The sequence below is a fragment of the Mauremys mutica genome, chromosome 6, assembly GCF_020497125.1.
Source record: "Mauremys mutica isolate MM-2020 ecotype Southern chromosome 6, ASM2049712v1, whole genome shotgun sequence".
Lineage (NCBI taxonomy): Eukaryota > Metazoa > Chordata > Testudines > Geoemydidae > Mauremys > Mauremys mutica.
Window position 1 is genome coordinate 9238461 of NC_059077.1, and position 288358 is coordinate 9526818.

At 41.8% G+C, this 288358-nt stretch overlaps 1 protein-coding gene and 1 long non-coding RNA gene across 2 annotated transcripts; both read left to right on the top strand.

Annotated features, from left to right (window-relative positions):
* The first annotated feature begins 62070 nt into the window (after window positions 1-62070).
* PIK3C3 (phosphatidylinositol 3-kinase catalytic subunit type 3) lies at window positions 62071-197061 on the top strand. The gene is made up of 25 exons (XM_045021739.1): window positions 62071-62278; window positions 64470-64658; window positions 65850-65993; window positions 68093-68222; window positions 88113-88199; window positions 89762-89857; window positions 96518-96589; window positions 100883-100987; window positions 103524-103616; window positions 107398-107583; window positions 109020-109174; window positions 111043-111133; window positions 113788-113855; window positions 118387-118492; window positions 119395-119511; window positions 122454-122585; window positions 128560-128688; window positions 129062-129131; window positions 133450-133514; window positions 136165-136249; window positions 142552-142626; window positions 162683-162851; window positions 168804-168894; window positions 190475-190600; window positions 195989-197061. The coding sequence occupies exons 1-25, from the start codon at window positions 62211-62213 to the stop codon at window positions 196001-196003; spliced, it is 2664 nt and encodes an 887-aa protein (XP_044877674.1). The 5' UTR covers window positions 62071-62210; the 3' UTR covers window positions 196004-197061.
* Window positions 197062-261441: 64380 nt separating this feature from the next.
* Window positions 261442-267541, top strand: LOC123372606. The gene is made up of 3 exons (XR_006580368.1): window positions 261442-261540; window positions 267162-267287; window positions 267369-267541. It is a non-coding gene; the product is annotated as an uncharacterized LOC123372606 (long non-coding RNA).
* The last annotated feature ends 20817 nt before the right edge of the window (window positions 267542-288358 follow it).

Genomic DNA, 288358 nt, shown 5'->3' on the forward strand with positions numbered 1-288358 from the left:
GTAGGTCCTGGCTGCATTAATGAATCATACCTGCACCACAGTCTCAGCCTCCCTCAGTCTGCTTAAGGCCTCGTCCACACCTAAAACTTAGGTCGACCTGGCTACGTCACTGACAGGTGTGAAAAATTCACAACCCTGAGAGACGTAGTTAAGCAAGCCTAAGCCCCGGTGTAGACACTACTGGATGAATGGAACAATTTTTCCATCGACCTAGCGACTGCCTCTTGACATTAATGGAAAAAACCCTTCCGTTGTTGTAGCAAACGTCTACATGACAGCACATAGCTACAGCTGCGCTGCGGTAGAGCTTGTAACGTAGACATACCTGAAGATTCATTGAAAGGCAATGGGACTTCGTTTCCTAAGGGCTAGATCAGTAAAGGGATTTAGGCATCTCACAACCTCTTTAGATGCCTAAATCCAAAATTTACATTCTCAAAACCCCAACTCAGCTGCCACCCAACCCTGAAGGTGCCTAAGTTGCTGCTGGTGGGCATGTGCAAAACTGATTCAGTTCTGCTACCTAGCCTACACCTAACCCCCAGTGGGATCCTCAGACTAGTAGTCCCACCATCCACCACCACCTATTAATAGGCAGAGGTGGTTCCCCCACCCCTTTAACCAATCACCGAGTGGGTAGAGCACTCACCCAGGATAAAGGAGCTCTGGTTCAAATCCTTATTCTGCTTGGTGGGGAGCAGGGGCCTCCACTAAACTCTCTCACCGGCCAGGTGAGCACCCTAGCCACTGGGCTATATTCTGACGGGGCGGGGAGAGGCTTTCTCAGTCTCTCCTGTTGAAACTCTTCCACTTTGTATAAAATTCTTCATAGTCATTGGAGACAGGATGTGAACGTGACTGTCTCACATCCCAGGAAAGCGCCTCAACCACTGGGCTGCAAAGCGATTCTCACATGCTTGCTGGCTCCATAGCTACCATCCACTGGCTTCTCTGACTGCTGTTACAGGCAACATCGTACAAGTTTAAAGTTTTATTGCTTATTAATTTTAAATGATGTGACATCTCGGACTGGAAATGTCAAAATATAGGACTTGATCCTGCAAAAAACCCTATGCACGTGGACTAACATCTCCCATGTGAGAAACCCCTTTGGATCTCAATAGGAGAACTCAGACGTATCTGCGACTGCAGGATCAAGGCTACGGATTGGGCCATTCTGAATCAAGGACACTGTGAGCTCAGCAGGATGCCTCCGGTTTGAACTAGCCTCTGTAGAAACAGTTTAATTTTTTTTGCTTCACTTTGTGGGTTAGAGAGATAAAATTTTGACATGTATAAAAAAGAAAAAGAAGGTAATTTGTGGCAAGCATATCTTAATGTCCCCAGTTATTGCAAAGGAAACACAAAGCTCAGAGAATTAAATAAAAACTTTTGACAGATGATTTTATAAAATGAGGTGCTGATATTGCAATTTCCGCCCATCATAAAACTGCAAATAATATTAGGTGATGAAAAGTGCTTAGTTTCCAATTTTGACAATACAAAAACTTTCCTGACACTTAACTCGTGTTTCAGATCAACTGACTGCTTTTGCCAACAGTTTTGGGACTGATTCTCCCTTGTGGTGCATCTTGTATTGTCATTTACACCCGTGCAAAGAAGGTAGCATTTACACCTAGTTTACAATGATTTGGTAGCATCCTACTTACACCGTGGCATTCCCCTGGCAAAGGTGCAATTGACAAAGCTATGGAGAATCAGGCCCTTTGAGCTGAGGAAGGACTCTTCTCTTCTCAAGTGTTAGCTGGCTGATTGTACTTTCTTTTATCATTTAGTTAAAGGATCATTGAGATAAAGATAACTGTGTTTTGCTTTCTTTCCCTCATCTTTCTTTTATGTAATGTTCCTGTTACTAATGTCTTGTGGCCTTGTAGCTGTGGGTTGAAATCTTGGGATGGTTCCTTTGCACCCTTCTTGTTCTGATTCAATATTATGAATGAGCCTAATCGTGTAACACTATTGTGTTACGTCCTGATCCTATCTGGGTATCTGCTAGCATGGACACTACATGGATGCAGGGTTTCACAGCAGCAAGATCTCAGGGCCTTAGCATCAGAACCTAATACAATACAAGAGGCAAGATTGGGGCTGATCACAATTGTTTGGGTGCTTTGTTTTTGTCCTCCTGCCTCCCCAGTACATAAATCAAATGGAAGGAAAAATAGTTTAACAAGCTCTTCCCAGTTATGTGAGAAACTCATAGGGGATCAGAATACAAATCTATTTACCTTTATAACAACTTGCAATGAGTCATGAATACAAAGGTGTCACCAATTTGCATAGAACACACACAGCTCATTCTTATTTAATCCCTTCGCTTGAGGTTGGGTTTTTATTATTATTATAATAAATTCAAGTGCAGAAGGTGACCCCAGTGCCTGAAATATTTAAAGAGCAAGGTCTGATTATGTTATTGTGGGGAAGACTCTTTTGTTCTGTTTTTTTTTAATCAGTTGAGTTACCCAATTCAAGCTAAAACACTTTCCAGTGCCACCATCTCCCATCTGGATTACTGCAACCCCCTGCTCTCTTGTTTCCTGTGACTACTAACGTTATTCATGCCCATTCAGAAGACAGCCACTGAAATCATCTTCCTGTCAATCTATCCGTGGTACCGATGTGACGATTGGGGCAATCTGTCCATACAATTTCTGAATTCTTTGTCACATTATGAACTCTCTGTATGTATCTTTATCAACTTGCAAACTCCATTTTGAATGCACAAGCATCTGATGTCTCGCTTATTCGTTTTACTTCCCTCTTGGTCTGGAATTCCAAGGGATAGTGGAACAAGGCTAATAATAGAGGGTTGTTTAAATCTGAATGGTCCTCTATTCAAAGACAAGCATCCTAGACAAGAGGCTGGCTTCTACCCAGGAAAACTGGTTTGTCAGAGGAGAGGTTGCCTGGCAATGAAGTCACCTGGTAGGGTGATCATCTTAGGAGGCTGCTCATGGCCTCACCTGACAGAGGAGGTTGGAAGGTTATAAAGGGCAGGAGCTGCTCCGCTCTGGGGCTTTAGCCATTTTCACAGCTCAAGCTGAGGAGAACTGCTGCCAGAGCCTGATTCATGGTGTCTAATGTCAGAAGGGACCATTGTGATCATTTAGTCTTACCTCCTGCATAACACAGGCCATAGCACTTCCCCAAAATAATTCCTAGAGCAGATCTTTTATAAAAACACCCAATCTTAATTTTAAAATGTTCAGTGCTAGAGAATCTACCATGACTCTTGGTAGATTGTTCCAATGGTCAATTACTCTCCTTAAAAATATACACTTTTTTCCGGTCTGAATTTGTCTAGCTTCAACTTCCAGCCATTGGATCTTGTTAGATCTATGTCTGCTACAAAGAAGACCCCCATTATTAAATATTTGTTCCTCATGTAGATATTTATAGGCTGTGATCAGGTCACCCCTTACGATAAATAGGCTGAGCTCTTTGAGTCTATTGCTATGAGGCAGGGGCCTACCTGAGCACAGACAGTCCCCCAAGAACTTCCTAGGGAAGGATCAGCTAGAGTGAAGGGCCTTGTGTTCAGGGTATGTGTTGTTTTCTAAGCGATCTGTGCGCTCTTATGCTTTATCGCTTAAGTAAGGAACAATGGTAGTTTAGACTCCTGTGCAGTATCTGTGTGCCCAGGAGCGGTGCCAGGGTTTTTGGTGCCCTAGGCGGGGGTCCTTCCGTGCTCCAGGTTGTTGGCAGCAATTCTGCAGCGGGGGGGTCCTTCCGCGCTCCCGGTCTTCGGGGCACTTAGGCGGCGGGTCCCTGAGCGAGTGAAGGACCCGCCGCAGAATTGCTGCCGAAGACCCGGAGCGCGGAAGGACCCCCCGCCGCCGAATTGCCGCCGAGGGCGGCAAAATGCCACCCCCCCAAATCCTGGTGCCCTAGGCGACCACCTAGGTCGCCTAAATGGAAGCACCGGCCCTGTGTGTGCCCGTTTCCTTTCCCTGCTGTGTGCTCCTGAAGATTGAAACTGTAACCCATAATGTGTTTGATGGGACTCTGGGGAAAGTGGAAGAGCTGCTGGGAAAGCTTGGGGGAGATGGCACTAGTTTCAGGGGCTAGGCAATTGGATTGGCCGAGATGGGTGTCAGATACGAGGTCTGTATCTGGAGCACATGCCTAAAGGCTCAAAGCCAGAGACGAGTGTCTGAACTCTGCTGAGCCCCAGCAAGCAAAATACAGACGGTATTCAACATTTGGACCCCCTCACAAGAGTCTCTTGAGTGCCCAACATGAGGAGGTTGGACTAGATCTGTGACAACCTCTATCTTTGGATCCCTCCATGTTTTCCCCTTGTTCACCACATCAGGTCGAAAGATTTGGCTTTCACCTACACCAGGGGAAACCGTCTTAGCAGGGGGGATATGAGGACTGTTGGGTTTGGAGGGGGAAAAAGAGGAAGGAGTAACACGATTTAGTGTAAAATGAAATGAGCGGAGAAGGCAAGCAAATAGTGAAGAATGACCTTAAGCTGGCACACCTGGAAAACCGGAAGTGTAGCAGAGTTGTCAATGCAGACAAAGGAGGAGGACTGGGGAGAGACAAGAAATTCAGTTAGTGAGAAACTGAGTTTGAGATGGTGGCAGGAAAGTTGCGGGGGGAAGCTGGAGATGCCAAAGAGGACACGTCTAAGGGTAAGAGGTTCTGTAGCTTTGGGAAGAGATTGGAGGTAGAAAGGTAAATATGGGAGTCATTGCATAGATGAAACTAAGAGAAAGGATGAGATTCCCAAGAGCCAGTATACAGAGAGTAGATGAGAGGACCTGGAACAGAATTCTGAGGGATGCCAACAAATAGGGCACAGGGGGTGGGGATGAGGAGACATTTAAAACGGGGGCAGGAGTTTGCAATGAGAATCCAAAGTGCACAAAGCCCTGGGAGCAAAGAGTGCAGAAGAAGCAGAGGAGGAGAGTGCATCTGAAAGTTCCAAAGGTAACAAGACAGATCAAGGCAATTAAGGATACAAAAATTCAACTGTAGTTTAGCTAAGGGGAAGTGGTTGCTAATGGCCTCAGACAGACAGCTTCCAGTGGAGGAGGAGGGTTGGAAGCCAAATTAGAAAGGATCAAAGGGAAGAGATGGAAAAGCAGACATCAAGGCAAGCTCCAGCATTTTGGTGGCAGAGGAGAGAAGGGAGATAGGATAGGAGTTTTAGAGGCAAGTTGAATTAAGAGAATCTGTAGGGCCAGATTCTCGGTTGTCATGCTATCTTTGTGCAGCCATCTCCACCGGCGCAAAGCAGGTGTGAAGCACTGCCAGATCAGAAGAAGAGTGTTTTCCACCCACAGAGGTAAGTGGGACAGAATCACAATGGTCTAGCAGGCAAATGGTTAAAGTAATGAAGCAAAGGAAAGCTACTGTGACAGCCCAGAGCTTCAGTCCTTAATAAGCATGTGGCCTGCATGTCAAAAAGGTTAAGGCACCCTTGTCTATCAGGATCAGCTCCCCAGGGCAAAAAGCCTTTTGTCCTCCTTGGTAGTAGGGCAGGCAGTGGCAGGAGAGGATAATTGAACAGTAAACTGATTTACATTTAAATGCCATGTTTTTATTACATTTTTTTTATTCAACATGAAATTTCATCTTTTAAACTAGACAAAGCAAGGTAAACTATTTTTTTATATTACAAAAAAAAAGAAGATTGACACCCCAAAGTAATACTTTTAAAATTCCTCCAATTAAACAAAGTGAATTTAATTTTGAGTTTAATTAAAAGGAAAATTAATTAGAAAGAAGATTAAATTTTAATTAAATTTCTCTAAAATCCTTATCCCTGCCTTTGCTGCTAATATTTCTCTCTGAACCAAATCCCTTCTTAATATTCTTAAATTCTACTCTAGTAAACTTCCCCTTTATATTAAAATTATATCTGCCTGCAAGTACTTGCTACCAGGGAAAAAAAATCATTACCTCTCTTAAAATACTTGCTGAGTGCACCTGAGACGCAAAGCAGCTCAGGAGCGACCAGTGGAACACTTGGATACGCTCTGAGTGAGACACTGCTAAATTAACCCACATGCTGCTCAATGTTCCAGGTACAGCCAGCTCAAACAGAATCTTTGGGTTGCCAAATGTGCCTAGTATGCAGCTGATTTGCCATTAAGTGCGTCCGATGTGTCTATGTGTGGTTTACTGCTCAGCATTTCCTAAGTTTCTGCTGATTTTAATGTACCTTTTTTTCCATTTTATCTTCAAGCTAACTTCAACTTGTGACATGCATGAGGCTAGACAGCTGGGTTCAGCCTAGCTCTGCTCAGCACAGTACCTGAGATGAGGTGGGGAAACATGGCTGTAGGCTAACTTTATTCTCCCTAGATACTGCAACCAGCACCCATAGCAAATTAGAGCAGTCTTATGGCTGCTCTAATTCATGCCTGGCCAGAGCAACCCCCAAGGACTTGTTTCAGCAGGAGGGCACTGATCACTGGAGCACAGTGGCACTCCAGCCATTTCCTTTTCCCACAGCCACACCTCTGAGTCTCCTACATCCTTTAACCATGAGGCCATCCTTCCTTTCAGCATATTAAATTTAAACTTGTTGTTTCTGACTCAGAAATGTTCACGTTTGTTTTAAAAGTTTGTCATGGTGATCAAAAGTCCTGACATTGGGTACTGCATAATAATAAATGTAAGCATAAAAATATTTATATACGTATACAATTCAGTCTGTTGAACACTGAGTTTGCCACACCAGATCAGAACCATGATCCATCTAGTCCAACATCCCTTCGCTGACAGTGGCCAGTACCAAATGCTTCAGAGGATCCTTCAAGAAACCCCACAGTGGTCAATTATCACTCAAGGGAATGTATCATCCCAATCCCTGCCAGCTAGAAAAGAGTCACATGTGCAGCTTTAATACTGGATTGCTGCAAATGTTCGTGCCCGCAAAACTGATCATTCACATTTTTGCAAACAACATTTTTGCAAAGGGGCCACAGTAAATTCAGTAATCATTCAAATCTCATCACTGAAGTCAATGGCAAACTTCCTATTGGCTTCAATAGATGCAGGATCAGTCCCAACATTCATACCACCAAAATCGCCTACCAACTCTTTCACAAACCTAGCTCTGTGTATTGGAAAATTCTCCAGGAACCAGCTGCCAGTCTTGGCCGCTACTTTTCCACTTGCTGACACTTCTGGGGTCACTCAGGTTGTTCCTGGAGAATAGTCTCTTTTTGAAGTTGCTTTTCTTCCCATTATCTGACCTGGACATCATCTACTCCACCCCGCTGGGCACCCCATTCACCTTCTGATCTTCACACACTCCTTACCTCCCTCCCACCCACTCCAACTAGTCAACAACAACTGACCTTTCTCCTCACCAGCTGTCAGCTTGTTCCCTGGGAGATATTAACACTTCTCTTGAGTTTGACCTGGTTGGGTTTCTTAACAATGGAATTATTGCCTTATGTTTGTTTCTTATTCTCTCTCTTAAAGACCAACACAAGTTGAGTGACAAAAATTCATACGTATTGATTATCTGTTGCCGGTGGTGGCTGCAAAGTGTATATAGCAAGGATTGATGGATAGCATAGATCAAATGTATTTATCTTTCTTACTCTTTCTCAGAAAGGGACTGATCATCTTCTGTCCATGAAACAAATACTAAAACAAACCAGAACTGCTTACATAATGCAGACTTTTAAACATAGTTGAATACTGCTATTACCAATTATTATTTGATTCTAAAACAATTAGTGTTTTATTGTTATTATCGTGTTAAGTGTGGTACAACTACATTGTAACAATAAGCCACTGCCCTAAAGAACTTGCAGTCTAAAGAGATGAGAGAGAGGAAATATGGTTAGCTCCATTTTACATAGGGGAAACTGAGGCATGTAATTCAATAGTGGGAATTGAGCACTTAAAAATGTGTTTTTAAACTCTTTTGAAGTATCTGGCTGCATGTGACTTGCCCAAGGTCACGCAGGGAGTCTGTTGCAAAGCAGAGTTTATCCCAAATTTCCTGAGTCCCAGTCCTTATCTAAATGACAGAACAACCATGCTTCTTCATAAGGAAAAGCAGAAGCTGGAAAGAATAAATAACAAGTTGGAATGTTTGGGAAAATACAGTACTAATCCAGATATTGCTTGTGTATCAGTTAATTATATATATATATATATATGTATTCATGTTCTCAGATAATTTTGGTTCATTGTTGTGCCATGATCTAACCCTTGGACCTCATTCACATCAGTGAATGCCCGCATGACTCAGACTGGCAAAGACATTTCGCTCTTTCATTCAAGTTCCTCCTTAACACAAATCATGGTCAAAAGATTTAAACTGAAAGATTTTCTTGTGGGGAAAATGGTGTTTTGTCAAATGTAAAAAAAATTCATGGTGAAAAGAGAATGATTTCTGTAGAATTTTCCATCAGGAAAATCTAAACACAGTATATCAGATTGTGTCATCGTTAATCTCTGTGTCTGTCTAAACCACTGTGTGCCTCAGGGGAGTTGTAATTTCAAGTCCCTTACACCCCCAGTCTCCTCTACGGGTGCTGCTTCCCTGTTGGACTACATCTCCCATGATTCATCAAGACTGTTTAGGCAGACAGAAAATTGTGGCCTGAATATAGATTTAGGAGTCTAACATTAGACACATGGATTTAAAAATTTTGGCCTGTATAAATATTGGCATATTAATTATAATTTCAGCATTACTAACCCAAGCATTCAAAAATTGTCATGACTAATAAATCGAAAAACAATTGAAATTATTTTTTAAATTTCATAATTTTTAAGACAATGAATTATGTGTACTTTATTTGCCTTCTGGCTTTTGAGCCTTTAAAGTTCACACTTTCCAGCTTTTCTGCACAAACACAAGGGCTAGAAACTCACTTTTCTGTTTTAATGAAAGCTGTGATTCTCACATAATCCATACCATTGCATTCATGCTGAGGCTTTAATAAAAAAGCAAATATCATATGACTCACAATAAAACCACAAAAGTGGGTAGTACTGTATACACAACGCACAGTCAACCTGTGGAACTCTTTGCCAGAGGATGTTGTGAAGGCCAAGACTATAACAGGGTTCAAAAAAGAACTAGATAAGTTCATGGAAGATAGGTCCATCAATGGCTATTAGCCAGGATGGGCAGGGATGGTGTCCCTAGTCTCTGTTTCCCAGAAGCTGGGAATGCGCGACAGGGGATGGATCACTTGATGATTATTTGTTCTGTTCATGCCCTCTGGGGCACCCGGCATTGACCACTGTCAGAAGACAGAATGCTGGGCTGGATGGACCTTTGGTCTGACCCAGTATGGTTCTGATACATTTTCAAACTTTGTTTGGATCCTTCCGGATGAAAGGCACTATCTATGTAAAAGTGTTGTAAATTATTAGAAACGGGAATTGCATACTGGGTCAGACCAGTGGTCCATCTAAATCCAGTATCCTGAGATCAGCAGTGGCCAGTAGAGCTTGTCCAGCTATTCTTCAGTGAATTGTCATAAAAAAAAATTCCAATTTATCAAAACTGAAACTGTTCAGGAAACAAGGATGAGTTTGACACATTTCCCAACTCAAAACACTTTATAAGAAAAAAAAATTGGTTCATTGTCACATTTTTTAAAACTAAAAATTCTGGTTTTCAAACAACTTTTTGTTCTGAGGTGTAAGTTAATTAGACTGAGAAAGAGGGTTAGAAAAGAGAAAAAGGTCAAACTTGAAACAAAATGTTTCAAAATGATCAAAACAAAATGTTTGAGTTGATACATAATGAAGCGGGGAGGTTTTTCAGTTTGCAAATATTTTCAATTTCCACTTTTTCATCCTAATTTGAGATGGGAAAAATTGGAATTCTTGAAAACATCCATGGGATGGGAAAACTATTTCCCACTCAGCTCTAGTGGCCAGTCCCAGATGCTTCAAATGAAGGTGCAAGAATCCCTGCAGTAGGCAATTAAGAAAAAACCTCCCCACAATGAAAATTTCCTCCTAATCTCCTTGTATGATGCTGTGAAGCATATGGGATTATTTCCTTCCCCTTGTTAATGACAAAACAACTTTTTACTTCGAAAGTTCCTCTTCAAATTATCTGAAAAGTTGAGAGCTGTTTTCACCTAGGATCAAAAATAAAGAGTTTTATGGGGTGTGTTTCATTCCATTCTGGTACCACTACTCATGACTACTGTGCTTTGGGTCACACAATCAACCTCCTCACTCATGAAGATAAATGTTGTATCCAGCCTGCAGTAAGCCATCATCTGTTCTTGAGAGAGAACGAGAGTATATAGCATGACCTTCTTTGAAATATTGGATCTATTTACACAGGTTTGCGTGGACCACATTACTTATGAGTCACCAAGGGGAAACTGAGCTACTGGTAGATAAAGCGATCAGTGCAAACCACTGTAAATAAATCTGAAATTTCTATGAAGGTCGCACTATGTCTGATTTATACCTCGGCACCCGGTGAAATAATGGTGACCAGGTAAGTGGTTTTCAATTTTTTTTTTAATTCACATGCCTTCTTTGTTGCTCACGGGGCTACTGTATTTTAAAGTGCATCTGGTTAGAGGAATGACACATCCTCAGAGAATAGTAAGTTATTATGGTGTGGCATAAGGCTAAATCATAAAGGGCTTGATTCTGCCACCTTTACTCAGAGTGCGACTGCTTGACGTGAGTAAGAGTGGCAGAATCAGATACAACAGTAGTGATCAGTGGAGCTCAGAAAGCTTGAGGCTAGATTCGGGCTGATCAGTATCTCAGCTCCCATGAGGAGTCCCACTGAAATCCATGCACGAATGAAGACTTGCATGAGTGAAACAGTATTCATCAAGAGCATGAGCGTTCGATCTTGGAGGGGCAGCTTGATCTACTGGACAGACTATGGGATTGGGAGGCAGGAAACCAGATTCTGGCACTGGCATGCTTTGTGATCTTGGGCAGGTCACTTCAGTTTTGCTTACCTTCCCGCCTTTTGCCTGTTTAGACCGTAAGCTGTGTGCAATGGAGAGGCTCAGACATGATGGTGATGAGCACAGGACAAGAACCTGAACAAAATAGAACAGAACAGGTACTTTCTGTTACTCGGTGTTCCTGCACAATGAGTCCTCGGGACCTCTGAGTACTATTGTAATACTACTAAAACAACAGTAGAGTTTGTATTAGTTTCAGAGAAGCACCCATTGAAACTGAATAATTATCTAGGCAGCTGGACTGACTCTCACATGAACAGGCTCACTAGGAAGATTTACAGGAGTGATGTGTAGACTCCCAAGAAATCACTGGACCTTAAAAGATGGGGTTCTGAAACACTCTGAACATTAACCCTTTAAACTAATCACTAGAGGTAGACAAATTTCTAGAGGCAGGCTAAATACAAGCAAGATCCCTGCTCTGAAAGGCTTATAAGTCAAAGGCCAAATCCTGCAATCCTTACTCACACAGGCAGGCCTTGCTCTTTTGAGCTGAGTAGCCAAGACTGAAGAAGACTGCAAGGGATTTCAGAAGGACTAAACAAATCTAGGTGAGAGATGGCAGTGTTGACAAATTCAAGGTAATGCACATTGGAAGGAAGAATTATTCCTATGCAGTGTGAGGTTTTCAAATTAACTGTAACTACTCAGAAAAAAGACCACGGCATCGCTGTGGGCAACTCAATGTATGACATGTAAGTATGTCTAAAGAATGGTATAGTACTGACAGTGTTGTTATATTTAAATCAATGGTGCCCCCTCACCCAGATTACTATGTTTAGTTCTGGGCACCCTGTCTTTAAAAAGATATAGAAGAAGTGTCTGAATTTCACCTGGATTGGGGTATCTTTATGAACTGGTTGCAGAGCTTCACCTATCTTCTGCAATTCTGGCCTGCATCGGAACCTGTTACCAAATTTATGCTTCATAAAATTAAAGCCCTAATATAACTATAGCTAATATAATTTAGTATACCCACAGTTAATTATATTCTGGTTATTTATATTCTATTCATCACCGTTGTATTTAAGCACTTTACAAATTCTAAACTACATCCCGAAAGGTCTCCATTTCTTTGTCTAATTAGTGCTAAGCAGGTGGGTTTTTTTGCTGTTTTTTAAAATTATTTTTACATTTGATTTTAACTTGTTAGTGTGCGAAGGCTGTGTCAGAGCTGCAGGTTTTCATTTCAATCTAAATTCTATTATTCTGATCCATAGAGGTTCTATCTCTCACCATTGTAGCAGAGCACCTTCAATTTGTGCATTAAGCAATGCAGCAGAATCATAAAAATGTAGGGCTGGAAGCTACCTCAAGAGCTCATTTAATCCATTTCCCTGCCCTGAGGCAGGACCAAATATACCTAGACCATCCCATACAGGTGTTTGTCTAACCTCTTCTTAAAAACCTCCAATGACTGAGATTCCACAACTTCCATTGGAAGCCTGTTCCACTACCCAACTATCCTTATGTTTAGGAAGTTTTTTCCAAATAGCTAACCTAAATTTCCCTTGCTGCAGATTAACCCCATTACTTCTTGTCCTATCTTCAGTAGACACAGAGAACAATTGATCCCCATCCTCTTTATAACAGTTGTTTACTTATTTGAAGATTGTCATCAGGTCTCTTCTCCATCATCTTTTCTCAAGACAAAACATGCCCATTTTTTGTAACCTTTCCTCATAAGTCAGGTTTTCTAAACATCTGCCAAGTGTGGTTTGTTCTCTCTCTCATTCAACCCCAGGGTGAGAATTATGTGTGCACTAGAGAGTTTTGCTCTGGGAGGTTTTGAGTTGCGGGGGGGAGGGAGTTATCTGTGTGTGATGGAGAAGGCAGGTCGAAGAAGTGTGCCTTGCACTTGGAGTGGAAGGTGTTGAGGTCTGAAGGAGGTGAGATGCACGGTGAAACCACAAGAGAATTCTGCTTCCTTTTAAAAGCTAGACCTAGCAATTCTACAGAAAAGGGCATGCTTTGGGGGAGGAGGGTCTTTTATGTTGTGACACTTGCATGCGGTCTCCAAAATAGTGAGTCACTGTAAAAGCAGCAAAGAATCCTGTGGCACCTTAGAGACTAACAGACGTTTTGCAGCATGAGCTTTCGTGGGTGAATACCCACTTCTTCAGATGCAAGACATCACTGTGTTACCCACCTGGCTCAGTGAGAGGGAGTCTTTCTTGTGGTAGCTGAGTGTCAGTTTCCTGACACTGCCAGCTCTTCAGCCACTCATGCACCCTCCTCTGGACTCTGCCAGCCCCTATTTTGCCTTGCAGGTAAACACCTGGTGTACCCTGGTCCCCAGAGCCGTGAGAAGCATCCCACTATAGTGTGCAGTCCCTGTCACTGTCCACTCGCGGTAATTAGCAGGTTCTCTACTCCAAGGGGAAAACGCAGACACACCAGCTTGTTTGAGTCAACTGAGTATCAGCTCCAACATAATACCACAGAGCTGTCTTCTATTTCTACTAGACTCAGACTTAACTTTAACAACCTCACCTTGTCTAAAGCAATTTCCCACCAAAGCCTTTTCTTGTAGTGTTTCAGACAAGATTGGTTGAGATCCCGTTTTTATAGAGAGAAACACACTGCCCAGTTTCCCCTCATGTGCAGAATAAAAGAGGGGTCCTCGTGCCTTCTTCTATATGCTAAAGTCCATTGTAGTTCTCCAGAGTCAGGATGACTTCCCGTGCTTTCTTCCTGCCATGCTGGCTCCAAGGTGTCTTCCATGCTCCTGTTTGTTGCATGTCCCCTCGTGTTGACCTGTTTTTCCTGTTGATTTTCACATATAAATTTTCACATAGAAACAAAACTCCTTTGTGTGGGCTTTACAATGCTTAATTTACACATGAACCGAGGCACATCCCCTTCTCTGGCAAAACAGGCTTGTCACCCTGCCGGGTCACAGATTCTAAACCATATTTTCAATATACATGGAACTTCTTAAATATCACGCAATGACTAGGAAGATCAGTATGACATAAGCTTCCGTTAGACACCTCACACAACCCTTTTTAGGTAAAGACAGTGAAAGCAGCGTGCAAGGTGTAGTGAGTTTCTCAGGCCTGATAGGAGTTGCAGTTATACAACAGTGAACCCTTTGAGGGATTTTTAGGGTCACATATGCATCAGTAGACATAGGAGCATGTGCAGGAATACAAATTTGACCACTTCTGGAGGGCCATGTTCTGTGCCCCCTCCTGAGCCCTGGGGGCCAAAGGAACTGCCCATTCCTGCTGCAGCCCTGGAGCCAGAGAAGTTCTGTGTCCTGGCCGATTACGGGGAGGAGGGGGCGTGTCCCTCCTTCCCCATCCCACCCCTTTTGTACATGCCCCTGAGTAGACACAATCTTCTCCTACCTATCTCATAGGCTTGCTGTATCCTGGTGCTTGGAAATGTGGGGGGGATGGTTGAGTTCCTTCTCTTTTGTGTTGTGTAAGCCACAAGTATGGACCATATTCTCTTCTTCTAGCCTTCATATTTGTAATGAAGATCCTGATCCTGTGCTCAGATCCATCAGGGCAGACCCTTGCCCTCATGCCGACCCCCAGTGATGTCAGCAGAGTTCCCCAGGAACACAAGGGTCTTCCTGCATGGATCTAGTTACAGAACTGGGGTCTAAATGTACATCATCACATTAAATAAATTATTATCTATTTATTTGTATTGAAGTAGCACCTAGGAGTCCCAGACATGGACCAGGATCCCATTGTGTTAGGTGCTCTACAAACGCAAAGGATGGTTCCTGCCCTCAAGAACTTACAACTGAAATACATTTGCAATCTAAGTAGGAGATCAAACAGCCACAATGTATTGTTCTAGTTTTGTTTTGTTTGTTTTTAATATGGATAAAATACTTTTACAGTAATTTCACTGGAAAACCATTAAGATTTTTTAAAATTTCATTTGACTCCCTTCCCTCCATCACCTTTTTTATGAGAACTCTGATGACCCTTGCAGATTGCTAGTGAAATGACCCAGTTTTGGCAGGGCTAAAACTGCAGCTGAAGAGTTTCTGAAACTCACTGTAAATCTGTCTGTTCTATTGTTCTACAGACCCAGCATCGCCATCTGCCTTGTAAATTGCATTTTTGTTGCAGTATTTCACAAGTTTTAAAATATGGTTATTACAATCCATAAACCAGCTTTCACTCAGATTATTAATTAAGTCCAAAATATTGCACTGATGTGCTTTCTGAAATATAGTGCAAACGTCATTGCACTGCTGCCATTATAACCCATCTGCATAACATTACAGTCGATCTCTTAGAAACTCAATTTTTTTCCTTGTAGCAGTCCAAGAAGTGAAACCTGAAGTCTTAAAGTCAGGTGGATGAGATAAATTGAAACGGATCTTATTGCTCCCAAACACTCTCCTGGAAATAATGGCATCTTGACATTTTATCAGTCACTCATGCGGTCATTCTCAGCGGTATCAGCCAGAGCTTGAAGGATAGAGCCGTAAAGAAAGGATTGTCAGCCATAAACATTCCTCAAAACCATGAAAGCCACAAATGAAAGCTTAAGTAATGGAGGACGCAATACCCTTGATATTTCAACAATTACCTGCAACAACAGGCTTTGTTCAGAGCCCTGGCCATTTTTTCAAATGCCTCTAGTTGTCATGGCCAGGATGGGATAAAAAAAAAGAGAGAGAGAGAATGCAAGGAGGATCAAATGCCCGGAGGTGAAAAGATAAACCTCAGTGGCTGCATATTTAAGGAAGTTTTGGAAATTTATCATTATTTTTAAACCCAGGATTTATAGCAAGCTATTAGAATTATTAAGCTGTAGTGAGGTGGTTTGTTTGTTTGTTTGTTTTATTCCAAGAGATCATCACAGAGACATTCATGCTGCTCAGCTGTTTCCTTTGTGGCCATTTCTGGTGTCAAATTATGGAGGAGAAAAATGACACTTGCGAGCTGTTGAAGGAGCTTCAGTAATGGATAAAAGTGGGGAAAGTAAAAGTGAATTCAACTTCATTCCACTTTGGGAAAGTACAGTAGTTTGGCTGAGGACAAAAAGAGGGAAAAAAGCTAATTTTAAATAGTCTTTGGGCTATTATCTTAGCAATTTTGAACTCATGGAAACTAAGTAGAATAAAGTGTCTGCTATCCAAGTCAACCCAAACTCAGGAGGCAGCAAACATGAAAGGTTAAATGCTCTAGAAATTGCATTTGTAGAGTTTCTCAACTTAGGAGATTAATAGTTACTCAAAGCAATGGATAAATATTAGCAGAAGACCATTAGCAGAGAAAAACACATCAGTGAATCAGAGTTCCCTAGCTTATCAGATCAATTTTAAATAGGTTTATCTTGGACTTTTCTAACATCTAATGAGGAACAAATTGGTTTTTTTTTTCTTTTTGTTTCCTCTGCCCTTGTTGACTTTTTGATATTACCTGCGTATAACAATTAAAATAAATGAGCTGGTGGCACAAAAGTGTTAATTCCATCATCCCTGCAAGATCAGGGATATGGTCATTTGATAACAGTTCCCTTTTATTACTCTCCTTACGGTGATTCTAAAGTTCAGCAACAAATGAGCTAGTCTTCTTTACGGGGGCTGAGGAACCATAAGTGGACATGACAGCTGAAACGCTAGGCCTGATTTTCTTTTCACTTACACCAGTGGAGATTAGGAGCAACTCCGCTGAAGTCAATGGCATTCGACCGGTGTGAAACTGGAGTCCATGAAATGTTAACTCTCATACCAAATTCAGAGTAAGGCATGAACACTCTAGCAACAAAAAAAATACTGACGTGTTTAAGCAATGAGAGAGCCCAAAGTAAATATTTATTAACGAGCCAGCATGGTCTAAACAATAGGGCCAGTGCTTAATTTGTGCCAGGGCTTGCCAGGGCTGAGCTCCGGCACCTCTGGGCTGGCCGCATCAGTTATGAAAGTAAAAAAAAATAGTTGAGTTACAGCACCTAAAATTGTTTGAGTCCTGCAACCTCTTTCATTACAAATTAAGCACGGGATAGGGCCCTGGTCCGGGAGTTGGGAAACTGTGGTTGTACTCCTGTCTCACTTCCTGACCATCTCTGTGATACTGGGTGAGTAAGCCACTTCCCCTCTTGGTGCCTCTTTTTCCCCTTCTACCTTTAGTGTGTCTTGTCTATCTAAATTGTGAAGGCTTCAAGGCAGTTTCAAACAATACTATATTAATGAGCAGTAGGGAACTTGTAATACACGCCAGCAGGGTCCACACGGGCCAGTTAGTGCACGGCACACTAGTGAGCATTAGAATATACTCACCTTTGGTTCGGACTAATGAACTGTGTAGACAACTCCTAACACTGTATTTCTACCTCACCTAACACTATGGACCCCAGGCTTGCTTGGGGCCACTAGGTGCTAATGAAATAAAAACAATGAACAACAGTAAGTAGATTAGAACTAACTGCAAGTGAGTGGAAGGAAGGAAGGAGTCAGATACTTACTCATATATATTGTGAAGTGGTGTAAATTATCTAGATCTGAAGACCCTTGCTTTACTCTCCAGTCAGTTGCACACCCTTTCTTACACTCCAGACACAAAGAGTTTTAAAATAGTTGGCTGGGGAGCTTGCTGCAACATTGATGTTGATTTTCAATATGTCTTGGAGCACTGGGGAAGTTCCAGAAGACTGGATTTTTAAAAAGGGTAAATGGAATGACCCAGGTAATTATAGGTCAGCCAGCATGACATCAATACCAGAAAAGATAATGCAGTAGCTGATATGGGACTTAATTAGTAAAGAATTAAAGGAGGGTAATTTAATTAATGCAAATCAACGTGTGTTGGAAAAGACATCCTGTCAAACTAACATATCTTTTTTTGTGATGTTGTAAGTTTGGTTAATAAAGGTAATAGTATTGACATAATAGACTTCTGTAAGGCATTTGACTTGGTTCTGCACAACGTTTTGATTAAAAAACTAGAAAGATCTAAAATGAACAGGGCACACTGAATGGAATAAAAACTGACTAACTGATAGGTCTCAAAATGTAAATATAAACAAGGAATCATCATCAAGCAGGTGCATTTCCACTGGGATCCCACAGAGATTTGTTCTTGGCCCTATACTATTTAACATTTTTATCAATGACCTGGAAGAAAACATAAAATCATAACTGATAAAGTTTGCAAATGGCATAAAAATTGAGGGAGTGGTAAATAATGAAGGGAACAGGTCACTGTTTCAGAGAGATCTGAATTGCTTGGTAAACAGGGTGCAAGCAAATAATATGCATTTTAATATGGCTAACTTTAAATGTATACATGTAGGAAAAAAATATATAAGAAAGCCATACTTACGGAATGGGAGACTCTATCCTAGGAAGCAGCGACTTAAAAAAATATTTGGCTGTGCAGGATAACCAGCTGCACATGAGCTCCCAATGTAATGCTGTGGCCTAAAAAGCTAATGCAATCCTGGGAAAAATAAACAGGGGAATCTCAAGTAGGAGTAAAGAAGTTTTTTACCTCTGTATTTGGCACTGGTGAAGCTGATGCTGGAATACTGTGTTCAGTTCTGGTGCCCACAATTTAAGAAGGATGTTGATAAATTGTAGAGGGTCCAGAGAAGAGCTATGAAAATGATTAAAGGATTAGAAAACATGCTTTTTAGTGATGGACCCAAGGAGCTCGACCTAATTACCTTGAGAAAGAGAAGGTTAAGGGTGACTTGCTTACAGTCTGTAAGTATCTATATGAGGAACAAATATTGAATAATTGTCTTTTCAATCTAGCAGAGAAAGATATACCATGACCTAATGGTTGGAAGTTAAGCTAGAAAAATTCAGACTGCAAATAAGTCAATTTTTTTGACAGTGAAGGTAGTTAATTATTGGAAAAATGTACCAAGTGTTGTGGTGGATTCTTTACCGCAGACAATTTTTAAATCAAGATTAGATATTTTTTCTAAAAGATCTACTCTAGGAATTATTTTGTGGAAGTTTTATGGCCTATGCCATTCAGGAATTCAGACTAGATGATCACAATGATCCCTTCTGGCCTTGGAATCTATGAATATCCTTTTGAAGTCTTCATTACTCTCCTGGGAGGTATTGCCTCTCATAGCCTCCTTTTCTACAAGTATTTGAAGGAGAGAGGAGAACTGTTTAGGATGAAGCAAGGAGAGGTAAAACTGGGTTTGATGAGACGAAGGAAAATGTAGGTTCAGTATCAAGGAAAAAACACCCTGGCATGAAGATTTATTAGACTGCAAAATAGTTTTCTGTGGGTAGTTCATCTCATAAAAATACACTGGAGAATGTATCATAGTGAACAACCCTGCACTGGCACGAGATGAACCAGATGGCCTGATGCTGTAGGTCTTTTTCATTTCTAACTTCTCTGATAGTAGGAGTCTTCCACTGATGGAGCTGTAGCCTACGTACCCATGTTGGGTTTGTATGGGAAATTGTTGACTAAATATTAAGGTATTGAATTGTCAAATAAATTTGCCAATAATTTTTTCAACCAGTACTAGTTTATTAAATACAAAACAAAGTATATAGCTTATTAAGCAGGAACACAGAAATGGCCATGCCATATCAGACCATTGGGCCATTAAGTCAAGGATCCTGCCTCCAATGCAGGAGTATAATTTTTATTATTGTCGGGAGATCACACCAGACATCCCACTTAATGTTCTGCTGCTCTATTATCTTTGGGTCTGAACCGGCTAGGCACTATGAACTTTCTGTAAGGATCTGAGCATCTTTAGTTCCCATTAACTACAATTGACCTGAACAACCGCTGCCAGTGTCGACATACTTTTGATGCTGTCTAAATTAAACTTCCTAAATGTAAGTAGCTATGTTCCCTACAGCAGTAGCTATGAACCAGTTAAAGAATAGTTCCCAGGAAGTTATGGTCTATTTCCCAAACAAATTCACTTTCTTCACAAAACTTTTATGACTTCAACACACAAATCACTCCTGTTTCTCAGGGCTATATCTCATTTTTATTGGTTATAAATTATATACACCAAGCACCAATTTTATACACCAACAACCATAACAGTGCCACTGCAAAACAGAACACTCCGAAGGGTATACTCCTCTTTCAAAAGGGAAAGGAAAAAATAATAAATACAGTGCTTTGCACTGCTGTAGCATCTTCCATCCAAGGACCTCAAAATAGTTTATAAATGTTAATGAACTAAATCTCTCAAACCTCTTTTGAGGTAGTTATGTATTAGTTTTATGGATGGGAAAAGAGAAGCATATAAAGCTTGCTTATACTAAGAAGATTTTTTAAAGATTTCCCACTGGTTCAGCTCCATCAGTATTAGCAAGTTTGGGAGCACTGTATTGACTAGATCTGTTCTGAGCTGGATTAGCTCATGGTGTGCAATGTATATTGGCAACTTATCTGGACTAGGGCTCTCGACATTCCTAACACCCGTGGAATTGAATTGAATTGAATTGAATCAGTCTAGTTGTGCCATTGGTAAATTCATAGGGTGAAATCCTGCCCCCTCTGAAGTCAATGGGAGTTTTGCCATTGATGTCAACGGAGCTAAGATTTCACTCATAGAGTTCTTGGTTCTCTGGTTCCTAGAGAGGACCAGCATGTGTTGGGTGAGGGAGTTCATAAAGTGAGAGATTTCTGGGTGGGAGGCCATTCTCAGCTCCCTGCTGCAGGGAGCGCATGCAGGACCATGTGCTTACATGTTCTGCGTGGCTGTCCTTGCTCTGCCCCCACATTATCAACAGTGGCATTTTGCAAAATCCCCCTTGTTAGTACCTGTTAGTAAATATTAACGCTTTTAGTTCTTTCTTTCTATATATTTGATTCATTCCTTTTTATATTAACTATTCTTTAGAATCCTTATCTGTCTGAATTCTAAAGCCCAGAACACTGGTACTTGACTGATAAGTAACTCTATTTAAGAATGTATGCTTTATGCTCTATTTTAACAGTCTTGGGTGCCTTTGTGTGTATACAACTCCAGACGTTCATGGAAACCATCCCCCATACATGGTCAGCTGTGACTTGCTCTGGATCAGTGGGGTCATGACACACTGTGAAATACATATCTTTAAACTTTCCTAGTTTCTTTCTTTATAGCACCACATATAGATGGACACAAAGCCATTGGAGGCTATAGCCATACTAAGTACACCTAAGGAATATGGGAACTAATAGTAAGTTTCCTGAATAGCTGCATGGATCCTGACAGCATTCAAGAGGTAATTTCCAATTTATTTCTTTTCCTCCAAGGTTACGGTGACTGTAGAAGTCAAACTTTGCTCCCACAGTTTAGAATGGGAATTTCTTGATAAAGTTACAATCCGCAAAAAAATCATCCCCCCCCCCCCCATAGCTCTGAAAATACTTATCATGTAAAAATAGTGTGACAAAAGTCTGAGTATTCTCCAAGGATGTATCATGTGCCAGTGTCTAGAGGCTCTACCTGAGATTAGGCCTGTTGTACTAAGCACTGTACATAGAGTCCTTGTGCTGAAGAGCTTACACTCTATTTAAACAACACAAAGGATAAGAAAGGAAATAGAGGAACAGAGAGGCAAAGTGACTTGGCCAAAGTCGTACAACAAGTCAGTAGGAAGAAGAAGTTGTAGCCCAATCAATTAGGTTCTGTACTCGGATGACTACTTAGGGCTAGTCTACACTAGAAGCACTACAGCTGTGCCGCTGTAGCGCATCTGGTGAAGACACTCTATGCCGATGGGAAAGCGCTCTCCCATGAGAGGTGGAAGCTATGTTGATGGGAGAGCATCTCTTGCTGACATAGCGCTGGTGTGGACAGCGCTTAGGTTGCTGTAACTTGCGTTGCTCAGGAGGGTGTCTGGGTAATGCAGATTACATCGACATAAGAGGTAGTGTAGACTTACCCTTAGAGTTAGTTAGGAAGATAAGATTGGTGGAAGACACATAGAAACTTTATAAGCCTCTTGTAATACAGACAAGTATAATTGAAATAATAAGAAAATCAATATATGTGAGTATAAGAATAAGATAAGTACAGTAAAGTGATTTCCTGTATTGTTCATGCTTACAGTCTTGCACTGTGCATACTTACAACCTTATGGAGAACCACTGGAAACACAGATTGAAGGAACAGGCAGTGGAGCACATCAGAGAGTTGGTCCTGATTCAGTTTATACCGGCTTGGGGATTCAATGAACTCAAAGTTTAGAAAACCAAACCAAATCTTTTATACCCATCTTTTATGTAAGTTTGTGGCTACGTGGCCATATTTGATTGTTTTCTGTGAGCATAATAAGCCTTTATTCCTGCCCTTTATCCATATGTGATATTTCGGGTGACCATAATTACTATTGCCAATCACTGACTTAAGCATTTGTGTCAAGCAATTTCTTAATACATCATACGTGTCAATGCAAGTTAACTGCCTAGCAACTGTATTGCAAAATATTGCAAAAGCCCCCAAGAGCCCGCCATCACAAGATTATTTATGCAAGTTGTGGTTCAGAATGAGAAGGAACAATTTATAACCTAGGGTTACAGCCTCAGGCTTGCTTTAGCTAACTCAGAATCATGTGTTAACACAAGCCTTGTCACAACAGGGCTACCACAACTAAACTAGGCCTAACACCCGTTTTTTTGTTCTACATGCCCTTAAACTTCAGTAACTTCTAGTATTATTTCTGTGAACATGCTTAGCAGATACAGTATATTTCACCCAAACTAGAGGTTTTTTCAAGATCAGGTCAGAGCCCAACAATCAACAAAATTGTATCCATCTGTTATTTAGACTTTCTTTTTTCTATGACTTTCTATAGTTTGACTTAATTTAAGGCACCTGACCAGACACAGTCTATAAAGTGGCCCTTGTGTTTTATTGGGTTTCCTGTTATGTGTTCAAGGACAAAAAAAAATCTGCAATTTCTTAGGAAGAGATACTTTTGGATAGATTTTCAAAATGACTCAGTCCCCATAGGGCTGGAAATCTGGCCTCTTCATTAACAGATGACAGCATGGTCTGGTGGGTCAAGCATTGGACTGGTCCTCAGAAATCCTGAGGACCTGAGAAAGGGTCTGAGTTCTTTTGAAAGTCTGGACCTTTGACTATATTGACTACCAGAATGCAGACACCCTGAGTCTTCTTTCACTTAACTCAGAATAAATCAGAGTAAATTACACTAATGTGAAATGGTATAAGGGAAATTAGCATCAGACTAGGGCCTCTGTTGTCTACAAGCATGACTGGGAAACCCTGGATGTACTATAATCTCAATATTAAGACATATTTTTCCTGCTATTTCATTCAAAGGTATTTAGTGCCTATCATTGCAGTATCTAAATGCAAATATTCAGCATAAATTTTCCATAGCTGAATTTCACTCTATTATTTTTACTTATGCAAACAACTTCTCTCTCCTAGTTGCCTACACCCTTCTTATAGGCAACTATGGTTGTAACCTTATTGAGTTTCGCAGGTGGACAAACTTCCTTGTCCCAAGCCCATGATGTTGCATTGATACGTCAAAGTGCACCATCAGCTCATTGTGTCACTACAAAAGCATATCATGGTGCAACATTTCAATGTGTTGATTTTTGGTTGGCCCCGCTAAAAGCAATTGTTGGGATCCATTAACATCCTGCAAGCACTAATATAGAAGTGCCAAGATCAAGCCAGAAGTTGCAGGGAGATCAGTGTATAGCTAGAGGTGGACTTGGAGGAAGAAAGTATTGATGTAAAAATAGTCCTTCTTGTTCATCAGGACTGATCCCTGTGTATATTCAATGGCACTTCCAACATATATAAGGGTCCACTTTTAAAAACAAGAAGTAGTAGAGTCCTTTAAGCACCTTGAAAAGGAAAGGGTTTTCAGGTGGCAGCCCCTTCTGTTTTCATGTGGCTCATGCTTATTGTACTTTGATCCTATTGATGCTGCATGCTCTCTTGCTATACCTTAGTGTGATATAATGGAAGGAACTCTATGTGGCATTCTGTAGAAAAGTCGATTAAAATAGCAGACATAAAACTGCAAACAGCTTTTACGCCTCACTAATGGACTGGACTGCTTGGCTTTTATGTCTGCTCAGAAAACCTTAAACACCTGATGTGTTGTAAAAATGAGTAACAGTTAAAAGAAGAAACACATGTAAGGGTTGGGGAAGTAATTCACCAATGCCAAGCCATGCTGGCATATAGGTCACAAGTGAGATGAGTTTAGTGGCCTCATTCACAGAGGAGATTTGCCTGCATCACAAAAACACTTTGATTATCTGAAATTCAAAATTCCTGTTACCAAAATGCATCTCCCCTTCCACCTGTTAATTACATTTAAGGCCTTTCAATTTTTTGTTTTTGCCAAAAAAAAAAAGTCCCATGTTTTACTCAATTTTTACCAATTTTTGCCTGAATTTTGGACTATTCAAGTACATGAAAATACTGATTATGTCAAGAAAATCCAATCTATTACATTAGATAGATGTGTTTATGTTAATAATAAATTAATCTAAATGTAAATGTGAGGTTGTCTGTTAAAATATGGCAATATAGTGGAAGATACACACACACACACACACACTCATGTGCGTGCATAGGTGTACGTATTATTAATTTATAGTTTGTGAAATAAACCACAACATCAAACTGCTTTTACTTTCAACACTCTTTATTTATCTCTATTTATTGTTTTTTTCTTGTCCTCCCATCCCCCGATATTAACCCTGATATTTATCCAAAAAATTGTGAAGTTAATATTTTGCACTGATCTTCACTCATTCTTTTTGTTAAAAAAAATTGTAATAAACACTGATAGACTCCTGGGAAACTTAAAAAAAAAAACCCTGAAAATGAAGGTTACACTGGATAGATTTGATGAATCGAGGGAATTTTCAGTGGAATTCTTATGTTTGGATCGTTAAGGAGCCAATTTGGCACCAGTCCACCTGAGTTATATCCTCTGCTCAGAGGAAATACCGGGCAAAAAGAACAGGGTAGTTGCAGGCCACCAGCAAAATGTAACCAATGGCAGACCTTGGGGAGGAAATACAGACACTACTTTCATGCATTCTGCCTAGCTTTGGCCAATGCTATCTGGCTCTTACTTTCTTACTGTTAGGGGTAATTTCATCATCACTACTTAGCCCTTCTTTTAGGTTTTACTGAGTGCTATTTTGCTCCATAACCAGCCTTGAAATGAAGAGTGGAAAGATGGCATGAAGTCACCTTCTCCCATCCTCAGCTGACTCAGCTGAGGAACGAGCCCTGTGCTGACTTTACAGGCAGTCCTTTAGAGGCAGTGGATATCACAATGGACTGGGATTTAGAAGACCTGGAGTGTATTGCTGGCTTTGCTACTGGTCTGCGGGATGACCTTGGGCACCTCTCTCTCTCAACTTCCCCATTTGTAAAATGGAGATAATGATTCTGATCTTCGTTGTAAAGTGCTTTAAGATCAGTTAATAAAAAGCACTACATGAGAGCAAGGTGGTGTCATTGTTTACATAGTAACACTGGAGAAGTGACAATGTTCAATGGAATAATACAATAAATTATACCCCAACGATCACCTGATTGTACCAAAAAAAAGAAATATGCTTGCAATAAACAATCCATGAAAAGAAAAAAGCAATCCTGAAATGTAACTTTCACTTGTTCCATGCAATTTAGTCTGATACTGGCCATATGCACAGATAACGTGCATCACACTGGCATCTTTGAAAGATCCTGCCTCCATAACAGATCTGAAATAAAGCTCAACACATCTCATGCATAGAGGAAAATAGGAAGGAGAGAAAAATCTCTAACACTGGTTAAACTAGGCAGTAGACAGCAGAGTTCTTTATGGTGAAATCTTTTGGCCATCATAAATTTTCATGCTACGTACCTCGGTACCACGGTGAACGGTGATAGATTAGATCCATTTGTCATTCCTCTCTGACTCATTGAATTAAGGGCATGTGGCACTTAGCAATTTAGTTATGAAAAGTTAGAGCATTGTGATGTCTTCTTAGTGTTCTTGTGCACAATTGCAGGAAAAGTTAACATTCAGGTTATATTATTCAGTTAAGAAGAAGATACTTAGTTCCAAAGAAAACTTGACCCTGACTGCATAGGTTTGATCTTAAGTGGAAGGACACACAAACAAAAAAACCAAAAACCCTCACACTGTTTTGTTTATTAATCTGGCTGTGGTAATTAAAGGAAGAAATGTCACATGGCAGGTTTGCTTTGCCTGTAGTGTCCTCAAATTAAAGGCAACTGGAAATAGCATCTCTGTCAGAATGGTTGTGCTCTATTCTCATCCCCTGAAGGAAACCCAGGCTGTGCTGACTAAGAAGATTTCAGCTTTTGATCATGAGTTATTGGATATCGACCCGTCACTCAGTCGGGGTTATGGACTGACTGTCCTGCACTGAAAGGGCTGGAATCAGTGCACGTCCAAGGGGAACAGCTCACCCAGCAAAAACTTTCCTCCTGTCTAAATCAAGACTAAGAATGGCAATTCGCGTTTGTCAGGCATTCATCAAATGTGACTTGCTTCATGGAGCTAGGCCAGAAAAACACAGGAACCTGTCATAATAACCTCATGCAAGGCAGTGGACAATCCTGATGCTGTATGACATGCTGTATAGCAGATATCATGCTTCCTCAACGGGTGAATATAAAACTTAGTCTGGTAGAAAAGGAAATTGTCACTCACAAATTAAAAAAAAAAGGATAACTGATCCAATTAAAATATACATTGATGACTGTCAGATCACTGATGTACTGAAACAGAGGGATTGGTCCTGCTGAGAGATACTGACCCAAAGTGGCACCTACTGATTTTTTATAAACCCACAGAGTTTGACTAAGGAGTGGCTGAACACCTGAAATCTCACTTGCTTATCCAAAATGCTCCAAAATCAAACATCTCAATCCATCAGTGAAGTATAAGCAACTCTGGATTAGAGCAATGGCCATCATACTAATTATTAGTTCACAGTAGCACCCTCTCTGATCTAGGCATGTAATAAAGGCAGTCTTTCTTCTGAGACGCTCCTCATGACCCCAATCATGCAAATGCTTATGCACATGCATATCTTTACTACTATGAGTAGTCCCATGAGTAGCAGTAGAAAGATATTGAAGGATGAGGAGCAGTAATAGTCAATTTATATACGTCAACTTGATTAGCTGAAAGCAGTTTGGCAGAAGTAGGTCTTCAGAAAAGACAGGTGAGAGAAGCTTTTGAAAAATGGGTACAGATAACACTTGAGGAATCATGAAACCCAAATGAAAACAATAGCTGAGTGAAATTTTTCAAGCAAAAATATCCTCCAACCCCACCCCCTGCAAAGGCCTAATTTTCCCCTAAAATGAAAATTTTCACGCAAAATCACATTTTTTTCCAAAATGTTCTGGGTTTGTTTTTTTCAGTGATTTTTGTTTGTTTGTTTGTTTTTCAGTGGAAAAAAAGTTTAGAGAGGTGAAGTGAAAACTGAAAAAAAATCAGTATTTTTTTAATGAAAAATATACCGGTAAAGTAAACAAAAGTGTCTCTTTTTGACCCCAGAAGCAAGAAACATTATTTTTTGACCAGCTCTGCGGAGAACAACCTGGTATCATTCACCTATCCAGTGGCAGGAAAAACAAACTCCTCTGCTGATCATGTATTACCTTGTAGCTAGCCAGAACACACATAGTCAACCTCCATCTAACAAAGATACGTTTCTTTTTAAAGATGCTTCCTTTAAGTGCCCAGTTGCAATTATGTTTCAAGAGGAAAAGACAAACAGTATAGAAGAATCAGTGCAATTATAAATTAGTGAGAGAGACAGAAGTTGGTTCTATAAAAGATAGTACCTCACCCACTTTGTTTCTCTAATATCCTGGGGCTAATATGGCTACAATGCTGCAAACTGCAATTATAAATGACAGGCAACATGTTTAGTGGTTAAAGTAGAAGTCTTGTGTGTTGGGACTCCTGGATTCTATTGTTGACTCTGCAAATAACTTACTATATGATGTTGGGCAACTTACATAAACTCTCTTTCTATCAGTTTATCCACATGGGAATAATAATAACTAATAAATAATAAAAATGGGGATAATAATATTTGTTGTACAACACTTGCATTGTGTGTGCTGTAACCAATTAATATTCATAAAGTGCTTTGAGATCATTAGAATGGGTGGTATGTACACTGGTGTAGTAGTAAAAGATGTGGGTAAACTAACTCCATCTCCCACAAGAGAGAAATGGGTAAACTCCATCTTCCTCAAATCAGAAGTGTGTAAACTCTGTTCACTTGCATTTACCCTAGACTACACACCTGACTATATACAAGCAATATATTGTAATTGATTGATAGTATGAATGTGTTCCATTGCTTTCTACTGGATGGAATCAGAACTGCTCAAATATGTGTCATATGTCCTCTACTGCTGATAGCTACTGGGGAGTCTCCTTTAGCCAAAATGTTTCAGGACTGTGTTTTTGGAACAGAAAGATTTGAGTTCTAGTCCTCCCAACTGTGAAGTTCTGTATTACCAGGGAGGGAAGCATATAGAGAACCATAAAGTCCTATGTGGCTATGGATTGTTACAGTGTTATTATTTTACAAGGACTATGGCTTACAAACTTCTGTGAATGGGTAAGTCACCTTGAAATAAATTGCACACAGAACTAGAGGTGACCCCACAAAAGCTATCTCCATCTTCTTCCCGAAGAAATGGCAGAACCTCTACATTATTTGGAACTTAAAGACATGAATAAAAGGAGCCCTTGGTTATTGTCAATTTGCAGCCAGGCTGAGGTGCCTTAAGATTAATGCCCTGTGAGGAGGATTCTGTAAACAAAACACCATTTTGTATTGCAAATAAATGGGTTTGCTAAATACCGTGTAAATCCCCTTGGTGCCAATGGTCCATAGCGCTGGCAAAAATGCATTTGCAGAGCACTTAGTGTCAAGAAATCGCATCACTTGGTGCCAAGGGGTTAAGAGCTTCTCCCAAACCAGAGGATAAACTCATTAAAATTGTCCATTATTAGAGGAGGAAGAAGAAGCCCGAAGACTCCTTCCCTGTATTTTGTAGTGTTAGAAGGCACCAAATACAGCTTTGTAAACCCAGAAAATAATAGCAAGCTTTGTATGGAGTAAAGATTCCAAAGTAAATAGAATAGGAAAAGTCGTCAGAGGCAAAAGTTAACTTAATATAAAATACTTGACCCTCAGGTAAAGCATTAAAATGCTGTTTTGGCAGCCAGAACTGATAGCGGACTTGCTGAAAGGGTAGCTGCTTCAAAAAGAGGACAAATACAATCCTAATCCCTTTTTCCTGCCACATACTGCAGATGAGTGAAACCCAAGGGGGAAATTCTGACTGCGGCAAATAGGTGCGAGTCCCGAGGAAAAATTAAGTCAACTTGACAATTTATAAATTTCCTTTCAAGCATGAAAGGTGGATGAAAACAGAGGGTTATTTTTAAATCCAAGCCATGACATTTTGTATCTGTTAATATCGCTGCCAAAGAATAAGGGACACGGGGAAAGGGCTCATAATCAACCTAAGCTTCATCTCACTGGAACGAAGCCAGGATGAAATAACTTTTGTCAGACAAGCAATATTAGAAAATCTAATGCTGGGAAGAGACATTTTTCCTGCCTCCAGGCAGGTATTGTAGAACCTAGCAGTTTAAGCCCAGCCATGGTGTTGCTGATGCAAACCAATGGAAAAACCAATTCATCTGTGAATCTGTTAGCAGTATGGACTATATATAATAATGTTCTGGGGGGAAGGGAGTCCTTTGGCATCCTCCCTTCATTCACCCTGTCTTTATTCCCCCATTGTACAGGCATTGCATGAGGCTGACCCATGCACCCAGAAGAAGGTTAGGTATGACCAAAGCCAGTCACCAAAACAGCTGGAGGAGAAGGTAGGTTCAGAAATGAGGAAATCAAAATTACATGAGAACTTCTGCACAACAGCATGACTTACTGCCACTGCTAGGTGAGCCTCTGATTCATTCTTAGCTGTCTTAGCATGAGCCTTGAAATACCCAGACTCCCTAGAACCATCAGTTCAAATCCCAGCAGTGGATCTTTCAGAGTTAGATAAATTGCAATCCATGTTGTTTACAGTGCAGGGATTTTTCAGGTCAAGTCATCCTATCTCCCACACACCGAATACAAGAATGTCTGTTTCCCCCTCACAGCTCTGTTGTGCAGTAGGATGTGAGTGCCAGTGTGCTGCTGTCTTTCACTTCATGGGTGGAAATCCCGCATCCACCAAACTCAAAGTGATTTGGGGTTATATTCACAGAAGCACTCTATCATGGAGCAAGGAGGTTATAGTTAGGTATGGGTGAAAATGTTGGGGGTGGAATTAGATCCAGGTCAAATCCAACCCATTCTTCAGGTTCAAAAAAGTTTGCTTGACTTTTACATTCCATTGCCAGGCATGCCTTTCTGTGTGGTGGTGAGATCAATGTGTGCCCCTCGACATTCAAGGAACTGCAAGGGCTCTGGTCACACACAGCTCCCATTTCAAGCCCTGGTGAAATTCTCTATGCACCCTTAGGGCCAGATTCTCAGCTGGTATAAATTGGTATAGCTCTATTAACTTCACACCAGCTGAGGATCTGGCGTATAAGGCTTAAGTGAAACTGAATTGTTATATAGCCCTTGAACACAGGGGTAAATTGCACCTCTCTGAGGGTATGTCTACACTACAAAATTAGGCTGAATTTATAGAAGTCGTTTTTTTAGAAACCATTTTTATACAGTCGATTGTGTGTGTCCCCGCACAAAATACTCTAAGTTCATTAAGTCGGCAGACTGCATCCACGGTACCGAGGCTAGCATCAACTTCCGGAGCGTTGCACTGTGGGTAGCTGTGGGTAGCTATCCCACAGTTCCCGCAGTCTCCAATGCTCATTGGAATTCTGGATTGAGATCTCAATGCCTAATGAGGCAAAAACAGTGTTGCGGGTGGTTCTGGGTCCATGTCATCAGGCCCCCCTCTCCCTCCTTCCCTCCTTCCATGAAAGCAAAGGCAGACAATCATTTCATGCCTTTTTTCCTGGGTTTCCTGAACAGATGCCATACCATGGCAAGCATGGAGCCAGCTCAGCTCACCGTCACCGTAAGTCTCCTGGGTGCTGGCAGACGTGGGACTGCATTGCTACACAGCAGCAGCTCATTGCCTTTTGGCAGCAGATGGTGCATTATGATTGGTAGCCATCGTCATCATACTCCTGGGTGCTCTTTTAGCCGACTTCAGTGAGGTCGGTCAGGGGCACCTGGGCAGACATGAGAGTGACTCAGCCAGGTCATTCCCATCTTCTGCCTAACACCCAGGATATGACGATGGCTAGCGGTCATATCGCACTGTCTTCTGACGAGCAGCCAGGAGATTATGAGGGCTAGCAATCATAATGCAGCATCTTCTGCCAAGCACCCAGGAGATGATGATGGCTAGCAGTCGTACTGCACCATCTGCTGCCAGCCCAAGATGTAAAAGTTAGATGGATCAAAACAAGAAATTGACCCAATTTGTTTTGTGAAAGCAATGGCCTGCTAAACCCAGGGTTTTGAGTTCAATCCTTGAGGGGGCCATTCTGTGTGACAGTTGTTTGTGTTTCTCCTCGATGCAAAGCCACCCCTTTTGTTGATTTTAATTCCCTGTAAGCCATGTCGTCAGTCGCTCCTCCCTCCGTCAGAGCAATGGCAGACAATTGTTTCGCGTAAAACTAGGCGAGGAGGCGACGGCAGCGCGGTGACAAGAGGGACATGGTCATAGACTTCTCACAAAGTATGGGCCGGGCAATGTGCCCCAGCAATGTGCACATCATGCTGATGAGCTCTGCAAACACACTGGCCAAACAGGAAATGGAATTCAAAGGTTTGCGGGCCTTTTCCTGTCTACCTGACCAGTGCATCTGAGTTGAGAGTGCTGTCAAGAGCAGTCACAATGGAGCACTCTGGGATAGCTCCCAGAGGCCAATACCATCGAATTGCATCCACACTACCCCAAATTCGACCTGGCAAGGCCGATTTCAGTGCTAATCCCCTCGTCAGAGGTCGAGTAAATAAATCGATTTAAAGAGCCCTTTAAGTCACAAAAAAGGGCTTCGTTGTGTGGACGGGTCCAGGGTTAAATCGAGGTAACGCTGCTATATTTGACCTAAAGTCGTAGTGTAGACCAGGCCTGAGTTTCGCTTTGAGCTTTAGATTCACATAGACCCCTCCCCCTAAAATGAAACCATTCATGTTGAAGATATATGAAATCACTAAATGATCACTCCGTAGGCTCCAGCCCATACCAGAAAGTGCAGGATCCCTTGAAAGTTATCCCAGGCCTTGCTTAAAACTCAGCCCAAAACTGACTCCACACTGAACCTTGTGAACTTAGCCCAAGTTTAGGGTTTGTCAAGCGCTGGTCTACACATGTTGAAAATGCTTTTTATTAAGGAGCCCAGCTATTGCTGAGAGCCTCGGGAAAGTTTTCCCTGCACAGGAAAAAAAGCGAATGCATCAAGTTGTGGTTTCTTAATGGCCTTCAATTAACGTGTCACCATTGTTAGTTGATGAAAAATTAATGGGGAATACACATTTAACATTTTATGCTTACAAATGGTCCTTGATTTATTAAAATTGTGAGGAGTTAAGTCATCTTGAGATAAGTGAGGGATATTTTCTTTGCCTATTTTGGTAAATCTGTAATGAAGCAAGCAGATTTTTACCAGAGAATTCAGGCTTGTTTGAAACTTTCATTATTCACATATTAACCACTCACATTGCTCAATGTATGTTGATTAGCAAGGCCTGGTCCTACACCCAACAGTAGCACACATGGAATTAATTTTGGGGGGCAAAGGCAGGTGTGTGTTTACACTCATGTCTGTCTCCTACTGAAATAACCCTCCGTTTATTTGGAATAGTTGTTCCTTTTTTCGGAATGGCTCAACCCCTGCCAGCAGAGTTGTATTGGCACAGCGATGTGTCCACATCTTCAAAGTGCTGCATGACCTGGGCCCAGGGTATCTAAAAGTTCACCTAAAGCTCTGGGATGGAGCCTGTGGTGGATAATTACGCTTCTTTGGCACAATAGAACTCTCTACCATTAGAGGTAAGGGTCATCTGTGCAGGAGACAGAACTTTCACAGGGACTAGTTTGACACTGTGGGATGAACTAAAGACCATCACAAACCTCGCCAACTTCTACTCCAATTCAGGGCACATTTCTTTGACCTGCCTTCTTGACCGTAAATATATAGCAACATATATACTTAGAATAAAATTACTTAAAACCTTTCCAAAACAAGACACTCCTCTGCACATGCTTTTCCTCTTGGGGAGAGGATGAGAGAACAAACAACAGGTGATGGACATACCTAATGTGCGATCAGAGGGTGCTTATATACAACAGTGATGAGCACAATATGAGAACCTATATATGCTAGAATAATAAATAAAAGTTTGGCAGCTTAAAAACAGAAATAGATTTTTGGTTGTCTACACTGATACATCCTGCCCCAGTGAAAGTTGTAAGTGTAGACAAGCCTAAAGTCAGGCCCTGATCCTGAAGCTGATAGCATGTAGGCAGACAGCTGTGCTTGAACAGAGTAATATTATTCCCATTTTACAGATGGGGAACTGAGGTGCAGAGAGTTTAATACCTTGATCCGTAACCCATTGAATTCAATGAGAAGATACCCATTGATTTCCATGGGCTTTGGAGCAGGCTTTAAGAGACTTGCCCAAGTCACTCAGGAAGTATGCAGAGGAACTAGGAATTTAAGCCAGTTCTCCTGTGTTACTGACCAGAGCCTTCACCACAACACCATCCATTCTCAGAGAACTGATCTCCAATGCAGATGAAATGGCTGGCAGAACAGATCCAAGGACAGAATTTAGCCTTAGGTTTGGCCTCCTGACTCTCTTTCCAAGCAATCTTCCCTCTCCTAGATCATTCTTGACACTGGAACGGGGCTGTACCTTTCCTCTTTTCTTTCCAAACTTGACAATAGCCACGAACAATGCAGAATCCTTTTTGCCACTAACACCTATTCACTTTGAGCAGTAAAAGGTCCTCCAAGCAGTTTACATGTATTCCAAGAGCCATTTGGAGTATTCTCAGCTTTCACCAGGTTTAAGAACCTGTTCAATGATAACTGTTTCAGTCTGAATTGTTCTAGTGTTAGTGTGATCATGAATTAAGCGAAATGATTCTATCTCATGCTACTGTTCCCCAATGCACTGGTAACTTTTTTGGGCCATCCCAGGTACTGTGGGACAAATACCCAGAAGGCATTGCAATTGAAATGCTTAGAATTGCACTATTGTGAATCTGAGGCAAAAGTATTCTTAAATTGAATCAGCACGGCCAGCATGAATGCACTGAACTATTTGTGCTTAAATCAGTTCATCTACAAACTTTTCAGTTCTCCAACATGGACTCATCTTAAATTACCTTATCTCTTCCTGCAATTAATTGTGGGTGCCTAAATGCAGACTTAAGTAAGCACTTAAGTGATCTAGAAGCTGAAATCCCATTTTCCAAAGTGACCTAGGGCCAGATTTTCAAAGGGATTAGGCCCTAAAGATAGGCGCCTGTTGGGATAATCAGAATTGCCTCAGGCACTTAGGTCCAGATTTTTAAAGATATTTAAGTGTTGCTCCACTCCACATTGTGAAGCCTAAGTGATTTAGGTGGCTAAGTCACATTTTCCAAAGTGACGTAGGCTTTCAATGAGATTTAAGCTTCTGAGCACCTAAGTCACTTTGGAAAATGGGACTTAACTATCTAAGTCACTTAGGGCTATATTTTAAAGGTATTTAGGAACCTAAGGATGCAGTTAGGTGCCTAGGAGATTTCTACAAGTACCCAGGTACCTACCTACCATTAAAATCTATAGAAGTTAGGCGGTTAGGTGCTTTTGAAAATTCACTAGGTACCTATCTGCATCTTTAGACACCTAAATACCTTTAAAAATCTAGCCCTTAGGTGCTTTAAAAATATTTACCTCAAATACTAACAATACCTTTCATCCAAGGCTGTCAAAGTGCTTTTCAAACATTACCTACTTATTTAAGCCTCAACAGCTGGGTTAGATTGTTATCATCTCTATTTTACAGATAGGAAATTTGAGGTTCAGAGAGTGTAAGATCAAACAGTGAGTTGGTGACAGCGTGGTATAGAACCATGAATCCTCTCTCTTAGTCCCTTGCACTAACCATTAGACCATGCAGCTTCCCAGTCACCAGCCTTCAACAGGAGCCATTTCTCCCTTTCATCACCAATATTGTCTACTTCAGTGCTAGCTGACATTACTGAAGAAAACTGAGGGGAAGAGCCGACTGACCCTAACACTCTTTTCACTTAATGACTATGACAGATCTTATTTGTCTGGAGTCCAGGAGAACAGAGGCAGACTGAGCATTGGTATTTACTGAGGGAATATAAACTCTCATGGAAGACAGAGTTACTCGGGCCACTGCAAAAACACCAGAGTGATATGCTGACCTGCCACTAATTTGTAATGATCATGATGCCTCGGGATCAGACATCGGGGATTTTGACAGACTGCCGTGTTGTAACATTCTGTTTGATGAGCTTTGCCAGCCAGATCCAGTGAAGCTAAGACATGAGGTCTCTTCGCACAAGTCTCTGTGGGAAGCTAGAAAAACAGGGGAGCATCTCTCTTTAACTGAACTATTCCAACAAGACTTGAATCAAGCAGCTCCATCTAGGGTCTAAGAGGAAAGAGAACCAGAATCAAATGGAGGAGGGAATTTTCAGATAACAACAGTCTTCCATCTGCAGGATGATATTTTTGGGGTGCTTTTATTGTGTAATACTCATGTCCCTTCTGACTGTGATTTTTCTAAATCAAGGCACTGAGACTCAATAGTCAGCAACAAAATTACGAGCTTTGCTGGTTGCATCTGTGCTCAATATGTATCCACGCAGCACCCAATAAACCTCCAAATTCCTGCCCAAGCATTCATTGATAAAGTCTTTGTGAGCAGACTGCTTGTTTCAAAGTATTAGTGTGGGATCAGATATCTCCCTCAGGACAATATACTGTATGTTATTTGTGTTCACATTTTATAAAACAATGCCAAATTCTGACACCTTGCTCACAATGAGTGTCTTACAACACAAATGGTCTACTGGAGTAAACAGGACCACTTGTACAGTAAAGTTTTACTCAATGTCAGTGTATCAGAATCTGACCCCAGATATTTTTACTGGGGGACTGATCTAGCCAGTAGATCGAGGGACGTGATCATTCCCCTCTATTCGACATTGGTGAGGCCTCATCTGGAGGACTGTGTCCAGTTTTGGGCCGCACACTACAAGAAGGATGTGGATAAATTGGAGAGAGTCCAGTGGAGGGCAACAAAAATGATTAGGGGGCTGGAGCACATGACTTATGAGGAGAGGCTGAGGGAACTGGGATTGTTTAGTCTGCAGAAGAGAAGAATGAGGGGGGATTTGATAGCTGCTTTCAACTACCTGAAAGGGGGTTCCAAAGAGGATGTATCTAGACTGTACTCAGGGTAGGTCTATACTCACCGTCTGGGTCGACGCGGTGAGTTCGACTTCTCGGAGTTCGAACTATTGCGTCTAATCAAGACGCGATAGTTCAAACTCCCCGCGCGCTCCGGTCGACTCCGGAACTCCACCACCGCGAACGGCGGTGGCGGAGTCGACCTTGAAGCCGCGGAGTTTGACCCCGCCGCGTCTGGACGGGTAAGTCAGTCGAACTAGGGTACTTCAAGTTCAGCTATGCTATTCGCGTAGCTGAACTTGCGTACCCTAATTCGACCCCCCACCTTAGTGTAGACCAGGCCTCAGTGGTACCTGATGACAGAACAAGGAGTAATGGTCTCAAGTTGCAGTGGGGGAGGTTTAGGTTGGATATTAGGAAAAACTTTTTCACTCAGAGAGTGGTGAAGCACGGGAATGGGTTACCTAGGGAGGTGGTGGAATCTCTTTCCTTAGAGGTTTTTAAGGTCAGGCTTAACAAAGCCCTGGCTGGGATGATTTAGTTGGGAATTGGTCCTGCTTTGAGCAGGGGGCTGGACTAGATGACCTCCTGAGGTCCCTTCCAACCCTTATATTCTATGATTCTATGATTCTGTGTAGAAAAAGCTGAAGTACTTAATGCTTTTTTTTTGCCTTGGTCTTCACAGGTCAGCTCCCAGACTGCTGCACTGGGCAGCACAGTATGGGGAGGAGGTGAGCAGCCCTCAGTGGTGAAAGAACAGGTTAAAGACTGTTTAAAAAAGTTGGACATGCACAAGTCCATGGGGCCAGATCTAATGCATCCGAGGGTGCTGAGGGAGTTGGCTGATGCGACTGTAGAGCCAGTGGCCATTATCTTTGAAAATTCGTGGTGATAGGGGAGGTCCTGGACAATTGGAAAAAGGCAAATATAGTACCCATCTTTCAAAAAGGGAAGGAGAAGCCGGGTCAGTCAGCCTCACCTCAGTCAGCCTCACCTCAGTCCCTGGAAAAATCATGGAGCAGGTCCTCAAAGAATCCATTTTGAAGCACTTGGAGAAGAGGAAGGTGATCAGGAACAGTCAACATGGATTCACCAAGGGCAATTCATGCCTGACCAACCTGATTGCCTTCTATGATGAGATAACTGGCTCTGTGGATGTGGGAAAAGCAGTGGACATGAAATATCTTGACTTTAGCAAAGCTTTTGATACAGTCTACCCCAGTATACTTGCCAGCAAATTAAAGTATGTATTGGATGAATGGACTATAAGGTGGACTGAAAGTTGGCTAGATCGTCAGGCTCAACAGGTAGTGATCAACAGCTTGATGTCTAGTTGGCAGCCGGTCTCAAGCAGAGTGCCCCAGGAGTCTGTCCTGGGGCCGGTTTTGTTCAACATCTTCATTAATGATCTGTATGATGGTATGTATTGCACCCTCAGCAAGTTCGCAGATGACACTAAGCCGAGGGGAGAGAGAGATATGCTGGAGGGTAGGGATAGGGTCCAGAGTCACCTAGACAAATTGGAGGATTGAACTAAAAGAAATCTGATGAGCTTCAACAAGGACAAGTGCAGAGTCCTGCACTTAGGATGGGGACTGACCGGCTAAGTGGCAGTTCTGCAGAAATGGACCTGGGGATTACAGTGGACGAGAAGCTGGATATGAGTCAACACTGTGCCCTTGTTGCCAAGAAGTCTAATGGCATATTGGACTGCATTAGTAGGAGCATTGCCAGCAGATTGAGGGAAGTGATTATTCCCATCTATTCAGCACTAATGAGGCCACATCTGGAGTACTGCATATAGTTTTGGGCCACCCACTACAGAAAGGATGTGGACAAATTGGAGAGAGTCCAGTGGAGGGCAATAAAAATGATTAGGGGGCTGATGCACATGACATATGAGGAGAGGCTGAGAGAACTGGGCTTATTTAGTCTGCACAAAAGAAGAGCGAGGGGGGATTTGATAACAGCCTTCAACTACCAGGGCCGGCTCTAGATTTTTTGTCGCCCCAAGCGGCGAAGAAGAAAAACAAAAAAAAAAGCCGTGATCGGCAGCACTTTGGCGGCACTTCAGCAGCAAGAGGGATTGAGGGAACCTGCCACCAAAGACCCGGATGTGCCGCCCCCTTCCGTGGGCCGCCCAAGCACCAGCTTGCTGCGCTTGTGCCTGGAGCCAGCCTTGTCAACTACCTGAAAGGAGGTTCCAAAGAGGATGGAGCTCAGCTGTTCTCAGTGGTGGCAGATGACTGAACAAGGAACAATGGTCTCAAGTTGCAGTGGGGGACGTCTAGATTGGATATTAGGAAAATCTATTTCACTAGGAGGGTGGTGAAGCACTGGAATGGGTTACCTAGGGAGGTGGTGGGATCTCCCATTCTTGTAGGTTTTTAAGGCCTGGCTTGACAAAGCCCTGGCTGGGATTATTTAATTGGGGTTGGTCCTGCTTTGATCAGGAGGTTGGACTAGATGACCTCCTGAGGTCTCTTCCAATGCTAATCTTCTATGATTCTATGACAGCAGTTCAGAGACTATCTAATGAGGGGTCACATAACTACTAGTGGACATCACAAGAAAAAGCATCAGTACAATTTGGCTTCCATTTTGACAGTTTCAGGAAAGCAGCTGAGGACTGAATGGAAATGGTCCCTGCAGGTCAGGGTTGGGGCACATGGGTGGGGTACTGTGGGGAAGTCGGCACTTCTGCCACTCATCCAGCACCTCTACATGGATAAACAGTTCTGCATTCTCCTTGGCTGTAAATACAGCCCTTTTTCCAAGGACTGAACTTGCCATCAGGATGTATGACAAAAATCCTCCACAGTGTTGACTCACTGATTAAGCCTAAATCATTTATTCTTTGGGGAACACAGCAAACCCCAAGACCATAATTAAAATATGTTAATCTACACTGGGCATTTACCCATGGATAAATACTTCCATTTGGCACAAGCTTCCCCCAATCTTCTTCTGAGATTTGAAGCTGATCTCAGAACCCCACTCCTTTTCCGTTTGACATTTTAGATCTTCCTTTCACGCCAACCTCCCCCGCCCTCCGGTAATTTGGACACTTGTTTTCGTTATAAGCTTTGTGAATCCAGTTTACAGTTAGTTTTACTGGGAGTGAGGTGAAGGGGGTGGGGTGCAAAATGTTGTAGCCAAGTTATGTGTTCATTAGAGCTAGAGGGAGGAAAATGAAGTTGGCTCCTAGTTTTGCTTATGTTGTTAAAAGAGACTCTGAAGCCGCAGTTCTGGAACAGGTCTCTTATTTCTTTGAAAGCATGCTGTTTGATAGACTGTCATTTGTCCCCTCCTTTCAGAAGAGCCAGCTGGCAGCTAAGTGCTAAAGCCAGTGACTTGCATGTGTTTTTCTGACATTTAACAAATGGGAACAGCTTGCAAATCTGCATTAACTCACCCTGTCTCACAAATAATCATCGGCTATGCGGTGTAGACATTCAGAACATTAGCGCAAACACAAAAGGGAGCGAGAGTCTGTGGGAAAAACAAGTTGGCAAATAAATGATGTTTTACTACGGGACGGATAGAGCATTTCTGTTCAGATGGAAGGTTCTGATGTAGATCCTGAAGGGGAAAATAGATTAAGAGAGCTAAATCTTCCCTTTACAACCACAGGGGAGTCTACCAGAGCTGCTTCTGAAATGAAAGGTTCTCTCAGCTGCAACTCAAAAATGTTGATGGGTTGAACATTTTTATATTGCAAACAGCACCCCAGATACTCTGGGCACCAGGGAGAAACCTAAGAGAGACATAGCAAATAGATCCTGGACTTTTTCCTCATCATCCCTTCTGTGTGAGAGTAAATCCATCTCCCCAAATTTCTGTCTCTCTTTTGGAATTTACTGAGAACCTGTTAGTGTAATACCTAAGCACTGTGGTGTGGTTAAGCCAAAAACGGAGTGTGTTTCTCACAACACACCACCAGTCTGGATGCATTTCAGGCAAAATAGTTATTCTATTGATTTAAACTGGAGGTTGGGATTTCCCATTGGGAGTTAGGTGCCTAATTCCCTTAGGTGCCTCTGAAAATCCCGACCAGAGTCCTTAGACAGATGGATGAGGATCCAAAAGACATTTCACTGTAAGATATGTCTTTTTTGCTCACCATCAGGGATTGAGACCAAGTCCTTCAGAGCTGAGACCATTTGTGACACCTTGAGCTAAAGAACTGAGTCCGCTAGCAGACCGTTGCGGATTGTCTGGATCAGGTACAGACGAGAACAGGCAACACACATTGAAGTGAGTGACAGACTTACCCTGGATGGAGGAGTGTGATGTTAAATACCTGCAGCCCACAGTAGGTCTGGATGAGCCCTTGCATTGTAACAGCTGTCATCATGGTTACCATGAGAAATTCAACCTGAAACCGCCAGAGCTAAGAGGTAGGATGAGCCTCTCTAGTAGGGATGGACAGGAAATAGTTTTCCCATCACGTGAGAATTTGTAAGATTTCTAAAAAATATTCCCCATCCTGACTCAAGGCATAAACTCAAAATCTCAAAAAATTGTGTAAACTGACAAACCAAAATGAATAAATAAATAAATACATTTCAGTGTGGATGAATCAAAACATTCACTTTCAATATTTCTAAATGTTTGGTTTCCATTTCAACCTTTCCCTCTTCTTTTAAACCTTTTTCTATATAACTTGTTACATTTCTAAGCAAAATGGCATTTCAAAACAAAAAAAAGTTTCCATTTTTTTTATTTGAAAATGTCATTTCAGTAATTTCAGGACTTTGCTTTTCAACATTTTTTCCAAGTGCAGATATTCATCAAAACCAAACCTTTCCCAGAAACAGTTTGGGGGCTAGACAAACTCATTTTTCAGCCAAAAAATGTCAAAAAGTTCCCAACTAGCTCATCACTAGCTCCATAGCAGAGTCATCTATTCAGTCTCACAGAGTGATGTGTAACACACACTGAACAATGGGTTATTAGCATAGCTGATTCTCAGTTCTGTAATACCAGCATTAAATCAAGATAAAGCTGGCATAGGTATGTGGGGAATGATGCTCATTATATGGTTTTGGGACAATCCTTGATAGATTTTATTTTCATTAAAATTTGTTTAGCACTGTGAACAGATATAATCTTGCCATGTACCTTTGGTAATATAAAAGGAAACTATACCTATGTTGCTCCAGCCAGCATGCTGAAATTTCATAAGATAATAAGCATCTTTCAGTGTGAATACATTCAGAAATACATAATGTATATTTCTGAGTTTATTTAACCAAGAGATGAATGGCTCTATATTGCATTACCTGAATTATCCTGTCCCCCCATTAATCATATATTTAAAAAAAAAATATTGTCTAAATACGTATTTTAAAATAATATCAGTCAAGAAACACAGAATCTATTTTGTCCCTAGTCTTCCATTACACACCAAAGTAAGGATACAACAAGCTCAGACTAACATCATGATGAGTAAGCAGCACTCATCTAAATAGCCTCATTGACTTCACGGAGACTTCCTGTTTGAGTAAACACTGCTCATGGGTTTTGCAGGACTGGCTCCACGCTTTGGCTAAGCCTCTTACTTTTGGAGGCTTATTAAGATCAGAGCTAATCTCTCAACACGTTGAGGTTAGCCCAATGCCAGTTAATAGGAGATGTCCCAGAATTTACCTGAGTCTGTCTAGTAGATGAGGCTAGGAAAGTCACTCCCCATCTGTGGGTGACACTTTGTAGTCAATCCCTCACCTTTAATGCTAAGATCTTACCTAAGTGCTCAAAAGAAAAATAAAAGTTGTCAAAGGCAAGGATTGTGTGCTCAGGGCAAAACCAAATTAGCCATGTGTTTCACATCAATGGGGGGGTCAGACCGAGGTCCCATTTTATGTTAACACTGCAAGTGGAGAGATGTTTCAGATAGATGGTTTTAATTTTGGCCTATCTCTATGTATAACCTACTTCCTCTATGAACGAGATGAACCAATCAGCACCTGAAATGGGAAGACAGAGAAGGGAGTGTCTAAAATATGTGGGTTCCTGCTAAGATGTATCTACGGTTAAATAAAGTACTTTACAATACTGTACAATTAAGGTACCTCCCTTGACTCAGTTAAATAGAAATCCAGCTCAAAGGGATTGCTCCTAACTTCCCCTGCTCACCAGAAAACGCAAGTCACCTTTTCCAGCACTGAAATGTCATACTGGAAACAGCTCCTTCTGGACAGACCATACTCAAAAGAGGGTCAGATTCTGCTTGTCTTATTAATGCTCACTATAGCATGTACTCACCCAAGTAGTCCCATGGCCTTCATGAGTCGCCTCGAGTGTGTAAGTACTGCTTCAAATTGCAAAACTGGGCTCAGAGAGAGCAGCAAAGTTTATCCCTAATCTAGCTGCTGATCAATTCTCACAGCTGTATTTAGCATCACTCAAATATTTGCAAATGTGCCTCTGGCTGCTCTGGGATAAAGACTCAACATTTGTGTCAAATGACAGTTATTTTATATACCCAGCTCCGTTCTTTCAGAATCTTTAGTCTACTGGTTAAAATTATCTGGTCATTTCAATCTGCTATCGGAAGTTCAAGATCATGGATGATAAATTACATGCACATCTCTAATTACTCTGTCATCTGTTTTCCCCTACGTACTGGGCAATTTCAGCAGAGCCTTAAAGTAGGGAACTAGAATCACTGTGCTTCTATCTCTGAAATGAAAGATCTGCCATTCTCTCTGTAACCTGCACAGTTCAGTACCCTACCTATTCTCCACCTCTCCGACTGTCTGTCTGTCTCTCTCTATATATATATTTGACACTTGTGCAAGCCAGATTTCACCCTGAAATTCATGCCCACTCATAATAAATAAATGTAACAATAACACGTTATGGGGATGATGCAAGATTTTTCTTGTTTTTTATTTTAATTAAATACAATTCTGACATTTTAAGAATATTCTTTAAAAATTTAACTGCTGAAGTGGGCAAAATTGCATGTTCCTTCATTTTTCTTGCTCTCCTTTAGTGTATTCTGTGCAGTATAGCAATGAGCACATGATTTACTATTGTCCTGGAACAATATCTTCAAAGTCTTGTCTGTGATTCTCCTCCCACCCCCATCCCCATTCTTCACATACATAGACTTTTCTTGTCCAGAATGGTATATAGGGAAGATCATGGATCAAATTACTCCCTGGTGTAACTCCACTGAAATCAGGAGTTTTGCCACCATGGATGAAATTGGCCCCCTGCAAAATTAGGTTCATAGTAGTGATAAGTAGTTATTAAAGCTAAATCCAACCCCTCTGGAAGGCCAAAATAAAGTCCCCAACAGGCAGAGATGTTTCAGATAAAAAAGATATTACATTTAATCCGAGAAGCAGAAGAAAAGAATTGTTTCAGGTTTGGGTCAGGAATGGATCAAGCCATCCAATTCAGGAAGAGGCCAGAAAAATCCCTGAAGAGATTGCAGTGGAATTGAGAAGAGGGTTTAATTAAGGAAGCACTGCTTACAGTGTGGGTGTGAGAGTAAGGAATTCTGTTGGGTTGCCACTCTTTCTGTGCCACTGATGCTTTGGGTATGCACATTAACCTCTTTGTGCCTCAGACTGCACATCTATGTAATGGGTATAATTGCTCTATCTCTTTAAAATGTGCCTGTCAGAGTCTGGGCTCATCATGTGTAGTCAATATAAAATACTTATTAGCAAAACTGGCCAGAAATGAACTCCAGACCTCTCTCTTGCCAGAAAAATGTCTATCCTCTCCAGCTGCCAGCTACACACAAAAGCCAGATGGCAAAATTCATTTATGTGCAGAAGGTTTGCACAAGGGCCCATGCAACATTCAAATCCAAAGTTAGAGGCCAGGGGCATATGTGTTGTGCAGAGGGTCTGCAGGGTGTGACTTTCACCCTGAGTAGATGAGCCCTGAAAGTTAATAAATGTGGGCTTTGCCTGTCCTACTGACACAGACAGTCCCACAGTGGGGAAACTGTGAGCTTTCGGCAGAATATTTCAGCCCGAATTGAAAGACTTTGGCCAACAACCAAAATATTTTGATTTTGAAATACCACCATGAAGCCTCATGGGAGTTGTAGCCAGGGCCGGCTCTGGCTTTTTTGCCTCCCCAAGCAAAAAAAAAAAAGGGGGGGGGGGGCGGAGCGGCAAAGCAGGAGGGGAAAAAAACAAAACAAAACCAAAAAACCTGTGGCATGGCCTGAGCAGCAAAGTCGGGGGGGGGGGACACCTGCAGCGCGGCCGGAGCGGCAAAGAAAACAAAACAAAAAAACTTGTGGCATGGCCGGAGCAGCAAAGCAGGAGGGGAAAAAAACAACCAAACAAAAAAACCTGCGGCGCAGCCGGAGCAGCAGGGGGGAGGGACCTGCAGCGCGGACGGAGCGCCAAAGCAGGGAAAGAAAACAAAACAAAACAAAACAAAACAAAAAAACCTGGGGCATGGCCAAAGCGGCAAAGCAGGAAGGGGAAAAAAGCAAAACAAAAGAAAAACCTGTGGCGAGGCCACAGCAGCAAAGCGGGGGTAGGGGGGAACCTGCAGCACAGCCGGAGTGGCAAAGCAGGGAAAGAAAACAAAACAAAAAACCTGGGGCATAGCCGGAGCGGCAAAGCAGGGGGAAAAAAACAACAAAAAAACCTCTGCCAGGCAGCCGGAGCCAGGGTGCAGGGGGACTCCCTGTGCTGCAGACGTGCAGCAGAATGTGCACCCAGTCTAGCGGGGAGGAAGGGGAGGGAGCGGGGGAGAGAGAGAGCAGGGGGGCGGCCAGGGCTTCAGCGGGGTGCTTGTCTCGCGGTCCTGACCACTGTGCCGCCTGCCGGGAGGGCTCCACTCTGCTCCAGTCGGCGGAGAGGGAAGAACAGGGGCTGCCCTGCCCAGTTTGCTGCAGGGCGCTCCCCTCCTTCACATTGCAAACCCCTACAGGGCGGCCGGAGCGGCAACCCCCCCCCAAAAAAACCCGGCCGTGCTGCCCTAGGTTTGGGCGGCATGACGCCCCATAGAACATGCCGCCCCAAGCACCAGCTTGCTCAGCTGGTGCCTGGACCCGGCCCTGGTTGTAGCTGAGGTGCCTTGTTCTCTCATTCTCCTCTACAGACCAGGCTCCCTGGTCAGACTATATTTCCCATGATGCACTGTGGTCCCCCATTTTGATGATGGGAGGTAGTGCATCAAGGCAGTCACATAGTGGTGGTACATTATGGGAGATTAAGTCTGAATGGAGAGCCCAGTTCAGAGAGGAGAATGGGAGCACCTCGGCGGCAACTCCCACGAGGCACCATAGCAGCATTTCAGAGTCAAAATCTTTCTGTTTTCAGATGTTCCTTGAGTTGTTTTTTTTTTACCAAAAAAAATAAATATTCCATGGGAAGCAGACTCTTTTTGCGAAAAAATTGGTTTAGTCAAAAATCCAATTTTCCACTGAAAAAAAATTTGATGGAAAATTTCTCAACGGGATGGTTATTTTAGACTGTTACCTACCTACATGGCTGTCATAAGGCTAAATAAATTAATGTGCACAAAGGGAAAGATTTCTACTGAGTTCAAAGAGCTTTGGATCAGGATGACCCTTGCACTGAGATCCTTGGATAAGGTTTGTCATAGAAAAGCAGATAGTTATTAATGAGGAAATAGAGGTAAATCTCTACTTTGCTAAACAAAATCCATGTACTAGTAACAGAGCAAATCCTACCAACTAACATTTCTAGGGACTCCTTCTCAACCTTAGATTTAATTCATGGCTAAAAATATTTCTTCATGTTTCTAATTAAAAAAAATGTTTCTTTTTTGTTTTCAATATATCATACTTTTTTTTAGTTCTGGATAATTGAAGGTAAACAGCTAATATTTGGAGTGTATGGAACTCAGTGTCACAAGATTTTACTGAGGCAAATAGCTTGAGAAGCTTCAAAGGAGTGGGCATTTGTATGAAGAAGAATAACATCTGCTTACATTACACAGGCCTAACATTTTGTAACAGTTTGTATCAGAAATGATCCCAAACCAAATACTCAAAAAAGTGTCGAGTGGGCGTGAGAGGGTCAGAATGCAAACGTGGATCAGATCAAAATTTTATCCTCTGGATTGAAACACTCTTAAACTTAGGGCTGCATCCAAAATCCAAATGTTGCAGCTAGAGCACATATTCTAATTCCAAAGTAACTGAATGCTAAATGCAATATCTTTCTTGTATTTGGAAGTTTTATCCTCCTATTTGGAAATGAGCATCTTGTCTAAAATTAAAGCTGTAAGTGCAAGTAAGCACTGTATTCCCCCCAAAAAGGCATGGAAAATTATATTATAGGAGTGAGTAGTAATGTGTGTTTATGAGAAAGAGATGAGAAGGGGCTTGCTGTCCCAGAAATGTGATTCAACCCCAAAAGAGCTGATAAAAGATCAACTCTGGTAAGATATATTAAAAAAGAGAGTTATAGTATTTTCTGAAATCATCAAAGTGATAAAGTAACTGATCACACAGAAGAACTGCTAGAACTGCACCCAATTCTACTGTATGAGTAAACAGAGTCCTGTAGCTCATACAAGGGGCTATAAATTTAAGCTTAGTATTTCAGGTCTATATCTAAAGAGTGACAGAGCCTCATATCTCCTGATTCATCCAGAAAGAATGCATCATCTTTTTGTACCAATCTAATCAGGAACACTTTTGCCATATCCATTTTTCTTTTAAAGTCAAAAAAGACACAGAAGAGATTAAGTCATTCCCCCACTCCCGCAATTTGGGGAGCGAGGGAGGTGGAGGGAAGAAACAACCCAGACTTGACTCTACACTAAGCCATAGTCATCCTGTCTCAATATACTTCACAAGGGTTCATTCCAACTCTGTGCTTTAACTACCATCTAGTGGCTAGATATATATTTGCATTTCTGGGCTGGATGTTTAGATTCAGACTTTTTATGCCTTTTGAGCAATGAAGAAATCTGTTCACTTTTTAAAAAGGTAAAAATAATAAAAAGCAACCTTTTGTTTCCCTGTTTATTTTTCTGGATTCAATTACTTTTCCCCATTTGTTCTGTGCAGGCAAACAAAAAAAAATTAAAAATGCACAGCTCTTAGAGGTCCGGCTGCTGCTGTCTTGCAACAGTTCTACATGTTTTCAGTATTACAAAGTAGTGAGAAGCTGATTTGTGAAAACTGAAGATTCATCACTTATTCTTTTCACAGGGCAGTGCAGGATCTTTCCCTGCCTTATATTCTCTAATCTAGTCTGCACATACTCCATTTCTCTCAATGAAACTGACTCTATTACCTCGCTGATATGCACGTGAGGACAAGTATTGAGATTTTTCCCATTCATTTGCAAAGCTATCATAGCGTTTGTCAATTTGTCTATCTAGTATGCCCATCACTATAGTATCTGAGCACGATTATATGATGATTGGGTGATAATTGTATAACTTTCTGTTTCAATGGACACTGGGTCAAATTCAGGGGTGGCTCCAGACCCCAGCACGCCAAGCGCGTGCTTGAGGCGGCATGCCGTGGGGGGCGCTCTGCCGGTCGCCGGGAGGGCGGCAGGCAGCTCCGGTGGACTTTCCGCAGGCATCCCTGCGGAGGTTCCGCTGGTCCCGCGCGGCTTCGGTGGAGCGACCGGCAGAGCGCCTCCCGCGGCATGCCGCCCTGCTTGGGGCGGCGAAATGTCTAGAGCTGGTGCTGGTCAAATTCCTCCAGGGTGTAGCTCTATTGAAGTCAGTGGAGTTACACCAGGGATGACTGGGACCCACTCTTTTCCACGCTGGATCTCCACTATTCCTTTCAATATTAGCAAGACTGTTTCCTCCTGCATATACAGTTCCATAAATTGGTGCGTGACACTGATGCATGGAAAGTTTCACCTGGGACATTTTGTGGAGCACATCCTGTCATAGTCATATCTCAGCCCAAACATTGCATCACTGCTGGATTTGAAGTCGCTAATGGTAAGGGATTGCTTTTTAAAAATTACTGTAATGCCAGTGAAAGAAACAGGACTGAGATCCTGATGCCAGAGGTCATTATTTATCTATTTTGCAGCAGAGGTACTGGCAGCATATGTCCATCTCACTATTACGCTACCAGTGTATCTCAGTCATGACCTAAAGGGACCACCTCTAGGAGTGACAAGGAAGTCCAGTCATCATGGTCCATTTAAGTCTTTCCCCTGAAAGGGTGCCAGCTGGGATGGCATTGTTTGGACTTGGACTATCAAACAGCGGCCTGGTGGTGATGATTTTCACTTGGGGTTGCTACTCCTGGGATATTCAGCCTAATCCTGAATGTCAGGTTTTCTCCCACTCCTTCGAGACCCTCATTGGACCCCACTTCTTCCCCCAAACTCTCCAGCAATTACCATCAGTCTCAAGCTGTACCTAATTAAATATAATTAAAATGAGATAAACGAGCCAGGACAAGTAATCCTATATAATACAATCAATCTTGTTAGCTTATCTTGTGCCTTTTTCTAACACTGCTTCTTGTCCCATGTGTGGTGGGTCCCTCCCCAGGGTGCCACCTGGAACTGGGGTCCAGCTGAACCCTCTGTCTCACTAATCTGGATTCCCTCTTGCACTGTGACATTGTGACAAGTTGTAAAGCCCTCCAAGCTTGCACTCACTCCAATATCCACAGGCAGGGACCACACCCAGCTGTGTTCATGAATGCTCTGGCCAGACACTCAGGAACCCACAATAAAGAGGCTACAGCTAAAATAACCACCAGCTCACCAGCCTAAGTCCCCAGGGCTATACGGTCCTGCCCTGGTCAAAACCCGACCAGTATGAATTCATTACCCAGTCTGCCACTTCTACAAAGGAAAGCGGACGTACACCAACTCTTGTTCATGACCTGAGATTTATCCCTTTTGCACTTCAAACAACACAGTGTTTTGGGTAAAATATGAAATGGATTTATTAACTACAGAAAGATAGCTTTTAAGTGATGATAAGTGATAACAAATAGATCAAAGTAGATTACCATAAGAAATAAAATAAAACAAAACGCAAACTGAGACTACAATATTAGCTAAAATCTGAATCAGGAATCTCTCACCCTGACTGATGATACAAGCAGTCCACCAAGTTTCCATACACAGGATAGAAATCCCTTTACCCTGGGACCAGCACTCTTCCACCCAACCCCCTTACCCCTGGCCCTGCCCAGTTCAGTCCTTTTCCTCCGGTACTTTCAGGTGTGTTGTTGTAGGGAGAGTGAGGTACCATCATGATGTCATTTCCCCCTTTTATATCTTCCTCCCACTTGCTGGAAAGCTCTTTTACTGTGACTTGGGTCAACCAGTTCCCATTGTGTAGTGCTCTCTCTGAAAGGTTTCTATTGTACACAGTTCCTGGGGTAATCCTTGTGCTTGTGTATATTTCCTCAATAAGCCATTAATATTGTTTGGCCTTTCTATTGTTGTACCTGAAAGGCGGCTTGTGGGTATTCTCAACCTCACAACATGTTTCAGTGGCACAAATATAGCCAAACTTCATAACTTCACATACAATGATAGCACATACAATCCAATGAGATATTAATGTCTAGCAGATCAAGACTTTTAGAATGACACCTCACAAGGCATACTTTGTACAAAACATCCTAATTATATGATGGTGGTGCAAAAGGGGGTGCCAGGGTGTCACATCATCTCCTTTATCTTTTAAGATATTTGGGGTAGGGACCTTAGGCCTGACTCTGTCATGTTGCACCTTCTGGTCAATTACACAAAAAGCAGAGTAGAAAATACCAATAAATCAGCATAGTGGCATTTAACAGCTACTCTGTGCTGGTGTATGTGATTAACCAGGGCGTGAGGACACAGAAAATCAGGCCCATTGCCTTTAATGTCTCTGTACAGTAACATGCCAGTGATGCCAAATACAAATGTACAAAAATAATATATTTTAATAAGTAGCAGTTCTTGACCCTGGATCTGGGATCTAAAGGGTATTCATCCCTGTGTAGAAGCCAGCACTAAGATCTATGCCATACTTACATCTCCCTTGGGGCTTACATGGAGCTTAAAAAGTGCATAGGCCTTGAATTGAACTTCAGAACGAGTGTGATTTTCACTCTACAGCGAGCAGATGCAACAATGTATTTTAAAAGTGTGACTTTTTGATAACATCTGAAAATTTTATTTAATGTTGTTAGTAATTTCACATTTCAAGAGCAGAAATCAACCAGCTATAAACAGCTGGATTGACTGCGATCTCAGAATTGCGTAGAATTGTTCTAACAAACAGTTAGGCTATTAAATTGCAAAGCCTTCCTGGGTTTGTCCAGATAAATAAGGACACTTCCAAATTGATTATCCATTGTTTGGAGGTAATGATACGAAATAAACTATCCACTCTGGGTAGCTTTAGTGCACTGATGTGCAATACCTTTTGGAATAAGCACAGGATCTTCTTACTAGTGCAGTTTTAGACTAGAATCCAGCTTCATCACACACAAGAAGGTGCCTCTTCTTTCCTCTGTGCTCCACACACCCCAGTGTTCATGGGCCCATGTCTGGTGCCACAATTTCCAGCTGGGTGGGGTTGGAGTGAAGAATTGTATTGAAGTGGTACCTTTCCCTAGTTAAGTTGCATGATACTGATAACATTTAAATAAGCGTTGGAGAAGGTATGAACAGAGATGGCACCCTGAGACATTATTTGTGGCCTTGCTCAAATTTAAGGAGCTCCATTTAGCTCCACTAAAGTCAGTTGGAGTTTTGCCACTGACTTCACAGGGGCCAGGATTTCACTCCAGGGGTTTATGGATAATATCAAGAAGATGTTTAGATATAATAATATAATAATAGCAGCAAAGAATCCTGTGGCACCTTATAGACTAACAGACGTTTTGCAGCATGAGCTTTCGTGGGTGAATACCCACTTCTTCGGATGCAAGCGAAGAAGTGGGTATTCACCCACGAAAGCTCATGCTGCAAAACGTCTGTTAGTCTATAAGGTGCCACAGGATTCTTTGCTGCTTCTACAGAACCAGACTAACACGGCTACCCCTCTGATACTAGATATAATAATGAGGATGGCAGTGCAAAGTGAAGAACATGTCAGGAAGCCTGGAGTAGGGCTCTGTTTCAGGCATGATATCCTGGTGAAAAGTTCATTTCGCATTTGAGTCTGCTAACCCTGCTCAGGTTGAATAGGTCCTTATTCAGCAAATAATCCCATTTAAATCACAGAGACTGAATAAAAATACTTGCTGAGTAAGGTGCGACTCAAAGGGTAAAATGTACCAACGGACAGAGAGCCTAATACTATTTAAGTGCTTCTGAAGCTATTGAGGCTTAAATGAGTCATAAATCCTTATTCAGGCTCTCTGTGCGGGTACAATTTTTACCCTATGAGTGAAGAAGAATGATCCAGTGGCTAGGGCACCAGCCTAGAATATAGGAGATCCAGGTTCAAGTCCCTGTTCTGTCACAGCCTTGTTACCTTGGGGAAATTACTTAGGCCAGGTCTACACTATAAACTTAAATAGGTATAACTATGTCACTCAGGATGTGAAAACTCCACATCCCTGAGTGACACAGTTACACCAACCCGACAGCACTATGGCAACAGGAGGGCTCCCCCCATCGGCATAGCTACCACCTCTCATGAAGGTCGATTAACTATGCTGATGGTAGAAGCTCTTCTGTCAGTGTACTAGCATCTTCACTGATGCCCTACAGCATTATAACTGTAGACCTGTCTTTAACCTTGAGGTGCCTCTGTTTCCCATCTGTAAAATGGGGATGATGGTACCCCACAGTGGTGTTGAGAAGCAAAGTCCATCCAAAATTGTGAGATGTTCAGCTACTACAATAATGGGAGCCAGGGACATACTTAAACTAGATCGTCAATAAGGAGAGTGGAATTGGTCCTATGATTGCAAAACTCAGATCCAGGTCTACAATAAGTCCTGGGTCTCTCTCTGCTGAGACAACCTACAACTGGTGCTAGTGAGTGCCACTTGTAACGGGGATTTTTCCAGGGCATCCTGAACAAGCTCACAGCAACATTTTTGGTACAAGACATGACTGGGGATTTATTCTTTTGCCAGAAATTCATCTTTTAAATGAACTGTATTTCAATATTCCTAAAACTTTTTTCTCCATTAGTGACATAGTTTAATTGCTGTATAATCAAAAAAGAAGAAGAGTAGCAACTACCTGCCTGACTTAACCACATTAACAGCATGGTGCACAATATAACTTAACAGTCCAGTGAACTGTCAGTGGCAGAAGTAATTGGAAATTGGTGGGATAGTTCTTCATGTGATGGGGTGGGAGTTTTTCATGCCCAATTTTAATAGGCAAATAGCTCTCGGGGCAGCTTCATATTCTGGTCGTTAGTTTGTAAAGATCCTTCAGAATGTAGAAAAGTTAAGATAGCAAAAAAAAAATCCAATTACATGTGTAATGACTTGGCATTTGTAGTAAAGCTATATAGCACTAATTCACCTGTTAGAGAACAGACTATCTTTTAGCCCCTGGGGTTAATAGAGAGCAAAAGCTATTCTTATCGGAGAGTGGGAGAAAAGTGATTAATTTTTCCAAGAAAGAAAGAAAGAGAATTTATTGTGAGTTTTTGACTTGTTCTCTCAGACTAGCAGTCTATTTATTAAATATATTTTGCTAGAAAAAGTCTTATAGTGACACTAACAAACTTCTATCATGGACTAGATGTTTGCTTGGCATTCAGATACAAGAGGATGGTCCCCAATATAAGACTCTGGATGGATGAGCTAAATTCTGCCCCCAGATGCAGGACCGGCTCTAGGCACCAGCATACCAAGCACGTGCTTCGGGCAGCACAATTCCTGGGGCGGCATTCCAGCCACCTGTTTTTTGTTGTTGTTTTTTCTTTGCTTGGGGCGGCAAAAAACCTAGAGCCGGCTCTGATCAGATGCATGCTCATAATTTCCAGTGAAATCAGTGAAAGATGCCCATGTATTTGCCCCACAGTAGCATGAAAATATAACATGTGCAAATACCCACACTCACCTACATGCTTTTCTATATCAGTCTTTATTGTACTTGAGACTTACTCCTGTGCAGAAGGCCAACATAGGCATATGAATCACATAAGCCCTATTTTAAAGACTTAAGTGGTACTTGAGTGGTACTGAATCATAGAAATTTAGGACTGGAAGGGACCTCGATAGGTCATCTAGACTAGTCCCCTGCACTGAGGCAGGACAAAGTATTGAACAGTGCCTGACATTTTGACCCTGATAAACTTGGGTTAGACCAGGGATCTCAAACTCAAATCACCACGAGGGTCACATGAGGACTAGTACATTGGCCCGAGGGCCGCATCACTGACACTTTTTTATACAAAGATACAAAAGCCCCCGCTCTGCCCCCAGTCCTGACCCGACTCCACCCCTTCAATGAGGCCCCGCCCCTGCCCTGCCTCTTTCCACCCCTTCCCCGCTCCCATTCCAACCCCTTCTCCAAAGTCCCCGCCCCAACTCTGCCTCCTTCCTGCCCCTGTTCTAACCCCTTCCCCAAATCCCCATCCTGGCCCCACCTATTCTTTACCTCCCCCCCCAAATGCTCCACATCGCTGCTCCTCCCCCCTCCCTTGTGGAAAGTCCTAAGTGCTGCCAAACAGCTGTTTGGCGGCGGGCAGTACTGGGAGGTAGGTGGAGGAGCAGGGATGGGGCATGCTTGGAGGGGCAGAGCCGGGGCGGGGGGTGGAATCAGGGGGCAGGGGGTGAGGAAAGCTATGGTGGGCTGCAGGAAATAACTCCGGGGGCCGCATGGCCTGTGGGCAGCGTGTTTGAGACCCCTGGGTTAGACTAAACCATTTCAGTCCTCAAGAGATTAAACTGTTGTGTGCCACAGGCAGAGAAAAGGAGAGACCAAGGTGCCGTCTAAGGCCCCGTGATGGCAGGGAACTGATTAGGTGAGACAAGCCCAGTACAAGACAAGAGGATACAGACAGACAGATGTGGGGAGTGCAGTGAGACAACATCACTGTCAGCATGATAGGCAGTGGTATCAATGCACCAGCAGCCTAACCTCTGTAGCTCAATTTCTCCCATCTGTGAAATGGAAACAATAAAACTTTATAGTACCTGCCCCCCGGGCAATTTTGAGGCTTAATGAATCAGTGTTTTTAAAGTGCTTTGTGGTAATCCCATGACAAGCGTAATATACATGCAAAATATTATTTACATTACAGATCAGCCCAAACTACTGACCCTTTGGATGCTCACCTGTCACAGTCTTTGGTTTTGGAGGGAAAGGGGGAGCAGGTAACAGTTTGAATCTATTCCTATAAACTGCCACTGTAATTTCTGTAATTTAGCTGAAGGCGACATGCCCTTATTCCTGCTGCATGGAGCATTTCCTATCGCGCATCTGACGAGTTTTCAAGGTGCTTCAATATATCCTGTAGGGAAAGCAAATTGTCATGAAAATTGAAAATTCTGAATCTGTTTTCTTTTCCCCCTCAAGGTCCTTGGGGCTCTTGAAATGCTAAGTAGGAAGCCAAGCTCAACACATGCATAAGAGATTTTCATATTTTAAAAGACAGACAGAACAGCAGCCAGCAGCAGCAACGACTCCAAGAAGCACGTCTTCAAAAAGGCAGCAGCAGGAAAGCTTACTGCTTGTTCGGCTGACATGTTATTTCAGCCAGTGCTCTGTTGGCTGAGAGGCAGATTGCCTGGGGTTAGAGAATGACCCTGCCCTGTGGCATTGTTATTAGTATTATTTTTAAAAGTGCAGAATTACATTTGGATGCAAGCCGTCTCCTTAATGATGGCTCAGCCTTTTGTGCAGCTATAAAGTCTGATTGATGGGACATGGGGATAGGAAAGGAGAATGGAGAAAGCAAGTTTATGAATTTGACATAAGATTCGAATCGTAGCAGGATCTCCGCCAGTCTCCTAGGCATAAAATTGGACTGGAGGGAGAGATGTGCTGTATGTGTTGATGTTTCAGCACTACTGTTTTCATTATATCTCCACTGATTCTGTAAACAGCCTACTGAACTTGCAAAATCTGGCAGGCACTGCTTTTTTTTTTTTTTTTTTGACAAATTCTGTGGCATAGGGAAATACTGAAACCTGACAATTCTAGGCCAGATCCTCAGTTGAGTAAATTGACATTGTTCCATTAACTTCAGTGGAGTTATGCCAGCTGAGGATCTGGCCCTGTGTTCTTGCTTTGCTGCAACTTTTTTTTTTCAGCTAGGCCCAATGTTGACATTTCATGTTTCCTATTATTTTTTTTCACCCTCTTTGTTTTGGGAATAGTAGAGCTTATCAAGTAAACAGCACTAGAACATTAATGTTAATGGGCCAAATTCATCCTCAGTATAACTCCATTGCATTCAAGTTACGCAGGAATGTTCAGGGAGCAAACTACTCCAAGGATGATTGTTACAGAAAGCTGATTCTATACGCCCAGAGCCTTGTTGTCATTCCAATGAAACTTAAATAATGCTGAATCCTGCAAGATGCTGAGAACCCAACTCCCAGTGATGTCAATGGGAACTGAGGGTGCACAGTACTTGGTAGGATCAGTCCTCACTACACAGGTTTAGAAAACCACATAGTATTATCAAGAAGTTATTTGATTAGACTCCCATACTTGGCTGTCAACTCCTCTGACCACCAGTAGAAACTCCGGCCTTTTTGAAAAGGCTGGTCCCTAGAGGAGATGCTGGTGTGCTGCACCAGTCAGAATCTGATCAAATGAAAAGAGGATTTTTTTTTTATTGGTTTTAAACATTTCCTTGGAATGTGAGCACAAAGGGCAGCAACACTGTGTGAGGGCTCAAGAGCGAGGAATTGAAACTTCCTAGAATCAAAAGCTGATTACAGAGGTGGCCTTGCTGTACTTAAAGAACCATTGACACCTTGTGGACACCTTTCAGAATGATTGTTTGTTATACTTACTACAGCAGTGCCTCGGTACCAAACAGGAACAGGGTTGTGCTAGACACTACACAAATACATAGCAAACAGTCCCTGGCTCAAGGACCTGCACTGTACGTTTAAAAGCTCTTTTAGGAGAAATGTAAATCTATCTGGGAATCTGAAGCTGGTGCAGAATGCAGTGGCTTGCTTGTTAAACAGAGTATCCCACCATACACACATAATATTCTTACTCTGTGGTTTGAACTGTCTGTCTGAGGGGTTTCAGATCGACCGTAACATGTTGTTTTGACCTATAAAGCCCCAAATGGCCTTACTTCCCTGAGACATCTGGTCATTGGTAGCATTCAAGCTGGAGCCCCAGGGGTATAAATGAGAAGGGACAGCTGGCTGAGTGTTCTCTGTGGGACAGGGCAACACAGAGGTTTTCGGAGGCTTGAGGCAAAATCTGAAACTGTGGTGCTCCCCACCAACTCTTCCCCCTCACCCCAAAAAATTACCACTGAGGGAGGCCCTGGGGAGAGACGGAGGAGAGGTTGTAGAATGAGCAAGTCCTGTCCTCACCCCTCCACCCCAATAGTGTTCCTGTTCCATGGGCCTGGGCCTGGGCCGGCTTCCCACTCCAGGCATTGTGACCTGGCACACAGAGTTTCAGCACCATTCAGGTTTGGCCTGGCTGCCCCTCCATCATGAGGGCCTAAGGGCCAAATCTGAGTGGCATTGTGATCCCATGCTCCAGGTCGCAGTGCCACTCACTAACACTTAATCCAGCCACCACTCTGTCATGAGAGCATTGCATGGCACTGTGACTCCATGCACCAGGTCACAACGCCATTTGATTTGGGGGGTCCCCTCAAATGGAGGGCCCAGGGCAAACTGATTTTTTGTCCCCCTCCCAACCGCCAGCTTCTACATGGCGCTGCTGTGGGGGACCTGTGACTTTTACATTGACTTCCTGCTCCTGGTTTGAATGAGGCCAAATCTCGTGACCTTCAGAGCATGCTGCACAGCTCATCTTTTTTTCCTCCAGGCATCTGAAACCAGGGGAGAATTGGTAGGGTAGTGAATTTTAGGAGTGGGAGGATAGTTACTCTTTAGTTTCTTTTGTCTGGGTTCTATGCACTTGAGTTATACTGAAGTGTTGTTTGATGTGGGCACTTTATTGTTAAGCCTGGACTAAGCAGAGCATATGGATAGTTGCCCTTTTTACCGTATGTGTAATTTCTAATAAATAAATGTGGGGGGGGAGGGGCATGTATATGTGTGACTTCTCTTGGTTTGTATCCTAAAACTATTTTTCAATGGAGTAGAATGTTCACGGTGCAGGATTTCTATTCTATTGTATTCTATTCTTATACCATGCCCACCACGGTGGTATCTGAATGCCATTAACTATTCCTGCTGCCTATTCATCACTTTAAACCTTTTTTAGGATGTTATTAGTGGGTTAAAGACTGTTGCCAATTCAGATTTGTTCCAGTTCATTAGTGACTGAAAGTCATTACCATCTGACGAATGTTCCATGGGCCATGTGACATGTTGGTAGTCTCGGTCCAGTTCCTAGTGGACAGATGTCCACATCTCTCTCTCTCTCTCTCTCTCTCTTTCTCTCACACACACACAAACACACACCACCACCACCAACAAATACATCACTATCTTTGGCAACTTTGCTGAAAATCTCAGCAAAGTGTACGAGGACTGACTAAACATGTGACATGCACAACACTCTTGTTCCTAGTGGGAGTCCCTATAGAACAGAAGAATGGGTGATGTACATTCCCAGGGATGTGCAAGGAAGCATGATCTGCTTCGTCCTATAATTTACTGTATGTACGTTATCTGGACTGAGAGTGCCTTCATTCTCCAAAGCCATCAATATGACACTTATCACAAGCAACGCGTTCATTTAAAAAAATAAATAAGAACATACTGTCCTGTGCTGACAGTATTAGTCCTTGCCCAGTCCCTTCCCCAAGAAGTTGACAAACTCAGAGATAAACAGATGGACAAAATGACCGGGGAGGTATACAACATGTGAACAAGGTAGTCCAGATGGAATTGTCCATGGCCATACATTAATTGAATAAACATTTTAGAGTTTTCAATGGTAAGAATTATAGAATATCCCAGAGTATCAACAGTCTAGGCATAATCAGCCAGTTTTTTTATAGGCATCATGCAAGAAGTAATCCTTTGGCAGGGATTTTTTTGTGTGCTTCATTAATTAATATTTGTAAAATACTTTAATATCTTTTCATGGGAGGAGAGAAAAAGGGGTGACAGGGAGGAGCACTAGAAAATTATTTTAGAGAACAATTCCTAGTAGCATGGTACATTTTGAGGTATCTCTGAGCTTCTGAGTGCACTGAGGACCCATTTACGTGACAGCAGCAAGATTGAAAGAGAATTTCCTGGGGTAGGAATGATGGATTCTGGACTGGGCAGATGTCCTTTCTTTGGACTCGTGCGCTGTGAAGAATTTCACATTCAGGTCAAAACCAAAGGCTTTTCATCTGTTTATGAGGCATAGTCATGAAAGTTTTTACACAGCTCTCGATCAGATCACTTTTGCTCATTGAAGATCACCTGTTTGTTTTGCAAATAAGGGATGTTGCCCTGGTGAAGGTCCAGTTTGTGTAATTTTGCTTATCTGCAGCATCAACCAGATCAACTAATCTGAGCTCTATTACCTTGATTGTGCTGTATTGTTCAGGGACCTTCTACACTGTTAGACAGCTGTCACCCCAGGATGGCTGCATTTCAGCAATATTTGAAATGAATCATGCATATAATTTGTACATTCGTTCACGGTATTTTTAAAGTACTTTAGGAGCCTTCAGGGTGAAAAATTATGTACTTCTGTCTGTCTGATATAGTCCCTGTCACTGCAGTATTTCGGAGGCTAAAAATGTAACATTTTTTATTTTAGAATGTAGCATACAATAACAGTTTTATTGAAATTGCATATTCCATAATTTTATTTTCAAAAATAACTTTCCTAAACATTTCTTCTCCTCTTTTGCTTCCCACATCCCTCACTTTATTTATTTATTTATTTGTACACTTCAAAATCTATGAAAAAGTTGGTAAATACAATACTTTGAAAACTTATAAAAACAAAAGCCAAGTCTGGATTCGGAGGTCCTTTGTCAGCACTATCCCCCTCAGTTTTTCCTGAGAACTGATTAAAATTTGACTAACAGCCTTAGATTTTGTACCTAGATCAGTGAAATGTGATGGTATGAGACTGTAGCTAGTATAACCAACTCAAAGTACTGAAAATTATGAGTTAGGCTGCCCAAAAAGCATGATTGGCTTCAAAATCATGAGATTTTTTTTTAAAGTATGAAGTTTTGGGTGCTTTTTAGTTGCCATCTAGTCTCTCAGACTTTAAGGTTCATTCCTAGAGTTGAGCAAATAATTGAGATTTTGGCCAAACCAAAAAATCCCTTCCAAAATGGGAATTTTTTCATGTTTTCTCAACAAAATGAGAAAACAAACAAACAAACAAACAAAAAGGTCAGATCAAATGAAACGTTTCAAACATTATTCTGAAACATTTCAAAACGCAACAGTTTGTTTCAAAACAAAATGTTGAAGCCATTAATTAGAAAATGACAAAACGGGCCATTTTGACTATTAAAAAAAGTCTTCGTTTGGATGAAACTATTTTTTTAAATAATTTTGGTCTGGTGAATTTATTAATCAACTGAAAAAGTTTGCCTAGCTCTAGTTTACTTTCTTCATATTTTCAAGCTTTGTTCTGCAACCATGGGGTCTAGAAACTTACTTTTTATTTAAATGCAGCATCTTGATTCCAGCAGCTGGGGCTGTAGAGAAAACATCAAATATGATGAGATTCATCATTAAATCACAAGAGTTGGTAACACATCAATACAGGCATACAGCAACAAAACTTAGTGTCTTCATTTTCAGCATGCTGCACTTGACCATTTCTGACTGCTGTGTACATGCAGAGACAGTAGCCATTTTTACTCTTTCTGATTTTATTGTTGTCCTCAACGTAAAATGAAAGTAAACCGGACTGAAATTAGATGGTGGCTCTCTGCATTTGGAAAACCACTCCACTAACAGATAGAGTAAGAATGTCAGCTCACTGCGCCTCACATCCATCTAGTGGTAAGAATGTTCATTATTAACTATTGATCATTGTTGACCTGTTTTGGATTTGATTAATGAATTAAGCTTCACAACATGCTCTAAAATAGCAGATGCTATTATCCCTGTTTACAGATTTAAAAATAAGACACAAAGAGAGAGTTATTAGCTCAAGGGAACAGGAAGTCAATGGCAGAGCTTGGGATAAATATAGAGGTGAGTAAATATTGTAAAAAAGTATTTGCAGAATCATTTGTTTGAATAAAAAAGCACACATCTGCTATGCTGGCATTCACAAGCATCTTTTTTATTTATACTTAGACTGTAAACTCTCTGGACCGGGGCTATTTTTTTGTTCTGTGTTGCAGCACCTAGGACAACTGGGCCCCAGTCTTTGACTGGGGTCTGTAATCACTACTGCAATACAAATAATAAATGTTCATAATCATTATGAGCAGGTGGAGGGAGCGAACTGCTTATACGACCCAGAGAGGAGAGACATCAGTGTTTGCCACCTATTAATTCTGGAGGGAGAGCTGCGATGGGGAACAATCTCCCATCAGTGGAGTTCAGGCTGGGGTGTGAGTAGCAGTGCCACTTCTGAGGGATAAAAAAGGACATCAGGGATGATCCTGGGCCCATAAAACCAGAGAGCTAGTTGTGTGTTCTGAGCTCCCTGATAGTTTTCCCAGGACAGCAACCTCAAAAAAGGGACAATCCTGGGAAAACACTTACCGTGAGCCGATGGCAACTCTAGGTGTGAGACAAGGGCAGAAGCCCGTTTGGGTACGTCTTCACTACCTGCCGTATCGGCGGGTAGCAATCGATTTCTCGGGGGTCGATATAACGTGTCTCATCTAGACGCGATATATCGATCCCCGAACGCGCTCATGTCGACTCCACCAACTCGAACGGCGGTAGCGGAGTCGACATGGGGAGCCGCGGACGTCGATCCCGCGCCGTGAGGACAGTAAGTAATTCGATATCAGATACTTCGACTTCAGCTACGTTATTCACATAGCTGAAGTTGCGTATCTTATATCGATTTTCCCCCATAGTGTAGACCTGCCCTTTGATTTTAAATGGGGGCAAAGGTCATAGCCAGGAATCCTTTCCAAGGGCACATGGCAGGCTAGAGAGGAAGGGAGAACCAGAGCCTGGGAACCCCTGTGGGGAGGAAGGAGGTGGAGAAACCGAGGGTGCTTGGGACGGCTCTCTCCCCCACAAGTCGGGCAGGGTGACCTGGCATAACCCAGAGGGCCGTCACAACTAGGGTTGCCACCGCTGGGGCACCCAGGGCACTCGGGACAGTCGTGAACCCATCAAAGCAGACAGTGGCGTGTGCACTGAGCCCAGGCAGATCTCCCAGGACAGCTCTCTCAATGGAGGAGCAACCCTGGGAAAACCTGGACAGGTGGCACCCCTAGTCACAACAGGGAGCAGCCATCTTGGCAGCTATGCCACAGGAAGCGGCCATCTTGGTTGTCATACTATGGGGACAGCTATCTAGGCTGGGCTGGCGCAAGGAGGCGGCCATCTTGGCGTCCGTAGCATGGGGGGAGCCATCTTGCTTTCCAATACCATAGGGGCAGCCATCTTAGTGAGGACATTGGAGGGCGCGGCCATCTTGGTTATCGCACTCACCCGGGGCGGCCATCTTGGTAAAGAACTGCTGCTGGGGCGGCGGCAGCTCTTCCGGCCTGCGGCACCGGCGTCCCCCTAAGCAAGATGGCGGCGGAGCGTGCTGGGATTGGCGGAGCCGCCGGGGTCAGGGCCACTGGCTGAGGGCTCGGGCCGCTGCAGCGGGGTCCCCGGAGCAGCCATGGGGGAGGCCGAGAAGTTCTATTACGTGTATAGCTGCGACCTGGACATCAACGTGCAGCTGAAGATGTGAGTGAGGAGAGGGGCGGCGGGACTGGGGGGGGGCAGGGCTCGCCCCCTCCCCCCGCTGGCGGTGGAGGACGGTGGGCTGCCCTCCACCCCCTAGCTGGGAGTGGGGGGAGGGGACTCGGGGCTGTCCCCCCTCCCCGCTGGGGGGCGGTGGAGGACTCGGGGCTGCCCTCCACCCCCAACTGGGGGCGGGGACTCGGGGCTATTCCCCCCCTCGGCTGAGGGGGGAGGTAGAATCTTTCCTTTCGGGGGTGGTAGGTGAGGGGGACGCAGCCCATCATAGAGACAGTGGGGGCTGTGGGGGAAGGGCTGGGTTAGGGCTCCCTTCTGGGGGGGCTGGGCCCGGGGTTTGCCCTGTCCCATACGGGGTCGGGACGGGGCGGTGGAAGGAGCCGGGGGGGCCGTGGCCTTGCATCTGCACCTGCACTTGCAAAGGGGGCTCTGTTCATTCACAGGGGGCCTGGCACTGGCCTTGGGTCCGATTGCAGTGTTCCCTGCAATGAAGCAGGGGACCCCAGGGACTTGCCCCGCTCTTGTCCTGCGGGTCTCTTAGCTGGGGAAGTCATGCTCAGCCCAGTCAGTTTCACCTTCAGGGTCTCAGTGCTGCAGCAGGGTTGGGTGTCAGGCGCTGCTGGGTAATAGCCGCTGGCTCAAAACTGTCTGGTTTCCTTCAGAAAACCGTAGAATCGTTTCTTTGGGGTTAGGTCTTAACCTGGTAAAAGCGCTGTCTGAACAGGTCAGCTAATAAAGGTGCATTATTAGCTTAATGGTACTGTGCCTGATAACCTACTTGTGTCACCATTAACAGTTAATATTAGAAGGGGGACAAAATCTTCCCCCCCCCCCTCAAAAAAAAATCTTGTTCACCTTGTTTGTTTGATAACACTTTGCACATTCTGTATAGACAGGCCTGGATGCTGTAAACCAGTGGGTCTCAAACTTTTTGTACTGGTGACCCCTTTCACAAAGCAAGCCTCTGAGTGCGGACCCCCCCAATAAATTAAACCCGCTTTTTATATATTTAACACAATTATAAATGCTAGAGGCAAAGCAGGGTTTGGGGTGGAGGTTGACAGCAACCCCTCCATGTAATAACATCGTGAACCCCCGAGGGGTCCCGACCCCCAGTTTGAGAACCCCTGCTGTAAACACTTAAGTATGTTCATAACTTAGGCTTGGTCTGCACTGCAGAGTTAGGTCGCGGTAAGGCACCTTACTTCAACCTAGTTCTGTCTGTGTCCACACTAAAATGCTGCTTCCACTGAAGTCAGTGGTCTGCTACACCAACATAATAACTCCACCTCCATGAGAGGCATAGCGCTTATGTCAGTGTAGTTAGGGCAATGCAGTATCCATGTAGACACTGCCTTACTCACCTTGGTTGTCATTTTTGTCAGTTTCATGGCTGCCTTTGGCTCAGAGCTGCAGTGTGGGACTCACAGTTCCAGCTAAAAGAAGAATGTCAGTTTCACAGCTAGTAGGCTCCCTTCTTTGAAAATGAGCAGACACTGGGCTCACAGCTGTCCCTCCTTCCCCAGCTGTTAGCCTGGTGCAGGGCTCACAGCTGGGGACCCCAGCCTGGGGTGACAGCCCCAGTTTTAAGCCTAGGGGCTGAATTTCATAGCAGGGAGCATACCATCAAGGAAATTGACATTCTTGTCTGTTTCACAGCTCCAGCTGTGAGTCCCATGCTGCCACTAGTGAAACTAACAAGAATGTGAAGTGCATTGTTGGTAGGCTCCCTGTTGTAAAATTGAGCCCACATGGGGTTCACAGCTCTGGCTGTCCCACTGGGGCAGGTTGGGGGCTCCAGCAGGGAGCCCCACAATGCCCCACTTCAGTCAGTGGAAGAAACTTCACTGATTTCTCTAACATACATCATACATTACATTAAATAATAATTTAAAAAAAAATAGGCTAAATTCATTGATCACTTCACTGAATTTCTGAATGCTTCTCACATAGTTAGATGACATTTCTCTCTGAAAAATAGTAATCCAGTACAATTAATGACTGCAAGACAAAGATAGCCAGCCTCTGTGCTTAATAATTTCAATAAAAATCCCATTCCACTCCCCAGTACTGTGTGTATTTAAAATGAAGTTGGCATTTACTGTTAATACATATGAACTAGGCAGAACTGGGTTACTTAAAATTCTGGTTTAATGACACTTTTTTTTTTTTAATTTAGAGGAAGTCTGGAAGGGAAAAGAGAACAGAAGAGTTACAAAGCTGTTTTGGAAGACCCTATGCTGAAGTTCTCAGGATTATACCAGGAGACCTGTTCTGACTTGTATGTAACTTGCCAAGTGTTTGCAGAAGGGAAACCTCTTGCTCTTCCAGTTAGGACTTCCTACAAAGCTTTTAGCACTAGATGGAAGTAAGTGACTACATTGTATTTCATATACATCTTAGGTACTTGGACATTGAAATACATTAATATATGTTGTGACTTTTCCAAAATTTACAAATTATAAGAGAGAAACTATTAATCAATGGTCTGGGGATGTTTTCTTCACATTCTTGATTCTTAATACGGTTAATATTATTTGTACTGTGATAGTGCCTAGGAATTCTGTCAGAGCTCCATTGTGCTGAGTACAGTACACACACATAATCAAAAGATACTTGTTACCTGAAAGAGCTTACAATCCTGACATATGGCTAGAGAACAAGTGGAGAAAAACAAATGAAGTGTGAAGAGATGAGGGATCAGGCAAAGGAACAGCATATACAGGAAGTTAGGCTAGATTATCATAATGGGTCCTTTTGGCCGTAAAATCTCTGCAAAGGCAAGGTGAACAGTGATTTGATTGATTGGTATAACAAGTAGCATACATGTTTTATTTGCTAGGAAATCCAAGCATTATATCCCGTTGTGGTACAAAGGAAATGTCCAAATGTATCTCATTTTCAAATCATAACTACATAGTGGAAACTATATCAAGCCAAGCAATTTCCATTTGCTTATGGGGAAAAGGGCAGAAATCCTCATTTGTGTTCTGCTTGAAATATCTCCTTCAGTAAAACAGTTTAGAGAAGCCAAAAATTCTTTATTTCAGATAGCTTTATTTTACACATCCTAATATATCTTTGTAATTATCAGTTATAAAGGAAATTTTAAGAGTGACAACTGGTGTTTTTTAATTTGATTTTTCAGAGTAGCATCCCTGGTGTTTAATAATTATTATTGTTAGTGAAGTAACTTTAGTTAGCTATTTTTGAGGCATGACTAAAATGTGTGTATTTGTGCCTTTTTTCTATTCAGTTGGTTAAGGATGGCTGAGTTGCATTTTATTTTTATTTTATTTTTATTTTTTGGTCTGGGCCTGTAAATGTTCATGACAATTCCCATCAACAGAGTTCAGTTATGAATTTTGAATATTTTCTCTTTGGCTCTGATCCTGCAAACACTTCCATGTGTGTAAGTGTGTACAGGGCCAGAGCCCAAGTGAACATATTCAGCCATTCCTTCAAAGTTTAAATATTAGGGAAAAATACCTGTATGGAGTATAAAATAGAACAATTTGAAATATGAAGCTCATAACTAACAGTGAGTTTCTCTCCTCAGTTGGAATGAATGGCTAAAATTGCCTGTGAAGTATCCTGACTTGCCCCGCAATGCACAAGTGGCTCTGACAATTTGGGATGTGTATGGGCCAGGTAAAGCAGTTCCAGTAGGGGGAACAACAGTCTCGCTGTTTGGAAAATATGGGTATGTTTCTTTTCTTTGCATGGTATCATAAAATAATAGTTTGAAATGCATTTGTGCACAGTAATAAGACTCCGTGGTCGTATTAGGGAGTGATGCATTGATGTAGCTACATTGCTGCAATGGTATAAAGCAGAGCTTGTACCAAGGCCGCCCAGAGCATTCAGGAGACCTGGGGCAAAGCAGGGGAGCTGCGGCGCTTGTACTCACCTGGTGGTGGTCCAGGTCTTCAGCGGCATTTCGGCGGCGGGGGGCCCTTCACTTGCTCCACATCTTTGGCAGCCCTGAAGGGCCCCCCACTACTGAAATGCCGCCGAAGACTCGGAACGACTGAAGGGCCCCCTGCTGCCAAAATGCCGCTGAAGACCTGGACCGGCGCCAGGCCAGGGCTTGAGGGACCCCTGCGGGGCCTGGGGCAAATTGGCCCACTCCCCACACACCCCCGGGCGGCCCTGGTTTGTACAGGTGTGACTTGCCCTGCTTTGCACTCATGCAACTGATCTGTCCTGGGGTGTTGCAAAGATGTAGCTATTTTGGTTCAAAAGTCCCTAAAGGAGACAAGCCTTTAGGGTGAAAGTTCTGAAAGCTCTTAAGTTTTAAAATTGCAAGTCCTGAGACCACTTCAAATCATGTACTCCAGTAGGTTCATATATTAGCAACTATTTGCACTGCATGTTTATATAGGTATGGAAATATGTGCTTAGTTTGAAGTGTGAACAGATCATCAACATTTGACTGGCATGTGCTCTTTAAGTGTTGTAATGACATTGATAAGCACCAGTACACTTGTCTCAACCAGAGTTTATCATAAAATAAGGACTAGTCTTTTTTTGTTTTTGTTTAAAAGGATAAGAAATGCAAAATACCTGTCTATGCAGTATTAGTATAAGGCAGGGGTCGGCAACCTTTTAGAAGTGCTGTGCTGAATCTTCATTTATTCACTCTAATTTAAGGTTTCGTGTGCCAGTAATACATTTTAACCTTTTTAGAAAGTCTCTTTCTATAAGTCTATAATATATAACTAAACTATTGTTGTATGTAAAGTAAATAAGGTTTTTAAAAGGTTTAAGAAGCTTCAGTTAAAATTAAATTAAAAGGCAGAGTTCCCCGGACTGGTGGCCAGGACCCAGGCAGTGTGAGTGCAACTGAAAATCAGCTCACGTGCTGCCTTCGGCACCTGTGCCATAGGTTGCCTACCCCTGGTATAAGGTAAAGGTAATTCAGGAAGAGTGGGATCATCAAAGGAGCCTAAGGGGACTAGACAACCAACTGTGACTGACAATCAGTGGGAGTTCTGTACCTAATTCTCTTAGGAGTCGGTTAAAAATCCCAGCTGAAAAGCAGAGAGTCAACCCATATATGCCAGGAGTCCGGGTTTTGGGTGTGCATTGGTAGGTGGTTCTGGCCTAGCTAGCTTTGTTGTGCTCATCATCGTGGAACCTTAATTAGAGCAGCTCTTAAGGTCTGGGAAACATGAAGAAGATCTCTGCGTAAGATCCAAATTTGTGTGTCTCACCAACAGAAGTTGATCCAATAAGATATTACTTCACTCGCCTTGTCTCTCTAATATCCTGGGACTGACATGGTTACAACAACATTACATACAACATTTTGTGCAAATGGCATTGGGGGGTTCCATATTTGTCTTTACGGACTTTCAGAGCAAATTTACTCAGTTTACAAGTAAAAAAAAAAAAGATATTTATTCCTAAGTGCTTGCTCTTTAAAGTCAGCCACATAATCTGTAAACCAGGTGGGCATTCTTACTGCCTCGTGCATCGTCACTGGTAATAAAAACTGAAGGCCAAGTCCTGCCTTCAGTTTACACCTGTGCCACCCCATTGACTTTGGGAATTGACAATATTTTTTCACTTACAATGACTATAATCTTCTTCATTTATTTTTAAACTGTACGGGTCACTGAAAATGAAGGCCACCTAAGATGTGCGTTACCATGCACTTTGCAGTTCAGTTAAATAATGCATGGCAGTGTGATTGTGAAAGTTTGGCAAAAGGAATGTGGGGGTACTATCATTGTATTTTGGATGCTGATGGCTGTGGTATTTGCAACTTACTAAAGTGGTGCTGCATCTTTCCTTTAGTATGTTTCGTCAAGGAATGCATGATTTGAAAGTCTGGCCCAATGTAGAAGCTGATGGCTCAGAGCCCACCAAAACTCCTGGGAGGACCAGCAGCACTCTCTCAGAAGATCAGATGAGCCGATTGGCTAAGGTAACGTAACAGTTCTTCAGTTAGGTCTTTAAGGTTGCTTGCATCTATAATATAGAAGCCCGGTATGGAAGACCTGCTTTGCGTGCCATTTTCTGACATTAGTTATCATGCTTCTCATTTAACTATAAAGGATTATTGGTGCACTGTAGCATTTCTCTATATAAACTGTAGATCAAAGTATAAAAGTTAATATCTGGCCACATCATGCTAAAACCCCAGTCTTCTGTAAGGAATTTATGAGCATGCCTTGAAAGTGCTCAGGGGAGATCAAATGCTGAACTCTTCAGTTTTAATAAGAATTATTTTAATGAGCTTGTATTTTAAGAGATTTCAATGTAGCTTCTGTAGCCATTCTTCAGTAGTGGTCTTCTAAATATGAAAACCTTAAGCCACGTCTACACTACAAACTTTGTTTGATGCAAGTTACTTCGGCAGAAAGATGCCCCAGTTTATATATTGCTTGTGCATGTTTGTGTCCTTGCATCAGCGCTGTGCTTGCTCACCCAGAGCGTTTGTGTTGATGCATAGTGCAGTGCAGTTTGGGTAGGTATCCCAGTGTGCAACAGGCCACTGTCTTTTGGGAAGTTTTGTCAAAGCATGGCAAGGCTAAAACAAGTTGCATAGCGGTTACTGGGAGCAAGGGGTTAACTTCCCAGGGTGCAACTGTCTTAATCCAGGTCATCTATATCCCATAATTTTGGCATCTTTTTTCAAAATCCAATGAACTCTCATGGTTCTCCTCATTATCTGTCATGTCTGACAGAGGCATGGAGCCTGCACAGCTCTACACTATTGTCCTAAGCGTTGCAAGCAAGGACACATGATTCTCTGGTATTTGCAGAGCCACAAGAATAATGCAATCATGAAGATTTTTCGGAGGACTGTCATGGGATCTCACCCCCACTTTGAGCTTGTGGGTTCAAAGATGGGGACCCGCATGTATTCTGCCACCACCCTAACCCTTAGGGTGGGGTTCCTTCTCGCTGCCACCACTCAATCAAGAAATGTGGATTGAGACACAGTCCTTCCCCAAAATCCTAGGGGATTCCAAGAGCCCCAAATCCATGGAGTTCTTACACCCAGGAGAAACAAACCATTCCCCCTGCTTCCTCCCTCCTCCCTTTTCCTAGGAGAGATACCGGGATCCAACTACAGAGGGATACCTCCCCCTCCCCTTTCCCTGAGAATCCACCCAAGGAAAGACCAACAAGTCCTTAATAGAAAAGAATTTATTAAGAGAACAAAAAGAAAGTACAGAATCTCTATGAGCCCAAGCTGGACACTCATAGGGTATAACCTTATCAATCTCTGGAGAGAATCCCCTCTCCCCCTTTTCTCAGTAAAAGCAATATCAGCAAACAGGAATAAAGCATTTCCTTTAGCAAACACACAATTGCAAATATAGAAATCAAATCATAAGACTAATTCGCCTTTCTAATTAATACTCACTATTAATTAGTAGAAACTACTCCAGGAGAACTTGGAGACATGACTGTCCTCTGTTAGATCCAAAAACAGTTCTCCCACAGAACACAGACAAAAGCTTCCCTCCACAGAGATTTGAAATTATCTCATCTCTGATTGGTCCTCTGGTCAGGTGGTCACCAGGTTACTGAGCTTGTTAACCCTTTCCAGGGAAAAGAGACCTTAACCCTGATCTGTTTATTTATGACAAGGACAGATTGCTGTGCAACGTAGCGAGAACCAATTCAAGGTTGTTGTTGATGGTCATGGAGCAGGTGGTAAAATGCTGTTTCTGGGCCCGAGAAACAAGCACTGACTGGTGGGACTGCATTGTAATGCAGGCTTGAGATGACGAGCAGTGGCTGCAAAACTTTGCAAGGCCACGTTCTTGGATCTGTGCGCCTAGCTTGTCCCAGACCTCCGGCCTAGGGACACCAGAACGAGAGCTTCACTGACAGTGGAGAAGCGAGTGGCGATTGCACTGTAGAAACTCGCAATGCCAGATTGCTACCAAATCATTTTGGAGTTGGAAAAGCCGCTGTGGGGGCCGTTGTCATGAAAGTGTGCAGGGCCATTAATTGCTTCTGCTACACAGGACTGTGACTCTTGGCAATGTGCAGGACATAGTAGGTGGATTTGCAGTAGTGGGTCCCTGAACTGCAGTGGAGTGGTAGACGGGGCACACATCCCTGTTTTGGCACCAGACCCCCTTGCCAGAGAGTACATCAATAGCGCTATTTTTCTATGGCTTTGCAAGCTTTGGTGGATCACCAGGGATGCTTCACTGAGATCAATATGATCTGGTCAGGGAAGTCACATGATGCTTGCCTCTTTGAGAACACAGGACTGTTCAGAAAGCTACAAACAAGGGCTTACTTTCTCAACCGCTGGATTACCATTGGGGGTGTTGAAATGTCAATAGTGATACTGGGGGACCCAGCTTACCTCTTGCTTCCCTGGCTTATGAAGCTGTACACGGCCACCTCGACAACATCAAGGAAAAGCTCACCAGGTGCAGAATGACAGTTGAATATGCTTTTGGTAGATTTAAGGAATGCTGGCATTGTTTGTTCAAGAGATTGAATCTCAGTGAGAAAAATAGCTTGATGGTTATAGGTGCCTGCTGTGTCTTGTGCAATATCTATGAAGCGAAGGGGAAAAAGTTGACATTTCTGTGGCTGGTCCATAGCTGTGCTTGCACAGCCTCTTCTCACCTGTCGGAGAAAAACTCAGTTCTCGCTTTTAGTTTGGGTGCAGCAAAATCAAATACTTTATTATTTCTCCAGTAATTACAATGGAGGGAGAGAGTGCCATAGGACACAGGGTCTCCCCAGTCCCGGACAGGTCTCTCAACTGGTAAACAATTACAGCAAGCTTTATACCTTTGTTACAGACAATTTCTAGCAATAATACAGACGGTAAAAAGCAACAAATACATTTTGTTTATACATAAGCCTTTCTGCTATCTTATTTGTCTCACTCCTAAGAAAAGTAAGCCTGCATATTTGTTTAGACTGTTGCAAGGTCGTAATAACTATGTACACAGTTCACTCTGTCTCACATTATCTTGCTTCTACAAATCTCACGTCATTAGGGTCACAGCTAGCCTAACTCATGCTAAGTAACTGACATTCATTAAGATCCCTTCAAATCCTTGTTAATTATTTCCTGGCTTCCACACACCATTGGCCCAGGAGAGCCAATACTTCCTGCTACTCCAATCTGCAGTGTATCTGGAGCATGTAGCCGCATGGTCAGCTAGGCAGTTGTGCACAACAGTGGTGAGCTGCTACGTGTGCCTGCAAAACTGGACGAGTAGGAAAGGGCATTTCAAAAATTTGCGGGATTTTCAAGGGGTGGGATACCTTTGAATTAATATGCAAATTAGACACAATTAACTCAGGCCTAAACAGAGACTGGGAATTGTTGGGTCATTACACTAATTGAATCTATTTCCCTATGTTAAGTTCTCCTCACACCTTCTATGGGTCATCTTAATTATCACTTCAAAACTCTTCCTGTTGGTATGCATACTTCCACCTTTTCATGTTCTCTGTATGTATAAATATCTCCTGTCTGTGTGTTCCATTCTATGCATCCGAAGAAGTGAGCTGTAGCTCACGAAAGCTCATGCTGAAATAAATTTGTTAGTCTCTAAGGTGCCACAAGTACTCCAGTTCTTTTTGCGGATACAGACTAACACGGCTGCTACTCTGAAACTTCTGAATGATGTGACGCCTGGGCAGTGGAGCTCACAACTGAGGCCAGAGTGGTCAGTGTCGGGCATCGTGGGATAGCTGCTAGAGAACTGTTAAGGTTGACAAAGATAACACAGTGTCTATGCTTGTGCTGCGTCAACCTCAGTATATTGACCATGGCTCCACACCACTTGGAGAGGTGCTATTACTATGTCTGTTTAATATGCTGCTTACATCAGTGGGAGACAAAATTAGGTGCAGACACATGCACAACTACGTTGATTCAAGGTGGCTTACAGTGTCCTAACTTTGTAGCATAGATCAGGCTTTACTCTTCAGATCAGTAATTATTAGTTCTAGCATAACATTAAGACCATTTTAGGTGGAAATTGCAAGAAGAGATATTAGATGTTAGCACTTCTTTGGTGACTCAGTGGTATTAATATCAATTTTATGAGATTAGATGTTAACACTTCTTTGGTGACTCAGTGATATTAATGTCAATTTTGTGCAGAAACAAAGTTTCACTGCCAGAAGATAATGGAATATACTTTTCTGTTGCCTCAAAGCTTGTCTTGAAGAAGCGATGACCATAAAGGATGATTTCTATAATTGGTCAGTCTGTGTTCAATCATGAACCATTTTGTTGATTAGCCTATCACTCCACCTTCTTGTAGCAAACATAGGCCATGCTCACTTAATAGTTCAACTATTTTAATTAATAGACTTAGGTCAGATTTAAAAACTTGGTGATTGTCTCCTAGCTTTTCAAGGCAGCCAGACGCCTTTATAATTGTGCAAGGAAAGTTTGTGATAGGGAAGTTCCAGTGCTATAAATCTTTCCTCTTCTAGAGATTTATGATGGCGATAAAATAACTTTCATTTATACTCTGTGTACCTTGAGTTTCTAATAGAAAACTCATTATAATCTGCTCATTTATAGCCAACAGGTCACTATAACATGAGCAAGGTTGAATTTCAAGAGCCGTAAGAGGGTACTCTGATCCACAGAAAGCTTGAGATGCTGCTTTTTGTTTTTTTTGTTGTAATGGTTTTCTTTTTGGAATGGGAACAAAAGCAATATAATTACTGTCTGACAACCTTAATACTAATTATGTTTAGAATCAACACTAGATAGCCTTCTATTGAACATATTCCTCACTGGATTCTAGGAAAATTGACTGAGCATGGAATATTTCATCAAGTCTTGAGTTTTTTTGTATTGCATTGAGGAAGACATTCCATTGTGTTTAGATTTAGCGTAGGAAGAAACTAAGTGCATATAATCTTAATTTTCTGTTTTAGTATGGTGAATTGTTTTAATGTAGTGAAATGTTGTCCTCCTTTATTCCTGCATTTATATCTACACGGTTTTGTTTTTCACAACACTTAGGACTAGTTTAGTTTGGCATTTTTCTTTTTATGTTGGCATAGCTACTTCTGTACTCCGCTGACATGCTTTGTGCCAACCGCTTTGTCCCCCTCCTGCTCACACGAGGAGAAGTCCCACATACATAAGGAAGCCAAAACATTGGCAGTACACAGCTCTGCACCCTCCAGGATGTGCTGAAGAGCACTGACCCTGAAGATTTACAGATGTTTGCAGGAGTTTTTTGTTATCAAATGATCTTAGAAAGTCTACAGTGAATGAGGTCAGCAAGAGATTTTGTGGCTAGCAGACTAGGCGGCATTTTTTCCACCTGACTGTCTCTAAGGTGTATTGGGTTATGCCTATTTTCTTATGGACTTCCGAGAACTTGGAGAAAAACAGCAGTCCTCTCTGGCAGTTTTTGACAATTAAAAAACCCACCAAAACAAACAAAACACTTAAAGAATATCCCACCCAACAGAAAAAAAAAATAAGGTTGAAGACTAATATGGGCATTGTGAGTACACATTACTTTTCAAGAATGTTAGACATAAGTGTTATAAATCCAAGAAACACAGGAGACAAGGCTGCACTTTTCAAACAAGGCACCCAAGCTACCTGAACTCTACCTTCTTAACAATGTCCTGGCAAAACAAACCCGTGCTACTTCCATGTTCCATAATAAACAATGTTAGTACTTGTGACCAAAAACTACAACGTTGTGTACTTAATTGCTCAGTGGTTATGCTGCTTTATGGCTAACTTTGAAACCATACGGAGAGCACTCAGAATAACTTTTACCAAGTCCTGATTTATGAATAGCACACGGAAGGCAATCATTCCCCATGTTCTAGCAAAGGCCCAATCTGCTCAGGTGCTGAGGGCAATCAACCTCTCATAGTCGGTGTTAAACAGTTCAGATACCAACCCTATATTTTTCCCCTTTGGCAGTCATTTATCCTGTTGTCACACAGTTCATGTGCCTCAATATACAAAATTCATATTTCCCCCCATCTGTGGTGTAGCATTGTAACTCCAGTCGGCTACCAAGAGGGCAATTTTTTCCACCAAATGAAGCTGCTATTTATCTTTTTTATTTTTGCTATAACAGGTTGCCTTTTCTTCCTGTGTCTTTCTCCCCCTCCTGTTCAATTGTGCTTAGATTCAGCCTCACAGTGGCAGAGGTAGATTGGTGCTGTGCTCCTGTAACTTTACCTATCGTACCTGCTGTGAATTCAATTGACTAGGGTTTCTGGCTGGTGGAAAAGAGTTCGCACTCACTCAGGTGTGCCCTAGGCAAATGGATTAATTTGTGCTATGGCGTTCTTAAATTCAAGCATCTGCTTGAGTAAAACAGACTTTCAGTAGTTCTTATAACCTATTTAGCAGTTAATGAGCAATTAGTGATCTAGTATTGCTGTATGTAAAAGAGAATTTGAATATTTGTTAAAATGAGCAATTAATAGTGTTGGTTAAATGTAGGCATAGTATCTGTTTACGCTGTGTTCCAAAGTCATCCTCATTGACTTCTATAATATGTTTGCAGTTAAAGTACTGGACTGATTTATGATCATCTATGATGGTCTTATGATGATGATGGATTGTCTGACACTAGAGACCAGGCTGAAATCCTCCAAATGAATTATTACTTTAAAAAAAATACAGCTGAAGGAGCTGCTTTCCATTTGAAGGAAAATCCTTTTTATTTCTTGACACTTTTTTGACCAGCACTTCGTTGATCCACATGAAGAATTCAGTCACGCTCGTATAGGTTTTGGACATTGTTGAAACTCCCATTCTTCTGTGGAAAGAAAATGTTTCATACATAACCTTCTCAGGTTGCTGAAACCATGGCAAGCATTCAGTTTAGTAATGGAGTGCCATATCATCACACTAACGTGAAATGTTTGAAAGTTGCTTCAGAAACTGTCAACGTGGCTGAAAGCTGTGAAGTTACCCTCCGGGGATTGTTGGCAAAGTAAGCTCCATTCCCTACCCTTAGTAATCTGTATGCAGAGAGTGGAACATTTTAGTGCTCTGTTTCCTAGTAATGACATTAGGACATTACAATTAAATAATTCTACCTTAGGAGTGATAGGTTAGTTTATTGCTTTAAAATGAAAACTTTGCTGCTAAATTATCACTTCTTCCACTTTCCCTCCTTCTACTCACATCGCTGCTCCTATCAACTGAATGAAATTGCCTGATCATACCACCACCTTGTCCTTAATAACATCAGTAAAAGCGTAGAGTTCTTCAGGGTAAGCTAAAATTCATCTTCCATTTTCATCTAAAGAGAACATATTTCTTATTTCACAACAATTGGTGGCCTTTCTAATTGTCTATTTTAATCCGTTTGTGTATTCCCAGAGACCAACATTGTTTCTGACAGGGTAAATGTGTGTGGACATCCTGTATTGTGTTTTATATTGATAATCAGTGATATATTGTGGGGAAGGAAAGTGGAGAACCAAATTGGATCATTGGGATTACATTTAACCTGCTATAATGATTGATCTCTTACCTTATACAACATTGATGTATGCCTTTTACTTCACCTTTTGGCCCAAAGGAAAATTAGATCTGTAGAGTAGCCACACTAGATACTCTACTTTCAGGTAGAATAGGCACAAGACAGTAGGAAGCAGTTTTGCATGGGTTGAAGTGATTGACTAGATCAGTGATGCTCAGACTGCAGTGGTTTAGGAGACAAATTAGCAATCAAGATTACCCAAAAGAGCCACAGTAGTGTGAATTCATTGTTTCATTTATTATATATTCATATTTAAACAGTATGACATGGGAAATACTTAGTTTATATATAAATTATATATTATTTTCACAGCACAGTGACTGAGCAAGTATTATTATTTTATCAACTACAATTGATTAATAACAGTAAAAGCATCCTGATTGGTTAATCACTTAAGTTAATCATTAAAACACTGATTTAATTATCATGCGTCTCCTGTGGCTCTTTGCAGCACGTTAAAGAGCCACTTGTAGCTCCTGAGTCTCAGTATCACTGGACTAGATGCTTTTGTGCTGAAGGGTGGGGTACAGATCATTTGGTGCTCGGTGGGTGTAGCCATGACACACACTGCCCTAGTAGTGCCCCTAGGAGATGACCTACTGAGCTACATCTGTTTGGAAATCCCAGCAGTGGTTTATTGTCAGCCCAGGGAGGCTTTCACCACTGGGGAAATAATCAAATACAAATGAACTTGATTAGAATCTTAAGAGAAGGTTTGTCGATATTTGGAGAGAAAGGGGTTTTGCTCTAAAATCCGGGACAGGAGGATCCAAAGACAGAAAGGCATCTCTCTAGTTTAGGGCCCTACTGAATTCACGGTCCATTTTGGTCAATTTCACAGTCATAGAATTTTAATAATTGTAATGTCATGATTTCAGCTATTTAAATCTGAAATTTCACGGTGGTGTAATTGTAGGGTTTCTGACCCAAAAAGGACTTTTAGGGAGGTTGCAAGGTTATTGTAGGGGGAGTTGCAGTACTGCTACCCTTACTTCTGTGCTGTTGTTGTCGGTGGAGCTGCCTTCAGAGCTGGGCAGCTGGAGAGCAGCAGCTGTTGGCTGAGAGCCCAGCTCTGAAGGCTGAGCCTCTGACAGCAGCAGCACAGAAGTAAAGATGGCATGGTATGGTATTGCCACCCTTACTTCTGTGTTGCTGCCTTCAGAGCTGGGCCCTCAGTCAGCAGCAGCCGCTTTCTGGCCGCCCAGCTCTGAAGGCAGCACGAAGTAAGGGTGGCAATACTGTGCCCCCCAAAATAGCCTTGTGACCCCTCCAGCCCCCAGAAGTCCCTTTTGGGTCAGGACCACCAATTTGAGAAACACTAGTCTCTCCTGTGAAATCTGTATAGGATAGGGTAAAAGCACACACAAGACCAGATTTCATGGTCTGTGACGTGTTTTTCATGGCCGTAAATTTGGGAGGGCCCTATCTGTAATGCTTGTCTTCACAGACTTGTTTGGAGGAGGGGACACATGAAGGGAAACTTACAAGAGAATATTGGTTTTGATCATAGTGATTTGGTTGTACAAAATTAAACTTGAAACCTCAGAGCTGGCTATGTTTTTTTTTCCCCCTTAATCTGTGTCTTCTCTAAACTTTCTTTTTAGCTGCTCAGGCGGTGGCTGCGCAACATAGGATTTTCCCTTCCCCAGTTCCTTTTCTGTGATTCTAGATGGTCAGCAGGTGAATTCTATAAAAGAAAATTTAGCCTGAGATTTACCAGGAAAAAATTAGTAACTGCAGTTTCCTGACCTAGGTGGTGACATTTCAACTTCTGAAAATTAAATTTAAAAAGTTGCTGTCTGTGACTTATCAAATGCTTGTAACTTAGGTTAGGTTATATTGGAGTCCAAAGCCTCAAAATAATGTCAAGTAAATCAGCTGCCTTAAGCACATGAACTTGTACCAATGTGTGTCAGGTTATGTTTCTAATATTCCCAGGGAAAAGGTTTCAGAACAGAGGGTGTCAGAAGCCTGAGGCCAGTCTTCAATTTGACTGGTTTAAAATGGCTGATTGCTTAGAGGTCAAGCTGTAAACAATGAAGATAAATTTAATAGCTGTTTTTTCCTTACTATTGGATAGCTGTATGATAGGATTTTCAGTGTTCAGTTTGAATACTAACTGCTGACTAGAATCACTGACTGTGGACAGGTATGATTCAAACTTTCCTACAGACATTCTATTGAACCTTAATTCTAGACTGCAGTATCCCTACCTTTCCATTCTTAGGTTCCTTCTAACCACTTCAGCATATCATGCTGATTTTATGTACAGAATTTGTGAAATGGACAAATATCAAAGAAGTGAATGTTGTACTCACTTTCATGAGGATCCTGGCCTAGATTTGGATCCGGATCTGTTGCGATGAAAGGCTAGTACGAAAAGTAACTTCAGTACCAACTCATTCAAATGTATATAGCAGCATTGCTTAGTGTATTTGGCATATGCATCAGCCTTGGTATCGGTTTCTGACATCAGGCCAAAAGTTTAATAGGTGTTTGATCTGATGTGAAATGAGCTAGTGAGTCATTTTGTTGAGTACCTAGAGATCAGACATCTGTCACAAACAATGATTGACAGACCATAGCATAGAAACCAAAGTTTGGATTTATCATCATGTAGATCAGTGCCATTCATCCACCCCTTATGTATTCTACAGCAGTGGTCCTCAACCAGGGGACTGGGGAGCCGTGAGCAGATTTCAGGGGGTCTGTAAAGCAGGGCTGGTGTTAGACTTGCTAGGGCCCAGGGCAGAAAGCCAAAGCCCCGCTGGGCAGGACTGCAGCCTGAGACCCAAGCCCTAAAATCTGTGGCTAAAGCCGAAGACTGAGTAACTTAGCTTTGTGATGCTCCCTGTGGCATGGGGCCCTGGGCAGTTGCCCTACTTGCTACCCTCTAACACCGGTTCTGGCTTTTATATGCAGAAAAACAGTTGTTGTGGCACAGGTGGGCCATGGAGTTTCTGTAGCATGTTGGGGAAGGGGGGTTAGAAAGAAAAAGGCTGAGAACCCCTGTTCTGGGGAAGGTGCAGAGATGCTTGTGGGAGAAGAGAGCTGTCAAAGCTGGCATTTCTGGTGGAGTGATGGGGACAGTTGACACAATATTAGAGTGGCTGGATAGGGAGAGGTTAAAATGCTTGGCCTTAAGGGAAGGACAAACAGCTTGTACTTGTTGCAATGAAGGCTGATATTGGGCTACTGAGCCAGCCTTCGTACCATGGGGAATAGGATGATTTTTTCCCCAGTGGTTATCAAATGTACGTTTCTGTATAGACCTGCAGGATCATTGCTTCATAATGAAGAAGAAAGACCAGTGTAGTGTCCTCGAGACCTACATAGTATCATGGTAGAAATGCTGAGACCTCCTTCCTGCAGTGGCTAGAGCAGTGGTCCCCAACGCAGTGCCTGCAGGTGCAGTGGTACCCACCAGGCCATCTGTGTGTGCCCATGTACTGGCCAGCAGACAAGCATCCACCGAAATGCCGCCGAAAAATGGCGTCATCAAGAGGTGCCGCTGCTGAAATGCTGCTGATTTTCGGCGGCATTTTGGCGGCGACGCCTCTTGATGACGCTACTTCGGCATTTCAGCGGTGATGTCTCTTGACGTTGCCGCTTCTCGGCGGCGTTTTGGCGGATGCTAGTCTGCCAGCCACGGTCCTCGGTGGCTTGTCTTCCGGCACCTGCCACCTGGAAAAGGTTGGGGACCACTGGGCTAGAGTGAGCACTTCCAGCTGCTGTTCAAAGCATTTTAGAGACTTAGTAAATTCTAATGTTTTGTCCATCCCAGGATTTTTTTTAGTATCTCCAGAAAATTCAGCCTTTATGAAGACTTTTGCTAGATAATTGATTCTGCCGTGTAAAGAGTAAAAGAGTTTGAGATGCAGAATCATGATCAAAGCTACTTGTACAAAACAAAACCCACAAGTTGTTTGATGCAAATGTATTTCTTCTGCAGTATTGCGATGTACTTTCATGGTGCAGTGGAACGCAATTTCTTCCTCAGATTCCTCAGTAAAATCCTGGTTATCATTTAATATTAGATTGCTTACCAGTGTCTGAGGCTGTCAAAAACGTTTAGCTTTGTCCAGAGATCTATGATAGCAAGTGTACTGAATTAAGTTTTTAGATGCAGTGATGTTGTTGCTGTGTTGGTCTCAGGATATTACAGAGACCAGGTGGGTGAAAAGTAATATCTTTTATTGGACCAACAGAACTTGGTTCAATAAAACCGTACCCACCTTGTCTATCTAAATGAGTTTTTGCCAAGCTAACATTGAACCCTAAAAAGCTACTAATTAATGTTTTGGAAGGTGTAATTTCCTTGCTGAAGCAATGGCTTAAAAAAAAAGAAAAGGAAGAAAAAAAAGTGAGGAATAGTCTTCAAGAATCTACTAATCTTTTCAGAAGCTTAACTAAAACAGTTGTAAGGCAAACATCTCTTGACTAAATTATATTAGATCCTCATGTAAAATGTGAAATTAATTTAGAAGTACTATGCTCAAGGGCTCGTTATGCACTCTCCTGCATATTTTATTCGATGCCTCTAAAAAACCAACAAAAACCAACCCACCTCTAAAGTTATTTTTATCTTATAGGATTACATCATTTGGCAAATCTAAAAAAATATTTAGTTTCAGTAAAAGAAACTTGGCCTTTTGATAGCCAAGTGTATTTTGTCTTTAAGGGCAATGTATTGTGAAGGAGAAGCATGTGCTTTTTTTTTTTTTCCTTTTGTGTATTGATTTAAAAGGAAAATAGTAGCAATATCTTGGGTGGATTTGGTTTAGGTATGAATTTAAAATACACCTCTACCTCGATATAACGCGACCTGATATAACACAAATTCGGATATAATGCGGTAAAGCAGTGCTCTGGGGGGTAGGGGGGGGCAGGGCTGCACACTCTGGTGGATCAAATCAAGTTCAATATAATGCAGTAAGATTTTTTTGGCTCCCGAGGACAGTGTTATATCGAGGTAGAGGTGTATAGCTGTGTGGTATGATGCAGAAGTTTCAAAAGACACAATAAGGTTTATTTTGGTCTGTTTCTTTTGATGCATTTAAATTTTCTTTTCCTGGCACTTACATTGAGCTGAGGTGAGCTCTTCTCACCTATTTGTTTGTGGGCATAACCAAGCATTCATGATACAGAAGCAAGCAAGGGGATTGTAGGGAGATTGTATTCATTGTCAACCTGATCCTGTGACGCAATAAGCTTCTCTTGAGAGATAGTGAGTGCCCTCAACTTCCCATGTGGTAAAATTCTGATTAAAATACGGTATTAAATTCCAATTAAATATTTGGAAATTACAATCCTTTAACATGTTGGTTAATTAACAAGTTTCTTTAATATAGGAGCCTGACAAGGAACATATGGAGGAAGTAAGTAGCAAGAGGGCAAAGCTTGTCAGCACCTGGTTTTGGGAGTGCATGCTTCTGACACTAAACTGTCTAACCTTTATTAATAAGAAACCTTCCCACTTTGCTATGAATTGTGATTTTTTTGAAGTGAAAGTACCTTTAATCAAGGGCAGAGTGGTTTTTTTTATGGTTGCTTTCTTGGTTAAAGCTTTTGATAGTCAAATTTTCCATTTCTAATATTAACCAACACCATTTTCGAGATGTGTATGAAAGCATGCTCGTGCGGTGTGGGCATATACATCTGTACACGCTCTCATCCTTTCCAGTTAGAATTTTCGCAAAAGTTGGCTAAAAGTATTTTTTAGGGATAGCTTAGTGGTTTGAGCATTGGCCTGCTAATCCCAGGGTTATGAGCTCAGTCCCTGAGGGGGCCATTTAGGGATGGGGGCAAAAATCTGGCAAGGATAGTACTTGATCCTGCTATGAAGGCAGGGGGCTGGACTCAATGAACTTTCAAGGTCCCTTCCAGTTCTACACTTCTATTATTCTATAAATAAACATACATTTCTTTCTATTGCAAGGGGGCTTCCAGAAATATTCCATATGTTCATTGGGTTTTCACCAGATTGGCACCCCTGCTCAGTAGAGCCTGTTCTTGCTTTATCTCTGTGACCTTACATAGAAATGTAGAAATAAGTTAGAGGTGCTTCAACATTCCTTCTCTATAAGTGTATCCTTACAAACTGGGTGCAGGCCTGAGCAGAAGCAAAATGCTGCCACAAGCAGTAAAACCCGTTCAACAATAGAGAACCTTGATAAGCTAATATAAGCAAAAAGAGTTAAACTTTTACAGGCTGAGAGTAAACCCAGCCCTCAAATAGTAGGGAACCATACCTTCCCCCAGGCATCTCTTCCTTTTGGGTCTCCAACCCTTTATTATGCAGAGATGTTTGAGGGGAGGAGAAGATGAGATTGAGTCCCCCACTCCCACCCCGCCATCTGTGCTAGGGACTAAGTAGTGCCTGTACAAGTTGATACTATCCTATCTTTTTAAATGGAGTTGTGTTGATTGATTGCATAACACCAGCTAGGGCACTGTTGTTACTCTCACTCCTTCAGAAATAAAAGGAATTTTCCTCTAAAATGAAAACATACCCAAGCAGCAGCGATTTCTTGTAAGATGAGAAAAAAAACCTGTAAAGGATCTGGGACCCTTATTTGGCAAACATATTTCTTTAATCGTCTCGAAAAGGCTCAGTGCCGTATATGCAGACAAATGGAAAACATTGCAAGTTTGAATCCAGTGAATGGTGGTCATGCATATAACATTTAGCCATGATGGAGTGTCTCCTAGATCTCTTCCATTTTGTGATTCATACCAGAGTACGTAGCATTTGATTTCAGCAACACCATTTCAGCCTTCCACGCAAATATCCAGAGCAGTAATCAAATAACTAATCTCAAGGAAACCATTAATAAACTCCTTCCGTTGAACAAACTTGTCTTTCTACCCGTCTACCATCCTCTATTCCAGTAATGCTATATAGAGAGAGCAAAATTCAACTTTGGGTTGTGCTGGCTTTTGGATGTCATAACCCTGCAGAGGGTTTCTTCAGGTTTTCCTCCAGCTTTTGGTGAAGCTTGCTGGAGTGGAGAGACTGGTCCTGGCAAAAGAATACTTCAGGATTTCTAATATGAGGCACTCTGCATTGTTGGGATGAGAGGGATGGAAAATATAGCTGTAATTTTAAAAAGCTGTGTCCGAAGACTACCATACTGTCCAATATACTCAGAGTATAGCTGTACTCTACCTCCCTGCTGTACAGTTTAATTTGTAGATTACATTTGAGCAGGTGCAAATGTTGGGGGATTTACTGGAAGGATCCACAGATCACACACCCAGTTGAAGATTAACCAATCCTACGTAATCATAATCTCTTAGCTGTTACCCTGGGAACCTACAGTTCCTCATTTAGGTAATTTTTGGCTCCTTCCTGGGAGATGCTGGCTAACTTCAACTCTCCTCTTGTTGTCACTTAAAGGACTCTCTTTTGTGGGTGACAAGAATGCCTTAGTACCTCATAGGATCAGGTTCTTAGTGTTTGTGCTCATTTCACTGCCACTTCCTCATCATCACTCCCATTTTCATTTGTTTTCTTTACCTGTCACATCTTTTCATTAACCTAGTTAGTAAGATCACTAGGAATATATGGTCTTTGCAGCTCTCAGGATTTTTTCACAAAATTGCAGTTTTGAGGGATTTTTTTTAAAGGATTCTTGTCATTCTAATTCCTGCTTTCAGTCTTGTGAAGTTGTATCCTTACCAAATTGGCTGTCTTCAATTAATTTCAGTGTACTGAAGCCACAGACTGCCCGCAGCAAGATGGCCTCCAGGTTCCTTTAACTGAAAGTGTTGCTACCAGCCCTCATTGCTTCCAATGGCTGAAGGTAGCCTGCTCAGGGAACATGGTGGCCATCTTAGTTGCCATCTGAGGGATAAGCTGGGGAATGTGGGAGGTGTTGAGAATGGGATGCTGGGAGCAACGGAGAGAGAATGTCAGGAATCAAAGGAATGTGAGTGGCAGATACAGGGAAATGTAGTGTGACGGAGAAGGAGAAAAATATGTATTAGAATAAGCGTGAAATATGGGGAGGGAAATGGATGCAGGTGGTAAGGACAGAAGACTTGAGAGAGATCACGGAGAGAGAAGAGACAGTGACCCTAATCCAGTCCTGTCCAGGTAGGGAGAGGTGTACAATGGCAGCTCCCCACATCTAAGGTGATAGGAGAGGGTAAGCAGAATCCCTTCCAAGTAGGGAACAGTTAGATCTACACTGTGCGTATCTAAGGTTGAATTATAGCTCTGTGATGATTGCATGGAAATGGGGGCATGCTGCTTCTCTCTACAAAGGGGGGGGGGGGGAAACCAACACCCCCCCCATGACATTTAAAAAAAAATACTCTGACTTAAAAATAAATAAGGTGTAAAAAAAAAAAATCTTGTTTTTCTTTTGAGGGGGGGACTTTCTGACTCATGACTTTTGAAATTATTGCCAATTCCATGCAATCTATTAATTACGTGTTTGTACAATACCATCACAGTGGGCCCTGATTTGGGCCTCAAGGTGCTACTGTAAATATAGAAAGGAAGAGAAACTCCCAGCCGGACTGGGCTTTTTCCCTCCTGTCTCCTGCACCCCCTCCCCCCCCCGGTCAAAAGAAAGCGTCTCGTGAAAAGAGTAAATTAAATTTAAATGTTTGTCTACTTTCCTTTACCCAATGGGGGTGTAAATATACAATATGCATATTTATATATAAAATCATTTTATATAGTACAGACATCAGTTATGTTATCTTTATAGACAGGCTCACTGCGTATTGACACACATTGGCAAAAGCAGTACTTCACTTTTCAGCCCTTACATTTTAGGCTTGCAGAATGGTGCTAGGACAGCCACATAGCAGCAGCATATTGTGCATGTATTTTGATAGCATACTATGCCTGTGTAGTTCCAATTAATAGATTTTTATAAGGCATCTGAGCTGTCTTATGCTTTGCACTCAATGCATTTGTTGTGGTGGCTGTCCATATTTGAATTGCTAGTATCCTGGCTATGAACAATTGCTGAGCCATAATAATTTGCTTAACAGAAGTCCTAACATAACTTTTCATAGATTCTGAGGCTAGAAAGGACTACTGTGATCGTCTAGTCTGACCTGCATAATACAGACCATTTTACTTTCCTGAATTAATTTCTTCTTTGAACTAGTGCATATCTTTTAGAAAAAAATCCAAACTTGATTTTAAAAATTGCCAATGATGGAGAATAAATCATTGTCCTTGTAAGTTGTTCAGTGATTGTTTATCCTCACTGTTAAAAATGTACACTTTATTTCCGGTCTGAATTTGTCTAGCTTCAATTGCCAACCATTGGATCAGGTTATATCTTTTGTGTGCTAGATTGAAAAGCCCATTATCAAATATTTGTTCCCTGTGTAGATACTTAGGGGTGACTTAAATCAGAGTCTAACCTTCAGTTTAAGCTAAATAGATTGAGCTCCTTGAGTCTGTCACAATAAGATATGTTTTCCAACTGTTTAATCATTCTTGTGGCTCTTCTCTGAACCCTGTCCAATTTATCATCATCCATCTTGAATGGTGGACTCCAAAACTGCACACACTATTCTAGTAGCAGTTGCATCAGTGCCAAATACAGAGGTAATATAAACCCTCTACTTCTGCTTGAGATTCCGCTGTTTATATATCCAAGGATCACATTAGTCCTTTGGTAACAGCATCTCATTGGAGCTAATTTGCTGCTGATTATTCACAATGACCCCCAGGTATTTTTCAGTCACACTGCTTCCCAGGATAGAATCTACATTAATATATGTCCTATGTTCTTTTTTCCCTAGGGTATAGCTTCATATTTGGCAACATTGAAATGCATATTGTTTGCTTGCGCCCAGTTTACCAAGCCATCCAGATTACTCTGAGTGACCTGTCATAGCCTTTTTTTTTTTTTTTTACCAGTACACAATCTTTGTCATCTCAGACTTTCAGTGTTGAGTTTGTGTTTTGTCAAGTGTTAGGGTTGCCAACCCTCCAGGATTGTCCTGGGGTCTGCAGGAATAAAAGACCAATCTTCAATTAAAGATTATATCATGTGAGCAAATCTCCAGGAAATCGTCCAACCAAAGTTGGCAACCCTACAAGTCATTGATAAAAATGTTAAATAGCATAGGGCCAAGAATAAATCTTTACAGGACTCCACTAGAAAATGCTTCATGATTATCTGTTTACAGCTACATTTTGATCCCTGTCAGTTACCTAGCTTTAGATCCATTTAATGTGAGCCATGGTACATTTTGATTTTTAAACAAACAAATAAAAAAAACCCTAGAAAAATACAAAATTAACAAGTCAGTTGCCATACAGGAGTCTTTAATTTGCTTTAATTTACAAGTCTTCAAGCCTTATAGTGTAATATAATACATTATCTTATTTCTGCTATAAAGACCGGGGACTTTTGCTGGATATGAAAGGTAAAAAAATCAAAACTATGTATGTCTAATTTTCAGAAATAACTTGTGTTTGAAATTTTATCTTAAGTTCTACGTAATATAATTTCTGTTCTTCTGGCAAAAAGATGGTCACTTTACCGTATTTCAAGGCTTTCCTAAGTTCTTAGTATTAGGAAGGCCCAGTGCTCCTCCTTGTGTGTGCCTGTGCCTCTTGCTGTTTCTTGTAAGCTTTTATTATACCCCCAAGTGGTTGACAAACTACTTTCTTCTGTTTCTTCTTGAACTGTGCAGTGTGAGCCACAGTTAATAGATTGTCTCATAGACTGCGTTGGAAGGGGAGATAGTCACATGACATCTCTGTAGGAACTATGGCAATTGCTTAGGCAGAATAGTAGCATTAGCAATATATTTTTAATGTACACCTCTACCCTGGTAGAACGCGACCCAATATAACACGAATTTGGAGAGAACGCGGTAAAGCAACGGGGAGCCCTGGGCCCTTTAAAGCGCCACCTGAGCCCCGCCACTTTACTGCGTTATATCCGAATTTGTGTGGAGCCCCAGGCCCTTTAAATCCCCACCCGAGTCCTGCTGCCAGAGCTTTGGTGGTGATTTAAAGGGCCCGGGTCTCCCCACAGTGGCTGGAGCATCGGGCCCTTTAAATCCCCGCCAGGGCTCTGGCAGCCGGGCTCGGGTGGGGATTTAAAGGGCCTGGGGCTCTGGCTGCTGTGGGGAGCCCTGGGCCCTTTAAATTCCTGCCCAAGCCCCGCTGCCAGAGCTCTGGTTGGGATTTAAAGGGACCAGGGCTCCCCACAGCAGCTGGAGCACCGGGCCCTTTAAATCACCACCCGGGAAGCCAATCCAGTCCGGCACGCCGTACCGGACCAAACCCAATATAACGCGGTCTTACCTATAAGGCGGTGAGATTTTTTGGCTCCCAAGGACCGTGTTATATCGGGGTACAGGTGTATTTTAATGCAGGGATTTGGAGCTGTGCTCTTGCTCTGCTCCAGCTCCAGGCAAAAACCTGCAGCTCAACTGCTCTGGAGCTGCTCCGCGCTCCAGCTCCGGGCTCCGCTCCAAAGCCCTGTTTTAATGAGATACAGCATTATCATCATTACCTTTCAGAAGTGGCGTGCCGAGTCTTCATTTATTTACTCTAATTTAAGGTTTCGTGTGCCAGTAATACATTTTAACATTTTTAGAAGGTCTCTTTCCATAAGTCTATAATATATAACTAAACTATTGATATATGTAAAGTAAATAAGGTTTTTAAAATGTTTAAGAAGCTTCATTTAAAATTAAATTAAAATGCAGAGTCCCCCAGACCGGTGGCCAGGACCCAGGCAGGGTGAGTGCCACTGAAAATCAGCTCCTGTGCTGTCTTTGGCACGCGTGCCATAGGTTCCTAAGCTTGCAGTAACATATCATTCAGCTCTCCATAGACCACCAGCAGATGCAAGACCACAGTTTTGGAATCCCTGCTGTATGCAGTATCACTGGCGAAGACAGACTTACTGAAATCATCTTTAAATTATTTTTAAGAACAAGAAGTATTGTTTATAAAGTTAAATGAAGTACCAAACTTTTGCATTCACTGATTTTGGAGATTCGGAAATCTTTCACATGGGACGAACCATGAAGTCATTAATTTTGTCATGCTAGAGCTCTGCTTTACACATAGGACCCTTTTAATATGTCATATTATTATGAATTCAAGACTAAGGTTAATGATGTGTATATTTTGTCCTTTCTTTTGTGATCAATATGTTTTGGATCCTGGGAATATTTTTATAATGCAGATTGTTTATAGGGCACACTTTATTTGTAACGTAGAAACTTTTGAACTCCCTCTCATATGTGATTGTCTTTGAAATTATGGCTTGGCTATTCTTTTTCAGTCACAGCAATTTAAATAGTATCACTATATATTTCTATGGCAGCTCACCAAGTCTCATCGACAAGGTCACATGGTGAAAGTAGACTGGCTGGACAGACTGACCTTTAGAGAAATAGAAATGATCAATGAGGTAGGTCATCATATATCAGCTTTATAATGGGTTTTGGGTCTTGTTGATATGGAAGCCTTGGCTTGCTTGTAAGACTGTAATTCAAATGACTTGCCCTATTTTTCTTCTCTCTTGTGCACATTAAAGGAAGAAATCAATCTAAAAAGAATGACTTTCTCTGGCATTAGTGATACAGAGGTAGCTGAAAATAGATCTAGATATCAGTTAACTTGGCTATAGGTGCTTAAGACTGTTAGAGCATCATGGGGTGGGGCGGAATTGAAGTTGTCAGAGCAACTTCCTTCAGTAAACTTCAACCCATATAAACTCTGCATTAAACTTGTAATCAGTTTCTAATCAACTCACAACCTTTTGTTTAAATTGATGTTGGTTTGGGAGGGAAAATATTGCATCTGGAAACTTTTTTGCTTAAATCAGTTGCTTAATTGTTTTTAATCTACGAATTGAACTCCTGCCCCCAATTCAGGAGGGAAGTGTTAACCCATGAAGCCAAAAATGATCTCCTTAAATGGCCTATTCTCTGAAAGGTGCATAGACTGACCACCTTACTCAACACATCTGCTCCCTGTGTTGACAGCTGCTTGCTTGTGTAAGGCTATGCAGCTTTTAGTGACATGGTTGTGATAAAAGGAGTGTAGCTCTCCTGCTGACAAAAAACTTCCTCCCACAACGAGCGAGTGGTGTTAGTGTTGTCCACAGGAGAGCGCATCTGCTGAGAAAGTGCTGTTCACACCTGGGCTTGTCATGGACAAAACTTGCCTTTTTTGGACAAAAAGTTTTGTCTTTTTCTTGCAGACAAAGCCTAAGATTTTTTTTTTTAGCTACTTGGCATTTCAGTGAGACCTGCAGAGATAATGAATTGCACTTCTATAGCACCTTCCACTGGGGACTCTAAAGTGCTGTGCAAATTCTAACCTTCAATGAAACATACCTGTTTTTAGAGAAGGGAGAACTAACACAGAAGAGGTGATTTGACTCTCGGTCAAGCAGGCAGTCTGTAGCAGAACCCTGTCTTCTGATTCTCATGACTGTGCTTTAATTACAAGACCAGCCTCCCTTTCCTGGAGAGTCCATACCTCCCTGGGTGGGCAGACTAATTCTCTTGTGAGTTGTGCAGAGCTGTTTACTAAGGTTCAGTAGCAGAATTTGATATGCAAACCAGAAACACACCCCAAAACTCCAAGATCCCAAGTTTTATTTGCAGTGTTAGCAGTTAGAAAACTTGTAAACTGAGCAGGCTGTATCTTGAAGCCATTGGTGTGCCAACATAGCACCATTTAGTGCAACTTTAATCTGTTATTCCACTGGATCACTTAAACCGTTTCCTCTTCTTGAATGCAAATTTGTTGTAGAGTGTGAATGACAATATATAATGCCAGAGGAAGCTTGTATCCTAGAGTAAGTAGTTATGTGAAATTATAAACTGAGTAATTGCCACATCTGATAATTTGATCCATCAGTTACAGCACAAAGGAAATATGGTTATTACTGTTAAGAAAATGCTGAAGATTGATGTTCTTCTTTAATATACAATCCACATCTTTAGTCTGTTTTCTTTTTAGAGTGAAAAACGAAGTTCTAATTTTATGTACTTGATGATTGAGTTTCGGTGTGTCAAGTGTGATGATAAAGAATATGGAATAGTTTACTATGAAAAGGTATGTGCCTTGCAGGTTTTATGATCTCTTTTAGGAATAAAAAAGCAAACTTGCAGCAAAAAATATTACAGGTTTTCCTGCTGAGATGAAATATTTTGTTGCAAGATAGGAGTAGACAGCTGTCAGTGGCAGCTGTTTATGTACATACAAATCAAATAGTATAGCTACAACAAGATTACAGAAGTCAATCATTCATGTAATGCAGTTCAAGATTACAGAATTTAATACGTGCAAGTGATTAAAAACTTTTTCATTTATTGTTCCCCAAATCAAGTAGTACTTTCAGAGTAGCTTTATGTAAAATTGGTTCTTGGATTGGGATAAAGAGATCTAGATGTCTTCATTGGTAGACTTAATACAGGCTTGGCTTATCAAAACTTTGCACAAGAGCTGTGCCAATAGGCAGTCTCATTTATCTGAGCAAATAATGGAAATTTATTTCCCCAATATTCTTTATGTTCTAAAAACACATTTTGATACTTTTTTAATAGGTTTTCATGACAATAACAAATAAATGAAATCTCTGCTTTCCTCAGTATTATATAATATTTTGCGTTTATGTAGCATCTTGCTTCTAAGGATCTCAGGCCACTTTACAAACATTAACAAACTCCCCCAAATAACTTGCAAGGTAAATAAGTATTCTTATCCCTATTTTACAAATGGGAAGATGAAGGTAAGAGGTTAAGTGAATTTTCCAAGACTACATTGCGGTTTGAAAAGCTGGGATGAGAATCTGGATCTTCAGATTTTCATATGCTTTAGCCACAAAACCATCCAACTCTCCTACCTTGATGTAATTTTTTCTCAGGTAAGTGTTTTTGTTGGAGACTGTCTGATTGCAGTATATTTGTGTTCGCTTATCTAATATAGTCACATCACTTTTAATATCTTGTTCCCCGTGGTCTGTAGAAAAGATATGATCGGAAGGTTCATAACAAACATTTGCTCATATAGGCTGGATATTACAATTATAAAGTGTTGTGTTATACAGATGTTGTATCATAATGTCCACTTTTCTGGTGCTCCCTTTGTCTACGATTTTTGAAGTGCTGCTGTTGCATTTGAATGATGCACTTTCAGAGTGGAAGGATGGTTATGGAACATGCCTGTGTTTTGCCCCCTACATGCACGTTTGATTGTAGTGGGAACTGAATTTGTGCTGTCTTAACGTGTTGCATATATTTTATTTGCTCTTGGGAGAGAGAACGCTTGGTTTTGAACCAAACAAGTAAAAGTAGTCAGAAAAATTCCAGTGACACATTTTTTCATTGAAATTTGCCAGTTTGAAATAAAAATGGCTCCTGGAAACAATTTGATTTCAATGAAGTTCTTTGCATTTTCATTCTGAATTGGACCGAAACCAAATTTTGAAACTGAAATCCTCTACGAAACGGAATTACTTTTCTCTGCATAGCTCTTCAAACAAGCCGGAAGTATTCTTAGAAGCATGAAGAAGGAATATAATCAAGGTATAAAGCTGGCTTACTAAGCATCATAAGATAATTAGGTGGGTAACTGCAGAGCTTAAAAGTAGAAAAAGCCACAATTTGAAGGACTTGTTAAAAAAGCTACTTCATACAAATTCAGGACCACTTTTCTGGAAACAGCAGAAAACAATCCATAAATTAATTGCCTGTCTTCTCAAGTTTGTTATGCTTCCACTTAAAATATAAAGATCACCTATCCAGCATATAGAATGTAATGGAACTAGGGTAGGTTGTCACCTGTCTCTGAGTGATAGTCTAAGTGAAAATTACTTGTCACAGTTGTGTTGATAGATTTGTTTTTTGGTGTTGTGACAGAGAACCAGCCTGTTAAACAGCTGCTGATAGAATCTGAGATTCTGTGACTCAACACTCAATTACTATACATAAAATGAAGTGACAGTGGCCCCTTCTGTATTCTCTATCAACTTAATTGTAATGCAGTATTTAAAATGTGAGGAATGTCAGTCTGCAGGTAGCAAGAACACAACTTCCGATTTCCCTTTTAGGCAAACATCACTCATTCTGGAAATATCACTGTGTGAATTCCAAAATGCAAATATCTCATCTCATCTCATCTCTATGGGTAAATGAACTCCAGCATTTTTCATGAACATGTATTTTCGTATGGGGTTTAAGTGAAACCAGCCTTGTATTGGGTAAATAGGGCAGTTGCAGAGCCAGATCCATTTAAAGGATATTCTCATTAGAATATCTTTCCCAGTGTTAAAAAAAAATAAGGTTTTATCAGTCTCTGAAGCCTTGCCTGTGTGTCTATCTAGGTTCTGGATACAGATAGTTGTATCCTGCTGGTACAGCTTGGAACCCTGGTTTAACTAATCCCATAGTGTGAGATCAATAGAACCTCCTATTTGTTAGTGTTTTAGAAACGGATAAATACTGTAATTTCAAAGAGGTACAGCAGAACCTTGTTTGAGCAACACTTCACTTTACCGTAACACACTATAATCTGCAAAACTGGCAGTCTCTCTCCACCTTTCATCAAAGAATAAATAGCAGAGAGTGGTAGTGAGGTCTTACATTTGTAAAAATGTCATTTTTGGAATATAGTGGAGTATCTTTAATAGTATGCTATAAAATATTTAATTAAACCAAACTCAAAACTAACTCTGTATTCTTATGAGGTTTGGCCAGTGGCGGATTAATGATTTTGCCGCCCCCAACCCCATATGAACTTGGTTTAGTTTTTTTTACAAATTTGTTTGAACTAAAATGAATCTAAATATCATTACAATAATTGAACACTTATAAGTTTTATTATAAATAAAATTACAAGTACAGTGGACCCTCGCTTGAACGTGTATCTGTATAGCACGATTTCACTTATAGCGCGGGAACGTGCATGGATCCAAAACTGAGAACTGCTTAATTTCTTCCTTCCGGTCATATTATTAACGTTTAGGATTCTCGCGAGTATGTTTACTAAATGGTGTCGCGCTGTGGTTTCAATACTGCATTGGCCTGCTAAACCCAAGGTTGTCAGCTCAATCCTGGGGATTGGTCCTGCTTTGAGCAGGGGGTTGGACTAGATGACCTCCTGAGGTCCCTTCCAACCCTGACATTCTATGATTCTATAATACGCGCTATGATTGGTAGAATCGCGGCGTAACTGATGCCGCAATTACAAAAATGCTGCTATTGTAAATTTGCCGTCCCTGCAAATTTGTCAGCCTAGGCGACAATACACTGCTGGGTTTGGCCTCACATTTGTTTGAGACCTCCATGGCAAATTAGCAGGTAAACAATTGTTGGCGTGAATTATTGAGGTTACACAGTCAGGGACACTCTAATAGATATTGATGTTCTTTGAGTGAAATAGAGGGGTCAGAGTTGCACATTCCCTGTCCATTTGAAAGGTGGGTAAAACTGCCAACATGCTTATTCTGTTGACTGATGTCATTGTCTGTCTGTCTCCAGGGTATTTCGTAGCCTATTCTGAAATACGGCTATTCTGTCTTTAATGAGAGAATTTGGCCCACGAGAGCAATGATAGAATTCAACCAACTTGCAAATTCTTGTTACAGTTTAAGGGTTTTTTGTGCTAAAACATAATGAAATTGTAAAGACAGTTTCCTTCATTTGAGCTGAATAACTAAAGTAAGCAAAAATAGGTCATTCTGGTTTCACGTTCAACTTTTTATGTGCAATCTAGAAAAATCGGTGGGCTGACCTGTTAAGTAAAGTTTTTGCTTTTTTTTTAAAATTTGATTTTTTCACTGTAACAGAACAGCATGGTGACAGAAACACTTCACTTTTTTGTTTTTAACTAAAATATTCAAAGCTGAAAAAATACAGATGAAATCTTAAAAAAAAGTGAATTCTTGGCTTTCAAATCACTAGTTGAGCACTAGACCTTGGAACAGTTGACTGCTATATCAAAGTCAATTCTTAGTATTTTAGGTTTTTATAAGCTTGCCGCTGTTATAAAGCTTTAAGAAGTTCATTGTTTCTTTTTTCTATTGGTATAAGATTTTTCTTTTTTAGCCTTGGGATGCAAGGGAAGTCAGACCTTAATGATTGTATTGCCTTTTTCTCACCTAAATTTATGATTTGTGGTTGTAGATGAAGGGGGAGATTTTTCAAAAGTACAAATGGGCGTTAGGCTCGCAACTTCCACTTGATCAGTGGTGTTGGGGTACCTCTCTCCCCTTGGGGCCTTTGAAAATCTCCCATTAATGTTTTCTACTATCTAAAAGATATGAAATATTGATTTCTAGTTCTGGCATTCTCCAGAATAAGGCTGATTAAAGTCACAATTTAATTAGTGGATAAAAAGCAAGACAGCAGCCAGAATATTTTTTTGTTGTTAAGAACCAATACCTTGTGACCTGGCAGGTGTACAAAAGAATGGTTTACACCACTGGAGAAAATGATGCCCAATTAACCAGTAAAAAAAATTATCCATTTCTAAATTAGCTCGGCGAAGTACTAGCTCACTGGTCCCTAACAGGTACTTCTAAATAGTCCAGGGCTGAATTTAGCAACTACTACGCTAATCTGAGGTCCAGAAAATTTCAGTTTCTTATTTTAATGTGATACATGTTCTCCTCAGACCACCACAAAATGTTCACATTTAAAAAATACTATCTTAAGTCAGAAGACGATGACAGTGGGTAGGATTTTCTAGAGCTCTCAGCATTGGTCTAACTCTGTTCTCATGGAAGCAAATGGCTCAGTAAGTGTGGTGTATGTGTGTGCTTGCTTTTTAAATTAATTATTTTTTAAAAATATTCTGGAACTCTTGAGTCTTTATCCTAACTGTTACTAATTCTTTGTGTGGTCTCGGTCAAGTCACTGAGGGTACACCTACATTTGAGCTGAGAGGTGTGATTCCTAACTTTCATACTAGGCTTCAGCTAGTGCCTGAAAATAGCAGGGTGTCCACAGTGACATGAGTAGCAGCTCTGAGTATAATCCCGCCTGACCCCCTGAGGTACTTCCGTGCAAGCTAGGAATCATATCTCCTAGATCAAATATAGATGTACCCTGAACCTCACATTACCCATCAATAAAATGAGGATACCTACCTATCTTGTGGGGTATTGTTAAGATTAACGAACTAATGTTTGTACAGCAATTTGGAGATATACTAAGTACTAAATATTTATTATTAAATGCATTATGATAAACTGAACAAATAGAAAATGCTAAAGGGAAAAACGTCATAACGCACAATCCCCAGATGAGTTTATTGTATGTTTTTAGATGTTTTTGGGGGAAAACTCGTAACATAGGATTAGCCATGGTTAAAGTGGGCATGGGGGGATGGAAGGGTGGCGGTAGTGGTTAGATAAGTGGTTCTGCTTTTATACTAAACCTCTCCCCCACTACTCATTTTTCCGCATCTGCCTGCTGCTGCCTGTCTAACACCTAGATGGTAAGCTCTCACATACAGGGACAGATCATCTTTGCTCCTTGTCTGTATAGTGCCCGGCACAGTGGGGCCATTGATCCTTGGTTGTCACTCCCAAGCAGGTGCTCCTGTAATAGAAATAATAAATATATACTGTAGCACCATACATCTTAATTAACACTAAAGTCACCATTTATGTAATTTATTATTTAATTTTGTAATTGAATTGAGCAGAACTGAAGAGGATTGTCCTTTTTCTTTTACTTGAATTTTTAAAAATTCAAAATCTTAAATTACCTAATATGAAAAATAGTCATGCATTTATTCACAGGCTGAGCTTAACACCATCCACATATTATATGCATCTTACTTAGTTTAAAAAGTATTGTTTACTTTTGTGTGTGTGATCAGAATTGTCTGTAAAAACATTACCGTATTATTGCATTTATTAGCTTCGTCTGCCTAAAAATTTCCTCCAATGTATACTTAATTTACTGGAACAAAACCAAGCTTTTGCTATAGTCAGCACTGTAGAATCAATATATGCACAGAAAAGTGAGCTATATATTAGTCTGCCTCATGTATCATCCACAAAACTGCTAGCTATAGTGTAAAAAAAATAATAATAATAAAAAAAAAATGCTCGGACTGGTAAGGAGGGGAAGCAGATTCCTTATAATTCCCAGTTCAAACTAGAAGCAGATAACTTTGTGCCATTCTGCAATTTCTAAAAAGATGCTTCCCAAAATGGTGGTCTGTGTTGCACTCTATACTGAACCCTCAGTATAGGTTGTGTCTCTGTGTGTTCATTTTCCCTCAACTCCAGCAAATACTCCAAATCAGTAAACCCATATTTTCATGATGGGACATTTAAATTTTGTCCATAAGTGTTTTGGCTACAGCTTTTGAAAATTGTTTGTCCACACAATGGGGCCCTCTAAGCACCTCCATAACAGATACATCATAGCAGTGAAAATTTCCATCCATTTTTTTCTTCACTAAAATGCTAATGCTGATGAAGTTTTAAAAATTATACTGATCTCTAAATTTGTCACATAAATAGATGGAGTTTATCCTTCGGTCTCCTATTTCCTTCTATCTTCTCAACTTTGTCAAAAATTAACTAGAAAAATTCCTTTCTATATTTTCTTATCCTTTATGCTTTTTGTTGGTTATGCATTGAAAATTTAATTGCTTTATTTTCTCTTGAATATGGAAAATAGTAAATTATGACAAGACACATTGTTCATTATAACTTGTGAGACATTTATTGTGCCTTTCAATTATGTTGCTATCCAGGATGGTGATGAGTCATCTCCAATTTTAACAAGCTCTGAGATTGTTAAGGTTCCAGATCCCCAGCTGTCTATGGTGAGTAATTTTCTGTGCAGTACAATCCAGATCATAACAAAACTTCATTGTGGGGTGCTGTGAAGTTCTTACAAGTGGTGGAGAAAAACTCTTGACAATTGTATCTGCTATGGTCTTAAGTAAGTTTAATTGCAGCACAAAGTTGTGGCTACTGCCAGTGTAAGTATTGAGTAAATCTAGTTGAGAAATAATAGTGAGATTTTTAATTTATCAGTTTGTTATTAGGCTTGGTGGGATGGTCAAATATTTTTAGTTCATCAAGTGTCCTCTGCATATTCCCATTCATGAGACTTGTGCTGACCGGTTCAGCAGGACCTTAGAATCTCCTGATAGCAGTGCCCGTTAGGATGCCCCTGCAGCTTCACCCCCACCCTAGCACTTGAGCATACTCTGAGGGTGTGGGTATAAAAGGGGCATGGCTCTCATTGCTGCCTCAGTTCCTTCCACCCACAGCAGTGATGTGAACCTGTCTCTGTTAGGTCCGTACTTTCATATTTCACTAAGACTTCTGCATCACATGTACCTATGTTTTTCTATTGGTTCACCATTTCTAGTACAGTGTCTTACCCTTTGGCCTTTCCACTGGACCCAGAATTTTTACAAAATGCCTGGCTCCAATAACAGTGTATTTGAGAAGGCAAGGAGTTTTCATCTTCCCTTACTTAGATGATTGGTTCCTGAAGGCTCCCTCCGAAGATTTAAGGAAGGCCATTCAGATTATTCATTCTGTGTTCGGAACCCTAGGTCTTCTCATAAATGGAAAGTATCGAAGGAGTAGCCATGTTAGTCTGTGTCCACAAAAACAACGAGGAGTCCAGTGGCACCTTAAGGACTAACGGATTTATTTGGGCATAAGCTTTTGTGGGTAAAAAAACCCACTTCTTTAGATGCAACTGAAGAAGTGGGTTTTTTTTTACCCACGAAACCTTATGCCCAAATAAATCTGTTAGTCTTTTAGGTGCTACCGGACTCCTGGTTGTTCCTAAATGGAAAAAGTCTCTTTTCCCCCATCACAAAAGATTCCATTCAATGGTGCAATTCTTGACTCTATAAAAGGAAGAGCTTTCCTTCCAGAAGAGAGGTTTTTAATCATAAATGGCACAGACTCCTTCAACATCCCTCTCAGAATGTAGGTTTTTGGTTCACTGTGTCAAGACTGATGTTATCCACAACATATGTGACTCTGTATGCCAGGCTCAGAATGAGGCATCTTCAGCACTGGATCCTAAAGAACTTCAATCCCGTTATGGACTGTATGCCAAAAATACTCACTGTTCCGAGGAAAGTGTATCTTCCCTTAATGTGGTGGTTGAAACCACAGAATGTCCTCAAGGGAATTTTGTTCAACCCAGCTCCTTCTTTGTTGTTAATAATTACAGATTCCACAAAGATAGTGTAGGGAGGGAGGGGTACAACTTTGCAACATGTTTATTTGAGGTCTTTGGACCTACAGAGAATTCCAATTACATATAAATGTACTGGCACTGAGGTCAATCCACCTGGGTCTCAAAGTGTTTCTTTCACAGGTCTGGAATGAGGTAATTCAAGTGGCCATGGGCAATGTTTTGGCAGTGTAGTATTTGAACAAACAAGGAGGCGCTCGATTTTCTCAACTATGCAAAAAGGCAATAAAACTTTTAGACTGGTATATCCAGTAAAATATATACCCAATTGCCCCACACATAGTGGGGCAACACAGTGTGATTGCTGATCAACTGGGCAAAGATTTGTTGCAGATGCACAAATGGTCTCTAAAGAATTCTGTTACTCAGGATGTTTTCAGCCTTTGGGGATTTCTGGTCATAGGTCTCTTTGCGACAAGATTCAATTCAAAATGTCCCCGTTTTTTTGCTCAAGAGCTGGCTCAGGCAGTCTGTCATTGAGGGATGCGTTTAATATATGCATTGCTCCCATTTTCACTTATCACCAGAGCCTGAAAAAAGATAAGGCAGGATTGAGCCAGGGTAATTCTCATTGCTCCAGCAGGGCCAAGGCAGGAGTGGTACACCGAGTTATTCCATTCATCCAACAGCAACTACAAGATGCTTCTGTTATCAACAGACCTGCTGTCCCAGGTCTTCCATCCAGATCTCTGATTGTTACATCCGGCAGCATGGGTAATATGCCTTGGATAGAGTCAGAAAGATCGTGTTCGGTTGAGGTGCAACAAGATATAATTAATTCCCGAAAGCTGTCAAATTGAAAAGTTACAAGTCCAAGTGTAAAAGATTTGTTTTATGGGCAACTGAAAGAAGTGTTGACCAATTTCAGCTCCCATACAACTTATTTTCGAATATTTGTTACACTTAAAAGTAATAGGATTGTCTTTGCCCTCCAGTAAGGCCCATGTAGCAGCAATAACTGTGCATCATACTCATGTTAATGGAAAATCTATTTTTTCATGTACATTGGTAAAAAGCTTTTTAAGAGGCCAATTCAACCTGGATCCCCTCAGCATGGAACCTGGTCCCACCATGGAATCTGAATTTAGTTTTAACTCAACTTGTGGCTCAACCATTTGAACCTCTAGTGAGCTGCTCTTTGTCTCTCAGTGAGGACAGCTTTTATAATAGCTGTTACTTTCTCATAGAAGACTAAAAAGTGAACTTCATGCATTGATGGCAGTCCCCTTATACCAGTTTTTATAAAGACAAAGTGGTTCTTAGACCGGCTCCTAAATTCCTAAATTCTAAGGTGATTTTGGAGTTTTGTGTAAATCAAACTATCAGTCTACCAATATTCTTTCCAAAGCCTCATTCAGGTAAAGGGAAGACCAGATTACATTCGTTAGCTGCTAAGAGAGCACTAGCATATTACCTGGATAGAATATTTTTCCCCTTTTTGATACATGCAAAGCTGCTGCTTGAAGGTGGGTTCATGCTTTTGCAAAACATTATGCATTGGATCTGGCATCCAGGGCTGATACTCTGTTTGGTAGAGCGGTACTCCAGTCTTTAACTACAACTTTGAACCCCTATAGCCAATTTACTGTACTGCTTGCTAAACTATCCCATGAGTGGAAATATGCAGAGGACATGCGAAGAAGTGAAGTTGGGTTACTTGTAACTGAAGTTCTTCGAGATAAACTCTGCATGTTCGTGCTCCCTGCGTATCTTCCCCACTCCTGCAGAGTCCAAATTTCAATATCTTGATGTTCTGCTTTATCAATGGGAGGGACCGAGGTGGCAACTGCTGCCACAACCCTTTTATACCCACAACCTCAGAACACGATAGAGCGATGGGGAGTGGCACATGGGCACTCTGATAGGCACGACTCCCAGAAGATTCTATCATCCTGCTGTGCAGGTTGGCATAAGTCCTGGGAGTATCAATATGCAGAATCCAACTTGACAAACTCCAGTTACAAGTAACCAACCTTCATTTATGGCAGGGGTGGTGGGGGAAGTTACACTGTTAACACTTCTGTTGTAAGGGAAGAGGAGGCAATTTGGAGACAGATGAGAAAGGAGGGTGATTATTACCTTAGTAAAGGAGATGGGAGATATAAGGCAAGAGGGAGCAGAGGAAGGGAAAAATATTGAAACTGAGGAGAGGCAAGTTAAATATTGCCCCAGGTACTTTGCTTATGTGAATCCCTTTCTTGCTCCACTTCCTTCTGTTGTCCTCGTTGTATTTATTGCCTAAATGCAGTTCTAGAAAACAATTCCATTATTGTGAATGCCAGTTCAGCTGGGTGGGTATTAGCAACTTCAGGAGCCCTTGTGTCAGCACCATGCCATCTAACACTGCTGTCAGGTAGTCCAATTGACACAGTGCTGAAAATGATGTTGGCAGCTGAAATCTTGTTCACACTGTTGCTTCTACTGTTTCTATTATGGCTTCAGCTGAACCAGTATTAACAATAAACTCTGGGGTTAAAAACATGTAATGTATGCAGAGCCTTTAGACTGTAAGCTCTTTGGAATGGTGCTTGGCCATAAAATGTCTAGCATCTTTAGTGCCTTAGCATGTTTAGGTGCTGTGTAAATAACTTTCATTTTGAACAAATGCCTTGATGACAACCGTTCACCCAAAGGTGAGAAATGGTTATAAAATTGCATTTTAAGTCTAAAATGATGGTATTGTCTTATTCCACAAACTGCTCACTGTGGAAAGTACATGCACTTTAAGCAGTGAATCCAGAAGACAGAGTAGTTTTTAGATATGAATACTTAAGCATGTAATACATTATTCAGGATGTTGGTGAGTCTCTGCTAGACAGTTGCGTTTCAAGACTCTTTTCAGTGGAGTTAAATATTTATAACCGCTGACTTTTATTTTGTGTATTTTTAGGAGAATTTAGTAGAGAGCAAACATCACAAACTTGCTCGAAGTTTAAGAAGTGGGCCCTCTGATCATGATCTCAAGCCTAATGCAGCTACTCGAGATCAGCTTAATGTAAGTTTATAACTTTCATTTGAGTCTTTGGTGTCTGTAAGTATACAGATTCACTTTTGCTAAATGACTTTATTCAATGTCTGACGCCAAGTTTGAAAGGAATACAATAGATATGTGATTTCTCGTTAATGTGAAATTATGTGTTGTCAATAAGAGAACTCACTTGGAGGTGAGTAGTTGTCTGGCCCAGCTCATGAACAGCCAAAGTCATTCCCATCTGGTTACTTTGAGATGAGTTAGGGTATGTCTGCACTATGGGATTATTCTGATTTTACAGAAACCAGTATTTGGAAACAGATTGTATAAAGTCGAGTGCACGCCGCCACACTAAGCACATTAATTCGGCGGTGTGCGTCCATGTACCGAGGCTAGTGTCGATTTCCAGAGCATTGCACTGTGGATAGCTATCCCATAGTTCCTGCAGTCTCCCCCACCCATTGGAATTCTGGGTTGAGATCACAATGTATGATGGGGCAAAAACAGTGTCGCGGGTGATTCTGGGTAAATGTCGTCAGTCAATCCCTCCTCCGTGAAAGCAACGGCAGATAATCATTTTGCGCCCTTTTCTCTGGATTGCCCTGGCAGACGCCATAGCACGGCAACCATGGAGCCCGTTTAGCCTTTTTTCACTGTCACCGTATGTCTACTGGATGCTGCTGACAGACACGGTACTGCAGTGCTACACAGCAGCATCCCCTTGCCTTTGCAAGTTAGCAGAGACGGTTACCAGTCATATTGTACCGTCTGCTGCTGTCATGGGTGCTCCTGGCTGGCCTCGGTGAGGTTGGCCGGGGGCGCATGGACAAAAATGAGAGTGACTCCCCAGGTCATTCCCTTCTTTAAGTTTTGTCTAAAGGGAGAGTAAGTCCTGCCTAGAATATCAGGCAAGTCTACTAAAGAACCAGAGAGGCAAACAGCCGTTCCGGGTCAGAGCCCCAGCCATCCCGCAGAAATGATGAGCTGCATGCCATTCTAGGGGGTGCCCCTGCAACAACCCCACCCGTTGCTTCCCTCCTCCCCCACCCCTCCTGGGCTACTGTGGCAGTTATCCCCCGATTTGTGTGATGAAGTAATAAAGAATGCATGAAGAAACAACACTGACTTTATTGCCTCTGCAAGCAGAGATAAACGGGGGGTGGGGGAGCGCAGCTTCCAGCTGCTATGATATTTCAGGCAGGACAGAATCTCCAGGAGACAAAGCTTAAAGAAGGGAATGACCGGGAGTCATTCCCATTTTTGCCCAGGCGCTCCCGGCCGACCTCACTGAGGCCAGCCAGGAGCACTCACGGGATGATGATGACGGATACCAGTCATATTGTACCGTCTGCCATCAGAAAGGGAAGGGAATGCTGCTGTGTAGTGCTGCAGCACCGCGTCTGCGAGCAGCATCCAATAGACATATGGTGACATTGGAAAAAAAGGCTAGAAACGATTTTTTTCCCTTTTCTTTCACGGCGGGGCTGACGACATATACCCTGAACCACCTGCGATAATGTTTTTGACCCTTCAGGCATTGGGAGCTCAGCTAAGAATGCAAATAGTTTTCGGAGAGTGCGGGAACTGTGGGATAGCTAGTGTCCTCAGTCCCCCCTCCCTCCCTCCGTGAGGGTCCATTTGATTCTTTGGCTTTCTGTTACACTTGTCTCAGTTCCTTAAGTTTCACGGAGCACTGTGTTGAGTCCCTGTTGTGGCCTCAACACATAGCCTTGGAGATTTTTTCAAATGCTTTGGCATTTCGTCTTTTGGAACGGAATTCTGATAGAACAGATTCATCTCCCTATACAGAGATCAGTTTCAGTATCTCCCGTACGGTCCATGCTGGAGCTCTTTTTTTGATTCTGGGACTGCTTGGTCATCTGTGCTGATTGGCGCTCCACGCTGGGCAAATAGGAAATGAAATTCAAAAGTTTGTGGGGCTTTTCCTGTCTACCTGGCCAGTGCATCCGAGTTCAGATTGCTGTCCAGAGCGGTCACAATGGTGCAATGTAGGATAGCTCCCGGAGGCCAATACTGTGGAATTGTGGCCACACTAACCCTAATCCGAAATGGCAATACCGATTTCAGCGCTACTCCCCTCGTCGGGGAGGAGTACAGATATCGGTATTAAGAGCCCTTTATATCAATATAAAGGGCTTTGTTGTGTGGACGGGTGCAGGGTTAATGCGATTTAACGCTGCTAAATTCAATATAAACTCGCAGTGTAGACCAGGCCAAAGACTTACTACACTCCTGAGTGCAAAGGAATCCATATCACATACTAATTGGCATTTTTGGCAGTCTCAGCAGCAGGGCCAAGGAGTGATAGGTCTATGGATACCCTGATCTCTACGGGTGGTTCATCTAAGATCAGGGTTGAAGAGCATCACTTGTATAGTATGGGGAAATTGTCCATTCTGTTCTGCTTATGGATAGACAAAGGCCTTCATTCTACTATGTGGTCAGTATGGTGTATGACACACTAAATTCTCTCAACTTCTTTACAAGATCAATATGTATAATTTGTATTACAAACTATTATCTGGAAATTTTTTAATAGATCATAGTGAGTTATCCACCAACAAAGCAACTGACATATGAGGAACAGGATCTAGTTTGGAAGTTCAGATACTATCTTACTAATCAAGAAAAGGTAAGGTTAAATGGATTAAATATATACTGGTCACTGTACATTGTTGCTGAGTAATGTATCTTCATGTTTCATTAGTGCAACTGCCTTTTTAAGTGTCTGCCTCTTCAGAGTTGTGAATCTCTGAGCCGACAAAGTATATTTAGTCGAGATATTTTACATTAATGGAACAGCTATGCTGGTAAAGACTAGTGACCATATTTTTTAAATCCTATTGGCCAATACTTTTAAAACTTGTAGCTCAAAATCTCTAGTGAGTTCCTTTAAAATGCTCTTCTGCCAAGCCTGCCAGGATTAATCCACCAAAGAAAATTGTTTAACTTCTGCAAACATAGCACAAATCACAAGCTGCATGCCTTCTAGATAATAGGCTAGGTTACTGGAAAGTGAATTAGAGCTAGATGGTCAAATGATGTCTCCCCCCCACACACACACACAAAAGTGTATTGTTCAGTGATTATTTAATGAATAGTATTGCATTAGCTCTAACTGATATCTTTCTGTTTTGCCTTACATCAGGTCCCAGAAAATTGTAGCTGGACTATGTTAAAATAAGTAACAGTTTAAAATGACCAGTTATTTTAGTGGTAGGTATTCAGCTATAAACCAGGCTGAGGCCGTAGTCTTAACTTGTTTATATTTTTGGGTGACCTCTAGCAAAGGATCTAAATTCCTGATTCAGCAAAGCATTTAAGTATGTGCTTTGCTGAGCTCTCTTCTCCCCATTCAGCTCCATACATTGAGTAATTCTTAACAGCTTGTTGCCGGTACTTTGAGTCTGGCCAGTATTCTGTTAATGACTCTTGACATGAAAAGACTGTTTCAAAAGTAAAAAAAAAGATAGCAGTGTTGTCCTTGGTTTGCCAAATCTCTATAGCTGCCTTGCTGGTTGCTGCCACCCGACACCATCATTTCTCCTTGGGAACAGGCATTTTGTATAATGGAAGAGACAGGTGATTGAGTCAACATTGTCTCATTGAAGTATTTCCCACAGGCCTTTGGGGAAAAGGTGTCCCAGAGATCATGGGATTACTTTTGGAGAAGCTTGCTTGTGGTGGCTTGGGGGGAAACTGATACCTCGGAGGTGACACTGCATACTGCTTGTGTACTGTTATCAAGAACTACCAGAACTAAGTTCCTTCTTTGTGCCTTAAGCAAAGGGTACAATCTAGCACTCAATGTGATCTGGAACATAGGGATATTAAGTAACTGAAAAAGAACATTCTTAGTAGGGCTGTCAAGCAATTAAAAAATGTATCATGATTAATTGTGCAATTAAAAAAATTAATTGCATGATTAATTGTGCTGTTAAACAATAGAATACCAATTTAAAGATTTTGGGATGTTTTCTACATTTTCAAATATATTCATTTCAATTACAATGCAGAATACGAAGTGTGCAGTGCTCACTTTATATTTTTGATTACAAATATTAGCACTGTAAAAAACAAAATAAATAGTATTTTTCAATTCACCTAATACAAGTGCTGTAGTGCGATCTCTTTATCATGAAAGTTGAACTTAGAAATGCAGAATTATGTACAAAAAACCCTGCATTCAAAAATAAAGCAATGTAAAACTTTAGAGCCTAGAGGTACTTCTTGTTCAGCCAGTCGCTCAGACAAACAAGTTTGTTTACATTTGCAGGCAATAATGCTGCCTACAACTTCTTTACAATGTCACCTGAAAGCGAGAACAGGCATTTACATGGCATTGTTGCAGCTGAGTTTGTTTTTTTTAATAAGTAAAAAGTGATTTTATTAAATACAGAAAGTAGGATTTAAGTGGTTCCAAGTAGTAAAAGCCAGAACAAAGTAAGTCACCAAGCAAAATAAAATAAAATGCCCAAATCCATGTCTTGCAAGATATTTTCATGCCAGATGTGCTAAAGATTCATATATCCCTTCATGCTTCAACTACCATTCCAGAGGACATGCATCCATGCTGATGATGGATTCTGCTCGATAATGATCCAAAGCAGTGTGGACCAATGCATGTTCATATTCATCATCTGAGTCAGATGCCACCAACAGAATGGTTGATTTTCTTTTTTGGTGATTCGGGTTGTGTAGTTTCTGCATCAGAGTGTTGCTCTTTTAAGACTTCTGAAAGCATGCCCCGCATCTCGTCCCTCTCAGACTTTGGAAGGCAGTTCAGATTCTTAAACCTTGGGTTTAGTGATGTAGCTGTCTTTAGAAATTGGATATTGGAATCTTCTTTGTGTTTTGTCAAATCTGCAGTGAAAGTGTTTTGTCAAATCTGCAGTGAAAGTGTTTTGTCAAATCTGCAGTGAAAGTGTTTTTAAATGAAACAACATATTCTGGGTTGTCATCCGAGACTACCATAACACAAAATATATGGCAGAATGCGGGTAAAACCAAGGAGCCAGGAGACATACAATTCTTCTCCTCAGAGTTCAGTCACAAATTTAATTAACACATTTTTTTTAAACAAGCATCACTAACATGGAAGTATGTCCTCTGGAATGGTGTTTGACGCATGAAGAGGCATATGAATGTTTAGCATATCTGGCATGTAATTACCTTGCAATGCTGGCTACAAAAGTTCCACGTGAACGCCTGTTCTCACTTTCAGGTGAAATTGTAAATAAGAAGTGGGCAGCATTATTACCCATAAATGTAAAGAAACTTGTTTTGTCTGAGTGATTGGCTGAACAAGAAGTAGGGCTGAGTGGACTTATAGGCTCTGCAGTTTTACATTCTTTTGTTATGGATTGCAGTTATATAACAAAAATATATATACATTTGTAAGTTGCACTTTCACAATAGAGATTGCACTACAGTACTTGTATGATGTGAACTGAAAAATACTATTTCTTTTGTCATTTTTACAATGCAGATATTTGTAATCAAAAGTAATATAGAGTGAGCAGTGTACACTTTGTATTCTGTGTTGCAATTGAAATCAATTTATTTGAAAATGTAGAAAAACATCCAAAAATATTTAATAAATTTCAATTGGTATTCTATTGTTTAACTGCGATTAATCATGATTAATTTTTTTCAGTTAATCACATGAGTTAGCTGCGATTAATCAACAGCCCTAATTATTAGTATTCTAGATAACAGTAAGGCTGATATATTAAAAAAGCAAACAATTGTTTTTTCATTCAAGTTGCAGTATCAAGCAGAAAGAGAGGTCTATTTAACATAACAACAAGACCTGTAAAACCTTGCAAAGGTTTTCCCCTGACAAACTCCCCCATGATTGATGCAGATTTTAAGGGTTTATTTTCCCCTTTGGTGTGCTTGTAAACCCCATAGTCTCTAGTGATAACTGAGTGCATTAATTGGGAGGAGAATAAATTGTGAATTTGAGATTGCTGCTACAGAAGATGTAATTCTCTTGCACTGTAGCACTTTAATCTAACTTCAGAGGACCTTACAAAAAATGAAGAATTAATCCTCACAACACCCCCACAAAGTAGGCGAGAATTATCACCCCATTTTATAGATTTGGGGGCAATAATGCATAGTCAGATTAAGTTCTTTGGTCAATATCATACAGCAAGTCAGTAGCATAACTGGGAATAGAACACAGATCTGATTCACACTGGTGTGTGGTCACTCAAGTTTAGTTGTCCAGAATATTGCCATTCACTTCAATTGTGTTCCCCCAGTTTATGCTATTATAATTGCAGTAAGAATCCGGCCGTATGTCTTGTCTTGACTTACACTAAAATATCTAACTCTTTAAATATTCCAGTTCATTGATTTCTGTAATTGCTTAGGAATCGTCAGTTTTTCTCATCTTCTTTGTTTAGGCTTTGACAAAGTTCTTGAAATGTGTCAACTGGGACCTACCCCAGGAGGCAAAGCAGGCACTGGAGTTACTGGGGAAATGGAAGCCAATGGATGTAGAAGATTCTCTGGAACTGTTGTCATCTCATTTCACCAATCCAACAGTACGGCGGTATGCTGTTGCCAGGTTGCAGCAGGCAGATGATGAGGTATTAAAGGACTCTATTGTTCCGTGTGTGTACTTTACTTTCACCTATGAGAAAATCAAAGGACCTAAAGTAGTACACGGAGAAATGTACAGTTTCCATAATGTTTGCTACTACCTGAATATTTATTACCTTTTATAGAAAGGTAATTATGAAAGATAATAAAAGGTTGACTGTGAAGCTGTTCAATGTATGTTTCCATTTTTAGAGAGAATAAAACTTCTAGCTTTATTAAGCAAAACTCACAAAGCAAATCAATACTCTGTATTAGATGTCTTCAGCCATGCAGACTGAAACAATCATATTTTCTCCCCACAACCCAAGAGATCAGTTTTGATGCTAACCTGTTCACTTCAAAATTAACTGCTCCATTGTTGAATAGTAAACCAGATACTTTTAGCAATCTGTTTTGTAAATAGCAGGTATGTCCTGACATTGCATTCCTTTGAGGAAGAAGGCACAGAAAGATATTCTGTTAGCTAGAAATGAGATAAAACATTTGAGATAGAGGGGGATTTCTTTTTGAAAACCCATGTAAAAACACTCATTAAGTGGTGGAAACTTAATGGAATCTAATCTTTTATCTAGGTTTTAATATTCATATTACATCTGCCTCCTGTTTTTATAATAGGGAATTTTATGCACTCATGATAGTGCCTTCTGGATGCATAACACATTTTCTTAAAAGCAGCCCATAAAACTGACCAGCTCACAATAGGGAACACTAATTGCCCCCTAGTTAGCACCCCACCCACAGTAAGACTGACTGCCTCAGTCATACCCCCCATAATATTCTTGACCAAAAAGACATTCCTTGCACCATGCACTGAAGATCATGAAACAGGTTCTGGTAGACCATCAGAGGGGGGAAATTCCTTAGGTGGTAATTAATTAAAAACCCTGTCTTAAGAATTCAAATCTAGGGACTGTTATTGCTTTGTTGGTTTTAGCTTTTATGATGGTGCATAAGGGAAGAGGCAGCATTAGATAGCCACGTCCCAGGCTCTGTCCAACTTTTACAGATGGAAGTCAAACACATTAAAGTGAATAGTTTAACCAATTTTCATTAAATAAGACCAATATGGCTACATTAAATGGATAGTGGAAGTTGATTACAATAAGGTATGAGGAAGACTAACACTAGCCACTCTAAAACAGAAATATACACCCTGAGATGTGTATTTAAATTGCTAATATGGCTTTTTAATAATGAAAACAGTGCAAGAAATAGAAACTTCCTGTGTGCCAAGTTATATTCACGGCCACTCTTTCTACCCTCCACTAGCCATTACTCAGTTCCTGCTTCCATTTCTTTACTGATCACTAAACCCTGATTTAGGTTTGTGAATAAATGATGTAATTCTCAAAAGTGCTGAGCATCCAACAGCTCATTTCTCAATGTATCTTTTTTTTCTCCCTCTGTATTACCTCCTTCCAAGGATTTGTTGATGTACCTGTTGCAGTTGGTCCAGGCCTTGAAATATGAAAATTTTGATGACATAAAGAATGGATTAGAGCCAAATAAGAGGGACAGTCAGGGTTCAATGTCCGAGAGTATGGCATCATCAGGAACGAATGCTGCAGAAATAGACAGGTAAGGTGCTTTTGCTTCGAGAAGGAAAGAAACAAGGAATATTGGCATCAGCAGTAAAATACTGATTCTCTCTTGCAGGCATGCTGCAGTTTTGTCACTGGCATATACTAAGTTTATATTGCAAGGTTGCTACTCTTGCTTTATTTATGAGACCTTCATGATGCTTCCAGTCACTACCATGTTGAAGACTTAAAGCTCTGAGGCTGCTATGCGGTCATTTTGGTTGAAAGTCTCATATTGCCATTCCTGAGACATTAAAGTAATTGTTTGGTTCTTTGACTTTAAATCTAGCTTGTAATTGAACTGGGCAATTTTTGGTAGAAAAAGTTTCTTTTGGAAATAGGTTGGGTTTGCTTAAAATATGTATGTGGCTGGCTAGCAAGAACCCAGTCATCTGAGGGTATCTAGCACAAAATTTTGTGTTGTGATGATACTTGGTCTAAAAATTTAAGTTTGCAAAGGTCCTGGATACCCATTTGTTATGAAAACAGAAATAGAAGGCAAGGAAGTACTGAGGCCTGTGAATGCCTGTTCCCTGCAATACAGGAAAATTACTGTGAGATTATTCATCACATATGATATTTTCTTAGTCCTTCACAGAAGGACAGCCTCTGTTGCCCAAGATCCCTACCTAGTTGCCCTAGAGAAAAAGCCTTTCTTTAAATATATCATCCACCAAGATTTTTCACTCCTGCATTTCAACTCCTTAGACACACAGAACTCCCTAAGCTCCTGAAATACTTTAGTCCTTAGAGCAGTAGTATTGGGTGGAGCATGAGGTAGTCCCATTGCCAGCAGTCATGCACAAGCCTCTAAGTTTAAATCATGCACATTAAATCTTCCAATTGGTTCCATCTTGACTGTAGTTGCCAAAGCAGGTCCTCACAGGTGTGCTTGTCCAGTTGCTGCTCCAATCCTTATATCTCAACTGATATAAAGCATTGTCAGGTATCCCTCACAGCGTTCCTGCCCTTCCAGCCAGATTCAAGTTGTTAAATGCTTAAGCCCAATTCTCTTGGAGTTATATTTTCAAAAGCACCAAAGGAACTTAAGTGCCCAAGTCACTTTTGAAAATGGGACTGAAGCTTCTAAGTGTTAGATGACTTAGATGTTTTTGAAAACTTTATCTATGGCACTTAGTGCCTGTGCTTAAGGTACCTTGTAGTCATTTCAGTACTAACGTAAGCATTTAAATTCAGTGATTCTTTTTGATATCCTACTCTTGAGAGGGTGTTTTCAGAGCCCCAAAGGAGGAAGGAAGGCAGACCACTTCCCTGGCTTCAAATAATCTGTGTGGCAGAGCAGTGTCACTGAAAGGCTAAAATCTACTGCCTCAGACTAAAACCAGGTGCAGACTAAAATCAGATTTGCTTGCAAATATCTCACAATGCACTGGGAACATGAAGAATGCATCTCACCTCTTCCGGTGAGATTGACATGAATTTGATTTGAGGCCAGCCCTGTAATGCTTTGAAAGGAAGTCCCTCAAAGCAAAAACCTGAGCTGATCAAGACTCCATGTTGATGATGTGGCCTGCTCCTAATAGGCATAGTGAGAGAGATTTACCACTGAAGCACCTTACACCATCTTCCTTGAAACAGGCTCTGATCATTCACATGCTTGAAGTTTTCATGCTTAATTCTTTTTACAACCACATTATAACTAAGCTTAGATTTTCTGGAGGAATTAACGTTGCCACTATTGTTAGCTGTCGAGCCTATTTGGCTAATTGGGAAACCTACAACAATGGAGTACCATCTAGTTAATATCCATTGCAAATGGAATGTACACAATTGTATTTTTTTTACTGTTAATGTGATCCCAAATCCTAACTGTAAAACACGTGGTTTTATTTCTTTACTTTACAGTTCCCAGATCATAGCGAGTCCCCTTCCTCCTGTATCCTCCCCACCTCCTACTTCTAAAACAAAGGAGTCTGCAGAGAGTGAAAACCTTGAAGTAAGTAAAACATGTTAGAGTTATTAACTAAGAAGTATCCAACATGATAACTGAATGGGTATTTGTTTTATAGTGGTCTTTATCCCATAGAATTTGACTAATAAGCTAAATATAAGAAGTTCACTAAACTTGTTATGATGTTTAACTCTTCCTGAAAGTACATTGTTGCATAGTCCAAAAGGCAAGAATTTAGTTTTTACTCTTGCCCTGGGAACATAAATATGTTAAGAAGAAATGTTCAAGTGAACTAAATATAAAGATTACTTTATTAAGAAAATACTGATGTTTTTTCTTAATGTTTATATCTAAGTTGTTTATGAATGCAGTCACACTAATAGTAATAGGTTAATGTTGCATTATGTATATTTCTGTTAAGCACAAAGATCAGTATCTTTTGGTAAAGATAAAAATGAATGTAGAAAAACATAGTGAGCATATAATATTACATTCAAGGTAACTTGAATGTGCCTACATATATTCTAATTAGTGTGTATATATTCATTTTATACATATCTTTTATCTATATAGCACACACATCAAAAACTGTGCACTCCTGGACCAGATCCTCAACTGGTATGAATGGCCTAACTCCATTGATGTCAGCATTACTATCCTAATTTACACCAGTAGAAGATTTGGCCCTTCTCTTTGTAGTAGATGTTGGATAAAGATGGGGAGATGAACTGATGACTGAACTGAAGCCAGTATAACTGTCTGGTGTATTATTAGTCTGAGAGCATTCACCTTGCTACACTCAAAGACCGTGCAGTTTACTTCCTGGGGTTTAGTTTTAGTCACAAAATAAATCCCAAATGAAGCAAGACAAAATTCAGCCCAAGCCTTTTCTTGGGGTTGGCTGCTGCCATAGTTCATCAGAGGGCTGCTCAGCCCTGACTTTTGGTCCTCTCTAGCGAGCTGCTCTGACCTTTTGCATCCAGGTGGGTAATCAGCTACCTTCCAACAGCGAGTCACCAGACACCACTTAGGTAGTGATCATGCTAGAAAATGTGAACAAGATACGATAGTTAGATACATATTACCCGATTCTTGCATTTCCCGGTCTAAGGCTGGAGATGTGCAAAATTTCACATGTAAAATGTATAATTAAAGAACATTATTTGCTTTTGTCTTTTGATGTATTGGTAGACTTAATGAATGTTAGTGGACATTTAATTTCTGTATAACATAACTTAATGTGATTTAAAAAAAAAAGTTAATTTCCTATTTAATTTTTAATTTGGGGTAGATCACACTTAGTTTTTTGACCAAACAAACAAATAGGCTTCACCAAAGGCTACTTTCGGTGACTCTTGAGGAACAGTTTTCTCTGTAGCTTCATGTCTGTCTACAGTCCTCATGCTTCTGTAGTTTCTGTATAGTAGAATGGTATGTTACCAGTTACAGTAGAACCTCACAGTTATGGGCACCTTGGGAATGGAGGTTGTTCGTAACTCTGAAATGTCCATAACTATGAACAAAGCACAGTTCAGGCTCCTGCTCCAGCAGGCTAGGCTGTAGCACAGGGGTGAGCAAACTACAGCCCGGGGGCCACATCTGGCCCTTCAGACATTGTAATCCGGCCCTCGAGCTCCTGCCGGGGAGTGGGGTCCGGGGTTTGTCCCACTCCACATGTGCCATGGTTCCGCGTGGCTCCCAGAAGCAGCAGCATATCCGCCCCCCCCGCCCCTCCAGTTCCTAGGCATAGGGGCATATGGGACTCCGCACACTGCCCCCGTCCCAAGCACTGCCCCCTCAACTCCCATTGGCCAGCAACCACGGCCAATGGGAGTTGCAGGGGCGGCGCCTGAGGACAGGGCTGCGCGCAGAGCCACCTGTCCGTGCCTCTGCATAGGAGCCGGAGGAGGGACATGCTGCTGTTTCCGGGAGCTGCTTGAGGTAAGCGCTGCCTGGAACCTGCCTAGACCCCTCCAGCGCCCCAATCCCCTGCCCCAGCCCTGATCCCACTCCACCCTCCGAACCCCTTGGTCCCACCCTCCTGCACCCCAGAACCCTCACCCCCTCCCGTACCATAACAGCCAATTTCGTGAGCATTAATGGGCCACCATACAATTTCCATACCCAGATGTGGCCCTCGGCCAAAAGTTTGCCCACCCCTGCTCTAGCAGAAGCTCCCTCCTCAGCCCTGGCAGCTTCCTTGCAGGCAGCTTCTTTCCCTGGGTTGGACTGAGTTTTTAATTCCCTCCCCCTCCCAGTTGGGGGAAAGAGGGTGAAAACATCTCGTTCCGCTCCTGGATGGGGCAGGAGGGGTGAAAACAGCCCCTCCCCGTCCTGGCCGGGGGAGGGGGAGCGGTGAAAGTGGCACCGAACCCAGTGCTGCTCCTGCTCTGCTGGTTCCATCTGCCTGGGCTGGCAGCGCCAACGTCTTCACCTCCTAGCTGTAAGTGGCTGCCCCATGGCTGGGATGGGGACAGGCAGCCCGGATGTGCCTACCTTTAAGATACAATACAGACACAGAGTACTTGGGGTTTTTGTTTTGTTTTTGGGGGTGGGGGGGGGGGAGGTCTCTGCTGCTGCCTGATTGGTTATTTCTGGTTTCACTTGGTGTCCAGTTGACTGGTCAGTCTGTAACTCTGGTGTTCGTAGCTTTTGAGGTTGTATTGTATAACTTCTTTACTCTTTTTAATCTATTCCAGCAAGACCTTTGCACTTTCTTGATATCCCGAGCCTGCAAGAATTCCACACTGGCTAACTACTTATACTGGTATGTCAAAACTTACTTTGTATTATTTGTATTAGGGTCCCCACATTTGACATCAGGGTCCAGCTGTGCAAGGAGCTATAGAGACATAGAATAAAAGATAGTCCTTGCCCTGTGGAACTTAATATCTAAATTTGAGATGCAATAATGTGTTAAAATAAACAAAAGAAGGGATGAGGATTACACAGTGTGCAGTTGCATAGGGTAACTAGTTTAAGGATGGCAGTCACTAGCTTTATACAATAACGTGTAAGCATACGTCTCTAGATAAAGTGAGTGCATTATATTTGCATTAATGCAGTGATCAAAAAATAAAATTTTAAATTCTAACTTTATGGTCTACAAGTGTCATTCAATTGGAAGAAAAAAATGTAATTCAGTTTTGGATTGTTATGATTTTTTGTCTCTTTCCCCCTTATGAATGACCTAGAGTTGTGACACCTTGTCCAGATGATTGTTTTGCACTTAAATCACTGCACTAAGAATGTACCCCTTGTAAACGTCCGCTGTTGGGGTTCGCCCCTCTCTAGGGCGGCTGGGAGCCAGGCCGCCTCCCTACATGAGTCCAGTGCACCGGTGTATTAGCCTGGTGGGGCAGCGAACAGCCAGGAGCTCAGGCCCTCAGGCAGGGGCTGAGCAAACAGTTCAGTAAGTTAAGCCCAGGCTCCTGGGCCTGAGCGTCGGGGTGAGGGGGAGACTGCCACCCGTGAGTGGGGTGGCAGGGGGGACGCAGGCCCGCCCACTCCTCTGCCTCCCAGCCCGGGGCCCTAACAGCGGCAGGCAGCCTGCTGCTGTGTCGGTGGGGATCCTGGCCGCAACACACTGACATTGGCTCTGGGTGTGCTGCAGCCAGACTAGGGTCGGCTGCCCCCGGGCTACTTCCGACCTCCTCCTCTACCGGTACCTCTGTCTCAGCGACGTCTTCCACAGCGTCCCACACCATGGGCTCCTCGGGATACTGAGCGAGGGGTAAACTGGGCAGCTCCTCGGGGTCCCTTTGTACCGGTCGGCTTAGGGGCTCTTCCAGCGTCTGGTCGGCGTCCAGTCCCCGCGGGTATGGCCAGTCCTCGGGTCGGTCGCAGGCGGCAGGAGTCTCTCCAGCGGGAGCTAGGGCATCAGCATCTGGCCTTTCCGGGGGCCAGGCCGCTTCCGAGCCCTGGGGCCGGGCTTTTATACTTCCTGCCCTGCGCCTTGACCTCTGAGGGCCAGGCGCAGGCTCCAGTGACTCCGTCCACTTTGGCGTCTGTAAGGGCTCGTCTCTCTCTGGGGCAGCTGGGAGCCAGGTCGCCTCACTACACCATGTTTTATAATTCTGTATGTCATTGATTGAAAATGGTTATAAGAAGTTTGCTGTAACTAATACTAATATGCTGTGAATAGAACATAATAGTTGGAAATGAAAGGGGTGAATTAAAATACACTGTCCAAAATGATGTGCCAAAATTTTGACTTATTCTGACAGTGCTACCAGTTGTAAGTCCATCCTAGCTAAATATATCCTTGTCTTCCCTCTCGCATACAATATTTACATTTAAAAATATAAATCAAACAGAAGCATGATTTACTACAACACATGGTGAGCATGACAGCATACACTCTTTTTCTTTGTCATAGCCTAGATTGTTTGTTTAAACTAAAAATATAATGGACTCCTTTTCTGAAGGTAAGGAACTACAAGTGTTATTACTGGGAATAGACATTAAATATTTGGTCTGGTCAAACATTCTTACTTATTTAAGTCGAAATAACTTAGTCTAGCTTCACTCGCTTAAATGTGTGGTTCATTTCACAGTCATTACTGAAGCTTTTGCGTTTTGCCAATTACATAAAACCCCAAATCTTTTCATACATACAAGATTGTATGCAGTTTGTATCACTAGAGAATACAAGTACATTGCATTCTGAAACTTGGAACAAACTTTCTTCTTCCTAACTCATTCAGTCAACAGGCTGTCAAGCTCTCTCAAAACACTCTTGCTTTCTGACCGCAAAATCAGCTAATTTATTCTTTCTTTTCCTTTCAGACATCTCAATTTCTCAGTGACAAAATCAAAATGTCACAGCTACAGTTTGATCTGGCATAGCCATAAATCCTTTTGGCTGCTGATCAGTTACATTTTTCAGCTAACCAGACGCAGCATGAGCTTAAAACAATCAATAGAAAAATTCAGTAATCCTTGAAACTCAGGCATCACAGTCCTATTACTGTGATGCTAGAATCATTCCTGTACTTTTTCACTTTTGTGCATAGATGACTAAAACTGTTTCTTGTGCATGCATCATCTACTGATCTACTGAGGCATATATCATCAGGCCTTTGGGCCTGCCTCTCAAGAAGTTAGAGATACCATGTAGTACTTTCCTTTGCAAAGAAAGATGAGATAAAGGCACATTTTAATGAATTTCTTTGCATTTTTCCTTTTCCCCTTTGCTTGTTGAGTACATAATCTTTGAAAATACACACGAGAAGCTGTCAGACTTCATTTCCTCTGTAGTAAGATCTAAATTTGTAGCCTTAAAAAAGGCTATCCCACTAGCAATCACTGCTGCAAGAGTAAGAGAGCTTTGGAAATGGCTTCTGGTTAGCTGTAGGATTTATTAAGATTATAGCCCTTTTGAAACCCAGGAATTTATCTGGATACTGAATGTATTTCAAATTTTGTTATGAATTTGTAAATTAGTTTAGCACACAAGCTTGATGGAAAATTCGCTTGATGTAGCGAGCTCTTGAATCAATTTGAAGAGACAGCCCACGACAGCAGATTATCTAATGGATTGTGCAGTTTCCTGTAGTTAATTTTCTACATCGAGAAGAGACCGTTTTGATTAGTTCTTCTATGGCTACCAAATTTCGATATCCCTATCTACTCAAAACATGCTCTTTGATCTAGAAATGTAGCTAGGTCATACAATCCTCTGCACATTGTCCTTCATATCCATGTGCACCTTTGTCAACTTTCACATAGTTTTGTCTTGGGAATGGAATTGTAGCTCCATTTTTGAATCGGCTCGTTGTCACCTCCTTTCATCTCCCATGCTGTTAAATTAATTTATTTCTCTTTGGGGTGCCTGACACATTGCTTAATTTGTGCCAGGGCTTGCTGGGGTTGAGCCCTGACGCCGCTAGGCTTGGTAGTTCATAGCCCCGGCACCTCTGGGCTTGCTGTATCAGTTCTGAATGTAAAAAAATTGCTTGAACCCTGGCACCTCTTTCATTACAAACTAAGCAATGACTTGACAGTAGTTGTCCCAGCATATAACCAGTTTCAGTGATCTAAAATAGAAACAAAGTATATGTTGCATAAGGCAGGTAGAAACATAATTGTTAAGCAGAGCGTAAAATCAGCTAGACTTAATATTAGGACAAGTGTAGTTAGCTCGGCTCTCAGATTTATTCATTTGGTTTAATTTGTAATCAACATTCTTATCAGCACTCATCAAACTTGCTATGGGCTCTCACAGTATTTAAAAACCCAGTTATCCAATTGGTGGTAAAAATATTCTGCTCATGGACCTCAAAACACTTAATGGTGTCAGAGGAGGTATTCCATTGAGCCTGTATAGTGCCTAACATGTTGGAGCTCCAGTCCTGGGGCACCACCATAAAGTAAACAGAAAGGTAACTGTCACAGCGTGGGTGGAATTAGTCCATAACGTCTGTGAAGACTGATTAGGTTCACTACGTTTGTACAGTCACTTGACTTAATCCAAACCAAGCATTAGAAATTGTTATTTATTCATTTGGATATTAAATAGCCCTGCCTAGAATACGCACAGTTGTATGTATTGTGCTATACTGTGTCTCGGAGGATAGAAGGGGGATAATTGACAAACTGCCTGTTTTGGTTGGCATTACTTTATCGTGTATAAGTGAAATTACATTTCTATGCTGCATATGAAATAAGGGCAATTAGAGTAAGAACCACACATAATTTACCAAAATAAGGCATCAGATCAAAAATGATTGTAAAATATTGTTCTCTTCTTTGGCTGAGGCCTCTAGTCTGGTAGGTCCTTTTAAAAATGAACAGTAACTTTTTTGCAAAGCCATGCTCTGTGATCCTCCCCAATTACAGATGGAACATGCAGTGACAATGCATTGGGCGGGGGAGGCAGGAATGGGGGTTCAGGAGGGTGTTTGAATTGCCATTTTGTAGCCCTCAGATTAGGAATGGGTAATAGAGCAGTGAGAATGGTAGAACACTCCTGTCAATGAGTGGTAGGACAAATTATTAGTGTAGATGGATATGCAGTGGGGCAGAGGTGTGCGTCTGGGATACCCGTCCGTACCTGCTCTGGTTGAGTGCTATCACTCATGTCTTAAGTGAAAGTAAATCTCAAGTGTTTCAAGTAGTCCGTATATCAGTGGAAAGACCCAGGGTGGACTTTCCTGAAGGTTGAGGTTTTGCCCTGAATCAAGTACAAATTAGTTTTGCTGTAATTGCAGATCTTTATTACACGGCTGTAGTATTGCACAGGTAAGTGATTTGTATCGCAGAAGGACAACCTAACCGAGATTGTTTTTGTGTTAAAGGTATGTAATAGTGGAATGTGAAGACCAAGACACTCAGCAGAGGGATCCAAAGACTCATGAAATGTACCTAAATGTGATGAGACGGTTTAGTCAAGCTCTATTAAAGGTAACCCATCCCTTAGGTAATGAAAGATTAAGCAGTTTGCAGGTGTTTGCTTTCTTTAAAAAGACACTAGTTTCCTACGATCCCATGCCATAAGCATTACAGTCTGCCAAGCCCCTACTTCTCCCTGGAATTAATTTGATCTGCTGTAAATGATGTAATTTTAGTTCAAAATAAATGAATGCAACTATTAAGGAAAGTGTTTGTTTCCCTTTCTCTTTTTGTTGCTTTTCCGATAAACTGTAAACTGACTTTTCGTATCATGTTTGCCTCTAGACCCCCTTGCATCTGGCAGTGAACGTCTGATATTTGGGGGGGATATTTGGCCCTGCTTGACAAACTTGAGGTTGGATCACTAGCCTTTGCTGACTCAAGAAGCAGTGCCAATTTGTCTGTCAGCAGTAGAGGGTGCTGATGTAGTGAAAAAAGGTCCTTCTCCTGAGCTATAGTTCATAACTTCTGGCATATATGTACAGAGTTGGCTGGCTGTAAGTCTAACAGTCAGGTATCTTTCATTGCATTTTACTTCACATCTCATTAATGCTTCTTCAAGGTTTTTATGTGACTCATGTAGTACAAAGGCGTATTTCACATGTGAGAATCTTCATGAAACTTACTTTTTTCCCCCTGTGAATTAGTTTGTCATGCATGAATGTTCACCACTCAAATTATTATTGTTGATGTAAATTGAAGTGCACTGAAAGGTCAGATAACTGATTGCCAGCTACAGAAATTTTGATTACATTTTACAGAAAATACTGTGCTTTGAATGAACTCTGAAATGAAAGATAATTGATCTTTTTTATTAACTTGGGAAATCTAGCTAGACTAAGAATAAATGTACAAATTTCAGATGCAATTATGGAACAAAGACCTAATTTTCTGTTTCTTTTTCATTCACATAGGGTGATAAGTCTGTCAGGGTTATGCGTTCTTTGCTGGCAGCGCAGCAGACATTTGTAGATCGACTGGTTCATCTAATGAAGGCAGTGCAGCGTGAAAGTGGGAATCGTAAAAAAAAGGTAAATGCAGGAATAAAAACTTTGTGTTTAAAATTTCAGAGTAGGAGTGTTAGTTTTTACTGGAAACTTTTGATGTTAAGTTGTGCAGGAAGATGCATTGAATTTTTCTAACGTCTTATTTAAGTAAGCATGTATGTTAATATGCAGTGTATGTTTTGTTCAGCGTGAAGTATTTCAGCTCTTTTGGTGTTTTTTACCCTGAGCTATTCTACTTCCGTTTGTTTTGGTTTCTTTGGTCACCTTTTTGGACACACATATGGAAGACTAACATTTCTGGGAAATCTTTTCTCAAAGATGCTTTTTGATCAATTTATTTTTTTTCTTTAATTTATACAAATATAACTGTCTTAAGAACATAAGAACATAACATCTTATGTTCTTATGTCTTGTACCCTCTGGAAGGTATATCCAGAATAGTGCTTTGGCTCTATGGGTACATTGATTTAGTTGGGGATTGGTAGATGTACACGCACTAGCTTCTGCTTGAACTAGTGCCTAAAACCAGCGAGGTCACGGCAGCTGCCCCTGTCTCTGGGTGTGTACTTGTGTAGCTTATGTTTTGAGTTTTTTAGACAGGATTTTTTACGACTTTCTCAGCTATGAATTGTTGTATATTTACTATGTCAGTAGTTTATCTATTTTTCCCCTTTCACCCTTTGGTGAGGGGAGTTAGAAACCAATGGTGGTTTTCTGTATTATACTTATGATTCTTGATTTTATTAGTCTTTTTGTTCCTGTGTTTTTGAGATATTTGACTGTATGCCATGTTCATTCTGTTCATTTTATCTTTGTTACTGCTTGTGTCCTTCAATCGCATTAATACCAGTTTCGCCGCCACCTCCTTTCTCCTCCACAATGTTGTGCTCAACATTTCATTTCCTTAGTGTATGACCCATTTTCCATAGCATGTACTAAATTACTTTTTAATACTGATTCGTTTCTGAGATTTTCATATACATTTACATGGAAAAGTATAGCAGCAGCAAGACACTGGACACCACTATAATCCTAAATACTAATATAGATTGAGACATATAGACTTCATAATCTGATTTTAGATTTATTGTTAGATCTTGTGCTATCATCTCCTTTTTAATCCACCTGAGAATCTGGATAAAAAACAGAATCTTGCTTAGAAAAAAAACAAACTTTGCATCGTAGCTGAGCTTTCAGAGATTGTGGATACACATTGAAAATGTCTGAACTTTATTACAAATATTAGCTGAAGAGCTTGATACTATAAGTTCCAATCTCTGTAATTTTTTTTAAGTTCTAAGTGTTTATGGTGTGTGAGTTAAAATGACCAAAAACAAAACAAAAACTCCTTTTGAATATGTTCATTGGTTCTTTATACCAATATTCAACAAGGAACTTTAGTCTTCTTTGAGGTCAGTGGCTCCTTTCTAGATTCATTAGCTTATCCATTTTCTTTCTATCTCTCTACCTATCTCTCTATCTATCCGCAATGTTTATCCAGAAAATGGAATATATTTAGTTATGCTTTGTGTGATTGTATCTATAATACATGAAGGGGAAAATACATTATGAAAATTGGGTAATATGCATATGTTCTTGAAACTATATCTGTTCTGCATTTAAAACAAAACAAAAAAAAAACCTCTGTGCTTCTGGCCCCTAATCTATCCTACACATAAACCAGAGACAAACACTTGTAAGATGCATCGTATGTAGTAATTGCCGATATATTTCTGTATAACTCAAACTGGCCTCTGCAAATATGCCCAGGGGTGTTTGAGCTAATATAGTGGCCCTAGGCCCTTCTTTGCCTCTGACTGGCATTAAAATCAGTGGAATCTGCTGCATCTGTCTTCACTTCATGTCTATTCTGTGCATGGTTGGCAGGAGGAAATAGGGCAGCTGTTGAGCATTTGGTGCATAAGTTATTTATTATATAGGATATTAGGTACATAGTTCTGACTGAATTGCAGTTTTAAAAATGTGTGCAGTATTGGCTATTTTAAAATATAGTAGATTCAATATTATAAATGTAGGGCCAGTTCCCACAGTGAGATTGTCGCAGGCTGTTACCAGCATGAGTGAACCCATTGAAATCAGCAGGGCTCCATACAGGTGCAGGGCCCCATCTGTAAAATTGCAAGTGCAGGATCATATCCGACAGCAGTGAGACTCAGATTGCGGCTCGCTAATGCGTTTTCTGTGGCTCTTTGAAGCACATGATATAAAACACTGTGTGATTTAATTATTAACTAATCTATGTTATTTATCAGGATGCTTTTATTATGTTGTTAATCAATTAGGTTATCAACTTGCACTAACCTATTAACTTGTTTGCTGTGAGAATGATATATATATGTGTGTGTGTGTGTGTGTGTATATATGTATATTTAATATAAATTAAATATTTCCCCCGTCATACGGTTTTAAATATGAATAGTTCTATAGTAACTGAAACAAAGTAGTGTGAATTCTATGGCTCTTTTGGGTAATGTTGATCGCTAATTTTCTCTTGAACCACTGAGATCTGAGTATCACTGTCCTAGAGCATGAGCAGACCTTGCACAGGAGAACTAAAGACCTCTATTAATGTGGAAAACTAACACCCTTTCATAGGGGCATGTAGCCAATTTACAAAAATATAAAGAAATTAGAAGGTTAATATCATTGACACATCTAAACCTGCATGTATTTATATAACTGGGTATAGAATATCTGATTACTTCGACTGTTCTGCAATTTCACATTTGTACTAAAGATAGCTGTTACGTTACTTTGAAGGCATAAAGTGTTTTATATATGCTATATTATATGGATATACATCTACTCTTTTGTTACTGCACATTTTTATACCCAACTATATAAATATTTCTGTAAAGGTTGTTCTCATGCTTTTCCATCTATGTTTCTTTTAAACTCGATTTACATTTTCATCTAATTGAACTTTTGGGTTTTTGCTCTTTTAGAATGAGAGGCTACAGGCATTACTTGCAGACAATGAGAAGATGAATTTATCAGATGTGGAACTTATTCCACTTCCTTTAGAGCCTCAGGTGAAAATCAGAGGAATAATCCCAGAGACAGCTACACTGTTTAAGGTAAATGGGAGAGATCTTCCATTGAATAAGTGAGTTATAATAAAACCTTAATTTTTGAAATATTAACAAACGTTACCTTGAAAAACTACTTGTTGTTAAATTTGTCAAATAAACTTTGTGCTCTTTAAATTGAGAGGCTAATATCACTGAATTTAGTGGGACAAGTGCATGATCAAAATATTTGTACCTGAGTGCAGCCAATGTTTAAATGGCATTTTGGTCTAAAAGACTGTATCCTCTACTCTTTCCTTATGAAATGCTGAGTGTGCGCGCATACTAATTGGCCACAATACTGTACGCACTGGAGTTGATGTAGAGAGATGGTCTTTACATTTTGTTCGGAGCAAGGTGAGATCCATGAACATTTTGATATCCAGACAGGACTTCTCAATCTGAGGGCTAGCTACTAAGAGATCAGAGCCAGCACAGCAATAGTCCACCATCCATTCTATATGATTCATTAAAAATCCATGATCAGCAGAGTCAAACCTTGCAGACAGAATGTCTGTTTGTTATGAACTGGGTGCATGTGGTAGTAATAGTGGTGATGCACAAATGGGTGCATAACTTGTATCTGCCAAAATGCTGCCCAAATCACAAAGATGTTCATCATTCTACAATCTTCCAGCACCTCCCCACCTCTGTCCACACTGTAGACTTGTTTCTCCATGTGTGCATTTGTGCTTTCTTCGGAATAGAGTGTTACTCCACTTTCTTTCTTCCTTCTTCATTGCCTTTGCCTTGTCTGATCATTTGGGCTTGGTGGTTCTTGTTCTTCATTTTCAAGCGTTCTGGTCAAGTGTATCCTCCAAGCTGACAACAGCCTTCTCTGACTATTTGCTTTTGTACTCTGGCCAACATATCCCACATCACATCATCTCACGTGACTAGCCATCTCAGTTTATGCTCCCTCTGTTTTTCCACAACAGAGCAACCTGCATTGTGGTTTGTACCATTTCATTGTGTAGCCTATCAGCACTACCGTCCTCCTGAGCGCACTCATTTCAGGAGTGTAAAGCAGTTGTTCTTTCTTCCTCGTTGGCCAGCATTCTGACCCATACATCATGGCTGACCTAATCATGAACTGATATGCTTTGTTCTTTAGTTTACTTGGCATATTCTTATTGCAGAGATTTCCCTTCAACTTTATTCTTCATTTGCAGACCCCTAACTTTTTTTTTTTTAAATGGAGGTGTGAACCCCTTTGAAAATCTTGGACATAGTCTGTGGACCTCCAGGGGTCCACAGACCACAGGTTGAAAACCACTGGTTTACAGCAAGTACTCTTCATGTGACTCCTAACGTCTGCATTTACATTCCCAGCATGCCTCAACACTGAGCCAAGATATTTAAATTGCTGCACAGACTTTAACTCTATGCCATCTAATTTTACTGGGTTCTCATTATCTCTGAACAAAGCATCATATGTATTCCAACTTTTGTTGGCTGATTCATAAGCCATTTTCTTCTAATGCAGCCCTCCATGGTTGTAGCTCCCTTTCCAGTGCATAGTATCTTTTCGGCACAACATATTGTCATTGTCACAAACCATGCTCCAAGGAGCTTTTCTCCTGATGTCCTGTGTCAAGGTGTCCATTACAATCACAAATGTGAATGGACTTAAGGCTGATCCTTGATGTTTATCTACCCTCATGGTGAATGACTCACTCTAGTCTCAGCTGCTTCTCACTAGTACTGTCCTACTCTCATACATGTCTATGATAGTCTGAATGTATGTCTCTGTCAGATTGTGCCACTGCAGGTGCCATCATAATAATTCTCTAGGAACTTCGTAATAAGACATCTCTTATTCTAAACGCAATTCCTTGTTTCTCCCTGTGCTGCTTTTGCAATATTCAGGCTGCAAACGCTGCATCCATTGTTGATCTTCCTGGCATATACCTGAATTGGTGGTTGTTTATTTGGTGTTCCAGCTCCTCCTACACTCTTTTTATATTTCTTGCAGGCATTTCATTGTGTGAATCATTAACTTGATGGGATGGTAATTACTACATTCCTGCACATCTCCTTTATGCTTAAAAATAGGGACCAATTTGCAATTTTCCAGTATAGTGAATTAAGGTGAAAAGTTTATCATAACCATGGTCTGTTGCTTTAAATGCTTCAATTGGCATTTTATTCGGTCCCACTGCCTTGCCATGTTTCATCATCTTGAGCGATGTCTGAGTCTCCACCAGGATGATAAGCCTTGTAAGGTTGTTGCTTGTGCATAGTTTCCTTATTGGTTTCTTTACATTCTCCTAATTGAGCAGTTTCTCACAAAACTGCTGCCATCTCCTAATGACTTCACGCTCTTCCACCAGTGCTCTTCTGTTTTCTTCTTTAATCCACTTCACAGTTCCCAAATCCTCTGTGCTGCTTTGCCTAATCTTGTCTAATCTGTATATTCCTTCCTTACTTCCGTAGTAGTAGTAGTAGTAGTAGTTCTGTGTAAAAGGCTTTAAATGACAGATCCTTAGCTTCCATAACTGCTCATGCTGAAATAAATTTGTTAGTCTCTAAGGTGCCACAAGTACTTCTGTTCTTTTTGCGGATACAGACTAACACGGCTGCTACTCTGAAACGTGCTTTTTTTTTTGTTGCTGTTTTCTTTACCAGTTTGTATTCCTCATAATTTTCTGCCAATCTCCTCCTTTACAACTTCTTGCACATTGTTTTGATCATCACCATGTCCCCTTGGAATGAAATTTCCCTCCTCTTGTTTGACCACATGCAGCTAGTGAACGTTCTGAAATGTTTGGCTATTTTCCCCCAAACCACTTTGCTATCACTGTGGTCAGTTTGATTGTTGCCCAAACTCAGTAGAATCTTTGTCCTTGTACCTCAGACTAACTTCCCTTTCCACAAGGCTCCACTTCTTTGTTCCACAACTTATCTTTTGTTCCCCACTAGCTTTTTCACCTAGAAGTCCATTGCACAGCAATATAGATTGCTTATGATTTGCTCTCCTGGCATCAGTTTAGTGTCTCTCACATTTTTAGATTATTTCCTTACAAGAGGAAGAGTGTGAGAGAGACTAAACTGAAGCTAGGAGAACAATTTACAAACAATTGACCTCGGACCTGTTGGCACCACACTTTTGTGCAATTAAGTGCTCTTCCCTCTTTACAAAGTATGTACTGGTAACAATCAGGCCATGGGCTCTGGCTAACTCTAAGATAGCCCCACCATTTTCATTTCTGGTTCCAAAGTCTCATTCTCCATGAAGGTCATTGTAGCCCTCACTGTGTTCTTCTACATGTCTGTGGAGATCTGCTCCAATAATCAAGCACTCTGCTTGTGGTACTTCACGTGTCACTGGGTTCAGCACTATCTGGAATTCTGCCTTCTCCTCAGTCATACAACCAACCTGCGATGCATATCCGGATTAAAAAAAACATAAATATTTGTTCTCTCAGTATTATTCTAACCTTCATTGAGCAGTTGCTCTTCTTTAGGGTGACCACTAGCTTATCCTGTAATACTTCTGCTACGATTATTCCTACTCTGTTCCTCCTTGCTACTGAGCCACAATACATTATCTTGTAACCCTCTTTGGTGTTCGTGGATTTTGACCCCTTCCATTTTGTTTCTTGTATAGAGGCAATGTGCACTCTTCTTCTTTTCAGTATCTTAGCTACTTCTCTTGATTGCCTAGTAATTGTTTCCACATAATTCTTGGGCTTGCTTCTTCGGCTGCATGTGGCCTTAATGAGATGGCCTTTTCCTATTTTCCACAGCTGTCAGGTGAAGCGGTTGCACGTTTGCTTCCAGCGGATGGCATAGCATTCTAGTGATATGCTCCCTAAAGACAAAGACCCATAAAGCATGTGTGTTTGGCACACTTTTACAACCTGGCTGGCCAGGCCTGATGTTCTTGGGTTGAAATCAGAGTCCGTTATCCTAGGTGGACTGCCTGCCATGGCAAATGAGCCCCACCTGCCCAGATACTTGCCATTCACAATCCCATTTTCAACTAAGAACAGCTCTGCCATGAGAAGGCAAGTGGTAGTTTAGCTATCAGAGGCTATACATTATGCTAATCACAAGAGGCATTTTCTTGGCAGTGAGAGCTCATCCCCAAAGCCATCTTAACTATGACAGCTCTTTAGGAGGCAGTCTTTCTACAGCTGCACATGAAATTAGAGGTAGGGTCGGGGAGATCTTTAGAAGTCAAAATAGCAAGCTCTTTAGCCAGGATAAGATGTGCCCACTGTTTAGGAGAGGACAAGGATCTGTCCTCTATGGTTCACACTACCTCTGTAGTTGTTAGTTGGTCCGTAGGGCAGTCACCTTCCGCTCTGAGACAGCTCCAAAACACTGCAGGACCCTTAGTTGATCCTGGCAAACTAACCACTTATTGTTTAGAGAGCAATTTGTCTTGCAACAAGAGCTTTGACAGATGGTTGCTGTTCACCCATAGCATGCTGAATCTTTGTGGGAATGTAATGCTTAATTGTCTAGACTGATTCTGGATCAGTATTTTGTATGTAGCAGAGCAGCTACTTCAGCAATGTATTAGAAGTCAGCCTTTGACATGAGGTGGTTTTTTTTTTTTTCAATTAAAAACAAAACAACAGAATTGGGATGTCCAGCATGGTCCTATTTAATACAAGCAAGATATAATTCATGATCTGCCCAAAAGAAAGCCAGAATTTAGATCCAGTCTTTCAGAAGGTGCCATTGGTGTCCAAGTGCACTTAGAATTGTGTGGCCACCATCTTCTCAATTTCCTCCCCCAAGAAAGAGGTTGGAGACTAGTCAGTAACTAGCAAGCTCTGCAGAACTAGAAAAAATGTCTTGAGGAAGGATGGGGCCTCTGTGCTTTTGAGTCTAAGTAGCATCTTTTGGCCTCAGTCATAGCTTTTTTTTTTCTACAACCTCATTAAGTCCTTGCATAGAAGAATGAGGAACTATATTTTTAAGAGAAAAAGTAAGGTAGCAGTAGATGATGTGAAAAGCACAGCCTCAGAGCACTTACTGCAAACAGCTCTAGTGAAATTGATCAATTAAAAATCTCCATTGTGTACCTGATTTTTATTTCATTTTTATTTGAGAGGCGTCACTTGATGAATTACAGTAGATAAATTTATTCATGTAGATAATTGATCTTCAGCTCGTTTTATGAGGGGTGAAACTGCAAACAGAATTAAATTAGTTCTTTTAAAAGACCATTTAAAATTGTTACTTTTGCTAAATTAATTGAGAAAGCAATTAATTGGTTTGAAAATGGCCTATCCCTAGCATTTCTTTTACATTTATAATGTAGTTATTGAGTCTTCCTGTTTTTCCTCCCCGCCCCCTTCTGGTCAGTTTAAAATGTTTTTTGCTCCTTTTGTATGGTGCTTCGAAGTTTAGATCAGATGTGAACAAACTTAATTTCTGCATTTACCCCGAATTAGAGGATAGAATGATTTAAAAAAAAAAATCTACCAGGGTCTGTTCGATTTATCTTACTACTTCTCTCAGATTTCCCACGGAGTGCTATATCCTCTGTGGATGAATGGAATCTAGAAATTACATTAAAAACTGGAAGTCCTATGGTCAAACTTCTGGTAAGTAGGGGCAGTACGTTCTTGATGCAGAGTCAAAAACTATGGAACATAATATTTGAGTTCCAAATGATCCCTATTGTGAAATACCGGTAGCAGTCTTCAGAGCCTATTGCAAAACCCACCATTTTGCAAATATCTACCTGCATTCAAACAGTTGGGCGAGGAAGTGGCAAGTCCGCTAGAAACTAAACCATAAACTAATAAGATACTCTTTTGATTTTTATTGAAAATTTAATTTAGTACCTAGATTTAGATACTTGGGGTTTGTTAGGCTAGAAGGCAAAAAAGCAAACGAGAGAAACTATTACAAATGAATTTACTCACATGTAGAGAAGGATTCCCAACTTAGATTTGTTTCAGCGAAGTTGAGTATTCGATTTGTTCTAGTGTACTGGTTCATGGCAAATTTCCTTTTCCAGAGTGCCCTAATGCCTGCCCAGTTATTCTTCAAGACAGAAGATGGAGGCAAATATCCTGTAATATTTAAACATGGTGATGATTTACGTCAAGATCAACTTATTCTTCAAATTATTTCACTCATGGACAAGGTGATGAGCATTAATCAAGTGTTTCTTAATCTCACTATTAAACATTTTTTTATTGTTTATACAGGCTGAGGAAATTGCTCTTAGTTAAAATCCAGAAAACACAAGATATTAATGCAGCTTAATTCAGTACTCTTTTTTATTGTAGCTGTTACATTCCAAAAAATTCCCATTCTTACAAATATTGTTTTAATGTCCTCTATGGACTAAGAAGATATGAGCCAAAAGACTTTCACTTATGCCTTATGACAGGTCTGAACTAAATTTCCTCAAAAACGAATAAGTGAATGTATTAAACCACTTCAAAACCTAGCCTCTTTTTAAAAATGTTTGATTATTTTTAACTGTTCCACTCATGTTTGTGTTTTCCTTCCAGCTGTTACGTAAGGAGAATCTGGATTTGAAGCTGACACCATATAAGGTGCTGGCTACTAGTACAAAGCATGGTAAGCATTTCTTTTTTAAAAAAACACTGAAAATCAAGTATTTGTCTTCCTCAGTTTCACTTACCTAGATGCAGATATTATCCAACCCAGGTTTCTTGTTAGTGTCGCAGGAGGGTACAGCTGACTTCAGGTTGCAAGATTTCTTAATAACACACTTGGGCAACTTGCTTAAAAGCAGATTAGTGTTTACTCTCTACCTTCTATTTCCCTTTTCCAGCTTTATTGTCAAGTGCTTGTTTCGTCTCACCTAGTGCAATGAAAACCTAGGAAAAATTGTGAAATACCGGTTGTCATTGTTTCAGAGCTAGCTGCTCCTCTGTTCCCTCTCTGATCTTTGAGGTTACTTCTACACAGCTGACTTCTGACCTTAAGTCTATGAGTCTGAGTCAATTTAAAAAAAAATATGATGGTATGGCTGAAGCTGGCCCAGATCAGCTCACTTGGGCTCATGGGGCTCAGACTGCGGGGCTAAAAACTGCAGTGTAGTTTTCGGGCTTGGGCTGGGACCAACAAAAAGTAAAGATGCTACATTATGAAATGTATTCCAATAACTTATTTTGACAAGTATTGAGATTTCATTGAGTAATAGTAAATATACTGTTATGCTTAGTAGAACTAGTTCAATCTCCATAATAGGAGACCTTACAACTAAATTTAGGATGAAAACTAGTAAGTTCTTCGAGTGATGGTCCCCATATGGATTCCAGACATGGGTGTACATGCGCGCCATGTGCAAGAGCTATAAGTGGACATCCGTGTCGATGCCATTCCAATTCCTTCTTAGCACCGCACAGCCAGAGTCGGAACCCTTGTTCCTCACTGCTCTTAGCTCTGCTAAGAGAACTCTCATCTGTTAATTCTCACCTGTATATAATTGTTAGCATGTTTTCATTGTATATAGTAGTTCTTGTACATTTTTAGTTAGTTTTAGTTTAGTTAGGCTCCCCTATCGGACTTCTTCTCCTGGAGGGGAGACAGTCCCTTCTCTACCCACACCCTTGGTATTATGGCCCGACAAGTCGGCTTGAAGAACCTTGCTTCATGCCTGCACTCCTTCTCCATGGGCATCGAGCACCAGCAGTGTCTACTGTCTCGGCGAAGTCCACATCATCATCTGCTGTTCCATCTGACTCTCGTCCCAGCTCAGACTCGGTAAGGTAGGGAACTTCGCCTCTGCACATTTCTCATGGAGGAAGCTATGTGCCCAGGTGTGCAGTTGGATCTTGGACTGATGGATCCACCGGAATGGTACCCATCACTACTGGTGAGTGACCCTCTGGCGTCGTCCTGCGTATTGGAACCCTCAGTACTGCTGCATCCGCTGAAGCCCCACTGTGAGCATTAGAAACCCAGACATGGACATAAGGGTGCCTCCCCAATGGGGACTGCTTCTAAGCACAGCGTTGCCTCCCTCTGAGCTGTGCCCAGTCGGGTGAGAAGTAGCAGGCTGAGCCAGCGGCTGCCGCGGCTCCCAAGAATCCCTGGACAGAGCATAAAATGAAACACCTATGCAAGCCGTAGGTGCTGCTTCCCACCCTGCCTCCATCTTCACCGCCGGTACCATCTATGCCGCTGGACCCTTTCAGACTGGCATGCCTGGCTCCCACACTCCAGGCCGCCTAGAACTGCTGATGCCCACTGCCAAGTTCATTCTCTCCTATGCCAGTTCTTTATCCGTGGAAACCTCACTGCTTACCTCTCCGGCGGATGAACCTCTCCTCCTCCTTCCGGGGTGGCACTCCTCTTCCACACATGCACCAACAGCTCCACCTCTACCAGATCCATCCTCTGAGTCTGAATGGTTTTCCATGCCAGACCCTTTCTCTCCTGCGCGTTCTCACAGCCCGGATGGCAGGCATTACCCACCCTAGCCATACGCCTATGACCCTTGCACTGAGCCGTGGTTCCGTTGCCCCAGGGCCCGCCAATGCGTGGTAAACCCTATGCTTGGCCCTACTGGTTTTGGTCCGCATCCCGTTTGCTCCTCCCATTCCCCACACTATTCTCACCACAGATGCCTCCCTCACAGGGTGGGGCACCCATCTGGATAGTCACGCTGCCCAGAGAGGTGAGGATGCACGTCAGCATTTTGGAACTCTGCACCGCCCACCTGGCCTGTCAGGCGTTCCTCCCTGTCATATGGTCCCAGCACCTTCAGCTGCTCTCTGACTACATGATGGCAGTTGTGTGTATCAACAAACAAGGCGGTGCCAGGTCGCCCTCTCTCTTTGCCGAACCATCCACCTCTGGAACTGATGCATCAAGTGTGGGATCACACTGCACAGCGTGCACCTTTCACACTTCAGCAGGTCCTTTTACACGAATCACAAGTGAGAGATCCATGATCCCATGTTTCACTCTATCTTACGCCGGTGGGGCACCCCACATTGGGACCTCGGAGACCTTCAAATTCCCCCTTTTCTGCTCCAGAGGGACCCTTGGAATTGGCTTGTGGGGCAACGCCCTCCTCCTCCCTTGGACCTCCGAAGTCCGCATGCCTTTCCACCCTTCCCTCTGCTCCCACAAGTCCTGTGCAAGGTATGACGGGATCGAACGATGGTCATCCTGGTCGCCCCCTTTTGGCCTCACCAATACTGGTTCACCGACCACCTCCACCTCTCCGCTTGTCCTCCAGTCCACTTTCCACCAACCCCCCATGGACTGTTCCTCCATCTTCACTCACCTGACCGTTGTTTGCTTCCTTAAAGGCTTGCTCAATGCCTTCCCGCTGGAAACCCCTCTTGGAACATGTACATCATCTTCTCTACCCTCACTAAACAGCCCTTTGAGCCCCTCCTGATCTGCTCCCTTGCCCACCTCTCCATGAAGATGATCCTCTTTTGGCCATCACCTCGATGAGGCACACTAGCACCTTCACGACTTGCTATGCCATCGCCTTGGCAATGGTGATGGATGCGGCTGTCGGCCGAGCCGTGCTCCAGACTGAATTCACGTGACTCCACACACCCACCTTCACGCTGAGCACTGCTCGCCGCTCTCTCATGTCTGGAATCCATATAGGGACCATCACTTGAAGAAGAGGAGGATGAGGGGGAGGAGGTTACTTACTGTAACTGGAGGTTCTTTGAGATGTGAGGTCCCTATATGGATTCCAATACTGCCCTCCATGCCCTCTTCTGCAGACTCCATTGCTTTCAGATAAGAGGGGTACTGAAGCGGCGTTGACCCACACAGCCTCATGTAGCAGACATGCAGATGACGCAAGTGCGGGTCAACGAACACTACAGAACAATTTTGGCTCTGGTGCATGTGCACCCATGTCTGGATTCCAGACAGGCACCACGCAGCTTGAAGAACCTCCAGTTAAAGTCAGTAATCTCCTCTTTGTCCTATATTTGTACCATTGAAATCTTTAAAATGTCTCATGATCCAGTTGTATTGAAATCCACTAGAATCTACTGTTTTCATACAATTTTGTTCAATCATTATGATTCTTAAAACAGATTGAGTAAAGTAAAGATGATGACTATTTGTACAGTCTTCTATAGTAGGGTCTATTTTTATTCATAATGAGAAGCAAGGTCTGGGAATCAAGAGACTCAAGTTATAGCTCCAACTTTATTGCTAGCTTGCTGCCTAGCCTTGGGCAAGTCATGTAAAATTTCGATATGCTTCTCCATGCATAAAATGGGTATAATGGCTACCTTCTTAACAGGGTGTGACAGTTTGCCCCCCTCTGAATGCCACCAGATGTCCTTGGATGCCACTGAGTCAGCCTGTTCTGCCACCTGGTCTTGCTGGGTTAGGCTCACAAGCCTCTTCCAGCCAAGCACACAGGCAGGACCACACCCAGCTGCACAGAGAGACAGAGACCTGCTCTGGAAAGATTCAGCCTTACGGGCTTGCCCCAGCACTCTGGGTTTGTCCCTCTTAAAGGGAGTGGGCACAACCTCTTGCCCCCCAGTTATAAATTACATAAACTGAGTTTTATAATATAAAAAAGAAATAAGTTTAACTATGAAAGGTGAATTTTAAGTAGTAAAGAGGTAACAAACAAAACAAAGCAGATTCCCAAGCAAATTAAATTGCAAAGAAATTGGTTACAAATAGTAATTCCTCACCCTAGATATTGTCTTAGGTCGATTCCTTCACAAGCCAGATATCTTTCCAGCCCGGGTCAAGCAGTTGTGTTCTTGTGACAAGTATATTTAAAATTTACTGCAGGCTATGTTTACTGGCAAAACCTTGCTTGCTGAGTGCAGTGGAGTAAAAGGTGCATAGCTTTATTTCTTCACCAAAGTTGTTCTCTCCTTATTTTACACCTTCAAGTACTGAAGTTACTGCTTTCTTTTCACAGGTTTCATGCAGTTTATTCAGTCAGTCCCTGTTGCTGAAGTTCTTGCTACTGAAGAAAGTATACAGGTATATGATCTGGTGTCTCTTCTTTTTTCATTCATTTGGGAACAGTGTCTTCATATTGCAGATCTTTTGCATGAGTATGCAGCATGGACATTTAATGTGTGTAAAATTAATGTTGTTGAAGAATTCAGGGCAAGACTCAACTAGTTATGACACTGAAATTCTGATTGTGCTTTACAGATGAATGAAAACTGATAGGTATATCTCCATATATTACCTAAAACTAGAAAATGGAACAAGACCAATAACTATCTCATAGAACTGGAAGTGACCTTGAAAGGTCATTGAGTCCAGTCCCCTGCCTTCACTAGCAGGACCAAGTACTGATTTTGCCCCAGATTCCTAAAAGGCCCCCTCAAGGATTGAACTCTCAACCCTGGGTTTAGCAGGCCAATGCTCAAACCATTGAGCTATCCCTCCCCCCTGTTACAGGAGTTCTAGGAGTTCATAGTAGCAAAAACTTTAGAACTGTCAGTTGAGATACATACCAGTGTTTTTTGTTACTGAGAACTCCCACGCTAGCATCAACTTCTTGGACACCACAATCAGTTTCAACAATGGAACCCTACGGACAACCATATACAAGAAACCAACTCATCAGCACACCTTCATAGATCCAGTATCTACCCCAAACACACTAAGAAATCTGTTGTCTACAGACACTCAGATATTACAGAATATGCTCCAAGGAAAAAGTCCAGGATATACACCTTAACATGCTTAAAACCACCAACCAAACATACTTCACCAGAGAAGTAGATTGCATCATGGAACGTACCACCTAAATACTCTGAGAACCTGCTTCAATACAGAAATAATACCCCCTCCAACTGTACACCCTTAGTTGTCACCTGCTACCTCACACTGGAATCCATACATGGTATCCTCAAACAACTGTAACCTATACTCGAGAGGGACCCCATCCCGAAATAAATCTTTCATGCTCCCTCACTTCTGGCCTTCAGATAACCTTCTTCCCCCACACTCTCCAAGCTCATCATCATAAGCAAGCTCCCCACAGACCAGGACATGCCAACTCAAAGTGGCACCAGACCTTACCAGAAGAACAGATGCAAAACCTGCAGACATATTGCCACTGCTAGAATGATCAACATCCCCCACAACACACCTTTCAAGATCCGTGGATCCTACACGTCTATCACGACACGTGGCGTACCTCAGCAAGTGCACTAAATGCCCCAATAACAACTATGTGGGTGAAACCAGACAATGACTACATTCCCGAATGAACTCACAGGAAAATGATAAAAGACAGAAACACCATATGACCTGTGGGTGAGCACTCTTCATAAAACAATTACTTTGTCTGACCCATCTGTCCTTGTCCTCAAAGGAAACCCGTACAATGCTTTCAAAAGATGAGCCTGGGAGCTTAAATTCATAACTCTGCTAAACATTAACAATACTAGACTGAACACAGACATGGGATTTATGGCTTTATTACAACAATCTATAACCTACTAACCCCCTCTTTTTGTCCTGTGACTGTAGAGGTCACAGACCACTCTATCTTGAATGGTACCTTAGATTAGAATATGTGCTAACTATTTATACTGAACAATCTATTCCACCTTGCATTTTAGATGTGACACTGAGTACCTGTACCTGAAGAAGAGCTCTGTGTGGCTCAAAAGCTTTTCTCGCCACCAGAAGTTGGTCCAATAAAATATATCACCTCACCCACCTTCCCTCTCTAATATCCTGGAATTCTACACTACATACTAAATTCCCAAGGCATCCCAGAGCAGGACTTTTTCCTGTACAGCACTTCAAAAGCCTGCACTTTTATACCTTACAATATTGCAAGGTCCCTTCATTTCTGTATCCTGGCCATTTTCAGCAAGATAAGGTACTAGCCAGTTAACTGATAACTTTGCTGCACATCCTTGAATGGCTTTTCTTTAGGTGATTACTTCATGAAAAAACTCCACTGCTCAAGCTCAGTACATGATTTTCAAATGTTCCTAACTTAGCAAAATCAAAACCAGTTTCCTCTAGAACGCAGTTATAGACTGTCTCGATAAAGGCTTAATTCCATTCCAAACTTTAAACCTTGTGACTATTTCTATAAAATTACTAGACTTGTTTATTTTGAGTGGAAGTAAGGGACATAAAGTATTAGTGCATAGTTTGTCTAATGTTCATCACATCATTCTAAGATGTTACTCAACTTTTAGATTAATTTGAATTGCTAGTGCTGTTTAGCTTTTTCTAGTTTAGCAGAAAAATATATTTACTATGGAAGCATTTTTGATGCTCATGGTAATTATGCAATAACTCAGCAATACAAATTTAATTTTATGGGTTATTTTAAAGGAAGAGCACTTCAATTTGTGACAGTGATTTTAAATCTGCTTTGGTGAATAAGAAAATGCGAACAAAGATCTAAACCGTAGCATGAAAACATAACTTGCTACATTTTTTTTGTTTAACGTTATCTGAAAACTTTGAACATAACACATTCTTGAATTCAACCTTGACATTCTTATAAGTCGCAAGATTGATACCAGAAGTGTGTCTTCACAGAGTATGGTAATAGATTTACCAAGGTCATAAACTGCTAACTTTTCTATCTGCCCTGAAGTTAGTTCAAAGCTTTATGGGGTAAGAAAGTGTTTTGATGTCCTTGCAGAACTTCTTCAGAAAACATGCACCAAGTGAGACTGGTCCTAATGGGATAAGTGCAGAGGTGATGGACACTTATGTTAAAAGCTGTGGTAAGTTATTACAAATGTTTACTTGCTGATTAGATGTGCCACTGTTGGCACAAAGGAAAGTAGTGTGCCACTATTGGACCTGTATACTTAGTAATGTTCAAATGAATTGTATGTAGAATTTATTTTAAAACAGTGATTGATATTTTTAACTTTTCACTTTTAAGTACCTGAAATGAGAGGAATTCATCATTTAAGTAATATAGTAGCACAGTGATACTGATAAATATTGGATAACCAATGAACACTTACATGATTGCAAGATGTGTTTGGGAAATTTATTGCCCTGCCTAACAACATGAGGCCGGTGTGACAGGTTATGCCCCTTAGGAAGCCAACTGATGTTCTGAGATATCAGAGTCTACGTGTTCTGCCAGCATGGGCCCCCTTTAACCTGTCTTGCTGAGCCAGGCTATTAAAGCCTCCTTTAACACACACACAGGCAGGGCCACACCCAGCTGCAGATCAGCTCTGGGAAGACTCAGTTTAAGGGACTTGCTTCAGCACCCAGGTGTCCACCTCCTTTGGAATGTAGACCCAAAGGTATATTATGAAATCTGCCTCCTCCCTCAATGTGGAAGAAGGTATGCACAACTTCTAGCCCTCCCTCCCCCCAGTTAGAAATTACAGAAACTGGGTTATATAATAAACAAAACAAATTTTATTAACTACAAAAGGCAGATTTTAAGTGGTAAAAGGGGTAGCAAACAGAACAAAACAGATTACTAAGCAAATGAAACCAAACGTGCAACCTAAGCTAGTTTCACTAAAGAAATTGGTTACAAATAGTATTTCTCACCCTAGATATTGTTGCAGGCAGATTACAGAAAGTTTTGAAAGACTGCTGCACTGGTCTCTTTCTTGAGACCTCAGGTATTACTCACAAGCTAGATGCTCTTCCAACTTGGTTTTTTTGGTCAGAAAAATTATTCCAGTGATTTCTCCCCCCCCCCCCCATTTCTAAGGTTAATATTGTGAGCATTGTTGGCATTAGGGACTCATTGATGACTTAGTTGTAACTTCACTGTCACCATTAGATTACAGGAGCCAAGTGTGAAAGCAGTATAATGCTGGCAAATAGAATTGTGTAAACGATTCTATATGCAGGACTTTAAAATATTTGTTTTAGTTTCACTTTCATGGTGTATTAAATCATCCCATGCTGATCTAAGGCCTTGTCTACACTACAAGACTATTTCGAATCAACTTAGTTCGAATTTGTGGATTCGACCTTATGAAGTCGAATTTGTGTATCCATACTAAATACACTAATTCAAATTTCTGAGTCCACATTCACGGGGCCAGCGTCGACTTTGGAAGCGGTGCACTGTGGGAAGCTATCCCACAGTTCCCGCAGTCCCCGCTGCCCATTGGAATGCTGGGTAGAGCTCGCAATGCCTGCTGGGGGAAAAATGTGTCGAGGGTGGTTTTGGGTAACTGTCATCATTCAACCGTCACTCACAAACGCCCTCCCTCCCTGAAAGCGCCGGCGGGAAATCTGTTCGCGCACTTTTCTGGTCGGTTACAGCGCGGACGCCACAGCACTGCGAGCATGGAGCCCGCTGCGATCATCGCTGCACTTATGGCCGTTGTCAACTCCTCGCACCTTATCGTCCACCTCTGCAACAGTCAGCTGCTGAGAAATCGGGCGAGGAGGCTCCGGCAGCGCGGTGAGGAGAGTGGCGCAGACCTCTCAGAAAGCAGGGTACGCCGGGCAGTGGAGATCATGGTGGCAATGGGTCAAGTTCATGCTGTGGAACGGAGATTCTGGGCCCGGGAAACAAGCACGGACTGGTGGGACCGCATAGTGCTGCAGGTCTGGGATGACACAGAGTGGCTGCGAAACTTCAGGATGCGTAAGGGCACTTTCCTTGAACTGTGTGACTTGCTGTCCCCTGCCCTGAAGCGCCAGGACACCCGGATGCGAGCAGCCCTGAGTGTGCAGAAGCGAGTGGCCATAGCCCTCTGGAAACTTGCCACGCCAGACAGCTACCGGTCAGTAGCGAACCACTTTGGCGAGGGCAAATCTACCGTGGGGGTTGCTGTGATGCAAGTAGCCCATGCAATCGTTGAGCAACTGCTCTCAAAGGTGGTGACCCTGGGAAACATCCAGGTTGTCATAGACGGCTTCGCCGCGATGGGATTCCCAAACTGCGGTGGGGCTATAGATGGGACTCACATCCCTATCCTGGCACCGGCCCACCAGGCCAGCGATTACATTAACCGAAAGGGCTACTTTTCCATGGTGCTGCAAGGACTGGTGGACCATAGGGGACGTTTTACCAACATCAACGTCGGGTGGGCGGGCAAGGTTCATGATGCGCGTGTGTTCAGGAGCTCTGGTCTCTTTAAACTCCTCCAGGCAGGTACTTTCTTCCCGGACCACAAAATAACGGTTGGGGATGTGCAGATGCCTACAGTGATCCTCGGGGACCCAGCCTACCCGCTAATGCCCTGGCTCATGAAGCCCTATACAGGCGCCCTGGACAGAGAGAAGGAACTCTTCAACTACCGGCTGAGCAAGTGCAGAATGGTGGTGGAGTGTGCTTTCGGACGTCTCAAGGGGAGATGGCGGAGCTTACTCACTCGCTCGGACATCAGCGAAAAGAATATCCCCGTAGTTATTGCTGCATGCTGTGTGCTGCACAATCTGTGTGAGAGCAAGGGCGAGGCCTTTTTGTCCGGATGGGAGGTTGAGGCAAATCGCCTGGCTGCAGTTTACGCTCAGCCAGACACCCGTGCCGAGAGAATATCCCAGCGGGAAGCGCTCTGTATCCGGGAGGCTTTGAAAGCAAGTTTCCTCGGAGATCAGGGTAACCTATGACTCTCCACTTGCTTTCAAGAGAAACTGACCCTGGGCCTGTGTCAGTTTGTGTCGATTTGGATCTGCGGCTACATGCCGCGTTCTCCAAGTTTCCCCCACTTCCAAAGCACGTTTTTAAGCAAATTAATTGTTACACTCATTATTAATAAATCTTTCTTTTACTTTGCATTTCTGTTCTGGTGTTGAGACATGGACGCATACTGTGCTGGGCACGGTGTGCACTGACGTACAGACCGCTTCCTCCATAGAGGACTGACATCCTCCTGCTCCTACATAGGTCTCTGGGGTGGGGACGGATGACAGTGGTTCTGCATGAAGGGGAGGGTTTGCAGGAAGGGGCGAGTGGTGCCTTCTTTGCATAGGGGTTTGGATGACGGCAGTGGGCTGCGGGTTTCTGTGTGGGAAGGGGTGATGGGTGTGGGAGAAGGGTGACTATCTGTCCGTGGATGAGGGCTCTTGTTGGGGCTCAGGGCAGCGGATAGGCTCGTGGATCCGTTGCAAGTGCATCGTAAGGGCAGCCTGCCTTCACAGTAATGGCGTGGCAGGCGCTAGGACCCTGGACAAGCATACACATTACGAAATGATCAGGGGCAGCATACACAACACAGAATGACCCTGGTGCCTACTGACTGCAGTGTGTGTGTGCCCCGCAGTTGATCCTTTCCCCAAGTCTTTACCCTGGTACTGTAGGCTATACCGTGCAAGTATGAAACCCCTGTCCACCCCATACACCGAAAAATCCTCTGACAGGAAAGACATGACGGAAACAGTGATTAACAGCAAACATCTTTTATTAATCTAATAAACAGTGGGGGATGAACCTTGGATTTGGGACTGGCTGAGCCTATAAGGGAAGCACTTCTACAAATTTCTAACGTGAGAAGTGCGGGGTACACGGCCGCTCTGCTCTGGTTCAGTGACAGTTCTCACGGCCTCTACCACCCCTCCGTCTTGTACTTTTGGGTGAGGGGGGGCCAGGACTTCTTGGCTGGGAGGGCGATTGCAGAGACACTGCAGGGGGGCCCTGTCCTCCAGCCTGCGGTCCTGCAGGACATCAACAAGGCGACGAAGCGTGTCCGTTTGTTCCTTCATGAGACCAAGCAGCGTTTGGGTGGTCTGCTGGTCTTCCTGCCGCCACCTATCCTCGCGTTCCATGAGTGTGCGATGCTGCTCACATAGGGTCTCCCTCCAGTGTTTCTGCTCTGCAGCCTCTGCTCGGGAGCAGGCCATCAGTTCAGTGAACATGTCGTCCCTAGTCTTCTTCTTTTGCCGTCTAATCATTGCCAGTCTCTGCGAGGGGGATGCCGGGGCAGTCCGGGAAGGAGCCGAAGCTGTGTGATGGGGAAAGTTAGTGATTTCCTTGTACAGATACATTTTGGCGAACAGTGAACACCGTCTAGTCAATTTCTATGAAGAAGACCGTACCGGACAACAAGTGTCACGTGGTCTCCAGAGAAGCACAACATTTTGGCCTACGCTCTGATTGGCTGCGCCATTGCACAGGAGAGTGGAGAAGTCGGGAGAGATAGCAGAATCCCTCTAGCAGAGAGTCCTGGTAAGCCTTACAGTACATTATGCTTATCAGTTAACGGATAGCTGTGCCGTCGTGCTAAAGGCAATCTGGAAATCAGATACTATGACCCTTTTGCAGCCACTCCCGACACTGCAGGGGAAAGATCAATGTATGCTTTTCCTGTGTGGGCCTACAGCACGTGGCTGCTAAGCGCGGGGCTTTGTTATGCAAAGTATAAGTAAACCATTAAGAACAGTAACTATTTGCTAATTGCCCTAATTAGATGCAGCACTTCAGTAACGAGATTACCCTGAGGCGTGTCTCTCGAGTGCAGAAAGAAAGTATGTTAAGGGAAGCACTTCACCGACTGGGACCCTACGCGGCCATGCTGGTAGAGGCGATGGTTCCCCTGTATCTGAGGATGTCGTGGCGTGGAAGAGTGAGCTTCACCGGAGGACCAAATAAGGCACCTCTTCCTCGAAACCTCCTGCGGAGGGTATTTGAGGAACTGTTTGAAGCATTTGTGGAATTGTCCATGGAGGACTATTGTTCCATCCCAATCTGTGTAGACCTACTGTTCATTTAGTTTCCCTTTAAAAACTTTTAGATATAGTATTTATAGATAGAATTTATATTTTTGGTATACATGTTTTCGAGCAAATAAATATTTTCTTGTTTATACGACTTACCGCCTGATCCTTCCCCTGACTCTGAGTCCGGGTTCACGGCCGGTGAGGGTTGGTAGGGGATCTCTGTGAGGGTGAGGAAGAGATCCTGGCTGTCAGGGAAAGCGGCATTGTGTTCGCTGTCGCCTGCGCCTTCCTCCACGGACCCTTCGTCGTCTTGCCCATCGGTGAACATCGAGTAGGAACTGTCCTGGCTCACTATGCCATCCACTGAGTCCACGGTCACTGGTGGGACAGTGGTGGCAGACCCACCGAGAATGGCATGCAGTGCCTCGTAGAAGCGGCATGTCTGGGGCTGTGCTCCAGAGCGTCCGTTTGCCGCTCTGACTTTTTGATAGCCTTGCCTCAGGTCCTTGACTTTCACGCGGCACTGCATCGCATCCCGGCTGTATCCTTTCTGTGTCATGGCTTGGGAGACCTTCTCGAAGGTCTTTGCATTACACTTGTTGGAGCGCAGCTCCGACAGCACAGACTCCTCGCCCCACACAGCGATCAGATCCTGGACTTCCCGGTCTGTCCATGCTGGGGATCTCTTTCTATTCTTGCATTGGCCTGACTCCTCTGCTGGAGAGCTCTGCATCGTTGCAGGTGCCGCGGAGCTCGCCCCGATGTCAAAGCAAGAAATGAGATTCTAACTGTCCAGACAGGAAAAGGATTTCAAATTTTCCCGGGTCATTTCCTGTGTGGCTGCTCAGAACATCCAAGCTCGGACTGCTGTCCAGAGCGTCAACAGAGTGGTGCACTGTGGGATAGCTCCCGGAGCTACTAAGTTCGATTTGCATCCACACGTAGCCTAATTCGAGCTAGCAAGTGCGAATTTAGCGTTACTCCACCTGTCGGGGTGGAGTACCAAATTCGAACTAAGGAGCCCCCTAGTTCGAATTAAATGGCTTCCTGGTGTGGACGGTTGAGCGATTAGTTCGAATTAACGCTGCTAAATTCGATTTAAGATCCTAGTGTAGACCAGGCCTAATGTTGGAAGAAATAAGGTGACTTTCAGATTTTAAGCATATGTAGTCTTGTAAATGTACATACAACTGTACAGTATTAGATTTTAGGATTTCATTAATACATAAGAAGATACCTACTACATTTCTCTATGCATTTCATTTTATTTCAAAAGTTGTTCTTTATACCTCACTGTGTTCTTGATTCCCCAGTTTATCCATTTTTCATGAATTAAGCTAATGGCAAACCTACTACTATGAACAGAATGGAACACATAGTATCCAGGATATGGAATAGTCCTGATTGTTTGTTTATAATTTACTTGTCATTGCAGCTGGTTATTGTGTTATTACCTATATCCTTGGAGTTGGAGACCGGCATCTGGATAATCTCTTGCTAACAAAAACAGGTATTTTTTTTTAAATCATCAAATACTGCTATACTATTACTTTGCAAATATATCTTGGCATAATGTTTTGTTGAATTTTACTTTATGGACACTGTAACATCCAACAAGTGATAGTTGTGGATTAGACTGCTTTTTAAAAAAATCTTAAGGCTACATCAGATGATCTAAAGTTGACTTGTTAATAATTTATAGCTCGAGATTGTACGTATTAGGGAAGTAGCAAGTAGGGAGCAGAGTGCATCATGCACAAAATTAAATACTTATTTCACAATGTGAAATGAGTGCATGTTGGGTACTGATATCGGTGGAGGGGACCTTTTAAGAGATGTATATAGTGGGAGTCTATTAATTGCAGTTAAATACCAATATTCTTTTACACAATACATTTCCTTTCACCTTCTCACTTAGTTTATACTGTTGTGCCTGTTCTGAATACAGTCTTGTGTGTTTCATTGTAACAGAATTGTTTCTGAGTTCTGAAGGAAAAGCTACAATTCATAAATAAAAGTGGAATGGAAATGAATTATTTTTTCTTTACAGGCTAATGTACAAACAATGCAATAATATTGAAATTCCTGTTCTGTGCAAATTAAGGACTGCTAAAAGCTTTGTTAGTCACAAAATTGGTTGACTAAAATGTGCATTGCTGGAAAGCAACACTCAGCAGATTAAAATGAAATTGAGTTGCTTATTGTAACTGCTTCTCTAATTAATTTTGTCCTCAGATCAGGAAATCTGACACTGACAACTTTCAAGTTTTAGCTGAGATGTTAGGAAAAACAAAGATGAAATTAATGGGTAATCACTAATTAGAAAGTAATGCTGGCTCCAAAAATCCTAATTGTTCTTTATAAAATTGTGCGAACGAGCCTATGAAAAATTAAACAATCTCAAAGCAATTTCAGGATCTATTAATTGTGTGCCTGTTTAAAAAAAAAAAAAGACTTTTTGCAGACAGATTTGGCAGCTATACACTCAACTGCATTCCAAATACAGTACAAATTTAAACATTTTTTTAGTACTAGTTATATTGATATTCGACCATCTTGATTATTACACCAAGGTATCCCTCCTCATTCCTGTGGTTCTAATACTGTTTTTAACCTAAAAGTGGTTCCATGTGTCATCCTGTCAATTCCTAGAATCTTAAATACATGTCTAGAATCCTTAATATTTTTTCTCAATGTTTCTAATTCATGTTGTAATAATTATCAATGCAAAGGTATAAAAATGATCTGAAATACATGGTTAAAAAAACCTGTACATTGTAATTGAGAGAGAGAGATTCTGGAAACTTGTATAAGCAAAACTTTTTTTAAAAAGGAAATAGGCAATGGCAGAAGTTTTAAAGAAAAGGAAATAGGCAAATGTTTTAAAAACAATAGGTTCATGTGTATTTGAAAATATTTACAATTGAATTGGACTCACCAAATGGTGCACTACAAGCCTTTGTAAATATGGAGCTATCCTTTTTAAATGCATTCTTCCTACCTACCCTTCTGTACCCTATTGTTTGTTAAACTGGTTGCATCCTGTCTTAATTACTGTAGCTTGTAAGGTCTTAGGCTATGGCTACACTTGCACTTCAAAGCGCGGCCGCGGCAGCGCTTTGAAGCGCTAAGTGTAGTCAAAGTGCCAGCGCTGGGAGAGAGCTGTCCGTACTCCACCTCCCTGTGGGGAATAACGTACAGCGCTGGGTCTTTGACCACACTGGCGTTTTGCAGCGCCGGAGAGGGTGTGTTTTCACACCCTGCTGCAGCGCTGCAAATTTGCAAGTGTAGCCATGGCCTTAGAGGCAGTGACATAGTTGTAGTGGTTTATCGCTCTGTAGTTAAGCATGGTCGTTGTCTCAATTACACTCTTCTTGGTAGGGTAGTTTAGCCCTCTGGCAAAACCTTACCTCTTCCCTTTCTGAGGTAAACAAGAGTCCAACAGAACTGAAGTCCACAAACCTTCACCCTTTGCTGCATTGCTAAACTTTCATGGTGCAAGGGTTCACAGGTAATTCTTTACTAAATACACACATCCCTTCCCAGAGTTCTTATCCTCCTGTCTGCTTCTTGGCCCTTGTCTCAGGCTATTCCACCAGCTTTTTTTCCTATAAGCTTCCTGCATGGTTTTCTCTCAGCTGGAGTCACTTCATTTCATGTTCTCTCCCTATTCTGAGAAGGTTACTTATGGTCCTAACCCAGAGGTGGGCAAACTACGACCCGCAGGCCACATCCTGCCCGCAGGGCCATCCTGCCTGGCCCCTGAGCTCCTGGCCAGCCCTGGCCCCTCCCCTGCTGTCCCCCCTTCCCTGCAGCCTCAGCTTGCCATGCCAGCAGTGTGGCTGGCTCTGGCTGGGCGGCGCGGCTCAGGGGCAGATTTACCAGTGAACACAGGGTGCCCTGGCACAGGGCCCCCAACAACAGAGGGCCCCAGGGTCGGGCACTCGGGCAGCTCAGCACCGGCGCACCCCCTGCATGGGGGGGGGGCTGCACTGTGGGAGCAGGCGGGTGGCGGGAGCGTGGGGAACATGGCCGGAGGACTCAGGAGGAGCACTGAGCGGCCATGCAGCCGGCCGGAGAGAAGCGGGGGTTCTGAGCGGGGGGGGCAGGCAGGGGACAGGCAGTGGGAGGGGGTGCATAGGGGGCGGGGGGCAGGCTGTTTGGGGAGGCACAGCCTTCCCTACTCGGCCCTCCATACCTTTTCGCAACTCTGATGTGGCCCTCGGGCCAAAAACTTTGCCCATCCCTGTCCCAACCCCTTTCCCAGAAGCTTTTGCTCTCAGCCTAAGCACCCTAGATCTTGCAAGTCCCAGAATGCATTTGATGTGGGCTTCAACAGTAGCAGGTGTGTACTGGGCCTTGATTTGGGCAGTCTTTAAGAGCCAGTACACCCTTAGACATGTTCTTTGTATCACATTTAACAAAAAGGCTCCCTATTCCTGATTGCAGCCTCTTTGCCTTGTTAATTATATCACAGTTGAAGTCAATCTGAGATCCAAAAACTCAGCATCTCTGAATATCTAGGTACTTAGTCTAACATTGGGGACCCAAAATAAAGAGGCAGTTTCTGAAAACATTAGCTTCACTTCAGCTATTCTCGGTAAAAGGTGGATAGTATGTTTTACTTTCCAAAGTGTATGAGGCTTCAATAAATAAGGGCAGAGAATTAAAGCCAATCAGCTGGGGACTTTAGACCACTAGACTCCCAAACCTGTGCACACTTCCTTGGAGAGGGTATTTTTATAGGGACAGGAGTGGAACATGCAGCTGTAACTTAGTTTTCCAGCTAACAGAGCATGACCTTTCTTAGCTGCCGCCTTTATGAGCTTAGCAGTTACCCATGCAAAATGTTCTGCATATTCACAGAATGATTTTCAAAGGCTCATAACTCCAAAGAAGCAAAGCTAATTTTCTGAGAGGCTTAAAGGGATTCACTTCAGTTAGGACTATCTCCATGCCAAATATCAGCTTTCTACCTTCAATTGTTACTTCTGTAAAGTTGATCTATTATGAGGAAAGTGTATTTTTCTTCATACATTCAAACAGAGGAACATTTTCTTATTCTCTCCCTATCTTCCCCCTCCCCTGCAAAAAATGTTCCTTGGACATAAGCCTAGCATTGAGCTTTTGAGCCTGAAAGGTGATCATTTCCTAAGCTGCAAACTGTTGGAAGTGACATTACTATGGGAAGTGTCATGCAACCTTAACCATAGCAGGTCACCATTAGCACCCCATTTTCATAGCTGTCAAGGTTTTGTGAAGGTGGAACATGTGTGATATGAATAAATGTATTGTTTTATTTCTTAGTTGTCCCCCTGAATCTGGTCTTGAATTGCAGAGATTAGCTAGAGTTCCAGTATGTCAGATTTGTTTACTGAAGAATGCGAGGCTTCCAGCATTTAATTTATAATTTCCCTAATTACATAACATTTTTCCAGCCTGACTCTCCAAGTCCACCTGATAACATTTTATTATGAGTATAAAAAACATAATTAGCATAGTATGTGTTTCTGCTGTTTTATTAGACCTCAAACAGGCGGGTGTAGTAAAAGGATTTGGGGACCAAACCAGTTACGATGGCTGTATACGTTTCAGTTTATGGCAAATAAAATGTAGGTCCATGGTCTTGACTGAACTTTAGGTAACTTGAGTTAGTCACACACCATTTATGATGATCTGGTATCTACATTAAGTTTAACAAGTCTGAAGAGTTTCCAAATTACTTGTGTCTGGAAGAGTGTTGAAGGACAATGGTTTTCAACCTTTTTTTTTCATTTGCAGACCCCTTAAAAAACTTTGAATGGAGGCATGGACCCTTTTGGAAACCTTAGACATAGTCTGCAGATTCCCAGGGGTCCACCGACCACAGGTTGAAAATCACTGTTGAAAGATACTGGTTTAGCTTCCTTACATTCCATAAATACCCACCATCTGGAATTTGACATTTACCCAAAGCCCCTCTCTCATAATTACATTATCATTTTTTTGTTAATTTTAAAGGTGAACCTGGTATCACTGTCATTAAATTAAAACCTTTGTTAAATTAAAACACAGCAATCAACAGAAAACAACATTAAATGGCTGGAGAGAAAACTGAGCCAATGTATAAACACTGATTTTGTTAAATGATGCACTTAAGCATTAATGCAGAGTATGAATTTTGATATAGAATGAATCTCTGACCTAATGCTCTTTAGTAAAGGTTTTACTTATTTCCTGGATGGGCCCCAGTTTGCATTCATTTCATTTTTATCAGATTGAAATTAAGGTTTGAAAGCTAGCATGAAGCTTTAACAAAATATCTTTGTCCCACAACATTTATTCTCCTTTATATTTGCTTCTTGTTTTGTGTCCATTTGCTGTTTGTATTGTGAACCTGTAAAACATTTTCGGATACAGTATACATGAAGGGCTACAGAAAACAAAGGCCCTGTCCTGCAACTCAGATTCACATGAAAATCCTTACACTGGGGACTTAATTTAGTTTTTCCACTGGAAAATCCTAAGCAGTGCAGCAGAGGGCAGTACTTAACCATGATAAATTCTGGCTGAAATTCCTCTTATCTCTGTGTTGTAATACAGTATATACTCCATACGATAGTAAAACAGTGCGGGTTTGAATGTACATTCTTCTTGGCCCTGTCAGCACTGGTTCTCCACTTGTAGGGTAACTCCTTTCTCTTCATGTGTCAGTATATTGATGCCTGCATCTGTAATTTTCACTCCATGCATCTGAAGAAGTGGGTTTTTTACCCACAAAAGCTTATGCCCAAATAAATCTGTTAGTCTTTAAGGTGCCACAGGACTACTTGTTGTTTTTGTGGATACAGACTAACACAGCTACCCCTCTGATTCTTCCTTAATAGTTTCCTTTGTAATTGATAAGAGGACTTCTCAAAAATCTTATTCTGCATCGGTTTGGGGTCGGGGGGGAGAGAAATATATAAATTGATATTTGTGGTGGTGGTGGTGGGTTTTTTTTGTTTGTTTGTTTTTTTAAGTGTGGAACCTTTTTATTAAAGGTACCTGTATGGAACCAATCCTACAAACACTTGGTATCAGGCCTTATACTTACCATTGACTTTAGTGCAAAAAGACTAGTTCTAGTCTGCTCTTGTGGTTGAGAAGCTAAACACAAACTTTTCCCAGGCAATATAGTTTGTATAACCACAAAGTTTTCCCTTCTTAGCAGAATTCCCTTCTTAAACAGTGCAAGCCCTCCTGGGCAATGGGGGCCATAAATAGGACACTGCTGGACCCAGTTGTGGGTTTCAGTACTCGATCCTATGTTCCATGTGGGAGGAAATTCAATGGATCCCAGGAGCCTTTTATGGCTCTCTCTTAATAGGCCACAGCTGTCAGCTCCTTCAGGTTTTGCATGTCAAGTCCATTCCATGGGGCTTGTCTTTCCTCTCAACACATGGGAAGAGGTGTAATTCCTTTGTGAGATAGTGTGGGTGTGAGCACCATCACAGCTCTTTCTGTAGAGGGCATTTTGTGCTTATGACAAAACTATAAAGTAAAATAAGTCCTTTAATGCTGCATTCTGCCTAATAAACGTGAACACCGATACATGAAAACAACTCTTCCCTACTCTACATCAGAAACATGTCGTCAGTGCACTGTAGAACCGAGATAACAATACATGTAGTAGTTCATGGGCTCTAATCATAGAATATCAGGGTTGGAAGGGACCTCAGGAGGTCATCTAGTCCAACCCCCTGCTCAAAGCAGGACCAATCCCCAACTAAATCATCCCAGCCGTGGCTTTGTCAAACCTGACCTTGAAAACCTCTAAGGAAGATTCCACCACCGCCCTAGGTAACCCATTCCAGTGTTTTACCACCCTCCTAGTGAAAATGTTTTTCCTAATATCCAACCTAAACTGCCCCCACTGCAACTTGAGATCATTACTCCTCGTTCTGTCATCTGGTACCACTGAGAACAGTCTAGATCCATCCTCTTTGGAACCCTCTTTCAGGTAGTTGAAAGAAGCTATCTTCTCTTCTACAGACTAAATAATCCCAGTTCCCTCAGCCTTTCCTCATAAGTCATGTGCTCCAGCCCCCTAATCATTTTTGTTGCCCTTCGCTGGACTCTTTCCAATTTTTCCACATCTTTCTTGTAGTGTGGGGCCCAAAACTGGACACAGCACTCCAGATGAGGCCTCACCAATGCCGAATAGAGGGGAATGATCACTTCCCTCGATCTGCTGGCAATTTTCCTACTTATACAGCCCAAAATGCCTTTAGCCTCCTTGGCAACAAGGGCACACTGTTGACTCCTATCCAGCTTCTCATCCACTAACCCCTAGGTCCTTTTCTGCAGAACTGCTGCCTAGCCACTCGGTCGGTAGTCTGTAGCAGTGCATGGGATTCTTCCATCCTAAATGCAGGACTCTGCACTTGTCCTTGTTGAACCTCATCAGATTTCTTTTGGCCTAGTCCTCTAATTTGTCTAGGTCCTCTGTATCCTATCCCTACCTTCCAGCATATCTACCACTCCTCCCAGTTTATTGTCATCTGCAAACTTGCTGAGGGTGCAGTCCACGCCATCCTCTAGATCAATAATGAAGATATTGAACAAAACCGGCCCCAGCACCGACCCTTGGGGGCACTCTGCTTGATACCAGCTGCCAACTAGACATGGAGCCATTGATCACTACCAGCTGAGCCCGATATCTAGCCAGTTTTCTATCCATCTTATAGTCCATTCATCCAGCCCATACTTCTTTAAGTTGCTGGCAAGAATACTGTGGGAGACCCGTATCAAAACCTTTGCTAAAGAAAGGAATAACACGTCACTGCTTTCCCCTCAGCCACAGAGCCAGTTATCTCCTCATAGAAGGCAATTAGGTTAGTCAGGCATGACTTGCCCTTGATGAATCCATGCTGACTGTTCCTGATCACTTTCCTCTCCTCCAGGTGCTTCAAAATGGATTCCTTAAAGACCTGCTCCATGCTTTTTCTGGACACTGAGGTGAGGCTGACTTGTCTGTAGTTCCTCAGGTTCTCTTTCTTCCCTTTTTTAAAGGTGGGCACTACATTATCCTTTTTCCAGTTATCCAGGACCTCCCCTGATCGCAGTGAATTTTCAAAGATAATGGCCAATGGCTCTGCAATCACATTAGCCAACTCTTTTAGCACCCTCGGATGCAGTGCATCCGCCCCCTTGGACTTATGCTCGTCCAGCTTTTCTAAATAGTCCTGAACCACTTCTTTCTCCACAGAGGGCTGGTCACCTCCTCCCCATACTGTGCTGCCCAGTGCAGTAGTCCGGGAGCTGACTTTGTTCATGAAGACAGAGGCCAAAAAAAGCATTGAGTACATTAGCTTTTTCCACATCCTCTGTCAGTAGATTACCTCCCTCATTCAGTAAGGGGCCCACACTTTCCTTGACCACCTTCTTGTTGCTAACATATCTGAAGAAACCCTTCTTATTACTCTTAACATCCCTTGCTAGCTGCAACTCCAAGTGTGATTTGGCCTTCCTGATTGCGTTCCTGCATGCCTGAGCACTGTTTTTATACTCCTCCTGGTCATTTGTCCAATCTTCCATTTCTTGTAAGCTTCTTTTTTGTGTTTTAAGATCAGCAAGGATTTCACCGTTAAGCCAAGCTGGCCGCGTGCCATATTTACAGTTCTTTCTACACATTGGGATGGTTTGTTCCTGCAACCTCAATAAGGATTCTTTAAAATACAGCCAGCTCTCCTGGATTTCTTTCCCCTTCATGTTATTTTCCCAGGGGATCCTGCCCAACAGCTCCCTGAGGGAGTCAAAGTCTGCTTTTCTGAAGTCCAGGGTCTGTATTCTGCTGCTCTCCTTTCTTCTTTTTGTCAGGATCCTGAACTCAACCATCTCATGGTCACTGCCTCCCAGATTCCCATCCACTTTTGCTTCCCCTACTAATTCTTCCCTGTTTGTGAGCAGCAAGTCAAGAAGAGCTCTGCTCCTAGTTGGTTTTTCCAGCACTTGCACCAGGAAATTGTCCCCTACACTTTCCAAAAACTTTCTGGATTGTCTGTGCACCGCTGTATTGCTCTCTCAGCAGATATCAGGGTGATTGAAGTCCCCCATGAGAACCAGGGCCTGTGATCTAGTAACTTCTGTTAGTTGCCAGAAGGAAGCCTCATTCACCTCATCCCCCTGGTCTGGTGGTCTATAGTAGAGCCCCACCACATCACCCTTGTTGCTCACACTTCTAAACTTAATACAGAAACTCTCAGGTTTTTCTGCAGTTTCATACCAGAGCTGTGAGCAGTCATACTGCTCTCTTACATACAATGCAACTCCCCCACCTTTCCTGCCCTGCGTGTCCTTCCTGAACAGTTTATATCCATCCATGACAGTACTCCAGTCATGTGAGTTATCCCACCAAGTCTCTGTTGTTCCAATTGCATTGTAATTCCTTGACTGTGCCAGGACTTCCAGTTCTCCCTGCTTGTTTCCCAGGCTTCTTGCATTTGTCTATAGGCACTTAAGATAACTTGCTGATTGTCCTGCTTTCTCAGTATGAGGCAGGAGTCCTCCTGCCTGCGCTTCCTCCTGGTATCCCACTTCCCAACTTAACTCTCCTTCCCCCGGTGAACTTAGTTTAAAGCCCTCCTCAGTAGGTTAGCCAGCCTGCTTGCGAAGATGCTCTTCCCTCTCTTCGTTAAGTGGAGCAATCCTTCTTCTTGGAACACCATCCCATGGTCAAAGAAGCCAAAGCCTTCTCTCCGACACCACCTGCATAGCCATTCGTTGACTTCCACAATTTGACAGTCTCTACCTGGGCCTTTTCCTTCCACAGGGAGGATGGACGAGAACATCACTTGCGCCTCAACCTCCTTTATCCTTCTTCCCAAAGCCACGTAGTCTGCAGTGATCTGCTCAAGGTCATTCTTGTCAGTATCATTGTTGCCCACATGGAGAAACAGGAATATTTTCTGTGACTTTTTTAGCAGTGTTTGGAGTTTGTCTCCAGAGCTTAAAAGGGACAGTGTCATCATGTACTCTTTTTTTTTTTTTTTTAAAGAATCCAGGGTTTGAGTAACAAGATTTATTTAAGTAAGCTCAATTATTTTTACTCTGCCATGTATTGTTTCAGTATTGTAAAGAGATTTAGTGGTAACTAACAATGTATTAATTACATTTAAAAGATGTCTAATTGTGTAAGTCATATACCTTATCTAATTTTTCCAAACTCAAAAGCCTTTCTGATACATTAATACATATTTTGCCAATTAATATACAATGTACCTGAGCCTATGTAACTTAAAATGTACATATTATGCTTCATTATTGTTTCTGTAAAATACTTCAAAATAACAGCATTGCAAGCGATTCCTTTTGCATGAGAATAGATATTGTCTTGCATCTCACAGAATTGAGATGCATTATAACCTGTCATTGATTCCTATACATTTTTAATTTGTTGCTTCCAATGCCAAGATCAGGCACTATGGCAGCATCTATGTAATGGGACACTTTGTCTTCTAGCAAAATATGCAGTTTCAAACAACATCAACCGATCATTCCTGCATCACAAATCGTTGCATTATAAATACTGATACTTGAATGCCATCAGTCAATATGCCCTTTGCTGCCTTAGAAAGAACTGCTAGTTGTAAAGCTGAATTGTAACAGACTGGATGGAACACATTTTAAAAGAGTAAAGTTCCCAGAAGTTGCATCTTTTTGAAACAACCAATCTTACAACTTTTGTTTCTTCAATTTATTGAAAGAAACTAGTTTTGGATGTTTTTTGCTTTTTCCCCTCCTTTATTTTATTATTGAAAGCATGGAGCCAGTCTGACTGTATCAGTAAAACAATTTGCCGTATGAATGGAAATAGACACTTCGGACCTGACTTTACCTGGGGGGCAGGGATAGCTCAGTGATTTGAGCATTGGCCTGCTAAACTCAGGGTTGTGAGTTCAATCCTTGAGGGGGCCACTTAGGGATCTGGGGCAAAAATCAGTACTTGGTCCTGCTAGTGAAGGCAGGGGGCTGGACTCAATGACCTTTCAGGGTCCCTTCCAGTTCTATGAGATAGGTATATCTCCATATATATATATATATTCTTTTTTAATTTTTACCAGCCGAATAAAGCATGCTCAGAACCTCAAGCACGTGTTTGGCAGGGCACATTGCTCTTGAGTCTAAGAACGTAATGAACTCAAGGATTGTACCAGCTGTGAACTTTGTGGAGTCTTACTAAGAATGGGCACCCCAGCCTGATTGCAGGCCCCCAGAAAATGGGGCTCTTGAACAGTTTCTTGTGCCTGATGCAAGCCCTGCAGTGTTCTCAGCTCTTCTTCATTGTTACAATTGGGTAGCCTAACAGAGCTCTTCTGAGTAGGGTGACCAGACGTCCCGATAAAATTGGGACTGTCCCAATTTTGAGGAGTTTGTCCCACGTCCTGACCAGCATATGTTCGGGATGCCATTTGTCCCAATATTTTGTTTCCTGGTCTTCGGCAGCAATTCGGCGGAGAGCCCTTCAGTCGCGAATGGTCTTCGGCGGTATTTCAGCGGCGAGTGCTTCTGTCTTTGGCGGCAAGGTTTATTACCCGCCGCTGAAATACCGCCAGAGAGAGAGAGAGAGAGACACACACACACACACACACTCCCGATATTTACCCCTTAGCATCTGGTCATCCTACTTCTGAGGATAAGACAAAGTGAAAGATAGTTGGACTCCAGATGCTCCCCAAAAATGCTGCAGGCACAATAAGTAGATTTCCTGAAGTTACCAAACCCTATTGTATGTAAAATAAAGAAACTTTAAAACATACTTTAATCATGATTTTATATAGAGAGAGAACATATTACCTTGTAAACATCTCCAAAACTAGGTTTCAGAGTAGCAGCCGTGTTAGTCTATATCGGTTGCATCAGAAGAAGTGAGCTGTAGCTCACGAAAGCTCATGGTGAAATAAATTTGTTAGTCTCTAAGATCTCCAAAACTAATTATCCTCCAAAACCCTTAAAACTCCTTTTCTGTTATGCCTACAAAACCACCAGCCTTGCCATTGTCCTGAGACCACTGCCTATCATGCTGACTAATATTGTCTCCTTGTTTTCTTGGATTCATCTGGCAGTAGCCATCTATCTATTGTCTTATCCTTAAATTGTGAGCTCTTTAGAGCAGGGGACTGTCTTACTATTCTGTGTTTTATATGGTGCTCAGCACAACGGGGTTCTGTTCCATGACTAGGGCTCCTAGGTGCAACAGTAATACAAATAAAAGTGCAGAATATATCTGTCTGGATCACCTTAAAATTTTTGTCGGTGTGCTGGGATTTAACATCTGCACACTGAATGAATTTTAACAATAAGCATATCACATTACAGTCTCCTTTCTACTTCACTATCCTACTCAGGCACAGACTGACTTTGTCTAAATTAGTAAAATTAGGACTTGCAGAATGGCATTGGTGAATTACCAGTGGTAGCAATGATGGAGAATTAGGAATTGTAATTTTCCAGTGGAGGTGCAACCAGCATTAGGGTTCTATTCCTTTCTCTTAGCAGATGAGACTTTTTAATGGTGACAACATAACTAGGGGAAATTGAATGCTACCATCCCATTTTCATGAGAGGAAGTTCCCTCTTTTGGCTATGGCCCACTTTTCAGAGCATAAATTTAGCTGCGTAATAAATATAGGATCCTGGATAGCAATCTTTCAAAATTACCATGGAAGCTGTAGTTTGAAACAAAATTAATGCCATCTTCAAAATTTAAATTCAGAGTCAATTAATTACCTTCCTGAAAATAGGGAAAGATGAATTTGGAGTAGTTTGAGGGGATTTTCAGCTTATTAAAATGTAAGAAGCCCTTTGGCAGTGTTGTTAAAAATCTAGTTTGCATTTGTGTGGTAACTTTCATTCAAGGACTTCCAAATACTCAAGAGGCTTTAACTAGTTAATCCTCACAACACTCCAGTGAAGTAGATAGGGGATGGATATCATAAGAAACAAAACACCTGCTAGTGAAATGTTTCTATCTGAAACTGCAGGGAAATCTAAATAGGTGGAGTGTAATTACCTGACATAGAATTTGGTCAGAGCAATGCTCTTGTAATAAGTGCAGTTGGATCTTAATGATCATAAATTAATGGGACCTACTTTTTGTGTCATATTAGCTCCTGCAGCTCCTTGTAGCATTTATTCAATAGTGAGTTAAAGAAAAGACCACTCCTTGTAGCACTGAGTTTTGCTTGGTGGTCTCCCAATTTAAGTGCTAACCTGGTGTAACCATACGTCAGTTGCAAGAATCTGACGAGGTGACAATGCTGGCAAAGTTGCCGGTATTAATGCTTGAGCATAGGGGGGGCAGTGTTTTAAAATGGAAGGGTTCTTTTTTTGCTTGTTTTTCCCCTTCAATCTACAGCCACAATTCTTCACCTACCTGTATTTATGGGGCTCAATGGATATCACTTACATATATAAGTAGGGGCCTACCAAATTCATGGCCATGAAAAACATGTCATGGATGGTGAAATCTGGTCTTTTGTGTACTTGCATCCTTTGTTATACAGATTTCATGGGGGAGACCAGCATTTCTCAAAATGGTGGCCCTGACTCAAAAGAGGGTTGTATGGGGGTTACATGGTAGGGGAGTCATGGTATTGTCACTCTTACTTCTGCGCTGTCTTCAGAGCTGGGTGGCCGGAGAGCAGCGGCTGCTGGCCAGGCACCCAGCTCTGAAGGTAGTGTCCCGCCAGCAGCAGCGCAGAAGTAAGGGTGGCAATACCATACCATGCCATCCTTACTTCTGTGCTGCTGCCTTCAGAGTTGGGTCAGGACCACTACAGATACAACACCATGAAATTTCAGATTTAAAGAGCTGAAATCATGAAATTTACTATTTTAAAAATCCTATGACTGTGAAATTGACCAAGATGGACAGTAAATTTGGTAGGGCCCTATATATAAGTATCTAATTTGTAGATGCAGTTTAATGTTATTCAGCTATGTAAATACTTGTTATACCACAAACAGATTCAGGTACAAAAATGAAGTCTTGGTTAGGACTGTGCAGAAATCAGGCGATTAAATGACCTACTTTTATAGATGGGAGAACGGACACAGATCTGTGTCCCAATGCTTCTTTGGATGGTGTTTGAGGATTTAAAATCCTTAATCCAGGAGAAGTCAAAGATAAGACTTAAAGATAAGAAAAGTATTTATATATTCCATGAAGAAAACAAATTACCTCCTAAAACTGGGAAATCAGAAAGGATATTTCTATTATCATGGTTAACTACATTTCCAGCTGCTCTGCATGGACTGACTTCTGTACCCATTCAAATACCTTTTGATTGGATGGGGCTCCATGTGGGTGGACTCCTGTATCTATTTGCTTAGATAGGAATAAAACTCTGATCTCTGGAGTCCCAGGTGAATGACTTAATCATCAGAGCATCCGATGTAAAGCTCTCAGAATTGAGCTTCCATAACAAGTTCAGAAAAAGCTGGATTAGTAGCTAGAGCACAGGTGGCGGTGTGGCCGTCAGAATAAATGCAGTTTATCACATGACAATGACACTGTATTTGGAAGGAAGGGAGTTTAATTGTATTCTGTAGAATATAGGATTTTTAAGTTGCCTTTAAAATAAATGTTTACTACAGTGTCCACACTGGTTCACTATTGATTTGTAGGGTGGGAGGGTTGATGCCTCTATCAGACTTCCAGTCTTTAATTCATACTGATTGCTCTGAAAAGTACTGACATGGCTCTTGAAAAGGTTTCTTTCCCACCAAATTACCTAACTTCCAGGAAACTTTCAAATAAGTGTTTACATGTTTTGTCACGTAGCATAAAAAACAAGGTAACTTCTGAAATGGGGTGCTGGTTTCCCCAGTGGACTTCAGCTGTGATTTTTAGCTGAGGGTATTTTCAGGCATTGCAATGTGTGTTGAGTCTGAGCAATTTAAAACTAGTGTATTGAGGAGTACCACTTTTGGAGGAAACTGGTTGATTAAATTGACAGGAAAGAATAGCTAAGATATTTTTGGGTGGCTTTTTTACACCCTTCCCTACAAATGTGTCTGGGTAAATAGTTATATTAAAAATTAAAGGACTGTGTAAGAACTTCACAACTGAAGTGGTGGAAACTCTGAAAAATAATGCAAACGTTTTATTTTACTGTGATTTTAGTACAAAAATGTTACCTAGATCAATGGGGAAAAGAATCTTTTACAAGCTGATAAAGTTTTAGATCAGTGTCATTTTATGCATTGCCCTTCTTGATTAAGTAAAGTGTTACCTTTCTTTCACAGCACTACAGGTATTATTTAGTTATTAGCTATTTGCAGCACCCATGGTGGGTTAGGTTTGTTCTGAACTCTTAATCACAAAAAAAAAAAACAAGGGCGGAGGAAATGGATGTTGAGAGCTGTGGGTTAGTGGTATGGACTTTGTTGTGTGAGAGAGAGGGCGGCATGGGAGCCAAGGGTGGGAAAGAAAGAGTGGAGGGATCAACCCAGTGAATTTACAGAAATGAGGGATGAAAGAGGTGCGAGCAGAAGACTAAGTGGCAGAAAAGTCCATGGAGGTTGATATACTGAAGGTTGCAGGAAGTGCAGGTGGATAGGCGAGTGAGTGTTGCTAACGTTAAATGGAACAATGGTTCTTTTGCTGAAACAGTGGATTCTGAAGTTAAAATGGAAGCTAGGGCTACCACAATGTTCCAGCTTTTTTAGTTTAATTAAATGCTGCCCTAGACTTTCCCCACTGTTTGTTTGATATGCACATCAAGGGTAAAATAAGAATGAGAAATGTACTAAACTGTGGTACTGTTAATATAAGGCAAAAGGCACTGAAAGGACACTTTCCAGTAAGACACATCTAGTTTGTCATTTCTTTAAAGTATCTAGCAAGATTTCCAAGTACAGATATTTTCCACCCTTAAATACTTTGCAACTTCACAGCCAGCATCTAGCATCCACTGATCTGGTTGAAGTTGGATAGGTGTTAATATCTTTGAGATGACCTGGGTGACGAGCTTTCTTCAAGGTCACAAAGCAAGCTGGTGGTAGAATCTGCTATAGAACCCCAAAATTGTAACTCCTTATCCCCAAAACTAATTACTTAGGACACTGTCACTGCTTTTTAAAGTTAGACTCCTCCCTCTCTTCCCTCATTGGTAGTATCTTGTTTTTGGACATTGGATGGTCACAAAGACAGGTCTTAATGTATTTAGTGTTGTGGAAGAGTTTTCAGGACCTAATTTAAAAAAAAATGCCATACTTAATTCAGAGAAAAACAATATACACTTAATTTAATTGAGCAGAACAGACTACTTAATCTTCAACAGTTTCTTATCTGTAGATTGCATTCCACAAAAAGAGAGCGCACACACAAAGAAATATCCTTTGTGGGAAGCTTAAAAATGACCACAGTGGACCAAATAAAGTGTCCACCTGTTAATATCCTGTCTTTAGCTTGAATCAGATATTTCAGCTGTCTTGGGGCCTAATTCTCCATTTCCTTATACAGGTATAACTTGTTTGATCCTCAGAGTGGTTACAGCAATGTAAGAGTGCTGAGTTAGGCCCATCTGTGGCACAGAATTATTTTTATTCAAGAGGACTCAGACACTTTGCATTATTGTCAGAGCTGTGGACTAATCACTGGTGCATTGGGAAGTGTAATTTGGGAAATTAAAACTATAGAGCACGGCGCCAGAGGATCTGAATTGTTTAAACATTATCTTTCATGGTTTAGTCCTGAAAACAGACTGTTTATTAAAAGTAAATTATTTGTATCATTAATTTATATAAACCTGTGTCAGCTGTTAAAATGTTAATCTGGTTTGAACTACATTTTTTTAGAAACAACCTAGTTACCTATGCAAATGTATTAATTAGCATCTCTTATTCTGTGTTTACAGCATTAAATACAAACATATTTAGTCACGAGAGTTTCTTTTGTTTTATCCACTTGTCTCTTGACTCTTCAAGGTGACAGGTTTGAATAAATGGACAGAAAAAAGAACCCCTCAAACGTTGTAGTTAAACATACTTTATTACTTTGATATATATCAAAGCCTACTTCTTTAAAAAACTAAGTTTATAAAAATGAACTTTAAAAAGTGATTCACTTCACTGGTCATTCACTTTATTGGGTCTTTCTAATTGTTAAGGAGGCTTTTTGAGCACCAGGCTCCTTACGGCTGAAAAACTAATGATTGTGGCATTTGCCAATTCCTGATTGCTTTGTATGCTAATTAAGCATCTTTGTGGTCTCTCTGAAAGCTGACCATTATGAAATGTATATATCTTGGATTGAAGTCCAGGCTCATGAGTTGTTCATCCAGTGATAAAGTATTCAGGGAGGCATGGCTTTTTGAAAATATTCATGGTTCTGATTTTTAAAAGTGGGCACCTAAAAGCTGTCAAAACAGGGCACTTTTTACATTCATAAATATGGACTCTGGAGCTTTAATTTGAGACACCTATTTTAAAAAAAAATCTTGCACATATATAATTTTGAAAAAGGCTTTCTAGATGTATATTCAGTGTATGTTAGGTACTGCATGTGGTGCAAACTGTATGAAATCATACTAGGTCTCTTCCATCTTGAATATACTTGGTTTTAAGGTCTTCCCTCTATGCCCTACAGTTCATCCTCTTGGCTGTTTCTGTCTAGGTTTTAATTACTGTAATGATGGAACTTTAACTTTTTCCACTGAGAAGCTATTCTGCTGGCTAATAGACTTCTGCAGAAAACCTTCCTCATATTCAGCTTAAATTTTCAAGATATGGACCTCCTCGGACCACTCTAAATGATTCCTCTCCCCTCTCTTCTTCCCACAGTACTAGTTTCAAAAGGTTCTAATCTCCCTTCATCCTGCTTTAGCCATCATTTAGGCAAAAACTCACTCATATATTGTTCTTCTAATGGTTTCTTATAAATCAAGTCTCTCTAGTCCATTAATCATTGTTGCTTTTCTGAACTACTTCCAACCTTGTTTACGCACTTGGGTTCAGTTTTATCGGAGATAGTTTGAACAAAAAATCATGAAAAATGTATTCGCTTTTTCATCAAAATATTGAGCAGATCTATCACTTGGACAAAATTGGGAGATTTTTTTTCCCCAAAATATTTTGCAAGAATACCTTTTTCCTAATGTGCGATTGACTTATGCGAGTTAGCAAGTAACAATAAGATAAGTATGACAGACCTCCTAGAAATTGAGAAGAATTAGAATTTATTCTGTATATATGAAAGGTTATTGAATAACTCTTCATTTGTAGCAGTTTACAAACTTTCTGATGATTTTTAAATGTTGACTATGTGTAAGTATTGGTACTTCATTGGCAATGCTCACTTTCCAAGGTGAGGTTGAGAGTTGTAATAATTGTTAGTACCACATGAGAGAGTTTGCATCTCTTGGTAAACAACCACATTGACAATGCTGTTCATTTTTTTTATTACAAACAAAATGTGTGAATAGAATTCTAAATTTGCATAGGCCCTGATCTTGCATAGATTTACTCTGTTCTTACAGCCAAAGGTGTGAAAAGGTCTGTCATGGTTCCTTGTAATGGCTCACAGCTAAGAGTGCCAAGTTCAGGTCAGATGTCAGAAATCAGGGCAGACACCCCAGACTGATGGTATATTGGATCATTAGATTTCACCTAGCCAATAACAAAAGTGTACTCCTGGATCACTATAGTTTTACCATGGAGCCACAGACAGTCCCCTTTAGGCTCTCCGGAGCCTACTTTACCACCCAGACAGACTGGATTTAATGATGAAAGGTTATTAAAACCAAAATTCACCTCTCTAGATTACTTCCAGCCCCAAAGGGCCAGTCACTTACCCAAAATATGCTCAAGATCTTGCCAAAGACAACGCAGTAGCCAATCCTTCAGTAAACTAAAATTAAAGATTTATTAATTAGGAAAAAGTAATGAGTTATAGCAAGATTAAAGTGAATAAAATACATTACAGGTGAATTAGGGTTTGTAGGTTCAAAATAAAAGCAGTGATATAGCAATCTGCTAGTCTCATAGTCTTTTCATAAATTCTCTCAGGGTTTCCCCAAAGTGGATATGGGAAACTCTGTCTTGTATCTGGAAAGCTCCCTGACAACATCCTAAAAGATCAAGAGATGACAAGATCATTCCCAAAGTCCAGTATTTATAGTTGAAAATAGCCTGCCATCTGTTTTTAGCACAGCATGTGTCTGTAGATTTCACTTTGTTGAGCCCGCAGCGCCCTATGCTTTGAAGTCAGTGTTCCTCCTTGCTGAGCAACTTTAGACAAATGAATTCACAACTACATGCTAACACACATTGTTCCAGGGTTAATTAAATATAGAGATAGCAATCACAGGTAAACTTAGTGTAAATGTAATTAACGGAACGTGTGCCATGTGTGACAACATCTTCCTTTGTTCTATTCTAACAAGTGGATACAATAGCATTAATATTTCTTCTGATCCTACGGTTATTTACTATAGCGCATGCATAATAGCAAATAAGCAACAGGATATAGCCAAATTTAACAATTCAGTTACACTTTATAAGTTGATTGGTTTGCAAATTACAGTGCCTTTTCACATTCCTCTGAGGTTCACAGACAGGTGAACCACCTATTGCTTTGAATCTAAGATGATTTCCCTGTGTCACAAAGTGTTTACAGGATCAGGGCCATACATATTTTTCAAATCTGGAACTGATCAGCCTAGGTCTTTAGTAATATTGGAAGGAAAGCCATTTGGGTAATAATCAAGATGAGGTAATAACTGCATTTTAGTACAAAGAAAAGTAAATTACTAAATGGACTCTTAGATGAGCTTCTAAATATACTTTTAAAATTCGAATTGTAGCACTAAACTTTGGAACATTTTCAGAGTGAACAGCGTTAATTATATACATGGAGTTTAACCACATTCAGACACCTGTTAAAGAATTTACTTTTCAACAGCTTCAAACCATTTTGTTGGTCAGTGATTTCAAGTGGGATCTAAATCTTCTGTTCCATACTGTGGCGTGTGAGGCTTATCTTCCTCCCAGGAATCACAAAGCTGTAGTGTTAAAACAATACTCTTTACGGGGAGAGAGTGAGCAATCAGTGGTAGAACTACAAGCAATGTAAAATCTACATTAAGAGTATTTTCAGTTAGTGAATATACAGTTGTGGAATAGATTATCACTAATCCCCAGAGTTTTCTTTAAAATTACCATCTGATATCTGTTTAATGGCCTATGTAAAATAAGTTCTATCTCAGTTTAGTTACCCATGGGCAAATGTCTATATGGCACAACCTCAAGTGGTGCACACACTGGAAACATTGGCAAAGATGCCAATAACTGAATGGACCTAGGAGGCTAGCTTTCAGCTCAAACAAACATAATTTGGAATTGAGAGAATCCAAAATCTGAATGCTTAGAATCTACAATGAAGGGCATTCACAAAGATACTTGGATAAAACTTTGAAGTGTGGTTCAGTTAATATCTGCTGATTGATTTTTAAAGGCTAGCACCAAGACTTTTATTTTTTTTACTGTATTAAACTTAATAGTAGAAAATAAAATTACACATTTGCATTTTTCGCCTAATACAGGTAAACTGTTTCACATCGATTTTGGTTACATTCTGGGTCGTGACCCTAAGCCTCTGCCTCCCCCAATGAAGCTGAATAAGGAAATGGTGGAAGGTATGGGAGGCACTCAGAGTGAGCAGTACCAGGAGTTCCGTAAACAGTGTTATACAGCTTTTCTACATCTCCGCAGGTAGCAACACTATTTCTGTGTTAATTGCTTGATCAACGGTGTGGGGGGTGCCTTTTTCCCCCAAAAACATGAAAACGTATATATACTCCTATTGGTGTCCACGATGCTATAAAGAAGAGAGACTAAGGGATGGGAATTCTTGAGTTCTAATCGCACTTTTGGCACTGACTACCCTTCTGTAGCATTTGTCATTATAAAGTATCTTCTGTCCAAAGATCTCAGATTTCTTTAATTTAGTTTTGCAACACTCCTGCAAGATGGTAAATGATGATGTATTCAGGAGATGTGTTCTTCTGTTGCTTAGCAAATCTTGGAATGTTTTCTGGTTAGGCAAACTGGTGTCTTGGGTGATCATTGATGAAATACAGAGCCTTTCAATTTTTGACCACAGCTCCCAAATTCAGATTAGTAACAGCCAAACACATGTATCCTCTGTTGGCTGGTCAGTGGACTTCGTGAGTTGATTTGGTAATCTTAGTCCTGTTCCCGCAGAATAAGTATTCACTTCTCAGAATTCACTATCAAATGTTGGCAATAGTAGAATCTTCAAAAAGATTTGACCAGGCATAGAGACTACCACAATACCTCCTTGCCACTAGAATGTCCTCTTTCAGAGTTCAGGCACAGGATAGGAGAAGTTTGCATTGCCATTGTCTGTCTTGTGGACAAATAAGACTTTTGCTTTCCATTGCTAAGCACCTTTTACCATGCCCTACAAAATTCAGTTAAAATATGTTGCCTTGTTTGTCCTTTGGGTGGCAGAATGGCTCAGTGTTGCCCTCCAGTCCTGTTACAACAGTGAGCAGGTGAACAGTTTCTCTATTTGCCAAGTGATTCAGGAAGTCTTCCATGGAGATATACAAATTCCACTTCAGTATCTGGATTGTCTAGTATAAAATACTCCAAAGCCTAGGAAAAAAAGTATATTGAACAATGATGATCTTAGAAAGGAGGCAGACAAGATAATGTGAAATAATTGCTGAAGAAATGTAAAACGTCTTCTGTCTTATTGAAAGGAGTAAAAAAGTAACTACCTTTATAAACTGTCATAGATAATGGATTAGCAGCAATTCAGTACAATGAGAAAACAAAGACAAGTTATTAATCAGCAGCCACAATAACTCCCATCACTCTGGAGAATAATCATGAAGGGATTAACCTGTGTACTCTGCATGCAAAGTATAAGTCAAAATTGTTTGAGAACTGAAGTTATTATACAAAATTTACTCATTTCCTATGTTTCCATAGATTCTTTAAAGAGATGTAAATTGATGTTCGCTATTTCAATGGAAAAAGCTTTTAAATTTCTTCAAGATTATCCATTGAATTAACTAGTTAACACAATGATTGGCAACACAGGACATACTTAGTAGCATGGTGTGCACTGATCCAGTAATTTTTATACAAAATTAGTATTTTAAAATATTAGTTTAAATCCTTAGGATTGTAGTTGTATTTGAAGATACTTTATTTCTTCAGTATATGTACAGTTTAATGTGAAAGTATTTTTATTATACAAATAAAAATATTAACTTGCTATTCTAGATAAATCTGTCATGTTCATAGAAGTTCTTAGGCTCTTGATGTGAAAGGCATAAGGACTATACTATATGGATCTTAATAGCACATTCTTAGCATCTGTGACTCAAAATAACCATTAGCAAGAATGTGCACTTACAGAGAAAGCTAATGGATTAGAGAATGGAGGACTAGGCTGTTGTCATTGTGCAGGCTGGCATAAACATGTTTTTGATACACTGACAGTTGTATAAATTAATCAGGTTATTTAACCTATTTTTTGCTTTTTAGCCAATTAAGATTGAAGCAAATTTTGTATTGCAAGTCTAATTTTCATTCCCATTCACCCCAAACTTCACCAAAAGAAAAACAAAGTCCCTGAAACTTCACATGCTGGGGGGAAAAACAGACGTCATAGTGCTGTGATATTAATTAAAAAAGTTCTTGTCCATTACTTTTTGCAAAATTTCATAATATTTCTGTGGCTTATCTCCAAAGTGGCTTGGCTTATGATGTCCAGTTTAATTTTCTTGGCCTTGCTGAGAAGTGCCTTTGAGGTGTTTTGTTTTGTCTTGTTTGTTTGTAGTATTTGTGTTTTATTTTGTTTCAGATTATTCCTGGGGCAATTAGATTTGTATTCACCCTTTCATAAATTTATTATTCTAAAGTAGATGGGAAATGGTAAATGAGGGACTCATCAGAGCCAGGGATATATAGGCCATGTCTCAACAAGGTACTTAAGCACATAGTTAAATACCTGCTGAATCAGGGCCTTACTGACAAAGCATAGAAATTCCATGACTCAGTCACACGAAGCAAGGAGTAAAGTAAGAGAGAACAGTTTTGCTGCTCATATAGAAAAAAATGTCTACTTAGCGTTTGTTGGCAGTGATGAAGAGAACAGTTTAGAGAAACTTCATAGAGATGCCCAGGTTACATATCTACTGACCTGCAATATGAGAATTTGAGAGAACCTGAATGTCCTTCATGAAAATATGTTTTGCTTTGTTTTTTGTTTTAATTGATTTGGGGCTTTCCGAGTAAACAGTCTGACATAAATTCAGACTCCCTCTCCTCCCCCTCCCCCCCGAACATGAATTCAGGACCAGTGCTTGAAAAGTGCTTGTATTGGTCCTGAAAGTGTTTGTTTTTATTGATCCACATAAGTGTGATTAGGCCTGATAAAATGTGAGAAATCCAAATTTAAAATTGTCAGCCTAGATGGAATTTATAATTTCCTTCTAACTCAACTGTGATGGGTGTGTGGGTTTTTGGTTTTTTGGGGGTTTTTTAGCAGTCAAATTCTCTTACATCTAGAGTCAATGATTTGTGCTTCATAGATTGAAAGCTTGGAAACAGGTTCCAAGTTTTTGTTTGGAGTGCTAGCATTGCTGGATGCTAATCATTGCAAGTGAGGCAGAAGGATGGAGAAAAAAATAAAAGATGGTAATTGGAATGATGCAGTGATTAAGATCCACTTAATGCCTCAGCTTGCCAGGAGTAGAAACAAATAGTGTACGTAGTTCAAAAGTTGTAAATGACGCTGGTAGTTTTTAAGATATTGGACTTTTAAAATTGTTACTGATTCCTTTTTGGTTTCAGGGAAATCAGACCTAAAGCCAATGTAATCCCTCTGTGAACTCATCCTCGGTTTGTAGGAGTTGAAGGCCAGGAAAATCAAGGCTTTAAATGCACAATTATAGGGATTCTCACATTTTTCAGCCCTATCCCTATAGTGTTAGGAACATATGACTTGAAGTTAGCTAATGGAGTACTTCATTCTTGCATGGTTTATTGAAGAGCCTAAAGGCTCAACTGGTTTAGGACCCCAGCTGGGAAAGAAGCCTGTAATAAGTAATAAGATTAAAATTGAGGTGCATTTAGGATGTAATGTTAACAAATTGATTTGATCTGAAATGCTTATAAGAGCACAGCAGAAGTAACACAAGCCTTTGTCTTCAGGAAAGCTGACACTGAAGGAATCTGAAATCGTCTAAGGAGTTTTTATAGTGTTTTTATGATGTATTTGAAATCAAGTGCATAGAAGTGGGAAATATAGAAACAGTTGGAAGGGCTGCAATTGAAAAGCATGCCAGTAAAATCCAAATAGACACAATGGCAAAAAGTCTAGTTTGGCTGAGCAAGGGCACAGAGCAGCAGGAATAATGAGCAGAAAGCTTATTGCTTTTAAAATATAAACAATCTGGTTAGGAAAAATAAAACATGTTAAGGATAGTTGAAGAAACAAAAAAGGGTCAAAATTTAGATTGCATTTCAACTAATTCAGAAGGGTTATTTAAATATTTATGGTAGAAAGAAGGTAAGACCTTTATTTTTATTTATTTTTCCCCCCTGGTAAAAACAACTTCAAATATGAATGTGAGATTTGTTAAAGAATCTTTCTTCTGCCTATAAAAGAGAAGTGAGTTTGTAGAATACTCTTTAGGTGTTAGTATGCAGATAACCGTGGTCTTGGGGCTCATGCAGCTCTTTAAGACTTTGGACGTTAATGAGGTAGATTGTCCAGTCCATATAATATACATTTCACAAATTTTAAAAGTACATGAATGTTCTAAAAATATATTTTATTTCTATTGCATTCCATGATTGGTTGAAATCCTGAGAACAGAGAACTGGCAAAAATAACAGCAGTGTACAGAAAAGGGTCTTGAAATGTAATGGCTGAATATTTTGGTTTAAGGGCTAGATTCACAAAAGGGAAGTTTGGCATTGCAGTGCGTAGCTGGAGTATGCTCAGTACAGAACCTGCAGAGAATTTAGCGGCCAAACTCTAACGTGTGTCTGCTGAGCATGTGGGAACTGAGGCTTACAACTTGGGCAAATGTGGGCACATTTTTATGAGGATTGCAAAAGACACATCCCTAACACCCAGGCAACTGCTCTGATGAATATCATGGCTCTGCTTAAAAGAGGGAATAGAGCAATAGAGCTTCTCACCATAATGGTTGTTAGATTTTTTTTTAAGATGTCCAAAACTTATCTTTCCCTAATGTTGTTTCAACAGTTTCCAAGAAATCCCGCTACCCCTTTCGCCTCCTGCCCCCCCCCCCCCCCAAATCAGCTTGAGGCAGACACTGAGCACTGAAAACTTCAGCCTGAATGGTTAAACTTTGCGAAGTTCAGTCATTTATAAAATAGGTCTCATAATGGAAAGTGTCAGGTAACCTTAACTGTAATCAGTGATTATCAACTCTGCATATAACAAACTTCTTAGGTTGCACACAGTGGAAACGTAAACATTTTGATACATAAGAGGGTACTGTTAGTTCATAAAAATAAATACGGTTTTATGATCGGATTGTTTTCTTTGGAGATCACTTCTGTCCTTTCTTCTTTTGTATGATACTAAAATGATCAGACAATTTACACGTTGATGCATATGATCATTGTCTTGTTTGTATTCAGAAGCTGTACTAAAATTATTTCGCTCTTTTGAATTTCCTTTCCATCACCTTCTAAGCTCCTAAATGCTTTTTTCAAAGGCATCTTCCAAATTGATTAGGTTCACATTTTTTTCCCAAAAGGGGAGAAAACTAGTTCTGTGGCTAGAGTAAGGAAGGTTCCAGTTTGTTGGACAGCTCGGAAATTATCTTCTAAAATAATGACTTGCAGTTAATTTCCTGCAATGGCAAAATGGTGGTCTTTAAAAAAAATTCATGAGTACTTCCAACCACAGCATGTTAAATTGGAACTCTGACAGCTGCAGTGCTGCTTCTTTTTAATGGTGATAAATGACCTTTTGTGTTTCAGATGTGCAGCATACTTACCCAAGTTATTACAGATTTACTGAGCAGCTGCAGTCTTAACTCTGGTTAAATCAGGTGGTTAAGGGACATATTCATCCTATTTAGACAACTTCCCATACAACATCTTAAACAAATCTTTTTTTATTTGTAAAGACTTCAATAATTTTAAGAATGTTAATTTAAGTAGATACCACTGTTGTATAGCTTATTGCATGGAATGTCCTTTTTTAAAAAAATACACTTTGAGGTTCCTTTAATCTAGTGTACTTCTGTATGTCAGGTGGAATAGAAAGGTACAAGAGAGATTAATGTTCTTGACTCCAGAAATATTTGCTGCTATAATCTGTATTACATAGATCTCCAGCTATATATTCCTCAATGTTTTTAGATGTTTAAAAGAAAAAAAATGGAGCATATCCATGCTCCAGCTTTTGAGATACAAAGGTTAAAGTTTTCAGTGCAAAGCAAACTGCAGGGCCATTGCATTCATAACAAGAATACATACCCAACTAATGTGTTATGTACAAATCGTCTCTTTTGAGCATTACCAACTTACATTGCCCAAGGCAGAGGTGGTGTGTGAAAAATGACTTAAATAAGGGAAAAGACTAATACAGGAGACTATTGTTCACAAAATGTTTCTTACTTATTCTGCTCTTCTCGTTAGGTATTCCAACTTGATCTTGAACTTGTTCTCCCTCATGGTGGATGCAAACATTCCAGATATTGCTCTTGAACCTGACAAGACTGTGAAAAAGGTAACCGCAAAACTTTATTTATTAGATAAACAGATTGTGTACTTCCTAATGTTCTTAAGTAGTTCAGATAGGGCAATCTACATGTAATTATGACCTCTGGACTATTCATTCCCAAAATGATGGAGCTCAGGCAATTCATAGAATCACTGAAGTTAGAGATGGAAAATACCTATTGAGTCATCTAGTGCATTCACCTGCAAGCACAAGAATATTTGCTATTTTACACGTATTAGTCCATAATCCAGTCCAGTGTCCCAAATAATGGGGTTTTACCATTTAGAGGGACTATTATAGTTTAACTAATATGTATAAATAGATGGCGCTTCAACACATCATGCACACAATCTGTTACGTTCATAAGAACGTAGGAATTGCCATACTGGATAAGAACTGTGGTCCATCTAGGCTAGTATCCAGTGTGACAGTGACAAATGCCAGATGTTTCTGAAAAAAGTGCAAGAAACCTCTTGGTAAATGTGAGAGAAACTACCGCCCTGTGACGGTCTCTTAATCCCCAGTAGCCATGTTAAATGACAACACTAGATATTTTCCACTTCTGTAATGTCCATTGATTATCACAGATTCTTTCCCAAGGTAGGCTACGCATAAGTTTCAAACTCATAAGCAATACACACTGGTCGATATTATACCGCTATAGCAGGGGTCGGCAACCTTTGGCACGCAGTCCGTCAGGGTAAGCACCCTGGCGGGCCCAGACGCTTTGTTTACCAGCTGCGTCTGCAGGTTCAGCCGATCATGGCTCCCACTGGCCGCGGTTCACCACTCCAGGCCAATGGGGGCGGCGGGAAGTGGTGGCCAGCACATTCCTCGGCCCGCGGATCAATGCGCTATAGTGTCATCCTGCATCAGGCGATCTTAAGGGTAGTTAGGAAACATAAGAAACAGTCAGAGGTCAACACCCCACTAGTTAAGTTGGTTTGATCTCTGAAGCATGAGTTTTTTTATTTGATTTTATTTTTTATTTTATTTTATGTAAAGTCACATTAACTGTTCTACCTTGGAGTATTCTTATTCATATAAATGTTATTCCGGGGGGGGGGGAGGGGCGGAAACAAGGTTATTTTAGGGAGTCGCAGTATTGTCACCCTTACTTCTGTGCCGCCTTCAAAACCGGGAGGCCAGAGAGTGGCGGCAGTTGGTCGGGCACCCTGCTCTGAAGGCAGCACCCTACCAGCAGCAGTGCAGAAGTAAGTGTGGCAATACCGTATCATGCCACCCTTACTTCTGCACTGCTGCCTTCAAAGCTGGGCAGCCAGAGAGGGCGGCTGCTGACTGAGGGCCCAGCTTTGCAGGCAGCAGCACAGAAGTAAGGGCGCTAATACCATGTCATGCCATCCTTACTTCTGTGCTGCTACTGGCAGAGGCTCTGCCTTAGCTGCCACTCTCCAGCTGCCCTGCTCCGCAGGCAGCTCCACCAACAACAGCAGCACAGAAGTAACTGCAACTCTCCCTACAATAACCTTGCAACCCCTTCACACAATTTCTTTTGGGTCAGGATCCCTCCAATTACAACACCATGAAATTTCCGATTTAAATAGCTGAAATCATGAAATTTACAATTTTTAAAATCCTATACCGTGAAATTGACTAAAATGGACTGTGAATTTGGTAGGGCCCTAATTACGTTACATTGGTCGTGTAGGTAAACGTTTTTTATAACCTCCACTGTAAATCAAGATACCTGTTTTCTTAATTCTATGCAAGACTTCAATAAAAAGAATGTTAAAAGAAACTTATATTCCATATTTGTTGTCATCAACAGCAGTTTTCTATCAGCATAGTGGGCTGTTGAGAGTTCTCCATAATGCAGAGAGAGTCAGAATTTTATTTTTAATGGACACTTTCTGTTTTAACATAACCAATGTTATCCAAATAATTGTTTTAAGTAGAATAAAGTTCATTGCATCATTAAGGGGAAAGATTTTTTTATTTTTTTTTTAATGAAGTCACCGGACTTGGGGGATCCAAGAGGATTGTGTTCTAATTCCACTTCTGCCACAGGCTTCTTCTGTAACATCAGAGAATTGGCTCAATCTCTTTTCAGTAGGGCTGGCCGAAAAAGCAGAGTTCTGTTTCACGAAAAAAAAATCAAGGTTTCAGAACTTGTTCTTCTTCCATATCAGCAGGAAAAAGACCTTTTGAAATATTATATGGAAAAAACCAAGACATTTATCGCAGAATATCTGGTAGCCAAATGGTCTGAATTGGACAGAGCAGGGACTTGAATTTAGGTCTCCAACATCATAAGTGAATTCCCTCTGACTGGGCTATATGAAGTCAGATTCTGGTTTCAAGAACCTATGGGTTTCTGGTGCAAGGTTTTGGGGTTTTTTTTTGTCATTGACGGAAACAGTCATCAAGAAATATAATTTGCAGTCGTACTAAATTTCAAAAGTCTTGGTCCTTTTTCTCATCTGAAGCCTTCAGGTTCTGACATACCACTTACTTTAATCTCATTCATCTCTGTCAGGAGTTCACTGTTGCTTGACTTAATAGTATTCATTCTCTTCTTGGACATTCTCTCATGAGCTTCCTGACATTGCTTTTATCAAACTCACTCTTACAGTGTTCGTTGCCAATTAGGATACAGCATTCTTGCTCCTTATTAATACCTTGGCATCTACGTCTTTCATAAGACGCACTGTCCTGTGGTTTCTCCCTCCTAGCTGCCTCTTGCAGTAAAATACTAGAACTGACACAATACCCGCAACCTATTTAATGAATACTTTAAAAGAAAAGCACATCAGTTCCATCATTTGAAATGCTGCTTTGTTGGGAAGGGAAGTACAGTGCTTACAACTATCAGTTAAGCCAAAAAAACCTACAGTAGCAGGGCATATTAAAGTCATCTTGGTTTCTCAGCCCAGCAAGATAGTCACCAGTTCTGTAAAATGGTCTGGATTCATTCTTGATATTCTCAAAAGAGTAACTAATGCTCCTTTATTAGATTGAATTTATTTGTTCAATTTTGTTGTTGCTACTTTATGAATCACATTTTTCTTATGTGGTTATTTGTTTTTGTTTTTGTCCTTGTATGTCAGCATTCAGGTTTTCAAACAGATTCCTATAGCTTCAAAACACTCTACTGCTTAGAAGCCAAGAGAACCATTCCTTCTCATGGATTTTAATGATTATAGTTTAAAAATTACACTTTGAATTCACTACTAGATTTTGTGAGAGAATTCCATTTTATAGAAGGATCCAATCATCTTTAACGAAAATTTGAACCTACGTCCTCTCTTCAGGGCAGAAATTGGCTTTGACCTACAAAAAAATCTATAGTTCTATCCAAAGCTACAGTGACATTGATTTTTTTAGAGAGATTCTACACTCTTGGTTTGTTGACTTCATTTTTACTTTAAGGAAAAAATAATTATACACTGTTAGCAAAACTTGATGAAAAATCAGGCACCATCAGAAACATTATCGTGGTACCCTGTAGAACATGGATAAATCACTGCTAGATTCAAGACAAGATTGTTGTTGTGGAGATACCTGTATTTCAATTACTAAACATGCAATGGCCAGTCTGACATCAGTTATGGGAGCTTTTTAATACTAATAACAAAGGAACTAGCTGTTTTATCTTTTTTATGTTGATTGACAAGCTTGTTCAAAGTAATTTAACAAGATAATACTGTACCTCGTAAGAGAATTAAATAGATGTTTTCAGGTTTTCAAGTTGATTTTTTTTTTTGGAAGCTTTAAACACAAAATCCATATATATTTCAAGAAACTCAAATTAGCTAAAGATCCGTTTTGGACTGACCTGTAAAATTAAATTACATTTGGTGTCTGAGTAAAGTCAATAGCCATTTCAGTCATAATTTCACTTTCATGGAAGATTGAAGTGAAAATTTAAAAACATTTTGTTTATCTAACTAATCCCCTCTGCCTCTTAATGCAGACGGACGTTCACAACCAGCATTTTCTCATTTAGGACCGAAATAAGTACTCGGATTCTGCTGTTCTCAGTTTTACAATGGCTATACTTTTAATGATGGGCTAGTGATCCAGCAGGGCTGCATTCAGAGAGGAAAAACATGATTATCTGCTGGGTTGGCTGAAGTAATGAAGTAAACTCAGCAAGAAAATAATGTTTAGGTTAACCCTCTTTTAAACTTGAAGAGGAAAAAGAATATTTCTTTTAATTATTTTGGTGATTTAAACTATAATGAAATGTGTGGGGGTTAAGGGAAGTAGAATGCAATTAAAAAAAAAAAAAGCTGATGCTCATAATCATGAAGCAAGAAAGGCTTAGTTATATGCTTTAATTGCTGTTATGAAGAATTCAGTTGCTATAGTGATCCAGCACACAGAAGTATTTTAGTAGACACAACCATAATGCTGTTAATATCAATGGGTATAGATTGCTCTAACAGTACTATGTTTATATAGATAGAGATGGCAGGTACTGGAAGATAAAGGAACATGTTTATCTTTAGACATCTGAAATTACTCTACTTTTAGCTAAAGCTAGTGGAGGTGAATCTACAACTATATTACAGCTCTTGGTTTCCAGTGAACAATACATGTTGAGGGTGCAGGGACTATGAAGCTCACTGATGGAAGGAAAGATTTTGTTATGCAAACGTGTTTGTGACCAGAGAGATGTCTGACAGCAAGTTAAGACATCATGCTGCCAGGCTATGGGTTCAAGTCTAACCTGCAAACTTTGCATATTGAGCTGACAAAGAATACATTCTCAGAATACGTGGGAGGAGGTGGGATCATGTACATGACTGCAGCAACTCATTTGGTATTCAGTGTAAGTGTGTAAGGTATCAGCGATCTCATCTCTTATTTATTACCGGTTTGTGGGTGATTTTTTGGGGGGGAAAAAATCCTTCTTTAGCTTTTTTCCCCCAAAAAAGCTTCAGAATACTCTATTTTAATAATTTAAAAAAAAAAACCCTGAATTAGTAGATCTTTTAAAACACCTCTCAATATAAAACTTTCTTCGTTCACCCCTGATGTTATGCTTATCATTATGGCACAATATAAAAATCAAAGTAAAACACAGTACAAATAAACTCTGAGGCTGCCATTTTTTACAGATTGAGTTTCCTTTCATTCTTGTACTTCACCACCACCTTTCCATGAATAAACAAAGCACGTACTAAGAAGGTGCACTTGCTATATTCCCTGTAGGTGTATGCAGATGAATTGTGAGCACAGTGTCCCTTTTTTTCCTGTTCGTGCGAATCAGGATGTGACAGTCAGTTGACAAGGAGCTGCATGAAAGCAGGTTCCATGGAATGAAATCAGTCTTTGATTTTACTATAGTAATAGTGAAATAATACAGTATTTTTGAGGGGGGGAGTTAATTTAAGTAGACTTTTTTCAGAAAATGCTTATTTTGAGATTAACAGTTGATTGTCACTAGAGATGCCCTTTAATTGAGAAACTAGAGGTTCAAAATTATGACCCTCTAAACCATAGTTAACACCATATACATGGTATTTTCCTTCTCGCTGTGAAAAGCCTAAAGAATTAAGAGGAAAATATCAGCAAGCTGAGGTTTGGACAGGAAGGCAAGTTCTTTATAAATTGAGGCTGCTTTCTCCAAAGAATCATCATCTTTCCTGTAGCATGTGTTATATCTCAAGGGACTAGCTGGCAGAATGTAATTTTATAATCAACCTTCAAATCTAACTGAAAGCAAATTGCCCAGATATCACTTGAGTCCGATAGCTGTGAAATACGGGAATAGGGAAGAAAAAATGGAAATAGCAGCATGTGTCATGTACAGCTTTCTGTAAAATAAGTATAGATTACACCTGTTTGACATGGTTTATGGCACAGGACAGAGCAAGTGAAGCATGGCTTCCTGCCTACCTCATCTGTGAAGATTCTTTTGCATTCTTTATTCAGAGAGGAAGATATAGTGCCAAATTGTGACTTTTGCTGTTTACCAAGATAGGAAAACTGTTAGCGTTATCAGGTGCTATAAAAGCAGCAAAGAGTCCTGTGGCACCTTATAGACTAACAGACGTTTTGGAGCATGAGCTTTCGTGGGTGAATACCCACTTCGTCGGATGCATTCATCCACGAAAGCTCATGCTCCAAAACATCTGTTAGTCCTGTGGCACCTTATAGACTCTTTGCTGCTTTTACAGATCCAGACTAACACAGCTACCCCTCTGATACTTGACATCAGGTGCTATGGGTCTTGAACCCTGGTCTGGCTGAGTGAGAGCCTTGCCCTCTGTACCAATGCACTGCAAAGTCAGATGAAGGAACTGTAGCTAACACTCCACTACCAGAGGCTACACCCAGTGACTCAGCTGGGTCAGCTGACTAGCAGCAGACTCCTGATTGGACACCACTGGCTATAAAGCTTCCTGTTCCTATCCCACACCTTATCTGAGCAGCTAGTTGGTAGGTCTGCAGGTGACCAGACCCCTGAGATGAATGTTATGCTTCTTTGCCTGGTTCCCACTTGTCGCTCCTGTTATCACTCTTTCTGACTGACTGCAGCCTGACCCATGGCATGGCTTCTTACTCCAGTTCTGTCTTAATCTTTGTGTCTCCTGATTCCTTCCCTGGCACTGACCCTTGGTGTGGCTCCTGACTCTGACCTTTGGCTTGACTTCGGACTGCGGCCCTGAATCCATCCTTGGCTGACCATTAGGTCACACCGCCCCATTAGGGGCCCTGACAGCAAATACAGAACTATATGGACTTGATTGTTAAAGCACCAACAACTTCCAGTGACTTTAGCTGGGGATAGGGATGCACAGTACTTCTGAAAATCAGGCCCTGTCTTTTTACTTATTTTCAATAACAACCATCTTTTTCAGGTTCAAATCTCTGCAAGCAAATTGATGCTAACATAATTGGACAGTCTCATGTTTAATATCAGATTCAAAAATTAAATTGTACATATTTTGTGGGTAGCACTTCAGAAAGTTAAATGAGTTCTTTCCAAGTCAAAATTTCCCCAATTTTCCAACTTTAAAAATATTCTGTTCCCATATATGTATTAGTACCTGCCAGGCTGTGAACCTCCTCAAGCTCAGGGAAAAAAGCTCTCCTGCTGCCTCTCAAATTTGTACAGGACTAAAACTAAATGTAGTACATAGAAACACCTAGCCAATGGAAAGGTAAATCAGTGAAACTCAGGGAATAGTGCCCCTCCCCACACCACCCCCCACAAAAAAATGAGCATGCAGCCTTGGGAGCACTCCTAAGACTCCTAGTCTTGACTACAACTAGCAGGAAGTCTCAGCATTTGATAATATCAGATGCTTCAGCATAGGACAAATGGCTCTGAAGACTATAGTTGAAGAGTAGCAGCCTTAATCTTTCTCACCTCTGGTCTCCCCATCTTCTCCTCCCATCACTACTTACAAAGGAAACAGTCACAGGGATTAGCACCTGCTTCATGCTTCCTCACCCCTCTGCATGAAACTCGCTTGCAATTTGCCACCCCTAGTTGTAGTTCTTTCTAAAGACCCACTTTGCCCACAGAACGTCACACAATTAAAACTAGAATGAGAAGTAAAAAGTTTTCCCCGGTGCGGTGCCGTTTTCACCCCACCTCCCGGCAAGGTAATCCCTCTTTTCTGAATCTTCCACTTTATCTTTTTTTGGTCTGTTTCTGCTAAATCTGAAGATTTCCAGAATAGGGACTACCCTAACATTATAATAATGCCTGCATCTGTGGTTTCCACTCCATGCATCTGAAGAAATGGGTTTTTTAACCCACGAAAGCTTATTCCCAAGTAAATCTGTTAGTCTTTAAGGTGCCACTGGACTCCATTGTTTGTTTGTTTTTTAATTTATGTATGTTACTCTGCCATGGTATAACTAGTAATCATAATATAAATGCCTTTTTTTTTCCTGCCAACACAGCTTGCTTTCAGTAAAATGCAGCTGCTATAGTAATTGCTAATTGTGGGGTGGTTTTTTTTTCAAATTAAGCAATTCTATATTTTTTTAATAATGATTGAAATCTACAACCAATTTCAAAGCCAGTAACTCAAAAGGGGGATCGTCATTCTCCAGATATAAGGAGAGCACCACATTGTCACACTTAGAAAAACAATTTTTAAAAAAGCCTCCCATTTTCAACAGAACAGCCAGATGGCTTGTATCTGTCCTTCATAGCGAATATGACCTTTAAATTAGAAAACATCAGGGACCAGTGATTCATCGACACACAAAGAACTCAGCAAGCATTAAAGGATACAGTGCTCTAATTGACTGAGCTCTGCTTCAAATGTCCATTGATTACAGTAGATGTCACTATTGTTTCATTTATAGGCCAGGATATGTTCGAAAAGTCCCTCTGCCCCCAGCAAGCAGTTGTTAACTACAGTATGGGTAGTTAAGTATGTGCAGAAAGGCAGTGAGATTCAGGTGATTCAAGTGAAGCAATTTTCTTGCTGGAGAATATAATAATGCTTGGCACTTACAAAGCACTTTGCATGTTCAAATCCCTGTGCAAATATTAACTAATCCGCACAACACTTCTTTGAAATGAGTAGGAGAGTTTGTCAGAAAACAAGGAAAGGGGGAGGCTTTGTTTTTTTCATTGACATTTCACAGGTTGACATTTTCTGCATCCATAGTGTGCCCCCATTTTACAGACCGAAAAATGGAGGCCAGTGAAGTGATTTGCTTTAGGTTACAGAAGTTGTAACTGACAGCCTGAGCTAGTGCCCATTGAAGTCAATGGGAGTCCTTTGGTTCAGGAAAAACTAACATTAATCCTTCTCTCTTGTACTTTATGCTGCCTTTTACCAAGGATCTCAAAGTACTTTATCTATAAGTAATTCTCTTAGTACATCTGTGAGGCATTAGGTGTTATACACATTTGATAAATAGATAAGCTCCAGAGATTCTCTGCTCTAACCACTAGACAGCACTTCATACCAATGAAGCAACAGATGTGGCATCTGATTTGCATTTGGGATGTCCCAGTAAGTCAGTACCATGCCACAAGTCAGCTATAGTATGGCCTAAGAGATGGCTGACCTGTTGTGATTGGTAGGGAACATTACTGCATTAAAGCTGTCTGAGCTTCATTAACCTCCACTAATTAACAATCCAGTAGTAGAAATCAGTAATCTGGAAGTAATGTTTGTTCTTGTGTTTGCTGGGGTGCCCAGATGTAAGACTGCATGACACAAGGCACCTGGACAACACAAGAGGCCAGGATGCACATAAACATATTGGAACGCCGGTAAGCATGCAAAGCTTGCCAGGCATTCCTACCAACCATCCAGGACCAACACGTTCTTGTCATGTCAGACAACACCACCACAGTCTTCTATGTAAGCAAGGGGGGGACAAGATCCTGAGCCATGTGTCAGAATGCTACATACCTTTGAGAATGGTGTATCACATACTATATTCTTTTGACAACAGCCTACCTAACCAGAACATGAAAGCCGATGCTCTCAGCAGAAACTTTGCCATCGACCGCAAATGGGAGTTGCATGACTCTGTAATCACGGACATCTTTGGCTGATGGGGAAAAGATGTGAGGGATCTTTTCACATCCCACAACAATACCAAATGCACCCAGTGTTGTTCAAGGGGAAGGACTGGCCCCCCTGTGATTGAGTTCATCCTAGTCCTCAATTGGTCTGACCGGACAAATTATGCCTCCCTCCTCCACCCTACGAATAATCCACAAGATCAGATGGGAGAAAGCAACAACCATCCTGATCACCCCTTTCTGGTCTTGCCAGTTTTGGCTACCACTTCTCTCTATGTCAAAGATCCTGCCACTCATGCTTCGGATGTTCCCAGAGCTACTGACCCAAACAGCAAACTGATACCCCAACCCACACACTCTTCACCTGACGGTTTGGTTTTTGGATGACACTCCACTAGCGCAGGAATGCTCTCCGGCAGTGTGAGATGTCCTATCAAGCATCAAGGAGGAGTCCATAAGACATTTGTATCTAGCCAAATAGACACGTTTGACTACCAGGGCTACCTGGCAGAACCTTGTCCGTGAAGCAGTGGACATCCCACTACTCTTGGAATATTTCCTTTATCTGAAGGACTTGGGACTGGCCCTCGGTTCCATTAAGGTGCATGCAGCTGCCATTAGTGCTTTTCACCTGCTGGAGGACAGCCATTCAATCTTTACCCATCCATTAACTGCATTGTTCTGGAAGGGCCTTCTATGAAAATACCCTCCCATTCAGCCTATGTCCCTCTCCCGCCCCCCCCCGGGACCTTAACCTTGCCCTCAGTTTGTTGACATCTGCCCCTTTGAACCTATGGCCTCATGGTCACTCTCTCCTTTCCATCAAAGTCTCTTCCCTCATCGCCATTAAATTGGCTAGGAGGGTTGGTGAATGGGGAACCATGATTGCTTAACCCCCCTTTCATCACTTTCCATAAAGACTTCCCCCCAAGTTCCTGCCCAAGGTGGTTTTCCATTTCCACCTCAATCAACACATACATTTACCTACCTTCTTTCCCAAGCCTCACACCTCAAATGAGGAAAGAAGGCTTCACTCATTAGATGTTTGAAGGGCATTGGCTTTTATCTTGAGAGGACAAAACCCTTTCGGAAATCTCCTCATCTTTCTGTTGCCATAGCGGAGAGAATGATAAGGCAAGCCATTTCCAGCCAAAGAATCTCCAAGTGTGTGTCAGTGCATTACGCGTTGCTATCTTGCTATCAATAATCGGGATGATCTCCACTTCAAGGGATTCAGGCCTATTCCATAAGAGTGCAAACATCAGCTACAGCCACATTCCACAACATGCCCCTCATGGACATATTCAAGGCAGCCACATGGAATTGGTTGCACACCTCTTCCACATACTATGCTCTAGTCCATGGTTCCGTGATGGATGCTTCGTATGGAGTAGCAGTCCTGCATTCCACAGTCTCCTCCCACATAGGTACTGTTTGTTAATCACCCTCAGTGGAGTACAATAGGGACCATCACTCGAAAAAGAAAACAAGGTTACTTACCTGTAACTGAAGGTTCTTCTGGAGGTGTGGTCCCTATCTGTATTCCAAACCCACCCTGCTTCCCCTCTGCTGTAGGTTCAAGAGTTCTGTGGTAGAGAAAGAACAGGAGATGCCGGGGGTATGCTGTGCCCTTTATTGTCTTATGTGAGACCACAAAGCGGCTCAGAACACATGCGAGGACTACCACACAATACTATTTTCAAAAGCTCTGCTTCCTGGCACATGGCGCATGCACATAACCCCTCAGTGAAATACAGATATCGGCCACACATCTCGAAGAACCTTCAGTTATAGGTAAGTAACTTCATTTTTCTATCCATCTCTGTAAGAACTGCAGCTGTAGAGAAAACCTTACAGAAAACTGTAGATGGTTTCATAATCTATTCGATATGGTAGGATTTTTGCCTAAAAACAAAAGCTGTGGTCTTCTCTGGAACACCATGTAGGTAAATTTATCCAGGTGAATGCAAGAAACGTCTGAATAGGTGAAAGAATTAACTATTTTTTACATAATACTGTAGAGCAGAGATAACCAGACAATGCCCATGTTCAGGGAACTATGAAGTGTGGTAAGAGTCAAGGCAGAAACTTAAGACTAGATTCTCCATCTTGAACACTGAATGCTGACTGTCATTAACAACTTTAGATGCAAAACAGTAAAAATCCCTGCACAAAGCATTCTAGTATCTGTATAGAATTTGATATCAAATGCCTTTCTTTAAGTCCTAGCAATGGTGTTCCTGGTGTGTACGTACATGTGTAGTATATGGCTTAATCAAAAGAGACACTGCTTTTTCATCTGCATCAGTGGTTTTCAAACCGTGGTCTGTGGACCATTGTGGTCTGCAGACTGTTTTAAGATTTCCAAAGGGGTCTGGACCTCCATTTGAATTTTTTTAGAGGTCCGCAAATGAAAAAAAGTTGAAAGCCACCGATCTAGAGAATGTTATTCAGTTCTAGGCACACAGATGTCTTAAGTGTCTCTAGCTGCCTTTGCAATGAGTGATTCTGTATTGCAATGATCAAATTATTAAGTAGCTAATCATAGTCAAAACCTGCAGTGCTACTTAACCTTGCTGGAGGCACAAGTAGCAGCAAGCTTTCACAATGACTGCCTTACAATTAGTCTGTGAAATAAATATCAATCAGAGATTTTAAGGAAAAAGGTTGTCATATGTACTATTCAGTCAAAATGTGAACACTGGTTTATTTTCTCATTTAACTACGTGGAGCATTCAAGCAGTTTTGGATAAGCATTAAATATTGATAACGTATTACCCCACAGAGCTAGCTCAAGGTTTGCAAAATATCTTGAAAATTTTAGGCTTGAACTCGCACCGCAGGTTACTAATCACTTCAGGCACAGGTTTTTTACAATGAGTGTGATTAACCATTGGCACAAACTACCAAGGCAGCTGGTGGATTCTCCATCTCTTGAGGTCTTGAAATCAACCTGGATCTCTTTCCTAAAGGTATGCTTTAATCAAACACAAGTTATTGGGCTTAATATAGGGATAACTGGGTGAAATGTAATGGCCTGTAATGTGAGAGTTCTGATTAGATGTTTTAGTGATCCCTTCTGGTGTAAAAATCTATTAATCCATTATTTGGGGAAGTCAAATCTGTGGCCATGGGAAATATTCAATTCTTGCACAAAAATTTGGTGGAGTGGGCAAGAACTATGCATTGGATTTATTTTCTCTGTATTCCCAAGATTGTTACGGTTTCTAACAGAGCAAAACAAATTACAAATTTAAACTAGTACACATGTAATTTTGTACTAGATTGCATCAAATTAACTTTCAACAAACATGAAGAAAGAAGTCCCAGGTAGCAGACCTTCCATGGTCAGTACTTGTGGGACAGTATTCAGACTTTTTTTCCCCCTTAAAAGTAAAATTAAAATGTTCCATTTTAACACTATTTCCAGACACACACACACAATTGAGAGAGCCTAGTGTCCTAGTGGTATTGTTCTGCATGGCCATGCAAGCAACTGAAATTCAATACATTGAGAGCATGTTGTACAGGTGCTCCTGGCTTTCTGTGAACTTTTATGCGACATTCAAGCTGTTGGCTTTAACTTGCAACGCCCTAAACAGTTTGAAACCTTGTCACCGAGTGAGTGCCTCCCTCCCTGTGTGATACTGCCACAAATGAGATCAATGGACAACATTTAATGCCTGCAAGAGGGAGCTGGTAACAGATCACACCGCATGAGGGTTGTTTGGCTTTGGAACTCTAGTTTTCCTTTCTTTGTCCCCCAGAGCTCATATTTGTTAAGCTACTGAGCAAGCTACAAAGCCAATCTTTTATCTCAGGCTTTTGGCGAATATTTATGTGCACTCAGTCCTTTTATATTGTTTATTAATATACAGCTAGCCATCCTAAACTGCCTTAGAGATTTTTTTTAATGAATTTGGAGAAAATAATTACATTTCTAGCCTACACCTCAGCTCAGGCTAGCAGTGTTGCAGAGGCAACATGGCTAGCTCTTTGGGGAATAGAGGGGATGTATGTTTGCTCCTATGCAACTTCTCTGACTGGTTTAAGGATCAGTGCTGCCTGCCTTAAAAGGGAGTCCAGTCAAACCAGAAACAGTGCGATGTAGACCCTCAAACTGGAGATAGGTAAAACTTGTTTCTTTAACAATAACATTGTAAATTATCTTCCCTGATAATTACCTGTATATTTCTTAAGCTTACTAAGAAAAAGTAATCCTAGCAAAATAACTAATACTTTGTCTTAGTATGTATAAGCATGATGAATCGAGAAGTAAACTGTTACATGCCTATGGAACCAGCAGGATGTATGAAATGTGTTCTCGCTTCTTTTGTAAAACACACTTGAAATTCAGTTATATGACACTCTGTTTATTTCCATCCACATGGAAATCATTTGAACTACAGGTAAAATATTCCCAATAGCAATAACTCAGACATAATTTATATAGTTGACCCAGAATTTCCAGCTAAGTGTGGCTTAGGCCATGTTAAAACAAATATTGTATGAAATTTTTCTCTGTCGGACAAAGTAGAAAGAGGCTTTGTTTGATGCTCTATTTGCAGTCTCTCCAATTGCTGTGGAACCTGTTTGGTGCAACAGTAATGGAATATCGAAGAGCTTTGGCGCATATCAGTTAAAACAAATTGTTGTCCAGCATCACAATGCTTCCTGCTCAGAGGAGATTTTGAGGGGAGTATCACCTGCTAAATCTCCAATTTCATCTCCTGTAGCATTTTTGTTTCTTGGATGTCTCCCAACCATTTACTGATCAAATCTAACCCAATTTTGTCTGAGATCTGTTGAGATCACACAGCAAAGTGGCTTTAAGATTATATTGCAATTTTCCTTTTACTTTCTTTGATAGCCAACTGAGCTCACATTTTAGGTGGGCCAGCAATGAACAAAACAAAGATACAAGATTTTTTTGCCCTCTATTCATTTCCTTCATGCGCTGAACAACTTCTTCTGTTTGTCTCCATGCCTTCATCCATGCTATCCCTTGCTCACAAAAGGGCCTTCCTTACTTCATCCTCATGGCCTGTCTCCTCCCCACAGTCAGGTTGCTTATGAAGACTATAAGAAACATACTGTCATTGCCATGCTTGAGGGTAACTGGAGTATACCTTTCTTCTCATAATCATATGTATTTGTTAACGTAACTGTTTATTTGTTGTTCTCTTCCCCCTACCTGTTATCTGTTCTTGGGACGAAAGTTGTGCTCTTCTGTATTTGGAAAATTCCTAGCACACCGTGGGTCCTACCAAAGATAATTTTATTATTAATTTACCGAAAGTACAATACAATTAAATAGCGGGAAGACTTTAAGCCCTTTTTGTTCTGTATTTGTACAGTGCCTGGCACAGTGGGGTCCTGATCCATGGCTAGGGCTGCTAGATGCTACAATAATATAATGAAGCCTTAAAAGACAGTCAGTCATTTTTTATCAAACCTTTTAATCTTTGTCCAAGCTTCTCATTCTAAAACATATAAATAGTGATAGGCCATATTCATATGGAATTATGTTTCATTTGATTCAATAGAAAAGTTTATTTTTTAATCACACCTCTGTAGAATCTAGGCAAAGAAATCCAATCAGATTTATCCTGTACATTTTGAGCAGAGGATGTTCCTTTCTCTTGGTGAGTGGCAGCCAACCAGGAATAACTTTAAAAGCATACAGAGGAGAGTTGGTGTCATTTAAATTCCAAAAATGAGACTGTATATAAATTGCACAAGGTTAACTTCTTTGTTTTTAATCTCTCTGTGGTAGGCACTATATTTGTATGTTTCAGATATGAAATGCACAAATTCAAGCATTTATGATTTCCAAAATCATCTGATCTCAAACTCACAAATCTCTTCCCAGTACCACCTGTTCTTTGAGAAACTATGGGTTACTTTGCTGCTGAGAGATTAGAAGTAACACCTTAGTATTCATTTTGTTATAAGAGCCATAAGTCAATATTCATTAATCTTGCTTCTGGTATTACTGCAACTCAAGAAATAATTTGTCATTTCATGATATTCCTTCTCACCTAGGTTGCAGTAGTCATTTTTTATCGCAGCACTGAAAATCTGTCATGCAAGGCTCTAGTGCTCAGCAGCATTTGATCCGATTGTTAATAGCAGTCTAATTTTAATCTAACTGTAGCAGAATTGGTATATTTGAACAGAAATGTGTGCCAGTCTCCTCTCAAGAAAGGCAATAAATATTTAATAGTCATTACCAGCATTTGGCTGATACAGCCTCTTAACATCAGTAGCTTTAAGGCTCTCAAAGAGGACGTTCTTCTACAACAGATTAAAAGATGGATAGAGTATGTGTTTGATTACAAGAATTGTGCAAAGCACAGTTCAGCATTACAGGGGTTTCATTTTTTCTTAGATAAATGTAGTTAACATTTTTGCTGAAGTGTCCTCATAATACCCCTGCACTGATTCAGGAAGGTACTTAATCATGTGTATAACTTTAAGCATAACTAGTCTCATTGAAGTCAATTGGGGACTACTTCCGTGTTTAAAGTACCTTTCTGAATAGGGATCCTAGTCGCTTGGTAAAAGTTGAAACTGTATGATATCAAAAATAAGAGGCTTATCATTTTAAAAAAATGTTTGCATTAGGCAAGTTATAATCGTATACGTGGCCAGTTGCTATAGGGTTGTTATGTTACAGAGCAATGAGTGAGTGATCTTTGTTTTCAACTCTTGATTGTGATGAATGTGTGCATGATGGGTTGTCAATTGTATAAATATGCCTGGGGATGAAGGTGAAACTCTTTTTTTCTTCTGATTCTTTTGCCTTTATAAATGGGGTGACATTGATTGAAAGACATGTAGTGTTAGGCTAAAAACATACATTTTGCTCATCTGGTTTTTGCTTTTTTTCTTGTTTCCTCTGAACAGTTTGAACATTTTTTCCAATCATAGGTTTACTTGTTAGCCTACTTCTTTCTCTTTCTTTTATATTTCTGAGCTCTATCACTTTTTCTGGCTTCTGTTTACACTCACATTGTATACCCAGAATTCAGTTCTAGAGCACTTCAGGAAATTGAGTGGAGGGGGAGAGGAAAAGGATGTATTCATATCTTATAGTGATGATATATTTTCTGTTCCATCGCTAGGGGACATACTAAACAGCAACTATTAAATTAATATTTAGTATTTTTGACTTGGTAACTTACACTCAGGAATATTAAAAGAACTGGCCAAAGAGTTCTCTGAACCTTTGATGTTGATTTTTAACGCATTTTGGAACTACTTCAGTGTTCCAGAGGATGGAAAACAGCCAACAGGCCAATATTTAAAAGGATGACCTGGGTAATTATAACTGGTTAGCAAAAAAATCAGTCTTGGGTAAATTCATGGAAAGACTGATACGAGATAGTCAGTAAAGACTGAAAGGATGCAATGCAACATGATTTTAAATAAAATGGGTCTTGTCAAACTTGATGTTGATTTTTGATGAGATTAGAATTTTGTTTGATAAAGGTAACCCTTTTTATATAATAGACTTTTGTAAGTCATTGACTTAATCTTGCATGGCATTTGGATTGAAAAAAGTAATACTGTACAAAATCAATGCAGCCTATGTTAAATGGATTAAAAACTGGTTAACTGCTAGAGATAAAAAGGTAACTATAAATGGGGTATGTCTAGTGGGTTACCACAGAGAATTGTTGGGTCTTTGTTTAGTATTGTTATCAATGATTTGAAATTCAAATCATTGATAACAATACTAAACAAAGACCCAACAATATAAAAATATAAAATCATTGCTGGTAAAGCCTTCAGAGGAGACAAGTTTATAGTGGTAAATAATGATGGGATCAGATCAGTTATACCGACGATCGTATCAGTTTGTACAGAGTGCTTATTTGAACAGCATGCATTTTAATAAAGCCAAATGCACAGTCATACATCTAGTAACAAAGAATGAAGATCACACTTACAAATTTGCAAAACAGTGTCCTGCAGTGCAGTGATTCTGAAAAGAACTTTGGGGGTAATGGTGGCTAATCAACTGAACATGAGCTCCCAGTACGATGACGTAGTGAAGTGGGCAAACATGATCGAGTGTGTAAGCAGAGAAATATAAAGTAGGAGTAGGGAAGTAATATCTCTCTACTGTGTCCAGTTCTTATGTCCAGTCTTTAAACAGGATGTTGATAAATAGGCAGGGATTCAGAAAAAAGCTACAGAAAATATTCAGTCTTGTGAACAAACATATAGGGAGAGACTTCAGAAGCTCAATATATTTAGCTTATCCAAGAGAAGGTTGAGATGAATTGATCACAATCTATAAATACTACATGGGAAAGAGATATCTTATAATGGACAGCTCTTTAATCTATCAGAAAAAGGTGTGTGATGAGATGCAGCGGTTGAGAGCTGAAGCTGGACAAATTCAGACTAAAAATAAGACAGTCTTTAAATAATGAGGATAATTAATGACTGAAACAACTTACCTAGGGACATCGAGGTTTCCCTGTCTCTTGAAGTGAAGACAGGATGCTTTGCTAAAAGATACACTTGTAGCTCAAAAAGTGATCTGCTTGTACAGAAATTCCTGGGGTTCTATGACCTGTGTTTTGCAGGAGGTCGGACTAGTGAGTATGATGGTCCATTCTGCTCCTAATATCTACTAATTAGATGCACGTGTGCTTGTATTTGTTATCCAACATTCTTTAGGACCACAAAATGAAGGGGCAAATTTGTACCAGCGAAATGAGAGACTGAACTTCAGCCCTTTCAAAATTTACCCTGTAGTCATACATTAGTTAAATTGTTCAGTCACCCTGTGAAATTGCTACTGGGCATTTTAAACAGCGGGGTTGAGTGGTAGTGGTTAGAAGAGAATGTGTATTAGACTCTTTGGTTTTATTCTAAGGTGTATTGACTCACATGAACTTGGATAAGTCACCTGAGGAAATTTTAGGCCACCTGTACAAGGGGCCTGATTTTTCTGAGATGCTAAGCACACACAATTACTGATGAAAGCTACTGGGTGGTCAGCACATGAGAAAAATAGGCTAGATATTTAAGTGACTAACTTTAGGGACTCCCTTTGAAGATACTGGCCTCAAAGCTGTTCACTCTGCACATCTGTGAAATGGTCATTTTAACCCAGCTGTTGTGAGGCTTAATAAATGCCCCCAAAGCACTTTAGGTTCCCTGGCCATTCAATGCTATTGAAAAACAAGGTCCTGTTTGCCAGTGTAGCTAAGCTGTTGCCAGCTGAATTAAAACAAAAGTTTGAATATAGGGGAGGCGTGTCTATGCTTGAAAGACACTTCTGCGATTTTGCCATCTTGACATGTGCTGAACAATTCTTAAGGAGATAGTCTCCATTTATGAAAATCCATTGATTTCACCTTAATGAAATGTACATAAGTCAAGGCTTTGCGTGAGTTTGGGAAAAGAGAGTTTTTACCCCAAAAAATGGATTTTGAGATGCTGCTGTAATAGTCTGCCTATTGCCCCCTTAGTCTGTTCTTCCCGAGATATATGTTTAAAGGGGGTTAAGGAAATATTAAAGGACACAGATATATCCTTCCGATAAAGTATTTGACACCGGCAGTATTCTTTTCCAAAACAAAATATCTTTTGAGTTGATGTAAATAATAATCCCTAATACAGTCCAGCCTAAAATCCTAAACAAAACCATGAGACACAATCCCTTATTGTAAGTTAAAGAGCATTCAAACTACAATAGTATATAATGTAAATGATTCTAAGCAAAGCAAAGCAGTTCATTACAAGTGGCCAGTTTGTAACAAATCGCTGACAGCAGTTCTTAAATTCCTTTAAAGTTTAAGTAGATATGTTGCAATTAATAACAGAATTTTATGCATTCTTATAAACACACACACACACACACACACACACACACACTAACCCTATACTATCCTACACTATACTTAGACTCTAATTAAACAAATAACAGGCTTACTTTATAAATCCTTTTGGAATTCCTTTAAAAAACTGTTGCAGAGTTTGTGGTCAACAGGGCCAGCTCCAGACCCCAGCGTGCCAAGCGCGCGCTTGGGGCAGCATTTTGCCGGCAGGGCGGCAGGCAGCTCCGGCGGACCTTCCTCAGTCATGCCTGCGGATGCTCCACCGGAGCCGCGGAACCAGCGGACCCTCCGCAGGCACGTCTGCAAGTGGTCCCCCGGAGCCGCGGGACCGGCGTGCTTGGGGCGGCCAAATTCCTAGAGCCGCACCTGGTGGTCAATCAACTTTACTCCACTCCAATTTTCTTCCTTCTCTTCCTATCTCTCTGCAGCAGTTTTTCTGACTTCTTTTCATTAGCTTTTTCTCTGGCTCCTCTTCCTGGCTTTCGTCTTCTTCTGATCATCTCTCTCACTGACTCAGGCTCAGACTCCGAAACTGCCTGCTGGCCTTTTGCGCTACATTGTAGCACATTGTAGGTACATTTGTAGCTTCCTCCAAATATAACTTTATATTTTTAGAAGCAGTTATCTCACTCACACATGCACAGTATCAAGCACTACTTCAGAGTTCTGATTGACAGCTCTGACCTTTAAAACAAGTTCTGATCAGCTAACTGACCGCTTTGTCACCCCTTACTACACATGCTCAATAGCCACCAATCTTGCACATGCTCACTGTTTTCATTTACCTCAGAGCTGTGAGTCTGCCTGTCCCCACACACGCACTTATACTTGGCTTTTTTCCAGGGCACCATTTTAGAAATCCTAGGTTGTCACTGAGCATGCTCAGGGTCTGCAGTGTTCAGCTCAGGGTGGAGTGATTTTTGCTTATTCAGAATAGAGATAAGAAAAACAAAGTGGAGACTGGAGAATTTCTCTAGTAATAAAAGCTAGACACTTCGCTGCTTTGTCCTTAATTATTATGCGCTCAGCATTTAGTTTGTGTACAATTTGTAAGTACTGGGCAAACCATTTTTATATCATATTTAAAATATGCTGCTGTCAAAACAACAAATGATGTAGGAGTACCAGTGTCTCCAATCAACTGTTTACATGTGAAGGATGTAATCTGAGTTAATCAAAGTCTCATCTACCATATGGAGATTGGTTTTCATAGGAGTGATGTGCTCATCCTTACACTGATTCCATATTCTTTACTTAATTTCCTTACAGTTTCAAAAAGACAATTTATTCTTAATTTAGCTTTAGGCAAAAGGAATTTTGCAGGCTTTCAACAACTATTAGGACCATCCAAAATATTTCAGCGGCATTTTTGCAATAAAACAAAGAACGTTTGCTTGCCCACATGTAGAACTCAAACTTGATGTGTCTCATAATGAATGCTACGCGTACTTACAACCACTGTTTATGTAGGTTCTTGCAGTGGCACCCGTTGATCTAGCTGAGCACCGAGTAGACGTCCTGTTTTGAAACTTTGTATTAATAGATTGGCTGTTTCACCAAAATCAGATTTCCAAAACAATTTTTTTTTTTAAATTTCAGTTGTTGGGAGAAATGACTTTTGCTTTGGAATTAGACTATAGTAACACCGCCAGATCCCAGTCATCGGCAGGCAGGATCAAACTGGGGATCTCTGGAGCTTAGTGCACGAGCCTCTACCGCATGAGCTAAAAGCCAACTGGCTCTTAGCTAAGGCTGTAGAGCAGACTCATCTCTCTCTCTACGTGGTCTTGGTGCCACTAGATGGGACAGAACACCACACCCAGAAGGTGATTCAATAATAGGATTTTCTTTCTGTTAAATATAGATGGTCTTTCAGATGTTTTCCCTTCTTCACCCTCCGCCCAAGAAATGCATACAGAATGATAGGATTTAATTTTTCTGCCCATAGATACTTGTCCACAGCTCAGTTGTGCTTAAGGTTGCCAGCCCTCCAGGATTGTCCTTGAGTCTCCAGGAATGAAAGATTATTTTTAATTAAAGATAATGTCATGTGATGAAACCTCCAGGAGTTCATCCAACCAAAGTTGGCAACCGTAATTGTGCTGAGTCCAGTGGCAGCCGTGTGTGCTGCTTGGAAGATGGAATTTGCCTTGTTTGTATATAAATATAGTAAAAATGGAATTCTACAATTACAAGGCCAGAGTTTTCTTTCTGTATAAAAGGGCTGATCTTTCTAATCTCTTCCTACCAGGTGCAGGACAAGTTCCGTTTGGACCTCTCTGACGAAGAAGCTGTACATTACATGCAAAGTCTAATTGATGAAAGTGTCCACGCTCTCTTTGCAGCTGTAGTAGAACAAATACACAAGTTTGCTCAGGTAAGATACTACAGATGGATGGGCTGTCAGTGGCCTCATGGTGAAAGAGGGGTAGAGAGAGTAATTGACTGTGGAAACAGAGAGATGAGCCTTTTGCCAGCCTATGCTTTGTTAAAGAATTTTGAAGTGGTTAAAAGGTGAGTTAGGTTCAGAGCAGATGCCCAAGTGATCGATGACATTGCAGAACCTTAAGGCAAAGCAGTATCTGTAATTTTGCATGGTCAATGGCTTGACCAGGAGAGAGGGAACTTTTAAGTGCCTGCCATCGCACATTTTTGCAAGTTAAGGATTTCCCAAGAGTTTAGCTTTGAAGTGTATTTATTTGTAATATTCTGCCTATGTAGTAAAGATTTGGGATCTTAAACAGCTTTAAGATTCACAGTTCACAAAACATTACGAGCTAGATAGTCCTCTGTATTGTTTATACATTACGAAAATTAAATCAATAGAAATAAAGTTCAAAAAGAGCAATCTTCTGTCCATTATTCCTCTGTTAAATATACTGTGTGGTTACATTTCTCTTGTGACCAGAAGCCCCTTGTCTAGGTGTGTCTTCCCCTGGCAGACTTCAGCAGCGGTAAAAAGCTGTGTTCAGCTGGGGACAGCCTTCTTAAAGACATGCCCACAAAAAAGTCTCCCCTTTGCAGGAGCAACTGGGCAGCTAAACTCTTGATTTGGAGAGTGCTGTTCAGTCTTGCAAGTAGTCTGTTTTGGCAAGCTCTGCATGGGTGGGTCCTTACGGTAAAGTCTACCTGTTGGACAGAGCTCTGTGCTGTCTCTGAATCCTGCAAGAGGAGGCAAGATATCGCCAAGAAGAGAAATTTTAGCAAGTAAGGCTATAGTCCTCATTTTCCTACTCTGCTTCAGTTTCCACACAACTACTGACTCTTGTTGATGGTGGCTTTTATTACTGGCTTCTAAACAGTGTATTCCAACTAATTATCTTTATAAAGCTCTGAATCCTCCATGGGGGAATATTCTCCTTCTCTGCTATCCTTTTTAATATCAGAATGCACACTTCCTTATGTGAAGAATGAAATTTTAGCCACATAAAGTGTATGTGCTAATGCTACTGTAGTCCATTGTGGGTGTGATACCATTGTGCAATAAAACGCTATTCACAAAAGCCTTTTTATTCATCTTTGAGATCATAATGTTTTTCTGACTTGTCTAGCTCACATTTATCAGGGATTTGTTTAAGACATTACAGTGTCTGTTGGCCTTAAGTATTAGTCTTCTGAGGAAACTTGCAATTCAGAGAAGAATCACGAAATGTTGATCTCAAAAAACCCAGTCAGGCTTCCAAATATTTTTTGAAAAAAAATATTTTCCAAAAGAATGATCAAAATCAAATACAAAGTGTAATTTTCATGTGAGGACTGTTTCTATGGCTATTCTTTCAGCAAAAGATCTTCCACTTACATCTCTTTTTGATGTAGACTCGTATCTTTCATTTTCAAGTAGTGTGTTATCCTATAGCAGGGGTAGTCAGTTATTTTTGTCAAGGTATAGTCAAGGTCCAGACTCGAGAGAATAATGATAAGTAAATAAAAAGATTTGGCGGTCTGTTCAAAAGCGTCTGGCAGTCCGGATTTGGCCTATGGTCCGCCTATTGACTACTCCTTCCATACAGATTAAACAATATAAGCTTAATTTAATAAATGTTTTTTTTTTTAAGTGATGGCTATTTTTATATGTGAACAGAAGGAAAATGCAGAGAAAAAGAGAAATCATTCATATTTGTACTCGGTCACTCTAGGTTACTGTGATTACTAGGTGTCAGGCAATGATTGATTTCTTGTAAGAACTGAGTTCAGGGCCCAAAAAGTACAAGTATCAAGAGGCTATCCCCTTAAGTTAAAAAATTTCACACTTTTTTGGGGGGGCGTGCAACTAAGAGACTGATTTTTTTATTCTGAATGGACCCCCATAGGTGTAAACAGATTTCTTTTTTTTTAAGTTAATGAATTATGCTAGCCCTTCTCTAGACATGTCTGCGATAAAAGTTCATTTGTCTTAGATGGCTGTCAGAATTTCCCAGCTAGCTGCTAATACATTTTCCAAGCAGCACTAATAAATCAGAGCTTGCAGATTTGATCTTGGTCATCCATTTTTTCTTTTTAAATTAGACTTATTCATTCATAACTATTTTCTTCATTTACCCATTGTTTTTAAATTGCAGACATGTTTGATGTTAAAGCATTTAAAAGCTGGCTTAAATTGTGCTGAGTAGGCGCCCTAGGGCTTAGCAGCACACACCTGGTTTTCATATTGATTGTAGGGCTGTATCCATAAGAGTGCCTGATTCAGGAAGCTAATGGTTTCTAATAGGATGATATATATAGAGAGAGAGAGAGAGAGACTGCTGCTTTGTCCTTCACCCTGTTACTATGCTTACATATCGCAGCACATAGTGGAACTGATTCTGTGGGTGTAAGGATTATAACTTGCCCAAATTTGAGCAGATTTTAACAGGAATGGCAAAAGGCACATTCCTGACACAAAGGCCACCTCTGCCAAATTTCAAGTCCCTTTTCCATTGTGTAAGGCACACTGCGGTGCCAAAGAAAAACTGGTCAGAATTTTTAAGGTGTGTGTAACAATGTAATTTTACCTAACTTCGTTCTTGGAAATGTCTGAACTGTTTTGGTTAAATTTTTCAGCCCAGACAGTTAGTTTTGTCAAAATTATAAGCAAAATACAATAGTCCCTTCTAGCCTTAGAATCTGTGAAACTGAACTGAAAATGAAGTCTTACAATGGGCACTGCCAGGCACCCTTAATCGGCAATGTTACCAGCCCCGTCTCTAATTCCGAGCTCCATATTTCCCCTAGATTCAGGATCTAGATTTTTCCAAGGTAAGTGATGTTAGCCTTTGCATGTAAACAGACTTAGTGCTGAGTAGGCACTGGAGTATACTGGTTTTTAGTGCTTTGTCATACATAGAGAGTTCTAAATGTAGGACAACATTCCTGCCACAGTTGCCTATATTCTGAGATGCGGAGCGCCTAGTTCTCGTTGATTGGGAGTTGTGTGTGCTCAGTGCCCCTGAAAAACGTGCACATACACCGAAAGGGCATGAGCAAGTAGAAAACTGTCTAAAACAAGTGAGGATGCGTCTCATTAACAAACCTGGGTTTTGTGGTCATGGAAGCGGAAATCTTCCATGGAACAGATGGATTTTTAGCAATATTTTTGTAGAAAAGAGAGGGGTTAGAATATGCTAATTAGGACGTTCTTCCAGGCTCAGGGCCTCATGTTGGTGTGTGCAATTCATGCCATGAACCCATGAGGGGGAAGCATGCAAAAAGGTCCAACGCCCTGAGAGGGCAGAGGGGACAAAAGGAGCAGTGAGCATGGGTGGACTGAGCTGTGAGAACCCCAGTGGGAAACCATTTTTTAGAAAAAAATGAGAATGCAAAAATTATTCAAGGGACGAACCTCACCTCTTTAAGCTGTGTGTTGTTGCAGTTGGAATTAGAGCATTCTTAGAACATAGGAACATAACGGCCATATTGGGTCAAACCAAAAGTCTGACTATCCCAGTATCTTGTCTTCCATCAGTGGCCAATGCCAGGTGGCCCAGAGGGAATGAACAGAACAGGTAATCGTCAAGTGATCCATCCCTTGTTGCCCATTCCCAGCTTCTGGCAAACAGAGGCTAGGGACACCATCCCTGCCCATCCTGGCTAATAGCTGTTGATGGAACCATCCTTCATGAATTTATCTAGTTCTTTTTTTAACCCTGTTATAGTCTTGACCTTCACAACATCCTCTTGCAATGTTTAATGCTTGTTAATCAGTGTTCTAATGAACTTTCTCTTTGTCTAGCTTTCTTTTTGGAGAAGTTGCTGCACAAAAATTGTAGGACTCACCTCTGTAAAATAGTAGACAAAGGAACAATTAATACCCAATTTAATTGACAATAAACAAGTCATCTTGAACAATGGCCTAATTGAAGTTTTCAGTTTGTGCATATGTCATATTGTTTTGATGAATTGCAAATAGTATTGTTCTAAATAGCAATTGAAAATACTGTCTAAAATTAGGCACTGGTTTAAACAGCAGATATTGGCATAAAGCCATGCAATTTTTTGTTTGAAATGTCCTTCAGTTTGTTGTTTGTTTATGCTTGTTTATCCATCTGTCTATTTTTCTTCCCACCTCCAAAATGGACTTGCAAACACTAGTATGCAGTCTGTGCTGTTTGTTGCGCCTGTTGTTATAAGAGCTTTTAATAAGGTTGGTGGTTATAGTAACCATTGTATTTCAGTGCTCTTGCACACCACTGTGTGTGTGTGTGTGTGTGTGTGTGTGTGTGTGTGTGTGTGTGTGTAAAGCTCATGTTGTATGGTGAGAACTGATTATTTTGGTATCCATTGTGTTACTGAGAAGCAGTGATTTTTTTTAATTATTATTTTTTAAATAAATGACAGTGTTTTAAAGAGACATGATTCAAAGAAGTTATGTTATGGAGACTCTGTTTGAGAACATGCCTAGTGTGTAATTTTCTAATATCTCTATTTTCAGTATCTCAATCTTTTCTTGTTCAATGTCCCTTAAATACAGTTTGCCTCAAGAAAATGTAATATATTTGTGTAGTGACTGTTCAAGAGAAGAGGATGTACATATTAATTTTAAGTCACATTTATAAAGACTAAATGTCCTAGTCCCTGGAGATGGTTATTTTCATTTTAGCAGCAGTCCAGATGTCTGTAGAGAGAGAAAACAGTAGAAATGAGATTTGACCATTTCCAGTTAAGGAAGTTACTAAATTATTTAACATTTTTTCCCTTATAAATTATAAACTCAGTCAGTTGCATTTCAGGATTGTTATGTTAAGCATTGTTGCAAACATGAAAATTTTGAACTCTTCAGTACAGTTTTACAATTTTTCATAGCAAAACAGTTCAAAGATTTAATCTCAGGGTTTTAATTTGGGATGAGTAGGAATAAGCTGCATTTAAATCATATTTGGGTAACTTGCTTTTGGGTTTCTCAAGCATTGTGTCCTAATTAGCAACCTTGGTTGGCAGCGTCCCATGTTGCATCTCAAAGCTGTGGTAGATGGTGTCCCTTTCTCATTTGCTGCCAGGTTCCAATTTTGTTCTCCATTTTGGAAAAGCAAACCCTGTAAACCAAATGAAATGCCTCAGATGCTGGGCAGAATGTGTGTGCTGGATGAAAATTATTCATCAAGTGGAAAAACTAACATAAACAGTGTGTGTTTCATAGCTATTTGTTCTGCTAAGGGTCATGAAGTTCACCTGCTTTTAAGCATTTTATGGAGTTGTGAAATATACAGCCCAGAGTATAATTACACGTAACTGATTTTCTGCGAATATCAAAGCTGAATAAATGTCCTGCTGTGTTTGTCTTCTTTTCTAGTATTGGAGAAAATAAACCCATCAGCTGCTTTTGTTGAAAATGGAAATATCAGCTAGTACTCGACAAGGAGACTTTCTTGAGCCATCTATGGACTTTTCGAGACAGCACCTGAAGGCGAGAACTGCTCATTTGATAGCACAGAGTGCCTGGAAGACAGGGGCTAGGTCTCTGAGTTACCACTATTATAAGGTTAAAAATGACAGTTATTTAGAAAACATGTATTTATTTACCATTTTGGACCTAGATGTTCCTGTATATATTCCCTGTAAGATACTTAAGCCATGTAGGTAAAATTGGCAACTTCCTCCAGTGTCATGGATGACTGGAAGAGGCTGCAGAAGAGAGATCCAGCACTTGCTGGTGAATTTATTTTTGTGTCTTGGTTACTATATTTTGGGACCTAGAAACTGAAGTCCATTGCTTCACTTAACTTGGACATTGATACATGCAGTGTGCAGCCTACAGAGGTATAAATTGTGATTTCTCATTAGCCTAAGAAACAGGATAGTTGACCCCCACCCCACCCCCCAACACACACAACAGTTTTAACCTGGAATTAAAGTTTTTAATGGAATCGTCTGACCGTTTCCCAATTTGGAAAGTGTTCTCATTTGGAAAGGACAATCATTCTTCCTTGCTTACAAAAAGATATTTGTAATGGCTCATAAGTTAGCCAAATACAGGCACAGAATTAGAAATAATCACTGTGGGTCTGTCTGTGCAGCCCATGGCAGCAAGATTGCCAGCCCAGGTCGATAGACTCATGCTAGTGGAGCTTGTGCTAGCACATAGTTGTGTAGACGGCCCTTTGAAGTTGCGACTTCAGCTGGAGCTCAGGCTCCACAGTCTCGTGGGAGAGGGGTAGGTTTTCAAAGGCTACAGGTTTGAAACCTGTCTACACAGCTATTTTTAGAGAGCTAGCCTGAAACTGTCAACCTAACTGACTAGCCAGCCAGAAAGCACCGTGATAGGTTCAGTGTAAGTTCATAGTAAAGTCTCACTTTAACTATGAACATCAATGTACAGTGACCATATATATTTTCCTTGACGCTAATAAATTCTTCCTTGATGCAGTTTTGAGATGTCTCATTTAAGCTTTTGAATTTGTCCTTTCCTGCACAGACCTGGCATCCTAAAGGATTGTGTATGGCACTCCTGGCTTAATACCAATACAGAAATGCTGTAAAAATAAGGCTATGAGAAAATGATCATGTCACACATCAGGATTTATGCTGAGTCTGTTTGAATGATCAAGTATAATTAGCTTTTTATATGCATCTGAACCTTTTCAAAGGGCACCTATGGGGGTTTTTTGTCCCCCTCACTCCCCAAACATGTTTTAAACAAGGAAAGTAGGAGTAGGGAGGAAAGCCAGCTGGACTTCAACTTACAAAAATGAAAAAAACTCAACTGGTTTGAATCTCATGAATATCAATCACAGCTAATCTGGCTTTAGGCTGATTTATGCTGGTTTACACCCAGACAAGGGGCCTTGATAGAAGAAAGTCCATTAGGGATACAATGCATCTATAACCTAGCTCCGTCAGATGGCCTTTAGAGTCAACACAGCCCAACTCCTCAGCAGCCTTTGCTGTCCTAGCACCTGTGTAGCCCTGGCCACTAAGGATATGTCTACACTGCAATTAAAAATCCGCAGCGTGCCCATGCCAGCTGATTTGGGCTCACAGGCCTCGGGTCACGGGGCTGTTTAATTGCAGTGGAGGAGTGCATGCTTTAAACCAGGGGTCGGCAACCTTTCAGAAGTGGTGTGCCGAGTCTTCATTTGTTCATTCTAATTTAAGGTTTTGCGTGCCAGTAATACATTTTAACGTTTTTAGAAGGTCTCTTTCTATAAATCTATAATATATAACTAAACTATTGTTGCATATAAAGTAAATAGGTTTTTAAAATGTTTAAGAAGCGTCATTTAAAATTAAATTAAAATGCAGCTGCCCCTTACCCCCTCCCCCCGAACCAGTGGTCAGGACCCAGGCAGTGTGAGTGCCACTGAAAATCAGCTCATGTCCCGCCTTTGGCACGCATGCCATAGGTTGCATACCCCTGCTCTAAACCATGGGAGGATCCCAAAGCTTGGGCTGCAGCCCAAGCCCAAACATCTACACCACAACAACCCCTTCACCCATGCCTGAGTCAGCTGGCCCGTGCCAGCCGTGAGTTTTTAATTGCAGTGTAGACATACCCTAAGTATCCTTACTGTGCAAAACTTACAGCTCCCGGAGAGAAAGGGAAATACTGCATTCTCTCCTAGAAATTCCTCAGCAGAGCATGGAGCCATGCTGTCAGAGGGAAGAGAAATTAATATCTCCCTGTCTGCTTTGGTGAATCTGTCCTATTGTGTATTCTACCCCCCCCCCCCCCGCCCCCCAAAATACATTCTCTCTGTAGGTCTACAGTGCTTTTCCCATCATCCTGAGATGTTTGGTATAGTTCTGAGAATACAGGGACTATGGAGATTTCTGATTTTATTAGAAAATTTCTATTAAAAAATGCTCATGCTGAGTATTTATCCTACTTACTCATGCAGAATTTGTTAATTAGGAAAGTTGCCAATAGCCTAATTAATATTAAACTATATATGGAGACACTTTATATTAGCTTCCATTTTATAAATGGCACAAATTGTTAAATGAGTAATAGATGTTATAAAGCATTAAAGCTCGGTGAATTTTTTTTTGGATGAAGTTTATTTGCTGAAAAATGCAGTTCAGGTGACCCACAATTATTGTGAATTTCACATGAATTTTCCAAATAGTTTTGACTGTTCCCCCCCCGCCCGGAATTGATACGCCATTCACAAGATAGAGGTATGAGGGAGGAGGATCTCATCACTTTTAGCTCAGTGGTTAGGGCACACATCTGGTATGAGGGCATCCAGATTTAGTTACCCCCTCTGCCTGATGTGGAGAAGGGATTTGCATTTGGGTCTCCTACATAGCAGGAGAGCACCTCTCAATCTCTCCTGTTGCTGTTCCACTTTTTATAAATAGTCACTGGAGCAGGGATTTAAACTTGTGATGTCAGTGTCTATGAATTGACACTGTGAATGACAGTAGTCATTGGGCCAGGGAAAGAGAGTGAGACTGACTCTGTAGCCTACTAGTTAAGGTGCTCATCACCACTTCTGTCTGTAATACACACACCTCCGGGGGGTGGGGTTCTATCCCATGTAGTGGCACCAAGACCGCTTAGAGAGAGTTAAATGAGTCTGTTCTACAGCCTTAGCTAAGAGCCATTTGGCTTTTAGCTCATGCTGTAAAGGCTCATGCACTAAGCTCCAGAGATCCCCAGTTCAATCTTGGCCACCAACAAACGTGTATTCATCCTTTATAAACTATACATAGAATCCCTATTTCCAAATATATAGTACCTAGCTCTTATATAGAACTTTTCATCAGTAGATCTCAAAGCACTTTAGAAAGGAGGTCTGTATAATTATCCCCGTTTTACATATGGGGAAACTGAGGCACTGAGATGAAGTAATTTGCCCAAGATCACCGAGCAGGCCAGTGGCAGAGCCAGGAATAGAATTCAGCTCTTCTGAGTTCACCCACACAAAGCCTCTATCAAAGACAATGGGGCTTAAAGGTCTGCCTGTATGGAGTCACCTGCAGGATTGGGGCCTTTGTGTTTCTACAATGTACTGTTTCTCAGTGTTGGAGTTAGTTAAAAGGACACTGTTGGTCAGCTTTGGCCCCAAATGTAGGCTTTTGAAAATCAATCGTTTACAAATCCAGAGACTAATAGAATGTTTTCTTAAAAATCCAATGAAAATCTTAATTAAAACAAAAAAAGCTGTTCTGGTTTGCAACCCAAATATGGTAGCTTTGTGCCTAACAGAGACAGAAGGTGAAATTACCTTGAAACTGTGCAGTCTGATTTAACAGCCCATGAAGAGAGCAATGAAAAACAAAGCATAAATAGTGTAAAATAAACTTCGTTTTTAATATTCATGCCGTTTTCCAGTAATCTAAAGTATTGAATAATATGGGTAAGAGTGTTTATTTTCATGAGGTTTTTCATATATTGTCCCTGTAAACAGCCACAGAAAAAAATTGTCATATGGACAGTGGGTTTGCATAGTTTGTTTCCCTAGCACTGACATTTTACAGTTAGCAATACAATAAATACTTAACACCGCCACCCACTTTCACATTCACTTCAATCCCTTTCTGATTTGCCCTGATCCTACAATTGTTTCGTCCTGGGTGAGGGGAAGGGGAAATCATCCACTAGATTTTTCTCCCCTGGCTATATAGCTTTATTGGTTCTTTTCAGCTGCCCATGCTTCAGAAGCGCAAGATGGCACAAAGCCTTCCGGTTTTTCTTCCTTAGAGGAGGCAGTAATTGCAAATGTTTTTCTTCCTGTTGCAAGGTTGAAGTCCCATTGTGAAATATTATGAGGGTTTGTATAAAAGAATAAATCCTTTTCGCTCCCGTTCCCCTGTTCTATAGGCAGTTATCTGGCACCGCATTTTGTTCGTGTTGTCTGAAGAGAAAGCAAGTTGGAGAGACTTTGGAGGCGGAAGGGGAGAGAATCTCAACACATTGAGAGAATCCTACAAAGTAAAGCTGGTGTTAAATGACCCTCTTTCTGTTATGAGCCCAGGCTTTACTCCTAGGACCCAGTGTCATCCGTGGATGGTAAAATATAGTGGTTATTACAAGGTATCCAGAGCTTGTACAGTTAAGGAGTCTTAAGGGACCCATTGAAAGAATAAAATTGCAGGTGGATTGTGTTAAAATAGGTGTTTGAAACTGTTATGTTGAAGTGGGGTTTTTTTTTGTAATAATGAAGAAGCTTTTACTACTGTGCTGGGGCTCTTCTGTCCTTCCTGGGAGCCGTGATTTGGAAAGGATCCTGCTCAGTGAAAATAGGGGCATCTTGAGAAGGAAAGTGCCCAACCACATCCCTTTCAAGAACATCACAGACTGAAATAGGTTGCCACAGCATGCAGCATTCCAACTGCCCCTTGCCTGAGCCATCATTACAGTGGGGCTTTGGGAGAGATTTGAAGGAGGGAGGGAGCGTTCTATGCATAAATGACAACAGTGAAGAAAAGCAAAGACTGTTGTGGGAGGAAGGATTCTCCAATGGTTAGACACGTGAGCAATCTGGGTTCAAGTCCCTGCTCTGCCTGTATGACCCTGGGTGAGTCGCATGGACTCTGCCTCAATTCCCCAATTGTAAAATGGGAATTAGTTGCCCTGCCTCACAGGAGTGATTAGGATAAATACATTGTAGATTACGAGAGGAGTATAAGAAATAGGGGAGTATAAGAAATAGCCTAGAAACATAGACATACCACAGAGGTGAATTAACTGCTTCGACTGTCCTTGATCTTGTAACCCCGGTCTCTGCCATACCTCTGTTTCACATAATATCCTTCATTGTTTGCAGGCTTAACAACCCACTTAAGAGACAGAAAATTGTCAATTTTAAAATGAAAGTCGTCCTCTTTGGCATGTTTACAAAACCCACAGCTTTTTAGCCAGAAAAGTGGGCGGTAATTGGACAGGTTTTCAGCTCTTTGTGCCCTTGGAAAAAAATAAAGTGAAGCTGTCCTTGTTCACAAACCAATTAATTTTAAACTTCAGATGGAACTGCATGCTCCATGCATGTGTGCACATGTACAGAGAGGTCTACTTATCTTGCAAGGTTAAAGCGAAAGTGCCCCATGACAATGGTATTTATGCCCCAATAAGGGGGAAGCTCCCTTTGTATAACCCGTTCAAATATTTACTGAAAAATAATCTAACTTTTCCTTATTTGTTTGAGGACATCTGCCCTAGTTCACTTCCGTTAGAAGACCTTTCCTCTGTGATATCCTTTGTGACGGAAACACTCATAAGACACTCGGAATGATATAACTGGTTTGGGCTTGTTTGATTTTTTTTTTGATGAATGTCCAATACTTCTGCTGGGCAGCTTGTAGCTAGGCACTTTTCCTGCTCTAGTTTAGGCTTTTTTTAATCCTTACGGAGAATCATTGTTGTATTGATAACTGCTTCACTCCTGCTACGTCAATTTCTGATCACGAACTGACTGACGTAAATAATAAACTTCCTGACCCACCGCAGGTTAAGGGAGAAGCCACTTGCTGCTGTAATGATTATCTGATTCATTCAAAACCTTGGGGTGAGGCTGCCAATGTGAATGGGTGGGAAAAAAGTTTCTTTTAAGGAGTGATCCATCTGAGGTCCCTGCCCAGATTCTGCCAGCATTACTGGGAAGTTAATTCAATATTTTTCCGAAGGAAAGTACATCAACAGACAAGACCATGAAAGAGAGTGAGCTCTTTACAATTGGAAAACACATACTGGAGAGTTCAAAATACTATTAGAATTGGCTAACGTACGAGATTCGCTCATTGGGATCCAAAATGGGGGAGGGTGTTTATTCGAGATTTCTGAGCAGCTATTTCTCAGATCAGGTTTACACAATATTGTGCTTATCTTACTAGCACTTCTAGGAAGATAGTGTTTTAGCCACTCTCATTGCTGATGGGAAAATTCAGCAAATATGTCCTTGTGTAAACAAGCCCCAAATCCTATTTCAAGAGTCTAGTTTCATGAACTGCTGTTGTAGCAGTTAACACATTAAGGCTTAGGTAAGCAGCATGGTCTGGTGGATAGACCAGAGAGCACTGGACTGGGAGTCAAAAGAGCTGGGTGGGTTATGCTCCTGGCTCTGCCACTAATCAGCTGTGTGACCTTGGTCAAGTCATTTCAAATTCTTGTGCCTGTGTGCCTTGTCTGTTTAGATTGTAAACTGTTCGGAGCAGGAACTGTCTCACTGTGTTTTGTAGCACAGCCTTGCACAAGGGGATGCTAATCTCGGCTAGAACCTCCAGGCATTCTGTAATACACATAACACGAATTCCTCTTTTCAAATTCAGTTTTGATTTATGGCTTAAAACCTAAAATCAACCTCAGAGATCAAGTTTGACAGGTTCTAATGAAAAGCTACTCATTTTAGAAGTCCAACTCCATCCCAAATCCACTGTGTTTATTCTGTCCTTGCCTTCCTCTCCTGCTCTCTGGGGGCCTTCTCTGAAGAAGACTACTGGCGAAGGAACTAGAATGAGAGTGCTTCATCTGTCTTTGCTAGCCATTGCTCATACTCCAGCTATACCAGGATGAAAGATGCAATGAAGTGCACAGCATAAAATGTAACAAAAAATACAACAGAATGATAAACTGTCAGTTACATAATCCAAGTATCCAACAACTGCCAGACACATCGTAATGTCTTTGAGCAGGCCCAGTGTTTCACTGTTTGTACATTGCCTCGTCTAATGGGACCCACAGCTTGATACAAATTAAAATAAATGCTGTAGCAGGTAAGTCCTTTCTTCAGTGGGGATGTGCAGCTAGAGTATCTTGGTGATATGTATGGTCCCTAACTTAGTACTGTGTGGATTATCAATGAATTTGTAGTTGAATAATTCAGAAGTATGAATTGCAAGGAGTGAATTCGCTTATGGACAGTGAGCTACAAAGTAGTAAGAAAACCAACACATTTTAAGACGTGACTGTATAACCCTATAGAAATCTCTACACCCAGAAGGCATTCTTACATCTCCATGAATCGGTGTTCTATAGAATGGGTCCCTTTAGAATATGTGTTTTCCAGTTTTTGTTATTGGACAAGTTAAATCAGTAGCCATTTGCCTATTTATACTTCTTTATAGCAGACTGTTAATTTGATCTTTTCTGTCCTGTTTGTTGGTCCATACTGTTTACTTTGGGGGGGTTCCCATAATGTGTCCAGGTGCCTTATTGAATTTCTGGGCCCTCTAATATCTTTGGAACCAGCAAAAAGCCTGGATGGTTAGTGGTTGTTGCTGATTTTCCCAATGCTCTGGGATTTCAGCATGTTTACTTTGAGTCATATTCACATAAGGTCTGATCCAAAGCCCACTGCAGCTAATGGACAGACTCCTATTGATGTTGTTGTGCTTTGGATCAGGCCTACAATGGGGTTAAGTATTAGAATGTTACACCTTACAGTAACACAATTGCGGGGAGCATGTGAAGCCAGGAGCTTTGTTGACTGAGCCTTGTATGTCTTGGCTTTCCATGTGACGTGAGAGAGTCAGATATTTGAAGGTGGACCACGCCAATATTTGCTGGTGAAATGGATGGGACCTTTTAAAAGTGATCTGCCCATCCTGTCTGAGCAGGCAGGCAAGGGTCCACAGCACCATGCCCCTGCCTTGCCATGGTGTGTCCTCTGCAAGGATAGAATACGTTAATGGCGACAGGCCTGGCTGAACCTCCCCATCAACTTCTAGCTGTGAACACCTGCAAAATTAACTTATTTTCCTCCTTCAAAACCCCCGTCAAAACTCTCCTTTGCCCTGAGGCCTACAAAAAACTTGACAACGGTTAGGCTACTGGTGTGCTGTGAACATGGCCTGTCATACTGACCAATATTGTCTCATTGTTTCCTTGTGCTCTCCTGTCTGTATTGGTTGTCTATTGTCTTATTCCTAGAACAACAACAGGGAAGATGGTGCCTCCCACAAACAACTTGCAATCTGTGTTTGTATAACACCTAAACCAATGGTTTCCTGGTTCATTACTAGGGCTTCTAAGTGCTGTGATAATGCAACTGATGTTTCCAACTGAAAATACTGCAAGAAACTCGCTTTGCACACACCTGATATCTACGCTAGAGGTTCAGAGCAGCAGCTGAACTTTAGGATACTACCTGTATCAAAGCATTAGTACAGCAACTCCTCTGGGGCACCTGGCATTGGCCACTGTCGGTAGACAGGATACTGGGCTGGATGGACCTTTGGTCTGACCCAGTACGACCGTTCTTATGTTTATCATTTCAGAATTATTCCACAGTGTTGCCTTTTCTTAAATAAACACCAAAGAAAAGTTATGATGACCCACTGCTTTAGCATATACTCCAGGTTTTATGACAGCTTCTGATTCTGTCCTCAGAACAAGACATGCCTATATCCCCTAAGAGTCAACCTCACCCTTTAACCCAGTTCTCTTTTAAACCCTGTTATAGTCCTAGCCTTCACAACCTCCTCAGGCAAAGAGTTCCACAAGTTGACTGTGTGCGGTGTGAAGAAGAACGTCCTTTTTATTTGTTTTAAACCTGCTATCCATTAATTTCATTTAGTGGCCCCTAGTTCTTGTATTATGGGAATAAGTAAATAACTTTTCCTTATTTGCTTTCTCCACATCACTCATGATTTTATATGCCTCTATCTTATCCCCCCTTAGTCTCCTCTTTTCCAAGCTGAAAAGTCCTAGCCTCTTAATCTCTCCTCATATGGGACCCATTCCAAGCCCCTAATCATTTTAGTTGCCCTTCTCTGAACCTTTTCTAATGCCAGTATATCTTTTTTGAGATGAAGAGAACACATCTGTATGCAGTATTCAAGATGTGGGCGTACCATGGATTTATATAAGGGCAATAAGATATTCTCCGTCTTATTCTCTATCCCCTTTTTAACGATTCCTAACATCCTGTTTGCTTTTTTGAGTGCCGCTGCACACTGCATGGACGTCTTCAGAGAACTATCCACAATGACACCAAGATCTTTTTCCTGACTCGTTGTAGCTAAGTTAGCCCCCATCATGTTGTATGTATAGTTGGGGTTATTTTTTCCAATGTGCATTACTTTACATTTATCCACATTAAATTCCATTTACCATTTTGTTGCCCAATCACTTGGTTTTGTGAGATCTTTTTTAAGTTCTTCACGGACTGCTTTGGTCTTAACTATCTTGAGCAGTTTAGTATCATCTGCAAACTTTGCCACCTCACTTTTTACCCCTTTCTCCAGATCATTTATGAATAAGTTGAATAGGATTGGTCCTAGGACTGACCTTGGGGAACACCACTAGTTACCCCTCTCCATTCTGAGAATTTACCATTTATTCCTACCCTTTGTTCCCTGTCTTTTAACCAGTTCTCAATCCATGAAAGGATCTTCCCTCTTATCCCATGACAACTTAATTTACATAATAGCCTTTGATGAGGGACCTTGTAAAAGGCTTTCTGAAAATCTAAGTACACTATGTCCACTGGATCCCCCTTGTCCACATGTTTGTTGACCCTTTCAAAGAACTCTAATAAATTAGTAAGACAGGATTTCCCTTTACAGAAACCATGTTGACTTTTGCCCAACAATTTATGTTCTTCTATGTGTCTGACAATTTTATTCTTTACAATTATTTCAACTAATTTGCCCAATACTGACGTTGGACTTACTGGTCTGTGATTACTCGGATCAGCTCTAGAGCTAATGTGACGCCAATATTTAAAAAGGGCTATCTTCCAGTCATTGCGTACAGAAGCTGATTTAAAGAACAGGTTGCAAACCATAGTTAGTAGTTCTGCAATTTCACATTTGAGTTCTTTCAGAACTCAGGTGAATGTCATTTGGTCCCGGTGGCTTGTTAATGTTAAGTTGATCAATTAATTACAAAACCACCTCTAGTGACACTTCAATCTGTGACAATTCCTCAGATTTGTCACCTACAAAGGACGGCTCAGGTTTGGAAATCTGCCTAACATCCTCAGACGTGAAGACTGAAGCAAAGAATTCATTTAGTTTCTCTGCAATTTCTTTATTGTCTTTAAGTGCTCCTTTTGTATCTCGATCGTCCAGGGGGCCCCACTAGTTGTTTAGCAGCCTTCCTGCTTCTGATGTACTGAAAAAACATGTTATTACCTTTTGAGTTTTTGGCTAGCTGTTCTTCGGTCTCCTTTTTGGCTTTTCTTATTACATTTTTACACTTAATTTGGCAGTGTTTATGCTCCTTTCTATTTACCTCCCTAGGATTTGACTTCCACTTTTTGAAAGATGCCTCTATCTCTCACTGCTTCTTTTACATGGTTGTTAAGCCATGGTGGCTCTTTTTTCTCCTTTTTAGTTCTTTTACTGGGTTTTTAATTTGGGGTTTACATTGAAATTGGCCCTCAATTATGGTGTCTTTGAAAAGTGTCCATGCAGCTTGCAGGGATTTCACTCTAGTCACTGTACCTTTTAATTTCTGTTTAACTAACCCCCTCATTTTTGCAGAGTTCCCCTTTCTGAAATTAAATGCCACAGTGTTTGGTGGTTGAGGTGTTCTTCCCGCCACGGAATATTAAAAGTTATTATATTATGGTCACTATTTCCAATTGGTCCTATTATAATTACCTCTTGGACCAGATCCTGTGCTCCACTCAGGACTAAATCGAGAATTACCTCTCCCCTTGTGGGTTCCTGTACCAGCTGCTCCAAGAAGCAGTCACTTAAAGAATCAAGTAATCTTGTCTCTGTGTTTCGTCCTGAAGTGACATAAAAGGAAAATAAAATAACAAATGGTTTACTTTGCACGAAAGAGAGAAACAGGCAAATCTCTAAAAGAGACTGTAACTAGGGACACTGAATATTTGAGGATCATATTTTTTGTTTTTACTATCACTAATGAAATAGATCACACAGAAGTGGTGAATGTAAATCTAAATAAGAGTCTTACACTGGTGCAGAATAAAAAAAACTGGACAAGAGACTTTCTTTTTTTGGCTTCAGAATAATTGGTTTTCTTCTCAGTTTGAACCTACGTGGAAGTGACAGGCTTTTGTGCAAATAGTCTGTCTAGGGTTAGGGATGTTGAGAAATCAGATAGTTTGGAGATTAATTGAAGTCTGGGCAAGAAAGTTCTGTCTTGAAGACCGTACCAATTGAAGCAGCCTTTGAACTGGGTTCAGTGAGACACTATGATTAAATACATCTTGTTAGGGAAGTTCTGCATGTGCCAATGGAGCGGTGATTGGAAACTCATACCAATTTGATGTTGGGGTTATTTAAAGCTGCCTTTTTTCAAAAGACTGACTGTGCCTTTTAAGGGTCTGGAGTGAAGTAGCAAGGAGAGGAATTCTTGGTTACTAAGCCACTGGTGCCATTAGCTCTGTTTTGGGGAGACTCCCTTCTGCAGTGACCAGGATGGAGGGAGGATGGCTTGCAGGGAGTATGCTGAGTGGAAATGGGGGGCCCTTAAAGGGAGAGAACCTTGGTAACTGGGTGAGAGACATGATCCTACTTCCGCCATTAAGACAGCAGGGGGAAGAAGCCAGCAGGCCTCCCTCAAAATGACTGGGCTAGGAAGCCAAGTTCTACTTTGTGAGTGATAAACTAAAGCTTCTTAAGGTACAAAAAAGCATCTCTGTATCCCCCACCCACCCACCTCTGCAAGCCACAAATGCAGCACCTGCTGAGTGAAAGAGCTGTACAAGCATACCTTGGAACATCTTAGAGTTGAGTTCCTTTCACGTGTATTAATGCATCTAAAAATATTGAGGTTTGCCATAAGAATAGCCATGCTGGGTAAGAACAAAGGTCCATCTAGCCCAGTATCCTGTCTTCCGACAGTGCCCAATGCCACATGCCACAGAAGGAATTAACAGAACAGGTAATCATCAAATGATCCAACCCCTGTCGCCCATTCACAACTTCTGACAAACAGAAACTAGGGACACCATTCCTGCTAGTAGCCATTGATGGACCTATTCTCAATGAATTTATCTAGTTCTTTTTTGAACCCTGTTATGTCTTGGCCAACACAACATCCTCTGGCAAAGAGTTCCACAGACTGACTGTGCATTGTGTGAAGTAATACTTCCTTTTGTTTGTTTTAAATCTGCTGCCTATTAATTTCATTTGGTGACTCCTAGTTCTTGTGTTATGAGAAGTAAATAACACTTCCTTATTTACTTTCTCCACACCAGTCATGATTTTATAGACCTCTATCATATCCCCCCTAGTCATCTCTTTTCCAAGCTGAAAAGTCTCAATCTTATTAATCACTTCTCATAGGGAAGCAATCATATTTGTTGCCCTTTTCTGTACATTTTCCAAATTCCAATATATCCTTTTTTGAGATGGGGTGACCACATCTGCACGCAGTATTCAAGAATTTATACAGAAGCAATATGATGTTTTCTGTTTCCTTATCTATCCCTTTCTTAATGATTCACAACAGTCTGTTTGCTTTTTTGACTGCCGCTGCACATTGAGTGGATGTTTTCAGAGAACTATCCACAATGACTCCAAGATCTTTCTTGAGCAGTAATAGCTAATTTAGACCCCATCATTTTGTATGTATAGTTGGGATTATGTTTTCCAATGTGCAATAATTTGCATTTTTCAACATTGAATTTTATCTGCCATTTCATTGCCCATTCACCCAGTTTTGTGAGAGCCCTTTGTAACTCTTCACAGTCTGCTTTGGACTTAACTGTGTTGAGGAATGTTGTATCTGCAAATTTTGCTCCCTCACTGTTTACCCCTTTTTCCAGATCATTTATGAATATGTTGAATAGCACTGGGCCCAGTACAGACCCCTGGGGGGGGAGGCACCGTTATTTACCTCTCTCCATTCTGAAAACTGACAGTTTATTCCTGCCCCTTGTTTCCTATCTTTTAACCAGTTACCAATTCATGGGAGGACCTTCCCTCTTATCCCATGACAGGTTACTTTGCTTAAGAGCCTTTGGTGAGGGACCTTGTCAAAGGCTCACTACAAATCTAAGTACACTATATCCACTGGATCCCCCTTGTCCACATGCTTGTTGTTTCCCTCAAAGAATTCTAGTAAATTGGTGAGGCGTGATTTCCCTTTACAAAAACAACGTTGACTCTTCCCCAACAAACATATTGGATTTTTTGCAAAGACAAACAGGCCCTTTAATTCTACCAAAAGAAACATTCAGCTAGAAATTGTCCAAAGTCATCATCCCCCTCTACTCAGCACTGGTGAGGCCTCATTTGGAGTACTGTGTCCAGTTTTGGGCCCCACACTACAAGAAGGATGTGGATAAATTGGAGAGAGTCCAGCGGAGGGCAACAAAAATGATTAGGGGGCTGGAGCACATGACTTATGAGGAGAGGCTGAGGGAACTGGGATTGTTTAGTCTGCAGAAGAGAAGAATGAGGGGGGATTTGATAGCTGCTTTCAACTACCTGAAAGGGGGTTCCAAAGAGGATGGATCTAGACTGTTCTCAGTGGTAGAAGATGACAGAACAAGGAGTAATGGTCTCAAGTTGCAGAGGGGGAGGTTTAGGTTGGATATTAGGAAAAACTTTTTCACTAGTAGGGTGGTGAAGCACTGGAATGGGTTACCTAGGGAGGTAGTGGAATCTCCTTCCTTAGAGGTTTTTAAGGTCAGGCTTGACAAAGCCCTGGCTGGGATGATTTAGTTGGGTTTGGTCCTGCTTTGAGCAGGGGGTTGGACTAGATGACCTCCTGAGGTCCCTTCCAACCCTGAGATTCTATGATTCTATGATTTAATATCGTTTGATGACTTTGGACAATTTCTAGCTGAATGTTTCTTTTGGTAGAATTAAAGGGCCTGTTTGTCTTTGCACCAGTGCCAGTGAGGAGTAACTCAGCTCTCACCATTCCAAGACTTTACATTTATAAGTATTACTCTATCTTCCTTCTTTGTCTACAGCCCTCACTGCTCTCATGTCTGCAGGACATTTGTATTTATACACAAAGCACAGATACTTTGTCAGAGTGACTCTTCTTTTAAATTAAGAGAACAAAGCAAGAACAAAAGCAAATGCTCCGTGTGTGAAAACACAGGGTAGAGGGGTCTCTCCTCTATCACTGTTCGTACTGAACAGAGCACAAAACGGCTGACAGTCTCGGCACACAACAGATTTCATAGAGATGCAAAAGCACAATACACACAACCAGTCGGAAGTTGCATAGTTGTCATTTTGTAATATGATTTGATCCTTCTGTGTGTAAGTTACTCCCCCCACATTGGTGTGGTCCCCACATGTGATTGCAATTGAATTGATACTTAAAAAGTTAGATGGAAAAGAGATGCAAAGTACCTATGCTGGATGCAGAGCAGTGCTTTGGTTCAAATGCCAAAACTCTAGGTTTTGGATAAATGACCCATGTAGTTAGTGCACCATAATGTTGTGTCTTGTGACTTCCCTAACAAGAGAATTTCTTGGTATTTCTGGGTGAATGAATAAAAATCCAGCTTTATAATTTCACTTCATAGATTTCATAGGGTTTAAGGCCACAAGGGACCATTAGATCATCTAGTCTGACCTTTTGGCATGTCACAGGCCATTAACTTTCACCCAGATACTTCTGTCTTTAGTTAGACCAAAGCATTTCAGTCCTCAGGCAACTAAACTGTTGCAAGCCAGAGACACAGCTAGAGAACAGGAGACACCAAAGTACCACCGGTGCCAGATGCCCCTGCAATGACAGGGAATGGATTAGGGGAGACATGGCCAGATGATCCTAGCAGGTGATTCATGCTGCAGAGGAAGGTGAAAAGACGCCAGGGTCCCCAGTGTTGGAGAAAGGAGATGATCTCAATCTCCTCTTTGTAACACAGCTGTTTGGTCCAGCATTAAGTGGCTTTAAGATGGAAATCAGCCATGTTGCAGGCAATCAGATTCAGTCCTGAAGGAGAGAGAAGAGACCCAAGTGAAGAGCAGTTACATATCCATTACCCTCAGCACATGGACTGCGAATTGGCAAATCCACATAGGCTGGTAGTACCATGAATTACACCTTTCAGAAAGCTGAGTTGATTCATCACTTTTGCAAGAAATGTCCAAAATAAGTCTGGTGCTCTTTTTTGGTAAAGTTGAACAGGAAGGTTTATAATCACAAATCTCTTCCAGGAGCAACTTTCTTACTCTGTAGCACAGCCTAACTCTCAGCATCCAGCAGGTCAATGTGCCATGATACAATTGAAAAGGATTTTCCCCAAAAAAACCATGTAGGTACAAATTGTGCTCTGTTCCATTGATGTAAATCCAAGCTAACTCATCTGACTTCCATGGAGTTACTTCTCATACTTTGGATTCACAGCTGACTGAGAGCAAAATCTGCCCCCTACTGGCAAAATAAAGTTGCCTTTATGAGAATGGACCCTGTTCTGATAAAGGGAGTAAATAAAGGTTATAGTTGCATACATTTACATTAATATTTGCTTCAGCTAAGTCTTTTTAAGAACAATAACTACATTGAGTAAACACCAGTCAATGAGATTCATATCCCCTAAGGAATAATTTTAGCCTGGATGAAAACTTCAGTGTTTGACAGCAATTAACCTCTTTCCACTGCCACAGTAGGTTAGAATTCCTGCCTCCAAATAGTTCAGAGCTGCATACCTGCAATGTGTATCACCAGATAAAGGCTTTGTTGGACAAGGCTTTCAGGGCCAGATCCTCAATCCTCGAGCTCCATGAACGTAAGTGTACATTCTATTCTGGTGCGGAAGATTAACTGTGTCATACAGAACAGGACCTTCACTGAAGTGGTCACAGAGTTGGATGGATGGAATGGTGCTGTTTAGGATGAATATCCTTCCTCAGCCATGACAGAGAAAGCATTAACTGCTGGAATCTAAGAACTAGAAGGTTTCTAACCATAAGAGGAATGAGAGTCTTCTAGTAGAGGAGTAGCAGAGGAAAACAACCTAACTGGTTTTAAGATACATCTTCAGGGGGGTGGATTACTTGATTACTTGTTCTGTTCATTCCCTCTGGGGCATCTGGCATTGGCCACTGTCGGAAGACAGGATACTGGGCTAGATGGACCATTGGTCTGATCCAGTAAAGCTGCTGTTCTGTTCTTATGATGGAATTTGATAAATTTTATTAACAGGATTATCTGAGGGGATTTCCATTGATAGCAGGGGGCTGAATATGAGGACTGAGGAGGTCCTTTCCAGTCCTTTGTCTATGTTTTTAATTACCTTACAAACCAAGAACTATACCAAACAACCGAAAAAACTTCATAGGCATTCATATTCAGCAGCAGTGAAATACCAGGCACATATATTAACTACGTTGTCATACTGGGGTGAAGAAAAAAGAATAACTTCTAATTTATATGCAAACACATTTTGATTTTCTGATATGAGGTTTTTAAGGCCCGGCTTGACAAAGCCCTGGCTAGGATGATTTAGTTCGGGTTGGTCCTGCTATGAGCAGGGAGATTGGACTAGATGACCACCTGAGATGTCTTCCAACCTTAATCTTCTATGATTCTATATTCTGGGGAAAATTCTGCTCTCCAGTTTTACGCGTGTAAATCCAGAATGACCCCATTAAGTTAAGTGACCCTGACTGTGCTGTAGTCAATGGAATGGGAATCAGGATTTGGGGGTTCTAGTCCCAGATCTGGGAGGAAAGTGTAGTTTAATGGCTTGGGAGTGGGACAGGCACAAAATAAGGTTCTCTTTACTTGTTCTTCATTAATGTACAGCTCGAGTGGAAGAGCTCTGTGCTGTGGATCTGAACGTCCTAGGTTTAGAGGTTGCTGATGAGCCGTGGGGGGGATAGAATCTGATCCTGGAACTAGACTGTATTCAAATGCATAAACTCTAGAGAAAAAAAGAACAGGAGTCCTTGTGGCACCTTAGAGACTAACAAATTTATTTGAGCATAAGCTTTCGTGGGCTACAGCTCACTAACATGGCTGCCAGGGGCGGCTCTAGGAATTTGGCCGCCCCAAGCACAGCGGCGCGCTGCTGGTCGCCGGTCCCGCGGCTCCGGGGGACCTCTTGCAGACGTGCCTGCGGAGGGTGCGCTGGTCCCGCGGCTCCGGTGGACCTTCCACAGGCATGACTGCGGAAGGTCCGCCAGAGCCACCTGCCGCCCTCCCGGCAAAATGCCGCCCCACGCGCGCGCTTGGGTCTGGAGCCGGCCCTGACGGCTGCTACTCTGAAACTCTAGGGAGGTGATTTGAGAGTGTAAGGTAACCTTTAATTCAGAGCAGGCAATCTAATATAGAGGACTCGAAGCTGGTCTTTACTAAGATTTCAATGCACTTCCACTTAAAGTGTGCATTCTTTGGGACGGAGTCTGTCTTTCTCTGCTTTCAAAGTGCCATGTAAATTTATAGCACTTAAAAGCTTTTTAGCAATAATAATGACAATGCATTTCACGGCCCAGGAATCAGCTGCTTTGCCTGCACAGCAGACTGAAAACATCAGGGACAGTCATGAGTCACAGATGTCAGTTCCACTCATTCCCTTAAGATCATATTGTCCTAATTATCCTCATTACTGCAAATGGAATCGAATGCAATAATTGCTTCCTCTAAAGACTGCTGAGCCCCATCTTCCACAAATTGCTCCTGTCCATTCTAAACTAGCCTTTCATAATCTGCACATTACAACCAACAAAATCCTTATGATTTAATTGCTCGTCGAAAGCTCATCATATGCAGGAGTCAGTTTGGAACAGGGGATACAGAAAAAGTTCAGCAAAGTGCTTACGCATGTGTCTAAGCACGGGAGTAATCCACTGAAATTACTGACAAGCATAAAGTATCTTGCAAAATAGGTGCCTATGTGTGTTTTGATTAGCACGCAGAACTGAGAGTCAGATGCTCCTGAGTTCTGATCGATGATTCTACTGCTGAAGTGCTGGGTTATGTATAAAAGTTGCGTAGGCTAAATTTTTACTGGCCTAATGAGAGCCAATTATGGCCTCCTTTAGAAATGCTGAGCACCACTAATTCCTCATTGACTTACTATGGAGATGGACTGTAAATTGAGCACCCAAAATAAGAGGCCACTTTTTAACAAAGACCCTTTGTGCCTGCTTCCCTAGCTGTAAAGTAGAATTATATTAACCATCCCATGGGGATGCAGCTTAATGGAAGCTTGGGATTTTACAAAAATCTAAATTTTTGGGACCGATGTGACCTGACGGTGCCTCTTTTAAAGAAAGCAGTTTTACCATTTCTGCTTTAAAAGACACTTTTCAGCCAAAACTCAGAAGTGCCCACTACATATTGATGCTAAGCTCCCAGCAGTATTTTTTTGTTTTTAGCCCCTCTGCTATTTTGGTTTCCTGTACTTTGCTGTAACTAGCAGTGGAATCGCTGTCTTTGCCTGAGGACATGGTCAAATTCTGCTATCGGTTCCTCTGCTTGTGGATTTACCCTGTGGAACTCAGGACTTACTCTCAATTTACACTTGCATAACTAAGAGCAAAATATGGCGGCCTTGATTACAGTTTATTGAGGGTTGTGGCTGATAAAGGTTTTAAAATTCTGCTTGAGCTTCACGTCTATAAACAGTTCAAATAGCTGCATTTTGCTGGGATTACGGCAGAGGTCAATCAAGGGCAGTAGTTATAAAGAGAGCGACCTGCCCTTCCACAGGAGTTGCATTGCTCAGGCAGGCTTCTAATACCGTCCCCTGCAGCTTGAGTGTCCCTCGCCTTGTGGGTGAGTTGGGCAGAAAGTCACTCCAAGTGTAACTTGCAATGATTTAACCCTTTTGGCAACTGTGTAAATGCCTTGAAAGGATTTGGTATTCTGCAGCGACCTGATCCCACCCCCTTGGCATAAAGTCAATGGGAATTGTGCCTGCTCATGCCAAGGCTAAATCCATCCACTAAGGGAGTGTTGGGATGGTGAAAGAGAAATGGTGGGAGCCAGAGCCACACTGGATTATGTGTATTTCAGTAGCACCTCAGTTGGATCAGGTCCCCGTTTTGCTATGTACTGAGTAAGAGCCAGTCCCTGGCACATGGAGTTTAGTCTGTTACTCCCCTGAGGCCTGCTTTTCCTGCTATGCCCCACCACCTACATTCACCCACCCTGTGCAGACTGTGCTGTTTTCCTACCAACTGTATGCCAGTTTTGTGCGTGTTAAACTGTTTTGCAGCTTGCACCAACTGATATTCATTTTCTGACCAGTTTGCAGCTGATGGGTAAAGTACACAACTGTTTAACCCTCTGCTGAATGTGACCCATTACTGCTCCTCCTCTGTGCCTTGCAGGTAACAGCCTTCAGAGCTGTAGGAGAATCAATAAGTATGCAAGGGTCCTGCAGCAAGTGTTAATTATTTTATGCAAACCGCCGCAGTCTCTTTTCGGCATGTCTGCACTGGGTTGCAAGCCCAGGTCTGTGGGACTCAAACCCATAGGCACAGTGTCTGTAAGCCTGAGCTTGAGTGTCCACATTGAATATTGATCCTAGGTTTAGAATGTCTGGACCCTGGTCTCGCTTCCACACTGCACTACACAGATGGTAGTCAAACCACCCTACCCCAGGCTTCTTAGCACCCTCCCCAGCTGCAGCTGCTCTAGCCCTTTGTTCGTTGTGCACTGTGGGAAAACTTGACTGCCCATCCCATAGAACTTTACAGGAAATTGTCACAGCTCAACAACACATCCATCTGAATTGTCTTTTGTGTCTGCACGCTCCTGCAGCAAGAGCTGGCAGCATGGAGGAGTCACCATTTGAAAAACTAGTCCTCCTTGAGTGTTCATTCCCACTTAGAGCATCCATGAGATGCCGGTGAACATTTTGGCATGTTTTCTGACCTACCAAAGAAGTGGAGGATGATACAGACATGGCAGACTCCAACTTGCTGGTGCTGCTCATGACTCTTGGTAGAGTTGCTGATGCCCCGGATGTAGATTGGCACTTCTGGAGCAAGACTGATGGGACCACATTGTCATGCAGACTTGGGATGACCAGCAGCAGCTACAGAACTTTCACATGAAGAAACATAACTTTCTGGAGCTTTGTCACAGCTTGCCTCAACCCTCCAGTGTCACACCATGCCTGGGGGCAGCCATGACAGTCCAGTGGAGGGTTGCTAAAATCATCTGGAAGCTGCCCACCCCAGATTGCGACAGGTCCATCGGTAGCCAGTTTGGGATTGGAAAGGCAACTGTGGGTAAAGTGGTGCTGGAGGTTTCAGAGGCAATCAGGCATTTGAATTACCCAAGGTAGTGGGCATAATCTCTGTCCCTGAAGTAACTGCTGGGTTTCAGAGAATGGGGTTAACAAACTGCACTGGGGCCATTGACGGGACTCATGTCCACATAGTTTTCCTTCCTCAGGGAGCACGAGGATTTGCTAAGGGTACAACTCCATTGTTATGCAGGCCTTTGTGGATCACAGAGGTCATGGGCTTCACTGGAAAAGTTCATGATGCCAGGGTTTTCTGCTGGTCAGGAGTCTACATTCATGGACAGGCTGGGACACTAGTTCTACCAAATGACATTGTCATAAATGGAGTAACTATCCCCACTGTTGTTCTAGAGGACCCCACATATTCCCTTCTGCCTTGGCTTATGAAACCACATCCTGATCTCAGAGGCCTTGGCAAAAGAAGGTTTAATGATATTCCCAGTAAGTGCAGAACAGTGGTTGTGCAATTGGTAGATTGAAATCCCACTGGGGTTGCAGAACTGTTTGGATGCCAGTGTCATCAAAGCTGTCTGTATTATTGTGGCTTTTTGTGCTCTTTGCAGTCTTGTGACGTCAAAGGTGAGCCAGTTGCCTCTGAGTGGACCTATGACAGTTGTGGGTTGCTGAACCAGTACACTCAGCCAGAAATTGCATCTGTCACAGTTGGAGCAGGATGCACATGGGCAAGAAATCAAGGATGCTTTGTGCAACTATATTACGACTTGCATGGACCAATGGAAGAGGGAGAATAAGTATTTGTGCAGCAATTTAGTAAATGAATTAGTCACTGTATACTATGAATGGGGTGTGTGTATTATTATGAATTGTTAACTGTAGATGAGATGCTTTGAGGGGGACAAAGTTTTGTGCTGCCCAAATTGCAGATCTATATAATCAAGAGAGGGGAGGTCTGGAATGTCTAATGCATTCTAATGCATTTTCACCTATACTGATTCCAGGTGACATGAGACTGAGTCACCTGTTTCTAAATTATAAGAAATGCAGCCTTATAATTCACAATTGTGTTTATCCTCTTAATGATTAGATTCCCTGGATAGCTTCTTGGATTTTCATTGTCCCTTACGCTTGCCTCTTGGCTTAATTGCCAGTCCAAAAATCCATATTATGTCAGAGGTTTAGCTTAAGGTGATAATTTACATATATTATCTCAGCAAAACAGCTTTGGCACCAAATAATCAGGGGCGGCTCCAGGCCCCAGCACGCCAAGGGGGCGCTCTGCCGGCTGCCGGGGGGGCGGCAGGCAGGCCGCCTTTGGCGGCATGCCTGTGGAGGGTCTGCTGGTCCCGTGGCTTCAGTGGACCCTCCGCAGGCACACCTGTGGGAGGTCCACCAGAGCCGCGGGACCGGCAACCGGCAGAGCGCCCCCCGCGGCATGACGCCGTGCTTGGGGCGGTGAAATGTCTAGAGCTGCCCCTGCAAATAATGTCCCCTACTGCACTCAAATGCATAGAACTGAATCCTTCCTAAGGCTTATTTTCACCAGGCAGACCTGGTTTGGCAAAGCACTTGAGTGGATTACTTCCTCAGGGTTAGTAGCTGCGCTGTCCACTTTCTAAACAGGCAGAAATTGAAGCTGGTAATGCTGCGTGAAGCCCAATAATTTCTCAAGTGAAAAAGAACAGGTTGTGACCTCAGGATACAGGGTAGTGATCTCACGGATTGCCATGTGGTAAAGACCTTTCTCTGGCATATTTGATGGATTAATTTTTAATGCCATGCTGGTTTTAAATGCCACTAAATCTAACCTAAAATCAGTAATTTGAACTGCCTTCTGCTATTTATTTTATTTCCGTCTGTATCATTTCTCTCCCTACTTATTCCCCCATGTGTTTGTATGTTTCTGGCCAGCCTCTTACAATATTAAGAAGTCATTTTGGGAAGGTGGGGGAGGGGGGACTGAATAATATATGCAATTTATAACTGTCAGAAATAGGGGAAAAAATACAGTGTACTTAAAAAATGTTTGCATTTACATTCCATACTTGGAACTTATATTTTAGACTGAAACCAAAGCCTTTATCTGAGCTGTCAGTGTTATAGATGGTGCCTGTATATTTATTAAGGTTTGCATGGCTTTTATCAAACTGATGCATTTAGCTGATTTAACATTCCAGCTTTTCATTTACAAAATAACATTTTCAAAGAATATGAAAAATGTATTGGCTTTATTCAGCCCCTTCCTAGCAATCGGTGTCAGACCAGTTTGCATTGCACATTTTAAATCTTTCTTTGTGAGCATAGTGTGCTGGTTCTGGTCTTCCATTCGGACCTCAAAACCCTCTCCTTTGGAGTGACCCTTTCCCCAAGCATTATCATTACACGATGGTCACCATCTAGGTCACCACCGAGGATTGAACTAGAGCGCTCCAGCGAGAAAAGCTTCCTGCCCTGCTAAGCATATGTTACCGGTCCTCCTCTGGGCCAAAAAGGGCCGGATTAACTCCCTGTGGGTCCGGGGCTATTAGATTTTGTGGGGCCCCTGTGTACAGTTCCTAAATTTTCCTAATTTAAAATAAAACGATCACAATTACGGCATCGAGGCTATTAACGCTATACTGAACTTGCCTTTTAATTAACATAAAGTTGTTCTGTGGTTACATTTCAGTCTTAAAACATGTAGAATATAGTTAATTTAATTCAAAATAGCCTATTTCTTACCTTAGAACAGCTGTTAGATTACTTCCTTTCTGGAAGGAAGTTTTGGTGCAGGAGGGGATTCTGACCTGGGGCAGGGGGTTGGGGTGCAGGAGGGGATGCGGAGTCTGGAAGGGAGTTTGGGTGCAGGAGGGGATGCAGGATCTGGAAGGGAGTTTGGGTGCAGGAGGGGATTCTGACCTGGGACAGGGGGTTGGGGTCCAGGAGGGGGGTGTGAGGTGTAGGCTCTGGCCAGGAGGCGCTTACCACAGGCGGCTCCCAGCTGGCAGCACAGCAGGGCTCAGGCTGCCTGCATGCCGTGGCCCCATGCCGCTCCCGGAAGCGGCTGGCTGCTGGCACATCTCTGCACACCCCTGGGGGGAGGGAGACAGTGTGTCTCCGTTCACTGCCCATGCCCTCAAGTGCTGCCCCCGCAGCTCCCTTTGGCCAGGAACTGACCAATAGGAGCTGCGGGGATAGTGCTTGGGGTGGGGGCAGCATGTGGAGCTGCCCTCCCCAACCCTGCCAGGGGCACAGAGGCGTGCAGGGTGTAGCACACGCTAGCCAGTGGGTTACACTTCCACAGGGAGAAGATATTGGATATTCGTGGTCTTTAATCTAACACACAAAAGCATAAGAAGATCCAATGGTTGCAAGTTGAAGTTAGATAAAATCAAATTGGAAAGAAGCAGCAACTATTGAACAATGAGGATAATTAAACACTGGAAGGGCTTACAAAGAAACGTGGTGCATTCACATGGAGTCTTTAAATAGAGACTGGATGTCTAAAAGAGATGCTCTAGTTTGACTGCAAGTTTTTGGGCTTGACAGAGTTCATTTATGTCATAGGAAAGAGTAATTCCCTTCCGCACAACTTCTGTGGCTTGTGTTAGGCAGGAGGTCAAAGTAGATGATCATTACGGTCCCTTCTGGCCTTAAATCTATGCTGGCAGGTGTTTTAAGCTGCAATTTGCTATGTGATTCAATGTGTGTGTACAGGAGACTAGTAGATGTTTGGTATGTTAGATATTTTTTTTTAATTGCAGCTAACCTTTCACACAACAGTGCAAACATTGACCAGTACATCCTCACTGCACGTCTCAGTAAGTGTTGTAACAAATCCAGAGGCCATCTAGGAATTTCAAGGTGATTACTGTTTTGGAACCTGGGAAAAATGGAATCCATGAATTAAATCGTGGTTCCATTAAAGACAATGGGGATTTTGTCATTGACTTCAGTTTGGGGTCAGGATTTCACCCCATATCATTCTGCACCACAGCCACCCTGCCACTCGAGTTAAAGATGCAGCTTATAGGTGGGCACAGATACTAGTTAAGGCAGTAATGTAATGAGCCTACAAGGTTTGCAAGGCCGCATAAGGCTCAAAAGCCTTTGCATTAGCAGTTAACCAGGAGTTAACCCCAGGAGGTTAAGGATAATCTAGGCATGGCCCAATATCTAAACAAATACTTTGCCTCAGTCTTTAATGAGGCTAATGCGGTGCTTAGGGATAATGGTAGGATGACAAATGGGAATGAGGATATGGAGGTAGATATTACCACATCCGAAGTAGAAGCCAAACTTGAACAGCTTAATGGGACTAAATCGGAGGGCCCAGATAATCTTCATCCAAGAATATTAAAGGAACTGGCACATGACATTGCAAGCCTATTAGCAAGAATTTTTAATGATTCAGTAAACTCAGGAGTTGTACTGTACAACTGGAGAATTGCTAACATAGTTCCTATTTTTAAGAAAGGTTAAAAAAGCGATCCTGGTAACTATAGGCCTGTTAGTTTGACATCTGTAGTATGTAAGGTCTTTGAAAAAATTTTGAAGGAGAAAGTGGTTAAGGACATTGAGATCAATGGTAATTGGGACAAAATACAACATAGTTTTACAAAAGGTAGATCGTGCCGAACCAACCTGATCTCCTTCTTTGAGAAGGTAACATATTTTTTAGACAAAGGAAATGCAGTGAATCTAATTTACCTTGATTTCAGTAAGGCATTTGATACAGTTCCACATGGGGAATTACTAGTTAATTGGAAAAGATGGGGATCAATATGAAAATTGAGACTACAACAGGTCGTACTGAAAGGTGAACTGTCAGGCTGGAAGGAGGTTACTAGTGGAGTTCCTCAGGGATCAGTTTTGGGACCAATCTTATTTAATCTCTTTATTACTGACCTAGGCACAAAAAGTGGGAATGTGCTAATAAAGTTTGCGGATGACACAAAGCTGGGAGGTATTGCTAACACAGAGAAGGACCGGGATATCCTACAGGAAGATCTGGATGACCTTGTAAATTGGAGTAATAGTAACAGGATGAAATTTAATAGTGAAAAGTGCAAGGTGAAAGCTGCTATTCTAGACTATTTAGATATTAATTAAGAGACACATTGCCAGTGATTTAGATCAGAAACATGCCCCATTGGCACCAGCTCTTGCATAGCAGCCCATCTTCTGTTACCCTCTGCATTGAGTCGTGGACCCACACTGTCCCCGATCTATCTTTTTTTAACCTGACATAGTTGTAGAAAGAGCGTGGCTTGTTTAGCCTAACCAAAAGAAGGTTGAGGAGGGATATGACTGCTCTTTATAAATATATCAGAGGGATTAATATTAGGGAGGGAGAGGAATTATTTAAGTATCAATGTGGACACAAGAACAAATGGGTATAAACTGGACACTAGGAAGTTTAGACTTGAAATTAGATGAAGGTTTCTAACCATTAGAGGAGAGAAGTTCTGGAACAGCCTTCCAAGGGGAGCAGTGGGGCAAAAGACATATCTGGCTTTAAGACTAAGCTTGATAAGTTTATGGAGGGGATGGTATGATGGGATAGCCTGATTTTGGCAGTTCATTTGGCAATTGACATTTGATTATCAGCAGGTAAGTATGCCCAGTGGTCTGTGATGGGATGTTAGATGGGATGGGATCTGAGTTACTACAGAGAATTCTTTCCTGGGTGCTGGCTGGTGAGTCTTGCCCACATGCTCAGGGTTTTAGCTGATCGCCATATTTGGGGTCGGGAAGGAATTTTCCTCCAGGGCAGATTGGCAGAGGCCCTGGAGGTTTTTCGCCTTCCTCTGCAGCGTGGGGCACGGGTCACTTGCTGGAGGATTCTCTGCAGCTTGAGGTCTTCAAACTACAATTTGAAGACTTCAATAACTCAGACATAGGCTAAGGGTTTGCTACTGGAGTGGATGGGTGAGATTGTGTGGCCTGCGTTGTGCAGGAGGTCAGACTAGATGATCATAGTGGTCCCTTCTGACCTTAAAGTCTATGAGTCTATGAGGTCATAAGGTATCACAGGATAGAATGCTGTGACGACTACACTGCTGACAGGTAACCACAAGATGCTACCTTATACCAGCTTGGGATATTTTGTCAGAAACATCAGCAGATGTCTAACCACAAGAGTGGCAGGGTAACTGATATAATAAGCTAGAGATAAAGGTTCTAGTAACCTATGATAGAAGGGAACCCCAACTACAATAGGGGTTTGAAGTAAAATTAAGAAAAGGGGATGAAACCCCTAGAGAATATGGATTTTGCATGATGACATCAGCGTAACAGACCAAAGTTGTATCCCAGCCTGTGTGCCTTGAGAGATACAAGGTAGGTGAGGTGGGGGCAATGTTGTAGCTGTGTAGTTCCCAGGATAATAGAGAGACCAGGTGGATGAGGTAATATTTTAATGGACCAGCTTCTTTTGGTGAGAGAGACAAGCTTTCGAGCTTACACGCTGCCAGACCTGAAGAAGACCCTGTATAAAAAGCTTGTCCCTCTCACCCACAGAAATTGATCCAATAAAAGATATTACCTCACCCACCTTGTCACTCTGATATCCTGGGACCAACACAGCTACAACACTGCGTGGCTGGAGAGATGCAACACATGGGAGATGCCAGGATGATGACTGGTGATGTTGAGTCTGATGATAAGGATGAACACTTCGGGTCCTTTTGCAAGGAATGTTGTAAGTATATGGACATTTATTCTGTATTATCTTTATCTTTCTGTGTTGGAGTGTTTGTGACTTTTCTAATTGTGTTAATAAAACTATTGCAAATTCCAAAAGCTTTTCCTCAGTGTGAGTATTGCAACCGTGCACACCGGGATTCCAAACTGAAATTCTAATAATACTGGACCTAATCTTGGGGCAAGAACCTACCAAACCTCAGAGTGTTAATTGGGAGTTCTTAAGTGATTGAAATAATTAATGGACAATCAATAGATCAGGCAATAATGAAGAGTCTTGATTATCTGTTATCAGTCGGGAATCTCTATCAGCTGAAAAGTCCTGGGTCCATGCAGTTGAGGAACATACACACAAGCCAGCTATCTACAGTATTATCTCCGTTTGACCGAGAGACAGATGCAGGTTGGGGTCAAGACTTCCCAGCAAGTCAGTGATAGATGCAGAATTAGAACACTCAGTTTCTGACCACCCTTCCTCCACTCATAAACTCTATCTAATAGATCATGCTGCTAAAATATAGAAGAGAGCGCACAGTGTTGCTAACTCATGATTTAATTATGAGTCTTCTGATATTTTGTGGTTTGTGTTTTAAAGCGCCACGTCCTGGAGTTACGTTATTTTGTGAGAACCTCAGCTTTACTTTTTTTTAATTAATATACAATTCTGTGTGTCATGGTTGCAGAGCAAAGCCTGGAAACATGACTTGAGTGCAAGCTAAAAGCTCAACCCCAAATTTATTATATTTTGGCTCAAAAATCATGTTTTTTTTAATCTCATGATTTTAGGGCCTGAGTTATGATTTTTTTTGAATGCTTGGACTGGGTAGTATTGGCACGGTTATAAAATACACCTTAAACATGCTGTCACTCACTCTCTTCAGTATTTCCTGTTGCTGTACACAAGAGTGAAATTTACTATCGAGCAAGATTATTCCTATTCAATGCAATGAAAAGTGAATCCTGTTCTATCATCTCTGAGCATAGTCCTGCAGACCTAATGCAAGTAAAATCCCCAACTATTGACCTCCCCCTGAAAACAGGTCCCTTCTCTGTTCTTTCTGTAACTTTTCTTTCTTTGATTCCATGATTTGACTCAAATCAGTCAAAGACTCACTGCCAGCCCTAGTATGACTTACCTATTGACTAAACCCATAAACCCACCGTTGCAGCAATGCAGTACCTAGCAGTTCCCAGGAGGTGGCACTGTAGGAGGAAGTCTTTGCATCCCTCCAAGTGAACGGCGAGATCAAGCCTATGTGGAAGAAGGGGAAAAAAAGTTCCATCCTTTTAGATCCCAAGCAGAATGTAGATTGTCTACAATGGTTACATTCACAGTACACTACCTATAACTCCCTAGAGTCAAAGCCACGATTAGAACCCAGTAAAAATATACCCCCTGAACTCCTATCTTCACAATTTCCATGTATGGGAGCGTCGGGCAGACATTCAGTCTTTTATTTTTTTTTCCAATTGAAACAAATACCAAATAACAGAAAAATGGCACATGGTAAATAGATACCCAATTATGCTATCATCAACAGATGTAACCTTTTTCTGTAGCTATGGAAAATCAATAACGCTGAGCCCAACATATTTATTCAGATTCATAAACAGGAAAGAAGGCAATAGAACGCAGAGTACCGTAATTGAGAAAAACTCAATTATCTCATTTATTTTTTTTAAAAGGAGCTCAGTGTTTCCATATAAAACTTGTCGGTCGGCCCCTCTCCCCCGCCCCCAACACACACAATCCTCAGGTTTTTATAGACAAACTTTGCTTCCAGTTGAAAATGGTTATAAAAGATTTTTGCCTTTTCCTCACTTCCTATGCATGAATGAAGAGCCAGATCCTACCCTCTTTTCTATTGTTAAGTGTAGTGCCTTACCTCACAGCTAATTCCACTGAAATCAATGGAACTACTTAGGGAGTAAGGAACTACTCAATCTGAATAATTATGGCAGAAAATGCTCCTAAAATGTTCAGTACAGTTTATCTATGTGTACTTGAATATGTTGGTATCTTTATATGCAGTGGTGTTGTAGCCATGTTGATCCCAAGATATTAGAGAGAAGTGGGTGAGGTAATATCTTTTATTCGAACAATTTCTGTTGGTGCGAGAGACGAGCTTTCGAGCTTACACAGAGCACTTATTCAGGTATCTTTATGATATTCATGGGCTTTCTTTGTTTTGGGGAGCCATCATGGAGCCAAAATAATATGAGACCCCACCTTATGCTATAACTCCCATCCAGGAACTGAAATACAAGAAGACAATGTTATTTTTGCTCCCATAAATGGCTCCATGTGGCATTCCATCCTGTGGAAAAATATTAAATGATCACACACAAATATTAAACCCGGTGCATAGTCTTTCAATTGACTCGGCAGGACTGAAACCAGTCATTTAGAGACAGCGCTTTGGTGGCCAGTATGAAATAAATTAGTGGACTCAGTAGGGTCATAATGGACAATTTTCTACATCAGAAAAATACTGTCAGAACAAACATCCTCTTTATCAGTCTCTGCAAATAGAACCAGGAATGAATGGGCATGAAGATTTAAGGCTTTGTCTACATGAGAAAGTTGTACTCTTTTAACTTAAATTGGGTTAAAAAATCATTTAAGTTAAACTGGTGCAAACTCTGCCATAGGCACTCTTATTTAGGTTTGAGTGGCTTATTTCAGTTTAGCTTTCCTTGTAATAGAACTCTGTGGAGGATGGACATTCCATTTTGTGAAGGACTTCAAGATTTTGAAACCTGGCTTCATTACTAATTGAAGCAAATCTGAAAATTTCAAAATTTCTTGTAAAGGAAAATTCAGAAAAAATTTGGTTTGGAATATTTGGAATATTTCATTTAAAATTGATTTAAAAAAATATAGTCTAATATAAATTTTAAAAAAAGGAAATGAAAAATTGTTTCGATAATAAAAACCAATATGTTTAGTTTTGTAAATGTAAAAACAGGATGTTTCAACACTGCCAAAAGTCTTTTCCTTTTTCTTTTCTTTCTTTCTTTTTTTTTTTTAAACAATTCCAGTGAAATGACTTCCAATGGGAGTTAAATGTCTAACTTTCTTAGGCATTTCTGAAAATTCCCTAGATGCTTATTTGCATCTTTAGGAACCTAAATACCTTTAAAATCTAGTCCTAGGCTCTGAAGTCACTTAGATGCTTTTGAAAATGTTTATCGTAGGTCTGAACTACCTAGAGTTGGTAGCTGGAATAACACAAGCTAGAGGTGGTAAGAGTGGATTTTGAGTGTGGTTGCTGTGGCAATTTCAGTGACTTTAAGAGCTTGCTTACAATAGCCTGCAGTTCGGGCTGCAGGGATGTGAATTGCAATGCGCACTAGCAGGTCGTGTTCTAACTGCCCCATGTGGAGGCTGGGACTAAAAGGTACCTACTTCATGTTAACATAGTCCTGTTTGAAAGAAGACTATATTAACATCAACTCCATACCTTTTAGTTCACACCAGCAGCATCCACATGGGGCAGTTCGAGTGCAACAACTTGGTGTGCTCTCTAGTTCATGCCCAAGTCTGCACTAGCGTGCAGTCTAGACATAGCCTGGGTCTCTCTCTTAATCAAATCATTAGCTTTGACAGCAACACTATGGAAGAGTACAGTGCAGCAGCAATGAAAATACCGAGGGCTGGAAATGTCTCTTTGTTGTTCTCTGGGAATTTGCAGAGGAAGTCTGCGTTCTGACACATACTATTACTGTCATGCTGTATTGATATTCAGATTAATGTGTGCTAAATGAATCTCCCTCTCTTTTGTTTTTTCCGCCTTAGTACAATATGAGACAAACCTACACAGGATAAGAATATTCATCAATTGAAGATGCAGACACTTGACCTGATCCAGTAAGAAAGGAAGTTTGTAATTGAAAATTAATTCATACTGGAAAGTGCAGTCAATAGACAATTACTAAGATACAGTTCTCTGTTTATTGCTTGAAGAACTCTGCTTAAGATTTATAACTGTGGAAAGCAATTACCTTTACATTTAAAGAATAGGCTAAAAAAGATGAAACTTAATTACTGTAAAACCCTTCAAACAGTCTTTCTTCTACAAATTATCAGCCAGATACTAATTTAAAAAAATCAAATGTGATGATCAAAGTGGAATTCACATCAAAATTATTAAGCAGAAAGCAAAGTACCAGGCTTGATTCTGACCTCACACCAGTTGACACTACTGGCTTACTCTGGTGTCTGGGAGAGGAACAGCTACAGCACAGAGCTGCCAGATGGGGACCAGCAGTCTTGCAGGGCAGGTGGGAGACAGTTTTTGTCTGGAAGAGAAGGGGGCAAAATGAGGAGGCAGGTGCAGGGCCTAGTGAGGGGGCCAGTCCTGTCCAGGTGGGGCCGCAGCTGCACACCACCTAGTGGGCTCAGGGCCCTGCTGATTGACACAGGCGTTGGCCAGAGCAGCCATCGACCTCACACCAAGATAGCGGGGAAGGCTCTGGGGAGTGTGCGTCAGGTTTTCAGCACTAGTGCCCCACTGGCAGTAAAAGGAGAGCTGATGCCGGCTTCCTGACAGGAGCCACATCACAGCCATCCAGGGGCATGTGGAGACCTCCCCGGGCTTACCCCAGCCAACTGCTCTGTCTCTGGTTCTGAGTGATGGAGAGTGGCCCACAGACTGGGCGAGGGAGCATCTGCTCGGTCCTGGTACTGGCCACAGGCAGCCCTGTCCTCCAGGTGCTGCTTTACCTGCACTCTGCACAAGACAAAGCCACACTTCATTTGCACTGGACGGTGACTTTCCTCAGCGTGGCCTCCAGGACCTGCAGGGGCAGGCTGACCCTGTATATGCATGTTCCATGGGTGCGGGGGACATAGGGGGACCCCCATCCCATGGAGCTGGGGGCATGCAGGGATTATGTCCCAGGGAGGGGCAGGGATTAAGTCTGGGAGACAGAGACCCTTTCCAGTGGAGAAAGGACAGAGCTTGGGCTGGCTCCAGGGGAAGGAGACCCATCCTAGGGGGCGGGGGGTTAGAAAGAGAGTTGGGGCAGAGTCCATTCTGGGGCTCCCATAGGGTGCTGGCTGATTGCCGTGGGCACATGGGGCAGGGCCCACAGGTGCAGATTGTGGGCTCCCTTTATGCTTTTCATTGACCGCAGCACATCCTTTACCGCCTTGAATCTGTTGCCCTGCGGTGCCCCTGGGGGCCAAGCAGTGAGGGTCAGATATGGCCCCGCTCTCCAGCCTCACCACCTCTGTGCAGCTGGTTGTGGAGGTGCTGGCCCCAGAGCAGAGGGAGACCCAGGGGTTTATGGAGACACTGATCACAGCCTCAGGGAGTGCAGCAGGCACCGGGAGCAGGCAGGATTCCTGGGACTGCTCTGGAGCTTGATGGAGAGTGGCCGAGCTGGCTGTGCAGAGGATAAGGCTGGCTTGGAGCAGCCCAGAGGGACCTGGTGCTGGGGGTCAGGAGACTCAGGGTGGGGGAATTGCCCAACTACCAGAAACAGTGGGGCCTTGTGGGCCAGTCGCGGGTACAGAAGGCATGGAGGGCAGAGCTAAGGTGAGGCATTTACCCCCCAGCACCAGCAGAAGCATCATGGGGGCTGCACTGCCCCTCAGCCAGGGCCATGAGAACCCCTGTTTACCATCTAGCTGCATTTTCTATCTGTGCTCTTCTGTTGTTTTCCCTTTTGTGTTTGTCCTGTTTTCTCTTCAGGAAAACAGGCTGGGACTTTAACAATAACAGCAAGAACAACAGCGCCAGCCCATCTCAACTAATATCTTATTTTTTACACACACACGCTCTTTATTACTATCTGTAATACCATCGAAAAGACTGTCAAATAGGGTTTTTTTCTTCTAAAGTCTCTCTCCAGCTAAAGGGGGAGGAAAGAAGGGATATTATTAAAAGAAAAGCTTTACTTAATAGTTTACATTTTAAATGTCTTCCCGCCTTTTCCCCCCTGTATATTTTAAAGGTTAAAAGGAATTTAATGCTGTTTTTGCCGTGGTACTAAGTAGACCGATGTCTCTGTATTCCAAACCCCTAAACCGTGTTACAAACTGTTTAATGATGGACAGACACATGTTCCCATTAACACCTTTGATTTGTTCAGCCCATTTATTCCATCAGAATTATACAGAAAGTCTTTAACATCTACACTCAGTACCAGAGAAGGGCCAGGGCCACAGAATTTGGATCTGGTTCTGAATTTTTGTATGGTTTCTGTGTTTTTTTTTCCCCAGATATGTGGTTGTGGTTTGGTCTGGTCCATTTCGGAGATAATCATGACAGGATGCTGTGTCTAGATCACATTTCTCCAGAGTTCAAGTGGGTTTAGATTCAAGCCTATCTTTTTAAGGTATCTGCAGGAATTGCATCATAGGGTAACACATCTTCCACCAGTGGAGTTTCAGTCGATTTAGGTATTCTGAACTTAGTCATCCTTTTTGGATACAGCTTTTGCTTTTAAAAAGGACAGTATGTTCAAGCTCTTTTCTTGCCTCTGATGGATACTCATAAATCGAGGATCCTCTGTAGGACCCCAGTGGGGTATGCTGTGATGGTTAGGGGGAGTTTTTACTCAGCAGATTGGTACAGCGAAGAAAAGCTGTGACTGTTTCAATAAATGCTTCCCTGTAGAGGGAAAGCAAGAGGGAAAGAGAAAGTAGGAGCTTGAGAGAGGAAATTATTCCCTCATCTTAGTATGATCTTCCTTCAATTTACTGCTAAGATTAAAAGAGTTTAATTAAAAAAAAAAGCCACAAAGAAATGTATTAGCCAGTGTATCTAGAGCAGCCGGATTGTGCTGCTTATGTTAGGGCTGAGGAAGTGTTTTCTGGGTTTTGTTTTAAGCATTGAGAAATTAATCTTTAAACATCTTAGCTGGCACCCATCTAGCCTTAAAGGGCTAGACTCAAAAGAAACTTCGGTGTGACAATGCTGATCATCACCACACCTAAGCCTGTGGGGAAAAAAAAATATGAAAGACTCATTTGGCCAGAGAGGGAGCAAACATGAGAATGACACTATAGTCTAGCGGTTGTATGCAGCGTTGTTGTAGCCATGTTGGTCCCAGGGTAATAGAGAGACAAGGTTCTTGAATGGTCCTTTGAAATGTGTTAACTACTTATGCTAAATAATATGTTTCACCTTGTGTGTAGCTCTGAGTACATTTCCCAGACCTGAAGAAGAGCTCTGTGTAACCTCGAGAGCTTGCCTCTTTACCAACAGAAGTTGATCCAGTAAACTAAATTATCTCACCCTCCTTGTCACTATAGTTTAGTGTTCAGTGCACTCACCTGAGAACTGGAAGACCCAGGGTGCCATTTCTCTGCTCCCAATAACTTTCATTAGTTGTCCACAGTGGAACAACTTCAATAGGAGAGATTGAGGGAGCTGAGTATTTGAATATCCCGGAGCCCAGGACACTCACTAGATAGGACACAGATCCCTGTTAAAATCCCTTCTCCCTCTTAGGCAGAGGAGAGACTTGAACCAGTGGTTTCCCACATCCAAGGTGAGTACTCTAACCACTTGGCTAAAGATTGGGAGGGAGTGCTACCACCACCACCACCACCACCATTTTGTGTAAGCTTGTCCACCTGGGACCAATCCGGTAGGTCAGCTTGAACACAAAGGAATGCCTATCTTCCCTCATTCCATGAATCACTCTGGGGCTTAAGCATCTGGCTGCCTGGCATGAGGCTGCAGTGCACCTGCTCAATGGCAGAAACATAGGTGCCTAGGGAACTTGTACTGCAAAAAATCAGGCACCATGCAAATTCAGGCACTTGCAGGTGTCAGTGGCAGCTGAGTGGGTGTTTTGTGACTCCAAATGGGGCCTGATTCTAGGATTTAGAGCAATTAAGCACAAGGTCCTTTTGTGACTCTAATCCAAAATGACTCCAGTGCTGGGTAAGGGTGCCCCAATGACACATGTGGGGTCCCCTCATTATCCATGTCACAGGTATATCACCAAAAGCTTTCCCTCCTGCTACCCAGTGAGTGCATAGCATTCCTAACCTGGAGGGGTAGGTGAGAGAGGAGTGAGATCTCCATATCTGCTCAGTTCTCGGTCTCTCTACTTCGGGCCAGCTGTGATGGTGGCTTTTTATGACACAGCTATGCGTCCACCAGTAGCTGGACCAAGACCACAGATGAAACCATCAACTCAAATCCAAAGTATGCTGTTATATAATAAGGACCACAGTGAAGTGTTTCTGGTTTAAATATTCAGTTGCTAATAGTGTACAATTCAAGCCAATGTCTTGGCTGTGTAACTGAAGGTGGGAGAGACTCCTTGTGGAGAGGCAGAATTGTTCTATCTCTTGATTCTTTCTTCTCCTTTTTGCACCAGAGAAGATTATAGTGCCTGAGAGCAGGACTGGATCTAATAATCTGCAGGGTGCTTTGGCATGAAAGGCAAAATGCACGTGTAGGTTATTATTTTGTTAAGACCTCATGGGTAACCTTTAAGCACTTGATTACACTTCTGTGTTTTTTAATTTAAAAGTAAGCCTGGTTCCTTGAGAAAAGAGGATTGTTCTGATAGAATTGAAAGGTAATAAACAGAGGATCAGCAATTAGCTGTTGAATTCTTAAGTCTTCTTTTCTTATCATCTTATTATTATTTGTGATGGGGTCTCCCCAAGCCCAGCTTCCTGTAGAGCGTATTCCTGAGGATTAATAAAGATAGGAGTGGAGTAGTATTGTACAGTGAACTTCAGCAGGGATTATCCAGTGGAACGTAGACTCTGTTTAATTAAGCCACCATTGGGTCAATTCTGCCCATATTTGATGCAGAGAACAAAGAGGATATGAACTTCAGTTAATACACAGGAGTCTGGAATATGTATTTCAGACACACAGAATGTCTTTCAAACATCTTATTTGTAATGCACTAGCACCTGGGAACCCTGTTGTGCTGGCCACTGTACAAATACTGAACAAAAAGAAGGTCCTTGCCCCATAAATAACTTTACCTGCTTGATTTCTAGGCTCTGCATAAAGATCAAAAGGGAAAAAGTAGGATTGACAAAGTACGAATCTATAGCCTGCCAAATCAGGAGGAGTGGGACAAGGAATTTCTAGAACAAATAAAAATATCCAGAACACACAGGCTGGAAGTAATGAGGGAATTTCTTAACAAATATGTGGGTAGTTAAAGTAATATGGCAAAACACAAAATGTACAATAAATTCTGTTTTTGACAGTTTCTTATTTCAGAAGGTGGAGGAAGTAATCAGGAAGACAATCATTTTACATTTGATTCTGACTGAGGAAGTGGTTGCAAATCTGAAGGCTGAAGGCAACTTGGGTGAAAGTGATCATGAAATGATTGATTTCATGATTCTAAGGAAAGGAAGCAGTGAGAACAACAGAATAAGGACAATTGACTTCTAAAAAGCAGGTTACAACAAACTCCGAGAACTGGTAGATAAGGTCCCATTGAAAGAAAATCTAAGGGAAAAAAGAGTTCAGAAGATCTGACAGTTTCTCAAAACAAAACAAAACAAAACCCCATCCAAACCAGTGGGGAGGGATAGCTCAGTGGTTTGAGCATTGGTTTGCTAAACCCAGGGTTGTGAGTTCAATCCTTGAGGGAGCCACTTAGATATGTAAGGCAAAATCAGTACTTGGTTCTGCTAGTGAAGGCAGGGGGCTGGACTTGATGACCCTTTAGGGTCTCTTCCAGCTCTATGAGATAGGTATGTGTGTATATATATATAAAGTTGCAACATCAAGGTATCCTAATGAGATGGGAATATTTAGAGGCCAAAGTGGCTCCATCAGGAGATTTTTAATTCCCTGAAAAATCAAAAAAGAGTCATAACCAAAGTAGAAACATGGACAAATTGCTAAGGATGAGGGGGAAAGAATAACACACACATGTAGGGACAAAATCAGGAAGATTAAAGCACAAAATGAGTCATACTTAGGAAGGGACATAAGACAATAAGAAGAAGTTCTATAAATACATTAAGAGCAACAGAAAGATGCAGAGAAGTGTAGATTCATTTCTCAGTGGGGTAGAAAAGCTAACAACAGATGACATCAAGAAGGCCGAGTTGTTTAATCCCTGTTTTACCTCAGACTTCACTACAAACGGTTAATTGTGACCTAATACTTAACACCATTAATATTAACAACAAGGAGGAAGGAACACAAGCCAGAATAGGGAAATAGCAGGTTATACAATATTTAGAAAAATTAGAAGTATTCACATCAGCAGGGCCTGATGAAATTTGTCCTAGGGTGCTTAAGGAACTAGCTGACTTGAAGCAAACTTGAAATCATTAGCAATCATCTTTGAGAACTCATGGAGGATGGGTGAGGTCCCACTTGACTGGAGAAGGGCAAACATAGTACGTATCTGTAAAATGGGTAACAAGGAAGACCTGGGGAATTATAAAGCAGTCAGCTTCACTTCGATATCTGGAAAGGTACTGGAACAAAGTATTGAACAATTAATTTGTAAGCACCTAGAGGATAAAGTAATAAGTAATGACCAACATGGATTTGTCAAGAACAAATCATGCCAGGCCAGCCTAAGAGTATGCCTGTAATGGGGTGCCCTCACCTCTTGCGAGTGCCCCTTTGGCTGAGTGTGTGTGCAGTGTGCCTGTATTTTCTCTCTGCTCTATGGTGGGTCTTCAGCAACTCAGACCTCCCGGCTGAGTCACACACAGTCTGTATGTGAAATAAAAGCAATCCCCTTCAGGACCTTGTTCTGGTTGAGTCCCAGCAGCCAGCCCAGAGCTCCTTCTTGCTCTTGCCAGCACTGTTCTGTCTGAAGTCTTGTTGCTCCCAAAGCCAGCCAGGCACACCATCCATACTCCTCCAGCTCCAGCAAGGAACGGAACTCACTCTGGCCCTGCAGTTCTTTTTATAGTAGTTTGCTGGGCCCTGATTGGCTGCTCCCTTCAGCCCTTTCTGATTGGCTGCATCCCACACACCTTCTCATGGCAGCTTGGAGTACCCTCTTCACTGCCCTTTTTTTGAGGCAGGATATGGCAGGAGGCTCTCAGGGCTTAGTCCACCCTGTCACAATGCCTATAAAATTTGCAGCCGACACCAAGCTGGGAGGGGTTGCTAGTACTTTGAAGGATAAGATTAGAATTCAAAACAACCTTCACCAATTGGAGAGTTGATCCATAATCAACAAGATGAAATGCGATAAAGACAAGAACTACACTTAGGAAGGAAAAATCAAATGCACAATGACAAAATGGGGAATAACTAGCTAGGCGATACTACTGCTGAAAAGGATTTGGGGTAACAGTGGATCACAAATTGTATATGAGTCAGCAATGTCATGCATGCAATTGTGAAAAGGCTAATGTTCTGGGGTATATTAATAGCAGTGTCATATGTAAGATTTGACAGGTAATTGCTCCGTTCCACATGGCACTGGTGAGGCCTCAGCTGGAGTACTGTGTCCAGTTCTGGGTGCCACACTTTAAGAAACATGTGAACAAATTAGACATGGTTCAGAAGGGAGCAACAAAAATGATAAAACGTTTGGGAAATCTGACCTATGAGGATAAAAAAACGACTTGAGAAAAGGAGACTGAAGGGGGACCTAATAGCAGTCTTGAAATATGGTAAGGGCTGCTATCAAGAGAATGGTGCTTGATTGCTCTCCCTGTCCACTGAAGGTAGGACATCGGGTGACCAGATAGCAAGGGTGAAAAATCGGGACAGGAGGTGGGGGGTAATTGGCATCTATAAAAGACAAAGTCCCAAATATCGGGACTGTCCCTATAAAATCGGGACATCTGGTCACCCTAGTAGGACAAGTAGTAATAGGCTTAATTTGCAGCAAAGTAGATTTAGGTAGATATTAGGAAAAGCTTTCTAACGATAAGGATAACTATAAGCACAGTAATAGGTTTCTAAGGGAGGTTGCGGAATCCCTCTCATTGGAGGTTTTTCAGAACAAGTCAGTCAAACATCTGTCAGGGATGGTCTAGGTATTTATAATCTTGTCTCAGCACAAGGGGCTGGACTAGATGAACTCAGGTCCCTTCCGGTCCTACATTTCTATTATTATAATTGGCACAGGTAGCATCACGCAACGTCGTTCACCCAACATTTTCCTTTATAAGACCCTGTTTTCAGTTGCTTATCACTTTGTCAAACTGTAACCATTTGTCCTGACATTTTCTGGGCCAGGTGTCATCTCAGACACTTCAGCTATTTCCGAGAATGAGAGTAGGAAAAAATACACCATTTAGCCCATGTTAAAAAAATCCTTACAACCATTTCATTGAGAAGCTCTCATGCTTTGGCACAAGGACTTGAAATTTGGTGGGCTTGTCACCTGGTATCAATGATGTGCTTCTTACCCCTGTGAAAATTCATCCGAATTAACCCAATGCATAAGTCTGAAAAATCTTACACATGCTCCATAGAGACTTGTCTGAGTTTTGCATCTCAATTCTCTTAAAGACATTGTCTGCACTGAACATGCTCCCCCCCTTCATAGCTCCTACATGCTGACTAGACTGTGGTCATATGTCATTCCTTCAGAGAGATTGTGCATGCTCCATCCCAGGGCTGCAGAGGCTGAGAATGACTTTTCCTGCAGTTGCTCCTCTAGAATGAGACAAGGGTCTTGTGGGAAAAATAGTATGTGATCATATAATTAAAGACCATCAATGCAAGAGGGACGACTCGACGTTGCACAGGCAAGCTGAATTCTGGCATTTCTAAGTTTTGAGTGTTTGACTTTGCAACCTCACATGCTTTTAACATAGTCTGTATGAGTGTAATTTATATATACAATAACCTCCCGCAGTGCAGAGAACTTAACAACTAGAGCCTTTATTAAGGAGCCCAGTCTTGATTTGATTGCTTCTGCTATGGAGAGAGCTTTATGCAGTTTTTGCCCTTTTGAGCAATTAGATAGCAGGGACTCCTAATCTCTGAAGTCATACAAAAATAAATAGAATGCTAGAGGATGTTTCTGTGTGGTCATAGAGGTTATTTATTACTTTTAATAAATCTAGTTGCACTCAAATGCACTTGGAGGTCTTGATCTCATACAAGTGTAATCAGAAATAATTCTATTGAAGTCAGTGTTGTGCTATCATTGACAAAACAGGTGTGAGCTCAAACGACAGCCCAAAGTCTCCCAATTCTCTTATGTAGAAAGAAATGGTTACATAATTGCTAGGGTTTTTTAGCTTTGCAGAAAAACCTTTCGGATTGAAGTACGTCATATGTAAGATTTCCCCCTCTCATTTACTTCCACTAAAGCAGCTTCATAAATATCTCAAATGCTTTCACTGTCACTTCTTAGCTTACTCAAAAAAGTGAACATTTTTTTTATTTACCATAATTCAGTTTTATGTCTGTTCCCATCACCTGTGTCACGGGAAAGGATAATTCTGCAGGAGTTGCTGGGTGGAATGCCCTGGCGTGTGTTCTGCAGGAGGTCAGTGTTTGTTGTGGAGAAAGTAAGGTTGTCACAGGGTGTTGGCATGTCCTCCTGGTCATGCTGGGGATTAGCTCAAGGCCAATGCCTACATCCTCAGTCTGCACAGCAGCACTCTGTCTCTGCTCACGCCTATGGCTCCTTTTCTTGACTTGATTTTTAGCAAAGCTTTTGATACAGTCTCCCACTGTATTCTTGCCAGCAAGTTAAAGAAGTATGGATTGGATGAATGGACTATAAGGTGGCTAGAAAGCTGGCTAGATCGTCGGGCTGAATGGGTAGTGATCAACGGCTCGATGTTTAGCTGGCAGCCAGTATCAAGTGGAGTGCACCAGGGGTCTGTCCTGGGGCCGGTTTTGTTCAACATCTTCATTAATGATCTGGATGACACTAAGCTGGGGGGAAGAGGTAGGTCTGCTGGAGGGCAGGGATAGGGTCCAGAGTGACCTAGACAAATTGGAGGATTGGGCCAAAAGAAATCTGATGAGGTTCAACAAGGACAAGTGCAGAGTCCTGCACTTAGGATGGAAGAATCCCATGCACTGCTACAGGCTGGGGACCGACTGGCTAAGCAGCAGTTCTGCAGAAAAGGACCTGGGGATTACAGTGGGTGCGAAGCTGGATATGAGTCAAAAGTGTGCTCTTTTTTCCAAGAAGGCTAACAACATACTGGGCTGCATTAGTAGGAGCATTGCCAGCAGATTGAGGGAGGTGATTATTCCTCTCTATTTGGCATAGGTGAGGCCACATATGGAGTATTGCATCCAGTTTCGAGCCCCCCACTACAGAAAGGACGTGGACAAATTGGAGAGGGTTTAGCGAAAGGCAACAAAAATGATTAGGGGGCTGGGACACATGACTTAGGAGGAGAGGCTGAGGGAACTGGGCTTGTTTAGTCTGCAGAAGAGAAGAGTTAGGGGGTATTTGATAGCAGCCTTCAACTATCTGAAGGGGGGTTCCAAAGAGGATGGAGCTAAGCTGTTCTCAGTGGTGGCAGATGGCTGAACAAGAAGCAATGGTCTCAAGTGCAGTGGGAGAGGTCTAGGTTGGATATCTAGAAACACTATGTCACTAGGAGGGTGGTGAAACACTGGAATGGGTTAACTAGGGAGGTGGTGGAATCTCCATCCCTGGAGGTTTTTAAGGCCTGGCTAGACAAAGCCCTGGCTGGGATGATTTAGTTGGGGTTGGTCCTGCTTTGAGCAGGGGGTTGGACTAGATGACCTCCTGAGGTCTCTTCCAACCTCAATCTTCTATGATCCTTCTTGAACTATTTTTTCTCTTTCACTTTCCGTTGCTCACTTTTGATGTCTTGATCTCTCCTGGCTGCTCTTTGTCCATTTTTCTGCCTGAGTACTCCCCCAAATTTACCTATTATTCCTCTGTGTATCAGGCAGAGTGACTTTTTTGTCCATTGCCTCAGAAATATCAAGGGATCAGCTAGCTGCAATAATATTTCATTAAAATATGGTGACAATAATTGTCCTCAGAGGGCCAATATTTTTGTTCATTGACAACCTGTAACAATAAACAGCAGTGATGGGACACAGCAGATCTGTAGAAAGAACATACACAAATACCAGAGCTGGCAGCTAAATTGCAAACAAATGGTATCAAGGTTAGAACTCATGATTTTCTGTTCTGAAAACACAGGCTTCTGCTCCATTAACACAGTCTTCTATAGGTGTTGGTAATATTCAGCAATTATCCTCTTTATCTCACACTAAAGTGGCAGGTGTACAGTCATAGCAACTAGAAATGAAAAACAACCTATAGTGATCCATCCTTCCAGCAAATGCAAAGTTGTTTCCTAAACTATATTGACCAGTGCTTTGTCCAGTTCATTTTTATATTACTTAAACGGTAGGTTTTCCTTTGTATGACTGCCTTACAATCTAACCCATCTCATCATTAGATTGATTGTTTTTGTTTTCTGGTATTCGTGTTAAATTAGAACTGGTTGAAATTTTTTATTTGAAACTTTTCCTGAGGAAAAATAACCTTATTTTGAAACTGGAATTTTTCACAAAAATCTTCCTTTTAAAAAAAAATAAATCAGATTTTCCACAAAACTGGAATTTTAAAACTTTTTCAAATAAAATTTTTGAAAATTGTTTTTTTGTTTATCCCCATTTTCCTTTTCCCCTCTTCTGTTCTGTCCCTCTGTCCTCATTTTACCATGGAACACAACAGAATGATTTAGTCCATAATACTTAGGCCTGGTCTACACTAGGACCTTAAATCGAATTTAGCAGCGTTAATTCGAACTAATCGCTCAACCGTCCACACCAGGAAGCCATTTAATTCGAACTAGGGGGCTCCTTAGTTCGAATTTGGTACTCCACCCCGACAGGTGGAGTAACACTAAATTCGCACTTGCTAGCTCGAATTAGGCTAGGTGTGGATGCAAATCGAACTTAGTAGCTCCGGGAGCTATCCCACACTGCACCACTCTGTTGACGCTCTGGACAGCAGTCCGAGCTTGGATTCTCTGGCCAGCCACACAGGAAATGACCCGCGAAAATTTGAATTCATTTTCCTGTCTGGGCACTTTGAATCTGACGTCCTGGTTGGACATCGGGGCGAGCTCCGCAGCACCTGCAACGATGCAGAGCTCTCCAGCAGAGGAGTCAGCCCAATGGAAGAATAGAAAGAGATCCCCAGCATGGACAGACCGGGAAGTCCAGGATCTGATCGCTGTGTGGGGCGAGGAGTCTGTGCTGTCGGAGCTGCACTCCAAGAAGCGTAATGCAAAGACCTTCGAGAAGGTCTCCCAAGCCATGACACAGAAAGGATACAGCCGGGATGCAATGCAGTGCCGCGTGAAAGTCAAGGACCTGAGGCAAGGCTATCAAAAAGTCAGAGCGGCAAACGGACGCTCCGGAGCACAGCCCCAGACATGCCGCTTCTACGAGGCACTGCATGCCATTCTCGGTGGGTCTGCCACCACTGTCCCACCAGTGACCATGGACTCAGTGGATGGCATAGTGAACCAGGACAGTTCCTACTCGATGTTCGCCGATGGGGAAGACGACGAAGGGTCCGTGGAGGAAGGCGCAGGCGACAGCGAACACAATGCCGCTTTCCCTGACAGCCAGGATCTCTTCCTCACCCTCACAGAGATCAACTACCAACCCTCCCCAGCCGTTAACCCGGACTCTGAGTCAGGGGAAGGATCAGGCGGTAAGTCGTATAAACAAGAAAACATGTATTTGTACGAAAACATGTATACAAAAAATAGAAATTCTATATCTAAATACTATATCTAAAAGTTTTTAACGGGAAACTATACGAACAGTAGGTCCACACAGATTGGGATGGAACAATAGTCCTCCAGGGACAATTCCACAAATGCGTCAGAAAGTTCCTCAAATACCCTCCGCAGGAGGTTTCTAGGAAGAGGTGCCTTATTTGGTCCTCCGGTGAAGCACACTCTTCCACGCCACGACATCCGTAGGTACAGGGGAACCATCGCCTCAACCAGCATGGCCGCGTAGGGTCCCAGTCGGTGAAGTGCTTCCCTTAACATCCTGTCTTTCTGTAGTTGAGAGACCCACCTCAGGGTAATCTCGTTCATGAAGTGCTGCATCTAATTAGGGCAATTAGCGAATAGTTACTGTTCTTGATGGTTTACTTATACTTTGCCTAACAAAGCCCCTCGCTTAGCAGCCACGTGCTGTAGGCCACAGAGGAAAAGCATACATTGATCTTTCCCCTGCAGTGTCGGGAGTGGCTGGAAAAGGGTCATAGTATCTGATTTCCAGATTGCCTTTAGCAGGAGGGCACAGCTATCCGTTAACTGATAAGCATAATCTACTGTAAGGCTTACCAGGACTGTCTGCTAGACGGATTCAGCTATCTCTCCCGACTTGTCCGCTCTCCTGTGCAATGCCGCAGCCAATCAGAGCGTAGCCCAAAATGTCGTGCTTGTCTTGAGACCACGTAAGACTTGTTGCCCGGTACGGTCTTGTTCATAGAAATTGACTAGACGGTGTTCACTGTTCGCAAAAATGTATCTGTTCAAGGAAATCACTAACTTTCCCCATCACACAGCTTCGGCTCTTTCCCGGACTGCCCCGGCATCCCCCTCGCAGAGACTGGCAATGATTAGACGGCGAAAGAAGAAGACTAGGGACGAGATGTTCGCTGAACTGATGGCCTGCTCCCGAGCAGAGGGTGCAGAGCAGAAACACTGGAGGGAGACCCTATGTGAGCAGCATCGCACACTCATGGACCGTGAGGATAGGTGGCGGCAGGAAGACCAGCAGACCACCCAAACGCTGCTTGGTCTCATGAGGGAGCAAACGGACATGCTCCGGCGCCTTGTTGATGTTCTGCAGGACCGTAGGCTGGAGGACAGAGCCCCCCTGCAGTGTATCTGCAATCGCCCTCCCCCGCCAAGAAGTCCTGCCCCCCCCTCACCCAAAAGTACAAGACGGAGGGGCGGTAGGGGCCGTGAGAACTGTCACTGAACCAGAACAGAGCGACCATGTACCCCGCACTTCTCACGTTAGAAATTTGTAGAAGTGCTTCCCTTATAGGCTCAGCCAGTCCCAAATCCAAGTTTCATCCCCCCACTGTTTATTAGATTAATAAAAGATGTTTGCTGTTAATCACTGTTTCGGTCATGTCTTTCCTGTCAGAGGATTTTTCGGTGTATGGGGTGGACAGGGGTTTCATACTTGCACAGTATAGCCTACAGTACCAGGGTACAGAATTGGGGAAAGGATCAACTGCAGGGCACACACACACTGCAGTCAGTAGGCACCAGGGTCATTCTGTGTTGTGTATGCTGCCCCTGGTCATTCCGTAATGTGTATGCTTGTCCAGGGTCCTAGCGCCTGCCACGCCATTAATGTAAAGGCAGGCTGCCCTTTCCATGCACTTCCAACGGATCAACGAGCCTATCCGCTGCCCTGAGCCCCAACAAGAGCCCTCATCCACGGACAGATACTCACCCTTCTCCCACACCCATCACCCCTTCCTACGCACAAACCCGCAGCCCACTACCGTCATCCAAACCCCTATGCAAAGAAGGCACCACTCGCCCCTTCCTGCAAACCCTCCCCTTCATGCAGAACCACTTTCAGCCGTCCCCCACCCCAGAGACCTATGTAGGAGCAGGAGGATGTCAGTCCTCTATGGAGGAAGCGGTCTGTACGTCAGTGCACACCGTGCCCAGCACAGTATGCGTCCATGTTTCAACACCAGAACAGAAATGCAAAGTAAAACAAAGATTTATTAATAATGAGTGTAACAATTACTTTGCTTTAAAACGTGCTTTGGAAGTGGGTGAAACTTGGAGAACGCGGCATGTAGCTGCAGATCGAAATCGACACAAACAGACACAGGCCCAGGGTCAGTTTCTCTTGAAAGCAAGTGGAGAGTCAAAGGTTACCCTGATCTCCGAGGAAACTTGCTTTCAAAGCCTCCCGGATACACAGCGCTTCCCGCTGGGATATTCTCTCGGCACGGGTGTCTGGCTGAGCGTAAACTGCAGCCAGGCGATTTGCCTCAACCTCCCATCCGGCCAAAAAGGTCTCGCCCTTGCTCTCACACAGATTGTGCAGCACACACCAAGCAGCAATAACTACGGGGATATTCTTTTCGCTGATGTCCGAGCGAGTCAGTAAGCTCTGCCATCTCCCCTTGAGACGTCCGAAAGCACACTCCACCACCATTCTGCACTTGCTCAGCCAGTAGTTGAAGAGTTCCTTCTCTCTGTCCAAGGCGCCTGTATAGGGCTTCATGAGCCAGGGCATTAGCGGGTAGGCTGGGTCCCCGAGGATCACTGTAGGCATCTGCACATCCCCAACCGTTATTTTGTGGTCCGGGAAGAAAGTACCTGCCTGGAGGAGTTTAAAGAGACCAGAGCTCCTGAACACACGCGCGTCATGAACCTTGCCCACCCACCCGACGTTGATGTTGGTAAAACGTCCCCTATGGTCCACCAGTCCTTGCAGCACCATGGAAAAGTAGCCCTTTCGGTTAATGTACTCGCTGGCCTGGTGGGCTGGTGCCAGGATAGGGATGTGAGTCCCATCTATAGCCCCACCGAAGTTTGGGAATCCATCGCGGCGAAGCCGTCTATGATGACCTGAACGTTTCCCAGGTTCACTACCTTTGAGAGCAGTTGCTCAACGATTGCATGGGCTACTTGAATCACAGCAACCCCCACGGTAGATTTGCCCACGCCAAACTGGTTCGCTACTGACCGGTAGCTGTCTGGCGTTGCAAGTTTCCAGAGGGCTATGGCCACTCGCTTTTGCACACTCAGGGCTGCTCGCATCCGGGTGTCCTGGCGCTTCAGGGCAGGGGCCAGCAAGTCACAGAGTTCAAGGAAAGTGCCCTTACGCATCCTGAAGTTTCGCAGCCACTGTGATTCGTCCCAGACCTGCAGCACTATGCGGTCCCACCAGTCCGTGCTTGTTTCCCGGGCCCAGAATCGCCGTTCCACACCATGAACTTGACCCATTGCCACCATGATCTCCACGGCGCGGCGTACCCTGCTTTCTGAGAGGTCTGCGCCACTCTCCTCACCGCGCTGCCGGAGCCTCCTCGCCCGATTTCTCAGCAGCTGACTGTGGAAGAGGTGGATGATAAGGTGCGAGGAGTTGACAACGGCCATAAGTGCAGCGATGATCGCAGCGGGCTCCATGCTCGCAGTGCTGTGGCGTACGCGCTGAAACTGACAAGACAAGGGCGCGAACAGATTTCCCGCCGGCGCTTTCAGGGAGGGAGGGCGGTTGTGAGTGATGGTTCAATGACGACACTTACCCAAAACCACCCTCGACACATTTCTCCCCCCAGCAGGCATTGGGGGCTCTACCCAGCATTCCAATGGACTGCGGGAACTGTGGGATAGGTTCCCACAGTGCCCCGCTTCCAAAGTCGACGCTGGCCCCGTTACTGTGGACTCAGAAATTCGAATTAGTGTATTTACTGTGGATACACAAATTCGACTTCGTAAGGTCGAATCCACAAATTCGACTTAATTGGATTCGAAATAGTCTGGTAGTGTAGACAAGGCCTTAGTCCTGCCATGAACGCAGAGTCTAGGCTAGATGACCTGTTAAGGTCCCTTCCAGTCCTACGATTCTATGATTTCCAGAGTCTGTTTCCTACTTTTTCATTTTTCTTTCTTTACTGTTTTCCTTTCTGCCACTTCAAAAGTTGAAGAAGTTTTGAAAAGTGAGAGTAGCCAATAGAAAAGTGAAGAAAAAAGGAGGGGGAAAAAGGTGGAGAAAAAACCCCATCTGGGATATCCTTCATTCTAGTACATTCAGGAGGGAAAAGAGGGAAAGGATTTTTTTTTTTAAATGCTTAATGAATTTAAAAAAAAAATCATTCCATTGCAGAACAAAACTGACTTTGAAATATTTTGCAAAACTGCTTTTCCCTTTTTTGACAAGCTCTAAATTATCCTGTGATTAATTTAATCCCATTTATCTCAAATGGCAAATGCTTGTGATATAATGATTGAAAAGCCAGGGATCTAATCCTACCTTCCTGCATGAGTGTGATTTATCTAAGAATTGTGTGTCTGCAACAACTGTATTTTTTTACATCATTATTCATAGTTTGGTTTAATTTAATCAGTTTCTCTCTTTTGGGACGTTAGTTATGTCCTCTGGGCAGGACTGACTTCATTACGTAGGGGGTGCTGTTATATACACATGTAATAACACAACTTGGCTTCCATGGGCTCCATCTGTTCACAGAGAATGTTCTGATTTTGATACAGATCGTCACTCTACCCTGTCTGCATAGCTCCTTCCCCACTAAAACATCTCATCAATAAAGCAGTGGTAATTGCTTAGCTTTTCAGGTCTGAACCAAGTTTTCAGGCTCTGTAAGAACCACAATATGAGTTTTCAGAGATAGAACTTAAATTAATTTGATCTTATTAAGCAGCATAGCAGGCCAGATCTTTGGCTGGTATACATTGAAATAGCTCCATTGAAGTCAACCACTTACACCAGCTGAGAATGACCTGAACCTCTGCTTTTAAGCCCCCACTGGCCTCTGGGAGCCACATAAAATGTGGCATTTGATTACATGTATATATGTGCCATTGTGAACATTCAAAACAGATGGGGAAAAGGTCAGGGATTCTTTGTTGCTAAGTGTGTTTCTATGACAACTGCAATGTGTATGTTATCAGTGAGAAATCATTTGTTGTTCTAGCAGCAGGATCATTAAAGGGGCAGTCTCTCTCCAAGAACTATGGAAGCACTTGTCTATGGGTTATTTATTTATTTATTTTTAAATTAAGGTTTGGCAGGTAGCAATCCCTGTCTCTCCAAAATGACATAGAAGCCTCAATGTTCCATTATCAATCGGAGTATTAAAACAGTGCTGAGCATCAGTCGGCCTATATTGTATGGGGAGTATGCGAGAGGCTGCAATGGGAGAGGCAATGTGTTTTGTTTATTGGAGGAGAGGACTGGATACTTTGGCCCTGCTCCTGCAATGAACTTGGTGTGGGTTGACCTGAGCTCATGCAGATCCTCAATGAAATCAGTGGGTCTCTGAGCCAGGGATCTGCTTGTGTGTACCCCATTGAAGGATTGGGGCCTTTGTGCAGGACTGGGAATACAGCCAATGTTGGCCAAGTCCATTAACCTCCTGTTGCCTCTCTTCAGCTATCTCTGAAATGGGGATAACAATGCTTACATGCGCGTATAAAATATTCTTGAGATCCTCATTTGAAAGATGCTGTAAGTGCAAAGTAAAATTACTACAGCAAATTACCCTTCTCTTCACACGCTGACATAATGAGGCAGATAATCATACTGATGTGAGTTGTTATAGCTCCATTGACTTCACTGGAGTTATGACAATTTACACCCACTGAATATCTACCCGCAAGATATACAAATCCCAGTGCAAAGATCTTAACTTTTACAGGAGCACATTTGCTCAGTCTTTCCATTTACCCCATTTAACTTTTCAAAAACATTTTTAATGGGAAAAGGACACTGGGAAGGAAGAGATACAGACTGTTTATACATTGCCGACTGCTTTAATGGCAAAGCATCTGTGTATAGTGAAACACATCTGATTAATATTTCAGATCTATCGTGTGTATATAGAAAAGGTGATCGCATCTCACCTATGTCATCTAGCTTATCATTCAGAGGAATTTCTTGTTGTATGGGTGCCAATTGGCCTTCCCTTGCAGGGCGCTTTTTGCCAACGTGAAAATGCCTCGCTGACTTTCCATATGATCTCTCGTTGACATCTAGCTCTTTCCACTGGCTGTCGCTCTTGAAAGGAATTTGTCTCCACATGCACTGATGTGATTGAAAAAGGCAGGCTTCTATTTTTTGATAAAAAGCCAGTCCCCAGAGAAGGATGTGTATGCTAGGACTTACTTAACCTCTGTGAATTGATATCTTCTCTTTGAAATTTGTTGGAAATTAAAATGCCTATGGCACAAAGTGACTTTAAAGAGGAATGGGCTCCAGTGCACCTGTGACTGACTCCCTGCTGCCCAGCTGAGCTTAAGGGACAGCACCTGAGCCTTCAAAAGGGGGAACCAGGAGCAGAAGCTGTGATAGTGAAGCTGCAGGAGCCTTTTAATTCTCTGTGGTGCCACTGTACTGCAGCTTCCTCTTTGGTTTCCTGCTGCTGATTCTTCCTTTATAAGGCCCAGGTGCCTTCTCTTAAGCCCAGTTGGACAGCAGGTAATTAGTCCAGGTGCACTGGACCCCACTCATTCATAAAGGGCCAGTTATCCTCCGACAGTCTTCCAGTATCGGTGGTTTTAGCAAGTTTGCTTTAGACGAGGGATGGGCAAACTTTTTGGCCTGAGGGCCACATCAGGGTTCCAAAACTGTATGGAGGGCCAGGTAGGGAAGGCTGTGCCTCCCCAAACAGCCTGGCCCCAGCTCCCTATCCGCCCCCTCCCATTTCACGCCCCCTGACTGCCCCCCTCAGAACCGCCAACTAATCCAATCCCCCCTGCTCCTTGTTTCCTGACCATCTCCTCCCGGGACCCCCTGCCCCTAACCACCCCCCCGGGACCCCACCCCCTATCCAATCATCACTGCTCCCTGTCCGCCCTGCCGCCTATCCACACCCCCGCCCCTGACAGGCCCCCCAGGACTCCCATGCCTATCCAACCGCCCCCTGTTCCCTATCCCCTGACATCCCCCTGGGGCCTCCTGCCCCTGATCCAACCCCCGCCCCCGCTCCCTACCCTCTTACCATGCTGCTCAGAGCAGCAGGACTGGCAGCCATGCCACCCGGCCAGAGCCAGCCACACTGCTGCGCTGCCCAGCAGGAGCTCTCAGCCCCACTGCACAGAGAGCTGGCAGCACGGTGAGCTGAGGCTGTGGGGTAGGAGGGACAGCAGGGGAGGGGCTGGGGGCTAACCTCCCCAGCTGGGAGCTCAAGGGCCAGGCAGGACGGTCCCATGGGCCAGATATGGCCCACGGGCCATAGTTTGCCCACCTCTGCTTTAGACAACCTACTGTTTGTGTGCAAACCCATTACTCTTCACAAGCAAAATGTAAGGGTGACAGATGTAAAACACTGTGCACCAGGAGCAGCAGGAAACATAGAACTACAGTCATCCCAGAAATGTCTGATCAGCGAGTTGTAGACTACTTCCAACAGCAGACAAGAACGGTTATTGTGTTGGAATTGCTTTGTCTGGAGCAGCAGCAGTGAGCTAGTTTTGCTTAATGGCAAAGTAGAAGTCATGATAAAGCCAGACTCCAGTGTGAGAGTATAGAGTGCCAAACAATAGCGTGAGGTTGACTAACAGCATGTTTATTTAGCTTTTGATTTAAAAAAAAAAAATCTGCCCCTTGTGCATGGATTTTTCTGAAGCTTATATTTGTTGTGAAAGGAGAAAAAGCAGAGAAATCCAACAGTCCTGACTGCTAGAATGCTTTTATTCTGCTTTAATGTTATGTGCCACTACACAGATAATAAAGGGTTAAGCTATTCAGATCTGTTTTCCTTCCTTGAGGACTGTGGCTTCTTAGTATTTATTAATAAGCTCCGGGCTATATGCAAGTGAAAGGAGCAAGGCTGACAGCCCTGGAGACTAAAATCTCTTCTCCACAGAATGGATGCATCACGGGTAACAGCAGTGAAGGCTTGTCTGTGCTGCCCCATCTATATGCCTTGTGGGGAACACCTTGAAAGGGAAGTGCTGTTTCCAAGGCCCCTTCTGCTGAGGGCTTGGCTACACTTACAAATTTCCAGCGCTGCAGCAGGCTGTGAAAACACACCCTCTCCAGCGCTGCAGATTGGGAGAGCTTTCTCCCAGCGCTGGCGCTTTGACTACACTTAGCGCTTCAAAGCGCTGCCGTGGCAGCGCTTTGAAGTGTAAGTGTAGCCAAAGCCTGAGACTACCAACAGGTTGCTGCTTAGAGCCAGCTGTGTCAGTGGTTGTAGGGATATGGGCACATGTCCATGGACGAAGAGCTAGACATCGAATAGCTAGATTGAGACACCAGACTAATTTCACAGAGAGCAACAATTGGTTACAAGAGCATAACAATTTTCAGTCACTTAGTAACATCCTTTGTTGGATTTGAACCAGCAACACATATGTGAAAGGTTCTATACCCTCTTACCTACCAAGCTCAGCAGGGCCCCTATTCAGGAAACTAATTTATACACATGCTTAAGTCTCATTGACTTCAATGGAAGATAAGCATGTGCTTAGGTGGCTTCCCAAATAATGATGTTTTCTTGAATAGACCCTAATTTTCCACTTAAGAAATCACATATTGATTTCAGCTGTTGCTTTTCGGAAATGACTTCCATGGTTAGAAGGGCTGGAATTCTTCATCATTATAGTGACTGTATTAATTTTGGTGGAATAAATGAGCCCTGAGAGTCAAAGGTGTTAACATGACCCTATCACTACAGCCTACTAAGACTTTGTCCCGAGTTTGGAGTTTGGGAATAGAGAGACCTCAGCCTACTGAGTGCTATGGCAAATACACCATTTTTAACCTTTTATTAAAGATACAGAAAAGAAGGGAAAACAGTTAAAGCATTTGAAATATGAAGTATTAGGAAAAGCTATAATTTTAACAATATCTGTTATTCCCTTTCCCTTTAGCTGTAGAGAAGTTTATAAGGACACCCCACCCACACCCCCTGTTCTGATAGTCTTTTAGGCAGTATCAAAGATGGTAATAACTGTCCTTTTGGGGGAGAGAAAGATCATAGAACCATGGGTAAGAAGGAACCGCAAATGGGTCATCTAATCTAACTCCCTGTCAAGATGCAGGATTTGTTGTGTCTAAATAATGGTCTAGATAATAGTCCTGCCATGAGTGCCGGGGACTGGACTAGATGACCTCTTGAAGTCCCTTCCAGTCCAATGATTCTATGATGCTAAACCATGCAAGACATGACTATTCAGTCTCCTTCTGAAAACCTCCGGAGAAGGAGCTTCCACAACCTCCTTAGGCAGTTTGTTCCATTCTCCTTTTGTTCTTATAGTTAGGAAGTTTTTCCTGAGATTTAATCTAAATTTGCTATGCTGTAGTTTGAACCCATTGTTCCTTGTCTTGCCAATTGTGGCAAGAAAGAACAAGTTTTCTCCATGTTTTTTGTGGCAACACTTCAGGTATTTGAAGACTGCTATCATGTCGCTTCTTAATCAAGTCTTTTCCAAACTAAGCATACCCATTTCCTTCTGCCTTTGCTCATATGGCTAGAATTCCATCCCTTTCATCATCTTTGTCCCTCGCCCCTGGATCCTTTTTCATTTCTCTACATCCTTTCTATATGTTGGTGACCAAAACTGGACACAGTACACCAGCTAAGTGATTACAAGTAACTTAAAAGGCACACAAATCAGCATTGGTTACAAAGTAATAAAAGGTAAACCACAAACTAATACCTAAGTTAACAAGCTAAATGAATTCACAGCAAAGGTTTTTCTCACCACATGCTTTTACTAGCTGAACTTCAGTCAGGACCCCTCCCCCAGTTCAGTGTTCCTTCAGGTGTTGTTGACACCATGAACAGCGGGAAAAGGGAAGAGAGTTGATTTGGGGCCTCTGTTCCTCATTTTTACATCTTTTCCTCCTCTTTGAGGATCATCTACAGCTGGGGTTCAGGCAACAGCAATTCCATCTGCCAAGATGTACATTTCTTGCTCACACCCTTCTTCATGCTAAAGAATGGCCACTTACCCAGGTGATAGTGCATTTGGTTTTGTTGACACCTGACTGAAGTGCTGACTACGCTTTTGTCTCTGAGGAACTAGTTTGGGCTACTTCCCCAGATTTGGGATATGCCTTAGTAACATCATACAGCAGAGTCTTGTAACTTTACATACAGTGTTGTCACATGTTTTATCAGGACACTAATGATCAGTGTATTATGAGTTTTCAAATGATACTGCATACTTAGTACAAAATTTATCATAGTCTTATAAAAAATGGTGAACATAAGATACAGTCTGTCACAGAAACACCACTCCCATTTAACAATATAGAAAGGACAAGGTGGTTGTGATCTGTGGATTGTAAACTCTCGCACTCCGCAGCCATCCAAGTGATGGCAGCTTTGCACCATGATAGTGGCACAAAGCAGCTGTAAAAGAACTAACTGGCCCTATTATTCTGGAAACTGACACACTGCAACAGCTGCTTTGACAAATGTGTTTAATTTATCCATAAAAAGAGTTTATTCTATTAATAAACTCATCTCCTGTAAAAGGCTTTTAGGTGATAAGGCATATCATAAAAAAAATACTAATTAGCAAAAACTCAAAATGTCTGGGAAGATAAATTTAAACCCATACTTCACTTTATGTAAATAAATAAGAAATCCCAGGTCAACATTAGTCAATGTTGAAGGGATGTTGTTAAGAACTTTGTTTACTTAGGAAATTGTTAATAAAAATCCCTAAATCTCTTCATGTAATTCTTATTTACATTGAAATATTCCTCAGTCTTGTTGTGCACTATGACAACCAGAAAGCAAAACTAACTATAAACAAAATGAGCCATACCAGTCTAGTTTCACTAGTACAGCTGATCATGCTCTGGTCCTTTCTAGTCCCAGCTCTCCAGCTGGGCCACTAAATTGTCCAATCCCCTTCCAGAGGTGTTTGACAGTTCAATATTCAGCTCCTTTTCTAGGCCTTCTGAACTCCCTTCCTCAAGGCTTAAGCCACTTCTCCCACCAACATAGCTTTGCCGCTCGTGGGGGCTGGAGTAATTAAGTCGACAGGAGACCTCTCTCTTATCAGCTTAGAATGTCTGCACTCGCAGCACTAGTGAGCTTGACTAAAGCATATCTTCCAGAGAGGCATCCATTTTTTATCTGAAAACTTCAAGGGGTGAAGAATCCACCCACCAACTTCCCTGGGTTAATCATCCTCACTATGTTAAAATGTGTGCCTTATTTCGAATGTGAATTTTTTTGGCTTTAACTTTCAGACATTGGTCCTTGTTAAGTCTTTTCCCACTAGATTAAACTTCCCTTTAGTTATGTGGCATTTTCTTCCTGTGAAGATAGTTCTGCTCCATAATCAAGTCACGTTTTTTTCTTGGGTCAGGATAATATTTTTAACAGTTTTTTTTTTAATCCTGAAAATGTCCCTTTAACAAAAGGTTACACCAAACATTAAAAAAAGGACTCTTCCAAAATGCTTAGATAATTTAAAATAGCCAATGCAATTTTATATATTTCATGCAGGAGAACATTGCAAATAGATCTGGTTTAAAATGGAAATGGAAATGGTGATATCTTCATGCATTTCCCTCTTATTTGACAAAAATAGAATTTTGGGGAAAAAATCTGTAGAATTTTGGCAAGTTCTGATTTCAAGAAGTGGAATGTCTCCCCTGAACTCAAAAGTCACAGATTGAACAGGGGCAAGAGTTTGATTTCTCTTCAATTAGTTTCATATTATTGTAATTAGAGCTGGTTGAAAATTTTGCATCTAAGATTTTTCAGGGGAAAATGCCATTTTTAGCCCCCCCCCTTCAATTTTGCTACTCTTCCTCTCCTCCTTCCCTGTCTTTTAAACAGAAAAAAGGAGAGAGAAGGTTTAAGAAATCCTCAAAAGGAAAATTATTTATTTTGATTTTATTTGAGAGTGTATTGGTCCCTCGCTCTCATGTGAGGCCACTCCGCCTTACTGCAGACAGACAGTCTTTAGGGGAGCTCTGGCCCTCTGGGCAGGACAGAGCACAAATAGTCTTTGGCCCACAGCCTCTTGGCTGGGGCAGATAGCAAGTTATAGTCTATAGGGGGTTCTGGCCCTCTCTGGGCAAGCCTCTTGGCCTAGAATGAGTTTGCAGCCACCCCAGGTGTGGGATGGCTGCAGGGGGGAGGAGGACCTGGGCCCACAGTACTCTACCAGGTCCCAGCCTATGACCCTATCATTGGTAGGTGGTCCCACCACTGGATCCGCGGGGAAACCACTGAACCACACTGCCTTGCTTCCCAGCAGCCCAACTGGGTCAAGGTCTGGTTCTCTTGGGCTACTTTCTACTCCACTTAATTGTTGGTGCTCTGTCGAGCAAGGGCTTTGTCTCATCTCTCTCAGTTGGGTGGCAGCCACTTTAGTCCCTCCTTGGAGTCTTCTGTCTCCTCTGACAGCAGGGCACAGCTCCTCTTGGGGGCTAGTCCAGGTTCCTGCAGAGGTCATAGGTCCCTTGAAGAGATGTCTGCTCCCTCCTGTTGCCGAGCCCCAACTGAGCTCCAGAGCTCTCCTTTTATACTTCCTGTCTCACCCCAGGACTTCTGGTGAGGGGGGTGGGGATTTAGCTCCAGCCACCAGTGGGAGTGTAGCAGTTCCTCACTCTCCAGTTTGGAGGGAGGCCTCTCCACTTCACTACATAGTTCAAATGAATGTGTCTGTATTTGAATTAATTCAAAATTAATTTTCATTATAAATAATGTCACTGAAAAATCAGTGAAAAATATAAAGCGAAAGCAAAATAGTTTAGTTAAAAAATGTTAATGGAAAATAATTCCAATTTGTTGTCTAGCCCTAATTGCAATGAGGTAAGGGGAGTTCCCCTGATTTATGGGTAAATGAGATCAGAATCAGAATATATAATTCTGGCATATTTCTCTTTTCTCTTTTCACTCCTTACTTATGCATGCAGTCCTTGGAAGCCAGTCAGACTATGTATGTGAGAACTAGGACAAGTTCAGAGAAGAGCTACAATGACGAAGGGCCTGAAAAAGTGCTCATACAGTGAGAGATTGAAAAGATTACCTTAAAAAGGAAATGAATAAGAGGAGACATGATAAAGAAAATAAAATAATAACTGGTCCAGGGACAGTAGATCAGATCTGTTCTTTTCTTTTTTTCCATAAGACAAAAACAAGAGGGCAATAGATTAAATTAAAAGGTGGGAAATTCAGAACCAATAAAAAGAAATACTTTTTCACACATGTGATTGAACTGTGGAATTCACTGCCACAGAAGGTCACCGAGGCCAAGAACTTAATGAGATTCAAAAAGGGAGCGGACATTTATATGGATAACAAAAATATGCTGAATTATCACAACGAATAACAGTAAAAATTTTGGACTTCAGGGTTTAAGCCAGCCTCTAACCATTAAAACTCATTCTGATCTCTCTTTTTTTTTTTGTTTTGGAGGGGGAAGGGAGATTATCCCATATCTGCCTATCACAGGTTTTTTTACCTTTCTCTGAAACATCTGGTACTGGACACTAGAGCTGATCAGAATATGGATGTTTTATCCTGCAAAAAAATTCAAGGTTTTGAAACATATAACATCTAAAATCAGACTGTTAAGCCAATTATTTAATTTTTTTTCTGAACTGAAATTCTGGAAGAAGAATAATTTCAGGTCAATCAAAAGATTTCATTTCAATAAATTTGATTATTTTGACTTTTTAATTTTGAATATAAAATGAAGTAAATTTTCAAAACAGAACAGAAGCCAACAGTTTTTATTTCAGAAGTGGTGAAATGTCTTCCAATTTTTTTAATTAAATTTAATCAAAATCAGTATGATTTCACAATACATTTTGATTTAGTCAAAAGATAATTTTTTCAGTGCAAAACTATTTTGATGACAATTTTCAGACCAGCTTTGTTAAGTGTGATGTTGCACTCCATATGTTTTATGAAAATATGCTTATGAATGTGAATATAATGTAACTGGAATATGCTTTATGCAAAAGGTCTCTTGTAGGGTATCATAACAAAGGTTATAACCTACTGAATATATTCCTCCTATTTGTATGTGTGTATCATTCTTGTATCTGAAACTAGAAATATGAAGTATAACTCTGAAGTCCTATTGTAATTATGCAAAGTGTGGGTAATGGTAGCTTAGAATTTTGATGGCTCCCATTGACTAGGACAATTGGTTGTGAATGGGTTCATTTAGCTGCAAGCCTTCCTGTGTATGTGTGGGCCAGCCCATGGGTAATGAAGAATGAGATCTCACAGGACATGTGACCATGTCACATGATACTGGAATCCATCTTAAATCTGGTACTTTTCCATTTAGAAGGGAGGGTGGCAATCCAGAGAGACAAAAGATTCCTGCCATGTGCCAAAGCTATAAAAGGAAGTGGAACAGAATAAAGGGGGCTGCCAGTCATGAGAACACCTCTGCTTTCTGTCTAAGATGCCTGCTGGAACTAACAAGGACTGTACTGGGGAAAGGATTGGTCCCAGACTAGGAAGGAGTCTAGTCTGTGAAAGAAGCTTATTGGAACATCTCAGAGGGTGAGATTTTACCTGTAAACAGATTCTTAATGAATTAGGCTTAGACTTGTTTGTTTTTGCTTTATATTGATGGATGACTTACTTTGTCCTGTCTGTTTTACTTGAAACACTTAAATCCTACTTTTTTATACTTAATACAATCACTTTTGTTTATTATCAGAGGGGTAGCCATGTTAGTCTGGATCTGTAAAAGCAGCAAAGAGTCCTGTGGCACCGATGAAGTGGGTATTCACCCACGAAAGCTCATGCTCCAAAACATCTGTTAGTCTATAAGGTGCCACAGGACTCTTTGCTGCTTTTGTTTATTAGTAAACCCAGAGTAAGTGATTAATACCTGGGGGGAGCAAACAGTTGTGCATATCTGCCTATCAGTGTTATAAAGGGTGGACAATATATGAGTTTACCCTGTATATGCTTTATACAGAGTAAAATGGATTTATTTGGGGTTTGGATCCCATTGAGAGCTGGGTGTCTGGGTGCTGGAGGCAAGAAACCTGCTGAACAGTTTTTAGTTCATGTCTGCAGCTTTGGGGGTGTGGACCAGACCTGGGTCTGTGTTGCATCTGGCTAGTGTGTCTGGCTCAACAAGGCAGAGTTCTGGAAGTCCCAAGCTGGCAGGGAAAACAGACTCAGAGGTCATTTCAGCACATCAGGTGACAGTCCCAAGGTGGTCTCTGTGACTGAACCTGTGTCAATCAGAGACAGGATCCTGGATTAGATGGACCACGGGTCTGCTGCAGTATGGTAATACTAAGATTCACTTCTGCACTCTTCCAAAGAAGTCAATGACTTTCTGCAGCAGGGGTCAGTTCTGTTAGCAGGATGCAGGCCAAATGAGAAGGGTACTGACACCAGACTCTTAATTACAAACATTAGATGATCTCTGATCATCATTGTTTTCCTCAGAGAAGACTCATTCATCCCAAGCCCACTGGCAAGAATCCTAGTAATTACACTTTATCAGAACCTTGATAACTGAAATCCAAACCTCTTTCCCTGATCAGCGCTACTAAGGATGTTATCATATTCAGCCTAGATGGGAGGAATTTAACTTAGTGAGTCCCCATCCTCCTGTGTAGTGTTAAGATGCTAAGTGATATTAAGGAAAATAATGATTTCCAATTTTAAGAGTATCAGTAGAATAAGATTCTGGTACTGACAAAGTAATATACACAGACACACCTGATGTTAATCTTCTCACTGCTTGCCATCAGGCTTTCCACTAACTTCTATTTAAATATTCTCAGCATGTTAAAGAGACAACTGATTTAAAAAGCTGCAGCATCTTTTGGATTTCTGTATGAAATAAGAGGCAATGTTCTCTCAAGTGTCAGTGACTTAACTCCTACACGGTTTAATGGGATGTGTGCTACATAATGCCACACGTGTTTGAAAAACTTCCAAGGAGTGATTATAGCTATGCTATTGCCAGGATAGCCATGTTATTGTCCCAGCCATCAGGGAAATGTAAATTGGACTGCTTGTCTTGGAAACATAGGCACTATCAAAAGTGCTCCAGCACTGACCTAACTCTCCTCCAATTAAAACCAATGGTAAAGCGCTCATTAACTTCAGTGACTTCAGTTAAGTCAACACTGAGCCCTTTTGAAAAATCTCATGCAGAAAATCTCCTTGCAAAATGTGAAATTCAGACTTTCTGCCAATTTTTGCTCACCGAGTATGCACAGAAAAAAAGCTGGAGATGTGGATATGACTGTGTAATCAGTTTCTCTTAGAATGCAAACTGTATTTAAGAAACTCGGAACAGATTTGTAAAGCTATTTAGGCATGTGAAGAAGCAGCTAGGTGCATAGTGGAATTTTCAAAGGGCCTAGGCCAGATCCTCAGCTGGTGCAAATCAGTGTAGCTCGTGTTTTTTGAATGCTTGGGGTTAGCAACACTAATTATGGTTTATTCACACACATGGTTCAGCTGAAACAAATGATAGCTGTGCTTGGGGTTATTTTCTCAATACAAGATATCACTGTTGCTCGTAATAAGATATGTGACCAAATGAGGGCACCTATTTAATTTTCTCCATGTATGTGCAGTAGGAATTGCACAACTGACAACCCTGATTATTCTTTGTTTTAGCAGGACACATGGTCAGTTTCCATTTACCTTTTTAATGGCTAATAATGTTTGTAAAGTGTATAGTCAATTGCTTGACCACACTTTGATTTGTTATCAAATATACTCAAGGGATCAAATAACCAATACCAGTCAGGTTTATTGCTAAAAGTCAGTAATAGTATAGTACAGGGGGAAAAGTTCAATACGCCATCAATTTCCAGAAAGCTGTTTTGTGTGGCATTGCTGAATTCCCATAATAAAGAAGGCTTGCTTCCAAGTAATGCATTTCAGCTAGTGGCATTATAGCTTGATTTTATAAGTTACAAAATTATTTACAAATCACTACAATCCAACCCACCAGTTCTTTCATAGATATTAGGGTTGGAAGGGACCTTAGGAGCTCATCTAGTCCAATTCCCTGCTCAAAGCAGGACTAATCCCCAGACAGATTTTTGCCCCAGATCCCTAAATGGCCCCCTTAAGGATTGACCTCACAATCCTGGGTTTAGCAGGCCAATGCTCAAACCACTGAGCTGTCCCTCCTTGTTGTACTGTACCTTTCTTATCTTTGTTTTGGATACTAGTATTCCAGGTACTGGCACAATACCTCTCCTGCTTGTACTATGGCAGAATATTGAAGTATTTGGCCTTTGACAAGTTTCTTATTTTCTAATGCCAATGCAGGTTTGCAAAGTGTTAGGGGATACTTAGAATAAGCGAACAGGATTATAGAAAAAAAACATAGGCCACATAATTGCTAGAAATACATACACACACACACACAATATAATGTTATGTTGATATAGAGTGCTTAATGTGTATTCATTAGGGTGACCAGACAGCAAATGTGAAAAATTGGGACGGGGTGGGGGTAATAGGAGCCTATATAAGAAAAAGGCCCCAAAATCGGGACTGTCCCTATAAAATCGGGACATCTGGTCACCCTAGTATTAATATATGTAATGTGAATAATGCATATTAATAATGTGAGATTAATATAGATAAGCCCAGCATATAATGACCACCAAAAACTAATTCCATTGTCAGTCTGAAATGAACCGCAAATTCACTGCTGTGCAAGTACAAGCTAAAAGACAGCAACTTCTGTGATCTCAAATACAACTGGGAGGCACAGTAAACCCGCTGAGTCCTTCTTAACTGACTGATCTTTCACTTCTGCCCTAGTGAAATAGTTTAGGCTATGACTACATACTGAGCAAAACAATTTAGGGCATGACTATGTAATAAGCAAAATCCAATAACCAAGCATCAGCACAGAACAGTCAGCCAGCTAACTGCACACGTTGTCTTCTCTCCTTCCCTGTTCTCTGGACTGACGTAAAATATTGTTTTGGAAATTATGTTTAGAAATATTATCATCTACTGATATGGCCCCCATTATTGTAATATCTGAGCCCCTCACAATCTTTCTCGCAACACCCTTGTGAGGCAGGAAAGTGCTGTGATTCCCATTTTAGAAGATGGGGAATTGAGGAGATGCAATGGCTTGCCAGAGGTCGCACAGGAAATCTGTGACTGAGCAGGGATTTGAATGTGGGTCTCCCAAGTCCCATCTCAGTTAGAGAATTACCGGATGAATCCACCACACAATGGATTCCTAATAGAATTATGAGGCAAGTAAAATAACTGTTCGTGTACATTGCATTTATTGCTGCTGACTATTCATCATCTCTGTGTCAGCCGCAAATGAGTGTTTGGATCAGTGATGCCTATAATAAATGCCGCTAAGCAGATATGATTCTGTGTTTAACAACAATTCTGATCAAAATGTTAAAAGCGTATTCACTGTCATGTGTCCAAGATCGAAAATAATTGACATTTATAAGAAGAAGGCTATGCAGCAGTGGTTGCCTGGGTGATTCCAGGGTCAAGAATGGCCACCTCTGTAGAGATTAAATATCCTTTTTTTGACAGACTGCATATTGGCAATGTATGGCCATTGCTCCAATAAGCTAAATCTTTGGTCTCATGGACATGTTGCCATGGCAGTCCCAATGCAGGAGACATTTTGGCTTTGCAATGTTACACAGTTAGAATTTAAACACCTTTCTCACCCAGGGAGCAACATAGTTATCACAATGAAAGAAAGAACTCTCAATGCACCCAAAATGCTAGGTGATAGAGATGGAAAAGGCCCATTATATTATCTAGTCCATACCTTTGCCACTGATGGTTTGTTGCCGCCAGTATATTTTGCAGCACCTTCTCTAATCCTTTAAAAAAAGACATGATCATGGGGTTTCCACCTCTTCCCTAGAGAAAACTAATGCTCAGTCCATGAAACATGATTGTTAAGAAGCTGCTTTCCTGATTCAGCTTGAATGTAGCTTTCTTGCTCCATTGTTATGGATGGTTGAAGAAATGTAACTAACAAAAGGTTCTTGTTCCAATGTATTACTCCTGGTTATAACTTCCTAACATACTGAACTATTTAGGCCAAATCCAGAGGTGTGTTAAGATGGTGTAATTTACACCGTTTTCCAGCCCTCCGTGAGTGCATTGTAGTAATTTAGGCTCTGTTACACCTGCATTGTGACAAACCATCTCCTCCCCTCCTGCCACCTTCCTTACACATCGCCTCTTATTTTGAGCCCCCCAAAGGAATTTTTGTCTCAGACTTCGGCACACGTACGTGTTAGTTAAAATAGGACATCACCTACTTACGCTTTCATTAGGTAAGTTACATCAGTTTTGGTTTCTTTGGGAGTTTTTCAGCAGGATCAGGGCCGTTTACACCTGCTTACATCCACTACATGCACAAATTCTACCTTCTTGTATGTGTAGATTAGTGAGTCATTGACATAAAGATATGGGAATAGATGACATGACTATAAGAAAGAGACCAGGAAAGGAATGAGGACAGGACCCTTTGAGAGCACCCAAAAGAGAGTGGGAGAGGGTGGGAGGAGACACAAAACAAGAGGCTAAAGTAATGGCTAGAGACACAGAAAGAGAACAGTGATGAAAGCACAGAGGGAGGGAAAGATTTCGAGAAAGGGAATTATGAATAGCAGTAGAGAGGTGAAAGAATGAGCATGGAGTACTAGCCCTCTTATTTATCCAGAAACTGCTCACTAGAGACATTGCTGAGAGCAGTTTCAGTGGAGTGGACAGGACAGAAATAAGGTTGGAGTGGACACTGGATGGAGATAGACAGGAGCTTGGGGCAGTAAATACTGTGTTCAATGAGTTTCAAAGGAGAAGGGGGGTGGTAGCTGCAGAAGGAGAAAGGATTTTAGGTAGGGGAGATCAGGGTATACTTTTACTTACTGTTTCGGGGTACAAAACTCAGGAGAAGGCTTGAGACTCCGTTGGCAATCAAGTTCAGGAGGTAGGAGGAGGTGGGGTCACTGGATGGTGTTTGAGCGCTCTACAACTTTACAACTGTAAAAATGCTTGCTCTAAGCCTGTGCACCCAGTCATGAGGAATAATCCACCACCCATCAGGGAAGACTATCAAAACTAAAAGGGCCATTGTGGAACATCACAATACAAAGATTTGGTTAACGGCCGTCTCACACCTATGAAGGCGCTGTGTGCAAGAAAGCCCGTACCATCAACTTGAATGCTGGAAGAAGAGGATAAAACAGGAACACAAGAAAAAAAAATTCTCTCTCTGTCTCTTTTGCTGTTTGGACTTTCACAGGGCTGGAGCTAGGAAACAGAAGCAAGGATCCCCAGGGTCAACCTGGGTTAGCCCTAAGAGACATTCAGAGCTGACAGATTGCTACAACTTTGAAAACCAGAGACTGTAATTCATTTGTGTATATATGTTGCCTGCTTTAACATGTAAATAGCGCTCTCATTTCATTTTCCTATTTAACAAATCCTTAGTTTACTATAGGATTAGCTACATTTGTTGTCTTTGGTGCGAGATTTGAGGTACACATTGATCTGAGGTAAGTGATTGGTCTCTTAGAACTGGGAGCAACCTGAATCTTGTGTGATCTTTGGTGTATGGCAACCAACAATCGCTAAGTTCAGTTTGCCTGAGTGGCAAGCTACATTGGAGTGCCAAAGGGGCCTGTTTGGGACTCCACAGACAAGACTGCTGTTGTGCGTCAGGTGTTCACATATGTTATTGGGTTGATGAAATGCAATAGAACTGCCTAGGTCTGCTGAATTTTAGATTGTTTTTAAGCAGCGCTTGTTTGTTTGGGTATTTGCAGAAGGCCCTAGAAATATACACTAAAGTCCTTAAGACCTTGATCAGACTCAGCATTAGTCCTGCAGCCCAGGTTTTAAATGACACTCTGGCTGCACTGGGGCATGTATCAGCATTCAAAGGGCAAGTTAATGACCCCTGATTTGCAACACCACTCCACATGAGTAACAGCTGAATCTCAGTTTAGTGAGGGAAGGAGCTGACGCTGGATCAGACCTGATGAAGGAATTGACAGGCTTACTAAGTTAAACAAAAACAACCTATTGATCCTGATCACAAGGGTTCAAGACCCAGTAAGGAAGCAACTTCTAAACTTGCCCTACCCAGTTGCTGAGTATGTTCTCCATTTCTCTTAGCAGTCATTTACGGAGGAATTATTCCTGTCGGAATTCCATCTGACTGTGCAAGGTGAGGGAGTTCAATTATTTAATCATGTCTGTGCTCTTGACTTGAAAGGCCAATGCTGGCGCTCATGTGCTTTCTGTTTAATTTATACCAATACTTAACCTTGTTGGACTGCTCTCTTGTTTGCATGTCTGCTGGCCATGTATCCTGAGTGGAATGGATTGCCCCTGCATTTTCACGTCTGCTGAGTTTTATGGGTCTGACCTTGGACTCGTGGCTCTGAAGTTGAAAGCTTTGGGTTCATTTTTGTATGCATTTCCACAGATGCAGAGAACTTTAAGGATGGAGGAAGATCAGAGGCTTCTTTAGTGCATCCTCCTGTTGCATGGCAGATGAAATATCATGCTTTCAGCAGGAATCTGCAAATATGTAAGTGGGGATAATTTGTACATTCATCATATTTTGTCCTCCTGACTCCTTCCCTAACCACCTGCTAGTGTTTTAACTTGTGTATTTGTTCATAATTTTGTTGGCAATGTTGAGAGTATTAGTGATAACGGAAACATCCTTTTCCTTCTTCAAGTGCATTCGTTCTTCCTCTGAGCCTATAATAAGTAGCCTGGAACCCAGACCAGCCTGTGTGTGGTATTTTTGGCTAAGGAAGGTGGAACGAGAAAACTGGGGGAACGTGGGAACTTGGGAGAAGAGAACTGAGGGGCTGGAAGGATACTGGGTACTAGGAGAAGGGGAGGAAGATTAATGAACTGATAGAATTGATGAGGGAGAGGGAAACACTGGACTGGGAAGGGGGGAAATGGATCAGAGAAGGGGAGAAAAGTTGCATGGTTGGGGAAATCTGTGGAATTGGTGGGGTTGTGTAGTGACTATTTTGAGACTTTAAATTTACATACGTGAATTTTAGACAAATACCGCCAGGCTTTTTGATGACCCCATTGGAAACTTACAAGGATGCTATGTGGGTCCAGCATCAGCTTTATCTCTTGGTTTGAGGAATAGGTGAAAATTAAGGTGGGTTGTTTTAACTGAACCTCTTTCCTGTCCTAAATGACTGCAGACAATATTCTCAATCCAGGGAGGTAACGGAGGGCAGAGATTGTTTAGACACAGGAGTTAAACGTATGACCTGCTGCTCTTGGAACAAGAAAAAAAATTCACAGATGTGACCTTTTCAGAGATAAGGTCAAGTCAACTTATGAGCTTTATTTGGATTTATGAATGACTTGTCATTTTGTGTGACTGACAGGGATATTGCATATTTATTTCTATCTTTCTGCGCAATGTCTTTTAGAATGTTACCATTGTGGGGTTTTCAAAAACAGCAACGTCTGAAGAATAAAATTGCAACATTAAATGAATTGAGCTCTTCCAATATCTTGCACAGCCTAATAGTGGAATGCATGTGGTTCAGTCTAATCACGGTAATCGGTGCAGTACAAGAACCTGCGTCAAACAGGATAGAAAATAATATGGGAATAATTTAGTAGCAACTCTTACAACCAATTTGCACCCAGCATGTAAAAGAGGTGAGAAGGTTCACGGACTGTACTGAGGTCTGCACTACAAACTTGCCGAGGTGCAGCTGTGCTATTGTAGAGCTTCTGGTGAAGATGCTCTAAGCCAACAGGAGAGAATGCTCCCATCAGTTTAATAACTCCACCACCAGGAGATGCAGTAGCTATGTTGGCGGGAGAAGCTTTCCTGCTGACACAGCACTATCTACTCCAGTGCTTAGGTCCAGGGAGTATTCACGCAGTGAGTATGCAGCAAGTAGATGTTGGCTGTCACATCAGCACTGGATGGCTCAGCACAGAGTGAGATGTTTCGCTGAGTTACACATCATTTCCTTCTGGGATTTAGCTACATCACTCGGGCTGTGGATTATTCACACCCCTGAGCAATGTACCGTAATTATACCGAAGTAATTCTGTAGTGTGTACCAGGGGTGTGTTTTCATATAGGTGTGTGTTCATCTATATAAATCATGGAACAGTTCAGAACAGAGCTAAATCAGGTCAATCTACTTTGTCTTTTTTTTTTTTTTTAGATTATACCCATTCATTTGCTCTATGCATAAATAATTTTATAAATGCACTCATCCAAAGCAGAGAAGACAAATACATGTTTTCCCCCTCCCCCATGCAAGAAGCAGATGATGGGGCTACAAGTACCTAGCGGGTTCACAAATGCAGCTATTTAGCTCTTTCCTACCATGCCCATCTCAGTAGACTCTGATACATCATGTAAGGCCCTGGGATTCCTGGCCTAGAGTTGTCTGCATTGCAGGCCAGCAGAAAACCAGACCGATTTATGTCAGAACCCTTCCTCTGGTTCATCAGAAGTTTGTTGAACCTGGTATGTTTCTGTGACACAGTTTTGGGTTGGATTAATTGGCATTTCCAACCAGGTCTAGCTTAGCTCCCAACTCTGCTGCAGACTTTATGCGACTTTGGTCAAGGGACTTAGGGTATATCTACACAGCCAAACCTGTGCCTCTACTAACCTACCCAAGCTGGCCTAAACCCAGCTAGCATGGGCAACAATAGCAATAACAATAGTGAAGACAGTGTAATAAGGGCTTCAGCATGGGTAGTACAAGCTTGGTGCAGGTCCTAGGTACATACTTGGCTAACTAGCCGACTCTGAAGCCCGTGTTGCATTTTCTTCACTGCTATTGTTAACTCTGCTAACTGGATTCAAGCTAGCTCAGGTAGACTAGCCTTTGCATGGTTTTTGCTGTGTGGACATACCCACAGTCTCACTCTGCATGGGTTTGTCATCAGGCAAATGGGTACAATAGTAATTCCTCGCATGTGAGGATAAATGCATTTGTGATTGTGAAGTGCTCTGGAAGTACAATGATTGGGCCACATAGCAGGTTCACAAATACATTTATGTAGCTCCTTTCCCCCAGGCTCATCTCAGGAGACTCTCAGCACCTAAAACATCTGAAAACACAGTTGGCTTCCAAAGCTAAATCCCAGAAGGCAACTGAATGTGTAACTCAGCATAGCATCTCACCCTGTGCTGAGCCATCCAGGGCTGATGTGACAACCAACGTCTACTTGCCGCGTACTAATGCCACGTGCAGCAATGTCATTTGAGAGTTTAACTCGGAGTCAACTTTCAGTCATCGGTTTTGGCTTTCTGATATGAAGGTTTTCTTTCCAAATGGGCCTATTTGCATAAATTGCAAGCAGCTTGTTTGGAGTCTGACTATTTTTTATGCAGTCCTAGGAGAGCAAGGTAGGTGTTTAATGGAGTGAGCTCTCCGGTAGACACACATTTGACTCAAAGTGCGCTGAGTTATCAAGTTTCTCCAAGGGCAACCATATATCTTCTGTATCCAGAGTCAAATTATATTTGACATTTGATTTAAAGTCTGAGACATCTTGGTGCTAAAGAGGAGTATGAGTGCTAAAGCAGGAGGGGATTCAATTTGACAGAACAGATGTTTCTATTCCTATCTTACCTGGCTGGGCGACAGACAAGTTCTAATCCATTCACTGAAAATTACTCATAGACTCATAGACTTTAAGGTCAGAAGGGACCATTACTGAGCTAGCACTCTACTGAAATGACACTTTTTCAAAATTATTTTCCACCTGGCAACATTAAAAGGGGCTATTTCGGAGGCTGCAGTGGAACTGGCATTACTTACAGAGTTAGTAACGTGCTCTTTGACTCGTACCCAGAGGTTTCCTTTAAAACTTGGAAAAAGTTCACGCACGGCACAGCAGCGCGCAATCCCTCACTTTGCCACTGTGGAAAGTGGGGCTGTTTTGTCAAGAGAGAGTGTTCGTGCTTGGGCACAGCCTTTATTTTAGCCTGTCTTATGAGCATTTACTCCCGTGAGTGCTCCAACTGACTCTGTTTTAAAGCTCTTGAAGCTTGAGGAGTGCATGGGGCATGGGTGTGCACAGGTGGTTTTAAGACACATTTGTGGCCCCCGGCCTTTGGAGCTGGTCACTTGCTGTGGTGGCCCACAGCAGACTCGGGGCTGTTCTATTTTACACAGGTGCCAGTGTGGCCGCAAGGGGCCGCTCTAGAAGCTGGGGATCTCTGAGATACAGGGATATCCTAGCCATGTCCTAAGGACTGGGTGAGGTGGTAGTCACAATAGCATAACTAAAGCACGCTGGCTTGTAAACGGGAGCAACACAAAGTGATGAACCTGTCGCAGTGGGTTTATCCATTGGCATAAGACAACAGCATGCAGCCCAGGATTATCTCCCTTTGTGCTTTCTCCATCTATTCTATACATTTTATTGCACAATTATATTTTGCCTTTTGGTATCCATTCTATCATACTACCTTAGTGCCGTGGTGAATATCATTTTATGAAGCCCATTTATTATGAAGGTCTATTTTTTATGATTATATATATTATGCATGGCAGAAAATGCTATTGCTCAGGTCAAGAAGGCCCCTTATACATGCCTGTGTTGTTTCTTTCATTATATTTGTATTTCATGTGTCTTAGGCAGACCCATTTCATACATCTTAATTATCTGATTATCTTCCAAAATGTAGATATCCTTCCTGTCTCCAAGGGCGGGGGGAAAGGATGTGGGGAAGGAGATGTGGACTATGAGAATAGATGGAAATAAAGGAAGTCACACCTCATATCAAATTGTTTTCACATTTCCTTCTGTATTGATTTTTTTCAAAAGTTGATTATTGTGGCTGTTCTGCAAGCCAGTCTCATTAGGAACCCATTGATTGTGAAGCCTCATTATTGCTCCAGATGTTGGGATTGGGAGAGAATAGATAAGGGGAAAAAAACTACGGCCAATATTTTATTACCTTAATGTTTGTTGTGCTCTTTGGGCTCTTCCTAGATATATATTTTTAAAGCTACAAATTAATTATCATCTTTACACAATAACCTCCCTGCCTTTAAAAAGGTCAAAGAGGGAATGGATGTCTTTTCCGTCATAAAAAGCAGCCTGGGATTGATTGAAATGGTGAAAGCCCATTCAACTCTTTTTACTGCAAAATGGATGTACTTTTAATGGCATCCCCTGCTTATCTATGCTGCAAAGAGCAGAAGTGCCATCGTTAACTTAGCAACAGCACTAAATAGCACAGTCTACTGGACCGTGTCCTTCTGTTGCAAAGTTCCTCCTTCGCGTGGCTACCTGGGCAGGCAGGAAGAGCCTTGCAAAAGTGTTGTCAAAATTAAATCAAGCGAGCTGCTGTGCACATTGTCTCTTTAGAGACAGCAGACTTGGTCATTTCTGGGGTTGTCCAGTGACAACAGCTGGATGCTGCAGGGAGACACTTGTAGAGAGTTTGGGAACTGAAGTACATCAAGGGTTAACCTGGGAGGCACAGTTAGAACTAGTAGAATCATGAGGAATCTGTGGGGCTGACAAACAAACTACTCGTATGCTTCATTACAAGATAAGGTTGATAGAATGTCCTCTGCCATTACAGGAACAGAATAGAACTTTTCACAGGCCACGTCTATACTACAAAATTATGTCAACCTAACTTAGCTCCTTGTGTCAGTGGTGCCCATCCTCACCAGGAGCACTTGTATCAATTGCATTACCAGTGCGGAGCATTGTGGGGTGGCTCCTGGAGGCCGGTAACAGATGATTTAAGCAACGCAGTGTCTACACTGGCACTGCACTGACCTAATTATATTGACCGTGACTCTACGCCACTCAGGGAGGTGGTGTAACTAAATTGGTGTAATGAGGCACTTACATTGGTGGGAGCCAAATTTAAGTGAAAACACTTCCACAGCTAGGTCAAAGATGACACAGGGCAGCTTGTGTCGATCTGTCGTGTAGACCAGGCCTCGTTCTGCTAATAAGCTCAGATCCTCCTTTGTATCTGTGTGACTGTCCATCTGGATGTTTGTGTGACCCACCCTGATCAAAATGGTTTGAGTGCTTCCCAAGGAGAATGCACTAAAGTCATTAAGGCTACTCACTCTGTATTATAAGGCATTGTCTCTTAATGACCCTTAAGTGTAAGCTGTTAGGAAAGTAATATAAATGACCTCTTCTCTCTTTCCCCAGGTGGGTAAGCTGATTTTGCTAGCCAGCCAGACCTGTAGGGCTGAAGTACCCACCCCAATTTATGGGACAAACACCACAGTAATGACAGATCCAGACACCACATTAATAGCAGACATGCCAACTCTGGTGAGTTGATTGCAAGAGTTGTGATTTCTGAGTAAAATTAAATCTCACTCATGATCTTGCAATGCAACACTCAGATGTCAGGATTTTTTTTCCAGCCATGGCACAAATGTGTTTCCAGTCAAAGGGTACACCCAGACTATCTGCCAGATCGGATATATCGATCCCCAAATGCGCTCCCGTCAACTCCGGAACTCCACCAGGGCGAGAGGTGGAAGCGGAGTCAACGTGGGAGCCGCGGTCATCGATCCCGCGCCATGAAGATGTGAGTTAAGTTGAAATAAGATACGTTGACTTCAGCTACGCTATTCCCATAGCTGAAGTTGTGTATCTTACATCGACGACCCTCCCCGCCCCCCAGTGTAGACCAGCCCAAACAGGAGTTACCCCATCCTAAACAAAGGTATGTGGTTTCTCCACCAGGCTGTTAAATCCCAAGGACTTTGAAAGACAACGCTAACAAGAGGAGGGAAGAGATAGCTTGTCTACATCCCAGCAGGGAAGATAAATTTCATTTGAGATATAAAGAAGGGGAGGGACAACCCTCAAATAAGCAATTGAATAAACTGAAGAAAAAAAAAGCTAACATTTGAGCATTTTAAAAGTGAGGCTTAATTTGACATAGGCCATGTCTACGCGTTCAAGCTGACTGCAGCACAGCTGCATCGTTTCAGCTGCGCCGCTGTATGATCACTTGTGTAGCCACTCTACGTCATGGGAGAGAACTCTCCCATCAACATAATAAAACCACCTAGTTTAGCTAAGTGGCAGTAGCTATCTCAGTGGAAGAAGCTCTCTGCCCGACATAGCACTGCGCACACTACCACTTATACCAACGAAACTAGGGCTATTTTTTCACACCCCCGAGAGACATAAGTTTTACTGACATAAGTGGTAGGGTAGAAATGGCTTTAGAAATCCTGTCAGCCACCCCATGTGCGGCAGGGGCTCCAGCTGTAAGCCCCGGGTGGTTTCTCCCCTGCCAGCCTGGGAAGAAGGAGAGGGGACCCCACTGCATTCCCCCAGGCCTGGGGAGGGTGAAGAACCCTAAGGAGTGGAGGTGAGTCTGGGGGCTGCAGGGGGGCTGACGTGAGGAGGCTGAGGATTGATGTAGTTGGGGGGGGGCTGCCCTGACGACGTGTTCTGAGCAGATGGTGTGAGTGCTGGGAGGAGTGAAATGAGCACGGTAGGGTCTGATGGGTAGGTGGCTGAACTTATGGGGTGGTGATGATGGGGACTGAACTGAGGGGGTTGGGTGGGGAGAGAACTGGTGGGGGAGAGGGGGACAGGATTAATAGCTGGACAAAAGACGGGCTGATGTGGGGGTGAGAGCTCCTGCAGCAGGGGCCAAAAATAATAGAATCAAAGAAGGTTAGGGTTGGAAGAGACCTCAGGAGATCATCTAGTGCAGCCCCCTGCTTCAAAGCAGGACCAACTCCAGCTAAATCATCCCAGCCAGGGCTTTGTCAAGCCAGGCCTCTAAGGATGGAGATTCTACCACCTCCCTAGGTAACCCATTCCAGTGCTTCACCACCCTCCTAATGAAATAGTGTTTCCTAATATCCAACCTAGACCTCCCCCACCTTATTCAGTACACGTGGGAGAGTGAGCAACACTAATTGTCACACGCACACACCCTGGGGATGGGTGAGGCAGTTCAAAAATCAAGACACTGACCTCAAAACACAATATAATATTTTTTAAAATGTCATGATTTTGGGGCCAATCTCACGATTTGGGGGGGGGGAGGGCCCAACTCATGATTTTTGAGCTCTTGAAGTTGGCAATACTGTAATAGTCACCAAAGAGCGTACCTGCATTTGTTACGTGTATGCATGCGTGTAGCGCGTCACTGCAGAACTGGGAACCTGTGGCAACATTTTAAAACCTTGCAATCTTTGCTTGCTATCTTCTCTTTAACCACACACTTAGTCTCCAAAAGTCTAACACAAGTCATTGCTTGTTTATGTAGACACCTTATCCCGGCGTTGCTGCTTGGGACGGCACACAGGGCCGGCTTTAGGAAGGGCGGGGCCCAATTCGAACATTTTGGGCAGGGCCCCGGCAGGGATGACTAACAAAAAAAAAAAAAAAGCATGTAAAAAAAAGCCTTTCATTTCTTCCATGTATTATTTACTTTCCATAACTATATAAATAATAAAGTTATATATTATGTACATTGCATCATATAGGCGGTTGATGGGTTATTAATGAGCTCCGTTTCACATGTGTGGGTCCCTGCCACTCCCTGGGGGTGTGCTAGGGTGACCAGATGTTCCGATGTTATAGGGACAGTCCCAATTTTGGGGCCGTTTTCTTATATAGGATCCTATTACCCCCCAACCTCCGTCCCGATTTTTCACACTTGCTGTCTGGTCACCCTAGGGTGTGCACATGTGTGGGTCCCAGCTGCTCCCTGCCCCCCTCATTGAAGCAGGTGTGCAGGGTTATTGCCCTGGGAACTGCAGGGCAGCAGTGGACATGGGGCTGGCTGGAGGTAGGGTCTGGCTGCAGGCAGGGCAAGGGGTGCAGGGCTGGCTGGAGATAGCGGTGAGCTCTGGGGTCTATTTAAAGGGCCAGGGCTCCAGCCGCCTCTGCCAACTCTGGTCCTTTAAATAGCCACTGGAGCCCTGCTGCTTCCCCAGGGCTCTGAGGGCTATTTAAAGGGCCCGGGGCTCCCCTGCTTCTGCCGCCCCGGCCCTTTAAATAGCCGCGGGAGCCCTGAGGAAGCGGCGGGGCTCCAGCGGCTATTCAAAGGGCCAGGGCGGTAGAGGCAGGGAGCCCCGGACTTTTTAAATAGCCCTCAGGCCCTTTAAATTGCCCCCTGGGGAAGCCGGGCTACCCCAGTACGCCATAGCGGGGCTTGGGCCCGGGGCCCGATTCAGGGGAATTGGTTGAACTGGCCTAAAGCCGGCCCTGACAGCATATGCAGTGTTATACACCAGGGAGAGCTCAGTTCAGTTCAGCAGGGCTGAAATCGCTAGACTGGCTGACACTGCGCTTGTTCTCTCATCGACACTCCTGCTTAACAAGCAGCAAATATGTGGTGTAATTGCCACATCATATGCCTCCGCGATGCTGACCTGGATTTCTGTAATAGCTGCCCAAAATGATATTATGCTGTATCAGTTGTTCAGTATTCCAGGGCTGTTCCTTCCTAACCATTATGATGTATCTGTACCTTTCATTTTCTTTATTGACAGCTGTTTCTGTCCTATAAGTTTACTGTGGCAGGAAGAATGGCCAGTTGCCTTTTTTGTCTGAAGCATCTATAGGTATATATATGTAGCATTTATATGTCATAGATATGTTGATATATAGAACCAAATTCCACAGTAGGGAGGGAAGATGTTAGAGTGTAGAAACAGGCAGCATTGCTATTATTTAGCAGCATTCACAATTAGCCGGTGTATGGGTGTCTTGAGCCCTGTCTTAAAAAACACGTTTCCTGAAGTCTTTCCCCAGGTCTGTATTTTAGATTCACCCAGGACTTATGCTGACACCATTGTTCATTACTAAAAGAGAAGCAGCACCGTTGGGATATCCCATTTGTTACCAGAGATATGGAGATTCCTGGGAAAATATTTCCCGTGTTACGCAGCAAAGTGCACACAAAGGGCCTGACGCTCCTCTTGAGCTCATGTAAATCAGGAGTGCAGTGGAGTTACACTGGTTCAAATGAGGAGAATATGGCCCACATTCTCTCAAGTGGCTTTATGAGAACAAGGGAGGCCATTCATTGGAATGAATGGCAGGTAAATGTAGAAAGAGGGAAAGAGAAATTGGCCCCACCCATTGTGGAATTCACTGCAGTAGGAGGTAAGAGTCAAATGTTGCAGCTGGATTTTTAAAGCAGCTGGTTGATTTTTATGGCCAGCAATAATCAACTGATAATTTTACGACTAATAACAATATACCTCATAAAATCAAGGTAAATCAGATTTCATGCTACAGGGCATTACCAGGGCCGGCGCAACCCATCAGGTGACCTAGGTGGCTGCCTAGGGTGCTAACATTTGAGGGGGCGGCGGCCGGATCTTCGGCCGCCCCAGTCTTTGGTGGTATTTCGGGTGTGGGACCTTCCACCACCTCTGTCGGGGGCACCATTTTGGGGGTGGGACCTTCTGCCGCCTAGGGTGGTGAAAAAGCTGGTGGCGCTCCTGGGCATTACGGAGCCAATCCAACTCCTGTTTAAGTCATTGAGAGTCTTTCCATTGCCTTCAGGGGTCTTTGGATCAGGTCAGAATGGATCACAACAGGGGTCAAGGAAGACTATTTCACTGTCAAGGAGAGCACTGAAAAAATAAGTTTAGAGCAGGACCAGTTTCTTTGTCTTCCTCTGTTCATAGCTCTTATATAGTGCTCTTCATCTGTAGATTTCAAAGCCCTTTAGAAAGGAAACTAATTAATTGTCATTTTACAGATCAGGTAAAAGAATCCTAAAAAGATGAAGTGACCTAATCATGGTCACCTACCCAATCAGTGACAGAACCAGGAGTAGACTCAGGTCTCCTATCTCTCTGTCCTGTGTTCTGTCCACTGGCCTTCCTGTCTCCATACCATCCTTACTGAAAAGCCCTATAGAATGGGATAGAAAATAATAACCTTTGCATAAGACTTTTTTTGAGCTAAGTAGATAACTGTGTGGAATTTTAGAAGGCATTAAAAATAACTTAGAAAAGAGATCATTTTCTATTGGAATCTCTTGTTCTTGAATCACTTCTACAGAACCCTATTGGTTTCATCTTCGGGGGGAGTGGGGAGGATGGTCTGGGACTCAGAACACCTGGGTTTGAATTTTGGCTCACCCACAGACCTTGGGCAAATCACCTAATCTCCGTGCCTCAGTTCCCCATCTATGAAATGGGCACAATACTTCCTTTCTGTCACATCTATTTAGCCTGTACACTCTTCAGCGCAGGGATTAATCCTTTGTTTGTACAGCTCTTGGTGGAATGTGGCCTCTAGCCATCATAATAAATAATACTTATATATTCTACAGGACTTTTCTCTAAGGGTGGGGTAATAGCAACTCCAGGAGGCAGGATCCAGGACTTGGTGGTTCAGTGTTCTGAGTCTTTACAATAAGTCTGTTATTCCTAAAGCAAGGAAATCGCCTGCCTATTGATGATGTATAATGATGGGATTTTAACTGACGATGCCATAAGATAATAGGAGGTGGCAGAACTTTTACCTGCATGGGGAAGAGCATGCAGAGTCCTTAAACACCCTGTGCTTGGAGTCGGTGACAGGGGTCACTTGACATCAGTTCACTGTGATTTATGCCTTACTAGTCCATCCTGTCGTCCGCAGCAGCAGCAGCCCCCCTGCAAAGTGAAGGCTTCTCCAGCCTCCATCAGTCTTCTCTTCTGATTCACCAGCTTGTCTGCTCTGTGGACACATACAATGAATGATACAATAGAAGGAAAAGCCAGGGACAGGGTTGAACGCATTAGCACAATTTGAAAATTAACTTGTGGCTTTGCTTCAGTATCCTAATTGGGATTTCGCCAGGCTCTGTCATGCTTTCACTTAGTTACTTTGCTCTCCCTCTCTCTCTCTCTCTGACTAGTGGACTCATGCTGCATTGGCAGCCCGGGCTAGTGACCCTCTCTCTATATTTACAGAATAGCTACAGCACAGACAGCTGTTGTTGCTGGGAGTAATTCAGTACCCAGAGGCCCAGCTGATGCTGGGGAATCTATGTGCTAAGCACTGTAGAACTAAGGCATGATTGCAACCTGAAGAAGTTACAATGTGAGCAGATGACAGATGAAGGTTGGGAGAATGGCCATGTTACTGACCATTTCACAGAGGGGTAGCTGATGCAGAGAGACTGAGGCCTGGTCTACACGACAGCATTAGGTTGACGCAAGGCGGCTTATGCCAACCTAATTATGTCAGTGTCTATGCTGCAATGCTGCTGCTGCTGCCAAAGTAAACGGCCTGCTATGCCAACATCATAACTTCACCTTCACAATGTCGATGTAGTAAAGACACTGAATAACTTACATCGACAGTTGGCTGTCAGCCCGAGTGGGGCTGACAGCTGGACCCTGCCCCCTGCCATGGCGCTGACGGCCCGAGCTGTCAGCCAGGTACTGGGCTCACAGCTGGGCCCCACCTCCACCTTGGCGCTGACAGCTTGGGCTGTTGGGCTCCAGCCGTCAGTGTCCCGCAATGCCCCACTTCAGTCGGTGGAAGCGCACAGCCAGCAGAAGGAGCATAGTGTGGATGTGAACCACCACTTTCATTACTGCAGGGGCTGTACGTCAACTTAACTGAGTTTTGTCGCGAACACAAGCCCTAAGTAACTCACCCAAGGTCATACACCGTGAATGAGTCTGTGGCAGAGCCAGAAACTGAATCCACATCTTCTGAGTTCCAGTCCAGTGCCATAGCCAGACTTCCTCTCAACAACTATGATCCCTAGTTTACACATGGGGAGTTTATATAAAGTCGCCCACCAACAAAACACATAATGAGTCACTAGCAGAGCAAGAAATAGAACCCAAGAAGCCTAGTTTGCTGCTCTAACCACTAGACTATATTGCCTCCTTGGGAAACAGTTGTGTGGGATAGCAATGGTAATTTTAAGATTCCCTCACTCTACCCCTTACAATATTTGATCAGAGCTATGAGTTTGTGATATGCAGTATGTAGATTCAGTAGACAAGTTGGTGTCTGAGCGTTGGGGAAAGCTATCAATATCTGATCATGAACTCTTACCAGAATTCAGAGGGGTAGCCATGTTAGTTTGGATCTGTAAAAGCAGCAAAGAGTCCTGTGGCACCTTAAGAGCAAAGCAAGCCAAGTGAAAAACACACTCATGAGATCTATGTGTCTGTGATGACTGATTCACATTAACTGTCCGTACGCGGAATTATGGCACTGTCATTCCCAAATGTGAAAGGAGCTTGTGATGGGGTGCACTTGCCCCACACTGGAGATGAAGAGGTTAACCCGCACTCTTGACCACACCCTCTCACCTATGCTGGGCATGCTGTAACTGGGGTACTGGTATAAAAGGGAGCAGATCAGCTCAGTCGAGGCTGACCGCTGAGGAGGGAGGACGCACCTTGCAGGCTCCAGTCGCAAGCTGCAGAAGCCAGAGACTCTGAGACCCAGAAGGACATCCAGATCCCTGTGGACACCTAAGGAAGGTTGGAGCCGCCGGGAGCAGCACATGCCGAGGATCCTAGAGAACCTGGAGACACCCAGACAACTTCATTGGGAGACACCATAGGAAGTGACTCAGGGGAAATAGACATGGGACTGGTTATAGAACTGGATATTAAGTCAGCATGTTTTGGCCAAATCCCTGCTGACTCAGTGGCGAACATACTCACCAGTGCCAGGCCCTGGGCTAGGACTCAGTGGAGTAGGGAGGGCCTGGGTCCCCCTACCCCAACCACCCCCCCACCCGCCAGCTAGTGGCCCACTTCCCCGACTGGACATTAGGCTGCACAGCCCTGCGGAGAGGGGCAGCCTCATTAACTCTGGCCAGCAGGCCACACAACCCGGTGGCAAGGAACAGCTTTATTGACTCAGGTCATTAGGCCATACAGCCCTGCGGAGGAGGGCAGCCTTATTGACTCTAGTGATTAGGACATACAGCCCTGTGGAGGAGGGCAGCCTTATGACTCTGGCCACTAGGCTGCACAGCTCTGCAGAGAGGAGCAGCTGTATTTACTCTGATCTTTAGGCCCTACTGCCCTGAAGAGAAGAGTAGCCAGGCAGACTCAACCATGGGCCTGCAACACCCTTACCATGCCTCGAAGGGGAATGAGATGCACTCATCCCATGACAGACCTGGATAGCCTTTGTCTAGATCCTGTCTGTGTACATCAGTACAAAGGCCAAGCTGAATGGGTATTGAGATTGAATGTGCTCAGATCCCTCAGACATCCATTCAGGTCAGGGATAAAGCACATTAGGGATTCTATACTAGTCATCCTAATTCTATGTGCCATTTACACACACTTCGGGCACTATAGTAATGCAAATGTTTTATTATTAATTACAATAAGTAATCAAAAATAGCTCTCCCAGAAGAAGGAACCACCTAGGAATATAGGCTCAGGTGCTCCAGAGCAAAATAATAGCAGAGATGCTACAATATAAATCCATGGTACGCCCACACCTTGAATACAATGTGCAGTTCTGGTCGCTCCATCTCAAAAATATATATAAGATTGGAAAAAGTACAGAGAAGGGCAACAAAAATGATTAAGACTATGGAACAGCTTCCATACGAGGAGAGAAAAAAGACTGGGGACTATTCAGCTTACAAAGAGATGGCTAAGGTGGGATATGAGGGAGGTCTATAAAATCATGAATGGTGTGAAGAAAGTGAATACGAAAGTGTTATTTACCCCTTCACATAGTACAAGAACCAGGGGTCACCCAATGAAATTAATAGGCAGCAGGTTTAAAATAAACACAAGGAAGTACTTCACACAACTCACAGTCATCCTGTGGAACTCGTTGCCAGGGGATATTGTGAAGGCCAAAAGTATAAGATAAGGCGGGGAGGATAGGTCCATCAATGGCTATTAGCCAAGATGGTCAAGGATGCAACCCCGTGCTCTGGATATCCCTAAACCTCTGATGGACAGAAACTAGGACTGGATGACAGGGGATGAAGCACTCAAAATTGCCCAGTTCTCTTCATTCCCTCTGAAGCACCTGGCACTGGAGACTGTCAGAAGACAGGATACTGGACTAAATGGACCATTGATCTGACCCAGTATGGCCATTCTTAAGCTGGTCAACATTTTTTCACTGAAATAGTGTTTTGATGAAAAATAGCTTTTTGACTAAAATGAAAACTGAGCAATTTCATTTTGGTCTACATTTTCTGGTGTTTTAATGAAAAACTGTAAATTGAAAATTGAACATTTTTTGGATGAGGGGGTTGGCAAATGTTTTCAGGTTTTGGATGCTATTTTTTAAAAAATAAAAATGATGTCTGACAATGAAGATTGCCACAAAAGATAGTAGGATGGTGCATGTGTGCCGGGCAGTCTGTCCCAGAAGAAAATGGCTCCTGATTTCAGGAAGTCCTTAGAGCAGTGTTTTATCAAATTTTCAAAAGCTAAGCCCCTCCTTCAGGAAAATGAAATCAGTCGTGCCCTCCCTGCAACCTTGTCATATGATGTTAAAGACCTATCCATCTTAATTTATACATCTTCCAAGCCCTCTCCACCTCCCCAACAGTGTTTAGAGTTCTGTGCCCCAGTTTGTGTTAGTCTCCATAATATGGTGGTACTTCTACTTTCTTACATGTTTTGATCAGCAGCGAAAGAGATAGCAATGCTGATATTTATAGTATCCTTATTCACTTCTTAGCACCCACTGAAATGAATGGGGCTGCTCATTTTCAGAGCTATTGTTTCAGGCTTTCTGGAAATTCAGGCAGACATCTCTATATCGCTTAGCATTTACCTACACAGGAAAATTAATCCAAAATTAACTCTTTTGAATAACTGTAAAAACATCCACATATGCAATTAATCAGGAATAGTTAATCCAGAGTATCTATTCTGGAATAATCCCTGCATAATCCTGACAGTTATGACCTATCCTATCCTGGAAATTTCCACTACATGCATCCGACGAAGTGGGTATTCACCCACGAAAGCTCATGCTCCATAACGTCTGTTAGTCTATAAGGTACCACAGGACTCTTTGCTGCCATGACAATTATATAGCTCAATACACCATAACGCTTTTTTCAGCAGTTCAAAAAATGTGATAGTTTTTTTTTTAAATAGAGTTTCAGGGGTTAGAGTTGTGAGGTGATGTATGGGGATTATCATGAACGGCGGTGAAATCTGAGACATTGTCATAGTTTTTTCCCCATAATTGCTCTTTGATAGTTATGCCTTTTATAATAGTTAAAATAAATCAGAATTCTTGGATTATTATTTATTATTTTTATTATGGCAGTGCCTAGGAATTCCAGGTATGGACCAGGACCTCACTGAGAATGAGGAGACCTTGGTTCAATTTCTGTCTCTGTCACTGACCTGCTGGATAACTCTGGGCAAGCCACTTTCCTTCTCTATGCCTCAATTTCAGCTCTGTATAATGGAAAATGTGGTCTAGATAAAATTACTACAAGGTGAGTGTGCAGCTTGATGAAAGACTGTACTCAGAGTAATGATCAATGGCTCACTGTCAAACTGGGAGGGCATATTTAATGGGGTCCCCCAGGGATCAGTTCTGGGGCTGGTACTATTCAATATTTTCACTATTGACTGGGATAATAGAGTATAGATATGCTTATAAAATTTGCAAGCTGGGAGGGATTGCTAGCACTTTGGAGTAAAAGATTAAAATTCAAAGCAATCTTCACAAATTGAAGGATTGGTCTTAAATCAGCAAGATGAAATTCAATAAAGAAAAGTTGCAAGTACTTCACCTAGGAAGGAAAAAATCAAATGCACACTTATGAAATGGGGAATAACTGGCTAGGCGGTAGTACTGCTGAAAAGGCTGTAAGAGTTCTGGTGGATCACAAATTGAATATCAGCCAACAATGTGATGCAGTTTTGAAAAAGGCTAATAACATTCTGAAGTGTCATATGTAAGAGATGGGATGTCATTGTCCCACTCTGCTAAGCACTGATGAGGCCTCAGCTGGATTAATGTGTCCAGTTCTGAGTGCCACACAATAGGAAAGAAGTGGGCAAATTGGAGAGTCCAGAGTGGAGCAACAAAAACCTGACCTATGAGGAAAGATTAAAAAAAAACTGGGCATGTTCAGTCTTGAGAAATGAAGACTGAGGGGTGACCTGATAACAGTTCAGGCACACAACTGGTTTTCATTCTTTAATAAAAGATACTGAGATCCCTTTATTTCACAGTGTTGCTACAACACTGGGTCTCCATTTGGGTCCCTATGGCTATGTCTACATGCAAAAAATCCCCCACAACAGCCGTCATGCTCTCTGGAGTGGTTCATGACCATGAGTGCCTACCTCAGGGCAGACTCTCAGAAAAAGCAGACACTCCAAACTATACTTTGATTTCTCCACCACAGTAACATATGCAAACTCCTGGATCATTATAACAGTCTTACCATGGAAGCACAAACAGTCCCCTTACTTTGTCAGTTTGTAGCTAACGTCTATGGCCTTGGCCAGAGCTGGCACTTGGTTTACCAGTCTCACAACATCACATCTGAGCCTGAGTCTAGAGACTCAGGTATGCGCAATAGGACTAAAAATAGCCATGTCTACATTCTCATTTGGGCTAGAGCTTGGGCTCTGAAACCCACGTTCCTCCCTGGGTTTCAGAACCCGAGTTCCAGCACAAGCAGGAATGTCTACACAGCAATTTGTACCACAATTGCAGAAGCCCAAGTTGGTAGACTTGCTATCATGGTGTGTGTGGTTTTTTTTTTCCTTCAGAGTAGACATACCCCAGAAGACTCCAGTAATAGAATCTTTAACCAATCAAGAGATCTTGACTTGGTTTTATGCCTGTGTAACACCAGTGACTTCAATGGACTTACAACCGGTTTGCACAGGTGAAACAGAGCACAACTGGGCCCATTTGTTGTGCAGTGTGTAGTAATGGATACTTCATGACAAATGATTAAAAAATGTAGCTGTAATTAGTAATCCTCATACACAGTTTATAGGCAGAACCTGCAAGCTCGCATCACGCAGTAAAGGGAATGCATGCAATAGTTACTCTTTGATTTTAAAATTCTCAGGTCCTTTTAGAGACTAAGCTTCCTTCTGAGAAGCAAACTGTCATCACACCCAACAGGAAAGATATTTCAAGAGTGATCTATGTGGCGCCTCTCTGTATCTGACCAGGAAAGGAAGAGGCAATCATTTCTTTTTTCTATCACTTCATATACAATGTCTTATCACAGTTTGGTCCGGATATTTTGTTTTCCCCTCTCTTTCACAGACATAGGTCTTTAAAATCCAATCTTTATAGATCTCTGAATGTTAAATCTAATAAAGTTATCTTATTCCTATATTAAGAAGGTCAGTAGTTACCTGGGGTTTTTTTCAGCCATCTTCCAAACTGAATGCTGGCATTTAGTAGATCAAGTATTGGTTACAAATTAGAGAAGTAGGAAGCTAAATTAGATGCAGCCTGGAGTCTCTGCTTGAAGGTTGAAAGTTTAAATGCCATTCTGCGTAAAAGCCTGCTTGAACTCCATATGTCAATAACTTAGCATTGTAGCTAAAAGTATTCTGCCAGTGTGTGCGTTAGGCAGTGCTTACCCAAACCAGAATATGGATGTTTCAGCTGGAATCCTCTTTATTAATGACAATTATATTTGCCTGCTAATCTTCCACTTACATAAATGAGACTGTATGGGGGAGAGGAAAGTCATGGGTAGCTGACTAGATCCGAGAGGGTGTAATGAGAAAGAAGAGACCTATCTCTGGTTCAAATACAATCCATGGAGTTAGTGCCCTACAGATGAGATAGCATCGTTGGGTGCTAGTTTGGTGGCCAATGGGAAATGGATTTCTCTTGGGCCAATTTCTAGTTGGACATCCACATCACTGGTACCACTACCAGAAATGGCACTTATTAGAACTCTCGATTAGGTCTCTGAGAGACCAGTAAATGATCCTGTAAACTAAATGACCACTTCACCAATGGAGATAGCCCCTCCCTGTTTGGTCTGGTGCATATGGGCAGGCGGGCATTTGCTGCTCATATTCTGAGAGTGTAAAACTCCTTTTGCCTGGCCCACAGTACAGAGAGGTTGCAAAAGGCCATATGCACTATATTATGCTCTGGTGAAGAGCATAAATGATGCACAAGGCTGTATGGACTGGGATGAATTTCAGCAGCCCTAGAGAATGAAATCTATCTGCTTGGCACAGTCTCTAAATTCACTTTTTAAAAGAAGGAAATGCTACTGGTTCACACCATAGCTTGGATTTTTTTTAATTGCATTGAACTCCATGGGCTAAATACAGGCCATTAAAGAGCTGAAATAAAATCTCGTAAGAATCTTTAACTTATGTTCTTTTGGCAAGCAAGAACATTCCTGCCTTGAGAGAGTCATACACTGAGTAAGACATTTTCTTTACCCCCTCTGGGAAAAGCAGATAACTACCTGTTTTACAGCCTTCTATGTTCCTAGGATTGTCACTTGTGACTGATAAAGGAAAATGCCGTATTGGATGCTGTTTGAACATTTTTTTTTCACTGAGGAAAAGAAAGTAGCTGAAGTTTGTTGTTGTTTGACTGAACTTCTGAGACCATGGTAGTGAGTTGGTATCTGTTTGATAGCAGATTTCTGTGCCTCCCTTCCAGTTCTGTGTGTTTTTAAAAAAAGGAGGGGGGAAGGGTAAAAATTCACTGTGGTCATCCAGAAAAAATTACACTTCTATCTATGTAGGTACTTCTCTGGCCCTCATCATCGGAATATCTGCGCCCCACACAGTCACAACTGGATTTTACACTCCCAGCATTTCCGTAAGGTAAGAAAGTGCCATCCTGCCATTTTACATACAGGGAACTGAGGCACAGGGTAGAGTGAATGATTTACTTTTTTGAACTTACACAAGAAGATTTGAACCCAATCCAGTGCTTAATTATTTAGACCATCCTTCCTATATTTTTGCGCTTCTTCAGAAGTTTATGCAGAACAGGACGTCTGATGTTTAGCCCTAATGGATGCTCTTGTTTGTAAATAGATGCCAAATGAGTAATGATGATAGGATGCTGTGTAACACTTCGGGCTGCGCTATCAGGTGAGAGGAGTCGTGTGCAGAGAGCTACTTCCATGGCACATGCAGTAGAAAAGCACAGTAATAGTCTCTGTGAATAGGAACTGCTCAGTCCTTGCTCCCTCCAGAAGCAAATCACCGGGAAAAAGGTAGGGAGGAACTGAAGACATGGTGGCCCTGTCCGCTCTGCAGCAGCACCCACTAGGAGGAGAAAACAGGGCCCTGAGGGCCTCACTCACTGAAGTCAGTGGGAATCTGTGAAGTACAGGGTTATTTTACAATCTAAGGTTTATAATCACAAATCTGTTGTAACAAAAGTTACATTTTCTTTGCATCCCCCATCTTTTGAACACCAAATGCTTGTTCCTTTATAATTCAATAACGGAATGGCCCAGGAAAAATATCATTTCCCCCTTCCATATATCTTTTTTTTCAAAATGTGAAACATTTCAACCAGCACTATCCAATATCGTGGGCCAGATTCACTGCTGGTTTTTATTTTTTTAAACATAGTTCTAAAGAAGTCCACAGATGTATGCCCATTTACACCAGCTCAGGATCTGGCCCTATATAATTACATTCAGGCTTTTAAATGGTAGAAATCACTATTTAAAGGTCAAAATTCATCTTTTCAAAAGTCTTTCCCATCAAGCTTAAAAAATAATTGCAAAAGAAATGGTCAAATAATTTTGAGTGCTGAATACATTTAAGGATTTTTCAATCAGTGAACAGATATTTCACCAGCAAAAGAAGTCTAAATTCAATAAAATCCATTGTGAACTATTCGCTCAGCTCTGTTAATAACCCCTTAGATGATTAAAGTTGCCAACATTTAGAGTATCTTTTTAATATCACAGTATTTCCCAGAGGCCATAATCTGCATTGGAGACCCATTGTGCTAGTTGATATACAAACATATATAAAGACACGGACCTTGTACCAAAGAGCAGTCTTTTCATTCCTATTCTTGCTGTTTGCCTTTAGATTGACCTCACTGTGACAATGAAAACAAACAGTCCTTTTGCTTTTGTTCATAGCTTGTTACTACTCACTTTCAGTAAAGGGGAAAGGGTAGATGTGGGGTGTGATCATATAGCCCTGCTGCTTCCCTACTAGAGCTGGGAGATAGATTAGATTAGATTAGATAGTAAATTTGTTGAAAAAGGCATTTGGGTCAAATAGCCCAAATAGTCCAAATTCTGATGAATAGACAGAACAATAATCTTGGAAATATCTTAATGTTTTGTTTTCAAAAAATATCAGAATGAATCATTTCAACATTTTGTTGTTGTTGTTTTGAAGTGTCATTTTCCAAACAAAAATTTTGATTCAAAATGACACCAAGAATTTTGGTTGGTTGGTTTGATTTTGATTGGTTACTGGTACCCTACAACAGACAGCAGCACTGTTCACATGCTCCTTGCCTGCTATGGAGATCTAGGAGGATGTATGGGACAACACAGTGCTACATTGCCACCTATTGTGGATCAGTGGATAATAGCCACAAGTGACCTTCTTGTACGTGAGGGGGGTTGTTTATTCCCTCTTTATAACCCTTTCTGGCTGGTTTGTTGAGTGAAGCTGCTGTTCCATTCTTTCCGTGTCATCTGATATTTCTTTTAATCCCCATTGTTGAATTAAGTGCTTTCAAAAGTATGGAAAGTTTTACAGTTGATTGTGAAAACTCGCTGACGTGAAGGGCAAGTGAAATATTGATCATCCTGGGCATTGGTGACAGGAGCTGACCGCCTGAGGCAAATTGTCACTTTCCCAAGCCCCAGATTCCTGGAGTGAATAGTAAAATCCTGCTAAATGTCACAACTAGATCAAAACCAATAATAATACAAAAAAGTTCTTTCAAAGGGTGTCTTTGACTTGTTCACTTCAGTCAGACTCTGGACTAGGCTGTGCACAGAGTTTGTGAGAAAATATACATATCTCTGTTTCGGGAGGGTTGGCAGGGGAGAATTTTCTCAGCTCAAAGGACATTGTCAAGTATCTACATGTTGTACTGCTTCCATTGCATTGGTAGCTGAGTGGTGGTGTCATTTTTACCTTAGATAAATAGGGAAGAATTTTCACAAAACTCCTAGGTTTCCCTGAAAGGCTCATAAAGTCCTGCAAAGCTTGGCTGAGTTTCAAATTTTGTGAAGAAAATACCAGCTACTAAAGGGCTCTTTACCCTAGGAAGGAGAGAATATAAGAATGGTCACACTGGGTCAGACCAAAGGTCCATCTAGCCCAGTATCATGTCTTCTAACAGTGGCCAATGCCAGGTGTCCCAAAGGGAATGAACAGTACAGGTCATCATCAAGTGATCCATCCCCTGTCACCCATTCCCAGCTTCTGGCAAACAGAGGCTAGGGACACCATCCCTGCCCAGCCTGGCTAATAGCCATTGATGGACCTATCCTCCATGAACTTATCTAGTTCTTTTTTTAACCCTGGACCTATCCTGCATGAGGCAGAACAAGAACCAATAGCTGGAAGTTAAAGACAGACAAATTCAAATTACAAATAGGCAAAAAAAAAAAACCAGTAAGACTGATTAACTATTGGAACAAACTACAAGGAAAGTGGTGGGTTCTTTATCTCTTGAAGTCTTCAACTCAAGCCTTCAGACTGAGACTGGATGGCTTTCTGGAAGATATGCTTTTTCTGAAACGCACGTTATTAGTCTCAATACAGAAATAACTGGATTATCTACTATGCCCTATATTATACATGTAGTCAGAGTAGATGATCTAATGATCCTATATGGCCTTAAAATTTATGAATCTATAACATTTGTAGCCAGTCCAGTAACTAGTTTTCTGTGGTTTTGATCTTATTTTGAGAGAGTTGCACAGCTCTGTGATAAATAAGATTAACCAAGGCTGGTTTTAGACCCCTATAATAGCAGCAGAATGATCCCAACTGTGAATTCTGGATTTTATATGTTTAAATTAGATCCTATCAATCTCATTAGCACAGTTTTAAATGTGAAAGCCCCTCTCCAGGTCCCACAGCTGCACATGCAGAGTACTGTATTTGCATATGTCATACTGGACAATCACATGCAGAAGTGCTGGATTTGCATGAGAAATTAAATATTCAAATACACTGCCAATAAACATAATAACCAGTCCCAAGGTTTTATACTTCAGTTTAAGTACTTGGGCCTAACCCCAACTCTCAGATTCAAATATCTTTGGGTCTTTCAAAATTGAACCTGACTTTCAGATAGGCTGAACCAAAATTCAGAATCTGAATAAAACAGAAATAATTAAATCAGGGCCCCATTATGCAAAGCACTTTCAATAGACATGACAATTCTTGCTCCGAAGGCCAGACAGCCTACTTAGTTGATAGGATTGAGTTTTCTACTTTGTGGAACTACCGAGAAGACCAGAAATAGTGTGTTCAAGCTAAATCTCTTCTTATTCTTATTTTTAATCTTCTTGTTTAGAATCATTCAGCTGTTGCAGACCTACAGTAAACACAACACCATATGCATGCAGCAATTATTTTCCTAGCAGGGCTTACATTAACATTTCCTTCAGTTACATATAATGCCACTTGTTCCACTGCTGTTGTACAAAATGATGTTAGAATTAAGGTTTCTTTCTTTAAGACTAATCTTTACAAGCCACTGTTTGCTTTGAACCAGCATACTATCATCTTTTTTTATGGCACCACATCAGGTTTATGTATAATTCAATCAATACCTTGGAGGCAAACCATTTGATGATTACAATAAAAAAAAAATCTCATTTTGCTGTACTTTCTAGAGGTAGTTCCATTACTGCATGTCACGGAGTTAAAAGAGTTTATGGGACTGTAACCCCCAAAGGACATTTTAAACATATGCTTTTTATGACAACTAAACTCCAAGATAAACGAAAACATTAAAATAAGATATTGGGATCATTTCCTTTTGTCTTTGATTGATATGAATGGGGGTCATAAACGAAAAAGTTCCTCCCCTTTGCACAATTTAGTATGTTACAAGCAGAAAGATAAATATATTTCCCCCTGTGCACTTTGAATGAGTAATAGCACAGCAGCAATACAAGACCTTGCTCAGTAGGAAACTGGAATGACTTGAAAGCTGAAACTTGGTCACAGGGCTTGAATGGTGAACTTTTAACATGGTCTTTTGTCTTCCTTTCTGGTAGCTCCTCAAGCTGTCTCTGAAGGAAGTTATTTTTAATGCGGGGGAGGGGGAATATTTATACTCCCTATTATAAAGAGTTTTTATGCTTTAGGCAACAGACAGTTACTGATAATATATGTCTCTCTCTCTCGCTCATCCCTGTCCAAAGTCCAGTGTGAATCAGGGCTGCAGTATGTCCCTGAATCCACAGGTCATTGGAATCAATGAGTCCTTCTGTTGATGTTTCTGGGTTTTGGCTCAGGCCCTGTATTATTTCCTGAAAAAGCAAAGAGGAAGAAACAGTCACTCTCCCAAAGAACTTTTGATCTAATTTCAAACATGATGCAAGCTGTAAATATAACAAACAATAGGCAGGATGGGAACAACGAGAGCAAAGGTGGTGGTAAGAGAACCCTGAGATTACAGAGGTGAACTGTGCATACAGCTTGATGGTTCTGAATCATCTGAAACAAATTCTGGCTTTTAAATAACTACAACGATATCAGCTCTCCTCAGCTGTTGCCAAGTCTGCTTTTGTGAGCATCACAGTAGACATGGATTTTGAAGGAAGTATTTTCGCCTCACGGCTTAGTTCAAGGAGGACGTTCCCTATCTAAGGAGCAGTATGGAAGAAAGCTGGGAGATGTTTGTAGGACTAGTAGGCATCGCTGATGGAGCCCAGGGGTAGGGGTGGGGGGAACATAATAACAGACAATGCTGGAAAAGTAGGGAGTGACTGAGTTGTGAAGGGTCTTATAGGTGAAGAAACACTTGAGACATTTAGAACTGGAATGAGCTGAGAACAGGAGTATACGCTGCAGGGGAAAAGCCTGGCTGTGCAGAGAATGGACTAGAGCACTGGTTCTCAACCAGGAGTACATGTACCCCGGGGGCACGCAGAGGTCTTCCATGGGGTACATCAACCCATCTAGATATTTGCCTAGTTTTACAACAGGCTACATAAAAAGCACTAGCGCAGTCAGTACAGACTAAAATTTCATATTGACAATGACTTGTTTATACTGTTCTGTAGACTGTACACTGAAAGGTAAGTGCAATGTTTCTATTCCAATTGATTTATTTTATAATTATATGGTAAAAATGAGAAAGTAAACAATTTTTCCGTAAGAATGTTCTGTGACACTTTTGTATTTCTATGTCTGATTCTGCAAGCAAGTAGTTTTTAAGTGTGGTGAAACATGGGGGTAGGTAAGATAAATCAGACTCGTGAAAGGGGTACTGTAGTCTGGAAAGGTTGAGAGCCACTGGACTAGAGGACTTGAAATGTCTTTTCATCTTCGGTTTCTGGGATCCAGTCATGAACTAGGGACCGTGCAGCAGGAGTTAAGGGGAGAGAAAGGGTTGGGTGCATTGGGAGCAAGGAAAGGAGAGTATGGGGCAGATCACACATGGCAGTGACCGCTAACTGTAGTGTGTTATGTGTAGGGAGCAGGAGGAGGATCAGAGAAGAAGCCAAGATTAAAACAGGGCAATCGGGATGGAAGGGGCAATAAGTGACATATGGGAGACAGGGTGGAGTGTGCCTGAAAGGTGAAGTAAGGTGATAACTGCATTGTGTTGAAGGTGAAATCCATCCCTTTGTGGTCTACCTATGCAAAGCGATTTGCAGAGACAGGGGCACTCCACTTCTCCTGAACACCAAGGAGGTGGACTTGGAGGGAGGGAAGCCTTGGGAGGGACCACTGTATCTGCAGTCTCTGAACTCAATAGCGTGATACCACCACACAGTGGTCACAAAGGGTTAACGACAGCTATTCCTACCTATGACCTGTAGCGTGGGGTTGGGATGGATTTTGTATCTCCACTTCGGGCACATGCAGAACATCCACAGAAAGGCGGATAACTCTGGCTTTCTCTTGTCTTCCAGAATTTCACCCTTGGGAGATCAGTAGGAAGGCAGTAAAAGTCCCATAGGATGAGCAAGCTGATATGGCTGCACCACCAGCTGGCATCAAAGTATGGCTTGACCACAGCAATACAAACATCTTGTTTAGAGACTAGGAGCCCTCTATAACTGTGCAGCAGTATACAGAGCCGTTAGCGGCTGAGTCTTCATTATATCCTCATCAAGGGAAGCTCCTTTACTGTTGGAGTAAACTAAGGGAGGGTCTTTTTCATTTATTTATTTTATTTTAATTTATTTCTCATTATTTTTCAAACAGCCAAACATGTGCAATACTTAAATTTGTAAAGGCTAGACTATGGGAAAATAAATGCCAAGTGGGAGAAAAATATAAAAAGATATTAATACTCCCACCCTTGCACACAATCAAACAATAAAAAAGGAAGGGAAAAAAACCCCATGGAGCTATACAAATATTACTGTTCTCCAGGGAAAAGAAATAATTGCAATGGTAAACTAGAGCTAGAAGCTACAATGCTGGGACTGCTTCCTCGTCACGTGATGGTTAATCATAATAAATTAAGTTATATTTTAAATTTTGCAATATACTAACTTAACTCAGCAGGTAATGGGAGGTGCCCTGCATAGCCAAATGGTGTTTAACTGTCTGAGAAGAAAAACAATTTCCTCCCTGAAGTTGTGTTATAAATAATGCATTCAAAATGTGCCTCATTTGAGAAGATTATTCCAGCTGCCTCTTGTTCTTAGCGCTCAGTGGGAGATTTAACACCAGACACTCAGCACTCCTGAAATGCACAAATATCTATGTGTAGAAACATACTCTGTGAACCATTCGTCCAACCCAAACAGTTTCAGATTGCAAAAAGAGTCCTGGGGACTACACTAGAAGCAAACAGTTTATGTTCGGAGGAAGGGCCTGCTTCATCACTGCACCATGGTACTCATGGGCTTGTGGAAAGTGAGTGTGCAACACCACAAACTTGTAATGGTTTTGTGTTTTGGACCCACTTTGCATTGGTTTCAGTGATGACATGAGATAAGTGGGAGTGAAGAATCAGGCCCAAACCACTAGTTTAGTGAGAAAATTGGTGGGGATTATGATATGCTTGCAAGCAGTTTGCTAACAGGCAGTGGGCTAAATTTAGGGCTTAATCCTGTCCCATTGGAGTCAATAGCAGTTTTGCCTTGACTTCAACAAGAGCAGAATCTGACCCTTAATGAATAAAACTTAAAAATAAGAAGAAAACAAAGAAAGAAGAAGTGGGACTGCTAAACACTGAGGATGGAATGGAGGTTAAGGATAACCTAGGCATGGCCCAATATCTAAATAAATACT

What these genes read in the sequence shown, in the direction of transcription:
- PIK3C3 (XM_045021739.1), top strand. Translation starts at nt 62,211, where the DNA reads ATGGGGGAGGCCGAGAAGTTCTATTACGTGTATAGCTGCGACCTGGAC. An exon ending in GCTTTTAGCACTAGATGGAA is followed by an intron (nt 64,659 to 65,849) that starts GTAAGTGACTAC and finishes TTCTCTCCTCAG; the next exon opens with TTGGAATGAATGGCTAAAAT. An exon ending in CTGGCTAACTACTTATACTG is followed by an intron (nt 113,856 to 118,386) that starts GTATGTCAAAAC and finishes TTTGTGTTAAAG; the next exon opens with GTATGTAATAGTGGAATGTG.